Raw genomic sequence first — 261884 nt, 5'->3', positions numbered from 1 at the left:
CCACATGAATCTAATAATAATTTTTGCTTCAAGGGAGGAAGATTGAATGATTGGGAGTCAGGGCTGGGAAGGAGACTGCCTGCCCTTTTGTATACCTTCTTAACTTAAAGCCATGTGAATATATCACCTACTTGAAAATAAATAAATGACACAAAAGAGTGCATACTCTATGATTCTATTTATTTGAAATTCTACGAAAAAAAAATTGTAACTGGTTGCCTCTGGCCGGAAATTGGCTGGGAAGGTGTATGAGAGAAATTTCTGGGTCATAAAACCCTCCCGCACTTGAGCTAGGCTGGGACCTGGGACCCTTTACTAAAGTGCTTGCACCTGCACAAATGTTTCCTTGAGCAACAGAATACAAAGAAACTATAAGGGACTAAAAATAACTGTGCACATGTGCAGTTGGGGCAGTTAGGACACAATACAAAAAGGCCACAAACGAACTGCTGTTTCTGAGATGCCAGGAGCAGAAGCAGGGTACTATGCAGGACCCCTACACAGAGCACCACCAAGGGGGTGGACAGACCACTTAAGTTATGCCTCCTGCCCAAGGGAACCAGCTTGCCCCCTGACCCCTAGGAGTGAGTAAGAGCACCTGTTACTTGTTTTTGCTCCCTCATGCTGCACCAGGAGCCCCAGTAACTTGACTGAATTTCTTGTCTGGCCTCTTATCAATTTCTATTGATTAGAGAGTTCAAGTACTCAAATCAGTAGCACACTATTGGTGGGAATGTAAATTGGTGCAGCCATATGGAAAATCGTATGGAGATTCCTCAAAAAATTGAAAATAGAACTACATACAATCTAGCAATTTCACTTCTGGGTATTTATCTGAAGAAAATAAAAACACTAATTTTAAAAGATATGTGCAGGGAATTCCCTGGCGGTCCAGTGGTTAGGACTCCGTGCTTCCACTGCAGGGAGCATGGGTTCGATCCCTGGTCGGGGAACTAAGATCCTGCAAGCCTTGCGGCACGGCCAAAAAAAAAAAAAAGGTAAAAAAGATATGTGTACCCCAAAGTTCACTGCAGGATTATTTATAATAGCCAAGATACAGAAGCAACCTAAGAGTTCATCAGAAGGTGAATGGATAAAGATATGGCGTATATATACACAACGGAATATTAGGCCTAAAAAAGAATGAAATCTTGCCATTTGCAACAACATGGAAGTACCTAGAGGGTATGTATGCTAAGTAAAATAAGTCAGGCAGAGAAAAACAAATATCATATGTTTTCTCTTACATGTGGACTCTGAAAAACAAAACAAACAAATAACAAAATAGAAACAGACTCAAAGATACAGAGAACAAACTGGTGGTCACCAAGGGGGTGGAGGATTGGGTAAAATAGGTTAAGGGGATTAAGAGGTAAAAATGAAAAAAAAAAAAAAGAGAGGTAAAAATGTCCAGTTATAAAATAGATAAGTCATGGGAATGTAATGTAGAGAATATAGTCAATAATGTTGTGATAACTCTGGTGACAGACTGTAACTAGACTTATTGTGGTGATCATTTCATAACATATAAAAATATCAAATCGCTATGCTGTACACCTGAAACTAATATAATATCCTGAGTCAATTATACTTCATTTTAAAACAAATAAGCTAACACACGGTTGAGCACTCTCTGTGTGAGTATTGGCTAAGGGCTATACATACATAATTTCTTTTAAGCCTCATACTATCCTCATGAGGCAGATATCATTATAACCCCCTTGCATATGAGAAAATTGACACTTAGTAAATACCATGTAACTTGCCCCCATTTATACAAATGGAAAATGGTGGGGCAGGGCTTTGAAATCAGTCCGTCTAATGTCAGAAGTGGTTTATATTACTTACCCACTAGATCAAGAGCTTTGCAATGACTGAAATCATATTTTGTCTTAGACTATTCAGTTGCCCCAGCACTTTGCATAGTAGCTGTTCAATGTATTTTTTTTTTTTTTTGCGGTACGCGGGCCTCTCACTGTTGCGGCCTCTCCCGCTGCGGAGCACAGGCTCTGGACGCGCAGGCTCAGCGGCCATGGCTCACGGGCCCAGCCGCTCAGCGGCATGTGGGATCTTCCCGGACCGGGGCACGAACCCGCTGTTCAATGTATTTTGAATGGATGATAAAGAACAAGCTTGGTGTTAATTTTATTGGTACAAATTACACATTTTTAATTGGTACAAATTGTACATATATATAAAAAATATTCTAAATAATCCAAATAATCAGTACCATTGTGCTAAGTGCCTGAGATGTACTATCTCTAATGAGGTCATGGGCCTGAGGAGAGAAGCTTCTACCATTAGCTCTGACTTTCCAATTTATTTGATGAAAGAGCTTGCACGTTTATTTTACTGAAAAATTAAAATTAATATTTTTATTTTTAATAAATAAAATTTGTATAAATAAATAATAAAATTAACATTAAAGCTAATTCTAACTAGAGAAATCGCTAATTCTAACTTCTCCCAAGTGCTTGAGCACTCGCGTAAGTGAAATCCCACTGTGTGAATTCCACACCAACACTGCCTCTGCTTCAGCTTTCTGCCCTCGGCTGTTCACACCCTGAAACTAGAGTAGAAGATAGAGGAAGTATGGGGGCAGTGGGCAGGGGCACCCTCCTCAGAGACAGTTGAGTATGAGGCAAATTCAGTTAGCAATTCAAGATTCCCTATGTTCTAATACCACACACCCTTATCATTGATTTGTTTCACTGTCCAGGAGGGGAACAGAAGGAGGGTCTGAGCTCTAATCCCCTCTAAACCAGGCAAGGGTTAAGTATCAGAACACAGTGCTCTCAACTGCCAAAAGTGTTTTATAAGTCAGCCATGTGAGCCTCATTGCTCACAGAAGGGAAAGGCAAGGGAGGCATTCCCCTGAGAGGCAAAAAACTACCCAGAGTACAGAAGAGGAACTCACCAGTGGAGTCAAACCCACTGCCCACTCTCACTTTGAGCAGCTGGCATCTGGAGCTTCCAGAGAGAACCAGGGCATCTCAGTTACATTCTAGGATTGCACTGTCCAATACATCAGCCACTGGTCACATGTGACTATTTACATTTAAACTTAAATTAAAATTTCAGTTTCTCAGTCGCGCTCACACCTTTCAAGTGCTTAATAATAGCCACATGTGGCTGCTTGTTACTAGGGCAGCACACATAGACCATGTCCATCCATCAGAAAGTTCTCTTGGCAGAACTATTCTAGAAAAAGGAGAAACAACACTCCATTGTGACCTCCAGCTAATATTCAGATTTTTTTTGCCTTGAAAACTGAAGGCTCACAACGAAATAGTGAAAGCTTATTTCACTCGGCTCAATGCTTTCAACAGCACAAATCCAAAAGCCACTCAAGTGCAAAAACTGTGGCCTCTCCTTATACCGAGTTTATAAGAATGGCTTTAACGTCACCACTTCACCTCCACTGCATTCTGTTGTTTGCAAGACACATTATCTTAGGAAAGAACATTGTTTGTTAAGAGGAACACAACTCTATTGCCATCTCTTGGCGTTTGTGCGCAGGTAGGGACAATATCTGCCACAGTTGTGGTAAAGAACCTGCTCTCGGGCTCTAGAGGTTGGACATCATTTCTACGTGTGATATCAGACATTCACATTATCAACCCAACAACAGCTTTTGAAATTGTGCCACCAAAATGGGACATCAGTAGAGTGCTAATTTCCACCTCACCCACCAGAGGAGAAGTCTATTCTTTTCTTGACTGTCTGAAATATCTGTTTTACCGCAAGACAAAATTTAGTGCAACTATAGTAGCAATTCTAATCTATCCAATTATCTGGGAACTAGCAACCTCCAAATTAATGCATGTGACTAGATTGTGACCTAAAATTCCAAGTGTGCTTGCCAAAAGTGTGTTTAACCTCACTGAGCTCCAATCTTCTCGTCTATAAACTGGAGATAATAAAAGTATCTATGTAAGTGTTGAATTAAATGAAATAATATATGCAAGGCACAAAATAAGCATTCAACGAATGGTAATTGCTATTATCCAAAGCCACAAAGCACCAACACGCAAAAAATTTTAAATAGATTTTAAACAGACTCTTAAGTAGAAAACTCCTGACTCTACCACCTGCTAATTGTTTGGCCTTTGACCTCTGTAAGCTTCAGTTTCTTCATCAGACAAATAAGGATAAGAGTTGCCAACAATAGATGTGTTATTTCATGTGAAAATTGTCTAATAACAGTAAAGTACAAACTTTAGCTAATGTTAATTAGTCCTCTGTCCCCACCTCTACCAAAAAGGAAATTGGGAAACTACATTAGGAAGGTGTTACTTTATGGTAAAATTAATTTAGTTTTTATTATGTCCTGTGCTCCTAAACAGGACTGGGAAGCAACCACTGCTGAAGTCATCGCTGAAAGGCCATACAGCCATCAACATTAGGACCAAATGCTGGTAACCAGCATTTTCCTCAGCTAATCTTTTTCTCCACGTGAGAAATTTGAAACCCATACAGACACATTGTCTCCTCTGAGAAAGCACATTCAAAAAAGATAACCAGCTGCCAATTACAGCAAGGAGAGAAATGATATTGAATTACAAAAGGCACTTACTAAAATAATCTTTCTTACAGGTGTGGAATTAAACCTAACCCTTCATAAATTTTTGTTCCTCACTCAAATGGCCGCAATACAATGAGATAACATTCTCAAAATAAAACTGAAGTGTTCACAGCTGTTCCTGTGATTTGAAGATTAAGGAAGGTATATTAACCCTAACTCAGTAACAAAATATCTTCTGCACAGTAACTACATTTTTATAAGTTTTAATGTAAAATCGAACATTGTTAGACATTTACCTGTTTCCTATTAGGGTTTCTAAAGGCAGAAGTCATTTTGGTGGTAACCATGATAAGCAAAGACAGGGAGACTGGGGATTTGAATTGAATTTATAGCTGACTCATAGGGAGTGTTTACAAGACATTGCCACGGGGATCCACCCACTTAACACCCTTTCAGTTCCACCCCGTACATTTGCTAGGTAGTATCCTTAGGGGAAGCTGAGAATGTGGAGGACTAGGAATGCAATAAACAAAGCTTTCTGGGCAGGAGTGCTAATTGATTTTGTTTTTCTTCCACCTTTCCTTCTTTTATTCCTCCATCCCTCCCTTTTCTTTCTTTCACTTTCCTTCCTTCAATGAATTGATTGGTCTCAGAATGACAATTGTATACTAATTGTTACCGTGTTTGGGGGTGCCCAGTCTGAGGCATTAGTTAGAAGCTTCTATATATTAGGTGGTTTCAGCACTTGAATTTGACATTAGACAAAATTACTAACTTGGTAGAACTTACCTTTTTGGGTAAGTTCTTTGGGTAACTCTTTAACTGAGGTTTTGGAATACTGCAGGCTTTTATGTTCTATTAATGGGTATTGCATTTGTGTTATTCAGGACTATTAATTGAGAGTTTCTATGAAATACAAAGGCAAGTGATGTACTTTGTGAGAGAAATCTAAATGGAGATACTCCATTCTCCGTGAACTGGGCTATGGAAGCACTTTTTATCTATCATCTCACTTAATCTTCACCATAACCCTATTATTGTCCTCATTTACAAGTGAACCCAAGCAAATCACTGAGAATGCTTCATTTATTTATTCATTCAATCATTCATTCATAAAGGTATTAAGGACATACAATTGTATCAGGCACTTTCCTAACAGGAAGGATAATAACTAACATTCTCAGCTCCTACAACATGTCAGCAATAATATAATGTGCTTCTAAATGAGGCAGCCATCATTAGACCCATTTAAAAGTTGAGGAAGCTCTGGCTGGTCCAAAGTCACAGTGACAGAAAAATGAAAAGCAAAAATACAAGCATAACTCTGTCTTCACTACAAAACCTGTGTCGTCTGGAGTTACAAAATGTGTACCTGTGTTCAGACTTTAGTTTAAGAATGTATGGTCTGGAGTAGAAGACAGACATGTGAACAAATAAATGGACAATACTGATATGTTCTATTATATGGACATATAGTATGGCGGGAACATACAGTATGGGGGTTACCTAACCTGGCCAGGGAGTTGTACTATTTTTATTTGTCCACATCCCCTTCCACCTTCTATGAACAATTATAGGCACCTGACACAAGCTAAACCAATCACATTATCTTAACCCTCTGACCATAGCAACTGGGTCAAGGCGGTAAGACTGGGAGAGTCCTCACCTAGAATTTTTCAAACCAGAGCTGCAAAAGTAAAGTCCTTTTGCCCTCTCATTATGAAGCTCTAGGGATTTGAACCCAGAGATCCTGGCTATTCTCAGAAAACTAAAAATGAATTGGAGAGCATCCTGAAGATATACAATCCCTGGTTCCAGTCAATCCTGCCTTTCCTAAGCCTCTGTTGCTCTGATTTTTCTTTTTCTTTTTCTTTTTTTCCCCCTTCTAAATCTTTTTTGCCTTAATGCCTGGCCTGTTTGGGGTTTTCTTTTTGAATTTTATTTTATTTATTTTTTTATACAGCAGGTTCTTATTAGTCATCCATTTTATACACATCAGTGTATACATGTCAATCCTAATCTCCCAATTCATCACAACACCACCCCCCACCGCTTTCCCCCCTTGGTGTCCATAGGTTTGTTCTCTGCATCTGTGTCTCAATTTCTGCCCTGCAAACCGGTTCATCTGTACTATTTTCCTAGGTTCCACATATATGCGTCAATATACGATATTTGTTTTTCTCTTTCTGACTTACTTCACTCTGTATGACAGTCTCTAGATCCATCCATGTCTCCACAAATGACCCAATTTCGTTCCTTTTTATGGCTGAGTAATATTCCATTGTATATATGTGCCACATCTTCTTTATCCATTTGTCTGTCGATGGGCATTTATGTTGCTTCCATGACCTGGCTATTGTAAATAGAGCTGCAATGAACATTGTGGTACATGACTCGTTTTGAATTATGGTTTTCTCAGGGTATATGCCCAGTAGTGGGATTGCTGGGTCATATGGTAGTTCTATTTTTAGTTTTTTAAGGACCCTCCATACTGTTCTCCATAGTGGCTGTATCAATTTACATTCCCACCAACCGTGCAAGAGGATTCCCTTTTCTCTACACCCTCTCCAGTATTTGTTGTTTGTAGATTTTCTGATGATGCCCATTCTAACTGGTGTGAGGTGATACCTCATTGTAGTTTTGATTTGCATTTCTCTAATAATTAGTGATGTTGAGCAGCTTTTCGTATGCTTCTTGGCCATCTGTATGTCTTCTTTGGAGAAATGTCTATTTAGGTCTTCTGCCCATTTTTGGATTGGGTTGTTTGTTTTTTTAATATTGAGTTGCATGAGCTGTTTACATATTTTGGAGATTAATCCTTTGTCCATTGATTCGTTTGCAAATATTTTCTCCCATTTTTGAGGGTTGCCTTTTCGTCTTGTTTATGGTTTCCTTTACTGTGCAAAAGCTTTTAAGTTTCATTAGGTCCCATTTGTTTATTTTTGTTTTTATTTCCATTACTCTAGGAAGTGGATCAAAAAAGATCTTGCTGTGATTTATGTCAAAGAGTGTTCTTCCTATGTTTTCCTCTAAGAGTTTTATAGTGTCTGGTCTTACATTTAGGTCTCGAATCCATTTTGAGTTTGTTTTTGTGTATGGTGTTAGGGCGTGTTCTAATTTCATTCTTTTACATGTAGCTGTCCAGTTTTCCCAGCGCCACTTATTGAAGAGACTATCTTTTCTCCATTGTATATCCTTGCCTCCTTTGTCATAGACTAGTTGACCATAAGTGCATTAGTTAGAAGCTTTATCTTCTATAGATAAAAAGCCCAGGGTTTATCTCTGGGCTTTCTATCCTGTTCCATTGATCTATATTTCTGTTTTTGTGCCAGTACCATATTGTCTTGATTCCTGTAGCTTTGTAGTATAGTCTGAAGTCAGGGAGTCTGATTCCTCCAGCTCCGTGTTTTTCCCACAAGACCGCTTTGGCTATTCAGGGTCTTTTGTGTCTCCATACAAATTTTAAGATTTTTTGTTCTAGTTCTGTAAAAAATGCCATTAGTAATTTGAGAGGGATTCAATAGAATCTGTAGATTGCTTTTGGTAGTATAGTCATTTTCACAATATTGATTCTTCCAATCCAAGAACATGGTATATCTCTCCATCTGTTGGTATCATCCTTAATTTCTTTCATCAGTATCTTATAGTTTTCTGCATACAGGTCTTTTGTCTCCCTAGGTAGGTTTATTCCTAGGTATATTATTCTTTTTCTTGCAGTGGTAAATGGGAGTGTTTCCTTAATTTCTCTTTCAGATTTTTCATCATTAGTGTATAGGAATGCCAGAGGTTTCTGTGCATTAATTTTGTATCCTGCTACTTTACCAAATTCATTGATTAGCTCTAGTAGTTTTCAGGTGGCATCTTTAGGATTCTCTATGTATAGTATCATGTCATCTGCAAACAGTGACAGTATTACTTCTTCTTTTCCAATTTGTATTCCTTTTATTTCTTTTTCTTCTCTGATTGCCATGGCTAGGACTTCCAAAACTATTTTGAATAATAGTGGTGAGAGTGGGCATCCTTGTCTTGTTCCTGATCTTAGAGGAAATGCTTTCAATTTTTCACCATTGAGAATGATGTTTGCTGTGGGTTTGTCATATATGGCCTTTATTATGTTGAGGTAGTTTCACTCTATGCCCACTTTCTGGAGAGTTTTTATCATAAATGGATGTTGAATTTTGTCAAAAGCTTTTTCTGCATCTATTGAGATGGTCATATGGTTTTTGTTCTTCAATTTGTTAATACGGTGTATCACACTGATTGATTTGCATATATTGAAGAATCCTTGCATCCCTGGGATAAATCCCACCTGATCATGGTGTATGATCCTTCTAATGTGTTGTTGGATTCTGTTTGCTAGTATTTTGTTGAGGATTTTTGCATCTATATTCATCAGTGATATTGGTCTGTCATTTTCTTTTTTTTTAGTATCTTTGTCTGGTTTTGGTATCAGGGTGATGGTGGCCTCATAGAATGAGTTTGGGAGTGTTCCTTCCTCTGCAATTTTTTTTGGAAGAGTTTGAGAAGGATGGGTGTTATCTCTTCCTAAATATTTGATAGAATTCACCTGTGAAGCCATCTGGTCCTGGACTTATATTTGTTGGAAGATTTTTAATCACAGTTTCAATTTCATTACTTGTGATTGGTCTGTTCATATTTTCTATTTCTTCCTGGTTCAGTCTTGGAAGGTTATACTTTTCTAAGAATTTGTCCATTTCTTCCAGGTTGTCCATTTTATTGGCATAGAGTTGCTTGTAGTAGTCTCTTAAGGATGCTTTGTATTTCTGCGGTGTCTGTTGTAACTTCTCCTTTTTCATTTCTAACTTTATTGATTTGAGTCCTTTCCCTCTTTTTCTTGATGAGTCTGGCTAATGGTTTATTAATTTTGTTTATCTTCTCAAAGAACCAGCTTTTAGTTTTATTGATCTGTGCTATTGTTTTCTTTGTTTCTATTTCATTTATTTCTGCTCTGATCTTTATGATTTCTTTCCTTCTGCTAACTTTAGGTTTTGTTTGCTCTTCTTTCTCTAGTTCCTTTAGGTGTAAGTTTAGATTGTTTATTTGAGATTTTTCTTGTTTCTTGAGGTAGGCTTGTATAGCTATAAACTTCCCTCTTAGAACTCCTTTTGCTGCATCCCATAGGTTTCGGATCATGTTTTCATTGTCAATTGTCTCTAGGTATTTTTTGATTTCCTCTTTGATTTCTTCAGTGATCTCTTGGTTATTTAGTAATGTATTGTTTAGCCTCCATGTGTTTGTGTTTTTTACGGTTTTTTCCCTGTAATTGATTTCTAATCTCATAGCATTGTGGTCAGAAAAGATGCTTAATTTGATTTCAATTTTCCTAAATTTACTGAGGCTTGATTTGTGACCCGAGATGTGATCTATCCTGGAGAATATTCCGTGCGCACTTGAGAAGAAAGTGTAATCTGCTGTTTTTTGGATGGAATGTCCTGTAAATATCAATTAAATCTATCTGGTCTATTGTGTCATCTAAAGCTTGTGTTTCCTTATTAATTTTCTGTTTGGATGATCTGTCCATTGGTGTAAGTGAGGTGTTAAAGTCCCCCACTATTATTGTGTTACTGTCAATTTCGTCTTTTATAGCTGTTAGCAGTTGCCTTACATATTGAGGTGCTCCTATGTTGGGTGCATATATATTTATAATTGTTATATCTTCTTCTTGGATTGATCCCTTGATCATTATGTAGCGTCCTTCCTTGTCTCTTGTAACGTTCTTTATTTTAAAGTCTATTTTATCTGATATGAGTATTACTACTCCAGCTTTCTTTTGATTTCCATTTGCATGGAATATCTTTTTCCATCCCCTCACTTTCAGTCTGTATGTGTCCCTAGGCCTGAAGTGGGTCTCTTGTAGACAGCACATAGATAGGTCTTATTTTTGTATCCATTCAGCAAGCCTGTGTCTTTTGGTTGGAGCATTTAATCCATTCATGTTTAAGGTAATTATTGATATGTATGTTCCTATTATCATTTTCTTAATTGTTCTTTTTTTTGTTTTTTAGTAAATTTATTTATTTTTGCTGTGTTGGGTCTTTTTTGCTGCGCACGCACTTTCTCTATTTTCGGGGAGCAGGGACTACTCTTCATTGCTGTGCATGGACTTCTGGTTGTGGTAGCTTTTCTTGTTGTGGAGCATGGGCTCTAAGTGAGCAGGCTTCTGTAGTTGCAGCATGCAGGCTCAGTAGTTGTGGCTCGTGGGCTCTAGAGCACAGGCTCAGTAGTTGTGGAGCATGGGCTTAGTTGCTCCACAGCATGTGGGATCTTCCCGGACCAGGGATCAAACCCGTGTCCCCTGTGTTGGCAGGCAGATTCTTAACCACTGCACCACCAGGGAAGTCCCTTTGGGTTTGTTTTTGTAGATCCTTTTCTTTTCTTTTGTGTCCCACTTAGAGAAGTTCCTTTAGCATTTGTTGTAGAGCTGGTTTGGTGGTGCTGAATTGTCTTAGCTTTTGCTTGTCTGCAAAGCTTTTGATTTCTCCATGGAATCTGAATGAGATCCTTGCTGGGTAGAGCAATCATGGTTGTAGGTTCTTCCCTTTCATCACTTTAAATATATCATGCCACTCCCTCCTGGCTTGTAGAGTTTCTGCTGAGAAATCAGCTGTTAACCTTATGGGAGTTCCCTTGTATGTTGTCATTTTTTCCTTGCTGCTTTCAATAATTTTTCTTTGTCTTTAATTTTTGCCAATTTGATTACTATGTGTCTCAGTGTGTTTCTCCTTGGGTTTATCCTGTATGGGACTCTCTGTGCTTCCTGGACTTGGGTGGCTATTTCCTTTCCCATGTTAGGGAAGTTTTTGGCTATAATCTCTTCAAATATTTTCTCAGGTCCTTTCTCTCTTCTCCCTCTGGGACCCCTATAATGTGAATGTTGTTGCATTTAATGCTGTCCCAGAGGTCTCTTAGGCTGTCTTCATTTTTTTTCATTCTTTGGTCTTTATTCTTTTCCTCAGCAGTGAATTCCACTATTCTGTCTTCCAGGTCACTTATCCATTCTTCTGCCTCAGTTATTCTGCTATTGATTCCTTCTAGTATATTTTTCATTTAAGTTATTGTATTGTTCATCTCTGTTTGTTTGTTCTTTAATTCTTCTAGATCTTTGTTGAACATTTCTTGCATCTTCTCAATCTTTGCCTCCATCCTTTTTCTGAGGTCCTGGATCATCTTCACTATCATTATTCTGAATTCTTTTTCTGGAAGATTGCCTCTCTCCCTTCATTTAGTTGTTTTTCTGGGGTTTTATCTTGTACCTTCATCTGGTACATAGCCCTCTGTCTTTTCATCTTGTCTATCTTTCTGTGAATGTGGTTTTTGTTCCACAGGCTGCAGGAGTGTAGTTCTTCTTGCTTCTGCTGTCTGCCCTCTGGTGGATGAGGCTATCTAAGAGGCTTGTAGAAGTTTCCTGATGGGAGGGACTGGTGGTGGGTAGAGCTGGCTGTTGCTCTGGTGGGCATAGCTCAGTAAAACTTTAATCTGCTTGTCTGCTGATGAGTGGGGCTGGGTCCCCGCCCTGTTGGTTGTTTGGCCTGAGGCGACCCAACACTGGAGCCTACCTGGGCTCTTTGGTGGGGCTAATGGACGACTCTGGGAGGGCTCATGCCAAGGAGTACTTCCCAGAACTTCTGCTGCCAGTGTCCTTGTCCTCACGGTGAGACACAGCCACCCCCGCCTCTGCAGGAGACCCTCCAACACTAGCAGGTTCAGTCTAGTTCAGTCTGGTTCAGTCTCTGTGGGGTCACTGCTCCTTCCTCTGGGTCCCGATGAGCATACTACTTTGTGTGTGCCCTCCAAGAGTGGAGTCTGTGTTTCCCCCAGTCCTGTCGAAGTCCTGCAATCAAATCCCGCTAGCCTTCAAAGTCTGATTCTCTAGGAATTCCTCCTCCCATTGCCGGACTCCCAGGTTCGGAAGCCTGACGTGGGGCTCGGAACCTTCACTCCAGTGGGTAGACTTCTGTGGTACAAGTGTTCTCCAGTTTGTGAGTCACCCATGCAACAGTTATGGGATTTGATTTTATTGTGATTGCGCCCCTCCTACCGTCTCATTGTGGCTTCTTCTTTGTCTTTGGATGTGGGGTATCTTTTATAGTGAGCTACAATGTCTTTCTGTCGATGATTGTCACTCTGATTTTTCTTTAATGCTGTGACCTCACCAAGAACGTCCAAGTGACTCATTCATCATCAAGTATTTTCTGAACATTTACATATATATACTGTTTATATATAATATACTACTTATTATACCAGGTTATTATTCTAGGCACTGTTCTAGGTACTGGGGATAGATACACATGGTAGCCATCCTCTAATTTGTCCCCCGGTGATCCTTGCTGCCTGTTCTTCATGTCCTTGTATAGTCCCTCCCACACTGAGTAAGGGCTGGACTGTGTGATCTATAAAATACAGCAAAAATGATAGAGTATAACCTCTGAGACTAAGTCATTAGGACACCGTAGTTTTCCCCTTTTCTGTTAGATTTCATGCTTTGGGGGAAGCCAGCTGCTATGTGTGAGCAGCTCTATTAAGAACAAATATAGGATGTCCCCGGTAGTCCAGTGGGTAAGACTCTGCGCTCCCATTGCAGGGGGCCCACATTCGATCCCTGGTGGGGGAACTAGATCTCACATGCATGCCGCAACTAAGACCCAGATCAGCCAAAATAAATAAATAAATAAATAATTTTAAAAAACGGGAAAATGTTTATGACATTGGATTTCTTAAATATGACACCAAAAACACAGGCAACAAAAGAAAAAATACATAAATTGGATTTCATCAAAATTAAAAATGTGTCTGGACTTCCCTACTGGCACAGTGGTTAGGAGTTCGCCTGCCACTGCAGGGGACACGGGTTCAAGCCCTGGTCCGGGAGGATTCCACATGCCACAGAGCAGCTGGGCCCATGTGCCACAACGGCTGAGCCTGCGCTCTGGAGACCGTGAGCCACAACTACTGAGGCCCGTGCACCTAGAGCCCATGCTCTTCAACAAGAGAAGCCACCTCAATGAGAAGCACGTGCACCACAAGGAAGAGTAGCCCCTGCTCACTGCAACTAGAGAAAAGCCCACGCACAGCAACGAAGACCCAATGCAGCCAAAAATAAATAAATAAATAAATGTATTTTAAAAAATGTGTCTGCATCAAAGGACACTATCAAAAGAGTTAAAAAATAACTCATGGAATGAGAGAAAATATTTTCAAGCCATATATTTGATCAAGAATAATATCTAAACTATATAAAGAACTGCTACAATTTAACAACAAAACACAAATAAGCCAATAAAAAAATGGGAAAAGAACTTGATCAGACATTTCACCAAAAAAGATATACAATAGCACACAAAATGATGTATAATATTATTAGTCATTAGGAAAACGCAAATGAAAACCACAATGAAATACCACTTCACACTCACTATGATGGCTATCAAGAAAAAAACAGAAAATTACAAATGTTACTGAGGACATTGGAGAAATTGGAACCCTTATACATTGCTGATGGAAATGTAAACTGATGCAGCCACTGTGGAAAACAGTTGGCAGTTCCTCGGAAAGTTAAATAGAATCACCATATGACCCTGCAATTCTACATCAAGCTATTTAAAAGAATTCAAAACAAGAATTCAAACATATACACCAATGTTCATAGCAGCATTATCTACAATAGCCAAAAAGAGAAACAACCCAAGTGTCTATCAACAAATGAATGGATAAACAAAATATGGTATATCCATACAATGGAATATTATTCAGCTGTAAAAGGCAATGAAGTTCTGATACATACAAGATGGATAAAGCTTGAAAATATTATGCTAAGTGAAATAAGCCAGATACAAAAAGAACAAATATTGTTTGATTTCACTTGTATGAGATATCTAGGTACTCATAGAGACAGAAAGTAGAATAGAGGTTACTAGTGTCCAGGGGAGGGGGACATGGAGAGTTAGTGCAAAATGGGTACAGAGTTTCTTTATTTTTTTTAAAATAATGTACACATACTTCCTTTCTTTCTTTTTTGATTTAATTTAATTAATTAATTAATTAATTTATTTAGCTACATTGGGTCTTCTTTGCTGTGCGCGGGCTTCCTCTTGTTGTGGTGAGCGAGGGCTGCTCTTTGTTGCGGTGCTCGGGCTTCTCATTGCAGTGGCTTCTGTTGTTGCGGAGCACGGGCTCTAGGCATGCAGGCTTCAGTAGTTATGGCACGTGGGCTCAGTAGTTGTGGCTTCCAGGCTCTAGAGCACAGGCTCCAGAGCACAGGCTCCATAGTTGTGGCACACGGGCTTAGTTGCTCCGCGGCATGTGGGATCTTCCTGGACCAGGGCTCGAACCTGTGTCCCCTGCATTGGCAGACGGATTCTTAACCACTGCACCACCAGGGAAGCCCGAGAAAGAGAATCTTGATTTGACTTAGTTGAAATAATAAATTGAACACATAAATAACCACCCCCCAAAATATATAGTATATGAGATGGTGTAAGTATATGGAGAAAACAAACAGAAGCGAAGGGGTGTGGGGGAGGGTTATTACAATTTTAAATAGAATAGTCAGGGAAGACCTCACAAATAAGGTGGTAAGAGATCAAGAGGTCTGGCAAAGAGCATTTCAGGCAGAGAGAAAAGCAAGTACAAAGGCTCTGAGGCAGGAATGTGCCTGGTATATCCAAGGAACAGCAAGGAGGCTTTGGTGTAGTTAGAATGGGAAGAGCAATATAGAAGATGCTAGGATATGAAATCAGAGAGAAAATGGAACCAGAATACATAGGGGACCCTGACATCTTTAGGACTTTGGCTTTTACTCTAAGTGGGATGGATATGCAGAGTGACGTGATCTGATCCATTTTTTACGTTTAAAATCATCAGCTGGCTGCTGTGCAGTGAATTGACTCTAGGGAAGGGTAGAAACGGGGAGACGAGTCAGAAGCTATTGAGAAAAGTGAGTGCTTGGACCAGAGTAGGAAGTGCAAGAGGGTGAGGAGTGATCAACGTGGATGTATTTTCAGTCAACATGACTTGTCTTCAGATTGGCTATGGGAAAAAAGAGAGAAATCAAAGATGACTCCAAGATTTGGGGGCCAGGCAACAGAAGGATGGAGTTGCCATTTACAAGACAGGGAAGACTGAAGGATGAGCAGCGTGAGTGGTGGTGGGGAATAAGTTAGAGTCGGGTTTTTGTCATGTGCAGTCAAGAGTCCTGACTAATACTGAGGTAGTCCGAAAAGTTTCCACAAAGTAAGTGATATTTGAGGCAGATCTTAGTGAACAAAAGTTCTGTTCTGTTAGGTAACTGAAGAGGGTGTAGATGTATTTAATCAATGCTTATTGAGCTTACTTTCTTTGGAATCTCATCTATTGGGCTGTATTCTATATGTGCATATTATTGTATATGCTGTATCATCAGGCTTTTGCTGAGTTATGCAGTAACAAAAACCTCCAAATCTTGAGTAACAAAAGTCCCCCAAATTTTGGCAGCTTACACCAACAGAGATTTATTTTCCACTTACGTTTCCTTCCATGGCAGGCTCTGCTCCACATCAGCTTCATTTTATCTTTTAGATGGTGACATGTAATACTTGGAGAATTGTTGTATGGTATCACTATGTTCACTCATTCATTCAATCAGCAAATGTTTATTCAACACCTGCTTCATGCCAGGCAAGGTTAAGTACTAGGAATACAATAATGAACAAAATAGACAAAACCCTAGATATTTTGGAACACATATTGAAAATGAGCAATTAAACACATATGAAATAACCATAATAATAAATATTGTATTCACAAATAAAAGCTGTAAGTACCTCATTTAAATTAGACCAATATAAACATAATTAGAGGGCTTCCCTAGTGGCGCAGTGGTTGAGAGTCCGCCTGCAGATGCAAGGGACGCAGGTTTGTGCCCTGGTCCAGGAAGATCCCACATGCCGCGAGGCAGCTGGGCCCGTGAGCCATGGCCGCTGAGCCTGCGCATCCGGAGCCCGTGCTCCGCGGCGGGAGAGGCCACAGCAGAGAGACGCCCGCGTACCGCAAAAAAAACAAAAAAAAAATTAGAACTGGGAATTCCCCAGTGATCCAGTGGTTAGGACTCCACGCTTTCACTGCCCAGGGCTAGGGTTCAATCCCTGGTCAGGGAACTAAGATCCCACAAGCTGTGAGGCCAAAAATAATTTTTTTTTAAATTTTAAAGATAATAATAAAAATTAGAACTAAAATCTATTCAATTTGTAAACCTTACTTATTTATTGTTTCCCAGAAAGCTGAAAGTGGTTTCCCTGCCCCAATACTACTCATTCTGTAAAAACTGGGGAGGATGAAAAAGAATATTTTATCTTTGTTTGTAATTAAGTATAAGTTATGGGCAACACACAATTTACTAGTCTTGTATCCTAACTTGTGCTCATTTCAGCATTTAATATTTTTTTCTTTTATTGAAATATAGTTGATTTGCAATATTGTGTTAGTGTCAGGCATACAGCAAAGTGATTCAGTTATATATACATATATTTTTTTCAGATTGTTTTACATTATAGGTTATTACAAGATGTTGGCTATAGTTCCCTGTGCTACACAATAAATCCTTATTTACTGTTGCTTATCTATTTTATGTATAGTAGTTTGTATTTGTTAATGCCATATTCCTAATTTATCCCTCTCCCCCTGCCTTTCCCCTTTGGTAAACATAAGTTTGTTTTCTATGTCTGTGAATCTGTTTCTGTTTCATATATAAATTCATTTGTATTATTTTTTAGATTCCACATATGTGATGTCATATAACATTTATATTTCTCTGTCTGACTTACTTCACTTAGTACGGTATTCTCTAGGTCCATCCATGTTGCTGCAAATGGCAATATTTCTTTTTTTTATAGCTGAGTTCAAATTTTAAGACTTTAATCTCTTGAGGTAGACCTGAAACAATGGCACAGAATTCTATTTTCTCCATCATATTATCTTTTAAAGGGCTTAACTCCCATTTAGTTATGATCCATAAAGTTTTTGTAATAATTAAGTATACTTAAATATAAAAAAGGCAAAACTGTAGCTTTGTGAGTCTCAAATAATATCTAATTCAAGTCACAATTAACATCCAGCAATAAGAAAAACACAATGTAATTCACTTCTATTGTATATTTTGCCTGAATGACAATCAGGTCTGATTTATTACCATCTATATGTAGCCAAGAAATTATCAATCATTTGTAAAACTATCACCTGTGACTCCATGAGCTCTATCCACTTATTTTTTTTAATATAACTATTCACTCTAGATTTTTATCTTAGATATTCCCAAATCTATACCACAAGGAAAACTCCTAATCTATCCAAAGCTGAAAACATTGTAGTGAAACAGAATAGTGTCAAAGAAAATATCTCAGTAGCAGCCAGAGAGAAATGAATGGTAATTAGATAAACAGCAAGTTTAAAAGCAAATAATTTAGAAGACAGAGAAATGAGGTCATTAAAAATGCTAAGAGAAAATAATTGTTAATGAAAAATTGTGCTCCCATTCAAGAAGAATGGTGAAATGAAGATCTTTTTGGATAAATAGGAACTGAGAATATTTACCATAAGAGACTTGCACTAACAGAATTTTGAAAGGGAATTCTTTGGGACAATGCTTCTCAAACTTTAACATGTATACAAATCACCCAGGGATTGTATTAAATGCAGATACTGATTCAGTAGATCTTGAGGAGGAGCCTAAGAGTCTGCATTTCTCCTAATTGCCCAGGTGATGCCAATGTTGCTGGTCTCAGACCAGGAGCAGGAAAAGAAAGAAGGAAAATAATCCTAGCTAAAAGGTGGGAGATGAACTACTGAGCAAAGATATAGGTAAGCAGGTAGTCAAATCTAAACAAATATCTGTATAACAATAAATATTGCTAATTTGAAAGATTAAAGAAAAGGGTAAAACAAAAACTGGAAAAAATAGCATTTAGGTTGGTAAGGTGGATGACCAAAGTTAAAGAGTTCAAAGGTCCTTATATTGTTTCGGAGGGAAGAATTAACTTGGGATATTGTTACGAATGCTTCAAGGGTGACCACTAAAAGAACAAAAATAGAATAGGCAATTTCCAAGTTAGTAGAAGGGAGAAAATGGAATATGATAACATACTAGATAACAATAATTTTTAAACCTTAATATGAAAAAACAAAGAGTCATGAAGAAAAAAACAGGAAAAAAGAATAAATAGAAAGTGGAAACAAGTAGAAATGTTAGTAATTTAATAAATGTAAATGGAATGAACTAGCCTGTTAAAGTAGATTGGATTGAAGAATAAATGAAACCCAACTATTTACAAGAGACATACCTAAAACATAAGAATATAGAAAGGTTTAAAGAGATAGAAAAAAGACAAATCATCAGTGTCTGTAACCTGGTGATGATATACCATAGTTTTGCAAAATGTAGGAGAAACTGGGCAAACTATACAAGAAATTTCCCTGTATTATTTCTTACAACTGTGTATAAATGTACAATTATCTTAATAAAATTTCAACTAGAAAAAGAAGTCAGGCAAATATCAACTGAAGACAGCTGTGGTAAAATCTCAAACTTTAGTGTGCATCAGAAGCACCTGGAGAGTTTGTTAAAACAGATTGCTGTGTTCCATCCCCAGTTTCTAATTTGGTAGGTTAAGGGTGAGACCAATTTATAGCAGGTTCCCAGGTAGTGTTGATGCTACTGGCTGGAAGACCACACTTTGTGAAACCTTGGTATGATGTAATGAACCTCTAAGTACTAAATCATTTGGGCAATTTTTTTTTTTTTGCCTGCACTGCGCGGCTTGCAGGGGCCACCGCAGTGAAAGCACTGAGTCCTAACCACTGGATCACCAGGGAATTCCCCATTTTGGGAATCTTGTTTAAGATATCTCTGCAATTTTTTTCTCAGGAAGAGGAACTGGAGTATTTTAAAACAAATTTTTTTTTAACTTTGTATTGTGTGCAATTAAAATAATATATTTATTTATTTTAGGCTACATCGGGTCTTAGTTGCAGCATGTGGGCTCTCTAGTTGTGGCCCGCATGCTCAGTAGTTGTGGCACAGGCTTAGTTGCCCCATGGCATGTGGGATCTTAGTTCCCCAACCAGGGATGGAACTCGCGTCCCCAGCATTGGAAGGTGGATTCTTAACCACTGGACCACCAGAAAAGCCCCTAAAGCAAATTCTTGCAGCAAATCATTTCATCTGTAAACATTGTTTTAAACATTCTTAAAAAATCTTAACCTTGGCAGTGCAGTGGTTCAGACTCCGCACTTGCACTGCAGGGGGCGCAGGTTCCATCCCTGGTCGGGGAACTAAGATCCCACATGCCTCAAGGCGCCACCAAAAAAAATAAATTAAAATTTTTTAAAAAGTAATTAACCTTGACTTATTATGGAAAAATAGAAACCTGTCTCCAATAATTTGAGAATACTCATCTGTCTCAAGCACACACTGAACATTTCTAAAAATTGACATGGGACATTTCTAAACATTGACCACTTTTCAGACAATAAAGCAAGTCTCAACAAATTTCAAGCAATTGGTATCATATGGAATATTTTCTCTGACCAAAATGCAACTAAATTAGAAGTCACCAGCAAAAACTTTATCTATTTACCTTTCTATCTTAAAGATAAGAAGATAGATGAATCAATTTTTTTTTTTTTTTTTTTTTTTTGCGGTACGCGGGCCTCTCACTGTTGTGGCCTCTGCCGTTACGGAGCACAGGCTCCGAACGCGCAGGCTCAGCGGCATGGCTCACGGGCCCAGCCGCTCCGCAGCATGTGGGATCATCCCAGACCGGGGCACGAACTCATGTCCCCTGCATCGGCAGGCGGACTCTCAACAACTGCGCCACCAGGGAAGCCCAGATAAATAATTTTTAATCCCTAGAGATCTCAATATTTGAAAATACACTTCTAAATAACTTCTGTTTCCAGCAATAACTCTACACTATGGAAAGGTATGAACCCCTAATCATCTGTGCCATATAGGTGTACTGAACTGCAAAGTAAAATATACTTATTGCTTGGGTTGCAGTGAAAAAAGCCTGAAAGCTATTGGCCTAGAAAAACGCTTACACATGTATATTAGTTTCAAGAAAGTTCATAGCAGCATTGCTAGTAATAGAAAAAATTAAAAACAAACCAAATATCCATTGACAGGTGAATGTGTATGGAATATTAACACAATGGGATATTATGTAACAGTGAAAATGAATGAACTACAGCTCCACACAACAGTGTAGATGAACTTTAGAAACATAATACTGAGTTGCAAAAGCACCTTGCAGAAAGCCTCATAAGATATGATACTATTTTTAGGAAGTTCTAAAAAGAACTAAATAATACATTGTTTAAGAAAGTATACATACCCAACAAAACTACTAAAATAGATATGAAAATGGCAACGACATCAGGTTAGTGGTATTTTCTTCTGGGGAGAGAGGTAGGGGAATAGGATAGGAAAGGGGTGGCCCAGGTACATGCAAAGGTATTGGTGATGTATAGGGACCAGGTAAATTTCTGGGTTGTTCAAGGCCATCTGTTTTGTTGCTGAGTTTCATTACACACAGATATCCTTTTTTTGAGGAAATATTACATACCAAAACAATTTTAAAGAGGGAAACTCTGATTTAGTAAACAAGAAGTAATACTATTAAAATTCTATTTGTAGGGAACAAAATATTCAGTGAATTTTTTTTTCTACATCAGAGAAAATTCTGGAGCCTAAGTACTCAAGGACTGGGATCCTCAAGCCTTCAGACTTTCCCATTGTCCTTCCCCAGGAAAATGACTGTGACTCTCAGTCATTCAGAGCTTGGGAAATATAAACAGGTCCCGTCCTGGACAATGCAAGCAAGTTGGCATAGTTTTTGCTGACCAAGGCTTCTTTTCTCCCACTCTTAAAGAATCGCTTCAAATCTGCATGCCTCTCTTTATTTCCAAAGCGTTCTGATGCTTAGGTTGGGAAAAGAACGTTTTAAAGTTTTTGGGGGTAAATCTCTCTGCATCCCTTCAGCCATGTATCCTTCTTTTTTAAAATCTGATTACAGAAACATGTTAATTGTATAAAATGTGATTACAGAGATTAAAATCACTTGTAATCTCATCCCCGAATGATAATCACCCTTGACTTTTTTGGTCTCTTTCCTTTCTGTCTCATTTCTGAGTAAATGAATACCTATAGTTGGTTAATTTATAAAAATGGGATCATAGTTACTGATACGTGGAAAGCCATAAGATTGAACTGAGTGAGTATAGATGAAAAAAAGAAGAGGCTCAAAGACTGAGTCTTACCTAGGGCACAATTAGAAAGGTTGAAGAGAAGAGGAACTAACCAAAGAGACCGAGAAAGAGCAGCCAGTGAAGTGGAAGGGAAACCAGGCGAGTGTATAGTGTCTGGGAAGCCAAGAGAAAAAAGTATTTAAAGAATACTGAGTCAATTGCTATTGATGGGTAAAGAGAAATGACCATTGGATTTAGCAAAATGGAAATGATTGGTGACCATGAGATGTTTCCATGGAACAGTGTAGGCAAAAGCCTGACTGGAGTGGGACCAAGAAAAAAATAAGAGAACAGAAAATGGAATCAGAGAAACAGACAAACCTTTGAAAGGGCTTTGCTGTAAAGGAAAGGTGAAGAATGGAGGAGTAGTTTTAAGTAAGTGTTTTTTGTTTGTTTTTAAAGTGAGATAAATAACATCTTGTTTGGATGCTAATGGGAAAGATCTATCAGAAAGGGGAAATTGAGGGTGCAGGAGAGAAGAGAGAGAATTACTGGAACAATATCACAGAGTAAGGTGCTGGCGTGGAAGAGTTAGCCTCAGATGGAATCATGGGCAATTCATCCATTGTTACAAGAGAAAAGGCAGGGTATCTGTACACAAAAGTGTTTAGTTGGGTAGAGATGCTGGGAATTTGTGGACATTCTTTTCTGATTGTGCTTATTTCTCAGTGAAACAAGAGGAGAAGTCATCTAAGAGTGAGGGTGGAGACAGTACTGGCAATTTCAGAAGCTAAGAGAATGCTTACTTTGGCAGCACATATACTAAAATTGGAACAATACAGAGAGGATTAGCATACCCCTGTGCAAGGATTATATGCAAATTTGTGAAGCATCCATTAAAAAGGGGAAGGAGAAGAAGAAGAAAGAGGAGGAGGAGAAGAAGAAGAAGAAGGGGAAGAAGAAGGAGAAGAAGAAGTGGAAGATGTAGCTAATAGGAAAGTATGAAATAATTGCCTAGGAGAGTGAAAAAATAAATTCACTAGAGAAATATAATATGATTGCCAGGCATCATCAATGGCCCACTTGATGTGCATAGTCACAAATTTAAAATGAGAGCAGTCAGTATGGTTGTGCTTTTACCCCAAACACACTGAGCCACCTGGATGTAGACACAGAGTAGACAGAGATACACATGAAATCAAAGCTCAGATTTTGGTCAAATGAACAGCATTTTCTCTATGATTTTACAGCTTCATTCTTCCTCAAATTATTTCTTTCATGGAAAATAGGATGAAACATATTTCTACCAATACAAAATTTTATCAATATCTACTAAATACTTGCCTCTTCATTCTGGTCTTTCAGTTTCATGGACATCAGTTTCACTGTCTACCCATTCTGACCCTTCAATTTGATTCCTCAGGTTAGTCACCCAAGATTTTATCAACAGTTTTCACGTTGATTAATTTCTCCTTCCTTATCACTTTCTTTTGTGCTTTTTGGCTTTGTAAATTCTTGAGTATCCTAAGGATCACATCTTTCCATGCTTAATCTTGTCCACAGACCCTTTTTCCCAACCCTTGAGTAGGACCTGGGAAACATATGAACACCTGATGGGACGTAATTAGTTCCTAATTCAGCTCAAACTTTTTCAAAATTAGTTTGTCCAAACAATGACATAATTTCCAATAAATATCCACTGATATTGTAATGATCTTGATCTATCTTTGGAAACACTTTTTACAAGGGAAGAAAGTTTTATAGAATTTTAATTAGAAAATATAGATATTACTGTTTTATGTACCCAGGTTTAAATCAGAGGAAGCTCATTATTAATCATGATCTGATAAAGCTGGAATTTCAGAAAGGTGAAATAATGGAAGTAGGGAGAATAGATGGAGGTAGAAGATGCTAATGATAGGTTAGAAAGTTACCCATGGTGCAAGAAAGCGAGACAAAAGAGTGTGTATAATTGGCCATGTTTGATCAGCTAAGCATTTGATGTTTGTAATACAAAGAAAAGCTTCTCACTGAGACAGTCCACACTGGTACTGTGCCTCTTAGGTTTCCCTTTATTCAGATGGTCTTCAAAGCATGGTAATGCCTTGATTTTTAAGTAATTTTAAGCAGAGTATGAAATGAGTGGTTCTTGAGTCATTTGACAAGTTGAATTTTAAAAATCTGAATCTTTAATATGAGTATTATCTAAACAAATTCTGCTTAATTAACTGCTTCATTGCCCAGAAGCAGCAGTTATTTTATCTGAGTTCTAATTAATAGCTGGGTGCCCTTTGGGACTCTAAGAGAGGAATTTCCAACTCTGATTCCAATCACTATGTTATATCTGTAGTATTTTTGGAAACACAGTAAGTGACACACAGCAGGAGAGAGTCCATCCTTGGAATCCTTAGGGGTTGGAGGAGATTTTTGTTCCCATCTGACTTTCTCCAGAGCCACTAAGGAATAGGAGGCTGAGAGGGCCAGTGTTCCTGCAATGACTGTGGTACAGCATCTTTCAGTCCTCAGTCCCTGAGCCAGGAGGAAAGAAGCACCTCTGACCGCTCCTCCCAGTGAATCCCATAGGACCACAGAGGAAGGGGTGTGGTTGAGCAAGCAACTCAGAGTGGAAGAAGATCCTCAGTAAGAGCGAGTAGAAGTTCCTCTGGGGGGACCAGGCCCAGCTTTGTGCAGCCACTTTGGGTTGCACACTAGTTGAGGGACTCCCACTTCCTGTGGAAATTCTACTTGGGTTTATGGAGCTGTTTAGAGGATCCTATTTTTCTTATAACCTCTCTGGCCCTCTCTCCTACTTTCCACTCTCTCAACTGGATTTTCTAAGCCTCTTGTGTTGATCTGTGCCCATAGTATAACCCATGTATCAGTCACTGTCCTCCAGAGAAACAGAACCAATAGAATACACACACAATTCCTTTATTTTAAGGAATTGGCTCACGTGATTGTGGGGATTGGCTAATGTGAAATCTGGCAGGGCAGACTGGAAGACTAAAAACTCAAGCATGATTTTATGCTACATACTTGAGACAGAATTTCTTCTCCAAGAAATCTCAGTTTTTGCTATTAAGTTCTTCAACTTATTAGATGAGGGCTATTCACATTATCAAGATCATCTCCTTTACTTAAAGCCAACTGATTGTAGATGTTAACCACATCTATAAAATACCACTGCAGCAATACTTACATTAATGTTTGACTGAATAAATAGCATAGCCTAGTCACGTAAGACAAACCATCATACCTCCATATAAAAGTGATTACAAAAATCCTATACTTTTTTGGACATTTACTATGCACCAAATGTAATGCTAGGCACTTCACATGAACTGTATTATTTAATATTCACAACCCGACTTCCGGGAAGATGGCGGAAGAGTAAGACGTGGAGATCACCTTCCTCCCCACAGATACACCAGAAATACATCTACACGTGGAACAACTCCTACAGAACACTTACTGAACGCTGGCAGAAGACCTCAGACCTCCCAAAAGGCAAAAAAAAAAACCCCACATACCTGGGTAGGGAAAAAGAAAAAAGAAAAAACACAGACAAAAGGATAGGGACGAGACCTGCACCAGTGGGAGGGAGCTGTGAAGGAGGAAAGCTTTCCACACACTAGAAACCCCTTCGCGGGCGGAGACTGCAGGTGGCGGAGGGGGAAAGCTTCGGCGCCGCGGAGGAGAGCACAGCAACAGGGGTGCGGGGGGCAAAGCGGAGAGATTCCCGCACAGAGGATCGGGGCCGACCGGCACTCACCAGCCCGAGAGGCTTGTCTGCTCACCCGCCGGGGCGGGCGGGGCTGGGAGTTGAGGCTTGGGCTTCGGTCGGAGTGCAGGGAGAGGACTGGGGTTGGTGGCGTGAACACAGCCTGCAGGGGGTTAGTGCCAGGAGGGAGTCCGGGGAAAAGTCTGGACCTGCCGAAGAGGCAAGAGACTTTTTCTTCCCTCTTTGTTTCCTGGTGCGCGAGGAGAGGGGATTAAGAGCGCTGCTTAAAGGAGCTCCAGAGACGGGCGCGAGCCGCGTCTAAAAGCGCGAATCCCAGAGACAGGCATGAGATGCAAAGGCCGCTGCTGCCGCCACCAAGAAGCCTCTGTGCGAGCACAGGTCACTCTCCACACCTCCCTTCCGGGGAGCCTGTGCAGCCTGCCACTGCCAGGGTCCCGTGATCCAGGGACAACTTCCCCGGGAGAACGCACGGCACGCCTCAGGCTGGTGCAACGTCATACTGGCCTCTGCCGCTGCAGGCTCGCCCTGCACTCTATGCCCCTCCCTGCCCCCGGCCTGAGTGAGCCAGAGCCCCCGAATCAGCGGCTCCTTTAACCCCGTCCTGTCTGAGCTAAGAACAGACGCCCTCCAGCGACCTACACGCACAGGCGGGGCCAAATCCGAAGCTGAGCCCCTGGGAGCTGTGAGAACAAAGAAGAGAAAGGGAAATCTCTCCCAGCAGCCCCAGAAGCAGCGGATTAAAGCTCCACAATCAACTTGATGTACCCTGCATCTGTGGAATACATGAATAGACAACGAATCATCCCATTTTGAGGAGGTGGACTTTGAGAGCAAGATTTATGATTTTTTCCCCTTTTCCTCTTTTTGTGTGTATGTGTATGCGTCTGTGTGAGATTTTGTCTGTATAGCTTTGCTTCCACCATTTGTCCCAGGGTTCTATCCGTCCGTTTTTCTCGTAATAATTATTTTTTATTTTAATAACTTTATTATATTTTATCTTACTTTATTTTATTTTACTTTATCTTCTTTCTTTCTTTTTTTCCTTCCTTCCCTCCTTCCTTCCTTCCTTCTTCCCTCCCTTCCTCCCTCCCTCCTTTCTTTCTTTCTTTCTTTCTTTCTACTTCTACTAATTCTTTCTTTCTACTTTTTCTCCCTTTTCTTCTGAACCGTGTGGATGAAAGGCTCTTGGTGCTGCAGCCAGGAGTTAGTGCTGTGCCTCTGAGGTGCGAGAGCCAACTTCAGGACACTGGTCCACAAGAGACCTCCCAGCTCCACATAATATCAAATGGCAAAAATCTCCCAGAGATCTCCATCTCAACACCAGCACCCAGCTTCACTCAACGACCAGCAAGCTACAGTGCTGGACACCCTATGACAAACAACTAGCAAGACAGGAACACAACCCCACCCATTAGCAAAGAAGCTGCCTAAAATCATAATAAGGCCACAGACACCCCAAAACACACCACCAGACGTGGACCTGCCCACCAGAAAGACAAGATCCAGCCTCATCCACCAGAACACAGGCACTAGTACCCTCCACCAGGAAGCCTACACAACCCACTGAACCAACCTTAGCCACTGGGGACAGACACCAAACACAACGGGAACTACGAACCAGCAGCCTGCAAAAAGGAGACCCCAAACACAGTAAGATAAGCAAAATGAAAAGACAGAAAAACACACAGCAGATGAAGGAGCAAGATAAAAACCCACCAGGCCTAACAAATGAAGAGGAAATAGGCAGTCTACCTAAAAAGAACTCAGAATAATGATAGTAAAGATGATCCAAAATCTTGGAAATAGAATAGACAAAATGCAAGAAACAGTTAACAAGGACCTAGAAGAACTAAAGATGAAACAATGATGAACAACACAATAAATGAAATGAAAAATACTCTAGATGGGATCAATAGCAGAATAACTGAGGCAGAAGAACGGATAAGTGACCTGGAAGATAAAATAGTGGAAATAACTAATGCAGAGCAGAATAAAGAAAAAAGAATGAAGAGAACTGAGGACAGTCTCAGAGACCTCTGGGACAACATTAAATGGACCAACATTCGAATTATAGGGGTTCCAGAAGAAGAAGAGAAAAAGAAAGAGACTGAGAAAATATTTGAAGAGATTATAGTTGAAAACTTACCTAATATGGGAAAGGAAATAGTTAATCAAGTCCAGGAAGCACAGAGAGTCCCATACAGGATAAATCCAAGGAGAAATACGCCAAGACACATATTAATCAAACTGTCAAAAATTAAATACAAAGAAAGCATATTAAAAGCAACAAGGGAAATACAACAAATAACACACAAGAGAATCCCCATAAGGTTAACAGCTGATCTTTCAGCAGAAACTCTGCAAGCCAGAAGGGACTGGCAGGACATATTTAAAGTGTTGAAGGAGAAAAACCTGTAACCAAGATTACTCTACCCAGCAAGGATCTCATTCAGATTTGATGGAGAAATTAAAACCTTTACAGACAAGCAAAAGCTGAGAGACTTCAGCACCACCAAACTAGCTCTAAAACAACTGCTAAAGGAACTTCTCAAGGCAAGAAACACAAGAGAAGGAAAAGACCTACAATAACGAACCCAAAACAATTAAGAAAATGGGAATGGGAACATACATATCTATAATTACTTTAAATGTAAATGGACTAAATGCTCCCACCAAAAGACACAGATTGGCTGAATGGATACAAAAACAAGACGCATATATTTGCTGTCTACAAGAGACCCGCTTCAGACCTAGAGACACATACAGACTGAAAGTAAGGGGATGGAAAAAGATATTTCATGCAAATGGAAACCAAAAGAAAGCTGGAGTAGCAATTCTCATATCAGACAAAATAGACTTTAAAATAAAGACTATTAGAAGAGACAAAGAAGGACACTACATAATGATCAAGGGATCAATCCAAGCAGATATAACAATTGTAAATATTTATGCACCCAATATAGGAGCACCTCAATACATAAGGCAAATACTAACAGCCATAAAAGGGGAAATTGACAGTAACACATTCATAGTAGGGGACTTTAACACCCCACTTTCACCAATGGACAGATCATCCAGAATGAAAATAAATAAGGAAACACAAGCTTTAAATGATACATTAAACAAGATGGACTTAATTGATATTTATAGGACATTCCACCCAAAAAAACCAGAATACACATTTTTCTCAAGTGCTCATGGAACATTCTCCAGGATAGATCATATCTTGGGTCACAAATCAAGCCTTGGTAAATTTAAGGAAATTGAAATTGTATCAAGTGTCTTTTCTGACCACAATGCTATGAGACTAGATATCAGTTACAGGAAAAGATCTGTAAAAAATACAAACACATGGAGGCTAAACAATACACTACTTAATAACGAAGTGATCAGTGAAGAAATCAAAGAGGAAATAAAAAAATACCTAGAAACAAATGACAATGGAGACACGACGACCCAAAATCTATGGAATGCAGCAAAAGCAGTTCTAAGAGGGAAGTTTATAGCAATACAATCCTACCTTAAGAAACAGGAAACATCTCGAATAAACAACCTAACCTTGCACCTAAAGCAATTAGAGAAAGAAGAACAAAAAAAAAACCCAAAGTTAGCAGAAGGAAAGAAATCATAAAAATCATATCAGAAATAAATGAAAAAGAAATGAAGGAAACGATCGCAAAGATCAATAAAACTAAAAGCTGGTTCTTTGAGAAGATAAACAAAATTGATAAACCATTAGCCACACTCATCAAGAAAAAAAGGGAGAAGACTCAGATCAATAGAATTAGAAATGAAAATGGAGAAGTAACAACTGACACTGCAGAAATACAAAAGATCATGAGAGATTACTACAAGCAACTCTATGCCAATGAAATGGACAACCTGGAAGAAATGGGCAAATTCTTAGAAAGGCACAACCTGCCAAGACTGAATCAGGAAGAAATAGAAAATATGAACAGACCAATCACAAGCACTGAAATTGAAACTGTGATTAAAAATCTTCCAAAAAACAAAAGCCCAGGACCAGATGGCTTCACAGGTGAATTCTATTAAACATTTTGAGAATAGCTAACACCTATCCTCAAACTATTCCAAAATATAGCAGAGGGAGGAACACTCCCAAACTCATTCTACGAGGCCACCATCACCCTGATACCAAAACCAGACAAGGATGTCACAAAGAAAGAAAACTACAGGCCAATATCACTGAAGAACATAGATGCAAAAATCCTCAACAAAATACTAGCAAACAGAATCCAACAGCACATTAAGCGGATCATACACCATGATCAAGTGGGGTTTATTCCAGGAATGCAAGGATTCCTCAATATATGCAAATCAATCAACGCGATACACCATATTAACAAATTGAAGGAGAAAAACCATATGATCATCTCAATAGATGCAGAGAAAGCTTTTGACAAAATTCAACACCCATTTATGATAAAAACCTTGCAGAAAGTAGGCATAGAGGGAACTTTCCTCAATATAATAAAGGCCATATATGACAAACCCACAGCCAACATCGTCCTCAATGGTGAAAAACTGAGAGCATTTCTACTAAGATCAGGAACAAGACAAGGTTGCCCACACTCACCACTCTATTCAACATAGTTATGGAAGTTTTAGCCACAGCAATCAGAGAAGAAAAGGAAATAAAAGGAATCCACATTGGAAAAGAAGAAGTAAAGCTGTCACTGTTTGCAGATGACATGAAAATACATAGAGAGTCCTAAAGATGCTACCAGAAAACTCTAGAGCTAATCAATGAATTTGGTAAAGTAGAAGGATGCAAAATTAATGCACAGAAATCTCTGGCATTCCTATACACTAATGATGAAAAATCTGAAAGTGAAATCAAGAAAACTCTCCCATTTACCATTGCAACAAAAAGAATAAAATATCTAGGAATAAACCTACGTAAGGAGACAAAAGACCTGTATGCAGAAAACTATGAGACACTGATGAAAGAAATGAAAGATGATACAAACAGATGGATAGATATACCATGTTCTTGGATTGGAAGAATCAACATTGTGAAAGTGACTATACTACCCAAGGCAATCTACAGATACAGAGCAATCCCTATCAAACTACCAATGGCATTTTTCACAGAGCAAGAACAAAAACTTTCACAATTTGTATGTAAACACAAAAGACCCCGAATAGCCAAAGCAATTTTGAGAACGAAAAACGGAGCTGGAGGAATCAGGCTCCCTGACTTCAGACTATACTACAAAGCTACAGTAATCAAGACAGTATGGTACTGGCACAAAAACAGAAAGAACAATGGAACAGGATAGAAAGCCCAGAGATAAACCCATGCACATATGGTCACCTTATCTTTGATAAAGGAGGCAGGAATGTACAGTGGAGAAAGGACAGCCTCTTCAATAAGTGGTGCTGGGAAAACTAGTCAGGTACATGTAAAAGTATGAGATTAGATCACTCCCTAACACCATACACAAAAGTAAGCTCAAAATGGATTAAAGACCTAAATGTAAGGCCAGAAACTATCAAACTCTTAGAGGAAAATGTAGGCAGAACACTCTATGACATAAATCACAGCAAGATCCTTTTTGACCCACCTCCTAGGGAAATGGAAATAAACAAATGGGACCTAATGAAACTTAGAAGCTTTTGCACAGCAAAGGAAACCATAAACAAGACCAAAAGACAACACTCAGAATGGGAGAAAATATTTGCAAATGAAGCAACTGACAAAGGATTAATCTCCAAAATTTATAAGCAGCTCATGTAGCTCAATAACAAAAAAGCAAACAATCCAATCCAATAATGGGCAGAAGACCTAAATAGACATTTCTCCAAAGAAGATATACAGACTGCCAACAAACACATGAAAGAATGCTCAACATCATTAATCATTAGAGAAATGCAAATCAAAACTACAATGAGATATCATCTCACACCAGTCAGAATGGCCATCATCAAAAAATCTAGAAACAATAAATGCTGGAGAGGGTGTGGAGAAAAGGGAACACTCTTGCACTATTGGTGGGAATGTAAATTGATACAGCCACTGGGTAGAACAGTATGGAAGTTCCTTAAAAAACTACAAATAGAACTACCATATGACCCAGCAATCCCACTACTGGGCATATACCCTGAGAAAACCAAAATTCAAAAAGAGTCATGTACCAAAATGTTCATTGCAGCTCTATTTACAATAGCCTGGAGATGGAAACAACCTAAGTGTCCATCATCAGATGAATGGATAAAGAAGATGTGGCACATATATACAATGGAATATTACTCAGCCATAAAAAGAAATGAAATTGAGCTATTTGTAATGAGGTGGATAGACCTAGAGTCTGTCATACAGAGTGAAGTAAGTCAGAAAGAGAAAGACAAATACCGTATGCTAACACATATATATGGAATTTAAGAAAAAAAAATGTCATGAAGAACCTAGGGGTAACACAGGAATAAAGACACAGACTTAGTAGAGAATGGACTTGAGGATATGGGGAGGGGGAAGGGTAAGCTGTGACAAAGCGAGAGAGAGGCATGGACATATATACACTACCAAACGTAAGGTAGATAGCTAGTGGGAAGCAGCCGCATAGCACAGGGAGATCAGCTCAGTGCTTTGTGACCGCCTGGAGGGGTGGGATAGGGAGGGTGGGAGGGAGGGAGAGGGAAGAGATATGGGAACATATGTATATATATAACTGATTCATTTTGTTGTAAGCAGAAACTAACACACCATTGTAAAACAATTATACTCCAATAAAGATGTTAAAAAAATATTCACAACCCTATGAGGTAAGTATTATTAATCCTGTTTTACAGATGATGATACTGAGGTTTAGAACAGTTAAGAAATTTGCTTAAAGTCACATAATGAGTAAACCGTTGAGTCAGGATGCAAACCTAGGCTTGTCTGACTCCTGACAAGTCCGTGTTCTAGGGAATCTTTTTGGTCTTGAATAGATCTCCTGTGTATGCTTAGTCCCCAAGTCTCTGGTGAAATCACGGAAACTATCTCAAAGCCAAGAGCCCCAGGTGTGAGAGTGGCCAGCGCACTCACTGTTACCCTCAGTTCTAGCTCTCAATTTCCAAGACCACATGATTTTCCAGAGAAATTAGCCCAGATAAATTCTGGTGGTGAGGTTAAGCAATTTAAGAGTGAGAGGAAAGCAAACCTAACCACTCACTCTGGTTTCGAAGACAACACCCACAGACTGAAATATCCACTCTCCATGTTGGCTTGTCTAACACTGCCCACATTCATAATCTGCTACACTCTCAGGATTTTGCAAACAGACTCTCTTAACTATTAACATTTGAACCACTAAATCCTTCAAGTTTGTCTTTGAGTCCCACCTCTTCTCAATTTTCTAACTTTTTCTCTCTTTTTATGGTTATCAGAAGTCTGTTCATTGCCCCCATATTTTCTCCTTCATAATCTCATTCAAAACCTCTTCTTAAGAAAGGAAGGTTTTAAATTATTCACTCCATGGTTATCTTTACCAGCAGTATTTGTATTTACATTTGAATAAAACCTTTATTTATTTAATTTTTGCTCCCGCCATGCTGCTTGTGATATCTTAATTCCCTGACCAGGGATCGAACCCTGGGGCCCAGCAGTGGAAGTGCAGAGTCCTAACCACTGGACCATCAGGGAATTCAAGCCTTTACTTAAATGACTAGATCTCTTGTGTGTGTGTGTGTGTGTGTGTGTGTTTTAATTAATTTATTTTATTTATTTTACTTTTGGCTGCATTGGGTCTTTGTTGCTGACGCGGGCTTTCTCTAGTTGCAGCGAATAGGGGCTACTCTTCGTTGCGGTGCGCAGGCTTCTCATTGCGGTGGCCTCTCTTGTTGCAGAGCAAGGGCTCTAGGCACGTGGGCTTCAGTAGTTGTGGAAGCCCGAATGATTAGATTTCTGATCCCGGAATATTAGGCAAGAGCTGAGGAGGCATTTGGTAGTTATGGAGCCTTCAGGCTGTGGTGTTCTGAATAATCCCTTGTTATCATTTGCCTGCGCCTGCCTTGTCTATGTCTAGCTCTATTCAGGAGAAACTCCTTTTGTGTTCAGGTACACTGACACTTTCCTCCTATACATTTCAAGAGATAAACCTGAACACTAAGAAGATTATGAAACATCAGCATAGAAACTGGGTTTGTATGTATTTCCATTAATATTTCCATCAATACTGCTAATAAGAATGAACATTGAGTATTCATTTAATTCTCACAGTAACTCTGGGAGGTAGGTACTATTATTATTGTCATTTCTCAGATAAAGAATTTGGGGCTCAGAGTGAAGTAAGTCAGAAAGAGAAAAACAAATTCTGTATGCTGACACATATATATGGAATATTAAAAAAAATGGTTTTGAAGGACCTATGGGCAGGACAGGAATAAAGACGCAGACATAAGGAATGGACTTGAGGACATGGGGAGGGGGAAGGATAAGCTGGGACGAAGTGAGAGAGTGGCATGGACATATATACACTACCAAATGTAAAATAGATAGCTAGTGGGAAGCAGCCGCATAGCACAGGGAGATCAGCTCCGTGCTTTGTGACCACCTAGAGGGGTGGGATAGGGAGGGTGGGAGGGAGACACAAGAGGGAGGAGATATGGGGATATATGTGTATGTATAGCTGATTCACTTTGATATAAAGCAGAAACTAACACACCACTGTAAAGCAATTATACTCTAATAAAGATCTTTTAAAAAAAAGAAAAGAATGTGGGGCTCAGAGAGATAATAAGTGGTGGAGCCATGCTGAAATCTAGAAGCTGCTCACCCTAAAACCCAGGCTTTCACAGGTACAGCTTAACATTCATCCCAGAGAAACAAGGTGCAGAGGAATAGAGTAAATTATAATGGAGCAGAACATAAATCAGTTCTGGGGAGATTTACCAAAGTTGATACTTGGGCATATCAGAATTCCATTCTTAAGCCCCAGTTAACTGCTTAAAAATGAGATATATTTCTCCAAAATTTTGGAGATGGAAGAGAAAATTTTAAAAAACACAATTAGTAGATTATTTAAGGTAATAGAAAAAAGCCAATTCTTGGGACTTCTCTGGTGGCACAGTGGTTAAGAATCTACCTGCCAATGCAGGGGACACGGGTTCGAGCCCTGGTCTGGGAAGATCCCACATGCTACGGAACGACTAAGCCTGTGTGCCACAACTACTGAGCCTGTGCTCTAGAGCCCACGAGCCACAACAACTGAGCCCACGTGCCACAACTAATGAAGCCCGTGTGCCTAGAGCCCATGCTCAGCAACAAGAGAAGCCACCAGCCCTTGCTCACCGCAACTAGAGAAAGCCCGTGTGTAGCAAGGAAGACCCAATGCAGCCAAAGATAAATAAGTAAATAAATTTATTTTTTTAAAAAGTCAATTCTTATTACATGGGTTTAAATTTTCAAATTATGAAGTTAGGCAACAATTACCCTTCCTTTTGACAGGAACTGTCAGGTTTGACACTCCGTGTTAGGCAGTCCTCTATCTTCCATAAAATATTCTCTTCGAGGATTAATTCAGATTCAGCTGGGGAACCTCCTTTCCTCTCAGAGAGCTCAATCCCTCAGTTTCTGAGATCTGTAAAATACAATGTCCTAATCAAGGTTTCTGTTACTTCCCAGTGGCTTCTGATTTCATGGCCATCTCTGCCTTTAGCTCATATTTTGGGCCTTGCTGTTTTTGTTCCTCTTTCATTAATGCCTTCCCAGAACTCAGCCCTTCATGAGCTTTCACAAGAAATTCACTTCCACCAACATTTTGTGAATTTTAGTAGACTTCACTGAAGATATGTGGGATCATGGTGAGAGGTCAATTCATAGAAAGCTTCACTTTTCTCTCTTTGCTTTCCATTCTCTCTCATCTACCCTACTCCCTTCCAGAAGCAAAGCAAATTCTTCACCTGGCTTTCTGCATAGCAATTTAGCAAGCTTGATGCTTGAACATGTCCTTGGGATCTCACTCTTCACACCAGCACCTTAACCAAGTATTTTCTTCTCAAGTGCTCTCTTTGAGAAGAATTCTGGTAGGAAAAAAAAAAGTTATCTACTCTGTTCTAGAGAAAAAACTTACTTTGTTCTGGGAAAAAGGACTTATGATTCATTAACAAATGTGTCAAGTAATGGTAACAGCAAAATTTTAAGTCTTCTGTCTAGAAAGTCATGTTAATTTTATACTTTTGGCAGATGAAAAATTATTCTTATACTTGTAGTTTTAAACCAAAGAGCCATTTTATGCATCTGAAACTAACACAATATTGTTAATCAACTATGTTCCAATATAAAATAAAAATTTAAAAAAATAAAGCCAAGAGCCATTTTAGACTTTTTTTTTTTTGGACTGGTCCTTTACTTCACTATGACTGGGATAACACCATGTTTTAATGATTACTTCCATGATTAAATGGCCAAAGTATGCACAGTGAACTAAAAGCAAAGAAGTTAAAACTACACTTAAGTACCCATACTAATGCTGATCAGAACCTGTTATTCCAATGTAAACACTGCAGTTACATTGGTTGTATGAGACTTGAAGTTTAGCAAAGTTCAAAGACTCTCAATTGCACCCACTCAAAAACTGAAGATGAGACTGTAATCATCAAGCCAAGTCAGGAAGCCAAATGTTGTTGGGTCATTGCAGATAAGGAACTAGTGATGGATTTAGGATTCCTACATGGCAGGGGCCTGGGACAGGCAGCTTTCTAGGGGGGGAAGGTAGGGTGAGGGAACAGGTCTTGAAGCTGCATTTACATAACACTTTACAGAAATTGAGAAAATACTTATTGTCTATTCAATGACTGCGGTGCTAATGAACATCGTGCAGATACTAAAGCCTATTCTCCCTCTTTGACACTACCCTGGCCCTGGGACCCATAATGGTCTGGAGTCTTTCTGGTTTGGTGGTTTCAAATTTAAAGTTATCCCGGAAGTGATTCAGTCACTTAAGGTCTTCAGAACATACAAAGTCACTACAACTGAACCTCAGATATTCTTGAAAAGGTGTCCCACACTAAGCTGGTCTTTATCTCAACCAAAGAGTGGCAGAAGGTATTAATGGGTTAAAGAGATGGGGCAAAAATTAGGAGACAGTAGGCCTAGGAGATACAGTCAATTCCATGCTGGAGGCAGAATGTCCATCTGTGTATTATAGAAGATTGAAATACAAAGGACAGTTGTGGCACACATATAGGTCATCTCATATTTTAGGGCCAAACATAGAAGTGCACATGGATATGAACTGTACAATGTCTATGAAGTCCTGTGCTTACTTCCTGTTTTGTTTTTGTTTCTGTTTTTTTTTTTGTGAAGTCGCTTACTACTGTAATGACACCTACTGACTGTCATTACCCATGTTCTCTCCGTGAGGCATTCCTCCCTATCCTCCCTACCCCACCTGAAACATACACACAGACACACATGCACAAACCCTAAAACTGACCTGCTCCTGTCTTGCCATTAGTGGAAATAGAGGAATCTTTAAAAACTTCCCCCAGCTTTTCATTTGCATCCTCCTCCTGTACTTCCCATATTTTGGGACAGTAGCCAGTAGCTGTGCCCTTCTTCAGGTACACTTGGACGGAGAGGAGCAAGTCATTTGTTCATTTCCCTACTGGCTTTTCTCTCTTGAAATACAGCTTGATCTTCTGGCAGCTTTCTTTCTTTCTTCCTTTTTTTAAAAATAAATTTATTTATTTATTTATTTTTGGCTGCGTTGGGTCTTTGTTGCTGCACGCAGGCTTCAGTAGTTGCAGCATGTGGGCTCAGTAGTTATGGCTCACGGGTTCTAGAGTGCAGGCTCAGTAGTTGTGGCTCATGGGCTTAGTTGCTCCACGGCATGTGGGATCTTCCCGGATCAGGGCTCAAACCCTTGTCCCCTGCATTGGCAGGCGGATTCTCAACCACTGCGCCACCAGGGAAACCCCTCTGGCAGCTTTCTGAGTGCAATCCTCCTTCTGGTGCACAGAGGCACTGCAAGCAATACCAAACTACCCATAATCAACTGTAAACTTATAAACATCAAAAAATACCTCATGTAAAATTAAAAGACGAACAATTATGCATATCCAACTACACAAAAAAAGGAATATTTGAAAATGAAGACAGTTAAGAAAACGTTTGGGGGCTTCCCTGGTGGCGCAGTGGTTAAGAATCCGCCTGCTGATGCAGGGGACATGGGTTTGAGCCCTGGACCGGGAAGATCCCACGTGCCGCAGAGCAACTAAGCCTGTGCGCCACAACTACTGAAGTCCACGTGCCTAGAGCCCGTGCAACAAGAGAAGCTGCCGCAATGAGGAGCCCGCGCACAGCAATGAACAGTAGCCCCCGCTCGCCACAACTAGAGAAAAGCCCACGGGCAGCATCAAAGACCCAACGCAGCCTAAAATAAATAAATTTGAAAAAAAAGAAAAAGAAAACGTTTGGGATGTGTGGTCAGAATACATTTATTGACTTTTTAATTGCTATTTTAAATTTTATTTAATATAATTTTTTAATAGTAGAGGAAAGAAAAGAGCAAGAATTCAGTCCTGGTTGAAGTCCCTTTTAAAGAGGTGGTTATGGAAGCTGGAAAAGAGTCACAGAAGGTAGGACCAGAGGTGAAGACCAGAAAGAAATTGAATATTTCTTTTTCTGAGATACTCTAAGCATAACTTGTAACATGAGTCCCCAAAACGTACAGTTATTATGTAGCACAGTTCCATACACACCAATATATTTGTTGTTATAATTATTTTATGGTTTCTCAAAAATTGGTTTAATTAGCATAGACGATTGGTTTTTGTTTGTTTGTTTGTTTTTGGCCATGCCGCTTCCCCAGCCAGGGATTGAACCCCTGCCCCCTGCAGTGGAATCACAGGGTCTTAACGACTGGACCACCAGGAAAGTCCCTAGAATATTGTATTTTTAATAGATGTCTGTAACAATCTCTCCCATTCTACATGCGCTTCTAGAACCATGCCACTTACTGGGTAAGAGGTGAAGTCCATGCCTCTTCTCCTCTTGGGTGGGCCTTTGTGACTGCCTTGTCCAGTGGAGTACTGTAGAAATCACACTATGCCATGCACTTCTACCTTGTTCTCTTGGAACTCTGTCTAAGAACCAAGTCAGCATTCTGCGAGGAAGTCATAGAGAGGCCCACATGGAGAGGAACCAAGCTCCTAGCCAACAGCAAGCCCAAATTACCAGCCATGTGAATAGGCCATCTTGAATGTGGATCCTTCTGGCCCCAGTTGAGCTCCTTTAGCTGATGCCAAATGGACCACAGCTAAGCCGTCCAAATTGAGACCTGCCCAAATTACAGATTCACAGCAAAATAAATGAATGTTATTATTTTAAGCTTCTATGTTTTGAGGTAGATTGTTACATACCAATTGATAAATGGGATAATCAGAATAAATGATCAGAGATTATCATGTGCCTATCATGATATTATTCTCATTTTATTTATCATTCAATTTATTGCATACAAAGTTCTGTTCTTCATGCTGGTGATACAGCAGTGATTGCAACAGATAATGTCCCTCCTTTCCTTAAGGGGAGGGCTTGCTGTAGGGAGGGCAGATAGATTATTAAAAAACTAACAAATAAATTGATAATTGCTAGGTGGTAATAAATGCTTTGTAGAAAAAGCAGTCTATGGGGAATAGAGAGTGATGGAGTGTTCTATATGAGATGGAGTGGTTAAGAAGGGCCTTTCTGAAAGGAAGACAATTGAATAGAGACTTGAAAGAAGTAAGGCAGCACATCCCATGAATATCTGGGGGATGAGCTATCAAGAGAGAGGGAATAGTGCAAAAGCTCCAAGATAGGCATGGCTTCGAGGCCAGTAAGTTGGAGTAGAATGAGGAAGGGATGGAATGAGAGGAGATGAAGTCAGAGATACATAGGGGCAGGGACAGACCCTGTAGGGCTTCATAGGCTATGGCGGGAACTTTGGCCATTGAAGGGTTTTGAGGACAGAAGTGACATTATCTGACATATTTTTAAAAGATCAGTCTGACTGTGTGGAGAATAGATTGTAGGAGTGCAAGGTTTGAAACAGAGAGAACTGCTAAGAGGTTAATGCAATGATCCAGGTAACAGATGATGGTAACTTAGACCAGGGCATGAGAAATGGTCAGATATTTTATTTACATATATATATAAAAGTACAGCCACCACAGGAGTTCCCTGGTGGCCTAGTGGTTAGGATTCTGGGCTTTCATTGCCGTGGCCCAGTTTCAATCCCTGGCTGGGGAGCTGAGATCCTGCAAGCCATGTGGTGTGACCAAAAAAAATAAATAAATAAAATGCAGCCACCACCAGATACGGATGTGGAACTTGATTAGAAGAGAGGCATCAAGTATAACTATAAGGCTTTTGTGTTATTTGCTCTATAGCAAGTACATTACATGTACTTGTCCTGCCCTCCATTGGAGCTCCTAGAGTCATTCTGAGTATTCACTCATCTAATGGCTATGATGCCAGTACCAAGTGCCATTCAAGACACTGTGCCTTTAATCACAGACTCTTCAAGATGCTGACCCCTCACAGAAATGCGGGAATGACTCAGAACATTACGAACATCGCTTTGAAGTTGTCTGTAACAGATCTAATTACACCTTTTTTGTTAGCAATATTTCCTTGAAGAAGTTGACTCAGGAAATAGGGAGAATCCAGAAGCTGGTTTTACTGTCATGTCGTAAGGGGAGAATCAGCCACAATAATTTATGTTGTTTCTCCCACAGAACTTGGTGGGCTTTCTTGTGTGTACCTTGGGCCCTCCTTATATTCCCGAAGTAACTGAAGAGGGAGACAAATATTATTAGTGTCATTTAACAAGTGGAATCTCAAAAGGATGTATGGAGTTTGTCATTAGTCATATATTTTAAGCCTTGAAGAACTGGCGAAATAAGACTATAGTTAATTTTGATGATTCCAAGAAAGAAAAAGACACATACTTTTAATTCCCAGGTAGGTTCTTTCCCCTAATTTCATACCTCCATGGATTTTGTGGCAGTAATAGATTTTATTAGGTGAGCAGGTAGGTGATAACTGCCCTGAAAGCAGCACTGACCTCTAAAGTTTAGCAATCCCTAGACATTCAAACTTTTTCTTAATAACTTACTATAAATCTAGTCTCCAGGAAAACATGTAAATATTACTGAATCATTTAAATTTTTTGACTTTCATGTATTAACTAAGCATCTAACAAAGTGGTTCTGGACTTCTCAGATTTGTCCTGAGACTGTCTTCTTTAGCTTAAAGGGCTTCTCTCCTACTCCTAATAATATGGGTTTCATCTAGTGAACAAGCTACATTCCTTAGTTCAAACCGATCAGAATTTTGTTAAGTCTTCATTTTCTGGAAGTTTGTAAAGCTTCAGGTTCACTTTGATAACTTAGAAGATGACAACAGTTTACTAGCTGCAGTTTCACCTTTATTTTTAAACAAAGTTAATTGTCGTTAGTCTAAGCCAAAGAATGTTTACCCCTTAGTCAAACAAAAATACATCAGGGAATATATTCCAAAGTCAAATATACACATTTATGAACTTTTTAGAGTACAAGGTCCTTATTTTAGTACAGTTTTAAGGCAGGCTTAGATTCAAAAAATCCCTGGGTTCCACTGTGATTGGCTGTGGCATCCTTTTCTTCATCTGTAAAATGGGGATAATGAACTACTGCTAAAGCAGTTTTGAGATTAAATGAGAAAATGTAGTAAACGCTTAGCATAGACTCTGGCACTTAGTAAAGTCTCAGTAGATGTTTGCTGTTTCTAACATATATGTAGAAATCCTCCAACTCCCTTTCTATTCCCCATTCACTACCCTCCCAATCAAGTGTGAGTCATTGAGGCCAGTCCGGAAGAACAGGCCAATAGGGAGGAGCTCAGACATTTCAAGTCAGGTGATCTTTGGTGGTTGTGATGTTTCCAGAAAGTACCTCCCCTTAATCCAGGCAAGAGGCGCCCTTGCCAGGCCCCTTGCCCTGGTCCTGTACTTAATAAAACCCTGCATATCACAAACACACAGAAAAGTAAATTTATCAAGGAATGCGTGGCTATGGCTGCCTCTGTCATTTAGGACTTGGCATTTAGCTCTCACCAGAAACTCTAAGCATCTGCCCTGGTAATGAACACCTTCCAGGCCCCAGGGAATTGCTGTTCCACATTTCTTGTGCTGTGTCCTCGACACAAAAGGCAATTGTGTCTGAATGTCATGAAGGTTTTAGGTTTGTGCTGCTGTTAACATTTGAAACAGATACTGCTTTGGAGTACAGGAGGATTTGAGTAATGGAAATTTTTTTTAGGAAAGACAAAAAAACAAATTAACTTGTTGAATCCTTTCTTTGTGATAATGTGAACACAAGAGATTCTGGAATAACGAAGTTTCGTGACTGAGTAAAGCCAAGCCTCCAATTTCTTGCTTATTTTTATGTTCCAGTTCCTGGTTCCAGAGGTTTTTCATTGTGTTAAAAGTTAGATTTGATTTAGACAGACATGAGAGTCTGTAGAAGAGTAAAGTGAAACAACAGAAGGTGCTCAAATAATGAGCAAATCAGTCTTTGGCAGAAAAAAGTGAATTTTAAATTTGTGCTATCTAATTTTTTAATATGTAGTATTACTTGCTTTTAATCATAGTACAAGTGTTCAAACCCCAAACAGATCTAATTTTTAAAAATATGAAAATTGTAGACAAATTTTTTTCTAAATTGAATGAAACTGCATGAGGAATATTCAACAAATGTGACATTCTAATGAAATATAGGGAAATTAGAAGAAGGAAATGGAAAAGTTTGCATGAATGTGAAGAAGAAAACATGTACAAATAAACCTAAACCTAATTTCGATAGAGATTATTTTCTGACCCTAATAGGTCAGTGTATATAGTCTGATTGAAAAGACATTTGAACAAATTGAGCAACATACTACTATTTTTGTTTTCCTGTATTACACCCCATCGTTGAAATATTGTAAGAATAATAACAAAACTTGGGTGGATGTGGATATTATTGTAAGAGACAGAGAAAATTGCAATAAAACTGGCAATGGTTTATATAATACCAAAATATCTGGTAATAGTTTCTATTGTATTCTATTGAAAACAATAATTTATCATATATGACACCATTATATTGTTTGAATGTGATATGTGAAAAATCCGGTTCATTTCCAAATCTAAGTATTGCCTTATGAACATTATTTAAAATTCCAGTTTCTCTTGCTTCAGCATAGCAAAGTTTCTCCAAATTGAAATTAATAAAAATTATTCAAGAACCACAATGACCCAAGAAAAGTTGTCCAATTTGGCCTTCTTATATGTAGAACACAAATGACGAGCTATCTTGGTGATGACAACACAGAGATTTTGCTGAAATGAAGAGATAAAAAGGAAGTTTTATGGAATAAATATATTATAATTTATGAATTTTGTATGTCTTTATCTTATTAGTCATTCAAACATAAATATCCTATGAACAGAACACCCAGACATGCTCAATCATAATTATGTTTGATTGTCCTTGATATTTTGTTGACTTTCAGTCCTATAAAAATCATAGCTTTATACATTTTCCTGTTAAGAAACAAAGTTTATTCTTTCATTGAAGACTAATTATTTTTTTCCTAGATAAAAATACAGGTTTACAGGACTTCCCTGGCGGTCCAGTGGTTAGGATTCTGCACTTCTACTGCAGGGACCACTGTGGGAACTGAGATCCCACATGCCAACCGGGGTGGGAAAAAAAATATAGGTTTAAAATGTTTCTCATGTGTTGATATCAAAAGAGGGGATCCAACCATAAAGGAGTTTACCTATTTGCTATCCTTCAGTGTATAACCATAAGGTCATGTAAAGCAAAAACCAATTTCAGGGACTTCCCTGGTGGTGCAGTGGTTAAGATTCCACACTTCTAAGGCAGAAGGCCCGGGTTCCATCCCTGGTCAGGGAACTAGATCCCACATGCATACTGCAACTAAGAGTTTGCACACCACAACTAAGGAGCCTGCGTGCTGCAACTAAAACCCAGCGCAACCAAATAAATAAATAAATTAGAAAAATATTTAAAAATCTGTCATCATCATGATTTAAGAAAAAACAATTGCAAAGAAAAAAACATTTTGAGATAACTTAAGTTGTTTTTTTTTTTTTTTTGCACTACGTGGGCCTCTCACTGTTGTGGCCTCTCCCATTGCAGAGCATAGGCTCAGCGAGCCCGCTCCGCAGCATGTGGGATCTTCCCTGACCGGGGCATGAACCCATGTCCCCTGCATCGGCAGACAGACTCTCAACCACTGCGCCATCAGGGAAGCCCAAGACAATTTAAGATGTTTTTTGATCATAATTATGGTGGTTTCAATAAAGAACTAGCTGATTAGGGCAGTAGATAGGTACCTCAAATTCATAATATATGGGTAACATATATGGCAAAATAAATATGGGAAAACTTTCCATATTTTATTGTTAAATCATCACTACCAGAACTAAAAACTTCTGATTTATTTGATAAAACTGAGTTTGCTTTCATTTCAAATAATAAAAGAAATATTTCCTATTCTAACAGGAATCAGTGTTTTATTTTTAATAATTTCCCCATTTTTTTTCCTCCCCTTTGGCCACACCGTGCTGCTTTCAGGATCTTAGTTCCCCGACCAGGTATTTCACGGGCAGTGAAAGCACCGAGTCATAACCACTGGACCACCAGGGAATTCCCAATGTTTTATTTTTTATCTTGAAATAATTTCAAGATCACAGATTGGTTGTAAGAACAGTACAAAGAATTTTCATATACCCTTCTTCCAGATTCCCTATTGTTAACATTTTAACATGTTTGCCTTATCATTTTCTTTCTCTTTACATATATGTATATGTGTACATACACACAAATGTAATTATTTTCTGAGTCATTTGTTGAGCGTAAGTTGCTGAAATAATATCTATTACTCCAAAATAGTTCAGAGTATATTTCCTAAAAAATAAGAACACTCTCATATATAACCATAGTGTGCTTATCAAAATAAAATTAACATTGATCTATTGCTACCATCTAATTCACAGATTCCATTCAAATTTCACTGATTGTTCTGAGAATGTCCTTCGTACAAAAGAAATAAAAAACCTTCCTTTTTCTTTTTTTCCTTTCTTGTCCAGGATGAAGTCTAGGATCACACATTGCATGAAGTTTGTCATGTCACTTTGGTCTCTTTTAATCTGGAATAGTTCTTTAAGTCTTTCCTTATCCATCAGGATTTTGTCACTTTTGAAGAATGCAGACAGTTACTTTGTAGAATATCCCTCAATCTAGGTTTGTTTGCAGTTTCATCATGTATCAGACAATTAAATTAGACTGTGTTCTCAGTGCATGATATCAGGAGGCACACAAAACTGACTTGTCCCATTACTGTGATTTTTAAGTATTACTACTTGAACAAGATTATGTTGGTCGAGGGTGCTGGACAAGTTCCCCCTGGTTCCTGGTGTCACCAACTGCACTGGCTGAGCCAGCCACGCTAGCCACAACCCCTCAGCTGCAACCAAAGTGAATAGGTTCACATATTTTAATTTTGTTCTTATAAAGGTTTATAAGGTAAGAAGAAGCAAGATAAGAAGAATAAAACATTTAATTGTGTGTTAGCTTGCTTCATAACATCCAAATATTCAGGTTAATGGTATGTGGCCTTCATTTGTACCCTTGCCCTACAACGTGCAAAAGTTAGGGCTGGACCTATTTCCAGGTAGACTTTCCCTCTTGATGATTCCACCTGCAATGTAAGCAAGGGCCTGACTAAGACACGTGGCATGTTTTGTAGGCTAATAACTTGATGGACTACCAAAATGAAGGTCTTATGTACTTTCTATAAACACAAATTGTATGCCTCTTTCTTTACATTTCCAAAAGCCACTCGACAAAGATGGAACCACACTTGCCTGTGAGGAATGTTTCAGCATTTCTCCTTGAGGGCTTTGTAGACCTTGGCCAGAGTGGACTCAATGTAAATTTTTCTGGTTATAAAAGGAGTTACAAATTGAAACCAGAGGAAACTGGCCTCAAGATTCTGATTTGTTTCAAGTGGCAGTTCTTTAGAACCATTTAATCTGGTCATTCTGTTCAGCAGACCCTTCTCCCATCTCTGACACTGAGCAGTTTACATGCTGATTCTTTCCTGCTAGATTAAACTTATACACACTCATGTCCCAAGAGCAGTCTTAAATCATTGGAGGATGGGGGTACAGAGTTAAAATTCATTCTAAGGATGGGTACATTTTAAATTGCTGTGCCAGTATGTAATTTTTTCCTGGTGGAGTCAGTAAATTCCAATATTGGGAAAATAGAATTTGTTTTCTACGTTCCTGAGACCTTTTGGCTTGGCTTGATTGAGGCCAAATATAAAATGTAGACTCCCAGTCCCCAAGCCAGCCAGTCTGATTTACTAGAGGTGGTGAATATTCAGATATTTGCATTTTACCTAGTACCCACACAATTCCCATGCAATAGCCCAAAGACCACCTTTGAAATACTGTTGGGTGAGGGAATACTGTTTCTTGAGGTGCTTTTTTGTTTGGTGGCTTGGTTGATTGGTTCTTCTCAGTCTCTGTGTGGAGAATAGGGAATTCTTAAGTTGCAATTAGTTTTAAAAGAAGGAAAAAAAGGACTTAGAAAAAAGTTATGTTGACTAGATGAGAGTGATGGAGGGAGGGAAAAGGAATAAGGCAGTCAGGGATCAGGGAAGACGATGGAGGGAGACAGTAGTACGTTTTTTTTTTTTTACCATTTAACAAATACCGAATACTTACTGAATGTGAGTACTGTGCTAAATGCTGGAGATTCAAAGGTGAACTCGACGGCAGGGCCCACCCTCAGGGAGTTTACAATCTAGGGTAGGCTGAGACAGGTACAAAGGTGCTGTGGGAAGGCCCCTAACCCAGGCTTGGCTTCCTGAGGGGGAATCTGCATGCTCTGGACCCGGAGTAGTCAAGGAGGGGGTAAAGGGGCTCTAGAGCTAATTCATTCTATTTAATTTTTAAACTTTTTTTTTTTCGTGCTTACAAAAGTAATAATGTTTGTTATGAAACAACTTCCTAGCATAGGAAACTGAAAGCCTTTTACAATCCTCCCTGCTACTGATCACCTCCCTTCCCTGTCGGATCACCAGTCAGGAGATTGGGACTCCGCGACTTTGAGGATTTGTTTCGGGAAGGCGAAGTCCAGCATCGGTCCTCCTACCAGCAGGGGGTGGAGTACTGAAAGCCAGGCGGCCGGCGGGTCTCTCTTCCACACGTCGCTGGCGTGAGCGTCGGCGCTACATACTGCGCCTGCGCACGCGCCACGGCCTTTTTCCCCCCCCGGAGCCGTGCTGGTTTTGCAGCTTGGTGGCGGCTAGAGCTTCTGTTCTACAGGATGGTGAGTGTGTATCTCGGTCTCGGGGCTACAGATGCATGGGGGTTCCCCCTCCTTGTCCTAAAGGCAGGCTAGGTTCCGTCTGGCGCTGTGCAGGGATCGGATGCCATTAGATTGCCGGCTCTGCCGTGGTCGGGCTGCAGCTCCCAGCGTGGCCTTAATGGCTGCCACGGCGCACAAGCGGGCGGGGGGAGGGGTTGAAGAAGAGGGGGAGTTGGGGCAGAGGATTGGGGATGGGGTGAGTATAGTAGACAAACGACAGGGTTAGTGCTGGCCCGGCAGAGGGGGCACCGGCAGGCGGCCGGGGCGAGGAGATTGCGTAGAGTCAGTCTCAGACTAGCTGGGGGATGCCTGAGTGGAGACGGGCTGCGGCTCCTCGGACCCAGCTCCACCCATGACTGCTTGGTGGGTTTTCCGGGAGAGCGTCGGGGCTGGCAAATTGTTCGGAAAACCTGTGTTTTGGGGCCGAAGAAGTGGCTTTTAAGCCACAACCGTCAGTAGAACCTGGAGGCTGTGGGGTCTCTGGGCCCCGAAAAGAAGCTCATTTACTTTGGTATGTGTCGCCTGCCTCTTTCTCTATATCGTCGCTGGCTCTGCTTTTTAATGATTCTTCGGGTGGGTGTTGCTTTAGTTGGTGGGGGTCAGTGTTGTTTTAATCGGGAGTAATTGCTGAATATATCCTTGGCCAGTTATGTTTTGTGGCAAGTAATTTAGGCTTTTGAAATACATTTGTGGAAAGAGGGAAATATTAGGTTCTCGAAATGGGACAGTGTTAAGAACAGATTGACGTTTGCAAGATTGCTGTCTTCAACAGTGTTTTGCAAAGTTGGTCACTAGGAATATTGCTGGTCCAATAGGGAACAAAAGTTGAGAGTAAGTTTAAGAATTTAAAATCAATGTGACAGTTTTATATCTGGTGAATATAATAAATTGGCCTGCATTTTGTATGTTTTTTCATTCCATCTTTCCTGCTGATTCATTTTTATTTTGCTTTATGAAACTGTCAGTCTTGACATATGGAAAGTAGGAGAAAAAGTGATTCTTGACTTCAGATTTGAGAAAGTGATGGTTGTGTCTGGATTCACTTTTGAAGTTTAAGTGTTATTTTGTTACACAGTTAACACAAATGTCAAAAGTATCAGAAGCTAAAACATTTATCAAAGTTTTAATAACATTTTTTTATCTTAAAGGGGTTTGTTAAAGTTGTCAAGAATAAGGCCTACTTCAAGAGATACCAAGTGAAATTTAGAAGACGGCGAGGTATGGTCAGGTTTTCATGTTCACGACATGAAAAGAATCTGCTTTGTAGTGGAATAGACTTTTTTAAATTACTTTTTTTTTTCAGAGGGCAAAACTGACTACTATGCTCGGAAACGATTGGTAATTCAAGATAAAAATAAGTACAACACACCCAAATACAGAATGATAGTTCGTGTAACTAACAGAGATATCATTTGTCAGGTAAGTTGTATTCTAGACGCAAGTAATGGATGGTAACCTCCACCCCCCCCCTCTTCTGCCCTCACTGTGGTAGAAAAGTTGTACTTGGGGAGCAAAACACAACGTATGCATTAGGTCCATCTAGTCTAGTGCCTGGCAGTCCAAGGAACATTGAGTAGTTCTTTTAGTAGGTTTGAAGTTGGAGCCTGGGAAATTGGTACTGTAAAAAATACTCTGAGGATCAGCTGTTTGGCAATCCTGACCCAGTTTAATTCCATTCACTTTCTAATTGGTGGGGGTGGGGTGGGGGTGGGGGTGGGATTAGAGAAGTTCATGGCACTGTGCTATTTTTGTGGGGGTGGGAGGGTAAATTTGAGACCCAGTAGAAGGTTCTTGCCCATTCCAATTCCAGTAAGATAATAGAATTTATTGTGGACTGAGTTCACTTATCCAATACTTTGAAGAGGTAGGTAGTTGTGAATGTTAAATTAGACTCTTAAGATTATTTTTATTCTTGATTATTGTTCAAAATAGGTTTTAGTAAATACTTAACGAAGGTGTCTCCCATGTAAAAGACTTACAGAAAGTGGCAATTTGCTCCTAGAAGGTAGTTTTCTGGGCTTTTACAACTAGGAAAACTTTTCGTACTTGAGATTTGGAGGAGACAGGCACATTTATTTTCTGGCCAGACTAATTTGTTGGTTGTGAAGGCAATCTCTTCCTCCATACCTAAGTTCAGATAAGTAAATATTAGGTTTTCTGAAACATTGTTGGACTTAGATATGCTTAGTTTAAAAGGTGTTTGAAATAATCAGGGATTCCTTTTTGATTTTTCAAAGTGCCTCCTTAATTCACCAGCTTTCCCAGCTCAAGGTCTTTTCAGTATTTCTCAGAAGTAAGGAACTACAGTATAACTTATTCCAAAGGTATTTTAATATTCGATGTCTGTGGTAATTTGAGACTTATGTACTGTGAAATTAGTCAAACATACTTACAAACTCATAAACCTACCTTCTGTAGTTGACCAGGCCATAATTGTTGAAGGTGGGTGGGTTTAACAAAGATCTTAAGTGATGCAGATCTGTGTCTGTTTTTTTGTTAAATCGTTTGAAAAAGAAGGCACTTAGGAAGTAATCCACAAAACAGTGAAAACAGATTACTAACCTGTTTTTTCTCTTATTGTAGATTGCTTATGCCCGTATAGAAGGAGATATGATAGTTTGTGCGGCTTATGCTCATGAACTCCCGAAGTATGGTGTGAAGGTTGGCCTGACAAATTATGCTGCAGCGTATTGTACTGGCCTGCTGCTGGCACGCAGGGTATGTACAAGATTACTTTAAGGGATGTATTTTGGAATTAGCTCACTGGAGTTGTCTGCAACATAGATGGTTCACACATGGATAAGACACCTTCAGCTAGCTGTGGGGAGAGAGGAGTGCCTCCTGTTGCCCTGTGGCTTATAAGGGCGTCACCAGGGAAGATAATTTTATATAAATACCTTGTTTAAGACAGAGATGTACTTTATAATCTGGGGAAGCCTTTTTTTCTGTTTTCTCCCATTTGTTGGGTATATCTAGACCAATAGAATTATTTTGCATTGATGGATATCTGTAATCTGTGCTGTCTGATATGGTAGCCGCTAGCCACATGTAGCTATTAAGCGCTTGAAATGTGTCTAGTGCTGCTGATAACTGAGTTTTTAACTTAAATATGAATAGCAGGTTGTGGCTAGTTGGTGACTATCTTGTTGGACAGATCTAGTCAGAAGTGTAGATCTTACCATCAGCGTACATTAAAAATGCAGACTATACCCCACACCTTCAGAATTTATATTCTCATAGGGTGTCCAGGTGATTTATATGCATGCTAAATTTTGAGAAGCAGTGCCTTAAGCTTTTGAGGCGGGGGTAGGCATTGGTGGGGGGATTCATTTTTGTTTTAATAATCTTTGCCTTTGGGTGGCAACATTTCCTATAAAAGGAAATGAAAATGTGATCTTACCTTGTTTTTGTTTTCTGACCTTGTTTTGCAGTGGAATTGTTAAGCATGCATCATTGTTGGGGACCCACATCTTCACTGGTTATAAACATGTTTGGGTTGGGACATTGTCTTTTATATGAGCATCTTGGTGCAAAGGCACTATAGATAACTAGCAGAGTAGTGGCACATATTAACATAATACAGTGGCAGGGTAGAGCCACAAAAGGTGTTCTCTTCAGCACAGGATCCTACTCATAATATTGTAATCAAATTAAACAAAACTGCCTATGATAATATTTAATATTTGGTGGTTGAATTATAGCTAAATATGACCGAGGAAAGGTGGAGATTACTTCCCTTGAGTAAATATATAAGAATCAAATTTAAGTATCATGTCCTTATTGATTGCTACAGAAATCAAGTATGGACAATGTAGCAGGTTCAGAAACTGTTAAACAGTTATACTTGTTGGTAAAATTGGATATCTGAAATTTCTTTTTGTGGCATTTAAAAATTGATATTTAAAAGCAGATTGGGATAAAGAGAAAAAGTGATTTGGAAGGAAATTTTTTGTCAGGTCATTCAAGTTGTGAATTTTGAGATATTGTTGTTTGAATATATTCTAACAAGCATTTAGATTGGCTTCTTTGTTAATAGCTTCTTAATAGGTTTGGTATGGACAAAATTTATGAAGGCCAAGTCGAGGTGACTGGAGATGAATACAATGTTGAAAGCATTGATGGTCAACCTGGTGCCTTCACCTGTTACTTGGATGCAGGGCTTGCCAGGACTACTACTGGGAATAAAGTTTTTGGGGCCCTGAAGGGAGCTGTCGATGGAGGCTTGTCTATCCCTCACAGGTAATAATAGTATTCAGGGCCTCGTTGCCTGGACTCCAGTACTGCAGTGTTTCTAACTGGTTGGGCTGTGGAGATAACTGAACCAATTAGAGTAATAGTAGCTATCATTGTGTACCTGCCATGTGCTGGGTACTGTGCAAAGGGAACCTGGCAGGGTGGGAAGGAACTGTAACATGGTTTATAAATGAAGAGACTGGGGTTCAGGGGTAAAATTATTTGTCCAAGGTTTTAGAGCCAATAAACAGAAGAGCCAGTGTTGAAACCACTACCTTTGTGTGTGGCTAAGTTTTGGTTAGAAATGAGCAACTTGATTCCACCAGTACTCCCCCTATTTTTTTTTTTGTTTGTTTGTTTAATTCAGAATGAAAATTTGTTTACTGAGTTGTGGGGAAATATGGACTCTAGGGGGGAAAAAAGTTTGAGAAAAAGACATAAATATTTAAACTTTCAACTGGAAATAAGAGTGTAGGCTGTCCTTTGCTATGAAATAAGGAGAACTAACTTTATAGTGGCATTGGTTCATTTAATGGTATTTAAAGGTGCTTGTGGCATGATTTTCTATCCTGGAATTCAAAAATTAGCTGCTGAATGATGATGTCCCACTAACTGAGCAGTCAGTAGTTGGTCCTTTGGTTGCATGTGATGCAATTAATTGTTTCAAGACGGGACTGATGGCAGCTACTGAAATGAATTCCTTCTAGTGAACTGATTTCAACCATTATATACTAAAACATGGAAAACTTTATTTCAGTACCAAACGGTTCCCTGGTTATGATTCAGAAAGCAAAGAATTCAATGCTGAGGTACACCGAAAGCACATCATGGGGCAGAACGTTGCAGATTATATGCGTTACCTGATTGAAGAAGATGAAGATGCTTACAAGAAACAATTCTCTCAATACATAAAGAACAACGTAACTCCAGACATGGTAAAAATTTAACTAAAAATACCTGTATTGGTAAATTTATAGAACCGGGTTTCCTACTTGTTTTGAGTGGGTATGTTAATACAGTTTTATTTCAGGTTAACAGTTAAAAGTTGAATATGGGCATGTTAAAATGAAATTGGGATGTTGCACCTAGGGTAGGTTAAAAGTCAGACAAGATACTGTTATGAGGAGCTGGACTTGTCAACATGCTTTTAGGAATCTCTTAGATGCTGAAGGATGGCAGGCTTCAGGCATCCAAATCTAAAGCCTTTGGTGGCTTTTATGCGTTTGGCTGTTCTGTATTGATAAATTTCATTCATGTGGTCATAATCTACTCCAATACGAGGTGCTAGTTACTAGACTTCACTCATTTTGAGGTCATGGGGAAAAAAAGGTTCTTTCTTCATTCTTAGCAGATAAGTGCTATGTTCTGGACTTTCTCAGTGTCTCAGGCATGCACACAAAAAAGGAGATGTACAGATTCTATCACTAGTTCTGTGTGATGTTGCAAAAGTGAAGGGACCCGTGTTTTCAAAAGTCAGTTTAATGCTGCAAAGTTTATCACCCCTAAAGTTGAGTCTCAGGGCTCTCTCTATTAATACATTGGGGTAATTGATGATGACAGTGCGAGTTTCGATAGCGAAGGCATAGAACACAAAAATCACAGATTATTATAAATGTATTACAAATACAGAATTATATGTAAATTGATATATATCAAGTGTTTTTATTAGGTTCTTTTCTGTTGCTGCATATTTTGTATTTGGCATACCTATGTCTGAAAATTATTTTTAAAATGGAGTTATAATTGAGGGAAAGATCACTTTCTGTTTTTGCATTATTTTCCTTTGCTAATAAGCTTTATACAAATGCATGTAGTAATTGCATTTTAAAAAATTTATTTTTGGCTGCGTTGGGTCTTTGTAGCTGCACACGGGCTTTCTCTAGTTGCGGAGAGCGGGGGCTACTCTTCCTTGTGGTGTGCATGCTTCTCATTGCGATGGCTTCTCATTGCGGAGCACGGGCTCTAGGCGTATGGGCTTCAGTAGTTGTGGCTCGTGGGCTCTAGAGCACAGGCTCCGTAGTTGTGGCACACGGGCTTAGTTGCTCTGCGGCATGTGGGATCTTCCCAGACCAGGGTTCGAACCCGTGTCCCCTGCATTGGCAGGGGGATTCTTTTTTTTTTTTTTTTTTTTTTATTTTTTTTTTGGCAGGGGGATTCTTAACCACTGAGCCACCAGGGAAGCCCAGTAATTGCATTTTACTCACATGGAATGAGTAGTTATAGAGACCTGGATTACCTTGACTCATTCTTCAGGAAGGCTGTAATTGTTACTGAATTTCACACATTTTACAGTTTCTCTTCCTGACTTGATCTTCCATGTGATCAATAGTCATTTGGGGTGGGGGTATTAAAACACTTCAGAGAGTTGCAGCATTGTTTTTTGTTGAATTTTAGAACAAAATTCTCATTAATGTTTCTAATTGGACAGCGGTTTTCTAGGGAAATTCGGGCCTCTTTCTGATTCCACAGAGGCCTGATACTGCTGCCAGATACTGGTGTTTTGTGGTAGTAGATCAAGAGGTTCCTGGTGTGGGATTCTGGGAATAACTTTTGAAAAGACCTATCAGAAATCAGTGGGAAATAGAAATATGGGGAACGTGGGAGGACAGAGATGTATTTGGCAGTTGCTTGTTAGTCCATATATTTTTCATCTTAAATCTTAAATGCTGGCATGTATCCATACTTGAATGAAAGAATTTAGGTCACATGGTTTTAAATGAGCATAAAATGTGTTTCTACAGAAAACAGTTTGCTTTAAACTTAAGTGACTCATGAAGTATAGCTGAATTATTCAGAAATACATGCGAATTTTTCTTGAGGAAGATTGTTATGTTTTGTGAATAGTGTCAATTCATGTTGCTTATGGTAAAAACTGGGACTTTCTTAGGAAAAGATGGGTTACAAAAAGATACCAATATTGATCTAGTTTAGCTCCTTTTGAGAATCTGGCTTAGAAGGACAAAATAGAGCAAGCAGTAGAATAGTGTGTTTTATTACTGTTTAGGGCATATGAAATGAAACCAAGTACTGTTTGCTTTGCTTTGTTTCAGATGGAGGAGATGTATAAGAAGGCTCATGCTGCAATACGAGAGAATCCAGTGTATGAGAAGAAGCCTAAGAAAGAAGTTAAAAAGAAGAGGTATGTGTTTTACTGTTTTTTGAAGAGAAAGAGGTTGGGAGGGGTTCCTGCCTTGTTTCATCTCGCTCAGACTCTGAGTGAAGTTGTGCAAACTCGATCACTAGCTCTGCATGATGTTGCAGAGGTGAGGGGAACCAGGTTTGCTAAAGTAATTGTGGTGATAGAAATGTATTGGCCTTGGATGCTACCGAGGTGGCCCATTCTGTCCCAGTACATTGAAACTGTCAATTACTGCATTTTTTAATAGGCTAACTAAGGAAGAGAACAGGTATTGGACTTGGGATTATTTGACCTCCATTTTATTACAAGTGTGTCTTTTTCAAAGTTAAATATTCTCTATTCTCTTTCGCTATGGTTTTTAAAATTTATGTCCCTTTCTCTTCTTTTTACCTTGTTCTGTAGGTGGAACCGTCCCAAAATGTCACTTGCCCAGAAGAAAGATCGGGTAGCTCAGAAGAAGGCAAGCTTCCTTAGAGCTCAGGAACGGGCTGCTGAGAGTTAATAAACCAAACCACAATTTCTATGAAGATTTTTCAGATAAAGACAGTAATAAACTTATTGAACAAGTAGCTGTTTCTGTGTTAAGCTCTTGTTAATGAAACTGTGGGAAGTACCTGAAATTGACAGTATTTTCCTTCCAGAAACAAGTGTAGCTTTTTCCAGAAAATCTTACATATTGCCTCAAAGTTCATACCTTGGGCATCTGTTCTTCCTGACAGGAGTTATCCCTTGAATTGTATGATGTGCAGCTGTCCTTAAAAAGTCTGGCAAGCAACAGACAAACCTTCCCCTAGAAATATTTCTTCCATTCATTTATTGTAACCACATGATGAGTTGGAAGAAAAAGTACCTTCAAAGTTAACAATTTTAAAGTAAGTGAAACTGATGCTACTCCATGGCTTTAGTTCTTGAGAGAGAGCTCTCCAATGAAGGTCATATAATTTTAACACATTTATCCAGGTGAAACCTTTGAGCAGAAAATACTGGTTCTTTTTAAATTTTATTTATTATTTATTTTTGCGGTACGCGGGCCTCTCACTGTTGTGGCCTCTCTCGTTGCGGAGCACAGGCTCCGGACGCGCAGGCTCAGCGGCCATGGCTCACGGGCCCAGCTGCTCCGCGGCATGTGGGACCTTCCTGGACTGGGTCACGAACCCGCGTCCCCTGCATCGGCAGGTGGACTCTCAACCACTGCGCCACCAGGGAAGCCCGAAAATGCTGGTTCTTTAATTATAAGAGGTGTTTCGTTTTATGGAGTTGAAAGGCCAGATCTGAATAAACACAAAAGAGAGGAGCAAATACTAACCCTTGTATATCGAGTTTACATGAGAAAAAGAGATGGATATATTTACATGCCTCTTGAGAAACAGTCCTTTGGCCAATAGGGAATACTGTTTGTTTGAAAATGGAAAATTATTAATAGGAAGTTGTTTATGATTTCAGAGTCCTGCTCTTAATGTCCCACTTTCCCATAGCTCAGATTCAGGATATGTGTACCTGTGTTAGGTTTGTGGCCTAAAGATACGAGTTTTGAAGACCAGTTGGCTGGCTGATACTAAGATACAGACCCTTAAATCTAGGATGATGAACTCATCCATATTCAGCCTCTAAAATTGGCAATTATATATTGCCAAGTAGAATGTTTCTGATGGGTTTTCAGTGGGTAAGAGCCACTCAAAACTTTCTGAAGCCACATAAAATGTGATGTCTAAATGAGTTAAGTGTATTTATAAGAAACCATGCTATTAACCCAACATCTGTTTATAAAGGAGTAATTTTAATTTACCTGGTTTGCAGTCTTAATTTCTGTTAATGTGCAAACTTTACCATGCTGAGACATTAGTAAATTTATAAATTTTCTTTTTTAAACAGCAGCTTCAATGCAAACACAATTTCCAGCACTGATATTTTGGCTAACAAATCTACAAAATACTCTGACCGTTGATGTTTATGGAATGAGGCTTTTCACAGCATTTTTAAGTCATTAGTCAAAATAGTTACACAGTGAATGTACTAGGAAATGTACCAGCGTTTCTAAAAGGGCAGGAATGAATATTTTTGGACCTTTTGATCCTATACCTCCTGCCATTACTTCAGCAATCAACATGTATTTTAAGATGATGGCTTCCTTAGGATCAGGGAAAGGAGTTATGTGATAACTGGCAAGGATTTGAATCAAGCCATTTAGAAAAAAATGTTCAAGATTTTTCTTTTGAAGTGCTAAGTTTCTTAAAATGGTCACAATGTCCAAATGAACTAAGAGTCGTTTGTGTAGGAAATTTTCTTCCACAGTAATGTTTTTAGGTTATTTAGTATCAAAGAATGTTCCATTTCCATTTGATTTGCTGTGACTTTGAGAGCAATACAGGAATACAGCTGCTTTTCTAATTCTTCACGAATTTCAACTGGAGCACCACGCAACAGGTAGTCTTTGAGTAACTGACAGGCTTTTGCCAAGTTTGGTTGGATCACTTCTGAGGTACACTTCATTGTATTCTGATCACAGCTAGTTCGACAATCCGTGCCATAGACACAGTCCAAATCAGACTCACAGTGACGATCCTTTATAAGTTCTTTCAGGTTTGTCTCTGGCACAATTTTTCTCATGTCCACCATTTTCAAATCATACTTATCATTATATCCTAGGTTTTTGGCACTAGTATCGCACATGAGGAAGTTTCCATAGGGGCCATGGAAAACATCTTCCACAAATTCTAGAAGTCCTATGGCTATTTTAGCCTTTCTAGGCCATGATGGTGTGAACAACTGATCCATGCTTCTTCTGAACCCAGATGGAATAAAAAGTTCAATGACCCATGGAAGGCTTATTCCATAAAGAGAGGTATATTCAACACTTTCCATCACATAGAGATCACCACAGAATCCCATTAATTTGGGGGTATGTTCTTTATCTTGAAGTATTACCATGAGAAGAAATTCATTTAATTGAAGAAGTGCCCATGCTGACTTTGCTTCTCCCAAGGAAACCTGGCCATCTTTGTCTCCATCAGCCACTGTCAAGATGAGATTAACCAGTTCAGAGAGGTTGCCTTGGTCACCCAACTTTGCCTGTAAAGATAAGAATTTGACTAATTATACAGAAGCAATGAAAAACAATCTCATATGTAACATACTAACTTCCTTTACAGGGATAATTACCATGCTAAGTAATAATCTTGCTACTGGATACCCATAGGAGACTTAATACCTTTCCAAATATTTATGTTTGCTAAGTGAGTCAGAACTATGTTTTATGTACTTGAGGTGAAACCCACTTTGCTAAGTATATTAAGAAATAGCCACCTTAACGCCCATAGCCTCCTTAGACCTTGTAGATAAATACAGTTAACCAAGCCATTAATTAATCTTTGTCTTATTCATACACTTACTTGCAAAATTGCAGTGTAATTTGCCCATATCCAAAGTTAACGGGTCAACTACAAATTATTTTCTCCTATTTTGTAATTGTTATTATATTAATTATTTTATTCAAGGTGTTCCAATAATGAATGCTACAAGTATTTCCCTGTGGAGACTCTCTGGCATAAAACAGTCTAAAACTGTAAACTGTTCAAAGAAAAGAAAGATTTTGAGTTAAAATATAAGAGCAATAAAAATGAGAAAAAGATTCTTTCCAAAAGTGTAATTATTTTCATTGTTTTTTGGCCATGCCACGTGGCTTGCGGAAGTTCCCCGACCCGTTCTCGAACCCGCACCCTTGGCAGTGAAAGTGCGGAGTCCTAACCACTGGACCCAGGGAATTCCCAATATTTTCATACTTCTATTTAATCTCTGAGTATTTCTTTAAATTAAAAAAATAATTTGCGGGCTTCCCTGGTGGTGCAGTGGTTGAGAGTCTGCCTGCCGATGCAGGGGACACGGGTTCGTGCCCCGGTCTGGGAAGATCCCACATGCCGCGGAGCTGCTGCGCCCGTGAGCCATGGCCGCTAGTCTGCGCGTCCAGAGCCTGTGCTCCGCAACGGGAGAGGCCCCAACAGTGAGAGGCCCGCGTACCGCAAAAAAAAAAAAAAAAAAAAAAAAAAAATTGGAATCAGTCTACTAATTCTATTTCACCTTTTTAAAAAATGTGTATCAGTTTTAATGTCAAGCTATAGAGCAGCCCATCTACTTAATGAACTCTCACATCTGGACATTTTTAGTGATAGTAATGTTAAACACCCTCCATACATTTTTTTCTTTGAATTATTTCCTCAAGATAGAGTCCCTGATATAGGTCAAAGAATACCAACATTTTTATGGCTTAGAATGAGGTCCTGCCAGCTTCCAGAAGAGTACCACTTCACACTAGCAACATGTGAATGCATATACTTACTTTAAAGAGACTGTAGACCATTTCTTTGAATTTCTGTACAGTAGTTCCCCTAGTTGGCTTATCAAATAGCACTATTTCTTTCCTTGGTTCCAATTCAGTTCCAAAATCAAGATGAAGTGCTTGTTCCATTTGACATTTCACAACACCTGGTAGATTATCCCAAATCCCTAAATACATCTGTGAAAAGAATGACAAGTTATGCTTTAGGCAGAGTAGAAAACTCTAATCTACCACGATATTTTTAGTGTCCTCCTCTTAAAAAAACACACAAGCAACAAAACCGAGATTGAGCTGACTTCCTGAATTGCAAATTTGAAATCATACTTCAAAGCTTTTTTCCTTAATTTTTTTAAATTATAAAAGTATTGCATATCTAAATATATATGTATATTTTTGACCATGGTCATCAGTTTTATTATTTTCCATTTATTAAATTGTAAAATATCAAAAATAGAAAATTTACCATCTTAACTATTTTTAACATACAGTTCAGTGGTATTAGATTCATGAGGTTGTGCTACCATCACCACCATCTGTCTCCAGAACTCTTTTCATTTTGTAAAATTGAAACTCTCTACTCCCTGTTCCCCTTCTTCCCCCTGCCCCCAGCTCATCACCAGTCCACTTTCTGTCTTTATGATTTTGACTACTCAGTCTAAGTATCTCATATAAGTGGAATCATACAGAATCTGTCCTTTTGTGACTGGCTTATTTCATAATGTCCTGAAGGTTTATCCACATTGTAGCATGTATCACAATTTCCTTCCTTTTTAAAGCTGAATACTATTACATTGTAGGAATATCCCACATTTTGCATTTCCTTTCATCCACTGATTGACACTTGGGTTGCTTCCATGTTTTAGCTATTGTGAATATTATGAACATGGATATACAAATATCTCTTCGAGATCCTGATTTCAATTCTTTTACATATATACCCAGAAGTGGAATTTCTGAATCATAGGGTCATGCTACTTTTAATTTTTTGAGGAACTGCCAACCTGTTTTTCTCAGCGGCTACACCATTTTACATTCCCACCAACAGTGGGTTTCAGTTTTTCTGCCTTATTGCCAACACTTGTTATTTTCTTTTTTTTTTCCAGAATAAACTCACAGAGTTTTATTTTACTGAGCAATGCTTGTCCTGCGTTGTTTTACCACTTGTCGATATTTCACACTCTCTATACAACCAGAAAATGATTCCAAGGACACGTAGCAATCCTTCTTTTCTGGTTTTTTTTTTTTTTCTTTTTTTTTCTTTTTTTTCTGGTTTTTTTGATAGTAGCCATCCTGATGGGTGTGAGGTGGTATCTCACCGTGTGCTTTTTTTTTCTTAGTTCTCCGACCATGTATCGAACCCACGCGTCGGCAGTGAAAGTGCAAAGTCCTAACCACTGTACTGCCAAACAATTCCCTAATTGTGGTTTTGATTTTCATTTCCCTAATGACCAGTGATGCTGAGCATCTTTTCATGCACTTATTGCACATCTGTATACCTTTTTTCGAGAATGAATCCGGCTGTTTGTTTTTTTGTTGTTGAGTTTTAGGAGCCCTCTATATATTCTATATATTAATCCCTTATCAGATATATGATTTGCAAATATTTCCTCCCATTCTGTGAGCTTCTTTTTAATTCTACTGATATTGTCTTTTGATGCACAATATTTAAAAATTTTCATGAAGTACAATTTGTCTATTTTTTCTTTTGTTGCCTGTGGCTTTGGAGTCATATGCAAGAAATAATTGCCAAACCCAATGTCACGAAGCTTTTGCCCTATGTTTTCATCTAAGAGTTTTATTTATTTTTTATTTTTCAAAATATTTATTTATTTATTTATCTGGTTGTGCCAGGTCTTAGTTGCGGTAGGAGGGCTCCTTAGTTGCAGCATGCATGTGGGATCTAGTTCCCTGACCAGGGATCGAACCCGGGCCCCCTGCATTGGGAGCACAGAGTCTTAACCACTGCGCCACCAGGGGAGTCCCTAAGAGTTTTATAGTTTTAGTTCTGCATTGGGAGCACAGAGTCTTAACCACTGCGCCACCAGGGGAGTCCCTAAGAGTTTTATAGTTTTAGTTCTTACCATTAGATCTTTGATCCATTTTGACTTAAATTTTGAGAATGGTGTTAGGTAAGGGTCCACCTTCATTCTTTTGCATGTGTATATCCAGCTTTCCCAGTACCATCTGTTGAAAAGACAGTCCTTTTCCTATTGAATGGTCTTAGCACCCTTGTCAAAAATCATTTGAGGGACTGCCCTGGTGGCACAGTGGTTAAGAATCTGCCTGCCAATGCAGGGGACACGGGTTCGATCCCTGGTCCGGGAAGATCCCACATGCCGCGGAGCAACTAAGCTCACGAGCCACAACTACTGAGCCCGTGTGCTGCAACTACTGAAGCCTGCATGCCTACAGTCCGAGCTCCGCAACAAGAGAAGCTACTGCAATGAGAAGCTCATGCACCGCAATGAAGAGTAGCCCCTACTCGCTGCAACTAGAAAAAGCCTGTGCGCAGCAACAAAGACCCAATGCAGCCAAAAAAAAAAAAAAAAAAGAATCATTTGACCATATATGTGAGGGCTCTCTGTTCTATTCCATTAGTCTATATATCCGTCCTTATTCCACTACCACATTGTTTGATTACTGCAGCTTTATAGTAAGATTTGAAATCAGGAAGTGAGTCCTCCAGCTTTCTGGTATTTTTTTCAGGATTGTTTTGGCTATTTAGGGTCCCTTGAGATTGCATATGAATTTTAGGACTTTTTCTATTTCTGCAAAAAATTGTCTTTGGGATTTTGCTCAGGATTGCACTGAATCTTGATCACGCTGGGTAACATTAACATCTTAAAAATATTGTCTTCCAATCTATGAACATGGGATGTGATTACATTTGTTTATGTCTTTAATTTCTTTCAGCAATGTTTTGAAGTTTTCACTGTACAAGTCTTTCACCTCCTTGGTTAAGTTAGTTCCTAAGTATTCTTCTTGATGCAATTATAAATGCAATGGTTTTCTTAATTTCTTTTCTGGATTGTTCATTGTTAGTGTATAGAAATGCAATTGATTTTTGTGTGTGGACTTTGAATTCATTTATTAGTTCTAATGATTTTTTTGTGGAATCTTTAGGTTTTTCTACAAATAAGATCATATCCTCTGTCAACAGAGATAATTTTACTTTTTCTTTTTCTTTTCCCATTTGAATACCTTTTATTTCTTTGTTTAATTGATCTGGCCAGAACTTCCAGTACTATGTTGAATAGAAGTGGTGAAAGTGGGCATCCTTGCCTTGTTCTTAGATGAAAAGCTTTCAGTCTTTCACTATTAAGTATGATGTTAACTGTGGGTTTTTCACATAAGTGTTTTTAGTATGTTGAGGTAGTTGCCTTCTATTCCTAGTTTGCTGTGTGTTTTTATCATGAATTTTGTCAAACGCCTTTTCTGCATCAATTGCGATGATCCTTTTTTTCTCCTTCATTCTGTTTATTTGGTGTATTACAGTGCTCAATTTTCATATGTTGAACCAGCAAAAGTTAATAAGGATTAATGTGGGACTTCCCTGGTGGTCCACTGGCCAGTGGTTGGGACTCCGAGCTTCCACTGCAGGGGGCATGGATTTGATCCTTGTTTGGGGAACTAGGATCCTACATGCCTCATGGCGCAGCCAAAAAAAAGAAGGACTGGTGCTAGCTCTTCTTTAAATGTTTGGTAGAATTTACCAGTGAAGCCCACACGTGCAGGGCTTTTCTTGTTGGAAGGCCTGATTACCAATTCAGTCTCCTTACTAGTTATAGGTCTATGCAGATTTTCTATTTCTTAGTAGGTTTTGTGTTTCTAGGAATTTGCCCATTTCATCTAGATTATCCAATTTGTTGGTGTACAATTGTTCACTGTACTCTCATATAATCTTTTTTATTTATGTAGAACTGATAGTAATGTCCCCGCTTCATTTCTGATTTTAGTTATTTGAGTCTTCCCTGTTTCTCAGTTCATCTAGCTAAAGGTTTGTCAAATTTTGTTGACCTTTTCAAAGAACCAACTTTTGGTTTCATTGATTTTCTTTATTATTATTTCTTTATTATTGTTTTTCTATTCTCTATTTCCTTTATCTCTGCTGTAATCCATAGTATTTCCTTCCTTCTGCTAGGTTTGGGTTTAGTTTGCTCTTCATTTTATAATTCCTTATGTTGTAAAGTTTGATTGTTTATTTGAGATCTTTCATATTTCTAATATGTTTATAGATGTAAATATAATTTTTTAAAAGTCAAATTACACAGAAAGATAAAAGGAAAAGTTCTACACCCATTTCTCTAATTCCCAGAATTAGTCACTATTAACTATCTAGCTATTTATCAAACTAACATTATATGGTGCTTTACTCTGTGCTACAGTCTACTAATTTATCTTACTCCCTATAACAACCTTATGCAGTAGATACTATTATTATCCTGATTTAACTGATAGAAAAACTGAAGCAGAAAGAAGTGAAGCAGCATGATGAAGGGAATACAATAGTGGCAAAGCCAACATATTAACCCAGGCAGTCTAGTCATGCTTATATATAAAAACCAAATATGACCATATTAATTGGTAATAATATTAATCACTCCTCTGCGTCAAACCCTCTAATTCAATCAGAAAAAAGTCCAAAGCCCTTTTCATTGTCTGCTAGGCTTCTTATGAGCTGGCCTGCTTCTCCAACCTGATCTTTACCACTTACTCCCTGGGTCTCTATATCCCATCTACATGTGTCTTCTCTATGTTCCTTGAACCTATCAGCATTATTCCTGTTTCATGACCTCCTTCATTTGCTGTTGGTTTTGCCTGGAATGCACTCTCACCTATCTTCATACGGCTGGTTCCTTCACATCATTCAAGTCTCAGCCCAGATGTCACTTTAGGGAGGCCTTCCCCAACCCCCTACCTAAAATAGATCCCTCTTCCATCACAGGTCACTCTCTAACCCATGACCCCATTTTATTTTCTTCACAGCCCTTACCAATGTCTGAAATGATCTTATATCTTTTTTAAATTTTTACTTACTTATTTATTTATTTATTTATCTATTGGCTGCGTTGGGTCTTTGTTGCTATGCGCGGGCTTTCTCTAGTTGCAGCGAGCAGGGGCTACTCTTCGTTGCAGTGCACTGGCTTCTCATTGCAGTGGCTTCTCTTGTGGCAGAGAATGGGCTCTAGGCGCGCGGGCTTCAGTAGTTGTGGCTCGTGGGCTCTAGAGTGCAGGCTCAGTAGCTGTGGTGCACGGGCTTAGTTGCTCCGTGGCATGTGGGATCTTCCCGGACCAGGGATCAAACCCGTGTCCCCTGCATTGGCAGGCAGATTCCTAACCACTGCACCACGAGGAAGTCCTTGAAATGATCTTATTTCTTTATCGACTCTTTTATCATCTGTCCTCTTTCACATGAAACACAAGGCATATGAGGCCAGAGGCTTTGTCTGTCTTATTCCCCATGGTCTCTCCCAATGCCTTAAGCAGTACCTAGCACATAGTAGATACTCAAATATTGGACTTTATTTCAGAAATCCTCTTAAACATGGCTAGTAGTGTAGACTTAAAATCTATTTTAAATTTCTATAAAATGAATGAGTATTTATATTGGAAATTTAGAAATAATTTGAAGAAAAAAGATGAACATAAAAATCATGCAATATTCCACTGCCCAAGGATAACCAGTGTTGATTGTTTTTTCTTTATAAATTTATTTATTTTATTTATTTATTTTTGGCTGCATTGGGTCTTCGTTGCTGCATGCAGGTTTTCTCTAGTTGCAGCAAGTGGGGGCAACTCTTCGTTGCAGTGCAAACCTGCTCTGCAAGTTTCTTAACCTTGTGACCTCTCTTGCCTCAGTTTCTTTAACAATAAAATGGAAATAATGATAATACCTCTTTCATAGGGAGGTTGTGAGGATCAAAGAGAAATACATGAAAAGTTCTTAGAACAATGTTGACATATAGAAAACAATATAACAAACACCTGTGTACCTACTATCTTCACAACAGACCTTAACCTTTTGCCATATTTGCTTCATTTTTTAAAAACATTTATTTTATTTATTTTTGGCTGTGCTGGGTCTTCATTGCTGCACGCGGGCTTTCTCTAGTTGCAGCGAGCAGGGGCTACTCTTCATTGTGGTGCGCGGGCTTCTTATTGCGGTGGCTTCTCTTGTTGCAGAGCATGGGCTCTAGGCATGCAGGCTTCAGTAGTTGTGGCACGTAGGCTCAGTAGTTGTGGCTTGCGGGCTCTAGAGTACAGGCTCAGTAGCTGTGGCACATGGGCTTAGCTGCTCCGTGGCATGCGGGATCTTCCCGGACCAGGGCTCAAACCCATGTCCCCTGCATTGGCAGGCGGATTCTTAACCACTGTGCCACTTCCTAGGGAACACTTCCCTAGGAAGTGTTTTTAAAAAGATTTAAAAAGAAAGTGCTAGAAGGTTGATTGCACTTGCTTTTACCTTAGGATATCGTGCTACTTAAGAAATTGCTTAGAGATCTGTTCTAGAATCTATTAATAACTAGTGATGGAAGCTATCAAGTTTATTTTTTAAAAAATAAATTTTATTTATTTAGGCTGCATTGGGTCTTCATTGCTGCGCACGGGCTTTCTTTAGTTACAGCAAGCGGGGGCTACCCTTCGTTGTGGTGCGCGGGCTTCGCATTGTGGTGGCTTCTCTTGTTGCGGAGCACAGGCTCTAGGCGCGCGGGCTTCAGTAGTTGCGGCATGCGGGCTCAGTAGTTGTGGCTCATGGGCTCTAGAGCGCAGGCTCAGTAGTTGTAGCGCACAGGCTTAGTTGCTCCACGGCACGTGGGATCTTCTTGGACCAGGGACTGAACCTGTGTCCCCTGCATTGGCAGGCGGATTCTTAACCACTGCGCCACCAGAGAAGTCCCGGTTTTGATGTTTTGTTGTATTTTCTTCTAGCACAATGGTGTCCTATTGTTTTAATTTATATTTCTTTGATGATAGGTGAGGTAGAACTTTTTTTTCATTATGCTTATCAGCTATTTATAGTTCTTCTTTTGTGATTTAGCTCATCCTGTCCTCTGCCCATACCTCTAGTTTAATTCTTCATTCAGGTATGAGCTCAAATTTTATCTTAGAAAGGTCCTCCCTGTTCACCTCTTCTAAAGCATATTTCTACCCTCACCATCCCCTACATTTTTCATCAACCCACCCTGTGTACAACCTATATAAAACACACTACGTTCTGTAATTTCCTTGCTTATTTATTTATCTATCAACTGTTTATGTTCCCCATCCCTCTGGAATAATGTGACTCACAGGGAAGTTATCTTATCTATCTTAATCACCACTATTTTCCTAATAACTAAAACAGTGTCTGGAACATGCTGGGAATAGGGGATTTATAAACATCTGTTGGATGAGTGAATCAACGCATGCACAATTGAAGTATTTAAAATGTCCTAAAGTTCTAGTTCAAGAATGCTCTTAACAATGCTTTAATTTAGTTTAAGGTAAAATCAGAGAGCACCATAAATCTGGACTGTTTATTCATAATGTCCATACCTGATTGTTGGGCTTGGTTGATAAGCATTTTCCAAAGTAAAGAGTTTCTGTGACACAAAGGCTATTACATGCGGGCCCATCAATAACTCCAGTCTTGTACTTGTCACACTAAAAACCAGGAAATAGAAAAGTAGTTAATAGAAAAATGTTCTTAAGAAGAAACATTAAAATATTTTCAAATTAAGCAATTGACAAAGGATTAATCTCCAAAATATACAAACAGCTCATGCAGCTCTATGTCAAAAAAAACAACCCAATCAAAAAATGGGCAGAAGATCTAAACAGACATTTCCCCAAAGAAGATATACAGACTGCCAACAAACACATGAAAGAATGCTCAACATCACTAATCATCAGAGAACTGCAAATCAACACTACAATGAGATATCACCTCACACCAGTCAGAATGGCCAACATCAAAAAATCTACAAACAATAACTGCTGGAGAGGGTGTGGAGAAGAGGGAACCCTCCGGCACTGTTGGTGGGAATGTAAATTGATACAGCCACGATGGAGAACAGTATGGAGGTTCCTTAAAAAACTAAAAATAGAATTATCATACGATCCAGCAATCCCACTCCTGGGCACATATCCGGAGAAAACCATAATCTGAAAAGATACATGCACCCCAGTGTTCACTGCAGCACTATTTACAATATCCAAGACATGGAAGCAACCTAAATGTCCATCGACAGAGGAATGAATAAAGAAGATGTGGCATATATATAATGGAATATTACTCAGCCATAAAAAATAATGAAATAATGCCATTTGCAGCAACATGGATGGACCTAGAGATTATCATACTAAGTGAAGTAAGTCAGTAAGAGAAAGACAAATGTCATATGATATCACTTACATGTGGAATCCAAAAAAAAGATACAAATGAACTTATTTATAAAACAGAAACAGTCTTACAGATATCAAAAACAAACTTATGATTACCAAAGGGGACAGAGGGGGGAGGGATAAATCAGGAGTTTGGGATGAACACACACACACTACTATATATAAGATAGATAACCAACAAGGACATACTGTATATAGCACAGGGAACGCTACTCAATATTCTATGATAACCTTTAAGAGCAAACAATCTAAAAAAGAATATATGTATATGTATAACTGAATCACTTTGCTGTACACCTGAAACTAACACATTGTAAATCAACTATACACCAAGAAAATTAAAATTAAAAAAGAAAAAACATATTAAAGACACCATAAAGAGATATCTATATTCTTTAAGAGAAAGTCCTATGATGAAAAGAATTCAGGCTTTGGATCGGGACAGACTTGGATTTGAATACAAGCTCTGCTCCTTACTAGCTATATAATGATGAGAGATCTTGTTGTGACTAGGGTGTGCATAGAATTTTGAAACTGTTTTTCCCACTTAGCGTGGCGGCCTGAGGTGGTATGGTACCTACTCTCTGTGAGAAGGTAGGCATTCAATTTTTAAAAACGGCTCAATTTTAAAATAAAAAATAAAGTTTTAAATACCAAAATATTTTAAAATAACAAAATTAAGTCACGTCTGTCATCTTGTCATCTTTGATATTGCCCCCAAAAAAGAAAAAGATGGAAATTCCCTGGCAGTGCAGCAGTTAGGACTCTTAGCTCTCACTGCCGAGGGCCTGGGTTCAATCCCTGGTCAAGGAACTACGATCCTACAAGTCAAGTGGCACAGCCGAAAAAAAAAAAGGAAACCAAACGCTTTGACAAAATAAGGTATCAGTGTAACCCTAAGGCACAATAAATGAGGATGGCCTGCAAAATACAGTGAAAATTACAGCAGAGTACAGAAGGATGCTGAGATTAAATACCTGCTGTGACCTCACTTCTCAGACAAAGTTGGCGGAGCACTAAATAGGTGGTACACCAGAGGAACAGAACCATCACTCTGGTTTGCAATGAAAGTTTAAGGGGCACAAGCTGTGGGAACTTCCAAGGACTCTATCTGGCATTGTAAAGTAGCGGGGCAAGGCAGTGCTGATTGATAAAATCCTTAAAAATGTTATCTATGTTGGAGGCAGTCTGTAAATAAACTAAGCATTGGGAGAGACTATATTATGAGCATCTCTGTAGTTGCTGGGGAGATAGCCTAAACCAATCTGTGTGAGTGTCTCCATCTCATCTTTTCTTCTCTTTTACCCCCCCCCCCACACAAACTCTGGGCCACAGAAGTTTCACCACTTGCTCATTTCACTGTCCCAGTTGATTCTTGCAAATAGTGGTTGAAGAACTCCTTCCATTCAGTAATGAGTAATACTCAAAAGAAACAAGCAGGAGATCTATACAGCAAATGTACAAGGAAAAGGAGGAAAGGAATAGGAAAAGGACATGTCAAATAAAGAAATTTTCCAGAAAAATACTGCCATGAAGCACACCAAACATACTGTTATGAATTCAAAGGACTTAATGAAACAGTTTAAAATAATGTCTCAAAGCAGAAGACATAATGAGAGACAAAAGAAGTAAATGTAAAATAAGCAAGCAGAACTCAAAAATTAAGAAAAAGAAAAAAATCGAAGAAATTAAAGTCACATTATGAATGGGGAAAAAAGGGGGGGCAGACAAAAATAACAACATAGTAAGACTTATGAGGGCTAGGTTGAAAAAGTGAGCAAAATGAAATGGAAATTTAAAAAGAACTAAAAAGAATTTGAGATAAAATTATAGATATAGAAGACAAAGGATATCCAGCATGTCCACGGGAGGGAGAATAGAACACGTAGAAAAGAAAAAATAATCAAAGTAGAATTCAAGAGAACTTCATGTAAGTGAGAGAAGTCTTTAATCTACAGATTGAAAGGATACACACTGTCCCAAGGAAACTGACACAGAATGACCCCTGTGACATATCCCATTGAATTTTACTGGACTTCAAAAATAAATAATTCTTTGAACATCCAGGCAAAAAGATCAAGACACTTTTAAGGGGAAATAAATCAGATTGGCCTCAGATTTCTCCATAGTCACATTCAAAGGTAGATAACAGTGGTGCAATGCCAGCAAAGTCTGAGAAAGGAAGTGTGACCTGCCTGTGTCCTAATTTTCTCATTTGTAAAAGGGGATGTACCTACTACTTGATTTATAGCATTATTATGAGCTATAATGGTTTAATGAGGATAGATCACCTGTGATTTCAATAAATGCTCAAAATAGCTCTTTTTATTCTCCATAGCCAAACTTTCTTACAGGTAAAAGGTGTTAAATGTTTTTGAACATGTAAGGATCAGAAGATAGAATTCCCATTAGCAACTCTTGAAGAACTATTAGAGAATGAATTTTAGGCAACCAAGAGATGAACAGAGAAACTGAACATGTAAGCCAGTTGAAATGTAGGACTGGGATGAAAACAACTGTGGAAATCTATTTCATAATAATTGTTAATATAGTATATGGTAGTTACTAGATACTTACCATGTGTCAGGCACTGTTCCAGTGCTGTACTTTTATTATGACAATAGCCCTGTGAGGTAGAACCTATTGTTATAGCCATTGTAAAAATAAGGAAACAGAAATAGCTATTAAGTAACTTGCTCAAGCTACAAAATGATAAAGCCAAGATTCCAACCTAGGCAGGCTGGTTCCAGAGCTCCTTCTCTTAATCACTACTATATATTGTTCAGAATGTTAATATTATAAATTATACCAGTAAAAGTAATAAAATTAACAAGAACCAAGAAGGAGAGATGGAAGATGAGAGATGGCAAAAGGATGTTGATTTCCTTACCTTTATTATTTTTTAAATGTTTATTTTATTTATTTATCCCCCCGCCCCCTTTTTTTTGGTTGAGTTGGGTCTTAGTTGAGGCACATGGAATCTTTGTTGAGGCATGCAGGATCTTTTTGTCACGGCACGTGGTCTGCTCGGGTTTCTCTCTAGTTGCAATGTCCGGCTTCTCTCTAGTTGTGGCACGCGGGTTCCAGAGCACATGGGCTCGGTAGTCTGTGGCACGGGGTCTCTCTCGTTGAGGCACACGAGCTCAGTAGTTGTGGCATGCGGGCTTAGTTGCCTGTGGCATGTGGGATCTTAGTTCCTCGACCAGGGATCGAACCTGCGTCCACTGCACTGGAAGGTGGATTATTTACCACTGGACCACCAGGGAAGTCCCTGATTTCCTTATCTTTAATATCCAAGGTGAAAAGATAATATTGGGCTTCCCTGGTGGCAGAGTGGTTAAGAATCTGCCTGCCAATTCACGGGACACGGGTTTGAACCCTGGTCTGGGAAGATCCCACATGCTGCGGAGCAACTAAGCTCGTGCACCACAACTACTGAGCCTGTGCTCTAGAGCCCACGAGCCACAGCTACTGAAGCCCAGGAGCCAAAACTAGTGAAGCCTGCACAACTAGAGCCCATGCTCCGCAACAAGAGAAGCCACCGCAATGAGAAGCCCGCGCACCACAACGAAGAGTAGCCCCCACTCGCCGCAACTAGAGAAAGCCCGCGCGCAGCAACGAAGACCCAACACAGCCAAAAATAAATAAATAAATTTATAAAAAAGATAATATTTATATCTTATAAATCAAATAACAGAGACAGAAGTATATTCAAAAGTATAGAGATGACTAGTTGAAGAACTAATAATAATTAAAATTAGATGGAGTAAAGGAGATGGGATGGATGGAAGTATAATAATTTTGTCATTGCTTGTAGTGGGGAATAAATAGATATGGTCTAAAGCAATAAAGGATAAAGTATACTTTTAAAAGTTATAGTATAAGGCTAACCACTAGAAGAGCTAAAATCTGAACACAAACCTTCCTAAATTATCAAAAGGAACACGTGTAAAACACAGAAATATACACCCTCTAGAGAAAGATACAAACCAAATGAATCCTTAAAAACAAAGTAGGTTATAAAATGTGATACAGAACTAAGACATATCTATAAATGTCAATGGGATAAGCTTACCTATTATAAGAAAAATATCTTTAGAAAACAATGTCAAAAAAGTTGAAAATAAAAGATGGTACAGGTATACCAGCCAAATGAAAAGAGAAAAGTTAAGCCACAATGTTATACCAGATGAGGTTGAATTTTGGGAGGTGTGGGGGGGGAGCATTAAAAAGGCAAAAAAGAAAAGCTCTTTATAATGCTAAAACATATAATCCACAATGAAGATATTACAATACTACAGTCATGAATTTCTATTAAGAATAAAGTAACATCAAAATTGATTCAGTGAAATCTATAAGAAATAGAAAAAGAAATAAACAGAAAGGCATTAGAAGTAGGAGACCCTAAATCGCTTTTCTTAGTCTATGACAGATAAAAAAGTTTACAAAAAAAGATACAGAAGAACTCAATAATCTAATAAGGTAGATCTAATTGCCCTGAGAACAAACAGACCTTTTCAAAAGCCCGTGGAACATTTACAAAATTACACCAAAACCTCCATACATTCCACTAAGTAGATATGGCAGAAGCAGTATGCTCCAATCACAATATGATAAAAATTTGAAATTAACAAAAAATCTATCTGGAAAATTTTAAATATTCTTTTAATTCTTGAGTCAAAGAGAGAGCCTAAAATGAAATGTTAAGCAACTGGGAAATAAAAAATAATAATAAAAACAATTTAGGGACTTGCCCGGTGGCGAAGAGGTTAAGAATCCGCCTGCCAAAGCAGGGGACACGGGTTCGATCCCTGGTCCGGGAAGATCCCACATGCTGTGGCGCGACTAAGCCCGTGCGCCACAACTACTGAGCCCACGTGCCACAACTAGTGAAGCCCATGCACCTAGAGCCCGTACTCTGCAACAAGAGAAGCCACTGCAATGAGAAGGCCGCACACTGCAACAAAGAGTAGGTCCCACTCGCCGCAAGTAGAGAAAGCCCACTCTTAGCAACAAAGACACAATGCAGCCAAAAATAAATAAATACATTTATTTAAAAAAATTTTTTTTAAATATCAGAAACTAAAGCTAAAACTAATGATAAAATTAAAAAACTAGAGAAGAATGCAAAGTCTTAATTACATTGGCTATGTTTCTGTAACTGAGAGAATTCCTCTAATCTTCATCTCCTATTCTCTGCTTTAGATCTTCTTGTTCTTTTCTGGTTTCTGCAATTACCTTTTGTTTGCTCTTTCTCAGAATTTTCCCTGTCTGCCTGGTTCTCTTAGTCTGATGACATTATGCTGCTCATAGATCAATCTTGCCCACTTCTGGCTCTTGGGACAATGCAACCTATTAGAGGGTTGCAATGACTGGGCTTCCAATGATTGGGCTTCCTCTTGTGTGGGACAGGGGCTGAGGATAATTTCTTGAGCCCTTCACTTTGGGGGCATAAATTTTTCATGATCCCAAGCAAATAACCAAAGCACAGTGGGCTCTGGTAATTATTCAATACTTGGAAAGGCCAGCACAGGCTCCTCAGACCTGCCCACCGGGTCCCCCTTCCAACACTTGCCACAGTTTGCTCTGAGGATAAGGATAGCCCAGATAAGATCAAGAGTCCTGCCCACGTGTAGAGTTAAATACCAATACCTATGTTGCCCTTCAGCTATCACTAGCAGAAGCTCCTGGGTGAGCCCTTGACCATGCCACCTTTCTCCTTTAGACTGGGTTGTAACCAAGAATATTAGGTTTCATCTTCATAGGAGGAGCAGAGCAATCTAGTTCCTGGACTCAAGTTTGTGAGGGACTACACGGGGAGATGCTCAATACTTTCTTGCCCAGGTCAACCTCTGGGGATTTTTAGGAAATGCAGAACCATCTGTTTCGTATCAGGTGGTCAGCGATTTCATTGGCATGTTTCTTCACTGAGGCAAAGGTGGTGGGACTTCTTGGGCCTCACTCAGAAGTGAAACCTCCTGTAGGTATAGTTTAGGGTTTCTAAGGATTTTAGATAACATAGACCAATTTGCTGACAACAAATAAATAAGAAATCAACAAAAAAAATAATGTAAAAATAGACACAGACATGTTTGGAAACAAAACAGCACATCTCTAAATAACTTCTGGGTTAAAGGAGAAGTCACAAGGGATATGCAGAATATTTAGAACTGAACAACAACAAAGGTATACATATGAAAACTTGTGGGATACGGCTAAAGCAGTTCTTAAGAGGAAAATTTACAGCTTTAAATGCAATGATGAAAAAATAAAAGACTGAAATAAATAGTAAACATTCAACAAAAGATGTTTTAAAAAATCACAATAATAACAATAAGAGAATAAACCAACCTCCAGAAGAAGAAGGAGGAGGAGGGGGAGAGTGAGGGGGAGAGGGGAGGAGTAGGAAGAGATGAAACAGCAGAAATTAATGGGAGGGACTTCCCTGGTGGCACAGTGGTTAAGAATCCGCCTGCCAATGCAGGGGACACGGGTTCAATCCCTGGTTCGGGAAGATCCCACATGCCACAGCTAAGCCCGTGCACCACAACTACTGAAGCCTGCGTGCCTAGAGCCCATGCTTTGCAACAAGAGAAGCCACCACAATGAGAAGCCACCACAATGAGAAGCCCGTGCACCCCAATGAAGAGTAGCCACCGCTCACCGCAACTAGAGAAAGCCCACAGGCAGCAACAAAAACCAACGCAGCCAAAAATAATTAAATAAATAAATTAATTTTTTTTTAAAAAAATTAATGGGAAAAAAAAAGATCAGCAATGCCAAAAGCTAGTTCTTTGAAAACTTTAACAAAAGAGATAAACCTTTAGCAAGACTGATCACTGAGAAACTGAGGATGCACAAATAAAGATTATCAGGATAGAAAGGGTAGTGCTAGTGAATAATGTAAACAACTCTGGCAATGCATTTAAAATGAGCAATACGTCTAAAACAATAATAAAAAGTGATACCAGAATAGAAAATCTAAGACTAATAAACATTAAAAAAAATTAATCAGTAACAAAAAATCTTTCCCTCTAAAAATATCAGGCCAAGGTATAGTCTAGGAGGACTTCAAGGTGCCATCCAGGATGCAGTGCTGTTTGTAAGAGTGGAAAATGATTAATAACATAAATGTCCATCACCAGGAGAATGGCTGAGTAAATTGTGTTATCTTCATACAATGCAATACTATACAGTAATTAAAATGAAAGAACTCAGCCTATGCATACCAACACAGAAAAATGCTGAAAACATAGTATCAAGTGGAAAATGTTGCAGATTGGTATGTGCAGTTTAGTGTCATTTATTAAAGTTTAGAAACATGCAAAGCAATACTATATATTGTTTATGTACCCATAAACAATTAGTGAAAGTATGAAAACATGATGGTAAGAACTCACACCAAATTCAAGATGGTGTTTATCACTGGGGAGGAGGAAGGAGAATACCAGGGAGGGTAAAGAGAGCTTAACTGCACTGCCGTGTTTTTTCTTTTTAAAAATGAAGTAGGGGCTTCCCTGGTGGCACACTGGTTAAGAATCCGCCTGCCAATGCAGGGGACACGGGTTCGAGCCTTGGTCGGGGAAGATCCCACATGCCGCAGAGCAACTAAGCCCGTGTGCCACAACTACTGAGCCTGCGCTCTGCCACAAGAGAAGCCACCGCAATGATAAGCCCGCGCACCGCAATGAAGAGTAGCCCCTGCTCGCGGCAACTAGAGAAAGCCCGCGCGCAGCAACGAAGACCCAGCTCAGCCAAAAATAAATAAATAAAATAAATTTTTTTAAAAAATGAAGCAAATATGGCAAAAGGTTAAGGTCTGTTATGAAGATAGTAGGCACACAGGTGTTTGTTATATTGTTTTCTATATGTCAACATTGTTCTAAGAACTTTTTATGTATTTCTCTTTGATCCTCACAACCTCCCTATGAAAGAGGTATTATCATTATTTCCATTTTATTGTTAAAGAAACTGAGGCAAGAGAGGTCATGAGGTTAAGAAACTTGCAGAGCAGGTTAGTGGTGGTGCTGGCTGAACCCAGATAGTCTGCCTCCAGAGCCTGTGCTTTTAACCACTGAAGTAAAAGAACCAGGATTACTCATCTTGGAGAGCAACATGCAGAGCAGGTTTAATAGTGGTGGGGTCAGATGCCTGTCCCCAGTGCTCCTGCTTAGGGGCCCTGATCACACTCATTCCCTTTGTACAAGCAACTCAAAGTGGGGTCAGGACTTTCACATTTGTTTCCTTGGGATTTTGCATATACTCAAATCGTATAAAAAGCACTTGCTGGATGGATGAATAAATGAAGTGTAGTCTGGGTTTTTATCCAGAAATAGGGCATGCTATTATGAACAACTCCTGGAATAGGACTAATAGAGCTATCCACTTTAACTGTCCTGATCTTTGGCTCCTGCATCCTAAAGCACATTCTATCTGCAACTCTGCCCAAGGTCAAGATTTAAACATGGCCCTTTCTACCACACCTGTCTTCCAGTGAATAATCCTGAGGCTGTATTATTTCCTTCCTGAGCCAATATTCTCCTCCCTTCTTTTCTTGTATTCCCAAATCTAACATCATTTACGTTCACATTATCTTCCCTAATACAAAGTAAGATGATTTGAAGGCACAGACATGGTCTTAGTCATCTCTGAATCTCCGCTTCCCTTTAGCACATAGCACAGAGGTTGATATTTAAGCGTCTAATAAATGTTTATTAAATAACCACCATAAAGAACATAGAGGTTTTGATTTTAAAACCTCATTGAGGATAAAATGAATGCTTTTCCATAATATTTAAAACATTTTTTAAAAAAAGGGACAAACCAGTATCTTATTAGCAAGCTGTGAAACAGTGAAGACAAGTCTGGTATTCAGCTACAAGAATCAGATTCCTGTTTTGAGCAAAGGCGCCAAGCCAAGCCTGCATCAAAGAGGTAGTCACAAAGAACAGGCTCTTCAACTTGCGGCTTCTATCACAAACCAAAAGCAAATTTCCCACATGCTTTTATGAAAAGGATGGCTGGCCACATACTGTTTTGTTTTTGTTTTGTCTTGTTTTTAGGCTCGGCCATACACACAAACTATAATCACTGTCAGTAATCTGATATTCTAACTAAAAAGACACAGAAACTATAAAGAATGTTCAACTTTACAATACTCAGCGCAAAACATCAAAGGCTTTATTTCACTATGATTCTACCACACAACCCCCTTTGCTTGTACATACCTCATAGTACCAGAAGATGGCACTCTTCAGCTACATTTTACAAAACCCATTTACGCTGAAGGAATAATTTCATCAACTATGGCAACTGTACCACAAGGGGCGATAACAATGAACAGATGTATAGTAGCAGGTTTTAAATAATTTTCTAAGATCCACGTTCTAAAAATGTATTTCAGACAATCTTATCAATTTCTCCTTATTTAGGAGGAAACACAATAGTGGGGTTCTTTTTTTTTTTTTTTTTTTTTTTTTTGCGGTACGCGGGCCTCTCACTGTTGTGGCTTCTCCTGTTGCGGAGCACAGGCTCCGGACGCGCAGGCTCAGCGGCCATGGCTCACGGGCCCAGCCGCTCCGCGGCATGTGGGATCCTCCCGGACCGGGGCACGAACCCGTGTTCCCTGCATCGGCAGGCGGACTCTCAACCACTGCGCCACCAGGGAAGCCCCATAGTTGGGTTCTTAATTCCTGAAAATTCTCCAAGTCTCTAGTCAGCACCCTCACCCATTCCCTACATCATCTATTTTAAATCAACTTCACCATTCTCTGCACTCTCACTGTATCTTCAATCTCTCATTCTTCCCTTCTCTCCTAACTTCTTTCTCTCGGCCATTAACGGTGCTCATCACACTCGGTCTCTTTTCCTCTCTCTCTTCACACATACACACACGCACACACGAACCCTCTCTCTTTTGTTCCCTTCTGTTATAATGTCTGTATTTTATTTTCAGCATATACAGTGTGCTACTTGTGTGTTTGTTTATAGTCCAGGTGCCTCTAATGTCCCAATCAGGAATGCACAGGTGCTTGGCTAGCATTCTAATAAGGTAGTCAGGAAGCCCATGCTCCAGAGGTAGCTGCTGTACGGGCTTCTACAATATTATCCATACCTTGATAAGGACTGATCCATCTCTGAGATTTTGTTAACTAGCAAATTAGAATTTTAACTGGTGAAATTTGTGGCTAGTTAAATTGCATGGTTAAGTTAGAAATGAACTATCATTGGTGAAATTAAGAGATATGAATTGGCTAAAATAAGAGACATTCCTACTCTTTCACAAAGAGGGTATAAGAACCAGTTGAAGCCATACCTTTATCTTTAGGGAGGTACCCAGAGCTAATCGTTTTACAGCAGAGGTTCTCAACTTCAGGGAGTTTAAGCACAGATCCGTGAACAGTACTGTGCTGCTGGTCCAAGAGACCACATTTTGAGAATCACTGGTTCAGAATTTCTAGTTGCCTGATGCTAATTGTAAGGGTAACAGGAGCTGCCTCTGAAATCTTTCATGAAAGTTGATGGAACACCTAAAAGGCCAGAGTTAGAACTTTAATGAGTTTATAGACTGATTATATGAAATGTTTTGTGACTGCTTATAAATATGTGCTGAATAAATGCCTATGTGTATAGTAGAAATCATTTTCATTATAACCTAGTAAAAAGGTTGTGAGGGAGTAGTTAATGCACCTATATCAAACATTTTCTGTGGCTACCATTATCTTTCAAAACAGAATCTATGGAAGTGTGCATGACCAAACTGGATTAGGTCAGTTTAAAACAATTTCCCAGCCAAAAGGTGGAGGCAGCCCAAGAATCCGTGGATGGATGGATGGATAAACAAAATGTGGTTATATACATACAATGGAATATTATTCAGCCTTAAAAAGGAAGAAAATTCTGACACATGCTACAATATGGATGAACCTTCAGGATATTACGCTAAGTGAAATAAAACTGTCAACAAAAAGACAAACACAGTTGACCCCTGAACAACATGGGGGTTAGGGGCACCAATCTCCTCCCCAGCAGAAAATCTGTGTATAACTTTATATTCAGCCCTCTGTATCCATGGTTCTGCATCCGCAGATTCAACCAACTGCGGTACGTATAATACTGTAGTACATATTTAGTGAAAAAAAATCCACCATAAATTGACCCATGCAGTTCAAATCCATGTTGTTCAAGTGTAACTATACTGTGTGATTCCACTTATGTGAGATCTTTAAGTAGTCAGACTCATAGAAATAGAAGGTAGTTGCCAGGGGCTTGGGGGAAGGGAAAATGGGAAGTTGTTTAAGGGGTATAGAGTTTCAGTTTTGCAAGATGAAAAAGTTATGGAGACTGGCTGCAAAGCAATGTGAATATACCTAACACTACTGAACTGTACAATTAAAAATGGTTAAGATGATCTATGGAAAATAGTATTGGTGTTCCTCAAGAAATTAAAAATAGTACTACTGGGACTTCCCTGGTGGCACAGTGGTTAAGAATCCGCCTGCCAATACACGGAACACGGGTTTGATCCCTGGTCTGGGAAGATCCCACATGCCGTGGAGCAGCTAAGCCCGTGTGCCACGACTACTGAGCCTGCGCTCTAGAGTCCACAAGCCCCAACTACTGAAGCCCGCATGCCTAGAGGCCATGCTCTGCAACAAGATAAGCCACCACAATGAGAAGCCCGGGCGCACCACGATAAAGAGTAGCCCCTGCTTGCGGCAACTAGAGAACGCCCGTGTGCAGCAACGAAGACCCAATGCAGTCTCTAATAAGTAAATTTATATATTAAAAAAAATAGTACTATTATGCGATCCAGCAACCTCACGTCTGGGTATATATCCAAAGGAAACAAAATAATTATTTCAAAGAGATAGCTGTACTTCCTTGTTCATTGCAGTATTATTCACAATAGCCAAGGTTATAGAAACAACTTAAGTGTTCGTGGACAGATGAATGGATAAAGAAAATGTGGTATATAGACACAATGAAATATTATTCAGCCTGTCATTTGCAATGACATGAATGAACCTGGAGGGTATTATGCTAAGTGAAGTAAGCCAGAGAGAGAAAGACAAATACTGCACGGTATCACTCATAAGTGGCATTTGAAAAAAAAAAGATCAGAGAAACAGAGAGTAGGAAAGTAGTTGCCAGGGGCTGAGAGGGGGGGGGAAATAAGGAGAGGATAGTAAAGGGTACAAACTTTCATTTATAAAATGAATAAGGTCTAAGGCTCTAACGTGTCATAACATGGTGACTATAGCTGATAACACTGTATTGTATAATTGAAATTTGCTAAGAGAGTAGAACTTAATTGTTCTCACACACCAAAAAAGGAAGTATGCTAGGTAATGGACGTGTTAATTAACTCGAGGGAGGGATCCTTTCATAGTGTATATATATGTATGTCAAATCACCACATACTTTAAATATCTTACAATTTTATTTGTTGATTATATTTCAATAGAGTGGGGACTAAAAGTAATAACAAACTGAGAAACAAACATGGTTAAGAGGGTGTTATGTGGATGTTATCACAATTTAAAAAAATTCAAACCAAACCAAACCAAACCCAAACAACAGATTTCCCAGCACAGTTTCTAGAAACAGTAGTCAAAACTCAATGTCAACACTTATTTCCTGCCATTCAAACTTAATCCAACATATTTTGGCTTTGGACCGTACTATACTTTGAAAATACTTATAACACTTTTTTTTAAACATCTTTATTGGAGTATAATTGCTTTACAATGGTGTGTTAGTTTCTGCTTTATAACAAAGTGAGTCAGCTATACATATACATATATCCCCATATCCCCTCCCTCTTGCGTCTCCCTCCCACCCTCCCTATCCCACCCCTCTAGGCGCTCACAAAGCACCAAGCTGATCTCCCTGTGCTATGTGGCTGCTTCCCACTAGCTGTCTATTTTACATTTGGTAGTGCTTATAACACTTTTGACAATGAACTCTGAATTGCAAATTTCAGTTCTTACATTATTTAACCTCTCTTCAGCATTCGTCCTTGTTGACCACTTTTCTAATGGCTTCTGTCCCCATGTTTTTCTCCTACTTCTCTGGCCACTTGTTCTGAGTCTTTCTGCGGAGTCATTCTCTTCCTTTCTCATAATCATAAATATTGTTTTCCAGGGTTTTGTTCTACTTTCTTTGGGTTCTCTGTATGTCATCATGGGTAACATTTATTCCCATGGCTCTAACAAACCTCTGTCCTTACACAGGCCTTTCTGCTGAGTTAAATATCTAAGTGCTTCCTGGACATCTCCTGTCTCCATCTGGATAACTTACAAGTACTTCACACTCAACCTTCCCCAAACTGAACTCACCATCTCCCGCCTTCCTCTCCCCCAAGGGTTGTTCTCCTTTATTCCCTACCTCATTGAAAGGTGCCATCATCCACTCAGGCATCCAAGGGAGGGAGCAGTGAGTTGTCTTAACCGCCTCCTTCCTCCTCATCCTCCCACATTCAGCTGGTCACCATGTGCTGGCAATCAAATCATTTCCTTAATATCCTTTGAAGCTATTTCTTCCTCTATTCCCTCTGCCAGTGCCGTGGTTTAAGCTCTCACTGCTTTGTGCCTGGATTACAACCACCACCATAAAACTGGTCTCCCTGCGTGTGATAGTCTCCTATCCAATTCACCCTCTACTACAACCGGTGAAATTCGTCTGAAACATAAATCTGATCACTCACTCCCTGTTTAAAAACTTCTATTGATTCTCTACTACCCTTAATACAACATGAATGGTTTTTTGAATTTTTTTTTTTTTTTTTTTTTGCGGTACGCGGGCCTCTCACTCTTGTGGCCTCTCCCGTTGCCGAGCACAGGCTCCAGACGCGCAGGCTCAACGGCCATGGCTCACGGGCCTAGCCGCTCCGCGGCATGTGGGATCTTCCCGGACCGGAGCACGAACCCATGTCCCCTGCATCAGCAGGTGGACTTTCAACCACTGCGCCACCAGGGAAGCCCCTGTTTTTTGAATTTGACTCTGCTAACTTGACCTCTATAAACTGCCCCTCATGCACTCTGCTCTAGCCACGCTGTTTCTGGAATGTAGCATTCTTTCATATCTTTGTAGCTTTGCACATGCTTCTTTCTGCCTGCACTGCTCAAAATTCAGTCCAGATACAACCTCTTCCAGAAAGTCTTCTGGAACCTTCTCAGGATGGCTCAATAAAAAAATACATTGCATGGGACATATACTAATAATTATTCGTTGTTTATTGGTAATATTTGGGACATATACTAAAAAACACTCATTATTTTAAATTCAAATTTAACTGGGTATCCTGTTTGGTTTTTTTTCCCCCTAAATCTAGCAACACTACTCCCAGTCTCAATTATGTACTTCTTGTTTATTTTTTCATGCCCTCTCCTAGTCTTTAAGTGTCTTTCAGGGCGGGAACATGCCTTATCTCTGTAACTCCAGGTTCCAGCACAGTGCTAGTAAGCACATAACTAAAATCACGTGGTGTTTTACTGCTGGCTTGTTTCTTCTAAGCTGGCTTTAACCCCTAGTCTCTTTAGTGCTTCTCAGGAACGATGTTCATGGTAACAGTGATGCCACCTGCCTCAGCATCATGGTGAACATGACATGAGACAGTGCAGCCCAGCACGTGAAGGCCACCAGGAATGCTACTATAATTTAACCAGTAAGATTATCCTTGGAATAGGGCTTATGTCTGTTAAGATTTGAAATAAATTTGTTCAGTAAATATTTTTCTGTAAGTTTGCGAAGAAGAAATTGGTAACCTAACTCAAGTTGGCATAAAGGAAGACCATATTTTTAAAGGAAAACGTTAAGCTTGCACTTTTAAAGCAGTATGTTCCAAGTGAACTGGTTCCGTGTATTTTAAAAATATAGGATAACAGCACAAAATGAACCTCTAGAGTCAAGTAATAATTGATCCTGAGCAAATAATAGCTAAGTGAAACCATTAGTTATGTACTGCTATCTAATTGGAAACATGGTTCTAAATATCTTAAATTTAGTATATATATATTTTTAATAAATTTTATTTTATTTATTTATTTTTATTTTTGGCTGCATTGGGTCTTCGTTGCTGTGTGCGGGCTTTCTCTAGTTGTGGCGAGCAGGGGCTACTCTTCGTTGCGGTGCGCGGGCTTCTCATTGCGGTGGCTTCTCTTGCTGTAGAGCACGGGCTCTAGGTGCGCAGGCTTCAGTAGTTGTGGCACCTGGGCTCCGTAGTTGTGGCTTGCAGGCTCTGGAGCACAGGCTCAGTAGTTGTGGCGCACAGGCTTAGTTGCTCTGCGGCATGTGGGATCTTCCCAGACCAGGGATCGAACCCGTGTCCCCTGCATTGGCAGATGGATTCTTAACCACTGCACCACCAGGGAAGTCCCCAAATTTAGTATATGTTAAGCTAGTTGTTTTAAGCAACAAATCATTATCTCTAGAAATTAAATCTTAAGAGACTGTAATAAAATCTAGAGGCTCTCTCATCTTTTAATGCTTCCATTTTAAAGCATGTGCTCATATAATAGTCACAAAGGTTCACCAGAATATCACAGAGAGTGATTCTTCTATTATCCAGGTAGAACCTCAGAACAAACACTCTCGATCATGGAGGAACTTGCCAGAAATTTCAATATTAAACAAAGTTGTCCTAAAAAACGTACAGAAGGAAAATTTCTCTCCCTCTCCCACCATTCTTTTTTTTTCTTTTTTAAAGAACTCAGCAAACCACAGAGTCAAACTGTACAAAATTTCTTTATGGTTAGGCACAAAATAGAACTTTGCTGAAATAATGAGTCCATTAGTGATTGCTATGATCAGAGAAAATGTACTGTGAATTATACAACATATTGTAACTAGCTTGGTGGAAAAAATTTTTTAAAGCACAAATGGAAAAAAAAAAGGATCCTTCTAAGCACATCCAATTAGGCTTAGTTACTGTTGCCCTTAGTTTCAGAGACAGCTGCCTTTAAACAAAGATGAGCAGAACACAGTTCTTATTCCTTATGCTTCCACAAGTTAACCTTGGCTTCCCAGGAACACCACCCCCACTCCATTTCCCCTCTTGGAGTTTTAAAAGCCTATTATGCATCTCACTAGAATCCAGCTCTAAATAATGGATATAATAGTGGAAGGTTTCATACTTTTATTAAAAACTGAAAACAAGAAACTTGAATTGAAATTGCAAGTCAATGTACAAGGTGCAAAATTAATCTCAGTTTTGGCTAGAAGTTAAGAATCCCATTAACTTTAACATCTTTTAACAAAAATGATCCATTGGTTAGAGAAAAACATCTCAGGGCAGTAATACTAATATTCTGTAGCGACTTCCCATGTTGAAGTTATAAGAAATGTACTTGATTACTAAATTAGACTAATTCACACCCAGTACATAATGCATATGAAATACATATTTGATTTGTTCAACATTCTAAGTTTGTTTTTAAAATTTACTGTAAAAAGACAAAAGAGGAAAAGATATTAATTTGCAGGTAGCCAAAAGGCCCAATGACCAAGGCTGTGGTTCACTGGCTACTGATGCATGATTCTGGGAATTCTCAGATCTAATGTTAATCAGCATCTTGCTCTGAGGGATAAAAGTGCTAAGGCAAGCTTGGTTGTAATGAGAAGGAGAAAGGTGCTCCTCAGTGTCTTTCCAAATTCTTCCTATTCTGTAAGGTCCTACAGAAGATCTACCTCCTCTATGAAGCCTTTCTCTACTATGCTACCCATAGTGATTTATCTATTCATTGAAACCTTTCTTAAATTTTTGTAATACAACTATTTGTAGCACAAACTAAATCATTTTAACTGGATGTGATAATCTTCGGATGTGTTGGCTTGGCTAAACTGCAGTTCCCAGCTAATGAAGCAAACAATAATCTAGGTGTTGCTGTATTTTAGAGATGTGTCCATAATCAACTGACTTTAAGAGAGATTATCCCAGATAATCTGGGTGGGCCTGATTCAATTAGTTGAAGGGCCTTAAGAGCATTGCTGAGGCTTCCCTGACGAAGAAGAAATTCTGTTTGTGCATAGCAGCTTTAGCCTAGGCCCAAGAGTTCTAGCCTGTCATTTCGGACTTGCCACAATTGGGTAAGCCAATTTCTTGCAAGAAATCTCTCACTTTTAAAAAAATTGAGATATAATTGACATATAACATTATATTACTTTCGGGTATAGAATATAATGATTCAATATTTGTATATACAGTGTAATAATCACCACAAGAAGTCTAGTTAACATCCATCACCATACATAGTTACAGAATTTTTTTCTTATGAGAACATTTAAGATCTAATCTCTTTGCAACTTCCAAATATACAATACAGTGGTATGAACTATGGTCACCATCTTGTACATTGTGTCCCCATGACTTATTTGCTTTATAACTGGAAGTTTGGTCCTTTTGACCCCCTTCACCCATTTTGCCCACCCTACACCCCCTCCTCTGGCAACCACCGATATGTTCTTTGTATCTATGAGCTGGATTTGTTGTTGTTGTGTTTTAGATTCCACATATAAATGAGATCATGTGGTATTTGTCTTTCTCTGGCTGACTTATATCACCTAGTATAATGCCCTCAAGGTCCACACATGTTGTTAATAGATAATATTAATAAATTTGTACTAATAAATAAAATTTAAAATAATAATCAATCTCTTAATATATATTTTTATTGGCTCTGCTTCTCTGCTTGAAACTTGACTGATACAACTGATCGTATAATGTCATGTATGTATGTGTGTATGTATATGTATTATTGTCCCAGTCAGATTCAAAGGCATAAACTTGAAATAATAAGAATAATAATTTATTGAGCACTTACTACATATCAAGAGTTAAGTGTTGTATTAAGCCTTTTAATACGTGAACTCACGACCACCTGAGAATATTAAAATCCTCATTTTAATCCCAATTTTATAGAGGCTAAATAATTTGCCTAACCTATACAGCTAAGGAATGGCAAACCCAGAACTCAAACCTGAACCTCATTTATTCCAGTGCTTATGCACTTAACTACTGCAATAGACATGACCCATCACACACAAACAGACGGAAAGGTGAAAAGACAGAGACAGAGATATACAGAAAGAAGAAAGCTATGTAAGCTTAGACAGACCATTATTCTTAAACATAAGTAAACTGATTATCACACTCTGTTCTGTTGATCACCTGTCATTCCTAACCTAAACAATGTTCTCACCTTGGAGGCGATGCTCTAAATGGGAGAGCCACAGCAATCTTCTGGGGAAACTTCTGAAGTACAATTGGTTACAGGGGCTACAAATACTAGGGTAGGTGCCCCAAGCCAAGTGAAATCAAGTCAAGGACTTGAGAACCTCCTCTGTATTCAACAGATATGTCAGATACTTTAGCTGCCCAAGAAACTTCTTTGTTTTTCATATTGTGGGATAAAATAAACATTTATTTTAAAACAAAAGAAATAGATATGTCAGAGTATCATTCAGCTTAATTGATTCACTTCCACTTTATCCTCACAAAATCTGTGATGCAGGTAAGGCAGAAATACTTTTCTCACCTGTACAATGGAATTAATAGCAAATCAATGAAATGAAGTCACTTATTCAAAACCATACAATAGACCACAAGAAAGGGTAAGGCTGGTTCTTTGACTCCAGGCTAGTAGTTTTTCCAGTAGCCTAACATAACTCAACATAGGTTCATAACTCAACATGATATAGTTGAGTACTCGTAATCAAGAAGTTCCTCATACTTGGTGTACCGTACCATTAATATAAAAGGTTTTATAATGTACTGATATGACTAAAGTAATGAGACAGATTTTCATAAGTCACACATGAAATCGGTTGTATTTCCCAAACTTGCTCTGTTCTTTGGGCATTTGCACTCACTGTCCTTTCTCCATACATGGTTTTTGCCCAGATACACAACTGTTTCCTTCTCACCAGGTTTCAATTCAAAATGCCCTCTTCTCAGGGAAGCCTGTCCCAACCACTCTGGTCAAGATAAGATGCCTTTGCCATTCTCTACTAAATACTACTATTATATCCTTTCTCACTGCACTTCTCAGTACCTGAAGTCATTTATTTGTTTTTGTCTTTATTATTCATATTCTGCTACCAGAATATAAGCTCCTCCAGACGTGGACTCTGCTTACTACTGTATCAACAGCACCTAGAATAATGACTAACATGTAGTAAGTGTTCAAGAAATATTTGTTGATCGATGTCTCTTCTAAAATGGACTATACTTTTAATATGATTCCTATGTGATAGTAATTACCTTGAAAATAAATTATTAAAAATGAGAAAAAAAACTTGATAAAAGTTAAAAGCTAAGCTGCCAACTTTCAAAGGAAGAAGAAGAAAAGAACCCTCATTGTTAATCTTTAGCAAACAATATTTGTAGGGCTACTTTTGGATCTTCTGTGTCTCTTTATAATCTTCCTTAGTTCACTAAGATGAAATTGACTGAGGATTTTGAAGGAAATCTGTTCAGAGTTTATACACAAGATACTATAATCCTTTGGCAAGCATGTTTTTGCTAAATGTGGTTTTGAGATAATGCAGTTTTATATATTTATATCCCAAACTGAAAACAGCCATCTTATTATATGCTCTGTTCAGTTCATTCCACTTAAGAGAACAATCTATGGAGTAATACAGAGGGAGAGAGACAATCAGACTCCACATTTCAAACCAGGAATTACTAGGACCAGAACAAGTAAGCACGGATATTGCCATAATTTATGAAAAGGCCAGACAATTACTTAGCAGCTATTGTAAAACTGCAATCCGGGACAAGCAAATTTACAAGGAACTGTATTTCAAGCCAGTAAGGGCTGATTCAGACTTTAAAAGAGACGTATAGTCTGTGTAATATAAAACTTACATAAATATATATAGCCATGGTTTTTCCTCTAAACATCCCTGCTTCTAGAATTTGCATGAATGTTTTCCTATTCTTTTACTTTCAATCTATCTGCATCTTTATATTTTAGATGTGTATCTTATAAATATCATATAGTTGTTTTTAAATTTTAACACAGTCTGACAATCTTGGTCTTTTTTTTTTTTTTTTTTACAATCTTTGTCTTTTAACTGAAGCATTTGGTCCCTTTACATTTAATGTAATTACCAACATATTTGGGTTTAGATATACTACAGTCAGTGCCATGTTAAGCCACCCATATTTCCTCTAGAAATGGAACACTCATTCCCTCAGCTGCTGAGCATATAGGCAGTCAACAGCTCTCAGCTGAATCTTTCTTTGGGACTTGGCCTCAGCTGGAATACAGCCTTACCCAAAGTCATATCCCCTTTAGGGAGGGTGGGAGAGGATGGAAAACTGTATACAATGACTGGTCAGTGAGGGGGGTATAAAGGCCTGGACCTTTGCAAGGCCATCCCAACCCCAGGTTCCCTGTAGAATCAACTGATGCTTTTATTACTACTGCACTGCAGTTTAAACTTCTCATTCTGGTCTATCTTCCTTCCTCACTCCCCCACAGATGTTAACCTCAAAAGCCCATCCCAATAAACTTCCTTCAGGTAAATCTCAGTCTCTGAGTCTGTTTCCCAGGGAATTCAATTTGTGACATCTATCACCTTATTATGTGTTTTCTACTTCTTCTGCCTGTTATGTTTCTTTTTCTTTATTGCCTTCTTTAGGACTGAGTGTTCTTTTATTATTTATTCCATTTTTCCTATATTAGTTTGGAAATGATACACTTTTTTCTATTCCAGAGGCTATCCTAGAAATAACAAATACATAGTTGAATTAGCATGTCTAAAGTTAATTGATTAATACTTTCCCCTACTCTGCAATATGATAAGGATTTTAAACATTTTAGCTCCTTTTACCCTTTTCCCAATTTATATGTAATTGTTATTCTAGGTACCTCATGTAAGTGGACACATACAACATTTGTCCTTCTGCATCTAGCTTATATCATTTAGCATAGTATTTTCGAGGTTCCTCCATATTGTGGTATGCATCAGAATTTCATTCTTTTTAAAGGTTGAATAATATTCCATTGTATGTATATATCACATTTTGTTTATGCATTCATCTGTTAATGGACATTAGAGAGTTTCCACCTTTTGGCTACTGTGAATAATGCTGCTATGAACATTGGTGTGCAAGTATCTGTTTAAGTCCCTGCTTTCATTTCTTTTGAGTACATACCTAGAAGTGGAATTACTGGTAATTCTGTATTTAACTTTTTGAAGAACTTCCATAGTATCTTCCTGATTCTCTTAAATACATTTCAATTCCCTGTTGAAATTACCCATTGTTTTATTTATATTCTCTACCTATTTTCCTACTTACTTGAACATGAACATAGTTATTTTAAAATCCTTTTAGGATGACACCAATATCTAGGTCATCTGTGGATCTGCTTCTATTGTCCATGTTTATTTCTTGGTTTTCAGTCATGTCATCTTGTCTTTTGGCATGCTCTGTAATTGTCTACATAATGCCTCCAGAGAGGATTTCCCTTCCCTCTAGTAGGCAGATATAATGGTAGCTGATTGCCTTAATCCAATGAGGGGCTGTGCTGAGTGCAGGCTGAATTGTACCTCTGGTAAAGGTCAATCTATTTTTGACTCATCTCTATTCCAAGAGCATAGCCCTCCAGGATTTTTAACTGAGAGCTTGGGAATTCATTGAGGTTTCTCTCCCTGGAAGGTTCATAACTCTAGTCTGTATCTTGTGAGACTGCCAAAACGTCTGCTTTTCAAAGGCTTTCCAATGAGATTTTTTTAGCCTCCCACTCTGTAAAGCCCCAGGATTTGGCAAATATCCCAACAGGATAACTGGCTTTATGCTTGAGGCTCCCTTAGTTTTCTATAAAAGCTTGCTGGTTTCTTATCCCCAGCAGCAGCACTCTCCCAGTATACAGTCCTGGTTCTCAGAACCCTGCTCATGCCCAGCATCAGCAAATTCCTCAAGCGAAAAAGAAGCTACAAAGTCAGCTTGCCTCTCTGAGGTTCTTTTAGCTCACCTTCACTCTTGGTGTTCAGTCCTTTGGAATCTCAGCCCAAAGCATGGTGTACCAGGGTCCCACTCTTGGTAGAAAATGGACTATATTTTTATCTTCCTAGCCCCATAAGACTGTATTTCAGGTCATACATTTCCAGGCAAACAGCCACAAAATCTAGGCTCACCTCTCTTAAATCTTATCCTCTCCCAGATCTTGATCAAGTAATTCCTCACTATCTTGTTAGCTCTTTGAAGCTTTAACATATACTTTAAAAATATTTTCTCTGCCTGCTTTTTAGTTCTAATCATACAATTCCTATGCCATATCAGTACTATCTTAGTACTACTGGTCTTAGTACTACTAGTTGTGGTAAGTTTTAAGAACATAATTCCCAAATGCAGAGAAACTACAATTTTTTTTAAAGCCAGTCTTAGGAAAAAGGATATATTTTAGGCTCAGAAAACATTTTCATTATTTTCAAGTTTTAGAATGATAACCATTAAATTATGCTAGAATTATATTCTGCTTCCATTCTTTATCAATTAAAGTGAACTTAAAGGAAAATAATATGGTACTTCAACTATAATTCACCCATAACAGAATATGTACCAATATATGCCTAACATTTTAAAGGCTATAGTATTAAAACAGATAAAACCATGTCTATTTCATTTGGGCTTAATCTCTAGAACAGTACTTCTAACATAACCAGATGATGTTAATAAGTCTTCCTGGGAGGGCTGCAGTGGAGATGGATTTTTTTCCTAATCAAGTATATTTGCTTTCTCTGGAGATGCAGAATGCACACTAGAATATTAAAGATCCTGAGAAGTCCCCAGTAAAGTCAGTTATTTATATTTGTTTAACCTTCTGTTTTCAAATACGTCTGATCATGGAATACACTTTAATGTGTACACTTTAATGTGTGAGAAAGGTGACCTAAAAAAAAAAAAAAGGAAATAAACATTTCAAATAGTTGTGGTTATTTATATGTTATAGTTGATTATATAACTTTCTTCTTCATTGAAGGTGAGCTGGTGAGTTTTGTGGGGGATTTTGTTAGCTTCATTAATCTATAACTTCCTTTATCAGTCTTTTCTGACATCGGGTAGCAGAAAGAGCATGAGCTTTCTATAGAGACAGAACTAGGATCAAATTCTGGCTCCACCATCACAGGCAAATTCTTCTGCTAGCCATATTTCTTTATTTGTAAAGTGGGCTTGGGGGGCTTTCACAGTATTATTTTAAGTACTAATGACCATGTAAAGTACCCAGTGTATTGTCTAGCTCCAGAGGTTCCTCCTAGTAAAATTCCTCAAGGATCTGGAATGGCCCATTGGAATGAACATAAGATTGACATCTTTCAACCCTCCTTGATTTGGGACTCTTCTTTGTTAATTAATTCCCTTGCTTCTTATATTAGTAATTTCTCCCCTGCCTAGTTAAGAGGCTGTAATACTCCTGGGGAATAATGGTTTTTTGTTTCTGCTGTTGTTTTTTTAAATTTTTTATCCTGACTGAGTAGCCGGAATTAAATTGATTTTTATTTTCTTAGAACTTTGGAAAGGTTCAGCTCTCCCTGTCTTATGGGGAGACATTTGCTACTGTAATATTTATTTTACCTTACTGTAATTATTCATTTTCTTCCCTGCTAGACTCTAAGTTCGTAAGGTCAGGATATCTTCTTCCTTGCTAAATGCACACCCCTAGCACCACTGGCCTAGTTAAAGAGTAACCACTCAATAATTATAGAATTGTTAACAAGTTATAATAATTGGGATCCCAACCACTATTATATCAGAAATATAATTCTCAGATGAAATGTTTTAATATTATTTATATAGAAGATATCAGCAGAAAACAAGGAGTTAAATTTACTTATCCTGGATTTTCTAGAAATCTTAGACTGATAGAGCGATTTTCCTGAGATACATCCAGTAATTAGGATAGAAATTAAATAATTAATACACTTATATGCTTTTTAGGTAAATTTTCAGTATTCGAGAATGACTCCATTTATTCAAAAGATGTGTTCCAGAAAGGTTGCCTGCAAATAACACTTTCATACTATAAATATTTAAAAACCCATCTGACTGGGCTTCCCTGGTGATGCAGTGGTTGAGAATCCGCCTGCCAATGCAGGGGACACGGGTTCAATCCCTGGTCTGGGAGGATCTTACATGCCGCAGAGCAACTAAGCCCGTGTGCCACAACTACTGAAGCCCGTGCGCCTAGAGCCCGGGCTGGGCAACAAAGAGAAGCCACCACAATGAGAAGCCCACGCACCGCAAGGAAGAGTAGACCCTGCTCGCCACAACTAGAGAAAGCCCGCGCGTAGCAACAAAGACCCAACACAGCCAAAAATAAATAATTTATTTTTTTAAAAAACCCACCTGATTACAGTAAACTAAACTTCAAGTATATTTGAAAAACAAAAATCCCTCTTTGTAATAAGGATGCTTTCACACTAGTCTGTATCACATATTCAGATTTCTGAATACTGGATTTTTCAAAGTGGGGAACAGTCCTACTAACTTGGTCATATCAAAATGCTAAGAAGTTCAGCACAACTCAAAATCAAATTAAATTTTACTTTTTGAAAAAACATTTTAGCATGTATATAGTAGTAAATATAATGTGTTATTAATACAGGTTTTTTAATGTGTTATTAAATTTAGAATGGATAAACAACAAGGTCCTACTGTATAGCACAGGGAACTATATCCAATCTCCCAGGATAAGCCATAATGGAAAAGAATATAAAAAAAAGAATGTCTCTATGTGTATAACTGAGTCACTGTGCTGTACAGCAGAGATTGGCACAACATTGTAAATCAACTGTACTTCAATTAACAATACGTTTTTCCATATACTAGAAAATAAAAAATACTTACTATTATTTTCTTACAGTCCTTTCCTCTGCATAGTTCTGTATAGGTAGAGTATTGCACATATATAATCCAGCTTCCAACAAAAACCACCAACCAGGAAAAGAAAAGATATTTCATTCGCACATATGAGAAGCGAGCCTGTAAGTAAAAGAGCACATAACAATCATTCATTCAGCACCAAGTCAGCATTCACTGTCCTAGAACATGACTTTTCCCCCTTTCTTGGAAGAACTCAATATATATTCTAGGCTTTCATATGGCAATTCTCCTAGAACAAAGTGTACTTTCACTTAGTCCAAACACAACTGGTCTTAGAAAAGGAAGCTCCTTGGTCTTGCCAAGGAAAAGGGAACAAAATACCCTTTAAAATGTATAACCTTTCAAATACCACCAGCATCCAAACCTACTCATTAAGCACAAGCACGTGCACCATGCTACCCTGGGCACCCAGTAAGATCAGGTAAAGAAAGACACAATTCCCACTTACTACAAGCTTACAGAAGAGTGTTTCAAATAAGAATCTTAAAGTTCTTCATGAATAAGCATGGTAAAATAATTGTGTTTTAAGAAATAAGAACAGAGAATTTGGCTACTTGTCTAAGGTCTCACAGTGAGGTACAACCAGAGTAAGAAATTATTCACATTGATTCCTATTTCCCTGCTGTATTCACCAATGCTTTCTGTTCCTCCTATTCAACTAATCAAATGCTTCACCTAATAGATATTCTGGAAACTTAAGGAGAAAGTTACAACTATTAAAGGAGAAGAAAGGTTAAGATATATAAAGAATAAAATACGCCCTGCATGTCAGTTTGTAAGGCTGCACAACAGGATCCTCTTTGCACTGTTTTGCTCTTAGTGCTCTGGTATCTAATTGTGACTCGGGTCAGTTAGTGCTTTTTCTCCATCAACCACATATCAAACAGTTTAATCTTCAAAATGTCAGCTAGTCAAGATAATTTGATATTTATTTTTTGAGTCTGGAACGCCAGTGGTCTGGTTTTATAAACAACTGAATTTAGGACTATGGAGATAATTGAGCAAAATAAAGATACGTAAACAAACAATGAAAGGCTAGTTTTGCTTTTACAATCACAAGTCAGTTTCTCACACTGGGCAACAGTAGGATACTGTGAGCATGCAAAGAAAGCAGAAAGAGATGAAAGAGACGTAAATGCATCTGCAGAAGACAATGAGTGCAGAGGAAAAAGAGACTCAGGAAATACTGAATTCTGTTGGCTTTATTTGCGGTTTAGATATCGGTCTCTGTGAGGTTAACAGATGGTGAATCCCAGTACCAAAAGGCTTGAGTACAACGAATTCACAATTATATGATAGGTCTTTGAGCTTTATTATTAAAATATTTTTAAAAATGCCTTTAATGCAAGTTATTTTTGTATAGCTCTAAATGAATTCAGTAAAAAGAAAGTTCATATAGAATTCCAAATTAAATCACATAAATGACAATGGGGTTTACACAAAGGGGTTTGTTTGAAAGACATTTAAGATTACTTGGCCCTGATAAGAGGTCTAGTCATCAGAGAGAAATTGATATGTATTAGTATTATGAAGCTTAAATATGATTAAATGACATAATGCCTATAGAACATAAGCACATTGCAAGGCACATAGAAAATACTCAACAAATAGCAAAATCAATTTGCAAAGGCACTGAACAAAAAGCCAATAATGCAGTCATTATGGTTTGGCCACCACCTTCTTTTTGGGCTTGCCAAAAAGAAAACTGAATCTGAATCTGATTAAGCCTTACCAGTTTACAGGAAATACAGGAGACAGAGGAATATAAGTGACAGTTAAGTAAGTGACATTATTAGGATACAATCAGCAAACTCTAGGCTGTGGGAAGTGCTGAAGTACAAACAACCCAGTTCTTCAACAAATAAAATACAAGGGAGAAAATAGAGAGAAGATGGGAAAACCAAAGATCAAAAAATACATAAGAAATATTGCATATTAAATAATCACAACCTGTGGATCTTTTCTGAGTCCTGATTCAAATGTAAAACTGTAAAAGAAAATGACATTTATGAGACAATTGAAAACTTGAAGACTGACAGGATACCTGACGTCGTTAAGGAATTATTTTAATTTTTCTGGTGTAATAATGTAATGTTTAAAGAAAAGAGACCTTACCTTTTAGAGATAGACATCGAAATATTTATGAGTGAAATAATATCTGGTATTTGCCTCAAAATAATATGGGGAGGGAAAAGTAGGTGGGGTATTATTAAAACAAAATTGTCCGTGAGTTGGTAACTGTTCAAGCTGGGTGACAGTTACATGCCTTCTTTTGTACATGTTTTTCTCTACTTTTTTAACATTTTTTTTATGTTGTGCGATAAGGAATACTTCCACACCAAGACACCCCCTTCCCACACATTCATTCAGCAACTATTTATTGTCTACTAAGTGTCAGATGCTGCCTTAGGCACTTTTAGAACATCTCCAGTTAAAGGGACAAACAATTATAAATCTACCATACAAGTACCCTTAACACAGTTAAGAGGGTTCTTTGAACAGCTGTAGCATGGCATGATTTTACTTTTAGAAGTTCAATCTTTTTTTTTTTTTTTTGGCCACTAGAGAAAGATTATTTAATAAAAGATGATGAGACAACTGTTAAACATTTGGAAATAGCATATTTAAATACCTAAAACATATCTTATATCAAAATAAATTCCACATGAGGGACATCCCTGGTGGGGCAGTGGTTAAGAATCCACCTGCCACAACCTGCCGAGACTGAACCAGGAAGAAATAGAAAATATGAACAGACCAATCACAAGCACTGAAATTGAGACTGTCATTAAAAATCTTCAAACAAACAAAATCCCAGGACCAGATGGCTTCACAGGCGAATTCTATCAAACATTTAGAGAAGAGCTAACACCTATCCTTCTCAAACTCTTCCAAAATACAGAAGAGGGAGGAACACTCCCAAACTCATTCTACGAGGCCACCATCACCCTGATACAAAAACCAGACATGGATGTCACAAAGAAAGAAAACTACAGGTCAATATCACTGATGAGCATAGATGCAAAAATCCTCAACAAAATACTGGCAAACAGAATCCAACAGCACATTAAAAGGATCATACTCCATGATCAAGTGGGGTTTATTCCAGGAATTCAAGGATTCTTCAATATATGCAGATCAATCAACGTGATACACCGTATTAACAAATTGAAGGAGAAAAACCATAAGATCATCTCAGTAGATGCAGAGAAAGCTTTTGACAAAATTCAACACCCATTTATGATAAAAACCTTGCAGAAAGTAGGCATAGAGGAAACTTTCCTCAACATAATAAAGGCCATATATGACAAACCCACAGCCAACATTGTCCTCAATGGTGAAAAACTGAAAGCATTTCCACTAAGATCAGGAACAAGACAAGGTTGCCCACTCTCACCATTATTATTCAACATAGTTTTGGAAGTTTTAGCCACAGCAATCAGAGAAGAAAAGGAAATAAAAGGAATCCAAATCGGAAAAGAAGAGGTAAAGCTGTCACTGTTTGCAGATGACATGATACTATACATAGAGAATCCTAAAGATGCTACCAGAAAACTACTAGAGCTAATCAATGAATTTGGTAAAGTAGCAGGATACAAAATTAATGCACAGAAATCTCTAGCATTCCTATACACTAATGATGAAAAATCTGAAAATTAAATAAAGAAAACACCCCCATTTACCACTGCAACAAAAAGAATAAAATATCTAGGAATAAACCTACCTAAGGAGACAAAAGACCTGTATGCATAAAATTATAAGACACTGATGAAAGAAATTAAAGATGATACAAATAAATGGAGAGATATACCATGTTCTTGTATTGGAAGAATCAACATGGTGAAAATGACTCTAATACCCAAAGCAATCTACAGATTCAATGCAATCCCTATCAAACTACCAATGGCATTTTTCACAGAACTAGAACAAAAAATTTCGCAATTTGTATGGAAACACAAAAGACCCCGAATAGCCAAAGCAATCTTGAGAACGAAAGAAGGAACTGGAGGAATCAGGCTCCCTGACTTCAGACTATACTACAAAGCTACAGTTATCAAGACGGTATGGTACTGGCACAAAAACAGAAAGACAGATCAATGGAACAGGATAGAAAGCCCAGAGATAAACCCATGCATATATGGACACCTTATCTTTGATAAAGGTGGCAGTAATGCACAGTGGAGAAAGGACAGCCTCTTCAATAAGTGGTGCTGGGAAAACTGGACAGGTACATGTAAAAGTATGAGATTAGATCACTCCCTAACACCATACACAAAAATAAGCTCAAAATGGATTAAAGACCTAAATGTAAGGCCAGAAACTATCAAACTCTTAGAGGAAAACATAGGCAGAACACTCTATGACATAAATCACAGCAAGATCCTTTCTGACCCACCTCCTAGAGTAATGGAAATAAAAACAAAAATAAACCAATGGGACCTAATGAAATTTCAAAGCTTTTGCACAGCAAAGGAAACCATAAACAAGACCAAAAGACAACCCTCAGAATGGGAGAAAATATTTGCAAATGAAGCAACTGACAAAGGATTAATCTCCAAAATTTACAAGCAGCTCATGCAGCTCAATAACAAGAAAACAAACAACCCAATCCAAAAATGGGCAGAAGACCTAAATAGACATTTCTCCGAAGAAGATATACAGACTGCCAACAAACACATGAAAGAATGCTCAACATCACTAATCATTAGAGAAATGCAAATCAAAACTACAATGAGATATCATCTCACACCAGTCAGAATGGCCATCATCAAAAAATCTAGAAACAATAAATGCTGGAGAGGGTGTGGAGAAAAGGGAACCCTCTTGCACTGCTGGTGGGAATGTGAATTGGTACAGCCACTATGGAGAACAGTATGGAGGTTCCTTAAAAAACTACAAATAGAACTACCATATGACCCAGCAATCCCACTACTGGGCATATACCCTGAGAAAACCAAAATTCAAAAAGAGTCATGTACCAAAATGCTCTTTGCAGCTCTATTTACAATAGCCCGGAGATGGAAACAACCTAAGTGCCCATCATCGGATGAATGGATAAAGAAGATGTGGCACATATATACAATGGAATATTACTCAGCCATAAAAAGAAACGCAATTGAGCTATTTGTAATGAGGTGGATAGACCTAGAGTCTGTCATACAGAGTGAAGTAAGTCAGAAAGAAAAAGACAAATACCGTATGCTAACACATATATATGGAATTTAAGAAAAAAAATGTCATGAAGAACCTAGGGGTAAAGCAGGAATAAAGACGCAGACCTCCTAGAGAACGGACTTGAGGTTATGGGGAGGGGGAAGGGTGAGCTGTGACAGGGCGAGAGAGAGTCATGGGCACATACACACTAACAAACGTAGTAAGGTAGATAGCTAGTGGGAAGCAGCCGCATGGCACAGGGATATTGGCTCGGTGCTTTGTGACAGCCTGGAGGGGTGGGATAGGGAGGGTGGGAGGGAGGGAGACGCAAGAGGGAAGACATATGGGAACATATGTTTATGTATGACTGATTCACTTTGTTATAAAGCAGAAACTAAAACACCATTGTAAAGCAATTATATCCCAATAAAGATGTTAAAAAAAAAAAAGAACACTCTATGACATAAATCACAGCAAGATCCTTTTTGACCCACCTCCTAGAGAAATGGAAATAAAAACAAAAATAAACCAATGGGACCTAATGAAACTTAAAAGCTTTTGCACAGCAAAGGAAACCATAAACAAGACCAAAAGACAACCCTCAGAATGGGAGAAAATATTTGCAAATGAAGCAACTGACAAAGGATTAATCTCCAAACTTTACAAGCAGCTCATGCAGCTGAATAACAAAAAAACAAAAACCCAATCCAAAAATGGGCAGAAGACCTAAACAGACATTTCTCTGAAGAAGATATACAGACTGCCAACAAACACATGAAAGAATGCTCAACATCATTAATCATTAGAGAAATGCAAATCAAAACTACAATGAGATATCATCTCACACCAGTCAGAATGGCCATCATCAAAAAATCTAGAAACAATAAATGCTGGAGAGGGTGTGGAGAAAAGGGCACCCTCTTGCACTGCTAGTGGGAATGTGAATTGGTACAGCCACTATGGAGAACAGTATGGAGGTTCCTTAAAAAACTACAAATAGAACTACCATATGACCCAGCAATCCCACTACTGGGCATATACCCTGAGAAAACCAAAATTCAAAAAGAGTCATGTACCACAATGCTCATTGCAGCTCTATTTACAATAGCCCGGAGATGGAAACAACCTAAGTGTCCGTCATCGGATGAATGGATAAAGAAGATGTGGTACATATATACAATGGAATATTACTCAGCCATTAAAAGAAATGAAATTGAGCTATTTGTAATGAGGTGGATGGACCTAGAGTCTGTCATACAGAGTGAAGTAAGTCAGAAAGAGAAAGACAAATACCGTATGCTAACATATATATATGGAATTTAAGAAAAAAAAGTCACAAAGAACCTAAGGGTAAGACAGGAATAAAGACACAGACCTACTAGAGAATGGACTTGAGGATATGGGGAGGGGGAAGGGTAAGCTGTGACAAAGCGAGAGAGTGGCATGGACATATATACACTACCAAACGTAAAATAGATAGCTAGTGGGAAGCAGCCGCATAGCACAGGGAGATCAGCTCCGTGCTTTCTGACCACCTAGAGGGGTGGGATAGGGAGGGTGAGAGGGAGGGAGACGCAAGAGATATAGGAACATATGTATAACTGATTCACTTTGATATAAAGCAGAAACTAGCACACCATTGTAAAGCAACTTTACTCCAATAAAGATTAAAAAAAAAAAAAAAAGAATCCGCCTGCCAATGCAGGGGACATGGGTTCGAGCCCTGGTCCGGGAAGATCCCACATGCTGCGGAGCAACTAAGCCCGTGTGCCACAAATACCGAACCTGCGCTCTAGAGACTGCAAACCACAACTACTGAGCCCATGCACCGCAACTACTGCAACCCGCGTGCCTAGAGCCATGCTCCACAACAAAGAGAAGCCACCACAACGAGAAGCCCGCACACTGCAACAAAGAGTAGCCCCCGCTCGCCGCAACTAGAGAAAGCCCATGCACAGCAACAAAGACCCAACACAGCCAATAAATAAATAAATTTATTAAAAAAATAATAAATTCCACATGAAACTGATGGACATGTAAAATCTGAAATAATATAATACAAATGTAGGAATCAAGAAGTTACTGAATAAAATTATTGAAACCATTTTATTTTAGGAAAGCTAAAAGAAAAGCCAATCTTTTTTTTTTTTTAAACCAACTTTGTGATTTTTATTTATGGGCAACAACTATATACTCCTAGATATCACTAAACTGTGTATGATTAGAAACACAGCATTGTAGAAGAGCAGACATCAGAATTAAACAGCAGACTTAAGGAAATATCAATCTTCCATTATTTTGTCTATTTTTCTTTACGTGCACAAAGAAGCATGAATGCAATTTGAAATCTTTTAATGGCAATAAAGTTACAATCACCCACCTGCGTGACAAGTCCAACCCTATATTAACACTGAGATAGGGTTTTAAAAGAAGATTAATTTCAATTCATTCAGTAAAAAGTCAAGGAAGACCTTAAAATGCAATACAATGTAAAAGAATATTTTCTTTTTTCCTTCCTGCCTTGCTCCACAGCAGGTAGAAGTCGCAGAGCAAAGGAAACAACACAGACCTGGTGAGTAGGGTTCTCTCTTAGTGTTCAGAATTTGGTCCTGTCTTACCTTCTTCTTGACACCTACCTCAAGAAGCCTAGTAATGTCAACTACCCTCTGGACTCTCCATCAATGATTTCTATTAGCTTTCAAATGCATATTGAGCTTAATAGATGCCGGCAACTAAGACTTGTGTACTTCTCCCTCCTGCAGAGGCAGTTTAATAAAACTTGGAATCATTTTGCTTTTCTCTCAAATAGCTACGTTAAATTTTTTCCCTGGCATATGTTTAAATGGAAAAACACCCTGTAAACTGGCTTGCCCGCTGAGTGTTCATCATGACACAGAATGTCAAAAATTTTGGAGAGGAAGTTGAATTAATGACGTTCCCAGCAGGGCACTGGGCATCACCTGTTGTACATATAATGACAAAAGGAGTGAAACACGTTTTTATTCCAGCATGCCACGGAACTTACCGTGATTTGAGAGTAACACAAAATAGTATAAGGACCTTCATGTGTTCTTTTTTTTTTAACATCTTTATTGGAGTATAATTGCTTTACAATGTTGTGTTAGTTTCTGCTGTATAACAAAGTGAATCAGCTATACTTATACATATATCCCCTCCCTTTTGCATCTCGCTCCCATCCTCTCTATCCCACCCCTCTAGGTGGTCACAAAGCACAGAGCTGATCTCCCTGTGCTATGCAGCTGCTTCCCACTAGCTATCTATTTTACATTTGGTAGTGTGTATATGTCAATGCTACTCTCTCACTTCGTCCCAGGTTACCCTTCCCCCTCCCCGTGTCCTCAAGTTCATTCTCTGCGTCTGTGTCTTTATTCCTGCCTGCCCCTAGGCTCACCAGAACCATTTTTCTTTTTAGATTCCATATATATGTGTTAGCATACGGTATTTGTTTTTCTCTTTCTGACGTACTTCACTCTTATGACAGACCCTAGGTCCATCCACCTCACTACAAATAACTCAATTTCGTTTCTTTTTATGGCTGAATAATATTCCATTGTATGTTTGTGCCACATCTTCTTTATCCATTCATCTGTTGATGGACACTTAGGTTGCTTCCATGTCCTGGCTATTGTAAATAGTGCTGCAATGAACATTGTGGTACATGTGTCTTTTTGAATTATGGTTTTCTCAGGGTATATGCCCAGTAGTGAGATTGCTGGGTCATATGGTAGTTCTATTTGTAGTTTTTTAAGGAACCTCCATACTGTTCTCCATAGTGGCTGTATCAATTTACATTCACCAACAGAGAAAGAGGGTTCCCTTTTCTCCACACCCTCTCCAGCATTTATTGTTTCTAGATTTTTTGATGATGGCCATTCTGACTGGTGTGAGATGATATCTCATTGTAGTTTTGATTTGCATTTCTCTAATGATTAGTGATGTTGAGCATCCTTTCATGTGTTTGTTGGCAATCTGTATATCTTCTTTGGAGAAATGTCTGTTTAGGTCTTCTGCCCATTTTTGGATTGGGTTGTTTGTTTTTTTGATATTGAGTTGCTTGTATATTTTGGAGATTAATCCTGTTAGTTGCTTCATTTGCAAATATTTTCTCCCATGCTGAGGGTTGTCTTTTCGTCTTGTTTATGGTTTCCTTTGCTGTGCAAAAGCTTTGAAGTTTCATTAGGTCCCATTGGTTTATTTTTGTTTTTATTTCCATTTCTCTAGGAGGGGGGTCAAAAAGGATCTTGCTGTGATTTATGTCATAGAGTGTTCTGCCTATGTTTTCCTCTAAGAGTTTGATAGTTTCTGGCCTTACATTTAGGTCTTTAATCCAGAGTTTATTTTTGTGTATGGTGTTAGGGAGTGATCTAATCTCATACTTTTACATGTACCTGTCCAGTTTTCCGAGCACCACTTATTGAAGACGCTGTCCTTTCTCCACTGTACATTCCTGCCTCCTTTATCAAAGATAAGGTGATCATATGTGCGTGGGTTTATCTCTGGGTTTTCTATCCTGTTCCATTGATCTATCTTTCTGTTTTTGTGCCAGTACCATACTGTCTTGATTACTGTAGCTTTGTAGTATAGTCTGAAGTCCAGGAGCCTGATTCCTCCAGCTCCGTTTTTCTTTCTCAAGATTGCTTTCACTATTCGGGATCTTTTGTGTTTCCATATAAATTGTGAAATTTTTTGTTCCAGTTTTGTGAAAAATGCATTGGTAGTTTGATAGTGATTGCATTGAATCTGTAGATTGCTTTGGGTATTAGAGTCATTTTCACCATGTTGATTCTTCCAATCCAGGAACATGGTATATCTCTCCATCAGTTTGTATCATCTTTAATTTCTTTCATCAGTGTCTTATAGTTTTCTGCATACAGGTCTTTTGTCTCCTTAGGTAGGTTTATTCCTAGATATTTTATTCTTTTTGTTGCACTGGTAAATGGGAGTGTTTCCTTAATTTCTCTTTCAGATCTTTCATCATTAGTGTAGAGGAATGCAAGAGATTTCTGTACATTAATTTTGTATCCTGCTACTCTACCAAATTCATTGATTAGCTCTAGTTTTCTGGTAGCATCCTTAGGATTCTCTATGTATAGTATCATGTCATCTGCAAACAGTGAGTTTTACTACTTCTTTTCTGATTTGGATTCCTTTTATTTCCTTTTCTTCTCTGATTGCTGTGGCTAAAACTTCCAAAATTATGCTGACTAATAGTGGTGAGAGTGGGCAATCTTGTCTTGTTCCTTATCTTAGAGGAAATGGTTTCAGTTTTTCACCACTGAGAATGATGTTGGCTGTGGGTTTGTCATATATGGCCTTTATTATGTTGAGGTAGGTTCCCTCTATGCCTACTTTCTGCAGAGTTTTTATCATACATGGGTGTTGAATTTTGTCGAAAGCCTTTTCTGCATCTACTGAGATTATCATATGGTTTTTCTCCTTCAATTTGTTAATATGGTGTATCATATTGATTGATTTGCATATATATTTATGTGTTCTTTAATTTCTGCAGATCCTGCTGCTTCACATTTTAAAATAAAGATTAAAAAAATAGCCATAAATGACACTTGTAGCTATTAATTAATTTTATTTCCCTGTGTGGCACTCACTAAAATGTTCCCAGTGGTCTGTTCCATACCAATTACCTAGACAATCTAGACTTTGATTAAGAAATGTAGTTACTGTTTCTGACCTTTTTATTTTTGCTGAACTATCCAAAATATGGCCCAGCAGATTTTCTGTTCTGCTGATTTTGTGCCTAGCTACTAGTGGTACATTGCTTTATTCCAAATTATGCTCCTGAAAGTCATGATAAGAATTTTAGTAAATACACTACAGCAGTGATTCTCAACTGGAGTCAGTTTTCCCCCCAGGGGATACCTGGCAATGTCTGGAACTGGGGAGTGCTACTGGAGTCTTGTGGGTAGAGGCCAGAGATGCTGTTAAACATCCTTCAATGCACAGAAGTGCCCTTCACAACTAAGAATTATCTGCCCAAATGTCAATAGTGCTAAGGCTGAGAAAACTTGTATTATGGTTACACAGTAAAATGAAAACAAAAATTAAGCAGTTGAAAGAATCAAATTTGTATGACACTATCATTTTATTTTAGTCTTTAAGGCATAAACTACTACTAATTAGAAAAATACAACATCTGTCTGGAAATAACATAAGTAATTCTTTATGACTAAATGATTGGCAATATCTTATCATAAATAAAGAAAAATCACTGGAGATGGAAAATATATAAATGATGAAATAAACTTTCCTACCATTTCTACTGTAAAGAATAGTGATACTTTTTCTTTTTTTATATTGTTTGATCTCACTGTGATAACTTTTTTTCAAAACAAATCTGAAAATCTATGCTCTTATTCAAATGATTTTACATTAAGTTTTAAAAATAGGCATAAAGAAGCAACACCTCAAATTTTAGCCATGTAAGACTACTTCTATGTTACTTATCAAATTTTCACTTTCAACATCTTTTACAAACATATAAAGCACAAAGTCCCATCTGCTCTACCTCTAAATACTTCCTACACAGATGTTCTTAATTTTGAAAAGTAAGGAAGAAAAATAGGTATCATGTCTTACTTAATATGTTTAGTGGACTTGAACACTCAGAAAACCTAACAAATTGATAAGGCTATTGCTTGCAAAAACTCAAATACAATGATTTCATCATTTCATAGAAAAAGCTGAGAAACATGTTTGCCCTTTTTCTTTTGTGATAACACTGGTTTATAAGATTTATGTAAGTTTCATGTGTACAACATATTTTCATTCAAGTTTTCCAATTACCAGTTACTCTGAAATAAACTTCAAAAATCTTTTTTTTCCTTATTGTTATATTGACAACATTGTAGCTAGCTTTTACTGCTAAATATTTAGGAGTAATCTGGCTGAAAAAAACTAAAGTAAAAATTATTGACACATATCCCCAAATATAACTTTTACCCTTTTCTTTAAATAAACTCTAGATATTTATAGTAATAATACTTTTGAAAAATATGCTAGCTTTAAAAAACAGAAATATAAAGAAAGCATTTAATAAGGTAAATACTTTATACCACAACACATACAGATAAACTTTGTTTGGAATGGATCCTATACCTTTTTTTTTTTTTAACATCTTTATTGGAGTATAACTGCTCTACAGTGGTGTGTTTCTGCTTTATAACAAAGTGTATCAGCCAGACATATACATATATCCCTATATCTCCTCCCTCTTGCGTCACCCTCCCACCCTCCCTATCCCACCCCTCTAGGTGCTCACATAGCACCGAGCTGATCTCCCTGTGCTATGCGGCTGCTTCCCACTAGCTAGCTATTTTACATTTGGTAGTGTATATATATCCATGCCACTCTCTCACTTCATCTCAGCTTCCCCTTCCCCTTCCCTGTGTCTTCAAGTCCATTCTCTATGTCTGCGTCTTTATTCCTTTCCTGCCCCTAGGTTCTTCAGAACTTTTTTTTTTTTTTTTTTTTAGATTCCATATATATGTGTTAGCATACAGTATTTGTTTTTCTCTTTCTAACTTACTTCACTCTGTATGACAGACCCTAGGTCCATCCACCTCACTACAAATAACTCAATTTTGTTTACTTTTTGGCTGCGTTGGGTCTTTGTTGCTGCACCTGGGCTTTCTCTAGTTGTGGCAAGCAGGCTTCTCATTGCAGTGGCTTCTCTTGTTGCGGAGCATGGGCCCTAGGCACGCGGGCTTCAGTAGTTGTGGCTCATGGGCTCAGTAGTTGTGGTGCATGGGCTTAGTTGCTCCGCAGCATGTGGGATATTCCCGGACCAGGGATCGAACCCGTGTCCCCTGCACTGGCAGGCAAATTCCCAACCACTGCATCACCAGGGAAGTCCCGGCAGGCGGATTCTTAACCACTGTGCCACCAGGGAAGTCCCTCCTGTACCTTTATTAAAGGGTGTTTCGGGCTCCCCTGGTGGCGCAGTGGTTGAGAGTCCGCCTGCCGTTGCAGGGGACACGGGTTCGTGCCCCGGTCCAGGAAGATCCCACGTGCCGCGGAGCGGCTGGGCCCGTGAGCCATGGCCACTGAGCCTGCGTGTCCGGAGCCTGTGCTCCGCAACAGGAGAGGCCACAGCAGTGAGAGGCCCGTGTATCGCAAAAACAAACAAACAAACAAACAAAAAACATACCTCTAGGATCTAGAAGTCTCCTGACTGCTTTTCAAAAACTTTTTTTTTTTAACTGGAAAATATATCATTCATATAGAATTGTTTAAAATACATAAGTATAACTTAAATTATAAAGTAAATACCCATATAACTCCCACCTGGGTTAAGAAACAGTTTCTCTAGTGCCTTCACTGACCCCCATGTGACCTCTCCAGTAAGGGTTAATTAACATGCTCCTGACTTCAATGATAATCATATATGTGCTTTCCTATGTAATTTAACCATTGATCATGTATCCCTAAAACACAGAATTTGATGTTCATTTCTCTTGAACTTTACAGAAATAGAAGCATATACCATATATTCTATTGTGACTTTCACCTTTCTCTGATGCATACAGCCATAATTTGTTCATTTTCTTTGCTGCAGAGTATTCCACTGTTTGATTATTTTTTTAAGAGAAAAATTTACTTCGTCCTATCACAATCAATACATAAATTTTTAAATGTATACATTTCTCTTCAAGCTCCGTTGGAAAAAAACCCACATAGTATGGAGATGCATTCTATGCTTGGCTCCATGCACTCTGTGGGTCTCATATATGTCATCCAATGTTCCTAGAAATCATGGATTCAGAAGGTTTGCGAGAGACAACGAAAACGAATAGTTCAACCATACACTGATGTGGTATGAGGCTGATGTGAACAGTTTTGTCCTAAGTCAGCTGTGCCAGGAGGAAGTCTAAAGGCATTACATGGGGAGTGTCACTGAACTGCCTGGGGGTGGGTGCGACTTTAGTTATCAGTCAATGAGGGAATGACTTTTTGTCGCTAAAAGTTGAAGACTATAATCCTTTGTTTTGCTGCTGCTGCTTTAGAGACCACAAGCCAGGCTCATGTTTAAAAGAGCTGTAAGGCCAGGAAAATAGAGCAAAGCCATTCCCAGGATTAAAAAAGCAGGCACACAGAGGGCTTTTAATGAACAAGTAGACAGCCGGCATTTCATAGAGCACATGGGAGGGAGGTGCAGCCCCCATCAGCACTCTACATAAAAGGAATATTAGCATTTGCAAGAGCAAATGAACTCAGTCATGGAGTTCTTCAACATCCCAGCGCAGAAAGACAGGGGTTAAGAAAGCTAAGTGTTCCAATTTTCCATTGTTGTATAATAAACTATCCCAAAACTCAGTGGCTTACAAAAATAATTTGTCTCTCATGGTTCCGAGTTGATTGGACTCAGCTGGTCACTTCTCTCCAGTTTTTCATGCATTCGTGATTAGGGCTGAAGACATGTGACAAAGGACTGACTGGGCTGGACTGTCAGTCCAGGGGGTGGACTGGACGGGGGGTAGCTGTTTCACTCACATGTCCAGCTAGGTCCATGTGGCCTAGCTGGCCTTCTTCTGAGCACGGTGCTCAGGGTAGTCAGGCTTCTTACATGATGGCTGACTTACTCCAGGGCAAGTGTTCCCAGAGACCAAGGCAGAAAAGCTGCATCATTTCTGCCCCACTCTCTTGGTTACACAGGGCCAGATCAGATGGAATGGAGGGGGTACTCCATAAGGGCTTGCATACCAGGAAGCATGGCTACTGAGGGGTCATCTTTGGAGAGTAGCTACCACTCCCAGATAGGATCAACAAAGCAGGGTCTACGGGAGAAGAGAAAAACAATGTGGAGGTCCTACCCAGAACAGAGACAATTTTCTTGGCCGTTCAGATTAAGGACTCTCCCTTCCTCCTTAGTGGGGCAGAACTGGAAATTGCAATTAAAATCCATTAATAGTATTTGTATGTATTTGTGTTTAAGTTACTGAATACAGTTTTCATTCCATATCATGAGCTCAGTAACTGTCAACAAATCTTTTAGCTTATGTACACAAAGTTCCAAGTTAAAGAACTACTTAAGATATGGTTATACATAAGTTTCCAAATAGAATTCACATTACCTTAGTATTTCAGTTAAGATATGGGCACCCAGAATGGGCAAATCACGTGTCCATTTCCCCTTTTTAGTGCACCTGAGGCACCATACTGGGTCTAGAACTTACTACACATAAAATATCCACATGCAAATCTCACATGAGAATCCTAGTGGGCACTTAAATTCACTAACAATTCACTTACTAAAAATAAAGTTTAGCTATGTTTTACCTAAACTCGGAGATTGAACAGCATGGTCCCTTTAAACTTCAGATTCTGAAGTACATTTTAGGGCAAAATTTATTTGGAATAGTTACCTCTACGGTTGTACAACCTGATTGATTTAACAATTTTCAACATTGTTTGGAATCTTAGAGTATCCAGAGGCTGATTATAATTTAGATGAAACTTGATTATTGTAAAGGGTTTTTAAAAGGAAATTAATGTTAGTTAATATTCTGTGCGATTGATGAAGAAGGAAGCTGGGTTCTGAAGCTTCCTTTCCCAGGATTCATTTATGTGACTTCCAGACACAGTAGCAATTAAATACTGAAACCTCACCTCTCTCTGATACATGAGAAAAGCAGATGTGTGTGTTCAAATACTGGGGTGGCCAGAGCAGGGCTGCGGGAGGTGGTTCACCTCTGTGCGACAGCATTCTGCCTTTGTATCACTGAAAGAACCGTGGCTGCTCAGGGAATGCGGTCAGAAAGGAGCTACGGTTCCTCTGACCTGAGAGGCGTGTGGAGGTTCTATTCCCGTTGGTTGGTACCCTGCACAGATTTTCAGAAGCCCTAGAGCGGAACAACTTTAATTTAAAAACATAACAGGTTCGGGTGGTGGCGCAGGGGTTAAGAATCCGCCTGCCAATGCAGGGAACACGGGTTCAAGCCCTGGTCCAGGAAGATCCCACATGCCGCGGAGGAACTCAGCCCGTGCGCCACAGCTACTGAGCCTGTGCTCTAGAGCCCGTGAGCCACAATTACTGAAGGCCGTGCACCGAGAGCCCGTGCTTCGTAACGAAGAGTAGCCCCCGCTCACGGCAACTGGAGAAAGCCCGCGCGCAGCAACGAATACCCAACACAGCCATAAATAAAATAAATAAATTAAGAAATATATATATAACAGGTTGAACAGTGCCTATCTAGTCCATTCTAATCAGACACCTCTGAAGGTAAACTCCTCATTTGTAAAGCAATTAAAACAGAAGTGACATGTTAAATGGTAACTACATCAGAGTTAGAAGAGTCCTCAGAGGACCCAGATTCTATTATTTTTTTTCTCATCAAAGTACTTTCATACCAGAAAACAGTACATGCCCAGTATAGAAAAAATGGACAATAAAGAAGTATGTAATTCCAGTTATAAGATAAGTTAAGTCCTGGGGTGTAATGTACAGCACGGTGACTGTAGTTAACAATACTGTATTGTGTATCTGAAAGTTGCTAAGAGAGTAGATCTTAAATATTCTCATCACAAGAAAAAAAACTGTAACTATGTGAGGAGACGGATGTTAACTAAACTAATTGTGGTGATCATTTTGCAGTATATACACACATATCAAATCACTCTGTTGTATACCTAAAGCTAATACAATGTTATATGTTAATTATATCTCAATAAAAAAATAAAACCAAACAAAAAATAATTATGTAAAAAAGAAGGTAAATGATCGAGTTTTGGTGTATTTCTTTCATAGCTGTTATATAATGTACATATATAACATAAAGAAAAATAAAATTAGGGTCTTATGATAAATGTCATTTATTACTTTTTTCCACTTAACATACTATTAAACACATTCTTAGGCCATTACATAGTCTTGATATTTAAAAAATATGATATTTAAATGAATGCATAACATTTTACAGTATGGGTATACCATAATTTATTTAATCCTATTTCTATTGTTGGACATTTTTATTATTTCCAATATTGTGGTCTATTAATAGTAACAACAACAATATTATTAATGAGAGCCAATATTTATTAGTGTTACCCTGTACCAGGAACTGTTATCTTCATAAAAAGTCTGCTCTGGGGTGGTAAATTGGTCAGGGGTAAGAAAACTGTTTACCATGAGCCAAATCCAGTCTGCTACATGGTTTTGTAATTTTATTGGAACACATCCACCCCATTCGCTGATTTACTGTCTAAGGCTGTTTTAATGCTATAATGGCAGAGTTGAGTGGTTGCAACAGAGACCGTATGGCCAGCAAAGCCCCAAATATTTACTATCTGGCTCTTTATAGAAATAGTTTGTCAACGTTTGGATTGTAAATATTCATTCCTTCCCCCTTCCCCGCTTTCCCGGCCTCTTTGATGTTGGGCTTGGCCATGTGACTTGCTTTGGCCAATGTTTGTTAGTAGATGTGATGCAAAGAAAAGTGTACAATTGGACTTGCCTTCTTACACTTCAGGCACTGCCAGGAGAAGAACAGGTCCCTGGTAGTCCATTCATCCCAGGACAGTAAGTGACACTGTAGCCCACCTGAACCAAACCCATAGCCGGGAGCCAATCCCAGCCTAGAAAAGTTGAACTCCAGCTGACCTGTTGATGTATGAGTGAGAAATTAATGGTCATTGTGTGTCACCGAGTTTTGGGGACAATTTGTTATGCAGCATTGTTGTTGTAGCTAAGTGATACTGGACCCCTCCTTATGCTTAAATTTCCTTATAAGAACTCTGTGAGTGGGGACTAGTCTTCATTTTACAGATGGAGAAACTGAGAAACATATTCAGGTTAAAGCAAGGCTATACTAGTAGTAAATAGGAGAACCAGGATTTGAATTGAGGCCACATGGCTTCAGAGTCCATGGCTCTACTCTATTGCCTACTGTATTAAATACATAAGTATTTGCTTGAGTATTTGATCATTTCTTCAGGAGAGATTTCAGCAAGAAAATTTCTAGGTCAAAGGGTAACTAGTTTTAAAAGGTTAATGATACATATTGTTACATACTTTCCAAAAAGCTTACAACAATTAACATTCACTGGTTTTTCAAATGCACTTTTTTCACCTTCACCAGCATCCAATTCTATAGGCAATTACATTTTTAGTTTCATTTACAGTTACAGTTTTAAGAGAGTGGCCTTGAATTTTTTTAATATGCTGAATCTTTTTTTTAATTTTTTTTTTAAATTGAATAGTTGATACTCAGAATCTTTAGCACTAGATTTGACAAAAGCCCAGGTATACAAGAACCAGTGGGGCATTGAATAGAGCTACTGTGGTTGACTACTTCAGGCCTGACCTAAGTACATTATCCTAAAGAATTATTAGAAGCACAGAGAAATCTAAGATGGGCCTTCAGGTTATGTCAGTCCAAGGAATGAGAAATACAGCCTTCCACTGCTCAAATCAGTCTCTCAGAGAACAGAGAGGTCACAGAAGCATTCTTTCTTGGAATGAACATCACCAACAACTAACGACCCTCTTTTCAGTTGAATGGTAAAATAGTTGATAGTTGTAGCAGTTTAAAAAATAAGTATTATTTTAGAATAGACTAAAAATCTGTTTGGAATGATAATCTTATTTCAAAAATATTACAAATCATGCAAACCAGATGGCCATCTCTAATTTTGGAATTTCTCAGACAAGTGTTAATCTAAATTGCCTTCCCATTTCTCTCCTAAATTCCAAAGAAAGCAAAAAACAAAACAAAATGAAACCTACAGAAAATGCTTCAGAGACAGACGACAGCTATTTTCATCACAGCAATTTTTACAACAGAAGAAAAGGAGCTCACTTATAAAGAAAATGCACTGAGACAGGTTTCTAAATGAAAATGTTTCTGCCTGCATTGTAAGTAGTACTGCACCTACTTGAGGCCCGGGTTGTTTTGTTTTGTTTTTTAAGCTAAGAGTAACTAGCACATATTAAAATATTGACAGGAAGTCAGCAGAAAGAGTCTGAAGAGAGTAGGGTGTTGGCAGATTAACAGCACAAGGTTTCTGAGAAGTCAGAAGGGAGGGGACCCAGAGCAGAGATGAAGAGACAGCGACTCCACTCTGCCCAGAGGCAAGAGGGAAAGGAGGGTGCACATGTGCGTGTATATCTGAGTGGGGAGGTTGCGTAGTTTCCATCAGATGACTTCTGTTTTCTCTGTCTTTGAGAATAAAGGGAGAGAGAAACCTAAAACAGAAAAATTACTGTAACCTAGATTCATTTTTCCAACTAATTTGAAGTTATAAAACATTTCAAACATACAGATAAAATGTCTGTATAGAAAAATAGAAGGGGGAGGGATAAATTGGGAGATTGGGATTGACATATACACACTATTATATATAAAATAGATAACTAATAAGGACCTACTGAATAGCACAGGGAACTCTACTCAATACTCTATAATGACCTATATGGGAAAAGAATCTAAAAAAGAGTAGATATATGTATATGTTTAACTGATTCACTTTGTTGTACACCTGAAACTAACACAACATTGTAAATCAACTATACTCTAATAAGAAATTTAAAAAAAAATAAAAATAGAGAAAATAACTCTAAAAGGTAGCTCTGTACCCACCACTAAATGTAAATAGATGTCAACAGTTTGCCATATTAATTTAAAACTCTTTTCTAAGAAGAAATACAATGTTACAACCAGATCTCAACCCTCTCCCCTTATATTCCTCATCTTTCCTTTCATCCTCAGAGGAAATCATTATCTGGATATTGGCGTCTATCTTTCCCATATATATTTTTGTATTTTTACTACATAAATTACCAAGCTATATACAATACATGGTGCTATATGCTTTGTGCTGTGAAGCACAAAGATACAATAAAAGCTGCATACCAAAGTGAGGTGCCCAAGAAAACACACACATTAAAAGTCAAAAGGGCCAGGGCTGGTTCCCTGACTACACCCCCAGTCAGATGGGGATATTAGAGAGGGAGGACTTGCAAGAGGTTTCCTTGGAGAGATGTGTTGTTATCCTATAAATACTCTTGAAAGGAAGGGTAGGGTTGATCCTTCCTCGCCCCAAGCCTAGAGAGAGGGGCTTCCACAGGACAACTCACTAGCTCAAAGCATATACCGAGGAGTTGGACTGGACTCCACTGTAAGCCTGACATATTCCCAAATGAAAATGTTCCCATTATTTGTTTGAGGAGACAGTGCAGAGAGAGACCCACCAGCTTTCAGCAAGCAAACTGAGCACCCCAAAAGGTAGAACAGGACAATCTCTTTACATCTGCTTTTCAACAACAACATTCATTTAAAATGACCTGACTACTAGAGTTTAGGGAAAAAAATAAGGATGGGTCAATTACTTTAGGTGGAACTTCATTTACAAAAAATAAGAATTAATGAGTACGTTATTTTCAGGGATTATAAATCGTTCACCTTAGCAGAGCATTCCCTTTATACAGTCTATGTAACTAAAACAGGAGTCTTTGCCTTCTTTGTACCAAGTAAATCATGAGTGGTCAGGCAGGCCAAACAGTTAAGAGATGGGCAGGACTCTTCAACATGAATAAGAACCAAAGGCAAGCTCCTTTTTGTTCAGAGTTCTTGTTGATTCAGAGTAAGTACATTCTCAGTTTAATCAAACATTCTTTTTCCAACACGTGGGTGTTTGAAAAATTGTATCAGTACTTTGTTCTTAAAATTCTCACCTAACCACAAATTCTCCATGCCACAAAGAAATTTAAAGTGTTCTTATTTATTCATCATAAAAATTATAATTCAATGTTTCTCAAAGTACAATCCATTGTTCTTTTTTTTTTTTTTTTGCGGTACACGGGCCTCTCACTGCTGTGGCCTCTCCCGTTGCGGAGCACAGGCTCCGGACGCACAGGCTCAGCGGCCATGGCTCACGGGCCTAGCTGCTCCGTGGCATGTGGGATCTTCCCAGACCGGGGCACGAACCCGTGTCCCCTGTATCGGCAGGCGGACTCTCAACCACTGCACCACCAGGGAAGCCCCCATTGTTCTTTTGAATCAAAATCTGCTAATACAATTTTTTTAAATGCAGGTTGTTAGGACCTACCCCCAGATCTACTGAATCAGAATCCTTACAGATGAAGCTTGGGAACATGCATTTTAAAAGTTCCCCAAATTATTCATATTAAATCTGGGGGGAAAGAGTTATAGATACAAGCTAAATAAATTAAAAACCTCTCAGGAAACCCCTGTCTAGTTTACTAAAATGAGATTATATTGAACAACTACTTAACTGGCAATAGTGCCAGAAGGAGAATGCATCATTCAAAATCCCTTCCATTCCCAGATTTCAATAAACGACTTATTATAAGTAATAATAATTATTGTTAATAAACGAAATATGCTATAGCTCTTAAAATTTGAACCAATAATTTAGTTATTTAAAATTGGATTTCCTTTTTTTTTTTTTTGCTTTTTATTCTGAGATAACTGTGGAATCATATGAATTTCTAAGAAATAATACAGGAGGGACTTCCCTGGCAGACCAGTGGTTAAAACTTCGCCTTCCAATGCAGGGGGTGCGGGTTTGATCTCCAGTCAGGGAGCTAAGATCCCACACGCCTCGCAGCCAAAAAAACAAAACATAAAACAGAAGCAATATTGTAACAAATTCAATAAAGACTTAAAAAAAGGGACTTCCCTGGTGGTGCAGTGGTTAAGAATCTGCCTGCCCATGCAGGGGGCACAGGTTCAAGCCCTGGTCCGAGAAGATCCCACATGCTGCGGAGCAACTAAGCCTGTGCGCCACTATTACTGAGCCCACACACCACAACAGAGTAGCCCTTGCTCGCCGCAACTAGAGAAAGCCCAGGCGAAGCAATGAAGACCCAATGCAGCCAAAAAAAGACTTAAAATGGTCCACATCAAAAAAGTCTTAAAAAAAAAAAAAGAAGAAATAATACAGAGATCCTTTTGCCCATTTTTCCCAATGGTAACATTTTACAAAATTACAATATCACAACCATGATAATGATATAATCTACAGATTTTATTTAGATTTGCTGTTTTACTTGTACTCATTTGTGTGTGTGTGTGAATGTATTTAGTTCTATACAGTTTTATGTGGTAGCTTTGTGTATCTACTACTACAGTCAAGTACACACCAATTTCATCACTACAAAGATCTCCATGTTGCCCTTTTATAACCACATCTATCTCCATCCCCTCCTCTGATTCCTTGGCAGCCAGGTAGTATGTATGTAACACTGTTTCTTTAATCATTCAACTAATGAAGGATATCTGGATTGATTCCAGCTTTAGAGTATTATAAATAAAGCTGCTGGAGCATTCATTTACAGGTTTTTGTTTGAAAACAAGTTTTCATTTCTCTGGAATAAATGCTCCAAAATGTAATTGATGGATTTTATGGCAGTTATACATGTTTAATTTTTAACGAAACTGCCAACCTATTTTCCAGAGCGGCTATACCATTTTATATTCCCACCAGCAATGTATGAGGATCCATTTTCTCTGTATTCTCACCAACATTTGGTGTTGTCACTGATCTCAATTTGTTTTCATGACACCATTGCACATTTTAATAATGAGGAATGATATGTATCAACATAAAAATACTTATTAGAAAGAGCAATGGATTTAGGATGAAAATGTTTAGGTTCCTGCCCCATTCCCAGCAGTTACATGGACAAACTTTAACTTAAAACTCTTAAGTTGTGATAGGTTCATGGATACTAGTTTTCTAAATTATGATTCAAAACTTACAAGTGGGATATATATAAAAAACATATATTTATATATACGTCAAACATTCATGGAATTTTGAAAATAATATACTTCTCATTATAGCTTAGAATTCCTTTTGTTCTAATGGGAAAAAGGCAGAGAACAAAAGTTTTCTATGAAAATATAGATGTAATTTTCAAAATACTATAGGGTATTAGATACCTGTAAAAATGTTTCACCTGCTTGATACTTCAAGCCCCAATACCCCCTTCTCCAAGGCTTGATGAGTCCAAAGGTCTAGAACTTATAGTCCAATACTTTCAAATTTTCTCCAAAACCCAAGTGACCATGAAAATCTAATAGTCAGAGTCCAGCTTTTTTAAAAAACATTTATTTAGTATTTTATTTATTTATTTATTTATTTTTGGCTGCATTGGGTCTTTGTTGCCCCACGCAGGCTTTCTCTAGTTGTGGGGAGTGGGGTCTACTCTTTGTTGCGGTGCATGGGCTTCTCACTGCGTGTCTTCTCCTGTTGCGGAGCACGGGCTCTAGGTGCGCAGGCTCAGTAGTTGTGGCGCACGGGCTTAGTTGCTCCGCGGCAGGTGGGATCTTCCCGGACCAGGGCTCGAACCTGTGTCCCCTGCATTGGCAGGCAGATTCTTAATCACTGCGCCACCAGGGAAGTCCCGGCAGGCGGATTCTTAACCACTGCGCCACCAGGGAAGTCCCAGCAGGCGGATTCTTAACCACTGCGCCACCAGGGAAGTCCCAAGGGTGAGTTTTATAGTATGTGAATTTTATCTCAATAAAGAGGTTATTTTAAAATTATTGGATTTAATCCATGTTTAGTAATATAAACAAATAAATCAAGCACAACTACTTTCTTAATAATTTCTAAGAATGGAGCCTACAGTCTTCTGCAGGAGGTCATTCCAGTGTCATACGCCCTGAGAATGTTCCTTTTTATAACTTTCTAAGAAAGTAGATGTTTCCTTCTTTCCTAGGGAGTAATTCTTTTGGCCAGTGAAATAAAGAGGAAAGGGGCTGAGATTCTGGAGTCTTTCCTTCTTTTTGCTGCAAAAGTCCCAGAACAAAGATAATCTGAATTAACTGACAACTTGAAACTTTCAATTTTTCCAATTTCATTTACTGAAAAGACATTCAATAAAATTTTTAAATTCACCCATAATTCCACTGAACTAGAACAACAGCTGTTTTCATTATCCATTTCCTTCTAGTTGTCCACATGTAATTCATTTTATACACATCTATAATCAGTGTATATATAATTTTGTATTTTTTTTCATTATACTGTAAACATGCTGTGTTGTTAACATAGTTTTATGACATTCATTTTCAGTGTCACAATAATATGCCATCCAGTTGATATATCATTATTTTCCTAACTTTTCCCCTTATGTTGACTTTAAAGTCTTCTTCCTCCAATTTTTCTGTGTGTATACAAGCTTTGTAAAGGTTTTTAAATTTTCCTTGTTTTGAATTATTTCCTTAGGTTGTTTCTCAGCAGTAGAGCTTCTGGGTCACACAGTAGGAACATTTTTATGGCTCTTGCTTTCTAAACTAGTATGAATTTTTCAACATTATTTTGCACTATAGGGTGTGTGTGTGTGTGTGTGTGTGTGTGTGTGTGTGTGTGTGTGTGTGTGTGTGTGTGTGTGTGTGTGTAGATATAGATAGATTAATTTAACAGACCTGAAAATGGTACTAAAGGCTCTACTGTTGAATTTCATTTTTCAAAAGTGGGTCATCTTTACTTTTTATTATGAAAATAGCAAATGCTCATTGTCAAACTGAAATAATTTATGAGGCATACAAATAGAAAGTGAAAGTTTCCCCCATCCTTCTTTTGGAGGATTGATTACAACACACCATCTCGTAAATTTGAGTTTGCCTAAGTGGGAAATGTGATTTAAGGATCAAAGGCTCTAGGATGGTCCACATACAAACCCTATGAGCTGACAAAAGTCCACCAGAGCTCCATGAGAGGAAAGAATATCCAAGTAGAGGGCTGTGGGCATGTGAGCCCTAGTGAACAAGAAGAGTTAATGCATTCCACAAGGAAAAAGGCAGACGCTGTGGTGTATTTTTGAGAGTAGTGAGATGAAAGGAGAATCTAAGGTGGCCCTAGTGTACCCTGGTCTGAGGGTGACTTGGCAGAGACACAGGGACTCATTTCATATAAAGAATCTCTAAGGCAAATTGAATACCTTAAAGTGCCTTAAAACTAAAATTAGTGGAAAATAACTGTTATTTTCCACTAAATACTTGACACAGCCTCTGTCAACAGTAGAGAAAAAGAAAACAAATAAATTTATTATAAAGAAAAAATAAAGTTGTCTCCTGCTTATACTATAAAGCTCAGAGATGATTATGTGTTTGATCTAACTAGAAGGGCATTTCTTGACTATAGACTACAGAACATTCAAAGGTTTCTAATTTACAAGTACATTACTCAGTTCTGTATTTTCTATGCTCAGCTAGCTCTGATGGAAATTGTTTTTAAGCCCCAGATCAGGTTGTCTCTTTATAACCCATGTTTTCCTAAATCACTCCTATAACTCATCCAGCTGTGCTTATTCAGACATAGAAAACAAACTTATGGTTAACCAAGGGGGAAAGGGGGTGGGGGAGGAATTAATTAGGAGTTTGGGATTAGCAGACATACACTATTATATATAAAACTGATAAACAACAAGGTCCTACTGTATAGCACAGGGAACTATATTCAATATCTTGTAATAAACAATAATGGACAAGAATATGAAAAATAATATGTATATATATGTATAACTGAATCGCTTTGCTGTACACCAGAAGCTAACACAACGCTGTAAATCAACTATACTTCAATTAAAACAAAAGATTGTACTTATATACTATCTTTACAATTTTTTTTTTTTTTTTTTTTGCGGTATGTGGGTCTCTCACTGTTGTGGCCTCTCCCGTTGCAGAGCGCAGGCTCCGGACGCGCAGGCTCAGCGGCCATGGCTCACGGGCCTAGCCGCTCCGCGGTATGTGGGATCTTCCCGGACCGGGGCACAAACCCGTGTCCCCTGCATCAGCAGGCGGACTCTCAACCACTGCGCCATCAGGGAAGCCCTACCTTTACAATTTTAGTTTGCACTAGTTTGTAGATTGCTTGGTAAGGGCTCTGAACTGTTTGTGTGGGTAAATTCTTTATCCTCAATAGGACCATCAACTCCAGGGAGCATATTCTTTTCATTCTTATTCACCCATACAATGAACACTAAACTACAGCTAGATGATCACAGAACCTTGCTTAATTCTACGATGGAAACGGATGGAGATTTGCAATATAATGGCTCACACTTGGATTATTAATACCACCATACTGGAGACTACCCTTCTCTTAACTAAAAAGTTTGCCAAACATAAAAGACCTTAGCACTTAAAATATTGCCTATTACCCTAGCTTCATCTCCCACCCCACACCATCCCCATTCTACTAAACTTTATGCTGCAGAGATACCAAAGTAGAATTGTTTTTGGAACACATGATGCTACTTCACATCTCTAGGCCTTTGCATATGCTCTTTCTTTGCTTGAAAGTACCTTTCACCTACCCGAGCATTTGGAGTGTCTTTTTATTCTTTATAACTCACTTAGAAGTCACCACCTCCAGGATCCCCCATGTCTACCCTAAGAATTCTATGATGCTTTCTTCTGTGCTATCTCTATATCTGGAATAAACTTCTATTGTTGCACTGAGTAGACTGTATTGCAAAAAGAAAATAAAAAAACCTCTTTACATGTATTTACCCCATCGGACACAATTCCAGACTCAGCAAAAATTTATCCAGAAAAGGAATGGGAGGAAAGAATGGAGAAATGGAGGGAGGGAGACCCAAAAAAGTTTCTGTGACCTCCACTGTGCAGGAACCATGTCTTATTCATCTCCATATCTCCATGGGACTGGTCAGTACTTAGGACACATAGGGCTTCATTCAATGTTTGATAAATTGATTTGACATATATCTTAAAGGAAAAAGTAATGAACCACCTTGGCATGAAATTCTTATCAAAGGGAGAACTGCCATTAATCAAAACAGTGTATTATTTGAGCCAAATCAATTGCGGTGCACACAAGCACATTAGGGGCCCAGCTTGAGATTCTACAGAATCCTAGTGCCAAGAACTAAGCTAGACACTCCGATGCATGAGATATGATTCTTTCCCTGAAAGGGCGCATAGTTTTGATCGGGAATCAGGTTCATAAATAGATTGACCTTGAGGGCATTATGCTAAGTGAAATAAGACAGACAGAAAGAAAACTACTACATGGTATATCATTTATATGCAGAATCTAAAAATTTTTTTAAAAGTCAAACTCTTAGAGAGTAGAAAAATGGCTACCAGAGGCTGGGAGGTGGGGGAAACAGGGAGAGGCCAATAAAAGGCCAGTAAAACCTTACAGCTGCACAATGAATAAGGTCTGAGGATCTAATGTAAAACATGGTGACTGTAGTTGATAACACTGTATTTTTTTTTTAAAGATGATGCAATCAAAAGTTGTTTAGGAGATGCACTAGTGGAATTGCTGAGGGATTAAACATGAGGGTAAGGAAACAGGGAGAGTCTAGAAGGAGTTGGGTATATTTATCTCTTGAGTAACTGGAGAGTATCACTAACTGAAATAGGGAAAGAAGCAATTTGGGGGCAGGACTTTAGCTTTGGACACGTTGAATATGAAGTGCTATCTAAATAGATATCAATAGATATCTATTAGATCTAATAGATATGCTTAGATATCAAATAAGCAGTTAGATGCAAATCTGAAGTTCGGGGTGGGGAGGTTTGGGCTGGTGATACAGCAGGTTCTCATTAGTTTTCTATTTTATACATATTAGTGTATATATGTCAATCCCAATCTGTTGTTTTTGGTTTGTTGTTTCCGTTTATTTGTTATGTTTCATAAACTGATATATCTGAAAAACTGTAAAGCCACTATTAAAATAAGTCATTATTTAAATAAATAAAAATAAAATTTAAGAATTTTGAAATTGAAAAAGGTGAATGTTTCAGTGTTCCCTTTTACATTGTTTTAGCTAATACTATACTTTGAATAATACATGTATTCTCCGGTTTAACTGTTTAATGAAGTCTTAATTGTTTTTGGCTCTTTCTTGTTCCACTATTTTGTATGCTTTTTTTCGCTAGTAACAGCATTTTCATCAATTTTTCTTTCTTTTTTTAACTGAAAAATAATACGTGCTAATTTCAAAAACTAAAAAATACAAGAAAGTCAAAGATTAAAAATCATATAGGTTTGTAGTAATCATTTAATTTATTTAGCTTTTTAAAATTGAAGTATAGTTGATTTACAATGTTGTGTTAATTTACTTAACATTTTGAAGTATTTCCTTTCAGTCTTTTTTTCTGAGAAGTTATTCTTTTCTTCTTTTTAAACATTATTGTACTTTGCTCTTATTTGAGCTTCTGAATCTTGTGGTAAACAGTGCCTGAGCGAGATGATTTCCAGATGAGTTTTTTGTGCCCAATTACACAATTTTGTCCAGGGGGAATAACAACTCATAAGGAAACTGTTTGCTTTTAAGTTTAGTCCAGATAGCACACGACACATATTCCTGCAGATTCATCAGTGTGCTCAGTTCCATCAGAGTGGTTTGGTAAGATGAGGATTCCACCAAGAGCTTGTGACTGCCTTCTGCTTACTGGTAGTCCTTTAGGAAGTCTGCCACTTTCGTAACATATATTCTGCCCTTAAGTTCTTCATTTTGATTTGTTTTTCAGTCAACTCAATGTTTTGTTTTTCAAGAAGGTTATATGTACTGTTGGCATAGTTTTGAACCCCGGCACACATGTCTGTTACCCTCATTAACAAAACAAAATGCAGCTGGATAAAAGACTGCCTAGTCACAGCCTTTTCCCTTGAAAACTTTGGCTCACCTTCTGACGTTTGATGTCATCAACAGCTACCATCCTCCCACAGTTTTCAATCTCTTTTATTTATCCCTCTGATTTCCCAGGACATTTCGCAAATGTGTTTTCCACATCATTACCTCAGTACACCTCAGTGTGAATCCTACTTTTTGTCTCCAATTTGTATTTTAATTCTGCTACTGCATGTTGTTTACTTACATCTATCCATCCTTTTTGCCCTGTTTTCAGCTCAGCCTATTTGTTCCTTTTGTTTTTATGCTTCAGTTCCATAGAAGCCTTTTCTTCTTGCATCAACAGAGGATACAGAAAAGTTTTAAAATTTCTTATAATTCTTATAAAATATAATTTTCAGAGTTGCTCTTCCTTTAAATCTCTGTGATGATGTTCCCTTTCCCTTGTTCTAAAAGTTTTATAAGTCCCATATTGTTATGTGACCTCTCATTTGAGGATGAGAAGGACATCTAGACCTGCTGTTTGAGAACAAACAGAATGTGTGGACTGTCACTGGCCCCATTCTGTCAATGTATGTGCTACTGGATTCCCCTGCTCCAATCTACAGCAGTACAGTTGAGTACAACTTCTATCTAATTCCCGGTGTCTAACAGGTCTCCATCTGCTAAATTGAGATAAGATCCAACTACTAGGCTTATTGTTATGCAGAAATGATAGAATATTTTTTAAAAAACCAATCACTACAATCTTCAGTGTATTATTTGAGATGTTTTTGACTATGAGTAATAGAAAATCCATCTCGAATTGGTTTTGACCGAAATAAAATTTATGGGCTCAAATAACTTGAAAGTTCTGTAGTATGGTGGGTATCCAGTTTAAAAAAAAAGCAAAACTTTTTATTATGGAAAATTTCAAATCTGTACAAAGTAAACAGAATGGTACAATGAACCCCTATGTACTCAGCACCCAGCTTCAACACTTTAAGATTCTGCCATTCTTGTATCATGGATGCCTCCACCTTCTCCCTACCCCTACTTGATTGTTATTTTTGTAATGGAAGTTCTCAGATAACATTTATATAAATAGAAGTGCACAAATCTTCACTGTAAAATTTTACCAAATGGCCACACATTTATAACCCACATTGAATTTAAGCATAGAACACTTCTGTTTCCCCAGAAAGTCCTCTCGCGTTTCTTCCCAGTCAACCCATAGCTTCCCACTGCTAGCCCCAGGCTACCTCTGTTCCAATATTTTTTCCAGTGGAGATTAGTTTTGTCTCTTCTACAATCTTATATAAATGAAATCATTCAGCATATGCTTTTCAATGTCTGGTTTCTTTCACACAGCATTATGTGTATGAGATTCATCCATTTGTTGCATAGATCAATAGTACACTCCTTTTTTTGGTGAGCAGTATGCAATTGTATGCATATAACCACAATTGTTTATTCTCCCATTTATGGATACGTGGGTTATTAGTTTTGTACATTGAATAAAGGTGCTATGAACACTCTTGCACAAGTCTTTTTGTGGAGTATGTTTCCATTACTCCTGTATGAATATACAGAAGTAGAATTACTGATTTAAAGGGTAGGTATATGTTTAACTTTCTAAGAAATTGCCAAAAAAATTTCCATCCACAGTGTATGAACATTCCAGTTGTTCCACATTCTTGCCAACATTTGGTATTTTCAGCCTTACTATTTTAGGTATTCTAGGGAATAGGAAGTATCTCATTGTGTTTTAATTTGCATTTCCTTGATGATTAATGGTGCTTTGTATTTTTATTAGCCATTCATATAATATCTTCTTTTGTGAAGTGTTTGTTTAGGTCTTTTAAGTCTTTGGGGGTGAGTGTCATTTATTGAGTTTTGGGAGTAATTTATTTCATATTCTTGGTACAAGTTTTCTGTCAGATACATGTTTTGTGACTCCCCTCCAATTCTGAACTCCGCCTGTGGGTTCCACGTTCATTTCCTTAACTGCATGTTTTGATGGGCAGAAGTTTTTAATTTTGATGAAGTTTAATGTATTGATGTTTGTTTTAATGTTTTTGCTTTCTATGCCTTAGAAAATTTTGTCTGACTTTCAGGTTTCAAAAAAAAAAAATCTCCTATATTTTCTTCTAAAGACTTTATAGTTGTTTTGGTTTTTTTTTTTTTTTTCTTTTGGCCATGCATGGCTTGTGGGATCTTAGTTCCCTGACCAGGGATTGAACCTGGGCCCTCTGCAGTGAAACCCCAAAATCCTAACCAATAGGCCACCAGGAAACTCCCTAAAGCCTTTATAGTTTTAACTTTTACACTTGGGTCTCTGATCCACCTTGAATTAATTTTTGTGCATGGTGTAATGTAGGGATTGAGGTTAATTTTTTTTTTAGATAGCCAGTTGTTCCAACACCATTTCTTGAAGTTTCTTTTTTCCATTAAATTGCTTTGGTGCTTTCATCAAAAATCAATTGACTTTAGATATGTGTGTATATTTCTGGAACCCTATTTCTATTTCTTTATGTGTCTACCCTTATACCAATACGACGGTATATCGATCATTGTCACTTTATAACTAAGCCTTGATGAGAATAAATCCTCCAGTTTTGTTCTTCTTTTTCAACATTGTTTTGGCTATCCTAGGTCCTTAGCATTTCCATATAAATTTTAGAATTAGCTGATCTGTTTTTATTTACAAATCAGCTGGGATTATGATTGGCATTGCATTGCACCTATAGATTCATTTAGAAGAAGTGATATGTCAACAATTTCAAGGCTTCCAATCCATGAAAATTATGTATCTTCATGTAGTTACATCTTTAATTTCTTGAGCAGTATTTTGTACTTTTCAGTGTAGAGCTGTGAGTGTTAAATTTATTAAGTATTTTATTTTTGATACTATTAAAATATAATTGGTTTTTAAATCTCATATATATGTAAAAATACAATTAATATTTTTATTGGCCTTGTACCTTAAGACAATGCTAAGCTAAATTCACTTTTTTTTTTGATGTAGACCATTTTTAAAGTCCTTATTGAATTTGTTACAATACTGCTTCTGTTTTATGTTTTGGGTTTTTGGCGATGAGGCATGTGGGATCTTAGCTACCCATAGGGATCAAACCTGCACCCCCTGTATTGGAAGGCAAAGTCTTAACCTCTGGACTGCCAGGGAAGTCCCTAAATTCACTTATTGATAATAATAAGTTTTTTGACGATTCATTTTCTACTATATAAATTATCTGTGTATAGGAACAGTTTTTACTTCTTCTTTTCCAATCTTTATTCCTTTGACCTTTCCTTACCTTACTGCATTAGCAAGGACAGTCAGGAAAATGTTGAGTAGAAATTGTAAGAGTGGTACAGTCTTGTTCCTAGTCTTGTTCCTAGTCTTAAGAGGAAAGTGTTCAGTGGTTTATCATTTATTTTATTTTATTTTATTTTTTAAATTTGTCTTCAACTTTTTTGACTTTATTTTTTTTTTGTCCAGGCCACTCGGCTTGTGGGATCTTAGTTGCCCGACCAGGGATCGAACCAGTGCCCCCTGCAATGGAAGCACAGATTCCTAACCACTGGACCGCCAGGGAATTCCCAGTGGTTTACCATTTAGAATTACATTAGCTGAAGGTTATTTTGTTGATATCCTTTATCAGGTTGAGGAAATTCCCTAATTCCAGATCCATGTATCAAGTATTTATGCTGAATTTTGTCAAATGTTTTTTCTGCATCTATTGAGATGATCATATGTTTTTTTCCTTATTCTGTTATTATGGTAATTATGTGTATTTTCAAATACAAAACCAGTTTACATTCCTGGGATAAAACCTACTTGGTCATGCTGTGTTAATCCTTATATACATTCCTGGGTTCAATTTGCTAATATTTTATTAGACAGTTTTATGTCTATGTTTTAAGAGATTTTTTTATTTTTATTTTTTATAATATCTGTACTATGTTTTAGTCTCATGATTATACTGGTCTCATAAAATTAGTTGAAAACGTTTTCTTCCTTTATTTTCTGAAAGAGTTTGTAAGGCTTAGTTTCTTCCATAATATTTGATATAATTTACCAGTGATATTCTCTGGGCCTGGAGTTTTCTTTGGAGGCATCTTTTTTACTACAAATTCAGTTTCTTTCACAGAGTCTTCGACAGGCCTATTCAGACTTTTTAGTTCATTTTGTGTCAGTTTGGGCAAGTTGTATTTTTCCAGGAATTTTTCTATTTCACTAAGTTGTCAAATTTATTGGTAAAAGTTGTTTTTAGAATTCCTTTATTATTCTTTAAAGTTTATGGATCTATGATGATACTCCCTCTTTCTTTTCCAATACTGATAACTTGTGTTTTTCTAGGGGTTTTTCAATCTTATTGATCTTTTGAAAGAATTCATTTGGCTTTGTTAATTTTTTTTAAAATGTATTTATTTTTATTTATTTATTTTTGGCTGCGTTGGGCCTTAGTTGCTGCACGCAGGCTTTCTCTAGTTGGGGCGAGTGGGGGCTACTCTTCGTTGCTGTGCACGGGCTTCTCATTGCAGTGGCTTCTCTTGTTGTGGAGCACAGGCTCCAAGCGTGCGGGCTTCAGTAATTGTGGCATGCGGGCTCAGTAGTTGTGGCTTGCGGTATCTAGAGGGCAGGCTCAGTAGTTGCAGCGCATGGGCTTAGTTGCTTGGCAGCATGTGGGATCTGTCTGGACCAGTGCTCAAACCCGTGTCCCTTGCATTGGAAGGTGGATTCTTAACCACTGCACCACCAGGGAAGCCCTGGCTTTGTTAATTTTTTCTGTTGTCTGTTTTCTATTTAATTGATACTTGCTATTTTCTTAATTTTCTTCTTCTTGGTTTTACTTTGCTTATGTTTTTCTAGCTTCCGGAAATATACAAAATAAATTTTAACCATTCCTTCTTTCTAATATAGGCATATCTTGTTTTACTGCACTTCACGGATACTGCATTTTTTACAGATTGAAGGTTTGTGGCAACCCTGTGTCAAGCAAGTCTATTAGCACCATTTTTCCAACAGCATTTGCTTACTTTGTATATCTGTGTCACATTTTGGTAATTCTCACAATATTTAAAACATTTTCATTATTATTATATTTGTTATGGTGATCAGTGACAACTCGCTGAAGGCAAGATGGTTAGCATTTTTTGTCAATAAAGTCTTTTAAAGATAAGGTATGTATATATTTTTTAGACATGATGCTGTTGCACACTTAATAGCCTAAGTATAGTGTAAACATAACTTATATGCACTGGGAAAGCAAAATATTCGTATAATTCGATTTACTGCAGTATTCACTTTATTGCAATGGTTTGGAATCGAACCCATAATATCCCCAAGGTACACCTGTATGAACAATTAAAGCTATACATTTTCTGCTAAGCAATGCTTTCACTACATCTCACCAATGCTCATGTTTGTTTTTCATTATCATTTACATGAAAATATTTTCCAATTTCCCTTTGATATTCTTTTGATCCATGTATTATTCAGAAATATACTGTTTAATTTCTAAATCTTTGGGAATCTTCCAGATATCTTTTTGTTATTGATTTCTAATTTAATTCAATTGTGATCAGAGAACATACCCTCTTAGATTTCAGTCTTTTGACTCTTATTCAAACTTGTTTCATGGTCCTATAAACAGTGTATTTTGGTAAAAGTTCCAGGATACCTGAAAAGATTCTGTATTCTGTAATTGTTGGGTGTTAGATTCTATAAATGTTAATTAGGTCAAGGTGGTTTACAGTGCTATTCAGATCTTCTATATCTGTACAGATTTTTGACCTAGTTGTTCAATTAATTACTGTAAAGGGATGTGAAAATCTCCAACTACAATTGGGGAATTTAATCCTTTTTCCTTTAGTTTTGTCAGTTTTATGCTTCATCTATTTTAAAGCTACATTATTAGGCACATAGACATTTGTAATTATGTCTTCCTGTTATATTGGGGTTTTTATCATTATAAAATGTCTACATCTCTGATAATACTCCCTGTTTTGAAGTCTATTTTTGGTCCATTATTAAAATATCTACTCTAAATTTCTAATGATTCATGTCTGCATGGCATATCTTTTCATCATTTCCTATCCTTTTATTTTCAACCTTGTGATTTTGTGTTAAAAGTGCATGCCTTGTAGACAACTTATAGTTGGGTCATGCTTTTTATCCAGTTTGACAATCTCTGTCTTTTAATTGCAGGGTTTAGTCTAACATTTACATTTGATTTGGCTGGATTTAGATTTGCCATTTTGCTACTTGTTTTCCATTGTGTCATCTGTTCATTTGTTTGCTTGTTTTATTGCTCCTCCTTTGGGGTTGACTGAGAAAAAGGTTTTAGTATTCCATTTTGATTTCTCCCTTGGCTTTTTGAAAACAGCTTTATTGAAATATATTTCGCATATCATACAATTCACCCATTTAAATTAGTATGCAATTCAATGTTTTTAAAAAAATATATTCACAGGGTGCACAACCATTACCGAAATCTAATTTTAGAACATTTTCATCCCCTTAAAAGAAACTCCATACCCATGAGGTGTCCTTCCCCATTCCCCCTCATCCACTCAGCTCTAAGCAACTACTAATCAACTTCCCATCTCTATAGATTTGCCTATTCATTTCATATAAATGAATATACAATATTAATATACAATATGTGGTCATCTTTGACTGGATCCTTTCATTTTTTCATAATGATTTCAAGGTTCACCCATGTTGTAGCATGTGTCAGTAGTATATTTCTTTTTATTGCTGAACAATATTCCATTGAATGGATATACCACATTTTACTTTTCCATTCATCAGTTGATGGACACTTGGGTTGTTTCCACTTTTTGACTATTATGAATAAGCTGCTATTAATATTCATGTACATGTTTTGTGTGGATGTACATTTTCATTTCCCTTGAGTATATACCTAAGAGTGGATCTGCTGAGTCATACTCTACGTTAAACTTAAGAACTGCCAAGCTGTTTTCCAAAACAGCTGCACCATTTTACATTTCCACCAGCAATGTATGAGAAGTCCTATTTCTCCACATCCTTGTCAGCACTTGTTACTGTCCATCTTTTTTATTATAGCTATTTTAGTGGGTATAAACTGGTATCTCACTGTGGTCCCATTGATTTTTAGTTTTAACTCTGCATTTTGTTTTATTGGTTGCTTTAGAGATTAAAACATTCATCTTTAACTTAATATAATCTACTTACACTTAATGTTGTACTACTGAGCATTAAATATAGCCATCTTGTAACAGCATAATTCTACATACCTCACTTCTTTGTCCTATTGGCATAAACTCCACAATACAGTGCTAAAATTTTTGCTTTAACCACTATGTCTTTTAAAGAAACTAACAGAAGAAAATATAGTCTTTTAAATTTACCCACATTTTTACCATGTCTATTGAACTTCATCCATTTCTGAAGATATGAGTTACCATCTAGTATCATTGCCTTTTAACCTGAAGAATTTCTTTTAGCATTTCTTATAGCACAGGTCTGGTGGAAATCAGCTATAATTTTGTATGATTGGCCCCTTGTATATAAAGTGTTGTTTTTCTCTGGCTAAAACCAGGATTTCAGCAGTTTGACTACAATGTACCTGGTGTGGTTATCTTTGTATTTATTCTTCTTAGGGTTAGCTATGGTTTTTGGATACATAATTGATTTTTTTTTTGCCAAATTTACCATTATTTGTCAATTTTTTTGGCCTCATTTTCTCTTTCCTTTCCCTTAGAGACTCAAATTACATGTTATGTTAGACAATTGCTGTTGTCCCAGAGGTCTCTGAGGCTCTGTCTAGTTTTCATGAATCTTTCACTTTTTAAAAATCATTCATTCATTCATTCATTTGGTTGCATCAGGTCTTAGTTGCGGCAGGCAACCTCCTTAGTTGCCACTTGCCTGCTCCTTAGTTGTGGCACGTGGGCTTCTTAGTTGCGGCATGCATGTGGGATCTAGTTCCCTGACCAGGGATTGACCCCGGGTCCTGTGCATTGGGAGCATGGAGTCTTAACCACTGTGCCACCAGGGAAGTCCCTTTATGAATCTTTTTTATCAGCTCTTCAACTTGAATATTTTCTATTGATCTGTCTTCAAGTTAACTGACTTTTTTTTAACATCTTTATTGGAGTATAATTGCTTTACAATGGTGTGTTAGTTTCTGCTGTATAACAAAGTGAATCAGCCACACATATACATATACATCCATATCTCCTCCCTCTTGTGTCTCCCTCCCACCCTCCCTATCCCACCCCTCTAGGTGGACACAAAGCACTGAGCTGATCTCCCTGTGCTATGCAGCTGCTTCCCACTAGCTATCTATTTTACATTTGGTAGTGTATATATGTCCATGCCACTCTCTCACTTCGTCCCAGGTTACCCTTCCCCCTCCCCGTGTCCTCAAGTCCATTCTCTATGTCTGCGTCTTTAAGTTAATTGACTCTTTCCTTGACATCTCAAGTCTGCTGTTAAGCTCATCCAGTTTATTTTTCATTTCGGTTATTGTGCTTTTCTGTTCTAAAATTTTGACTTAAAGGATAGTTTCTCTTTCTCTGTTGAGATTTCTCATCTGTTTAATCATTGTACACATATTTTCCTTTTAGTCCTGGAGCATATTTATGATGACTTCTTTAAAGTTCTTGGCTTCTAATTTGAACATCTGGATCATCCTGGATATGGTTTTTTATTGACTACTTTCTTCCTGAGTATGACCACATTTTCTTGTTTCTTCATATGTGTAGTGATTTTTTATTAGATACTATATATTATGTACATGTTGTCAAGACTCTGAATTTTGTTATGTTCCTCTGAAGATTGGTGTTTGTTCTAGCAGGCAGTTAATTTGGCTGGACTCAGTTCTCAAATTCTGTTTCCCCTGCCATGAGCAACTGCTGAAACCTCTCTCAGTTCTTCTAGCTTCTGGGTACTGATTTTGCATTGCATTCCCTGGGGCCTTCCCATCTATACATAGGAGTTGGGAATTTTTAAATCCAGGTTTATGGGCTTTTATGTAACTCCTTCCCTTCCATGATTTTCTTCCTAAATTCCCAGTTGCTCTGCTAGTCCTGAACCCTGTTATCTATGACCTTTGCCTATGGAACCAGGCAAAGATTGGGGAATGCCCTCAAAGGGACTTTCTGTCTTTCAAACTAAGTTTCTCTTTTGTCTTGGTTTCTTTCCAGTGCCTTCAAATAGTTGTTTAAGAACACACGAACACACACACACACACACACACACACACACACACACACACTACACAGTCGTGCATGTACACATTATATGCAGAAGCCTAGCATGAGCAATCTACTATGCCATTATCAGAAGTGGGAAATATTCAGTGTTGTTTTGATTCAGTATCTCAACACTATTCCCCAAGAGTCAGTTTCTTTGATTCTCCATTCTACCTTTCAGAGGTTCATCTTCATCTGAAGGCTGACTTTCCAAGCTGTCAGGAGATGCAACCAGCAGCTAGCATAGTCACATGCTTCCAATCTCCAAATCCAGATAAAGAGATCTTAGGAGGTTATCACTATGCAACCATCAAACTTAGTCCTGGACTTCACTTCATCTGAACACATTTTTATAACATACAACTACTGTTGAACCACGCATGGTGTTTAGAAGAATGCCATGAGCTGAATGGCTTAATCTTGGGTCACTGGCCATCTCCTCCCTCTAGCCCTGTTCCTTATTTCTGACTCCCCGAAGGCCTAAAACCCCAGCTCTAAGTGCTTTGTTGCTTCCTTAGGTGTAGTTGTTGTATTCCTTTCCTCAAGAGCCCTTTGTGGCTCCCAACTTTCAACACATAGATCAGTTCCAGGCTTCCCTGGTGGCGCAGTGGTTGAGAGTCTGCCTGCCGAGGCAGGGGACACGGGTTCGTGCCCCAGTCCGGGAAGATCCCACATGCCGCGGAGCGGCTGGGCCCGTGAGCCATGGCCGCTGGGCCTGCGTGTCCGGAGCCTGTGCTCCGCAACGGGAGAGGCCACAACGGTGAGAGGCCCGCGTACCACAAAACAAACAAACAAACAAACACACAAAAAACTACAGCTCCCACTCCTCACTATCCACTTGGCTTTAACTCCCTTTCATGTTTAGTTTCTTCTTCATTTCTGGTATCTGTAGATTTTCTTTTCTTGTTTTCAAGCTCTGTTATATATTTATTACATAGCTGGGAAAGAGAGTTTATAATTTATAAAGCATTACTACGTATTTGAAGAAGAAAGCAAGAGGGATCTTCTTATATCAGGTAAACCCACCTTAAGTAACTTTCCTTAGCCTTCAGGATAAAGTACAAACTCTAGCTCATTTAATACACAGGGGTCCTTCATGATATTATTTACCCCCTTAATTTCATGACTCACATTACCCCTAGATGCAAACTTTCCTATAACTAAGGTAAGTTTTTTGTAATTTTCTTTTCATACCATGCTGATTCTTACCTCTATGCCTTTTCAGATACTGCTTTGTCTATATAGATAGACAACAGAATATCATCTTCTCAAGGTGCTCATTCCCTGACACACAAATTTTTATCTAGTCAACTACTACTCACCCGAAAAATCTCAAACAAAGCATGACCTCTGAGTAGCCTTTTCTGTGACTTCTTCCCCCTCCCCAATCCAGACTAAGGTGATCCCTTCCTGGGTCCCATAACAGTCTATACACACTTCTGATATAGCAAATATCACCCCAATTGCTGATTTACGTTCCCCACTAGACTATAAACTCTTTGAAAGATATATGTCTTACATAATTTATTACTTCGAGTACTTCACTCTTTGGCACATAGTTGGTATTTAACAAATGTTCGTCAAATGAATGGAAAGACATACCCTTTTATTTAAAAATTAATAAATTTACTTCTTATAGCAATTTTAGACTTACAGAAAAATTAAGCAGAAAATACACAGTTCCCATATACTCCTTCTCCTCCCTCCTCTCATTTTCCTCTATTATTGATATCTTATATTAGTGTGCTACATTTGTTACAATTAATGAACCAATATTGACACATTAACAAAAGTCCATAGCTTATATTAGGGTTCACTCTATATTGTACAGTTCTATGGGTTTTGACAAATGCATAATGTCATGTATCCACACAGTATCATACAGAATAATCTCACTGTCCTTCAAATCCCTGGTGCTTCCTTCCCTACCTCCAACCCCTGACAACCACTCTTATTTTTACTGTCTCCAGAGTCTGCCTTATCCAGAACGTCATATAGTTGGAATCACATGGTATGTGGCCTTTTCAGACTGTCTTCTTTCATGTAGCGATATGCATTTAAGTTTTCTCCATGTCTTTTTGTGGCTTGATAGCTCATTCCTTCTTATTGCTGAATAATATTCCAGTGTTTGGATGAATTACAGTTACTGAAAGACATCTTGGTTACTTCCAAGTTTCGGCAATTATTAATAAAGCTGCTATAAACATCTGTGTATATGTGTATATGTTTTTGTGTGGACATAAGTTTTCAATAATTTGGGTAAACACCTAGGAGCATGATTGCTGAGTCATATGGTAAGGGGCTATGTTTAGCTTTGTAAGATACAAGATACTGTCAAATCTTCCAAAGTGGCTGTATCATTTTAATTCCTACAAGCAATGAATGAGAGTTCCTGTCATTCCACATCCCTGTCAGCATTTGGTACTGTCAGTGTTTTGAATTTTAGCCATTCTAATAGGTATGTAGTAGCATTTCATTATTGTTTAAATTTGCATTTCCCTAATGGTATATGATGTGGAGCATCTTTTCATATACTTATTTGCCATTTGTTTATCTTCTTTGATGAGGTGTCTTTTTACCTCTTTTGTCCACTTTTTTTTGTTTTGTTTTGTTTTTTTGTGGTACATGGGTCTCTCACTGTTGTGGCCTCTCCTGCTGTGGAGCACAGGCTCCGGATGCGCAGGCTCAGCGGCCACGGCTCACGGACCTAGCCACTCCATGGCATGTGGGATCTTCCCGGACCGGGGCACGAACCCGTGTCCCCTGCATCGGCAGGCGGACTCTCAACCACTGCGCCACCAGGGAAGCCCTTTTGTCCACTTTTAATTGGGTATTTTTCTTTTTTATTGTTGAGTTTAAGAGTTCTTTGTATATTTTGGATACTAATCCTTTACCAGATATATGTTTTATAATTATCTTCTCTCAATCTGTGGCTTGTCTTCTCATTTTCTTAATAGTATCTTTTGCAGAGCAGAAAATTTTAATTTTAATGAAGTCCAACTAATCCATTTTTTCTTTCGTGGATCGTGCTTTTGGTGTTGAATCTAAAAACACACTGCCAAATCCAAAGTCACCTAGATTCTTCACCTATGTCATCCTTTAGAAGTTTTACAATTTTGTGTTTTACATTCAGGTCTATGACCCATTTTGAGTTCACTTTTGTGGAAGGTTTCAGGTCAGTGTCTAAATTTACTTTATTGCATGTGGACAACCAGTTGTTCTAGCATCATTTGTTGAAAAGACTATCCTTTCTCCATCAAATTGCCTTTGCTCCTTTGTATAGGATGTGTTGAAAGAGACAAACTCTTGAACATAGTTTTTCAAACTAGAGGCAGTTAAATCAACTTAGTGAACCTTAAACAGCATTTTAAAAAATGAAATGGCCTAGACTAGAGAATATCAGAATGCAGTAAAGGAAGTAGAAAAGTTAAGTATTATTACTGAAACTTTTGCTTCAGTTACTTGTGTGTGTTTATTCGTCATACAAAACGTATTTCTTATTACAGGTTATGGTTGAAAAAGTTAGAAAGTCATTGTCTAGAGAATCTACTAGAGATAGAAGGACACAGCCATTAGACATCTTTAATAACTGCCATATTCACCAGAAGTTTTCAGAGTTATATATCTAAAATGCAAATTTGATATCATTGTTCTGCATAAAACCCTTCATCATTCTGCAAGCAATGTAAAGTAAAATGTAGTGATGTAAGAATAAATTCAGCAAGACCATTTAGAAGACTGTTGTAACAAAGTGGGCAAATTATGATAAAGATCTAAAATAAGGCAGTGGCTCTGGGACTAGAAAGGAGATGGCTCTATGACCTGGAGAATGAATATGCGGGGAGCATAGATGAGGATATAATGAGAAAGGAATGGCAGTGATATTCCAGAGAATATAGGTAGTAGACCAGTTTTAGAGTAAAAGAAGGTATGCCTTTGGATATGGTGAATCTGGGGAAGTGATAGGATCTCCAAGTGGTGAAGTCCAGGAAGCAATAGAATAGACAGGCTTGGAGCTCAACAAGTAAATAGTAGTTGAAATTATAAGTATGAACAAAGTCACCAAGGACAAGTACACAGAGTAAAAAAAACAAAAGGCAAATAATGAGATCCTGGGGAACATGAGCATTTAAATGGTGAACAGAGAGTGACCCCCCACACACACACACACACAAAAAACCTCAGGTATGAAGAGAACCAAGACAGTAACATTACATAAACTAAGGGAGACAAAACAAAATAATATACTTAAACAGATCAGTAAACATGAAATATGAATGAATGAAATGCTCCTGTTAAAAACAAAGATTATCAGGCTGTTAAAAGAAAACGATTTTCTTGGGATTTCCCTGGTGGTCCAGCAGTTAAGACTCTGCACTTCCAATGTAGGGGGCACAGGTTCAGTGCCTGGTCGGGGAACTAAGATCCCACATGCTATGTGGTACAGCCAAAAAAAAAATCAAAACAAAACAAACAAACAAGACAAAGATTTTCAGACTAGATAAAAATGAAACAAAAAAATTAATTAAGACTCGTGTAATTTAAAAATACAAAAAGGGTGAAAGTAAAAGAGTAGAAAAAGTTACACTGAGCAAATAAAAACTGAAAGCTGGTATAGCTAGAGCTGGACCATAGCTGATAATATAGCTATATTAGTGTCAGCCAAAAGAGACTTCAAGGGACACTTCCTAATTAAAAAATGTGAAATCATCAGGAAGATCAGCATTTTTAGATTAATAGCCTCCTAATCATATAACCTCAAGATACATAAAGCAAAAATGACAGAACTACAAGGAGAAATAGACAAATTCACAATAGTTTTGGGAGAGTTTAACACCTCTCTCAATAACTGATAGGATAAGTAGACCAAAAAAACAAATCAGTGAGGTTGGAAAAGATTTGAACAATATAACATGATCAGGAAATGTGACCTAATACAGAACATTTCACCCAACACTGCTAACTACATATTATTTTCAAGCACACATGGAACTATTTTTTTAGTGCTGAGGTATAAAGAAAGTCTAAATAAAACTCGAAGAGTTCAAATCATACAAACTGATAAGCAACTAAAGCACTAACAGGGAAATACACAGCCTTAAAGGCATAGGTCAGAAAAGAAGTTTGAAAATTATAGTCAGAAGATCTAAAGATACCTCACCAAAAAAAGATATACAAATGGAAAATAAGCGTATGAAAAGACACTCTCCATCATATGCCATTAGCAAATTGCAAGTTAGAACAGCAATGAGATACCACTATGCACTTATTAGAATGGCTAAAATTCAAAACACTGATAATACCAAATACCGACAAGGATGTGAAGCAACAAAAATTCTCCTATTGCTGGTGGGAATGCAAAATGGTACAGCCACCTTGGAAGGCAGTTTGGCAGTTTCTTATAAAATAAAACATATTCTTACCATACAATCCAGCAATCATGCTCCTTGGTATTTACTCAAATTAACTGAAAAAAAGTCCACAGAAAAACCTGCATACAGATGTTTATAGCAGCTTTATTCATAGTTGCCAAAACGTGGAAGCAACCAAGATATCCTTCAGTAGGTGAATGAATAACTACACTGTGGTACATCCAGACAAGGGAATATTATTCAGTCTTAAAAAGAAATGAGCTATCATTTTCATGAGGACATGAAAAGCCATGGAAGAACCTCAAATGCCTATCACTGAGTGAAAGAAGACAATCTGAAAAGGCTACATACTGTATGATTTCACCTATATGACATTCTAGAAAAGGCAGAACCATGGAGACAGTAAAAAAGAACAGTGGTTGCCAAGGATTAGGGTACAGGGAGAGATGAACAGGTGGAACGCATTGGACTTTAGGGCAGTGAAACTACTCTATATGATACTATAATGGTGATGGATACTTATCATTATATATTTGTCCAAACCCATAGAATGTACAACACAAAGAATGAATGCTAATGTAAACTACAGACTTTGGGTGATAATGAGGTGCCAATGTAGGTTCATCAACTGTAACAAATATATCACTCTGGTGGGGGATGTTGATAGTGGGGGAGGCTGTATGTGTGGGGAATATATTGGAACTCTGTACTTTCTGATCAATTTTGCTGTGAGTCTAAAACTATTTAAAAAATAGTCTATCTTGGGGAATTCCCTGGCAGTCCAGTGGTTAGGACTCTGCACTTTCACTGCCGAGGGTCCGGGTTCAATCCCTGATCAGAGAACTGAAATCCCACAAGCCACATGGGGTGGCCAAATAAATAAATAAAGTCTATTTTTAACAAATGGGACCTAATCAACCTTATAAGCTTTTCCACAGCAAAGGAAACCATAAACAAAATGAAAAGACAACCTATAGAATGGGACAAAATATTTGCAAATGATGTGACCGACAAGGGCTTAATTTCCAAAATATACAAACAGCTCATACAACTCAATAACAAACAACCCAATAAAAAAATGGGCAGAAGACCTAAGTAGACATTTCTCCAAAGAAAACATACAGATGGCCAACAGGCACATGAAAAGATGCTCAATGTCGCTAATTATTAGAGAAATACAAGTCAAAACTACAGTGAGGTATCACCTTATACCAGTCAGAGTGGCCATCATTAAAAAGTCTACAAATAACAAATGCTGGAGAGGGTGTGGAGAAAAGGGAACCCTCCTACACTGTTGGTGTGAATTTAATTGGTGCAGCCACTATGGAGAGCAGTATGGCGATTCCTTAAAAAACTAAAAATGGAGTTGCCATATGATCCAGCAATCCCACTTTTGGGCACATATCCAGACAAAATTATAATTAGAAAAGATACCTGCACCCCAATGTTCATAGCAGCACTATTTAAAATAGCCAAGACATGGAAGCAACCTAAATATCTATCAACAGATGAATGGATAAAAAAGATGTGGTATATATATATACACACACACACATACATATATACATATGTACATACACACAATGGAATATTACTCAGTCATAAAAAAGAATGAAATAATGCCATTTGCAGCAACACGGATGGACTTAGAAATTATCATACTAAGTGAAATAAGTCAGAAAGAGAAAGACAAATACCATATGATATCACTTATATGTGGAATCTAAAATATGACAGAAATGAACTTATCTACAAAACAGAAACAGACTCACAGACATAGGGAACAGACTTGTGGTTCCCAAGGGGAAGGGGCATGAGGGAGGGATGAATTGGGAATTTGGGACTAGCAAATGTAAACTATTATACATAGAATGGATAAACAAGGTCCTACTGTATAGCACAGGGAACTATATTCAATATCCTGTAATAAACCATAATGGGAAAGAATATGAAGGAGAATATATATATACATATATATATATGTATATATATAACTGAATCACCTTGCTGTACACCAGAAACTAACACAACATTGTAAATCAACTATACTTCAATAAAAATTAAAAAGCTAAACATACATCTCAAGAAGTTGGAAAAGAACAGGAAAACAAACTGAAAAAAAAAAAAAAACCTAAGGAAGTAGAAGGAAAGGAGGAATAAATACAGAAACTAATAAAATAGAAAATAACCCAAAATAAAGATCAACAAAATAAAAACTCTGTTTGTTAAAAAAAAATTCCAAGAAGCAATAAAAAATGTGAATAGTTTCTATACCTAGAAACTGAGGAAGGAAAATGTGTCAACAAAGCAGGCAAGATTGACAGCACCCAATGCCATGTAAAGCACAATTAGGACTGAAAAATGCCTGATGAATCTGGCAATAAGGAGATCACTGATAACCTTAGCAAGAACAGTCTAAGTGCAGTGGAGTGAAGTAGAACAAGTTTCTAAACAGAAAAAAATCCTGGATGTGCTAACATTAATGCTGATATTATACATCTACAAGAGGCTAGATTTTATTTTTACCTTTGCACAGTATCTTGCACACAGTTGCTCAAAACAATATTTGCTGAATTAATTCAGTTGGATGGAAAAGAAAGGACCACATACAGATGGTTTTAAAGGCTTGTTAGCATTGAGAACTGAATTAAGAGGTTTTAAGATTTTTAAACAGTTATATAGCCTGGTTAAATTGATGTTTAAAGAGTAATCTGGGGCTTCCCTGGTGGCACAGTGGTTAAGAATCCGCCTGCCGAATGCAGGGGACACGGGTTCGAGCCCTGGTCTGGGAACATCCCACATGCCGTGGAGCAACTAAGACTGTGTGCCACAACTACTAGAGCCCATGAGCCACAACTACTGAGCCCACATGCTGCAACTACTGAAGTCCGTGCTCCTAGAGCCTGTGCTCCACAACAAGAGGAGCCACCTCAATGAGAAGCCCGCACACGGCAACGAAAAGTAGCCCCCTCTCGCTGCAACTAGAGGAAGCCTGAGCGCAGCAACGAAGACCCAACACAGCCCAAAATAAATAAATTAAATAAATTAATTTAAAAAAAAAGATTAATCTGGATTTTAGTTGAACAGTTTGAAAGGGAATACCAAGGTCAGGGGGACTACTTAGAAGGCTGTTGCAGCAACCTAGGCCCAGCCTGGATTAGGATGGGGCAACACAATAAGGACAGAAGGTGAAATCTGAGAGATGTTATGAAAGTAAAGTTATTAGGATCTGTTAATAAATAGATATGGAGATTAGGAGAAAAGAATTTTAAACGTATCTGAAGGACTGAAAGAATTAAGAAATGAAGATCAGTAGTGACATACAGTGACATTTTAGATAAATACAGCTTCAAAAGGATTTATTCTTATAGCTTATGAAATTCAGATATTTAATTTTCAGCATTTAACTTTCAGTCGCAAAATAAACTTTCTCAAACAAATGAATTTTAAATCCAGTCGTTAATTGGGATCTTTACAAAGAAATAGAAAGTGGTGGAAAATTTATTCAAATACTTTTATCTTTATTTCCAGATGGCAAAATAATGGGGCAGTTTTGGAATATTTGTAAAAAGTACAAATTTTTCCAATAATGAAGTTCTTTTTAAACAATTTACACTCCAATAAAGATGTTTAAAAAAATTTACAGCTAGAAGACTAGTTCAAAATGAAACAATCAGCACAAGAATGTCTAAAATGACAAACCTGGCAAGACAGTTAATACTATACACGTATACCTGAAGTTTCCAATATATTGGGTTGGCCAAAAAGTTCGTTCGGGTTTTTTCTGGACGATATTATGGAAACCCGAACAACCTTTTTAGTCAACCAATATGTAAACACACATAACTCACACAGTTCAAATTCATTTCCAGAGTCAGCATATACTGTGGATGGTTTCTCACCTTCCTCTTTTTATTTCATTTTGGCTCCTCTCCATTCAACACATCTTGAAACACAGTGTGGAAACAAATGAACAAAAGCTATCTCTGAGAGCATTCAGAATGAAATAGCTCAGCATTCCTTTTCTTTTTCACTAAACTATGCACTGCATCACAAAATTAAGCAGTCATTTCTAGGGATACAGATTTGCCAAGAATATTTCTGGCAAAAATAAAATCTGGCCCTTCTCCAGACTTCTATACATGGACAACAGTGGCTGTTCTACAGATGGAGATTGATTGCTGGTTGGCTAGTCTGTGCTTGCTTAGTAGTGTCAAGATAAAGAATGTAATGCACAGATCATTTTCATGTCCAAAGACTTCTGACAACAAACCTGCTCTGCCTAACTTCTCATATTTTGCAGTAATGAGAGTTATTTACTAAAGAGACAGTTATAATTCTAGCCTTACTTCCTTATTTCACAGACAAGCAAACTGAAGCCCAATAAGGTAGGTCATTTGCCCAAAATCACACAGCTAGTTGGTGCCAGTAGAAAATGTGGGTCTCAAGACTCTCAGTTCAATAACCTTTCAACTTCTCTGTTGAACAGTACTACCTTTCTAAATAATATTAAAATGACCATGTTGCCTGTATCTTAAACTTTTAATCTAAGTCATTTCAAAAACTTGAAAGTCATAGGCTCTTTCTCAATCAGTATTTGGCTAGAAATAGGAATATACTGTTATTTTGTGACATAATAGCTTTTTAAAAGAACTGTACATTTTAAGTGCCAGAGTCACCAAAGTATCTGAGGTTAGAACTGGACTGAAAACTATGAAAACATAATTAAGAAATTCTGTATCTTTAAACTTGGGAAGATTCTTTAAAAACTATGCCCTGGAACTATATTCATTATCTGTAATAAACCATAATGGAAAAGAATATGAAAAAGAATATATATATATATATATATATCTGAATCACTTTGCTGTACAGCAGAAATTAACACATTATAAATCGACTATACTTTAATAAATTTTAAAAGTTATGCACCAATTTATTTAAAGGTGGCAGGGCACTGGAATCAGGATTATAAGACCAGGAATTAAACCTCAGCTCTGCTACTGACTAGCTGCGTGACTCTGAGCCTGTTTCCTCCTCATCTATAAACAGGCAGGTTGGTTCGGCATCACTAAAATTAATTCTACCATTTACAGTGCAATTTCAGATAACTCAAGAACGAGATCTTTAGCTTATCCTGATTATCTTTTTTTTAATTAATTTATTTTATTAATTTATTTTTGGCTGTGTTGTGTCTTCGTTGCTACGTGTGGGCTTTCTCTGGCTGCGGTGAGCGGGGGCTACTCTTTGTTGCCGTGAGCGGGCTTCTCATTGCCGTGGCTTCTACTGTTGTGGAGCATTGGCTCTAGGCACGCGGGCTTCAGTAGTTGTGGCACGCAGGTTCATTAGTTGTGGCTCGTGGGCTCTAAAGCGCAGGCTCGGTAGTTGTGGCGCACAGGCTCAGTTGCTCCGCACCACGTGGGATCTTCCCAGACCAGGGATCGAACCTGTGTCCCCTGCATTGGCAGGCGGATTCTTAACCACTGCGCCACCAGGGAAGTCCCTATCCTAATTATCGTAGAATTTACTCAAATAGTAAAGCAAAGAAATAAACATATCGATCCATATTTGATTAACTAAACAAGTTAAAACACAGGAAATATCATCTCCACTATAAAAAAAGGCTCTGCATTTGATTTGGCTCTGCATAGAGTCAGAGAGAACACTATTATCAGAAAATTGTGGTAGTACACAGTTGAAATTATGGTGATTTAGATCATATCTTTCCGCATTCATTTATCTAAGTAGATAATTTTGAAAACCGAAGTCTAGTTTTTCTGAAGGGGGAACAGAGAAGAACGAACATAAATGCTCAGAGTCACTGTTTTAGTCTAGTTCTGCCAGAACCACCATAGCAAGTACTATGCACCTATACCAGATATGAAGAACCTTGATCTATTGCTTTATTGAATGCTTTATATATGGCCCTGGATAATTTATGTTTGAGCCTTTTTTTTTCTTCTTTTTTTTTTTCTGCGGTACGCGGGCCTCTCACTGTTGTGGCCTCTCCCGTTGCAGAGCACAGGCTCCGGATGCACAGGCTCAGCGGCCATGGCTCACGGGCCTAGCCGCTCTGCGGCATGTGGGATCCTCCCGGACCGGGGCGCAAACCCGTGTCCCCTGCATCAGCAGGCAGACTCTCAACCACTGCGCCACCAGGGAAGCCCCATATGTTTGAGCCTTTTAATGAATAGGTCATTTAGATCTTTTTTTTTTTTAACTACCACTAGTAGAAACAACTTTTACCTTCACTACTCTACTTGAGACAATTGTTAGTTCGTACAGACTATAGATGTTCATTACATGTGGTTCACACTTGGTTACTCTAGGAAAACCAGAACCTATAAACATAGTCCCTGTACCCACCAGCTGCCTAGGGCTTACAATTGAGTAGGATCATGCAAATTTGATGACCTCTGAGTTATACTTTTAAAATTAAATTCTTACCAGTTTTCATGTCCAGTTTAATTGCATTTGGGTCCTGTGTCTGTTTGCTAACAGATATCAAACACAAAGTTTATTTGTAAAGTGCTAGAAAAAGGGATTAAGGCATCATAAAGAGCTAATTCAATTGACGGTTGTAAGAAGACAATAGGAAAATATGAGATTATCAGACTCTATGACCTGAACCCCTTCAAGCTCCAGCTCATTCATCAGACCTAAGATATTTTGTTTTGATTAAACACTGAAGCTTTATATCCCTTTGAGAGAATAAATCATATTTTGGGGCTCTCTGCATCTCTGGTTCAGTTTGCCTAGAGAAATCTTGTAAAGATGGTTGGATCAAAGGAAGAAGACTACTGGGTTATCAGTTTTATCAAATTACTTATCAAGCTGATTAACTGATCTGAATTTTATTTTATTTTTCTGTTAAAGGGGGACAGTAATAACTGTCTTGAAAACCTTGCAATGCTAGTTACTATAATGATCAAAATGAAATAGTGTAAATTAAAGTACTTTGTAAACTGTTCTAAAAATGTAAGGCAATATTATTATTATGGAGCTTTTTACTTTTTAAAAAACTTTTATATAAAATCCAAAACTAGATACCATCAGATCTACATCTTTCTGCAATCACTCCAACTTCCTTATAGCACAGCAGTTCCCAACCTTTTTGTCACCAGAGACCAGTTTCGTGGAAGACAATTTTTCCATGAACCAGGGTCGGGGGGGTGGTTTGGGGATGATTCAAGCCATGATTACATTTAATGTGCACTTTATTTCTATTATTATTACATTGTAATATATAATGAAATAATTATACATCTCACCATAAAGCAGAATCAGTGGGAGCCCTGAGCTTGTTTTCCTGCAATTAGATGGTCCTATCTGGGGGTGATGGGAGACAGTGACACCCGAAGTGTGTTGCTTATGTCCAGTCTACTCTGTAAGATGCAGCTTAACTGTCACTTGCCACTCACTGATTTTTTTAAAAATTTTATTTAATTATTTATTTATTTGGCTGCACCAGGTCTTAGTTGCAGCACGCAGGATCTTTGTTGTGGCATGCAGGATCTTTGGTTGAGGCATACGGGCTCTTCCTTGCAGTGCATGGGCTTCTCTCTAGTTGTGGCACACGGGCTTAGCTGCCCCTCGGCATGTGGGATCTTAGTTCCCTGACCAGGGATCAAACCCATGTCCCCTGCACTGGAAGGTGGATTCTTAACCACTGGACCACCAGGGAAGTCCCACTGATAGGGTTTTGATATGAGTCTGCAAGCAATTGATTTATTATGGTCTCTGTGCAGTCAAACCTATCTGCTAATGATAATTGGTATTTGCAGCCGCTCCCCAGCACTAGCATCACCGCCTCAGCTCCACCTCAGATCATCAGGCATTAGATTCTCATAGGAAGCGCGCAACCTAGATCCCTCGCATGCGCAGTTCACAGTAGGGTTTGCGCTCCTATGAGAATCTAATGACGCTGCTGATCTGACAGGAGAGGGAGCTCAGGTGGTAATGCGAGCGATGGGGAGTGGCTTTAAATACAGATGAAGCTTCACTCGCTTACCCGCAGGTCACCTCCTGCTGTTTGGCCTGGTTCCTAACAGGCCACGGACCGGTACTCAGAGGTTGGGGACTGCGTTATAGCACATTAACTGGTGACTAACCCATCACGAATAGTTTGCAAGTAGTACTGCACAGTTACTGCATGTTTTACTTTACCTAACTCTAGCAGACATGACTTTTAGCTTATAGGAATCAACAGAAATCCCTACCTGATTTTCTGTGCTGGAGACCAAATGGCAAAGTAGGAAAGAAAAAGAGGTCTTAAAACGCTCTTTCAGTCTCATTTTGAGCTAGGGTTGGAACTCATTCTTGTGGTGAATGACCCATTATTACCAAAGTATTCATGCTGCTTTTCAAAAAATCTCAGCAAAGGTCATCTGAGTATCCAGTTGGAAAAAAAAAAGTACCTTAACCTCTAATTACTCCATAGACAAAAATCAGTTCCTGATGGACTACAATTCTAAATATGAAAGATAATAAAACTTCAGAGAAAAAACTAAAATATCTTTGTGACCTTAAAGTATTTTAAGTATTTGTATCCTCTTAAACAGGATATAAAAACTGTGACCATGAAAGAAAAAGAATGATAAATTTGATTACATTTATCATTTCTGTTCATCAAGAGACAACGTGAACAAAATGACAACCCACAAAAGTGGAAGAAGGTATAACAATAATATATCTGAAAAATGACTTATATAGATTTTACAAAAAGAATTCCTATGAATCAATAAGAAAAATAGAGACCACACAACAGAAATAGGAACAAAAGACTTGAACTTGTGTGACTTCATATAAAAGGCCATCCAAATGGAAAATAAACCTAAAAAGATGTCCAACTTCATTAGCCACCAGGAAAATGCAAATTAAAACCACAATGTGATATTCTACACACATCAGAATGTCTAAAATGAAGAAAATGCATTGGTGAGGACATAGAGCTGGAACTGGAACTATCATATATTGCTGGTGGTATAAAACTGGTACAATCTTTTGGAAAATTGAGTATAATTATTTATTTAAACTGCACGTAGGCATACCCATGACCCAGCAATTCCAGTCGAACAGAAATGCTTAAATATATTCACCAAAAGACAGGTACCAAAATCTCCACAACTTTAATATTTGTAACTGCTAAAAACTAGAAATAACCCAAGTATCCAATAACAGTAGAACAGATAAATAAATTAGGGTGTGCTCACACAACAGAATACTATACAGCAATGAAAATGAATATATATAACTATGTAATAGAGAAGAACAAATATGACTCCATATTGGATCTATTTCTTTTACTTTAACCTTTGTATTCTACTGCTTTTGCTATAAGTTAATTACTAAAAGCATGTTGCCAATAGCCTGAAATATACAGGATAACCCATTCTCAAGGTTCTGCCTTTCAAGGTATAACACTTTCCCATTCATATAGAGATAAAAAGTTGCAGAACAGAGAATAACATTTGTCTTGCTGGAGGTTTGTAGGAATCTCATGACTGGACCTACAGGGACTGCTGCAAGAACAAAGGATTCTGGCACCAAGAAGTTTGCAAAAACCAATCACACCCCCTCCCCTCTTAGTATGAAAGAAGCCTGAATTTTAATTCAGAGAAGACGGTTCTTTGGGACGCTAGTCCACCATCTTCTCGGTCTGCTGGCTTTCTGAATAAAGTCACTATTCCTTGCCCCAAGACCTCGTCTCTCGATTTATTGGACTGTTGTGTGGCAAGCACTATGAGCTTGGACTCGGTAACAACTACACATGACAATATGGATCAATCTCACAAATATAATGCTAAGCAAAAGAAGCCAGACCCAAAAGACATGAGTCTATTTATATAAAAAACAAAAACAGACAAAATATGATCTATTATCTATTCCATTAAAAGTCAAGACAGTGTTTACCATCGCCAGGGATGGTGGTAATAGGAAGAGAACATGAAGAGGGCTTCTAGAGTCTGGTATGGTTCTTAATCATATATGTACTTTTTCATATGCATGTTACACTTAAATAAAAAGTTAAGAAGTAGTATTTTTCTTGCTATTTTGTGTTAGGGTTTTGGCCTTTCACATAAAAAAAATCAATCCCTCTTGGATAAATGTCAAAGTTGCTATAAAGGCTAATAATGAAACTGATTTTAAGCTAATTGCAGAGTAACCTTTACCGAACTCACAGCTTCACAGAATTAGAGATCTAGTAACAGTCTAGTGGAAGGAATTTGCTCTTTCCTGAATTAAAAAAAATTTAAAGGCATTAGAAAAGAGTGATTTTCTTCCCCCTCCCCTTATCATTGTTTTATTATGAGCTATACACAGAGCAAAGTGCACTATGTATATTATTTCATCTAGTTCTCATAACTCCATGATATAATACTTTCGTTATCTTCCTGATTTTATGTTAAGGAGATTTAGGCTGAGTATGTTGTCTAAAGGCAGAACAGTACATACACGGTACAGCCAGAATCTGAATCCTAGTGTGTCTGACTCCCAAGCTGATGCTCTTAATCACCATTTCATATCACCTCATTGTCATACTGGGGGCTTTAGAGCATATGGTGATGATAATCTTCTTTGGCTTTTGCCTAATCACTTTAGAAGGTTAAAGAGATTTTATAAAGACCCATAGAGGGACTGGACTGTTAAGGAGTAAAAGCTGGGTGTTGAGTAAAGACAGAAAGCCCGTGCCATCAGTACGCCTACAGTGAAAATGTTTGACAGCTTTTAACAACTGCCTAAATGGGAAACTGGGTAGAAGTCTCAGCACACTGGTCTCAAATTAGACCAATTCAGGGTGAATGCTTCTACTTAGGCCATAATGTCAAAAATAAACAAAGGATAAACAAAGCAATTTTGTCAAAAATGAAGATCAATGAGAAGGTTCATGTGTGTGCATGGGTGTCTGCATTTCTTTAAGTCTTCCTCTAGATAATGTTATTTTCCAAAGTTATTTTGACAGGTATTGATTATTTAATATGAATGCTAGTAAGGCATTAATAAAGTTTAGGGTAGAAGAAAATATATGATTGACTAGACTATTGAGCTTTTTTTTTAACAACTCCTTTATTTTTATTGAAGTATAGTTGATTTACAATATTATATTAGTTTCAGGTGTACAACATAGTGATTCAGTATTTTTATAGATTATACTTCATTTAAAGTTATTACAAAACAATGGGTATATTTCCCTGTGTTGTACAATATATCCTTGTTGCTTCTCTATTTTATACATAGTAGTTTGTAACTTTTTTTTTTAATATCTTTATTGGAGTATAATTGCTTTACAATGTTGTGTTAGTTTCTGCTGTATAACAAAGTGAATCAGCTATACATATACATATATCCTCATATCCCCTCCCTCTTGCATTTCCCTCCCACCCTCCCTATCCCACCCCTCTAGGTGGACACAAGGCACCGAGCTGATCTCCCTGTGCGATGCAGCTGCTTCCCACTAGCTATCTATTTCATATTTGGTAGTGTATATATGTCCAAGCCACTCTCTCACTTCGTCCCAGCTTACCCTTCCCCCTCCCGGTGTCCTCAAGTCCATTCTCTACGTCTGTATCTTTATTCCTGTCTTGCCCCTACGTTCTTCAGAACCATGTTTTTTTCTTTTAGATTCCATATTTTTGTGTTAGCATACGGTATTTTTTTTTTATTTGTCGTGAATTTATTTTTCTGGTAACGGATGTAAACTACGGCATATAGACTTAGCTCAAATTCTGACTGACTGGATGCCCACGCCCTAGTACTGAACGTTCCTGTCAAAGATTACATGACTTACGCAGAGGCAGGTAAAATTGCTAGTACATTTTAAAGTTTTCCCACTATAAAAGTTAAAATGAAAATGGTTTTCAAGCTCACAGGAAAACAAAAGATTCAGTTATGTATAAGACACCCTTTTTTTTTTTTTACACTGAACTATGCCTTATGATTTTACTGCACTCTTTTTTTCTTAACATCTTTATTGAAGTATAATTGCTTTACAATGGTGTGTTAGTTTCTGCTTTATATCAAAGTGAATCAGCTATATATATACATATATCCCCATATCTCCTCCCTCTTGCGTCTCCCTCCCATCCTCCCTATCCCACCCCTCTAGGTGCTCACAAAGCACCGAGCTGATCTCCCTGTGCTATGCGGCTGCTTCCCACTAGCTATCTATTTTACATTTGGTAGTGTATATATGTCCATGCCACTCTCTCACTTCGTCCCAGCTTACCCTTCCCCCTCCCTGTGTCCTCAAGTCCATTCTCTACGTCTGTGTCTTTATTCCTGTCTTGCCCTTAGGTTCTTCAGAACCTTTTTTTTTTTTTTTTTAGATTCCATATATATGTGTTAGCATATGGTATTTGTTTTTCTCTTTCTGACTTACTTCACTCTGTATGACAGACTCTAGGTCCATCCACCTCACTACAAATAACTCCATTTCGTTTCTTTTCATGGCTGAAAAATATTCCATTGTATATATGTGCCACATCTTCTTTATCCATTCATCTGTTGATGGACACTTAGGTTGCTTCCATGTCCTGGCTATTGTAAATAGTGCTGCAATGAACATTGTGGTATATGACTCTTTTTGAATCATAGTTTTCTCAGGGTATATGCCCAGTAGTGGGATTGCTGGGTCATATGGTAGTTCTATTTTTAGTTTTTTAAGGAGCCTCAATACTGTTCTCCATAGTGGCTGTATCAATTTACATTCCCACCAACAGTGTAAGAGGGTTCCCTTTTCTCCACACCCTCCCCATCATTTATTATTTGTAGATTTTTTGATGATGGCCATTCTGACCAGTGTGAGGTGATACCTCATTGTAGTTTTGATTTGCATTTCTCTAAATGATTAGTGATGTTGAGCATCCTTTCATGTGTTTGTTGGCGACCTGTGTATCTTCTTTGGAGAAATGTCTGTTTAGGTCTTCTGCCCATTTTTGGATTGGGTTGTTTGTTTTTTTGATATTGAGCTGCTTGTAAAGTTTGGAGATTAATCTTTTGTCAGTTGCTTCATTTGCAAATATTTTCTCCCATTCTGAAGGTTTAGACTATTGATCTTTACTCAGCTTCTGATCTTTAATCAGATACTTCTCTGGTCAGAAAAAATATCACTTAGTAGATACTTTCCCAAGTTGCCTAAGAGAAAATAAGCACTTTTACTCATTCTACATTCATAAATCCTAAACTTAAAAAGTAACTGTCAATTTGTGTCAAAGGTCCATTGCAAAGTTAAAAATCGCAACTTGACCTAAGGTTGTTTCTATCACCCTTCATTTATAAGAAATTTCAAAGTTTATTTTTGAACCATCCAACTTGAAGGTTATTTAAGCCTTAAATGCCATACTTAGGAATAAATCTACCTAAGGAGGCAAAAGATCTGTATGCAGAAATCTATAAGATAATGATGAAAGAAATTAAAGATGATACAAATAGATGGAGAGATATACCATGTTCTTGGATTGGAAGAATCAATATTGTGAAAATGACTATACTACCCAAAGCAATCTACAGATTCAGTGCAACCCCTACCCAATTACCAATGGCATTTTTCACAGAACTAGAACAAAAGAGTTTACAATTTGTATGGAAACACAAAAGACCTCGAATAGCAAAAGCAATCTTGAGGAAAAAGAAAATGGAGCTGGAGGAATCAGGCTCCCTGACTTCAGACTATACACAAAGCCACAGTAATCAAGACAGCATGGTACTGGCACAAAAACAGAAAGATAGATCAATGGAACAGGATAGAAAGCCCAGAGATAAACCCACGCACCTATGATCACCTAATCTATGTCAAACGAGGCAAGAATATCAATGGAGCAAAGACAGCCTCTTCAATAAGTGGTGCTGGGAAAACTGGACAGCTACATGTAAAAGAATCAAATTAGAAAACTCCCTAACACGATACACAAAAATAAACTCAAAATGGATTAAAGACCTAAATGTAAGACCAGACACTATAAAACTCTTAGAGGAAAACATAGGTAGAACACTCTTTGACATAAATTGCAGCAAGATTTTTTTTGACCCACCTCTTAGAGTAATAAAAATAAAAACAAACAAATGGGAGTTAATTAAACTTAAAAGCTTAGCAAGTGAAACCATAAACAAGACGAAAAGACAACCCTCAGAATGAGAGAAAATATTTGCAAACGAAGCAACTGACAAAGGATTAATCTCCAAAATACAAAAGCAGCGCTTGCAGCTCAATATCAAAAACAGAAAAAGCACAAAAACCCAGTCAAAAAATGGGCAGGAGACCTAAATAGACATTTCTCCAAAGAAGACATACAGATGGCCAACAAACACATGAAAGGATGCTCAACATCACTAATTATTAGAGAAATGCAAATCATAACTACAATGAGATATCACCTCACACCAGTAGAATGGCTGTCATCACAAAATATACAAACAATAAATGCTGGAGAGGGTGTGGAGAAAAGGGAGCCCTCTTGCATTGTTGGTGGGAATGTAAATTGATACAGCCACTCTGGAGAGCAGTATGGAGGTTCCTTAAAAAACTAAAAATAGGGCTTCCCTGGTGGCACAGTGGTTAAGAATCTGCCTGCCAATACAGGCGACACAAGTTCGAGCCCTGGTCTGGGAAGATCCCACATGCCGCGGAGCAACTAAGCCCATGCGCCACAACTACTGAGCCTGTGCTCTAGAGACCGCGAGCCACAACTACCAATCCCTCATGCCACAACTACTGAAGCCCGCACACCTAGAGCCCATGCTCTGCAACAAGAGAAGCCACCACAATAAGAAGCCTGCTCACTGCGACAAAGAGTAGCCCCTGCTCGCCACAACTAGAGAAAGCCCACACACAGCAACCAAGACGCAACGCAGCCAAAAATAAATTAATTAATTAATTAAAAAAAAACCTAAAAATAGAACTACCATGTGACCCAGCAATCCCGCTACTGGGCATATACCCAGAAAAAAATATAATTCAAAAAGACACATACACCCCTATGTTCTCTGAAGCACAATTTACAATAGCCAGGACATGGAAACAACCTAAATGTCCATCAACAGAGGAATGGATAAAGAAGATGTGGCACACATATACAATGGAATATTACTCAGCCATAACAAGGAACAAAATTGGGTCATTTGTAGAGACATGGATGGACCTAGAGACTGTCATACAGAGTGAAGTAAGTCAGAAAGAGAAAAACAAATATCGTATATAATGCAGATATGTGGAATCTGAAAAAATTGGTATAGACGATCTTACTTACAAAGCAGAAATAGAGACACAGACACAGAGAACAAACATATGAGTACCAAGGCGGGGGTGTGGGATGAATTGGGAGATTGGGATTGACATATACACACTATTGATACTATGTATAAAATAGATAACTAATGAGAACCTACTGTATAGCACTGTATAACACAACATTGTAAAGCAACTATACTCCAATAAAAATTAAAAAACAAAACAAAACCTTAAATGCCATTTTTTATAACAGAGGGAAAACATACTTGCCAATATACAGAGTTATATACTTAATGAGTATGTTAGAGTACGTCATACAAAGTCATAATCTTCAATTATGAGCTAGGGATACTCCCCACTCCAACCTTTCCCAACACCTATAGGTAAAGCAGCCTCCTAATGACACTCTGATCCTCACAACTTCTCTGTGGAGGTGGCCCAGTGTGTGAATCTAAGCCACACCCACTCGCTTAGATGAAGGACATAGCATCCAGACTCTTGAAAGTGTTTATATATACGGCGGGGAGAAACCACATGTGGCTCTATTTAGTAAATATAGATAGCATCGACCTAGACCTCCATTGTGTTATTCTATCTGGGCCCTTTCCCAAGTAAAAATGTAAACTGTTTATTTCTTCAAAGTTCTACAAAAATATTAGAAGGATCTTTTTCATATTAGGTAACATAAATATGTCCCTATTTACTTACTGAAAGTGAAAAAAAATTCTGTGGAACTTTGTAAAAGCATTTATTTATCATCATACATAATAATAAAATTTTCTATATTCAATATGACTAAATGTAAAAATAACTGGTATATGAATTTCTAGAAATCTTTATGTAATGGATATATTAACAGCTCTCAAAATGAAAAAATATGTTGATTTCTCCAAGGTAATCATAAACACATACCAAGATAAATAGACAATTTGAAGGAAGTGGGCATTTCACTAATCTGACTTCAAAAAAATCCTTGAAATACGCAAGAGTACAACATAGAAGGCTATAATGTATTTTCTGAAAGTCATTTAAAAATGTATAATTTTTGTATATCATAGCATTTTATGAAGAAGCTAAAGCATTCGTCTTTCAGTTTTTTTTTTGATAGGTAAGAAGTGGATTTATTTATAGAGAAACGCACTCCACGCAGGCAGAGTGTGGGCCATCTCAGAAGGCGAAAGCAGCCCCGGAGTATGGGGTTGTCAGTTTTTATAGGGGTGGGTAATTTCATAGGCTAATGAGTGGGAGGAGTATTCCAGCTATTTTGGGGAAGGGGTGGCGATTTCCAGAAATTAGGCCACCACCTACTTTTTGACCTTTATGGTCAGTCTTGGAAGTGTCATGGTGCCTGTGGTTGTGTCGTTTAGCTTGCTGATGTGTTACATGAGCATATCCTAAAGCTTAAGGTCTAGTGGAAGTCGACTCATCCCACCATCTTGGACCTATTTTGTTCTAATCAGTTTATGTCGTGTCCTCGGATAATGTCATTCTTTTAACCATTGTGCCCTGCCCCCTTCCCTCCTCGTTTAATAAGGCCTAAGGAATGTTAATTTCAGCTGAGCCATGTAAGATGTATGACATGATTACATTTCCATCCATTTCTGCTTTGTTTTACCTTTTTTTATGGAATTAATAATTATTGTTTTTGGCATTTACTTAACTGTACTTACCACTCACAGTACATCCCTAATTTCTCCACCAGAAGTGTGTCCTTAATACTCAAATCATCAAAAAAAAATATTCAAAGCACCAAATGATCTTTAGTTTCAAATATCCATCATCTATTAATCTGTTAACAGTTCTAATTTGAACTAGTTGTTCCTGAAAACTGCTATCCTACTGAAAACATAATGCCTGTCTTTGCTATCATTCTAGAAATCTTGTATATTAGATTCTCTGCTTCCTGGTGCCCAGGAGGTGAAATTTTTGAGATTTTGCATGTCTGAAGATGTCTTCATTCTGTGATCAGACACGACTGATTGTTGGGTTAGGTACAAAAGTCTAGTTTGGATATCATTTCACTAAGAATTTTAAAGTCATTGCTACATTCTTTTCAATTTCCACTTTTATCTTGCCTGACACCATTCTGATTTCTATTCTACTGTATGTGGTTTGTTTTTGTTTTTCCCTCTCTGGAAGGTTTAGGATCCTATATTTGTTCCCAGTGTTCTAAAATTTCACATTGAAGTAACTTGGTATGTCTGTTACATTCATTGTTTAGGGTACTCTGTGGGACTTTTCAATACATGATTTGAGCAATTTCCTTTAATTATTTAAAAAATTCATCGTCTTTATTTTACCAATTTTTTTTTCTGGGCCTTTTATTATGGGATGCTGGACCTCACTGATTGATTCTCTAACTTTTCAATTTTCCAAAATCTTGTATTTGTTCTATTTTCTGGAAGATTTTTTTCAACGTTATCTTTTAATTCTTTTATGAAATTTTCAATTTAGCTATCATATTTTTAAATTCTGAGAATTCTGAGATTTTTGTTTTGTTTTCTGTTTTTATTTCATGGATGCAATACCATTGCTCATAACTCAGAAGATATTAATTAGATTTTTGTTTCAAAGTTTCTTCTGTTCTCTGCATTCTGTTCCTCTCTTATTCCTTTTTTCTGTAAAAATAAGAGTTTTATCTCTGTCTTTCATATGAGACTTTCCTTGAACTTCTAGTTACCTTATAGTCAGTCATCTTAGACTTTCTTTTATATTTAAAGGAAACTTCAAAAAGATGATTGGAAGCTCTATATGTGTGGAAGACATTTGTCCATGGTGACCTTCATTACAGGGTGGACAATTTTTGAGTCCCTCCAAAGTCAGTCCCTCTAGATCTTCATCTGGGGCAGGTCACTCACTCCAGAGTATTCCTTCAATCTCTTGCCTGCAGAATATATTTCTAGTTGGCATACTAGGTTTCTAGTAGGTGTGGGTCTTATCAGTTGTTATGTAGACTTACACTTATACCCCATTTTTGCTTCTCATTAATCTGTGACTGGTATTTCTGACTCCAGAGCTTTTCCCATTTTACTCCTCCAGAGTGTAAATATCTTATCTTCTGTTGGTGTGGGAAAAATTAGTCACCTGGCTGCTTAGATCAGGAGAAGGGTATATGGGTCTAAATGCCCCTTACATAGTCCTTCAACCCTTATGTAGTTCTTCCTTTTGACAGTCCCACCTGAACTCTGACTTTCTGAGATGTGGGTGCCAGCAATTTCTTATTTTCTAATGAACTCATTTTGTATGTCTCTGATTCACTACCCCTACCTGCCCATTGGCAATTTGTTTTCAGATTTCTCCATTGCATTAGTTTTCATGCCTCTGTCCATTCCTCTGGTATTTTATTGACATCTTTTGTCATTTCTCATATACTCCTATTTTTGAGGCTATTGATTACTTCTTGTGTTTCCTTTTTTCCATAGTCCTCAGAAAACTTGATTAAAAGGCACAAATAGCTCATTTCGTTGTGGCTCCTTCTTTGTCTTTGGGTGTAGAATATCTTTTTTGCTAGGCTTGAGCCTTTTGTGTCGATGGTTTTTCAGCAGTTAGTTGTGATTTTGGTGTTTTCGTGAGAGGGGATGAGCTCAAGTCGTCCTCTGCCATCTTGTCTCTGGGCAAATTCAAGTCTTGCTGAGCACTCCTACGGCAGTTAAACTCCAGGGGGTCACCAGCTGGGTTCATCTGTCCAGGATTAAACCTGTCTCCACCGATATGTTACAGGAACCTGAAGACTCACATTCCAGCCATTACTGTGAATCCACCCCTTCCTCCAAGTTTCCACAGGATCTCTCTTCTTTCAATATTGAAAATATTGTTAGGGAGGTAAGAAAAAACTGTCTTATCAACCATCATCATCATCTCACTAGTAAATGAAAAAAATAAGGCTAAGAAAAACAAAGGGGCTGGATACAAGTCAAATCACATGCCTGAAATCTCATGCTAAAGCATATTACTCATCTTAAAAGCATACATTAGAATTCTTTCACTTTTATTTAAATTCAAAATCACTTCATTAAAAATACTTGCTACATAAGATATTTATGTCCCAAGAGTATCATTTTGTATGATTAATTTCTATCACCTTTGGGGAGGGAAGTCTACATAACATAATGACGTTTACTTGGTAGCTCTAGCTATGGGCCATTTTTATATTAACCTGATTTAATGGGATCTATTTTAGGTTAATTAATCCTCAGAGATATAAATTCCTTAATAAAGCAGTCAGCAGTATTTTAAAATATTAACCGAAACATTCATAAATCATGTTAAACAATGCATTAGCAAGACCAAATACCTCACTTTCTGCTCCTATCTGTAGCTTTCAAAGCTTAACTCCCTGCTTCCCCACCTTCCCAAATGCCCCCTTTTTATCGAATGATAAATATTCCTTCACATTCCACTCCTCTATCAACTAGAAGATGATTAGATATAATTTACATGTATCAAATGACTGAAATTCATTTATACTATAACTATACTTGCATATTAAGTCAGCTAATGGTGAAATGGAAGGTTTAACCCTCTATTTAAGACTGAGACATCATCAATCATATAGAGAGATTTTCTTTCTGGGAGGCAAAAGCAGGAAGTCTGAAATCATGCATTATCTAAAGGTTAACATGATGTAGTCCTTTCAGGGTAACTACTGGAGGTGGAGGTGAACATCTCTTGTCATTCTGCCCCCCACTAACATAGACTGCTAAAAACCCAACCCTCTTCTGCCTCTCTTTCCTTTTCTTTTCTTGCCTATTTAGAACACAGCAACTAAACATATCTGTATTGATTCAAAAAATAGGCCACTAGAGGCCAATAACATTATCTAAACACAGTACAACACTTCTTCCTTTTCTTACTCTTTTTTGAGCCATATTTGTATTCTTACTTATTTAATGGCTTTTTGATACTATAATCCTACCCTTAAACGACAGCTCCCAAGTTCTTTAATATTTCAACTAGGGACTTCCCTGGCAGTCCAGTGGTTAAGACTCCAGGCTTCCACTGCAGGGGGCATGGGTTCCACCCCTGCTTGGGGCACTAAGATCCCACATGCTGCGTGGTGTGGCAAAAAAAAAAAAAAATTCAACTACCTATGGAAATTAAGATTTTACTGCTGTGACCTCTCCCGTTGCGGAGCACAGGCTCCGGACGCACAGGATCAGCAGCCATGGCTCACAGGCCCAGCCACTCCGCGGCATGTGGGATCTTCCCGGACCGGGGTACAAACCTGCGTCACCTGCAACGGCAGGCGGACTCTCAACCACTGTGCCACCAGGGAAGCCCAAGATTTTTATTTTTTTAAAGTATACTTTTGGGGACTTTCCTGGTGGCGCAGTGGTTAAGAATCTGCCTGCCAATGCAGGGGACACGGGTTCAATCCCTGGTCCAGGAAGATCCCACATGCCACAGAGCAACTAAGCCCATGCGCCACAACTACTGAGCTTGCGCTCTAGGGCCCAAGAGCCACAACCACGGAGCCCTCGTGCCACAACTACTGAAGCCTGCGCGCCTAAAGCCCGTGCTCCATAACAAGAGAAGCCACCACAATGAGAACCCTGTGCACCGCAATGAAGAGTAGCCCCCGCTGGCCCTAACTAGAGAAAGCCCACGTGCAGCAACAAAGACTCAATGCAGCCAAAAATAAATAAATAAACAAAATTTATTAAAAACAAATAAAAAAATAAAAGTACGCTTTTGGAATTTAGCCCCTTCATCAATGGGGGTATTATGCTACTGAAATCTAGCTTTTTTGTTTGTAGACACCCAAGAGAATTCTGAAAACTATACACTGTCCCCCACGCCTGGCACATTTTTAAATTGACATCTAAAATTTTTCACCATAAGTTTATATAGTTACAAAGGAGTAATTGCTAACATATTGTAAGTATTGTTACTTTAAAATAAGGCTATTATGTTACCTTAAATGTATCAAATGAAATTTAAACCCTATAGCAATTTGATAGCGCCAGTATCCACTTCAAAAAACTGATGAACTACTGGTCCAGAATGGTCATAAATTTTCTGTATCTTATTTTCCTTCTTGAACTTATTTCCCTTTCTACTTTCACCACAAATTATTTTTAACTTTTAATTTGAAATATTTATAGAGTCACAGGAAGGTGCTAAGACGTGCAATGAGTTCCACGTACTCTTCACCCAGCATCCCCCAACACTAACATCTTGCATAACTAAAAATGGTAAAACATCAAAATGAAGAAATTGACATTTGTATAATCCAGAGCTTATTCACATTTCACCAGTATGTATGCACTCATTGCATATGCGTGCATATGTGTGTACTGCTATGCAATTTTATCACATGTGTAACTTTGTGTAACCAAAATCAAGATACCTAACTGTATCACCACAAGACTCCTTTTACTACCCTTTTATAGCTATAGTCTTCCTCTCTCCCATCCCTTTCCTATCCCCTGGACACCACTAATCTATTTTCCATCCCTGCAATTATGTTATTTCAAAAATGTTATGTAAATGGAATCATGCAATATGTATCCTTTTGAGATTGGCTTTTACTCAGCATAATATCCTCGAGGTTCATCCAAGTAGTTGCATGCATCAATAATTCATTCTTTTTTATTGCTGAGTAATACTCTATGGTTTGGACTTAACACAGTTTCTTTAACCATTCATCCACTGAAGGACATCTGGGTTTCCAGTTTTGGGGTATTACAAATAAAGTGGCTATAAACATTCGTATATAGGTATGTGTAAACATAAGTATATTAGTCATCTCAGGATGCCATAACAAAATACTATAGACTGGATGGCTTAAACAACAGAAATTTATTTTCTCACAGTTCTGGAGGTTGGAGATCCAAGATCAAGATACCATCATGGTCAGGTTCTAGTGAGAGATCTCTTCCTAGCTTGCAGATAATTGCCTTCTCACCGTGTCTTCACATGGCAGTGAGACAGAACAAGCTCTCTGTGTTTATTCTTGTAGGGGCACAATACCAACACAAGGGCTCTGCCTTATCTTCAAATACCACACATTGGGGGTTAGGTCTTCAACATATGAATGGGGGGTATGTGTACAATTTAGTCCATAGCAATAAGTTTTAATTTCTCTGGAGTAAATGCCCAGGAGTTTAATTGCTGAATCATACAGTAGTTGTATGTTTAGTTTTTAAATAAATTGCCCATCTGTTTTCCAGGGTGGCTGGATCATTTTACATTCCCACCATTAATGTATGAATGATTCAGTTATTCTGCATCCTTGTCAGCATTTGTTATTGCCATATTTCTTATTTTCGCCATTCCAATGATATCTCACTGTGGTTTTAATTTGCATTTCCCTAATGGCTAATGAATTGAACTCTTTTTTTTTTTTAAAGTAGTTAATTTATTTTGGCTGTGCTGGGTCTTAGTCGTGGCACGCAGGATCTTCCTTGCGGCATGTTTTTTTTCAGTTGAGACAAGCTGGCTCTTAGTTGCAGCATGGATGTGGGATCTAGTTCCCTGACCAGGGATTGAATCCGGGCCCCCTGCATTGGGAGTGCAGAGTCTTACCCATTGGGCTACCAGGGAAGTCCCAAGTTGAACATCTTTTCGTGTGCTTATTTGCCATCTGTATATCCTCTTCAGTGCAATGTCTGTGCATGCCTTTTCCCTATTTTCTAACTGGACTGTTTTTTTTAACAGTTGAGTTTGAAGAGTTCTTTATGTATTTTAGTTACTAGTCTTTTGTCAGATATGTGGCTTGAAAATATCTTCTCCCCCTCCCTCCCTCCAAAAAATCTTCTCCTATTCTGTAGCTTGTCTTTTTATCCTCTTAACAAGGTTTTTTTGCAGAGCAAAGATATTAATTTTGGTGAGTTAAAATTTATCAATTTTTCCTTTTATGGAACATGCTTTTGGTGTCAAGTCTAAGAACTTTTTGCCTAGTCCTAGGCCCCAAAGCTTTTCTCTTTTTTTTTTTTCCTAAAAGTGTTATAGTTTTACATTTTCCATTTATATCCATGATCCATTTTGAGTTAATTTTTATATAAGATTTAGGTCAAGGTATTTGTTTTTGTTATTTTTTTTTTTGGGCCAATGGATATCCAATTGCAGGCTCAGTAGTTGTGGTTCGCAGGCTCTAGAGTGCAGGCTCAACAGTTGTGGCACATGGGCTTAGTAGCTCCACGGCATGTGGGATCTTCCTGGACCAGGGCTCGAACCCGTGTACCCAGCATTGGCAGGTGGATTCTTAACCACTGAACCACCAGGGAAGCCCAGTAAATGCTTTCTGATGAGGAAAAGTGCAACAGCAAAATGACAAGCACCAAAATAGCAACACAATATATCAGAGGAAGACTCCACTTGAAAGCTAAGAATCAGACTGAAGCAAATTAAGTTGTTGCTTAAAGCATAATAATTAAGGCCTTTAAATTCACCAAAGCATTCTGCTATCACAGACTGAAAAGGCCTGTTTATCCCTTCTCTGTCCTAGGGGAGTAAATTATCTCATGAGTCTTTCTATTTCTCCAAAGTGCTCTTTCAAAGGTGATGAAATGTTTAGGCAATTTGTTACATTAACATGAAAATCTTTTACAGGACAGGATGATCAAAACCAAAAGGGGGGTGGGTAGCACTGACTAAAGAGGAAAGGATATGCTCTCTCAGGGTAATACCAAGTTTCCTGTTCTTGCCTGGCTGGCTCCTGCTTGTTAGATCTCAGGTTCTCCAGCCAGCCGGCTAACACAGATGTCTTGACACTCACTATCATCTCACCTATTTTAATTATTTGCATTGTGCACATAGCTACCTGATGTTTTTGTTGTGTGGTTATTTTTTAACTTCATTTATTCTCTATCCATCAGTGCCCCTCCCCCAAGCATGCAAATTCTATGACAGCAGAGAGCTATCATAGTCACTGCTACAAACCCAGTGCTTACCTGATACATAGCAGGTAATACCCTTGTTGATTATAACCTATAGAAATCAGGAACAAAATTGATGCTAATTTTAAGACTCTAATCTTTAATTGAGTAGGTTTTTCCTTTTTTTTTTTTTTTTACTAAAATAAACTGTTGCTATTATACAAGATTTTCGGGAAGAAAATGTGCCATTATATCTTTATCCCTCTGAAGTTATTTACGCCAATTCTCTTGCCTTATTTTACTGAAATAACATTAATTATGCAATGCTTAAACAGATATTGCAGCCATGAAGATAAACAGGGTAGGTAAATATTCAAATGATAGATAGTTAAAATTCATATCAGGACTTTTAGTTCAAGATGGTAGATTGAGGATATAGGTTTACTACTTAAAGCTTGCAAAACCACACTGAAAGACGGGAGACAAAAGAAGCAATGAAAGTTTAATATCAGGAGGAAGGGGAAGTAGGGGGGTTCACCAGTGGATGAAAGATCCAACAAATTTCGAGAATTCAAAAAGCAGATTGAATTGTGTTGATGGATGAGATGGGCAAAGAAAGCCACAGCCCAGAATACTCCACAAAGCAACCTAAAGAAGCTGGAAGCCAAACTGCTTGTTGGAATGCTAGAAGGAATCTAGAGAGCCAATCTGCCCTGGAACACCTGATGGCTCTGGGCTCTGGGCCAGAGGTATGAGGGAGGGCAGGAGTGAGAAGTGGGGCTGAAGACAGTGGGGATAATTGAAGGTCTGTACCTGGAACTGCGCTGGTTGGCACCTCCATCTGCTTCCCCCACCCCCATGCAGATCACAGGCAGCCTGGCATTAACCCACAGTTGAAAAACCAGATAGCTGAAGGAACAAACAACCTGGGGAAAGCCAAGGCTTCTAATGGTAGTACAGTCCGCCCGGGATAAAGCACTCCTCTGACATGGGGCCCCCAGGGCCTGAGCACAGGCTCACCCCAGAGCAAGAAGGCCAGCCAATGCACCCCACCTACACAGAGGGCACAGTCAGCCATCCACTCAGGTGATAGGTATAGGAGGAAAAGAGACCCACTTTTCAAATAGCAGAGGAAATCCACACCAGTTTCTCAGCCCTGCTTTCTAAAATATGAATAGATGACCAAGGCACATGGAAAAATCCAGCAGCATGAAAAAGAAGAGCTAAGAAAAACATATAGAAAAAGGAATCCTGAGGGCAACAAATATAATTAAGGGACATAAGAAAATAAAATATATTTTTTTAAAAAACTACTATAATCAAAAGATTCCAGAGGGTATTACATGCATATAAACTAGGAATAGGAAACCACACACACAGAAAAGGAACAAAGAACTTGACATAAGTCTTTTAAATTAAATTTAAAAGTCAGAATTTGAAGAGTGATTAGAAAAGGAAAAAAAATCAACAGATGAGCTGGAAAATAAAACTGAGAAACTCAGAATGAGAGTGTATGGATAAAAAGATGGAAAATAATAGAGAAACTGTGAGAGATACAAAGAGCCAATCCAACAGGTACAACATTTGACTAATAAGAGCCCCCCAAAAGAGGAAACAGAAAAAAGAGAAGGGAGAAGCTATTAATAGAATTCCCCAGAGTTGAAGAAACACCCAAGTCTTAAGATTGAAAGGGCTGGGGGCTTCCCTGGTGGCACAGTGGTTGAGAGTCCACCTGCCGATGCAGGGGACACGGGTTCGTGCCCCAGTCCGGGAAGATCCCACATGCCGCGGAACAGCTGGGCCCGTGAGCCATGGCCGCTGAGCCTGCGCATCCGGGAGAGGCCGCAACGGGAGAGGCCACAACAGTAAGAGGCCCACGTACCGCAAAAAAAACAAACAAAAACAAGAATCCACCTGCCAATGCAGGGGACATGGGTTTGAGCCCTGGTCCAGGAAGATCCCACATGCCGCGGAGCAACTAAGCGCGTGCGCCACAACTACTAAGCCTGCGCTCTAGAGCCCGTGAGCCGCAACTACTGAGCCCACATGCCGCAGCTAATGAAGCCCACGCACCTAGAGCCCGTGCTCCACAACGAGAGAAGCCCCGGCTCGCCGCAACTAGAGAAAGCCCATGTGCAGCAACAAAGACCCAACGCAGCTGAAGATAATAAATAAATAAAATTTAAAAAAAAAAGATTGAAAGGGCTGAGTGCTCAATACAATCAACTGATAAAAGACCCACATTTATACATTTCCTCATGGAATTCCAAAACAAATATAAAAAGGAGACTCTGAACAGGAAAAACAGGTCACCCACCAAGGATTGACAATCAAACTGGCTTCTTGTTAGCAACAGAGGATGTTAGAAGACAATGTCTTCACGGTTTTAAAGAAAATTATTTTCAGCCCAGAATTCTGCACCCAACCTAACTACAAACAAAGGTACAATAAAGACAGTTTTAGACATGACTCAGAAAGTTTACTTCCCACACATCCTTTCTAAAGAACTTGTTTCAGGATATACCCCAGTAAAATTATGGCATAAATCAGAACAGTGGAAGACCCAGGATCCTAAGAACAGTGATTCCAACATAGAAGAATAGAGGAAAACCCTTGGAAGGCAGCTGTGCAGTAGCCTAGAGAAGCATTTGGTCATGAAGGGGGATTCCACAGAATAAAAAAATACAACTGAGAATATGGAAAAAGTGAGGCTATGGTAAAGGCATATTATGCCAAAAAAAACCCCAAAACAAAAAACAATTAGAAACTCCCTGAAAATTAAAAAGAAAGAAAAATACAAATGTCACAAAAAAGCTGCATTTCAAGTAAGAAGCACGCTTACATATCCTAATTATAAGGAACTGGAATATGAGAAAAGGGGATGTAGTTGTTCTTGATCTTACAGTCTTGAGAGCCAAGGGGTCATGACCCTGGCCCTGTAGAAAATGTAATCCCAGCACACAAATTGGCTCTGCACTAAATACAGAATGATATTTTAGGGGATACTAAAAATAGAGAGGCCCTTCATCTTAGGCCAGAATTAACTTTGATATGGTTGGTCTCAAGACATAAATTTCAGGACCCTAAGAGAAAGACTGGCCCAAACTGCTTTACTCTTGTTTTATTTTCTATAATTGTGGCATCAAATGATAGCCAGTTCTACCTGCAGTGCTTTCCCCAAAGATGAAAGTTGTTTTCATTATTCAAATGGTCTAGGACTCCAAAACTGGCTCAGTTCACTTGGATCTGAGGGGCAGATAACATAATAAATGTCTGCTTCCTAGAGCTGAGTATAACCAGGTAATCATTCCAAAAAAGACAGTATATTGACTGCTCAGGGGAGAAACTGTGGCTCAGAGTGTTCTCAAATCATAACTCTGTTACTTCACTACAGATCCCAAAGGCCAGGCTTTAAATCATGATTCTTTAGTAGGAATATTAAAAGGCAAGCAAGCATGATTTCTAAGCAAAAAGAAACTTTCTATAGGGAATGTGCAAATATCACATGTTCTCTTCCCTATTGGCAAAAATATGGTTTAGCTTCTGGAAAGGGACAAATCCTTGCAGTAATTTGCTTAATAACAAAAGACATTTGTCCCAGTAATTCTACCCACTTTCCTGACACGGAGAAAATAATTTCATGCTGCAGTCAATGGATCTCAGGTTTACAAGGGAGATTTTTCCTTTTATGGAAGAATTAACAAGTCATAATAATATAATACTGTTTATAGTTTTCATCTTGTAGAGTCAACTTATTTGCAGATTTGGTTATTGTCACAGGATAAAATATAAAGTTATCAACTTTGACAATGTAAAAGTGTTGCTGGACTTCCCTGGTGGCGCAGTGGTTAAGAATCTGTCTGCCAATGCAGGCGACACAGGTTTGATCCCTGCTCCGGGAAGATCCCACGTGCTGTGCAGCAACTAAGCTCGTGCGCCACAACTACTGAGCCTGCGCTCTAGAGCCCGCGAGCCACGACTACTGAGCCCGCGCACCTAGAGCCCATGCTCCGCAACAAGAGAAGCCACCTCAATAAGAAGCCCATGCACCACAACGAGTAGGCCCTGCTAGAGTAGGCCCTGCTCTCTGCAACTAGAGAAAACCCACACGCAGCAATGAAGACCCAACAAAGACCAAAAAAAAAAAAAAAGAGTGTTGCTGACAGAAACTGGGAAAACCAGATGAAAAACAGAACATGTTCTAATGTCCCTTCTTAATAAGGGGGGAGTAGACAGACTGACAAAAGTGGATGAAATGAGAAACAGTTGTCATTATCTGAAGTTACTAAGTTAAGCAACAGAAGAAGTAAAATTTAAAACAAACACTAGAAGAGAATGAGATGACCGTAGTGTAAGCAAGCTAAATACTCCTTAAAAGTAGGAAGCCAATAGATATATCTAAAGTTGATAAATCAAGAAACAGAGGTAAAAGTTTATTATTTAGAGCAGCAGCCCCAAATCATTTTTTATTGTACAATTCTCTCAGGGAAAATATTTTAGAGCACAAATCCCTAACATTTGTATATTTACTTATTTATACTCTATATAAAATCATGATTATATTAACTTACTATTTGTATACTGTGACTCACACAGTAATAGAAATTAAAAGTATATAAGAATAATTTTGAATAGATTTTTATTGTGGCGGGATGCTTATTATAATAATGAACCGAAAACAAAAAATCATCAGCTATTCTGACAAAAACATTTTAAGATATAAAAAGTATATGAGAATAAATACAATTTCAAATAATTTCTTCCAGTACCCAAAGTCAGCATCATATGCACCTCCCAGAGTGTGTGCAGTTCCCTTTAGACATACAGCTCTAGAAGTCAGAGGTTTAGCCACCGGAAAATCCAATAAGATAAGTGATTCAAAGAGGCTACCTTTCGGGAGCAAAGCTGGGGGTAAGGAGAAGTGGAAGGGGAGACTTATGATTTGCATCATAAGCTCACCTATACTATTTTACGTATTGTATATACATTTTCTTTCATATAAGTAAATTAGTTAATCTGATCAACTCCATAAAACTCTATGTCTGGATTCAGTCATTCAACAAACATTTATTGAACATCTGCTTTGGGCTAGGCACAGGAGATAAAGAGAGGAAACTGACATCTTGGCTGTCAGGGAGATCACAGTCTGGGGCTCAGAAGAGAGATATGAAAATCACTGATGGCAATTCAATATCATAAGTGCTGTAAGAGAAGTGTGTGCCAGATATCATGTACCCACAGGGTGGGGCACAAAAGAGGTACACTAATACCATGTGGAATGTTAGGGAGGAATTGCTGAAAGGTCACTTCCTCTCTGAGTTGAAACCTAAAGGACAAGTAGAAAACTGAGAATAAACCAGGTAAAGAGGGATGCAGGAAATGGGGGAAGGGCATTCTAGGGCAAAGAGGAAATGGTGGGGTAGACAGGTTGACATGTGAGAGAGAAGCACAGTGTGTTGGGAAACTGGAAGGTTTTCAGAATTGCTAGAGCAAACAGTGCATGAGATGGTAGTGGCAGGAATGAAACAGCAAGATAGGAAGGGACCAGAAACAAAGAGCCATGCTCAGAACTCTGCTTAGTCTACTGAAGGCAATGGTAAGCCCCTGAAGGATTTCACTGGTAGGGAGGGAGATTAGATCAGATTGGCATTTTGGGAAAGACTGCTCTGGAAGTAATGTGGAGGGTGGATCTGAAAGGGGTAAATGAGGAAGGGCCTTCTGGAGGCTATTACAGTGGACCTAATGAGACAGCAGGAGACAAACGGCCAACAGGTACATGAAAAGGTGCTCACTATCGCTAATCATCAGAGAAATGCAGATCAAAATCGCAATGAGCTATATATCACTTCACACCTGTTAGAATGGCTATATCAAAAAGACAAGAGACAACTATGTTGGCCAGGATGTGGAGAAAAGGGAACTCTTGTGCACTATTGGTGGGAATGTAAGTTGGTTCAGCCACTATGGAAAACAGAATGGAGATTCTGCAAAGAATAAAAAATAGAACTACCATATGATCCAGCATTCCTACTTCTGGGTATATAACCAAAGGAAATGAAAACAGGATCTCAAAGAGATAGCTGCATTCCCATGGTCACTGCAGCATTATTCACAATAGCTGAGACATGAAAACAACCTAAGGGTCCAAAGTGTCCATTGGAAGATGAATGGATAAAGAAAATGTGGCATATACATACACCATGGAATACTACTCAGCCATGAGAGAGAAGGAAATACTACCATTTGCAACAAAATAGATGGACCTTGAAGGCATTATGCTAAGTGAAATAAGCCAGACAGAAAGAAAAATATTACATGGTATATCATTTATATGCAGAATCTAAAAATTTTTTAAAAAGTCGCAGTCTTAGACAGTAGAAAAATGGCTACCAGAGGCTGGGAGGTGGGAAAAATAGGGAAAGGCCAATAAAAGGCCAGTAAAACCTTACAGCTGCACAATGAATAAGGTCTGAGGATCTAATGTAAAACATGGTGACTATAGTTGATAACACTGTATTTTGTTTTTTAAAGATGATGCAATCATAAGTTATTTAGGAGGTGCACTAGTGGAATTGCTGAGGGATTAAACATGAGGGTAAGGAAACAGGGAGAGTCTAGAAGGACTTAGGTATATTTATCTCTTGAGTAACTGGAGAGTATCACTAACTGAAATAGGGAAAGAAGCAATTTGGGGGCAGGACTTTAGCTTTGGACATGTTGAATACGAAGTGCTATCTAGAGGTAGATATCAAATAAGCAACTAGATGCAAATCTGAAGTTCCGGGTGGGGAGGTTTGGGCTGGGGATACAGAGTTGAGACCCATTAGTATTTAGGTTGTAGTGTAAGCCATGTGAAGAGATGCAATTACCCAAGGAGACTACAAAGTGAGAAGTAGAGAAGCTTGGAGTCCTGAGGAAAGCAGGGGGCAAAGGAAGATGAGATTGAAAGGAAAGTGTGGAATAAAGGATAGAATAAGAATAAAGGAAGGTCAGAGGAGCAAAGAAGTAGTGAGTGAGCAAAGAAGAGTAGCTGAAATGACAGAACATGTGATCTTGACTAAATAGGGAAAAGAGGGAAGCCAGAGGAGGTTGGCAGATTGGAAGAAATGGGGGTGGCAAGAGCCTCAATTATAATGACAATGATGAGGATGATATGATGGTGCTGGTGGTAACAGTAAAGAGTAAGAATGTGAAAGAGACAGCAGTGTGTGCTTAGCATGAGCTATTGGAGTTCAATATCTCAGAGTCATTACAGAATATTTTTGAATATATGTAAAAATATATGTACTGTACTATATCATTTTGCACATCCTGAGTACTAAGCTCAGGATAAAAGACAAGACCAGGGTAATAAACAGGCTCTGCCTTCACTGGATACGAATTTAGTTCTACTGGATCAGGTGTGACTGAAAAATCTTACAAGCTGGCACATTAAAACAAAACCAAGCATTGTCTTCTTTAAGGGGTAAAGAACAACAATGTTAGTTAATTACAGTAATAAACAGAAAGAAATAGGTTACATTTTAAAGAACCTTTTCTTAGAGTTCATAAAGTGATACTTTTCCACTTTTACTTCAGTTTGTACAAGGATACAAAAGATTTAAGAAAAGTATCTATTGTAAAAACAAGTATCACCACATGTGGTTGTTCAGCAGCTATTTATTTGTGTTTTCCTTCCTTTAATAAGTATGCAAGATTCCTCTCATAGTAATTGCTGGAATGATAAATACAATAATAACTCTCTTATAAAATCTCTTCTTTGGCAATATCTTAAAAACCTAATAGTAATGGGGGGAAAACCAAAATATTTTAGGAAATGATTGATTTTTTTAAACTGTCAGAATTTTCAGTTGTATTCTTTCTGGGGTAGACAGAATTCTAAAGCTGTCTCCCAACATTCCCACTCCCTGGTTATTTAATCAAACACTAATCTAGATGCTGCTGTGAAGAGACTTAAACTAGAGATATTATCTTGGATTATGCAGGTGGACCCAATGTAATCATATGAACCCTTAAAAGCAGAAGAGGAAGGAGTCAGAGAGATGAGGCAGAGAAAGGTAGTAAAAGGCGGAGGCAGAAGAGTAACATTCGAAGGACTCCACCCACTGTTACTGGCTTTGAAGATGGAGAAAAGAAGCCATGAACCCAGAAATGGAGGCAGCCTCTAGAAGCTGAGAACAACCCCCAGCCAACAGCCAGCAAGGAAATGGAGCCTTCAGTCCTACTACAGCATGGAACGGAATTCTGAAACCAATCTGAAAGGGCCTGGAAATCAATTCATTCCCAGAGCTCCAGAAAGAAACTCAACCCTACTGATGCCTTGATTTTCAACCTTGCGAAACCTGGAGCAGAGAACCAGCTGGGCCATACTGTCCTGGGACTTCTAACCTTCAGAAGTGTGAGATACGGGTACAAATAAATGTGTGTTTTCTTAAGCTGCTAAATCTATGGCAATTTGTTATAGGACCACTGGGAAACTAACAATGCTTTCTTTAATCACTGACTTCAGGGCTTCCCCGGTGGCACAGTGGTTAAGAATCTGCCTGCCAATGCAGGGGACACGGGTTCGAGCCCTGGTCTGGGAAGATCCCACATGCTGCGGAGCAACTAAGCCCATGCGCCACAACTACCGAGCCTGTGCTCTAGAGCCCACGAGCCACAACTACTGTAGCCCACAGGCGTAGAGCCCGTGCTCTGCAACAAGAGAAGCCACCACAATGAGAAGCCCGCGCACCGCAACGAAGAGGAGCCCGCTCACCACAACTAAAGAAAGCCCGTGCACAGCAACAAAGACCCAACTCAGCCAAAAATAAATAAATAAAATAAACAATAATAAAATTTTTAAAAAAATACTGCATGATTCTACTTACATGAGTTATCTAAAGAAGTCAAACACATGGAAACAGAAAGTATAATAGAATGTGTCACCAGGCTGGTGAGGAGGGGAAAATGAGGAGTTGTGCAATGGGTACAGAGTTTCAGTTCTGCAAGATGAAAAAGTTCTACAGATCTGTTGCCAAAAATGTGCATATATTAACAGTCCTGTACTGTACACTTAAAAATGGTTAAGATGGTAAACTTTATACTGTGTGTTTTGGCCACAATAAAAAACAAAACAAAAGAAAGAAAAAACATACCCACAACATCATGATCATATCTAAAAAGATAATTATTTAATTTCATTAAATAGTCATCAAAAAAATCCCCTACTATTTCTAAAGAAAAATTCATCCACTAATATTTTGGGTTTTTAAAACATGCTCATTTTACAATATCCTGGTTTTTCTAAACTCATATACTTTCTAGATTAAAGGGTTTTAAAGGAAAATTATTCACAAAATATTTGAATGTCTAGAAATAGATAAGAATGTGAGACATTTATCTTTTCAATCAATGTAAAAAGATGGTATTTAACAGAATAGTATAGTATTGTTTTTCAAAGTAACTTTAAAAAATGAAAACATTAAGATGAAAACTTCTAAAAAAAGAAAACTTCTATAAAGAATACAAAACAACATTAAGATGAAAAACTGAGGCACTAGGAAGATGACAATGAAGAAACCTTTTTACTATATGCTACAGCCTGAAAGTGTGTTGAGGATGAAATCTGCCTGAGAATTCACGATTTCTTTTGAGTTTCTAACAGGGGTAGAAAAGCAACTTATGGTAATATCAAAAGGCTGCATTATAATTCTATGCTTGATTTTAAGACATTATGGGATACAGATGCTCCCTGTGTATTCACAAGTCTCAGAAACCTAATCATCATTCTGGAGATTTAGTTTCAGGCAAAGGCAAAAGTGTAGCTCTGAACAGCAGGTATAATAAACCTATATTATTAAACCATGCTACTTATAGTCCTTCTCCCTTTGGAGAACAGGAAACAACTACTTGCTCTTACTATCCTTAGATTTAGAATAATCCTGTGAGCTGAAAATGAGCAAAAAGCCGTATTAGTCTTACTACCATATTTGTCAACATTGTCACTATTACCAGCTAATCTGTATCAGTAACCCTATCTGGCACTAAATCCTGCAAAATATCCACATGAAGTCATAAAGAACCAAACTATCTACAGTAGTCATATTTGAAGACTAGTACTAATGTAAGTCAAAGAGCCAGGCAAGTATCAGAAATGTTAAACAAGTGCCAACACCCGGATTAGAACATGCCATCTATCCATCCATTCATGACAGCCCTACTGAACACATATTGAAACTGTTAGTCAAGAGGATGCCTTAAGAAATCTAAAACTTTTGTGATTTAAAGGACTTGAAAAACCTTCGGAAGTACCCAAGAGTCTCAGACTTCAAATTCCATTAGAGTTGCACCAGCTTTTTATATGTAACAGGGCATGCAGGCAGAATAACTGGAATGGAAAATGTGTCTAATCTAAGTATAGAGAATTAGCTTAAATTGTCTTAACTTTCATTCTTCCAGGACTTAATGATAGTGAGAAGGAAGAAGGTATTAAAAAGTAAAACCAATAAATTATAGGGCTGCTGTGTTATCAGTCCCACTCAGACTGAGTAAACACCAAACAAAGTGGATCCTAATTTGTAGAAAACATGATGCTAAAAACAGACAAACGCAGGTGTCATTCTGGGTCACCATGCAGGCCACAAGGAGTATCATCACAATGGTGTGTGGAAGAAAAACACTGCCTAAAAATGGTCCAAACTGGTTAACACACCTACAGATTCTGTTCTCATCGACAGGATTCTACTCCGTTCAATGTGCCACAACATTTAGCTAGTCCAGGAAGTACTATTTCCCAGGTAAGTTTTCAACAAAATAGCTAGGAAGGGCAGAACCGCAAGTTAGTGTGCTCTGAGAATACTGCCTAGCCATGAGCTGCTTGTTGCTCAGGTAAATGCTTGTGGGATATCACAATCCCTCCTGGCTCACAGAGAGGCCGCAAAGGCAAACAGTGTGCCTGCACCAGTCCTCTGGATGAAGTACTCCCTGCACCAAAAAGCTGGCATTAGTGGAATCTACAAGAGGCAGAAAGAAGGAACACATGAATGGGATAAACTCAGTTTCTTTTCTTTCTTTTTTTTTTTACAGCTTTATTGAGATATAATTCACAACCGTATAGTTTATTCATTTAAAGTATACAATTCAATGGTTCTTAGTGTATTCACAGAGTTGTGCAAAGCATCAATTTTAGAACACTTCCATTACCACAAAAAGAAACCTCATATCCATTTCCCCCCAACCCTCCCAGCCCTAGGCAACAACTAATCTATTTTCTGTCTTTATAGATATGCCTTTTCTGGACACTTCATATAAATGGAACCACAGAATATGTGACCTTTTGTGAGTGGCTTCTTTCATACAGTGTTTTCAAGGTTCATCCATGTTATAGCACGTATCAATTCTTCATTCTTCTTTATTGTTAAATAATATTCTACTACATGGAATATCAGTTCTTTTCTTCACAAGCAGTAGAATCTCTTTTGCTATATAAACAAAACTACAAAAAGTACTTAGGTCCCCACATTAGTCCATAAATGCCTATTTAAGCCATATTATAGCTGAAAACTTATAATTACATAATACTACGGTTTCTAGAAACATTACCAATCATCACAGTGATATCTGGATTAAAGAAATACTGAGAACGAAGCTCCTTTATAATTAAGTTAATTGCTTAAATTTTTTTCCCTGTAAATTGCAGTAGGAAGAGGAACTTGCAAGCCCTAAGGCGCGAACACCTCAGGACAAAACTACTTTTTGACTCCACCCACTTGAAGATGAACAGCAAAACGGCAAGTATACAAAGCTGGTGTCTGCAACTTCCCTCTCTTCTTGCTGGGCCCTTCATCTCTTCCCCCTATCTTTTTTTTTTTTTTCCCCCCTATCTTTGACATTCAATACTCTTCACCCCTCCTCCTAGTTCCAAAGAAAACAAGACCTTTTATATCTGTTGACTAATTACTGCCTCACTTTAAATTAAAATATTACATTTACATGAAAATGTTAATTAAACCAGACATTTTCTAAGACATTCTCCCAAAACCTGAAATGAGAATTAGTTTCCCTGCAAAGAACTTCTGGTAGGAACAAGCTGGTAAGCAGAGAGGCTTTTGTTTTGTTTTTACCAAAAGACCCTCTCAAATCATAGTAAACCCACCCCATGGCAAATTGAATTTAGTCAGTCCTCTCAGGGTAATGCATATCTAGGAGGACAGTGAGAGAAAATAAGGAACTGTTTATTAATTTTGTTAGGCGTGATAATGGTACTATGTCTAAAGATATCCTTATCTGTTAGAAATTCATACTGAGGTATTTGGACGAAATGATGTGATACCTGAAATTTGCTTCAAAATACTTTAGTTGGAAAGAGGACATGGGGGAGGGGAGATGAAACAAAATACTGATAATTGTTGAGGGTAAGTGATAAGGTACATGAGAGTTCATTATTCTTTTCTGCTTTATGTATATATAAAAATTTCCGTAGTAAAATACTTTTTAAAAGAGAGAAACTGTTCTGTTCCTCTCAGGCAGTCTTTCATTCCTTCACTTTTCCTTCGTAACACTTACTGTTGTCACTATATATTTCTTTTTTTAAGTTAATTTTTTAAAATTTATTTATTTTATTTATTTATTTTTGGCTGTGTTGGATCTTCGTTGCTGCACGTGGGCTTTCTCTAGTTGCAGTGAGCGGGGGCTACTCTTCGTTGAGGTGCGCAGGCTTCTCATTGCGGTGGCTTCTCTTGTGTGAAGCACGGGCTCTAGGCGTGCGGGCTTCAGTAGTTTGGCACACGGGCTCACTAGTTGTGGTTTGCAGGCTCTAGAGCGCTGGCTCAGTAGTTGTGGCGCACGGGCTTAGTTGCTCCGCAGCATGTGGGATCTTCCCGGACCAGGGCTCGAACCCGTGTCCCCAGCATTGGCAGGCAGATTCTTAACCACTGCGCCAACAGGGAAGCCCTAAATTAATTTTTATTGGAGTCTAGTTGCTTTACAATGTTATGTTAGCTTCTACTGCACAGCAAAATGAACCAGCCATACATATACATATATCCCCTCCCTTCTGGATTTCCCTCCCATTTAGGACACCACAGTGCATTAAGTAGAGTTCCCTGTGCTATACAGTATGTTCCACTCAGTTGTCTATTTTATACATAGTATCAATGGTGTATATATGTCATCCCTGTCTCCCAATTCCTCCCACTCCACCCCTTTCCCCCTTGGTATCTAGACATTTGTTCTCTACATCTGTGTCTCTATTTCTGCTTTGCAAATAAGGTCATCTATACCATTTTTCTAGATTCCACATATATGTGTTAAAACACGATATTTTTCTCTTTCTGACTTACTTCACTTTGTATGACACTCTCTAGGCCCAGCCACATCTCTACAAATGACCCAATTTCATTCCTTTTTATGGCTGAGTAATACTCCAGTGTATCTATGTACCACATCTTCTTTATCCATTCCTCTGTTGATGGGCATTTAGGTTGTTTCCATGTCCTGGCTATTGTAAATAGTGCTGCTATGAACATTGGGGTGCATGTGTCTTTTTGAATTATGGTTTTCTCCGGGTATATGCCCAGTAGTGGAATTTCTGGGTCATATGGTAGTTCTATTATTAGTTTTTTAAGAAACTTTCATACTGTTCTCCATAGTGACTGTATCAATTTACATTCCCACCAACACTGAAAGTGGGTTCCCTTTTCTCCACACCCCCTCCAGCATTTATTGTTTGTGGATTTTTTGATGATGGCCATTCTGACCGGTGTGAGGTGATACCTCATGTCACTATATATTTCTAAGATTATTTTATTAATGTTTGTCTCCCTGACTAGACTTTAAGCTGCATGAGAACCACAAAGGTGTTCTGTTTAGCTCCTTTAGAATCTCTACCACCTCACAGTTTCTGGCATGTGAGAGGCATCCAACAAATATTTATTAAGTAAATAATGGAGTCAATAAAATTAAGTCATATCATGCCCCCAGATAAATAAATACTCAATAAATAAAAAGGGGGATGGTAGAAAGTCAGGGACCTTTGGTTGAAGAAATTTAACATATTTACCTATATGTATTTACCATTTAAGTTCATATGCTTTTCTATTAAAAAATGTAGTAAAGGTGTCACAAAATAGATTTAACTTCCTCTAGATAATCCTCACTACGTTCATGTGATTACTCAGCTAAGAACTACACCCTCCACTTCATGATGTGGAAACTATAGAACTGAAAAGTTGTGAAATATTTTCAAGGGCATAATGAACCAGATGCACAAATGAACAAAACTCAGCTCTGTCCTAATGCCTCAAGCCTCATGCTGTTCCCAAAGGAACATGATTTTATTCTCAAGAAAAAGAAAACAATAAAAATATAAAAATAAGAGTACTGTATATGTTAATTCAACTTTCAGTGGCTGAGAAACTGAATAGCTAGCTGTATAACAGTCTTAGATTAAAATATTTTATTTTAACTTCACCTAAAACAATTTCAAGGTTGAAGCACCTAATGGTAGAGGAAGTATTAAAAACATAAGGTGAGGCATTTAGGCAATAGAGAACAGAAGAAAGCATGACACGAGTAACCTGAAGGCCTTTTTTTTTTAAAGCTGGTTAAATTGAAACAGTATGGTGAGGGACAACCAACAAGAAAATTCATAAAGAAATTCATAAAGAGAATAAATACTAATACCAAGACAATGTTTAAAACACCAGCGTACCCGGTTCCCAAGTTTTAAATTTATTTATCTCAAATATAATACCATAATCAATAAAGATTTCTATTTAATCATTATTTTATATAGAAGTAGCCTACTAAAATACCACTATGCCCCCAAATTCTTTTGAAATGCTTAAAACCTGCGTTTACCTTAATTTGGTAATAGATAATGATGCACACATTCAGGAAGGCAGAAACACCAAATGTTTCCCATTAACAGAAGCATAACTATTTGTAAAACTAATCTTAACTCAGCCAATCTGAAAGCTCTTGTACTATGGTGCCAAAAAAAGTCACAACCACACCTGTGGAGAACAGTGAGAACCAAATGAGTCACAGTCTAAAAGTCTGCCACGAAATCGAATAAATAAATAAATAAATAGCTAGACAGTTTTAGTTAAGAAAAAACATTTAAAATATCTCAATAAGCTTATTTTGAGTACAGAGTCTAGAAAGATTTTTTTTTTCTCTCTTACACAAAGGGTTACAAAGAGGTATAACTCTGGCCTGGGTTGAATTCTAGACTGGGTAGCTCTACTGTTACTCAAGGCACAGTTACTACTGGTGGAGCTGCTACAAAGACTCAGAACGTTCCGTTTTACTCCTGTACTCTTCATATCATGGGCTGTCAATCATGCTTCCAACTTGCAGTACATCACTCATTGCAGAATAACGATTCACACATGCTATTTCCAAACAAAAATGTAAGATTTACTTGCCCCATGACGCTTTCTTCTCAACTTTTAAAATAATTGATAAAAGCACCAGCTGAGCATGAATTCCCATCCTAAAATAATCTATCAATAGCCTTAAGCCTTTTAAGGTAAGCGGTAAAGAAATACTGTGCTCTGAATGCAGACAACACTGCAGACCCACGCGAGGCATTGATTTGTAGTTGTTTTTCCACTGGGGTAATGGATTTGCGCTCAGCTACTCACGGTGTCTACTAGGTCCCCCTGGTGACCAACAGTACATGAAGACAGTAGTAGGGTTCGAAGACACAGACTGGCAGCGGAACAGAGGGTGGAACGGGAAATCATGAAAAATTAACACGCCAACAGTACACATGACATGACTGAAAATTACGTTTGCATTGTTGGGGTATCTGAGATCGGCCAAGACACTGTCCCCTTCCTTTTAAAACGCAAACATCCATCCGCCTCGCTTGGGCTTCGGAGCCCTACCTCCCATTTAAATCACGGGTGTGACGGAGAGACCGAACCAAGGGGTTCAGCCCGAGGCACATGCCGCTTCTCCAGGGTTTGGGGAAAACACTGACGTGACAAATTACCATAATTTTCTAAAATATGGAGGAATGACACACCACCTTTCCTACCACCTACTGAAGACTCAGAACAGAGTCGAGAACAGCCGCCCTGAGGGGCCCACCACGGAGGGGGGAGGAGAGCACCGGCCCAGGGAGAAGACGGCGGCACGTCCCGAGCCCAGACTGCGGAGCCCCGAACGCGAGGGGCGTAGGGTCGCACCCGGGTCACGTCCCGGGGCTCTCGGGATGAGAGGGGCGCGAGGGCGAGCCCGGGCCGGCCGACATGCGGGGGCGGCGGGACAGCGGCTGGGGCTGCGGCGCCCGGGCGGCGGGGGAGGGCGCGCCGCCAGGTGCCGGACGGCAGGGGGCAGCGGGGTTCGGGCGGGCGCCGGACCCAGGGAGGGAGGAGGGAGACGGGCGAGTCCCGCGCAGAGAGAGGGCGCGCGGCGGGCTCGCCGCCGGCCTACCTGGAGGTAACAGGGTTTCCTTAGCCAGGCCCCCGGACAGAGACTCCTCGCCATGGTAATCACACATCGCCCCGCCGCGCCGCAGTCAGAGGCGGACCCGAGCGCTGGCGACCCGGCTCCCCGCCTTCCCCCGCCCCCAGCTCGGCCGGGCCCGCCCACTCCTCCGCCCCCGCGGCGGCGCGCGCCGCGCTTCCCCCGGCCCTGCTGCGGTGACTGCAGCCGGCTGCCCGAGGCCCGGCCTCCTACTCTCCTCGCCGGGCTGCCGCGGCTGTCAGAGCCGCCGCCGTCTCCGGCATAAAGGGGAGTCGCGCCTCGCCTCGGCCGACACAAATCCAACTGCGCCTCGCGCTTAAAGGGGAGGCGTGCGGAGGAGGGGTGGGGCGCCGCGGAAGAGGGGGTGTCGCACGCTCGGCGCCAGAAGGGGCTGGTCGAGCCGGGTGAGGGCTTGCGCCCCGCGGACGGGAGAGCCCAGCGCTGAGACGTCGCCGACCTGAGTGCCTGTTCCCGGCTTCCCGCTCCCAACGCTGCGCGTCCCCACCCCGCCCGGAGGGTCTGACGCTCCCTTTGGACTCTGCTCCTTCAGGCCGGACGTGTCTGGGCGGGTTGCGTGGAAATTCAAGGGAAGCTTGGGGCTCCTTCCCGGGGGACCGGCTTTTTCTCCTTGGAGCATGGTGGTCCGTTTGGCCGCGGGAGGCGCCGGCGGGCGCATCCCCTGAGCGAACGCAGACGGGGCTCCCCTCTGCTGAAGTCAACGTGCCCGCCAAATACAGTTCTCTAACGGCCTTCAACTTTTTTCCTGAGTACTTTTTAGCAAGTCTGACCTTTTGGGTCTGTATTGTTTTCAGACAGCTTCAGAGTTTTCCTGGCCCCACCCAGGAACCCTGAGTCAAAAGAAAAAAGAAAAATATTACTGAGTTAAATACAGTACTGAAGACAGGAGACCTAGGACGTGGCATAGCTACTCAGTTAAGGCTACATAGCACAGGGTGTGGTGTCTTTCTTTTGACAGTGAAGTCCAAATAAGGGAAAAAACAGCCACCCTAGCGGGAGAACAGCTGTTGATCCTAGTAACTTGTAATGGAGGAAGATATGTTTTTGCTTCTTTTTACCCGGTATACCACCTTTTCACGTGACGCCAACAAAGTTTAGGTGGCCAGTTAGAACTCATTCGGGCCTGTTGCTCTGACAAGAGGTTTCCCCAGAAGCAAACCTTTACTCACTATTACTGTGGTTTTTACCTAAGCTTTGTTCTAGTGCTTTCTGTTTATGAAGAGATGCTTTCTTGTCCGCCCCCACCCCTCCCCGTCCAAGCACAGACACAGGTTTAAAACCTGTGTGGTATTTTATTACCACGTATAAAACTCAGAGGAAAACATAGGAAGACCACTCTTTGACATAAATCACAGCAAGATTTTTTTGATCCACCTCCTAGAGTAATAGAAATGAAAACAAAAATAAATGAGACTTAATGAAACTTAAAAGCTTTTGCCCAGCAAAGGCACATAAAGAAGATGAAAAGACAACCCTCAGATTGGGAGAAAATATTTGCAAACGAATCAATGGACAAAGGATTAATCTCCAAAATATATAAACAGTTCATGCAGCTCAATATTCAAAAAACAACCCAATCCAAAACTGAGCAGAAGACCTAAAAAGACATTTCTCCAAAGAAGACATACAGATGGCCAAGAAGCACATGAAAAGCTGCTCAGCATCACTAATTATTAGAGAAACGCAAATCAAAACTGCAATGAGGTATCACCTCACACCAGTTAGAATGGGTATCATCAGAAAATCTACGAACAACAAATGCTGGAGAGGGTGTGGAGAAAAGGGAGCCCTCTTGCACTGTTGGTGAGAATGTAGGTTGATACAGCCACTATGGAGAACAGTATGGAGGTTCCTTAAAAAACTAAAAATAGAATTACCATATGACCCAGCAATCCCACTACTGGGCATATACCCAGAGAAAACCATAATGCAGAAAGACACATGCACCCCAGTGCTCATTGCAGCACTATTTAGAATAGCCAGATCATGGAAGCAACCTAAATGCCCATCGACAGATGAATGGTTAAAGAAGATGTGGTACCTATATACGGTGGAATATTACTCAGCCAGAAAAAGGAACAAAATTGGGTCATTTGTAGAGACGTGGATGGACCTAGAGACTCATAGAGTGAAATAGGTCAGAAAGAGAAAAACAAATATCATCTATTAGTGCATATATGTGGAATCTAGAAAAATGGTACAGATGAACCAGTCTGCAAGGCAGATATAGAGACATAGATGTAGAGAACAAACATATGGACACCAAGGGGGGAAAGCGGCAGGGGTGGGTGCTGGTGGTGTGATGAATTGGGCGATTGGGATTGACGTGTATACACTGATGTGTATAAAATAAGTAACTAATAAGAACCTGCTGTATAAAAAATAAAAATTAAATTAAATTTTAAAAAACACTGTGTGGTATTTTATTGCTGACAAATAAACCCGTTTTTCATTGATTTTCAGTTTGGGTTAAGAGACTAAGGTAATTTCTAAGTATGATAAGTACTGGTTTAATTCGTTCTTTCATTCATTCAATAAATAAATATTAATTGAGCACCCAGACATTGTTCTAGTTGATTGGTTATATACTTGAGCAAAATACAAAAACCCCAGGGCTTGTGGATATTACATAAGTATAAGTAATAAATAATAAGTAATAAATGTAATAAACAAGAAAATCAAATAGGATAATAAAGCTGATAGGTGATATGTAAAAAAGAAAACAAACCAATGGAGATGAGGAAGACTAAAGGTAGAGTTGCTTTGGGGAGAAAGATCAGGAATTCAGCTTTGGACTTTGTTACATTTGAGATATCTATTAGAAATTCAAGTGGAGACCTTGAGTAAGCAGTTGTACATATGAGTCCGGGGTTAAGAAGGGTGGTCCAAGCTAGGGATATATGAGAGATAGCCACATTTTTTTTAAAGATGAGAGTTATGTTTTATTCGGTCCCGTTACTGAGGACTGCAGCCCAGAAGACAGACAGCTCTGAGGAACTGTACCAAAGAGGTAAGGGAGGAGCCCAGATATATAGGTGTTTTTGCCAGTTCAGTAGTATGATCTAAAAGTCATCAGAAACTTATATTTGTCAAAAAGTGGAGAGGTGTCAGCATTTAAATGATATTTAAAGCCACAAAACTAGACAAGATCACCAAGGGAGTGAGTATAAATAGAAGAGAAGCAAGGAGGAAACCTTGCAACTTCAAGGCAGGAGAGTGGATGAGCCAGCAAAGGAGGCTGAGAAGGAGCAGCCAGTGAAGTAGGCGAGCCAAGAATGAGGTGCCTGGAAGCCAAGTGAATATAATGTTATCAAGAAGGTGTGAGTGCTCAGTATGTGAGTGAGGACTGAGAATTGACTATTGGATTTGGTGCCATGGAGTCACTGGTAATATTTCAGTGGAGCAAAAGGGGAAAAATTTGATTGGAATGGATTTAAGAAAAAAATGGGAGGAGAGGAATTGGAGATAGCTAATATTATAGGCAATTCTTTTGAGAAGTTTTCCTGCAAAAGGGAGCCCCAAAATGGTGGTGGGGAGCCCACTACCACAGTAACTGGTGGTGGAAGTGGAGCCAAAAGTGGGTTGGCAAAAAAACTGGGAGAAATATTTGTTTTTGATGAGAATGATCTAGAAGAGAAGGAAAATTTTACGAAGGGGCAAGAAGGAAGAATTGCTGGAGCAGTGTCCTTGAGAAAGAAAGAGTTTAGAACCTAGCACACAAATGAAAGGATTATCTATAGGCAGGAGCACAGTCTGTTCATCTATGGAAACTGGCAGGCAGGTGGTAGAAGTGGTGGTGGAAGTCTGTGGAAGTTCTCTTCTGACTGTTTCAGTTTTCTCAGAGACATAGGAAGTCAGGTCATCAGCGGGGAGGAGATTCAGAAGAGCAAGGGAAGGTGAAGAGAGAAGCGAAGGTGCGAAATAGTCATCCAGGAGAATGGAAAGATGAATAGACTAGGAAAAAAATATCATATGCTTGCTGAGTGTCATTAAGGGCCCACTTGAGTTCATGGTCATAAATTTAAGTGGGATAAGTCAGTGTGCTTGTGCTTTTTTTCCTCCAGCAATAATTGACTGCCAGGGTGCAGGCTCAGAGTAGGCTTAGAATTGTATGTAATCAGGTTTTACCAAGGAAATAAGAGCAAGGAGAGAGGACCAAGGAAGTCAAGGATGTAAGTAAGGGAGTGATTATGATTCACCGTGGAGTTTAAAATGAGGGAAGAGTAGATATGGAGAGATTAAGGACAGAAAAAGGTGGTAGGATCAGTGAATTGCCAGTCCTTGTGGGGTTGAGGGACTGTAGGAGTCAGAGAACAAGGGGGAATGATCTGAAAAGATAGGTATAACATAAAGGGTCTAGCTCCATTTTTGATACTCAATGACAGCTATCAAGCCCCACCACTTCTCTTTTCTCTGTGCCCCACATCTGGGAAAACTGATAAGAAAGCCCAGGTGCTTGCTCCTTTGGTGTCAGTGGGAAGTTCAAACTATGCAAGACCCAGTCCATGTGAAGGACCATTCACCCTGGCCCCATCCACTCCCAACCACCATAAACCCTAAGAAAGTCTCCTTTCTCTGCTCCCTCAAGCCATATTCAGACCAATTTGGAGCCTGCCCTGCTCTCCCCAGAAAGCTTCTTTATGTATGCAACAAACTTTTTCATACTCTGAAAAAGTTGGTATATGTGTAGCATCATCAGTCTTGACATCCAAAACAAAATTTAAGTAGAGGAATCTATCTCACTTCTGCAGAGTGACCACAACAATGTGGTAGTTAGAATGGGATGCATAAAATTAAGATTACGAAGAAGTGATGAAGTCTAGGGTGGAATCTGAAAATGGCAGTGAATGGCTGAGGAGTGTGGAATACAGTGTCACTAGAAGAGAGTCAAAGAGAGAGTATCATGAGAATTATCTATGTATATATTAAAAACAACAAGATTTAGGACAAGGGAGATGCTGGATAGGATGCCAGTAGTCAAAAGCTAAAGTCCTTGAGAAATAAGGCAGAGTGATCTATGAGCGGGTAGGGGACTACCACAATGAGGAGAGTGATAACATCAGAGGACATGAGTTAAAAAAACAAATACTGGGTAGGGGGAAGAATTAGATAGGAGGTGGGGAGAATAACCTGAGAGAAACAATGAAGAGCAAAGAGGATCCCTCTCCCACCTCCAAGTCCAGTGGTACAAGGGCTCTGGGAAGGCTGCAGGGACAACAGCATCCACCAGGGGTGAACCAGGTTTGCTTTAGAACAGGAAGGTGAAGGAAATATTCAGAGAAGAGACTGAGGATACAAAGGTTTTTGATGAAGATGGACTGTGAATTCCAGAGGACACAGTGGAAGAGTCTCAGAAATTGGGGAGTGTGGTAAAGGGATTCAAAATAGGTGATGTGAAGAGCTTTGAGTGAGTTAGGGGGTGGGAGACAAAGAGTGACCCGAGAGTCTGGGACTTCTTATGGTAAAGGATATAAACACCGATAACAAGGACAAAGTTTCAACCAAATGAAAAGAAATGATTGTTCATTTTCCATATAGAGTCAACAAAGATTAAGTGTAGTTAACATTTTCTTATTTGAAAGGGGAAAATTAGTTTAGATTATTTTCATTTCTCACTTGGGTAGTTTATCTTGTCATCCCATGTAGAACAGCAGCTACCCCAAGGTCCATCCTGGGAAACTTGTAGGTGGGTTTGATGAGCTCTCATACCACTGGACTTGCACTTTTGGCTTTAAATCTATCTATGTGAGTCCCAAGATGGGTCCAAGCAGGTTGACCTGTAGCAAATTTGGATAAGAAACCTTCTACCTCTTGACCTTGCTCTCCTTCCCACACTCATTACAGTGGCCCTATGAATTCTTGATGTCCTATGCTGGACCTACCTTACAAACATATAAATTTACCTGTTTACCTAGCACTCATTCTTACGGAACTTAAAAGTTTGTTTTTCTAAATAAAAGCTAGCTAATCCAAAACTAATTGTTGTGTAGCTGATCCGTATTGTTGTGTTCAGAGGTGCTAATTTGTGGCCTCTCAGTCCTCATGTATAACATAACTTTGGTCTTACAGAGCCAACGGAGCAGCTCCAGTGATTTCAAATATAGGAAAAATCAAGATCAATGGTCTTTGGACTTTTTCGTTTACATACTCCCAAAAGAATTTTGAAAAATACATGCATATCTTCCTCATTTTTATGTCAGCATATGAATTTTTTCTCATAAAATTAAACAATTGTAAAGGAAGTTATTTCCAGCATTATGTTCTAAATATTGGCATTTAAAAATAAATTAGTTACACAATTCTTAAGTATGTCCAGTTGAATATAAATACCATCTTGATTTAATATAATTGAAAGAGTATCACCCATTTGAAGAGTAAATGAAACATTGTTTCTTTAGCTATCAGAAATGTAACAATTGTTCCCTTTTCTTCTTCTTGAACTTTAATAATTCCACTTCCCTTATAGCATTTTTTCCTATTATGTATTTTATGCATTCTAATCTATTTTTCAACCGACCACATTTCTCTGCAATAAAAAAGACATTTTAATGCCTTTTACTTTCATTTTAAAATTTATTTTAATTTTTGAACATGTAATACTTTCACCTAGTTCAAAAATAAAACCTAAACAAAAACATACATTGAGAAGTCTTATTCCCACACTCTTGCCTTTCTACCTTGTCCCTACCCACATAGATAATCACTTCTATTAATTTTTATTGTATTCTTCCAGTGCCAGTGTTCCTTTATAAATAGAAGCAAAATTGAATGTATTTTAAAAATTGAATATATATTTCATCCCCCTTTTATTACATAAAAGATGGATTACTTTATTATATATATTTTTTTAACTGCAGAATGACAATCTACTATTTATTTATTTATTTGGCTGTGCCAGGTTTTTTTAAGTTCTGGCATGCGGGAGTTTTAGTTGTGGCATGCGGGATCTAGTTCCCTGACCAGGGATTGAACCCGGGCCCCCTGCATTGGAAGCGCGGAGTCTCAACCACTGGACCACCAGGAAAGTCCCTCTACTAATTAGTATTACTGAAAATATACCGATTAGACCAATATCAAATCACACTTCTAATAAGTCTTTCTTTCCCTTTTCTCTGGATAGTGGGGTTGGATCACAGAACTCAACTTACATTCTTCAAGGACATTTCGGAAAGCTAGATGCTTTTAGTTCTTTGCATTCAACTCCAATGAGAGCAGAGGTTGCAAATGGCAGCCCTGGGCAGACACATTTTGTTTGACTGGTCCAACATTTACAGATCAGGACATTTTACATAAAGTTCCAAATTTTTGACTCTTGAAAATCAGATCATCAGCTAACCAAGGCTTTCATTCACTCAGCAACAATGAGCTGGCACTGAGTACCACATCCTCCTCCTTGAGGGGGCCCAGGTGATGCAGTTTGCCATGGTCCCCCTCACTCTTCAATTTTCCTGCCCCAGCCCCCAGAACTTATTTATTTTTCCAGTCTGGTCCCTGTAGGCATTTGACTTTATGACCTCTGAGTTAACCACAGAGTGATTTGGGAAAGTAGACCCAACCAGGAGCATCTTTGAAGCTTCAAAATGGGAAACAAGAAAGGAACTAGTGAAGAGTATAAGAGGACATTAGGCTCTGGATTAATAATGCAATTAAAAAAGAACCCATGTTTCACCGGAACTTCCCTAGAGAAAAGAATAGACAAATGAATTACTTACTCAAACTGTTTAGCCTGTATCCACTAGATGGCTTAGGGTAGAGGTTAGGCAAGGCAGAGACTGAGTTTGTACTCCAGGAAAAATGAAGTCTGTTGTGTTTTAGGCATGAGAACATAGACGAAAATGAGAGACAGGGCTCTGTTTTATCTTCTATGAAAAGGCAAATTGGATATTGGAATAAAAAAATACAATGGTTCTCTCATTTTCCACTACCACCACCACCAAGTATTACGAACCTTTTATGTCCAAAATGTTATGAAATGATGTTAAGAGTATGGAACACAGAAACTTTTTTTTTTTAATTTATTTTTGGCTGCGCTGGGTCTTTGTTGCTGCACACAGGGTTTCTCTAGTGGTGGTGAGCGGGAGCTACTCCTTGCGGCGCGCGGGCTTCTCATTGCGGTGCCTTCTCTTGTTGCGGAGCACGGGCTCTAGGGCACGCAGGCTTCAGTAGTTGTGGCTCACAGGCTCTAGAGTGCAGGCTCAGTAGCTGTAGCTCATGGGCTTAGTTGCTCCACGGCATGTGGAATCTTCTCAGACCAGGGCTCAAACCCGTGTCCCCTGCATTGGCAGGTGGATTCTTAATCACTGCAGTGCCAGGGAAGCTTTGGAACACAGAAACTTAAGATGAAATAGAGCAAGTATTTTGTGTATCTGGTTTTTATATGGAATGCTTCAGAAAAGAAAAAAGGGAATAATTAGAATTCTAGGTCATTGTTATGTCTCTAATACCTAGCACAGTACCTGGCATATAGAAGGTAATTCATAAATATTTGTTGAAAGAATGAATAAATGAAGCTGCCAGGAGAATATAAGGTATCAGAATAGAATAGATTTTAAAGAAGTTTTTAACTTGAAAGCAACATTCAGAATCTGAAACAGAATCATTTATTCCATTCCTTATTCTTATCTGTACATTCACTGAGACATTTTGGGGGAATAGTTCCTCAGGAAAAAGAATAGCCTATAGGGGCTTCCCTGGTGGCTCACCGGTTAAGAATCTGCCTGCCAATGCAGGGGACACAGGTTTGAGCCCTGGTCTGGGAAGATCCCACATGCCGCAGAGCACCTAGGCCCATGAGCCATGGCCGCTGAGCCTGTGCTCTAGAGCCCGTGAGCCACAACTACTGAGCTCAGGTGCCACAAACACTGAAGCCAACGCACCTAGAGCCTGTGCTCCGCAACAAGAGAAGCCACTGCAATGAGAAGCCTGCGCACCGCAAGGAAGAGTAGCCCCCACTTGCCGCAACTAGAGAAAGCCCGCACGCAGCAACGAAGACCCAACGCAGCCAAAAATAAATAAATTAATTAATTTTTTAAAAAGTGCAGAGGAAACAGATATGAGTGGAGGATGAGAGTAGAATGGACTTAAAAAAAAAAAAGAATAGCCTATAATAATTTGGTGCTAGGATTTTGTCTTACTTGACACATAATACTAAAATTCTGGAAATTGAAATCCCCCCTAATGAAAAGGTTGCAATAAAAGACCTGTATTGAGAACTCACAATGACTGTAGCAAGTGTGTCAAAAATGATTATATAAAACCTGTCACATGGGAGTTATTGAAGGAATTACCTTATTAGGGTGAATTATGGTCTTCAGCAGGATATGAACTTGTCCTGAGACTGAGAATATTTTCAGCCTCTGACAGTAGTCTCAGGGTTTCATACAGACAAACTCTTAATGTCATAGTATTCAAACAGCATTCCACAATATGGTTTGACTACCCTCTTAATTTGGTTTATGGGATATGCCATGCTCTCTAAAGGGGAAAATTGCATAGAGACATAACGCAGCAAGAGATGACCTGGTAGCACTGCCAGAACACAGTTCATTGGGTGATTTGTAGTGTTTCTTTCCTTCTGAAGACCAGTTCTAAATATTTCCCAATTCTCTTGAACACAAGAATAACCACCCTAATCCAGGAAACAGCCGATTCACTCAGATGATAGCAGAGCTCTTAGAGGACCCATCTGTTTCCTTGCTGATTACCCCAAGTAAAATCCAGTTATAACCAACCAATCCAGAAAATGTCATAAGGATTCCAAACTTCATGTTGCACATACTCCTTATCTTTTCCTGAGGTATTTTTACCCCCTTTCTTTTTTCTCTTTTTCTCAGTGTTTCTTATTTCCATGTAATGATTAGGAGCTATCTAGAGACAGATAAACTGTCCGGTTCTGCCACTTTCTAGCTGTGTCACCTCAGGCAAGTTACTTAAAATATCTATGCTTCAGTTTCATCTTTAGTAATAGGTTAATAAACTTGTGTGAGGATTAAATGAGGTTATATGTTATAAAGCTCTTAGCATAATACCTAGCACAGAGTAAGCACTACACACAGAGATGTCTAAAATGCCATGTTGCCAGGAATTCCCTGGCGGTCCAGTGGTTAGGACTTGACATTTTCATTGCAGGTTCAATCCCTGGTCAGATCCCTGCAAGCCACACAGTGCAGCCAATAAAATAATAAAATAAAATAAAATGCTGGAAGGCCATGTAAGATTACTTTTTTTTGATGAAAAGAAACAATAAAAGGAGTTTTGTGTTTTTTTTAAGTTCAAAGGTATACTGAATAAGTAGGTTTGTTTACAACCATTCTTGAAATTTATTATTGAACAACTTCATGGAGAGTCAGCATCTTCAAGAAACTTTCCCAAAAAGCTTTAGGTAAAAACCCATTTTTGAGTTTTAGGGGAATGAGCTTTTCCACACAAATTAATTTTCTTAGAAAACAAAACTCATCCCTTAAGTACCAACTCTTATAAAACTTTAGACCATTGTTACACTAATAGAGATCATTTTGAACTATGTCACCCAAGTCCCTATCTTATGAAACAGATTATAATGAACACAATTTAACAATTTCTTAGTGCTGTAGGATCATATACAGAATCACACATCTGGCATCTTGGAAGTAGGCTGGGTATGGCCCTCTAATGCCAGAGAGGGGAAGAAAACCAGTCTTGAACATATCCACTGGGATAGGATTAGAACTTGGGAATACTGGCATGCCAGCAAGTGTTCAAAATATTTCTAGGTATCAGGCCATAGTTCACTAAGCAGTTGTCAATGAGAGGTCCAAGGCAGCAGTTGATCACTGAGTCAAGTTGACAGAAAATCAGGCAGTTCAGGGGGAGATAGTATTCTGGGATTCAGACTAGCAGGCTGGAAGTGGTAACTGGAAGATCTGTCTAAAAATCGTCATCTGTGTGAAGGGCAGGTTTCTAAACCTAGAGGTGATCAACTGTGCTGGACAGGCAACTGGAACACAAATTCTGGAATAGGGGTCAAGGCAAAGGTCTAACTATTAAAATAGGGACACATGGAGAGAGGTAAAGTTTAGAATCTTATCTAGATTAAACCAGTGGCAAGGATGACTTGACCCCAGGTCACAGATTGTGGAGGTGGAGTTCGTTAAAAATCTTTCTCAGGTGAAAAGACATTGAGTAATTTCCCCCAGGTCATATTGTGAGGCTGCACACCTGGAATTTTATCACAGGCTGTCTGATTCCCTACACATTTCTGCTGTTTTGCTCTATTCACTTTAAAATAAAATAAAGTTATACTACTCTGGAAAATACAAAAATAACTGGATTTGTTTTTCTGATTCCAAGGAAAACTACAATTGTACAATTCTAGAGTCACATCATTTATAAATTTTGAAGGGACAAGAAAAATATATTCATAAGAAAAATACACTGTTGGTAAGGAATAGCTTTCTATATATATACCTTAAAAATTAACTCTCATAGGACTTCCCTGGTGGCGCAGTGGTTGAGAGTCCGCCTGCCAATGCAGGGGACACGGGTTTGTGCCCCGGTCCGGGAAGATCCCACATGCCACGGAGCGGCTGGGCCCGTGAGCCATGGCCGCTGAGCCTGAGCGTCTGGAGCCTGTGCTCCGCAACGGGAGAGGCCACAACAGTGAGAGGCCCGCGTACCGCAAAAAAAAAAAAATTAACTCTCATAAATTCCTACAATCTAAAAGTAAATCTTTCAAAAGGAGCCAGTGTATCCCTATGAAAATAGCACGATTCAATTGTATCCATTTAAAAGAAATTCACATATTCAAAATTTCATAATAAGCTGAAAGCATATAGTTCAAAGGAACAAAATTTTCTTGATATGAAAAATAGAATATTATTAAGAATAAATGCTCTGTCTGGTTCTTTAAATTATTCTTAGATAATTATTGTTCTATTATAAGTATTACCAACAATAAATGGCTTTCTCTTAGAATCCAGATTTTTTTAACTTTATACTCTTTGTTATTGCCTTTTGAGATTCAGATCTAAAGAAGGCTAAAAAACCTTCCACTCTAATCTTGCATTTCCTCTTTCCAAGAAGGTATTTCCTTGTGATTGCTCCATCTCAGGCTCTAAAAATGTCAGTTTTGGGGTTGTGAATAATGATAGCACTTTGCAAAGACAGGTAAAAAAAAATCAAACAGGTAAGGGAAGTTGGAAGTGGATGTCTGCTAAGCAGTGGGCCAGCGAGCATGAAAAAACAGTTTAGAAATACACAAGAACCAAAAAAAAAAAAAATCAGTGATCCAGAAGCCAAAGGCAGGCAAAATTCAGAGTGTGCCAGAAACCGGGCAAGTAGACGAAACCAAGTTGACCAGACATCCCAAAGGAATGCTTTAGGAGACCAGGAATACCCAAAGCCAGGCAGACAGGAACCCAGTGAGCAAACAAGAGGTAAGAGCACTGCCTCTGCAAGAGGTCTGGACAGCAGAAGTCAAGCACCCAAGCAAAGAAGTCTACAAAGAAAACTTGATTCTCAGGCCAAACCGCATCCAGCTTGGGACTGTCAGAAGTAGAAAAATGGACACCTAGTTGCCCGGGGAATACAGAGTTGGTCCATCCAGAGGAGGTCTTTCCTTTTCCTTGTTAACAAAAGATTTGACTCAACGACTAGCTAGCCTTTTTTTTTTTTCACTTTTGGATACTTTAATCCAGATAAGAGTTTACAGCACTCTGTTGCTCTCTTCCTAGGTAATGTGACATTCTTCATCGGTTTCCACAGATGCTCCTCTAATCAACTTGGCAAGAGGCTTACAAGGTCTCAGGACAAGTTGAAAACTGAAAATAGATCCTGCCCATAGGCTCAGCATGACTGGAGAGCTTGCTTCTTAATAACCCCACACCAAGTCAGTACTTGTTGTGTCTAGGACATCCTATTCTATCCCAGTGTGGGTCTGATTTTGTTCCAAAGGTTGTTTTCTTATTAAAACAGAAGTATTAACAGCTAGTACCATGTTATTTTCTCCCTCTTTACAGAATGCTAATAAAGTTCTACAGATATGAGTCTGGTGACATTTCCCTTCTCTTTATAAAGCATAAGTCTCACAGAACACACACCCTGTCGAGGCCATCTGGGGAAACAGAATCTTTTATCACTGTAGGCAGAGGGTTTATCGGTTTCACTTCCTTCTTTTAGGCTGGGGACCATCTCATGTAGTTACATACAGCTGGCCCTCCATACCCGTGGTTTCCACATCCAAAGATTGAACCAACAGCAGATCAAAAATATTTGAAAAAAATTTCAGAAAGTTCCAAAAAGCAAACCTTGAAATTATACTGTGCAGACAACTATTTACATAGCACTTGCATTGTATTATGTATTTTAAGTAATCTAGAGATGATTTAAAGTATATGGGAGGTTGTGTGTAGGTTATATGCAAATACTACACCATTTTATATTAGGGACATGAACATCTGTGAATGTTGGTATCCTCGGGGGTTCTGGAACTAATCTCTGGCAGATACCAAGGTCTACCATACATTGATAAATGACTCTCTGCTCCTGCCTTACCTGACTAGGTTGATAGGAGAAGTTGAGGGCATTTCCTTAGAAGATAAGATTGCTTTTACATTGGTTCACGGAATGAGGACTGATGGATCCAGTTTTCCCTTTCCCCCTCATCTTCACAGACACTACAAGGTCTGACAGGGAATTCCAGCCACATTCATTCTTGTAGGGACCCCTGTGATGACTGTTGTTTATATGGATTTGGACCAGACTACCTGAGTTTGAATCCCAGCTCTATTATTTTCTAACGATATGACCTTGGGTAAATTATTTCTCTGGTGCCTAGTTTTATCATCACTGAAAGATAAAAAAATGATACTTAAGTCACAGACTTGTGTGAATTAAACAAAATAATATATCTGAAAGTGTTTTGCATATTGCAAGTTTTCTGTGGAGATTAACATAGCATTAAGTTAAAGCCTTTGTACCTGAAGGGGATGGGGCAGACACTGATCCCTGTAGGTTATCCATCCAGACCTATTTACATTTGAGACTATTCTTTCACAGTGAATAATTTCATTAAAAAAAAAAAAAAAAACACAACTCCCCAAGGGCTCTTTTTCTATAGATGGCTTTCCTCTTGAGTAGATGGAAATTTCCAGTGTGCTGGTCCCTAGAGAAAGTTTAGCTTAAATCCCCAATACCAGTAGCTGGATTGGTAGCTCAGCATTTACCATGCACTTAAGGATCAGTTTTACACCCGAGAAAACAGGGTTAGAAAGGTTGGATCATTTACTATAGCTCACAGATAGTCATTATTTAAAATGCTTCAGTGGCACTCCACCTGTCTGCTGGCATAGCCTCAGCTAGCACCACTGTCCCTCAGATGTCTGCATTTCACCACACAGCTCCTCTTTCAGTTCCCCCATTGTCCTGTGCTCCCTCCTGCCACATGGCTTTTGCACACACTTTTCCTCCTTCCCAAAATGCTTCTTACTTCTTCCTATCCTCTCCCCAAACTTCTAGACATCCTGCAGATCTAGGATCTGCAGAAGTCTTCCCTGACTCCCAAGACAAGTTCTGATTCCACATCATATGCTCCCAAAGCCTACTTATGGCCTGTAATTACATTTGTGGGATTATTTGATTAGTGCCTGTCTTCACGTCTAGATTATAAACTCTATGAGGGCACAGGCCATGTTTGTTTTTTGTTTACCATTGTATCCACAGAACCTGTGTGCCCAGTACATAGTAAAATAGTGATAAATATTTAAATGAATGAACAAACTAACTGGGTCTAGAGTTCAAGTTTTATGACATTTTTCACTAACCCAAAACACAACAGCTTGCTGTAGACAGTATTGACTTTATAAGTTTCTGTGACTCTCATGGTCACTCTAGAGTTGTGATAATAGGGTTTGATGTTAATATTGAGGACACTGGTATTAATATGGTAGACTCAGAATCATTGCACAAGACTTCGGCAATCATGTGAGATTTAGCAAATTATATGCTCCAAAGGTAAAGTGAATCCCTTAGTACACTTTATTTATTTATTTTATTTATTTATTTTTTTGCGGTACACGGGTCCCTCACTGTTGTGACCTCTCCCGTTGCGGAGCACAGACTCTGGACACGCAGGCTCAGCAGCCATGGCTCACGGGCCCAGCCACTCCGCGGCATCTGGAATCTTCACGGACCGGGGCACGAACCCGTGTCCCCTGCATTGGCAGGCAGACTCTCAACCACTGCGCCACCAGGGAAGCCCTATTTTTTTCTTTTTAAAAAAAAGGATTTGGAGTCATTTATAGAAATACATAAAATATAACAATAAAAATCTACTAATATAAATGAGAAAAGGGAGCAAAGGAAAAGTAAAAAGGTAGAAAAATGTAACACCTAGGGTTGAAAATAGAATAGAGTAGAATAGAATAGAATAGAAAGGAATAGAATACCCAGGCACTAAAAATTCATCCGTGAACTTCTACATAGATACAGAGAAAAACACAAATTTGGCTCAGTTTCCTAATGCCCAAGGGAAAGCAAAGCTACTACAAGATTCACAGTATCCATAAGATAAAAGAGGACAAGATGCTCAGGAAAAAATGTTGCTTTTCCTATATTGTTGTGATGTCCAGAAAATGTTCTTAATAACAGTTCTACAGTATTATACCATGGTGACTAAAATTTCACTGTTTCTTAAAATACCTCTCAGTGTAGACTCAAGGCAAAATGCCAAATGTAGGTCAGAAAAGGGCCATGTCATGAGGGAGAGGGGTGTTGGGACAATGTGGCCCAAGAAATCTCTCCAGGGATCTGTCCCCAGACCTAACAAAATTTAGAATGGCTAGAGAATGGGTCCATTCCCATCGGGCTGTTCTCCCTGAGCATGATTTTTACAACTAAACTTTTGTTAATAATTCAACACCAGAAAATTCAAGGTTGTATTTTCTGATAAGAGCCTGAAGTGTAGAAGTCCTATGGTATAATTAAGCATAACCAACCTAGAATTGGTACCCTTTATGAAAGGAAAGCAACTAACAAATGTGCATACCTAAATGGAGAGTGATTCAACTCTTTCATGGAGGTAGACAGGAAAATGCAGGGCCACGCTTTTCCTCAGATCATACTTTTGGGGAGTCCTTTTTTTTTTGGCCACAGAGTCTTAACCCCTGGACCACGAGGGAAGTCCCTTAGGGCGTCCCTTTTCATACACACAACAGGCATACAGCATGAATTCTTAGCAGGAAAGAAAAGAGTTTAATTACAAAGTAATAAACACTTGTAAAATATTCACACCACACAGAAAGCCTTCCTACCCGCATCCTCTCTGTTCTCACTGCCTCTGGGTACCCACTATGGATGGTTTCTTGTGTCTCCTTCCAGACCTTTATCTACGCACAACCTTAAGGAAATCCCGAAGGATGGGGTGACGATACCCCTAACACTATATATTATGATTCTCTTTTTTTCATGGAGAGCAGATGAGATGAACAGGCTGTAACTACTGTCTATTATTCTTAAGCAAGGTACACCAAGACTGTGTGATCCTTCCAAGAAGATAAGACTCATATCTGCAATAAAGGAGAATTTATGGAGCATCCATAAGTACCCTGCTTTACACTTCTTAGTACAGAAAGCATTGCTTGCTTTTTGTGTTTCTACAAAAGACTGAGGAGAAATCTGTCTGTCTCTCAGGGCCTCAAGAAAGGGGTCAAGGTTGGCCATAACCATGGGCTCACAATTTATGCTCTGAGGAAATTAGTAGAAGGCATCTGAACATCTTCCTGCTTTGGAACATTTGCTCGCTTGGTTTAGAAAAGGTTTGACAGACAGAGAGGACATCCCTTTTGCTGTTGACGCTCATTGCCTAGTGAGCAGAGCCAATCCCATTCAGATCACTGAGCAAGCTCTCCTTCAGGCAGAAGCGCAGGGGTAGTATGATTGGTATCAGGACAACGCCTGGTCAGACTGCAAAACAACATACACACACACACACACACACATTTCCCACAATAAAACAAAACAAATCTATTCTACAACTCTCTCTCTCTTGCTATTCTTTGATTTTTATCTCATTGCTATTCTTTTTTTTTTCATTTTAACATCTTTATTGGAGTATAATCGCTTTACAATGGTATGTTAGTTTCAGCTTCACAACAAAATGAATCAGTTATATATACACATATGCTCCTATATCGCTTCCCGCTTGCGTCTCCCTCCCTCCCACCGTCCCTATCCCACCCCTCCAGGCGGTCACAAAGCACCTAGCTCTCTGCTATGCGGCTGCTTCCCACTAGCTATCTACCCTACGTTTGGTAGTGTATATATGTCCATGCCTCTCTCTCGCTTTGTCACAGTTTACCCTTCCCCCTCCACATAGCCTCAAGTCCATTCTCTAGTAGGTCTGTGTCTTTATTCCTGTTTCACCCCTAGGTTTTTCATGACATTTTTTTTTCTTAAATTCCATATATATGTGTTAGCATATGGTATTTGTCTCTCTCTTTCTCACTTACTTCACTCTGTATGACAGACTCTAGGTCTATCCACCTCATTACAAATAGCTCAATTGCGTTTCTTTTTATGGCTGAGTAATATTCCATTGTATATATGTGCCACATCTTCTTTATCCATTCATCCGATGATGGACACTTAGGTTGTTTCCATCTCATGGCTATTGTAAATAGAGCTGCAATGAACATTGTGGTACATGACTCTTTTTGAATTATGGTTTTCTCAGGGTATATGCCCAGTAGTGGGATTGCTGGGTCATATGGTAGTTCTATTTGTAGTTTTTTAAGGAACCTCCATACTCTTCTCCACAGTGGCTGTATCAATTTACATTCCCACCAACAGTGTAAGAGTGTTCCCTTTTCTCCACACCCTCTCCAGCATTTATTGTTTCTAGATTTTTTGATGATGGCCATTCTGACTGGTGTGAGATGATATCTCATTGTAGTTTTGATTTGCATTTCTCTAATGATTCGTGATGTTGAGCATTCTTTCATGTGTTTGTTGGCAGTCTGTATATCTTCTTTGGAGAAATGTCTATTTAGGTCTTCTGCCCATTTTTGGTTTGGGTTGTTTGTTTTTTTGTTATTAAGCTGCATGAGCTGCTTATAAATTTTGGAGATTAATCCTTTGTCAGTTGCTTCATTTGCAAATATTTTCTCCCATTCTGAGGGTTGTCTTTTGGTCTTCTTTATGGTTTCCTTTGCAGCACAAAAGCTTTTAAGTTTCATTAGGTCCCATTTGTTTATTTTTGTTTTTATTTCCATTTCTCTAGGAGGTGGGTCAAAACGGACCTTGCTGTGATTTATGTCATAGAGTGTCCTGCCTATGTTTTCCTCTAAGAGTTTGAGAGTTTCTGGCCTTACATTTAGGTCTTTAATCCATTTTGAGCTTATTTTTGTGTATGGTGTTAGGGAGTGATCTAATCTCATACTTTTACATGTACCTGTCCAGTTTTCCCAGCACCACTTATTGAAGAGGCTGTCCCTTCTCCACTGTACATTCCTGCCTCCTTTATCAAAGATAAGGTGATCATATGTGCATGGGTTTAACTCTGGGCTTTCTATCCTGTTCCATTGATCTATATTTCTGTTTTTGTGCCAGTACCATACTGCCTTGATTACTGTAGCTTTGTAGTATAGTCTGAAGTCAGAAAGCCTGATTCCTCCAGCTCCGTTTTTCGTTCTCAAGATTGCTTTGGCTATTCGGGGTCTTTTGTGTTTCCATATAAATTGTGAAATTTTTTGTTCTAGTTCTGTGAAAAATGCCAGTGGTAGTTTGATAGGGATTGCATTGAATCTGTAGATTGCTTTGGGTAGTAGAGTCATTTTCACAATGTTGATTCTTCCAATCCAAGAACATGGTATATCTCTCCATCTATTTGTATCATCTTTAATTTCTTTCATCAGTGTCTTATAATTTTCTGCATACAGGTCTTTTGTCTCCTTAGGTAGGTTTATTCTTAGGTAGGTTTATTCTTTTTGTTGCAATGGTAAATGGGAGTGTTTTCTTGATTTCACTTTCAGATTTTTCATCCTTAGTGTATAGGAATGCCAGAGATTTCCGTGCATTAATTTTGTATCCTGCTACTTTACCAAATTCATTGATTAGCTCTACTAGTTTTCTGGTAGCATCTTTAGGACTCTCTATGTATAGTATCATGTCATCTGCAAAGAGTGACAGCTTTACTTCTTCTTTTCCAATTTGGATTCCTTTTATTTCCTTTTCTTCTCTGATTGCTGTGGCTAAAACTTCCAAAACTATGTTGAATAAGAGTGGTGAGAGTGGGCAACCTTGTCTTGTTCCTGATCTTAGTGGAAATGCTTTCAGTTTTTCAACATTGAGGACAATGTTCGCTGTGGGTTTGTCATATATGGCCTTTATGATGTTGAGGAAAGTTCCCTCTATGCCTACTTTCTGCAGGGTTTTTATCATAAATGGGTGTTGAATTTTGTCGGAAGCTTTCTCTGCATCTACTGAGATGATCATATGGTTTTTCTCCTTCAATTTGTTGATATGGTGTATCATGTTGATTGATTTGCGTATATTGAAGAATCCTTGCATTCCTGGAATAAACCCCACTTGATCATGGTGTATGATCCGTTTAATGTGCTGTTTGATTCTGTTTGCTAGTGTTTTGTTGAGGATTTTTGCATCTATGTTCATCAGTGATATTGATGAATCAATAATTGATGAATCAATAATTGCTGAATGAATTAATGATGATAGGTGTTAGCTCTTCTCTAAATGTTTGATAGAATTCGCCTGTGAAGCCATCTGGTCCTGGGCTTTTGTTTGTTGGAAAATTTTTAATCACAGTTTCAATTTCAGTGCTTGTGATTGGTCTGTTTATATTTTCTATTTCTTCCTGATTCAGTCTTGGCAGGTTGTGCCTTTCTAAGAATTTGTCCATTTCTTCCAGGTTGTCCATTTCATTGGCATAGAGTTGCTTGTAGTAATCTCTCATGATCTTTTGTATTTCTGCAGTGTCAGTTGTTACTTCTCCTTTTTCATTTCTAATTCTATTGATTTGAGTCTTCTCCCTTTTTTTCTTGATGAGTCTGGCTAATGGTTTATCAATTTTGTTTATCCTTTTGAAGAACAAGCTTTTAGTTTTATTGATCTTTGCGATCGTTTCCTTCATTTCTTTTTCATTTGTTTCTGATCTGATTTTTATGATTTGTTTCCTTCTGCTTACTTTGGGGTTTTTTTGTTCTTCTTTCTCTAATTGCTTTAGGTGCAAGGTTAGGTTGTTTATTCGAGATGTTTCCTGTTTCTTAAGGTAGGATTGTATTGCTATAAACTTCCCTCTTAGAACTGCTTTTGCTGCATCCCACAGATTTTGAGTCATCGTGTCTCCATTGTCATTTGTTTCTAGGTATTTTTTGATTTCCCCTTTGATTTCTTCAGTGATCACTTCATTATTAAGTAGTGTATTGTTTAGCCTCCAAGTGTTTGTATTTTTTACAGATCTTTTCCTGTAATTGATATCTAGTCTCATAGCGTTGTGGTCGGAAAAGATACTTGATACAATTTCAATTTTCTTAAATTTACCAAGGCTTGATTTGTGATCCAAGATATGATCTATCCTGGAGAATGTTCCATGAGCACTTGAGAAAAATGTGTATCCTGTTGTTTTTGGGTGGAATGTCCTATAAATATCAATTAAGTCCATCTTGTTTAATGTATCATTTAAAGCTTATGTTTCCTTATTTATTTTCATTTTGGATGATCTGTCCATTGGTGAAAGTGGGGTGTTAAAGTCTTCTACTATGAATGTGTTACTGTCGATTTCCCCTTTTATGGCTGTTAGTATTTGCCTTATGTATTGAGGTGCTCCTATGTTGGGTGCATAAATATTTACAATTGTTATATCTTCTTCTTGGATAGATCCCTTGATCGTTATGTAGTGTCCTTCTTTGTCTCTTCTAATAGTCTTTATTTTAAAGTCTATTTTGTCTGATATGAGAATTGCTACTCCAGCTTTCTTTTGATTTCCATTTGCATGAAATGCCTTTTTCCATCCCCTTACTTTCAGTCTGTATGTGTCTCTAGGTCTGAAGTGGGTCTCTTGTAGACAGCAAATATATGCGTCTTGTTTTTGTATCCATTCAGCCAATTTGTGTCTTTTGGTGGGAGCATTTAGTCCATTTACATTTAAGGTAATTATCGATATGTATGTTCCCATTCCCATTTTCTTAATTGTTTTGGGTTCGTTATTGTAGGTCTTTTCCTTCTTTTGTGTTTCTTGCCTAGAGAAGTTCCTTTAGCAGTTGTTGTAGAGCTGGTTTGGTGGTGCTGAACTCTCTCAGCTTTTGCTTGTCTGTAAAGGTTTTAATTTCTCCATCAAATCTGAATGAGATCCTTGCTGGGTAGAGTAATCTTGGTTGCAGGTTTTTCTCCTTCAACACTTTCAATATGTCCTGCCGCTCTCTTCTGGCTTGCAGAGTTTCTGCTGAAAGATCAGCTGTTAACCTTATGGGGATTCCCTTGTGTGTTATTTGTTGTTTTTCCCTTGCTGCTTTTAATATGCTTTCTTTGTATTTAATTTTTGACAGTTTGATTAATATGTGTCTTGGCGTATTTCTCCTTGGATTTATCCTGTATGGGACTCTCTGTGCTTCCTGGACTTGATTAATTATTTCCTTTCCCATATTAGGGAAGTTTTCAACTATAATCTCTTCAAATATTTTCTCAGTCCCTTTCTTTTTCTCTTCTTCTTCTGGAACCCCTATAATTCGAATGTTGGTGCGTTTAATGTTGTCCCAGAGGTCTCTGAGACTGTCCTCAGTTCTTTTCGTTCTTTTTTCTTTATTCTGCTCTGCATTAGTTATTTCCACTATTTTATCTTCCAGGTCACTTATCCATTCTTCTGCCTCAGTTATTCTGCTATTGATCCCATCTAGAGTATTTTTCATTTCATTTATTCTGTTGTTCATCATTGTTTGTTTCATCTTTAGTTCTTCTAGGTCCTTGTTAACTGTTTCTTGCATTTTGTCTATTCTATTTCCAAGATTTTGGATCATCTTTACTATCATTATTCTGAATTCTTTTTCAGGTAGACTGCCTATTTCCTCTTCATTTGTTAGGTCTGGTGGGTTTTTATCTTGCTCCTTCATCTGCTGTGTGTTTTTCTGTCTTTTCATTTTGTTTATTTTACTGTGTTTGGGGTCTCCTTTTTGCAGGCTGAAGGTTCGTAGTTCCTGTTGTTTTTAGTGTCTGTCCCCAGTGGCTAAGGTTGGTTCAGTGGGTTGTGTAGGCTTCCTGGTGGAGGGGACTAGTGCCTGTGTTCTGGTGGATGAGGCTGGATCTTGTCTTTCTGGTGGGCAGGTCCACGTCTGGTGGTGTGTTTTGGGGTGTCTGTAGACTTATGATTTTGGGCAGCCTCTCTGCTAATGGGTGGGGTTGTGCTTCTGTCTTGCTAGTTGTTTCGCATACGATGTCCAGCACTGTAGCTTGCTGGTCGTTGAGTGAAGCTGGGTGCTGGCGTTGAGATGGAGATCTCTGGGAGATTTTCTCCGTTTGATATTATGTGCAGCTGGGAGGCCTCTTGTGGACCAGTGTCCTGAAGTTGGCTCTCCCACCTTAGAGGCACAGCACTAACTCCTGGCTGCAGCACCAAGAGCCTTTCATCCACACGGCTCCTTAATTTGGGAAGATTCGTTGTCTATTCATGTATTCCACAGATGCAGCGTACATCAAGTTGATTGTGGAGCTTTAATCCGCTGCTTCTGAGGCTGCTGGGAGAGATTTCCCTTTCTCTTCTTTGTTCTCACAGCTCCCAGGGGCTCAGCTTTGGATTTGGCCCCGCCTGTGCGTGTAGGTCGCCGGAGGGCGTCTGTTCTTTGCTCAGACAGGACGGGGTTAAAGGAGCCGCTGATTCGGAGGCTCTGGCTCACTCAGGCCGGGGAGGAGGGAGGGTCACGGAGTGTGGGGCGGGCCTGCAGCGGCAGAGACCGGCGTGATGTTGCCAGCCTGAGGCGTGCCATGCGTTCTCCCGGGCGAGTTGTCCCTGGATCCCGGGACCCTGGCAGTGGCGGGCTGCACAGGCTCCCTGGAAGTGAGGTGTGGATAGTGACCTGTGTTCGCACACAGGCTTCTTGGTGGCGGCAGCAGTGGCCTTAGCGTCTCATGTCTGTCTCTGGGGTCCGCACTTTCAGCCGCGGCTCGCGCCCGTCTCTGGAGCTCCCTTAAGCAGCGTTCTTAATCCTCTCTCCTCGCGCACCAGGAAACAGAGGGAAGAAAATGTCTCTTGCCTCTTCGGCAGGTCCAGACTTTTCCCCAGACTCCCTCCCGGCTAGCCGCGGTGCACTAACACCCTGCAGGCTGTGTTCATGCCGCCAACCCCAGTCCTCTCCCTGCGCTCTGACAGAAGCCGGAGCCTCAGCTCCCAGCCCCGCCTGCCCGGCGGGTGAGCAGACAAGCCACTCGGCTGGTGAGTGCCGGTCGGCACTGATGCTCTGTGCGGGAATCTCTCCGCTTTGCCCTCCGCACCCCTGTTGCCGTGCTCTCCTCCGCGGCCCCGAAGCTCCCCGACTCCGCCCCCCGCAGTCTCCGCCCGCGAAGCGGCTTCCTAGTGTGTGGACACTTTTCCTCCTTCACAGCTCCCTCCCGCTGGTGCAGGACCCGTCCCTATCCTTTTGTCTCTGTTTATTTTTTTCTTTTGCCCTAACCAGGTACGTGGGGGGGTTCCTTGCCTTTTGGGAGGTCTGAGGTCTTCTGCCAGCGTTCAGTAGGTGCTCCGTAGGAGTTGTTCCACGCGTAGATGTATTTCTGGTGTATCTGTGGGGAGGAAGGTGATCTCCGCGTCTTACTCTTCCGCCATCTTCCCGGAAGTCCCCCTCATTGCTATTCTTTAAAAAAACGAAAATACGGTCCTAGAGAGATAAGGAATCCCAAATTTTGACAGGGTCTCTATACATGTATTTTTTTCTTTTTTACATCTTTATTGGAGTATAATTGCTTTACAATGGTGTGCTAGTTTCTGCTTTATAACAAAGTGAATCAGTTATACATATACATATGTTCCCATATCTCTTCCCTCTTGCGTCTCCCTCCCTCCCACCCTCCCTATCCCACCCCTCCAGGTGGTCACAAAGCACCAAGCTGATCTCCCTGTGCTATGTGGCTGCTTCCCACTAACTATCTACCTTACGTTTGGTAGTGTATATATGTCCATGCCACTCTCTCGCTTTGTCACACCTTACCCTTCCCCCTCCCCATATCCTCAAGTCCATTCCCTAGTAGGTCTGTGTCTTTATTTTTAAAATAAATGAGATTATATTTTATATACTGTTGTGTAATTTGCTCTTTCCATTTAACTATATCACCTACATGCCAACACCTAAATTCATCCTACTTTCTACAATAGTTTTATGTATATACCATAGGGCCATAGTTATAAAAAACCTTGTTATAAAATTGTTTTAAAATGTACCATCAGGGCTTCCCTGGTGGCACAGTGGTTAAGAACCCGCCTGCCAAGGCAGGGAACATGGGTTTGAGCCCTGGTCTGAGAAGATCCCACATGCCGCGGAGCAGCTAAGCCCATGTGCCGCAACGACTGAGCCTGCACTCTAGAGCCTGTGAGCCACGACTACTGAGCCCTCGTGCCACAGCTACTGAAGCCTGTGCGCCTAGAGCCCATGCTTCGCAACAAGAGAAGCCACCACAATGAGAAGCCCATGCACTGCAAAGAAGAGTAGCCCCTGCTCACTGCAACTAGAGAAAGCCCGCACACAGCAACAAAGACCCAACGCAGCCAAAAAAAAACAAGTACCATCATATGAATATACCATAATTTATTGAAACTGTTTTTATTAATAAATGTTTTACTTTGTCTCCAACTTTCCCTTGTTTAAATAATGCTCTGATGAATATCCTTATGCGCGGTTTTCTGGAGTGAAGTTTCCTGAAAGTAAATTGCTGGTCAAAAGATACATTCATTTTTAATTGTGAACAGTATTGGAAATTTTTTTCCACAAATGTGGTACCAATTTACATTCTCATAATAGTATATTAAAATGTCTGTTTCCTCATTAAGAGGAATTGAATATTATCCAGTTTTTGAAACTTTGTCAATCTTCTAAGCAAACAAAAAAGTATCCTCCTTTTGCTCTAATAATAATTACCCTAATTAGAAGTGATATTGTGCATTGTTTTATATGTTTACCAGCCATTTATATTTCTTCTTATGTGAATTGCTTCAAAGGTAGCGTTAATTCTTTAGTGAAACTGGACCCTTTGGAGACTGTGCAAGGGCCAAAACTGGTCCCTTAGCATTCTCTTTGGTTAACAATTGAGCTTAGAAGGTATATTGTCTCAGGTAACATAAATGAGGGGTGAGTAATGTAGCCAAGCGAGCCTCAAGGGTAACTGGAGCAGGGATTGAAAACCTTCAGGATCCTTCTTTCAGTCTTCGCTGCCTTCCGCACATTGGCTTTCCTGAGGATGATCCCATGACTTCCATGGGCTCCCAAGTTTCCATCTCCCATCTTTGTCACTCCCATTGGTCCAGCTTAGGTCATGCATCCATCTCTGCGACCAATGAGCTGTTAAGATGATTGGCAGCCTTTACTAGAAACACACACTTTGTAAGAGAAAAGGAGTTGTCTTCAAAAAAGAAAAGGCTATGGCAAAGACTGATTAGCTGTCTCTTAATATCCTTATTCTCCCTTTTCCTCTTACATCTGTACACATGGCAGCTCAGAATGAAACAGTGTCTCCTAGTTCTCGTGGCCTGCGTGTGGTCATGTGACTAGCCATAAGTTCTAGCCAATGGGATGTAAGCAGAAGAGTGTATACACAATTTCTAAGTATCCTAACAGGAGGAGCATACTTCTTTTCTCCTTCCTGCTTCCTGGAAGGGAAATGTTCTGGCTGGACCCGGAGTAGCCAGGATCACAAAATGGAAACTGTAGCAACAAATTAGAAGGAATCTGGGTCCCTAATCATCATGGAGTCATACCAGCCCCGAACTGCCTAGATTTATGAAAGAGAAGAATAAACCTCTAGAATTTTTAGCTCCTAGCTTTTAAAATTTGCTGTCACTGGCAGCCAAAAATAATATTAACTGATGCAAAAGGTAATATTATACTAAAAGGAAAAGTTGCTGGGTTAAAAAGAAAAAGAATGTTTACTGCAAATATTTGGTTAATGTTTTTCTAAATCTCCCATTAGTTATCCACAAGGCTAACTTCCTCACTTCCCTCAAGTCCTTGCTAAATTATCACTTTTATTACAATTTTTAAACATTTTTATTCGAGTATAATAGTATACAGTAAACTGCATATATTTGAAGTGTATTATTTGGTAAGTTTTGATGCTTTGCATACACCTGTGAAGCAATCACCATGATCAAGGTAGGGAATGTATTCATCACCCTCACAAGTTTTCATGTACACCTGTACACCCTCCCTAGCCACTCCCTACCCAGGTAAACCCTGATCTATTTTCTGTCACTATGGATTTGTTTGATTTTCTAGGGTTTTATATAAATGGAATAATACAGTATGTACTTTTTTTAGGGGATCTGAATTCTTCCATTCAGCATAATTGTGTTGAGATTTATTCATGCTCTTGTGTGTATTGATAGTTCATTGTTTAAAAAGAAACAGACTCACAGATATAAAGAACAAATTAGTGGCTTCCAGTGGGGAGAGGAAAAAGGGGAGAGGGAATGTAGGGGTAGGAGATTAAGAGGTATAAACTATCATGTATAAAATAAGCTATAAGGATATATTGTACAACACAGGGAATATAGCCATTATTTTATAATAATTATAAATGGAGCATAACTTTTAAAAACTGTGAATCACTATATTGTACACCCGTAACTCATACAATATTGTTCATCAACTATTCTTAGGAATATAGGAATAGGATAGGAAATTTTTAAAAATACCATCATACTCACCCTCAGGACTTAGCATTCCTGAAGCAGATCAGAATGCTCCAGGCTGTCAAGAAGCCTCTCTGGATTCCAAGTTGCCACCAAAGGATGTAGTGGCTTGCACATTAAAAAGGTCACCTATGGGGATTCCCTGGTGGCGCAGTGGTTGAGAGTCCGCCTGCCGATGCAGGGGACACGGGTTCGTGCCCCGGTCCGGGAAGATCCCACATACTGCAGAGCGGCTGGGCCCGTGAGCCATGGCCGCTGAGACTGTGCGTCCGGAGCCTGTGCTCCGCAATGGGAGAGGCCACAGCAGTGAGAGGCCCGCGTAACGCAAAAAAAAAAAAAAAAAATGTCACCTATGACTCTAAGCCACCCCAGGACCATTTGTTAATTACTGCTGGGGTAATTTACAAAAATTGAGATTGGACGACTTGAAGACATAAAGATTTCCACAAATGCCTGACGTACTCATGCAGACAGAAAAAGAAAAAAAAAGTTTACTGCTTTTTATTCTGAGTAGCAGGCCATTGCATGGTTATACCACAATTTGTTTATCCATTCCCCCTTCAGTAGACATTTGGGTTGCTTCCAGTTTGGGACTATTACAATTAAATCTGCTATGAACATTCACGTACAGGCATTTGTATAAACATATGCTTACTTTCCTCCTGAGTAAATACTAGAAGTTGGTTGGATCATGGGATAGATGTATATTTAACATTTTAAAAGACTTCCAAACTGGTTGGTATAATTTTAAATTCCCACCAGCAATATACAAAGTTTCAGTTTCTCCATATCCTTGTCAACACTTTATATTATCTGTCTTTTTTTATTATAGTGCCTGCATGGTGGTTTCTCATTGTGGTTTAAATTTGCATTTCCCTAGGGACTAATGATGAGCATTTTTCATGTGTTTATTTGCCATCTATATATCTTCTTTGGTGAAGACATACAAACTTTTTGCCCATTATTTATTTTATTGGATCGTTTGTCTTATTGAGTTGTAAAAGTTCTTTATATATTCTGAATAAAAGTCATTTATAAGATACATGCATTGAAAATGTTTTCTCCTAGTCAGTGACTTGCCTTTTCATTCTCTTAGCAATATCTTTTGAAAAGTGGAAGTTTTAAATTTTGATGAAATCAAATTTATCATTTTCTTTCATGGATTGTGCGTTTTATCTAAGAAGTCTTTACCTAACCTAAGATCACAAAGATGTTATCCTTTTTTTTCCAGAAATGTTACAGTTTTAGGTTTTACACTTAAGTTATGATCCATCTAAGTTAATTTTTGCAGATGGTATGAGCTGTGGATTGAAGTTCATTGTTTTGCATTAGAATATACAATTGTTCCAATTCCATTTGTTGAAAAAAACCACTTCTGTTCCACTGAGTCTACTTTGTACAGTTGATGAGTCTTTTCCTCACTCTCTATTCTATTGTTTTGATCTATATGTCTACATTTACACTAATACCACACCATCTTGAATAGTATAGCTTTATAATAAGTCTTGAAATCAGATAGTGTTTGCCTTCCAACTTTGTTCTTTTTTTTTTTCAAAAACATTTTGCCTATTTTTTTGAGTTGTTTTTTTTTTACTTTTGACTTTTTTTTGACTTCTGCATATCCACATAAATTTCAGAGTTAGCTTGTCAATTTCTATGAAAAAGCCTACTGAGATTTTGTTTGGAATTGCATTGAATCTATAGAACAAATTGGGAAGAACTGACATTTTAACAATATTTCCATTTATTTAGTTATTTTTTCATTTCTCTCAACAGTGTTTTATAGTTTTCAGTGTACAGGTCTTTCACATCTTATGTCAGATTTATCCCTAAGTATTTCATATTTTTTGACATATTTTCAATTGCAAATGATATTTAAAAATTTTAATGTCTAATTGTTTGTTGCAAATATATAGGCATATAGTCAATTTTTGTATGTTAATCTTGTATCCTGAGACCTTGCTAAACTCATTTATTAGTCCTAGTAGATTTTTGGAGAGTCTGCTAGATTTTGTACATACATAATTATTTTATCTGTGAATAAAGATAATTTACTCTTTCTTTCAGATCTGGGTTTTTCCCCCTTGACTTACTTCTCTGGTTAGACCCTCTAGGATGAAGCTGAATAGAAGTGGTGAGAATGAATATCATTGGCTTTTTCCTAATCTTAGGTGGAAAGCATCCTATCTTTCACTATTAAGTATGATGTTACCTATAGGTTTTTGATGTATGCCATTATCAAGTTGATGAAGTTCCCTTCTAATCTTAGTTCATTGAGAGTTTTTATTGGCAAAGGATGCTGGATTTTGTTGAATGTTTTTCTCCATCTATTGAGATGGTCATATGACTTTTTTTCCAGTTTGTTAATATGGTGTGTTACACTGATTGACTTCCTTTTTTTTTTTTTTAACATCTTTATTGGGGTATAATTGCTTTACAATGTTGTGTTAGTTTCTGCTTTATAACAAAGTGAATCAGTCATACATTAACATATGTTCCCATATGTCTTCCCTCTTGACACTGATTGACTTTCAAATGTTAAACTGATCTTGCATTCCTGGGATAAATCCTATTTGGCTATGATGTATTATTTCTTTTATATATTGTTGAATTTGACTTAAAATATTTTTAGAATTTTTGCACTGTGTTCATGTGGCATATTGGTCTATACATACTTTCCTTGTAATGTCTGTGTCTGATTTTGGTATCAGGATAATACGGGTCTTATAGATTAAGTTAGGAGAAAACCCCTACTTTTCAATTTTCTGAGAGAGTTTGTGCAGAATTGGTATTATTTCTTCCTTCAATGTTGTCTAGAATTTAACAGTGAAACAATCTGGGCCTGAAGTTTTCTTCCTTTTCCAAAAAATCATTCATTCATTTTTTAAAATTTTAAAAGAAAGGTAGAGTGCCACATTCAGTGCCTTATTTGGATGTGTTTAGCATCTTAGAAACTCAACTGCTTATATCCTCCTACGAATGGACCATGAGGACTTGTGGAGTTTTCTTTGTAGGAAGGTTTTCAACCACAGATTTAATTCTTTAATTGATATAGAGCTATTCAAGTTCCTTATTTCTTCTTGAGTAAATTTTAATAGTTTCTGTCTTTCAAAGAATTTGATAGTTTATTTATGCTGTTGAATTTATAAGTACAAAGTTATTGATAATATTCTCATTATCTTTTTAATAGCCATAGAATCTTTAGTGATGTCACCATTCTCATTCTTGATATTGGTAATTTGTATATTCTCTGTTTTTCTCTGACAAATCTGGCTATAGATTTATTAATTTATCAATTTTATTGATCTCCTCAATTAGCTTTTGGTTTTATTAATTTTTTCTTTATTTTTTTCTATTTAATTTATACATATTTTTATCTCCATTTTTTCCTTTCTGTTTACTCTGGGTTTAATTTCTTCTTTTTTTTTTTTCCTGTGCTATCATTGGATTTATTTTATTTTATATATTTTTTGGAGTATAGTTGATTTACAATGTTGTGGGGTTTTTTTTGTTTTTTTTTTTTTTTTTGCGGTACGCGGGCCTTTCACTGTTCCGCGGCATGTGGGAATCTTCCCAGACCGGGGCACGAACCCGCGTCCCCTGCATTGGCAGGCGGAGTCTCAACCACTGCGCCACCAAGGAAGCCCGCTCTTCTTAAGACAGTTTCTTAAGGTAGTTTCTTAAATTTCCAAGGTAGTTTGTCTGTTTTGTTGTTGTGGTGGTGGTGGTGGTTTCTGGCAGGAGAAGAAGTCTAGTTCCTGTATCCCATCATGCCTGGAAACAGAAGTTAGAGTTAATTAATAGGAATTAGCTCTTCATCAAAATTTATTGATCATAGAACCCAGATCTTTCCTTCTATATACTTTTTAGATCTACTGATTCCAGATCTGTCATTTGATACCCGTACTGCTGAATAGGCATCAGACTCCTATAAATGGTTTTTTTAAAATTTGTTTTTCATTTGTTTCTCTGAACAAAATTAGAATTAATGGTTCTTTCTGAGTGAAAAATTGCTCCTTTCTATGTTCTATGGCCTTTCTTTGTTTTTTGTGATCTTAGGTCTTAGCATATTTCTGGGGTTTGAGGAAAATAACAGCATGCTTGGCAGTCTAAGTGAATAAATTATGCTTTTTTAAATTTCAAGGATCTAATGATACCCCGGGGTTTATCCATGTGTGCTCAAGAGGAGTAAGTGATGGCTTCCATGGTTCAGTGGGATAATAAATGATGGTATCTAGGGTTCTGAATACCCAGTTTTGGCTGAACTGTGCAATTTGGCAACATTCCTTACGGACAGCCTTAGGATTCAGAGGAAACTAATGGGATTGATGGATCTTGCTACATCTGGAAGTTTTTCTAAAGTTTGACTCTGTGGTGGTTTTAAAATATGTCCACATGGGCTTCCCTGGTCCGCCTGCCGATGCAGGGGACACGGGTTCGTGCCCTGGTCCGGGAAGATCCCACATGCCGTGGAGCGGCTGGGCCCGTGAGCCATGGTTGCTGAGCCTGTGCGTCCGGAGCCTGTGCTCCGCAACGGGAGAGGCCACAACAGTGGCCCGCGTACCGCAAAAAAAAAAAAAAGTCCACAAATTCTGTGATACTCTCCCCTGCAAGAGTCTTTCTTTCCTTTAAGTGTTGACTGGACTTAGTGGATTACTTCTAACATATTGAATATGACATAACTGACGTGTCAATTCCAAGACTAGACCATAAAAGACAATGTAATTACAGCTTCTAAGTTAGTCTCTCTTGGATCACTCATTCGAGGGGAAACCAGCTACCATGTTGTGTGGAAAGCTCTGCTCTACAAGAAACTGAACCAACAGCCATGTGAGTGAGCCATCTTGGAAGCAGATCTTTAGCTCCATAAGGCTTCAAACAACATCTTTACTACTAAGGATTCTGACCTTTGGAAACTGTGTAAAATAATAAATCCTGTTTTAACTGCTAATTCGGGGGTGATTTATTATGCAGCAATAGATAACTAATACAGATTCACTGTGAAATAGTTTCTGAGACTTGAGGTAAATAATAGTGGGTTTCTAGAACTCAGAAGGTACCAAGGTAAATTTTTTTGCCGGACACTGTAAGGAGCTCTCAGAACACTGATGGAAAAATAACAAGATGGGTTCAGAGGGTCCAGGGAAAATGGGCGACAAATGCATCAGCAATGCAGATTTCTGTGGAAAGTGATTCTCTGGTTCTAGGGAAGTGCTGGAGGTTTTATATAGTGAAAAAAGAGCCACACAGATTTTTAGCGAGTTCAAGAGATAAAAGGCAAAGATTCTGGAGCTCAGAAGGTAAAGGACTATTTTCTGGTGCAGTGAAAAAAGAGGAGCTTCTTTTACTTTCCCCCTTTTTAATTTAATACTATCACATTCAGAATTTGTAGAAAATATAGATAAGCAAAAAGAAGAAAATAAAAATCACCATATAGAAAAACCACTGTTAACATTTTTGGTTTGTTACTCTAACAAATAAATAAATACAGACAAAGCAGACAGACTGACAGTTCATGTTTCAACTGGCCCTTTAGAAGGTCATTTTGGCATTCTATGAGTCTGGCTGCATCTAGATGATGTGGCATGTGATATGATGAGTAGAGTACATGGTCATAGGTCCATGGAATGGACCATAGAATACATAGGACCATAGAATACATAGGTCCATACATAGGACCATAGAATATATAGATCCATACCTGCACCTTTGCTCTAAATCAGGTCACCTGATCAGATATTATGCTGTGTGGGATGCTATGCCCGTGGCTCAAGCATTTCAAAAGTCCCTGGATAGTAGTCCTGGCTGAGGCTCTGTAGGTAGGAAAGGAAAACTCATACCTGGAATAGGTATTATCTTTGTAAGAGGGAGTCACTAGCTCTTTTAGAATAGGAGAGCTCCAATGTCCAGGATGATTTCTTTGACGAATAATGTTATATTGGGAGCTTCACATTGGTCTCTGTTGCTGACACGTTAGACATTCAGAGGCAGCAGTATTGTTAACTATGAGTCCATGCTGTTGAGACCACATGTAGCCTCCATCTCTGCCGCATGATCATGTCATTTATATGTCCATCATGTCACCTCTGGGACTGCTGCTGATGACGTCTGGTTAATATCAATTAGCTGAGCCATTTTGTCTACTTGGTTGTTTAGTGTCTGGTGCATGTTTCCTGGTGGGTGTTAACATGTGATACAAATATCTTCACACTTGTACCTCCTCTCACATTTTCATACACATTCCTCTACCCAGAACCCCTTTGTCTGTGCTCTTCCTTTTTTTTTTTTTTTCCAGGCCTCCAAGCCATTGCCCACAACTCAGGAATCTATATGTATTCTTACCTCAGGCCATTTCTCCTTCCACCAAAGCAGATGAACAGGTTCTCTGCTAACTCTGTCATTTGGGAAAATTTGCCCTCTCCACTGTCTTCCCAGACCAACTCTGAGTGTGGCTATGAGGCAGTCATCCATTTTTAGCCTGTAGGTACTTAGAGCTGACCCATCTATAAACCAGTCTTCGGCTTTTCTCACTGCTTTACCTGGTCATACGGGGCCCTTCATTAGGCTGTGGATACAAGCCATGGGAGGAGAAATAGCACAACTATGATAGGTGACAAGAGAGTCTGAGATATTTGCTCATACAGCTTACTTGTGCCCTCTGGCCCAGTTTGAACTTGATGCTGGATATCCTATTTCCATCTTGTAAAGGATTGTTACTGAGCCCCTCCAACTTTTTGACTTGGTATAATTGACAGAACACAGCTTATAAGAGGAAATTCTGAATGCATGGGTCATTTGATGTTCCATCATCAAGCATTCTGCCTTTACACCTCTGTAACTTGCCAAGACCTGTTTTTCAAATAATATGTAAAATAATAATAATAATAATATGTAATTCTCTGCTGTGGATGGTATGACCTTTCTCCAAAATCTCAGGGGCCAACCTTGTGGAGTTCTCCATAGGCTCTTACTGCATTTTTTGCCACTGCTGATACCTCTAACACCATAGGGCCTGCTGGATCATATGGCCCAAGTGGCAGGGCTGACTGCTCCACATTTTGGACCTGCTGGAGTATCTTTTCCTGCTTTGAGCTCCCTCAAAGCTGACATCCCTCCATGTCACCCAGTATAAGAGTAGGAGCAATATTCTTAAGTGTGGAATATGTTGTCCCCAGAACACAAAGACACTTCCAGTTTCTTTGCTTCTCCCTTTATGGTGAGGGTGAAAGATGTTACAATTTGTATTTACTTTAAAGAGATTATTCTGGCAAGCCTCTGCCCACTGGGCTCCTAAAAACCACATTGAATTGGCTGGTCTCTGAATCTTGATGGAGTTTCTCTCCCAATTCTGGAATGCATGTGTCTTACCAAGGTAGCCAGCCACCTCTACCTGACCACAGAACACCCAATATGCTGTGAGTTGCCCATCTTAACTGGCAGTTGTCTGAGCCACAAAACCATGAATTTGGTGAGCTAAGCATTCCATCATCGGAGGAAATGGCATGTATAAGATCAGATTTAAGTAACTTCTGAGGACCCAAGTAAGTTGCATGAGCAGGTGTCTCTCACTCATAGTATGACTACTCTTTTCACACTCACTCCACACATATATCCTATGGGAAATTACCCATGATCAATTGACAGAGAAAAAAGAAATTTAAGCCTGGATTACAGATGACTCCATGATCTGATGCTATAAGCCAAAACTGAACTGCCATGGCAGTTCAACTTAGGTATGTCCTGAAAAGACAATGGAGGAATGGAAATCCTCCCAGTGGGCATAACTTTGACCAGTACATTTTACGGTCCATTTTCCAAGAAAGAGAGATGGACTGAAGTATAGATCTATATAAATTCAAGGACAGGGGCTAAAGGTTTGGTCACATGTTCAGAAACTTGGAAGGAAGAACAGAACACCAGGGGATCAGTTGCTGTAGGTTTAGGGAAGATATATGTGAATGAATATCTTGGAATGATCCTGAATGTGAGAATATTTGTGTCCTTTGAGAATGCCCATCAAACAGCCTTTGCAGTAGAAGATGCTCTGCATAGTCAGGTGGACAAAATTACCCATTTTGTGACTCAAGCTTCTTCCCCCAAACACTTCAGTACTTGCACAATAGGTTCATGGAAAGACTAATGGTGTCAGGGGTAGAGATTATTCATGGATATAATATGGGATTCTCTTCAACAAAGCTGGTCTGGCTACTACCACTGTTTAATGTCAACCTGACCTTGAGCCCTCAATTCCACCTACCTTGAGCCCTCAATACAGTGCTATACTCAGCAGGAAAACACTGCCACCTGGTGGCATGTTGATTATATTGCCCCCCCTTCTATTAGTACTATTAAAGAATAGTAATTTAGTAATTTGTCCTCATTGTAATGGAAATTTATTCTGGATAATCTTTCTTGCCCACTGTATGTCCTCCAGTAATATTTCCATGTACTTCCTTAATGCCTCATTCACCAGAATGGTATACTATACAACATTGCTTCTGATCAAGGAACTTATTTTACAGTAAAAAAAAAAAATAAAAAGTAAGGCTGTGATTATGGGATTCACTGGTCTTAGCATTTAAACCATCCTCAGAAATTCTAAGCAGAGTAGTGTCACTCAAAGTAATCTATTCAAAGCTAATGAGGACTAATGAGAACAGGACCGAGCTCCTGGGAAATGGGATAGCAGAAATGAAGTGGGAAAGCAGGACTTTGGCTTTTAACTGGGGCTCAGAGTATAGATCTCTCCTGCAGTGACAGTATAAGGATGCAAAAGCCATAAGACCCAGCAAGAAGAGGCGCAGAAGGGTATCTGGCTTCTTTTCACCAGGAGTTTCAGGGGACTTACGTTCAGATTGGCATTGTAGCATTTAGGGTTGCTCTCAGTGGGCAAACACCTAAGCTCTTTTCAAACCTTGATGGTTCCATGAGAAAGAATGACACAACCTATGAAACCTAGACATTCATGAAAACAGGACTTTAATTTTTCAGGAGGAATGGAGATGTTTTTAGAGGAGAGAGGTAAGCAGCAGGGGACTTAATTGTTATAGCATCTCTCTTCTCAACTGCCTACTGCTGTGCTCCTCCCTTTAGAATCTCTATACCTCCACTATCTGCCTCACCATTAATACTGCCCAATAAAGAGGTAAGATTACTAGGCAAACAAATCACAGAACAGGCATGAAAGTAAGCTTTATTTTTACTGCCATGATAATGTAATCTTCCCAACCTTTGGCCTTCAGTATCAGGACAAAGCAAATACTTTGGTGGATGGTGCCCAAACCCAGGATTTGGTTTTAGGCCAGTCCTAAGGGCGCAGGCTCAAACTGGGCAGGTCTGTGTCCTCTGCCATCATGTGGAACAGACCAGTTCTTACGCCTTCCTTAGCCTTGCGGTAGACAGAGAGGTTAGGCCGGCTGCCTAGAGAATTACACTGCGGGCTAAAATCAGTTCAGGTAGAATAGAAGCCTGAGGCAAACCAAAATCCATGACCCTGTATGACGTGACCATAGATAGACACAGACCTTGCATATTTCTTGACTCCGCTGTTTCAGGAACTGGCTAGACTATTGTGTTTTTCACTTGGTCAACCACTTCATATGTTCCAGAACTGGGGCAGGGTAGGGGGTGAAGAAGAGCTCTAGGATTGCTGTGGGAGGTGGGAGGTACATCTTGGCCTAGTTATTCCAAGTCCCAGACACCTTGGGAAGATCTGGAGGAGCACAGGGATATTAGCAAGATTAGCCCAGTGACTCTTAGAGTCTGTGCCTGGAGTAAGATCTTTGTATAGGAGAGCTAGAGGGATGGCAGGCTGTCAAGGTGCCTACTTTAAAACACATACTTCCCTGCTCTCCCCAGGTGCCTATTATCCAGGAGATCTACCTATATATCGTGGGATTATCTCCATGGTTTACATCATTGAGTGTTTTTCCTGAGTCAGGACTCATTTATGGTGGCCACTTATTTTCTTTACTGTTAGTCCCTTAATCACTTTTATTATTTATTACTAAATCTTTGCCTGAATTTCTCACACTGCCTGGTTTTTACTTGATGAAACAGCTTTTCTTAACCACACTTATTCTGGTTAATTAGCCATGGTTTTTCTGCCATCACCTTTAGTGCTTGAAAAAAAACTTATTTCTTTAGAGGCACATTATGCCAAACTTCTTTTTTTTTTGGCCTTTTTAGAATTCTTTTTGCTTTTTTAAAGAGGATTTTTAATGAATTGATTTCATCAGGAAGTTTTAATTCTCTTTACTATTTATAAGTATGGGAGGTGATTAATATTCAGAGTTTTCCTTTTCCTATCCAGATTCCTTTCTAAAAATTTGGCCAGGGTAGTGTGCCAAGGGAAATAAAAAAAAAGGTCTACTGCAAAAAATATCACTACTGAGATTTGACTGAAATATTCCAAGGGTGTTGAATACTGCCATTGATACTACAGACACCATTTTTCTTATGATTCTTTTTTTTTTCTTATGATTCTTAATCTTGAGATTGAGACATTAGGAGACTCAGCTGTCACTAAGAACTATATTGCTCATAAACCCAGAGAATCCCATTTCTCTTCTTGGTGAGATATAAAAAGAACTTTAAGCAACAATGTCCTACTGTATGGCACAGGGATATATATTCAATATTCTGTGATAAACCATAATGAAAATGAAAGAATATGAAAAGTATATATATGTATAACTGAGTCACTTTGCTGTACAGCAGTAATTAACACATTGTAAATCAATTATACTTCAATTAAAAAAAAAAGAACTTTAGACACCCATAAACCATTGCTTCTTCCCTCACTTTTACCTCACTGGATGGGTTGGAAAGAAAAGAAAATGAAAAGTATCTGTCACCTATTACGCTATTTGTTTTACATATGAAGTCTCAAATAATCCTCACAATGACCCCATTGCCCATATTTGACAAACACGAAAATTTAAGCTCAAAGTAGTTGGTTAACTTAACCAAAATCAAACATCTGGTAAGTTGGTGGTGTGGGATCCAAACTCAGATCTACCTAATTTTAAGGCCTGGGCTATTCTACTAGACCCATTGCTCAAAAAAAGACAAGGATCACTTCATAAACTAGACAATGAGTGAGCAATAAATGTTTTATCCAGATGTCCACAAAAATTAAAGGCCAGTGCAAAGCAAGGAATTATAAATTATAAACCAGACCTACCTAGAGAAGTTAGGGAGATGTAGATGTCAGAGGTCAGGTTAGAGACTGGGCAGGCTCTGGGAGCGTGGAGATGGGTTTGGCTAGAGAGGAGTGTGTGGGGAGAGAATGAGGTCCTATCAGGATAAACCAGGAGACATTATGCAAAGTGAAATAAGCCAGACAAAGAAAAACAAATACTGTATGATCTCACTTATACGTGGAATCTAAAAAAAAGAAAAAAAATTGAACTCACAGAAGCAGAGAATAGAGTTGTGGTTACCAGGGGCCAGAGAGTAGGGAGGTAGAAGGGAGAGATGCTGGTGAAAGGATGCAAATGTTCAATTGTGTAGCGTGAATAAGTCTAGAGACATTATGTACAGGCATGATGGCTATTTTTTTTAATCAACTTTTTAAAAAAATTTTATGATTTGGCTGTGTCGGGTCTTAGTTGCAGCATGTAGGATCTTTCATGTGGCTCACGGGCTCTTCTTTGTGGCGCACAGGCTTTTCTAGTTGTGGTGCGGGTTTAGTTGCCACGCGGCATGTAGGATCTTAGTTCCCTAATCAGGGATCGAACCCACATCCCCTGCATTGGAATGTGGATTCTTAACCACTGGACCACCAGGGAAGTTCCATGATGGCTCTTCCTAATAATGCTCTATTGAACACTAGAAATACGCTAAGAGCATAGATTTCAGGTACTCATCACACCAAAACACTGGTAACTATGTGAAGAAATTACATGTTAACTAGCTTGACTGTAGTTATCATTTCACTGCATAAATATAGATCAAATCATCAAGTTATACCTTAAATACATATATTTTTATTAAAAATAAAAAACTCAGAATTATTTCAAAAATGCTCAAAGTCGTTAAAAATGTAAGTTATATTTAACAAGTTATAAATTAAAATTTTTAATGGAAAAAAGAATGGTATTAATATATAAGCACTAATATGAACACATTAAATCTGTGTTTCTCAGAAATCTGACAATCACTGAGGTCATTTCTCTATTTCTCCCTCCACCTCTTCATTCTCCTGCTTTTCTCTATCATCTCTCTGATTATACTTTAGAACTGGATTTTTTAAGTTAAATTTTATTTATTTATTTCGTGGCTTAAAATAACAATCTTTATTTGTGAGTCATGAATTTGGATAGGGCTCAGCTGAGTGGTTCTTAGCTCTCTATGGAGTCTGCTGGGGTTCACTTGGCTGCATTCAAGAAGGTTTTATCATGTCTGGCACCTCGGTGCTACTCCACAGGGTCTGTCTGCCTGTCTGTCTCTTTCTCTCTTACGGCTAGCTTGGGCTTCTTCATGGCAAGACGGTCACAGGATAGGTGGATGTTTTACAGGGTCGCTGGGTTCTCAGAGGGAGAGTTCCAAGTGGCATGATGAAAGTTGCAAGTCTCTTAAGGCCCAGCCTCAGAAGTCATCCAATGTTACTTTCACTGCATTGTGTTAGTCAGAAGAGGCCATATGGCCAGGCCAGACTCAATGGAAGGGAAAACTGACTTCACCTTTCAGCGGCTGCCCAATGACAAAAAATTTGTTCCATCTTTAAGGTACCACACAAAACTTGCCACATCCAAAACCTGGCTTTTGTTTGTTGATTGAGGGTTGTATGGGGTCTCTCGACTATCATTCAAAATGTGAATGATGAGTACACAGTCATGTGGATGCTGGAGATGTGACAGACCCCAGCATCAGTTAAAGATGCTTTCAGCTGTGAAGAACAAACAATCTAAATCAAATCTGTTAACATCATGTAAAAATGTATTTGCTTATTAGGCATAAAGTCCAGAGGTGGAAGGTTGCCTTCAGGGTTGGTTTATCTAGTACTTTAGTGATATCAGTGAGTGACGTCATATTATTCTCATCTCTCTTCTGTGACATTCCCCATATTGGCTTCATCCTAAGCTCCTCTTCTTATGACTGGGTGGCTGCCAGTAGTGATTGTGGCTGTTTGCTTCCTATAGCTGCTAAATCAGTTGCAAAGTAAACTGGTTTACTGGTCTATCTCAATGCTGGCCTGCCCATCTTCAGCACCTTTGACGATCTGGAGCCAAAGCTACATCTCTTGAAAGCCAAATTTTATTTTTATTAAATAGAATTTTCAGTTTTCTAGTCTTCACTTTCAAAACAAAAAGGCAAAATTAAGTCGCCTTTAGTGCCTAAGGTCTTTAATTGAAACTTTTCTGTTATTGAACGTTGATAGTTAAAGTGTTCAGAAACCAAGAAATTTCCCAAGTTCTTCATACAGCCTTCCCTGCCCCATCCTCTCACTGTTGTCCTCTTCCTTCTCAAGGGGAGGACTGTCTTAGGTGGGGCATGGGTGGCAGGAACAGAGCAGAAGGAGAAAGGAAAGAAGGGAGAGAAGGGAGAGCTTTCCACTTTCTTTGTATGCACCTCACAACCTGCCGTTGACTTGTCTACATTACTAATCTCAGGCTGAAGTTTTGCCCCAAGACAATAGTTGATAACCAACTTTCTAAAGCAGAGAAAAAAATACTTCATTTTTTTTAACTTGGAGACAAATATCCTACTTAAGAAAACAGATCGACATTTATACTGACTTGAAAATGCTGTGATATTTTTGGGAATTGCTGGGCTTGAATAACTTTCTGAAGCTAGGAAACCAAAGAAACTGTCAGATGGCATTTTCACTCGAGGGAGAGAAGGAGTACAGAAGAGAAAATTTGGATTCACAGCTGAATGTCTGGCTTAGATGTTAAACCTCCCTAAGAATGTGCTTTCTTGCTCCTGTTTTTGGTGTAATGCCAAGGGAACTGTCAGACCACAAATAATCATTGTTAACTTGCAGTGGAAACCAGAGCCATTAAGAAAAATATTGAAAGCTTGTTCCAGGATAATAACATTTTAGAGGGCAAAGAAATAAGATACCTGACTAACCTGTTTTACTAGGTCATATATGGAAAATGTGTTGACCAGATGAATTTTAAGCAAGAATAATGACTTTTCCTTGATTTGTCAAGGATTTTAAAAAGACAATGTGCTTAGAAAAACAAATTTGCTGTAACTTGGGTAATAGGGAAACCAAAGGCAGAAAGCCTAGGTAGCTCAGATTCATGATGCGGCAAAATAATTTTGTTATCTGGTCAGGTTTTCTGGTTCTGATGCATTTAAGCTCCAAGGAGTTGCCTAGGTTGCAGGAAACAAACCACACTTGTGCAGGATGCAAATTCCTTTGAACTTCACTGTAAAAGTCTTTACTTCTCAAACTGTATTTTAGAAGATCTTGCTACAAGATTGGCAAAAACTGCAGATTCCCAAAGGTTATTTTCATCAGATTTTACAACTAAATAACCTGAGTAACAGGTAAGAATAGATGGAGGGACTTCCTCCAACAGCTGAGAACAATTTTCCTTGTTTCATTTTTGTTTCTCAATTAAAATGTCTGAAATCCTATTCCAATGCAGGCTAAGAGGTGATCATTTGAATTGCTAATTTGATTGGCTGAGCTCCAGCATGGACTTCTGTTTGCCTCTCCGGGTCTACTCTCCACCCTCACCTGCATTCACACCTGGAGGCTGACTTGAATATACCACAGAGTCTCAAAGTCCTTCTAGTTGGGGTTTACCAATGGGGATCACAGACAGTGGACTGATGAAAGGGAGGAAAGTGAGTCAGGGAGAATTTCTACTCCCCTGGCTTCTTCCCTGTAAATTCCTTGACCAAAGAGTATAGGTCAAAGTGACCTTCTCCATATGATTTTCTCCTTCTGGGTTCCGGTAAGTGCCCTCTCCCCTTGTCACATCTAGTTGGGGCCTAGGGTTATCCTTTGTGGTTCCCTTACACCCTGCCCACATCTTTATAAGCAACCCTTTGTAAAGAAGCTCACTCACAAGTATTCTAAGTATACCATCTATTTTTTGGTAGTCGTTCTGCAAGGTTTATCATAATCCTGTAAGGACATTCTAGGATACTCTAGGACAAGAAGCAGGAGACTGACTAGGTGCTCCTTGGAATCTCATACAATGTCCCAACTCTTTGCTGAACCCCATCTGCCAATGCCTATTGTGCAGTGCTCAGTCTCTGAGCCTCTTTCATACCCCTGCTCCCCCAACCTGCCAATCATTACATCATCCATATCCTTCTATGCCCACTGCCACCTCTGTAGGGCAAACCACCACTGTCTCCCACTGTCTACTTCAGAAGCTCACCCACTAGTCCTCTGCACTTGTTCTTGCTCCCTCTGATTTATTTCCCATATTGCAATCAGAGTACTCTTTCTAAACTACGAATCTGATCACATAGATGATGGTCATGTACAACAGATGATGTTTAATATATATATGTTAAATGAGGAAACAGGTAATGTTCCCCTCAGGCTTAAAGTCCCTCTGTGGCTTCCTAGTGCTTTTAGGCTAAAACTCAACAGTCTTATATGACACTTAAGGTTTCGAAGACCTTATGATATCTGACTCCTGCTGACCCCACCAGCTTCATCCCACACAGTGGCTCCTCTTGTTCTCTGCTTGAGCCACACAGACCACTTTTTAGTTCCCGGATTTAGCTGTGCTCTTCCTGGTCCCAAAGCTTTCCCACCTGCAACCCCTGTTCTAGAAATTTTTCTTCTCCTTTCCCACTTCATTCATCCTTCCAGTCCCTGCTTGAATGCCATTTGGTCAAAGAAACCTTACCTGACTGCTCTTCTACCCGCCAGACCAGACCGAGTTGAGTTGCCTCATTCAACTCTTTTGTGGCACATATCTCAGTTATAATTAATTATTTGTTTAAATAGTCACTTGATACCTGGTTGCTACCTTTGCCCACTGCTACCCTGGTCCTGGCCTTCAGCATCACTCGCCTGAATGGCTGAAAGAAGCTCCTAGCTGGTTTCTAAACTTCTACTCTTGCCCCCTCTCAATGTTCATTCTCCACATGACTACCAGAATGATCCATAAATGGGTCATGTCACTTCCACACACTGAAAGTAAAATCCTAGATTTGCACCCTGGCCTGCTGTGCCTCCCTCTCTGTCTTCATGTCTAAGCGCTCTCTGCCTCACTCATTCTGGCCTCCCTTCTGTTCCTCCAACCCCTTTCTGCCCCTCACCATAACACCTAGCATTTTCTCCTTCTTTATCATTTTAAGTTTTCTTTCTGAAATTTCTAATGTGATTGAATAGTTTATGATGAGTTCATGGGCTACCATGTGGACAGCTATTGGTTTTGTTTCCCAACACCCTATCTTCTCCCTTCCTTAGCTGAACTTCTCCCACCCCAGTCCTAATTCTGTCCCTCCACTCCCCCAGCTGTGTGGGACCCTAGTCTGATCACTCCGGTCTCCCATTTCCTGGTGATTTCTTATGTGTATTTTTAGAGACTCTCACCTGGAGAGAAAGTAGACCAAATCTCGGGACTTCCCTAGTGGTCCAGTGGTTAAGAATCCACCTTCCAATGCAAGGGGAATGGGTCCAATCCCTGGTCAGGGAACTAAGATTCCACATGCCACGGGGCAACTAAGCCTGCATGCTGTAGAGTCCATGCACCACAACTAGAAAGCCCGCGTGCCGCAACTACTGAGCCCGTGCACTCTGGAGCCCTCGCACCACAACAACTGACCCCGTATGCTCTGGAACCTGTGTGCCACAACTGGAGAGAAGCCCCTGCACTGCAACGAAGAGTCCGCATGCTGCAACTAAGACCGGACGCAACCAAATAGATAAATAAATATTTTTTTAAAAAGTTAATAGACCAAATCTTAAATTAAGCAATACACACGTAGGAATTTCTCAAATGCTTCAAATCCATTTATCAACAAACATTCATTGAGCACTTTCTATGCTACTCACCTATTGTGCTAGGAACTGGGGAAATATATAGCAATGAACAAAGCAGACATAAATCCCTGTCCTGGATAATACTGTAACTCGCACTACATCGGCCAAGTGATTGCTAAAATTCCAAGTGCTAAAAAGGGATGTAGGGCATTTACTAGATCCAGCAAAGACCTTTATGATCAAATAAATTTTACCATAGATTTTGTGGATTCTAAGACTAAACTACAAAGCATATTAAAAATGCAAGATATCAATAGAAAGAGACATTAAAATTCTATTCTTTCAAAGAACTGAATCACTCTGCTGGTTAGAGCTAATATGTAACCAGTTCTGAATCTAAAATGATTCTGGGAAGTAGAGACTCAACACAAGGTCACACTCACATCTTCCCTCTCCACATATTTTCAGAACATCACCACAATATTAAAAAGAAAATGGTTTTTAAAAAGAGGTAAATCCGGGACTTCCCTGGTGACACAGTGGTTAAGAATCCGCCTGCCAATGCAGGTGACATGGGTTTGAGCTCTGGTCCTGGCAAATCCCACATGCCTTGGAGCAACTAAGCCTGAGCGCCACAACTCCTGAGCCTGCGCTCTAGAGCCCGCGAGCCACAACTACTGAGCCTATGTGCCACAACTACTGAAGCCCGTGCGCCTAGAGCCTGCTCTGCAACAAGAGAAGCCACCGCAATGAGAAGCCCACACACTGCAACGAAGACCCAACGCAGCCATAAATAAATAAATTTATATTGAAAAAAAAAGAGATAAATCCTAGGCCTAGGAAGTGAAAATGCAAGAATATGGGTTTAGCGTTGCAGGAAAAAATGGTCAAGCTACTCCATCAGTTTATTTCAGTAAAAATCTTCTTAGCAGTAGTTCAATTCTTCAATTTTTACGATTAATTCTGTTTTTATATCATGTTTTATTTAGTGAGGATGTGTTGAAAATAAATAAGAGAATAAAGAGGAAAACAATCGGCCATATTCCTACCATTCAAAATCAACTCCTCTTAATATTTTGGCATATTTGCTTCCAGTCTTTTATCATGTTTATAGTATTTTTTTAAATGTTTCTTTCTATCTCTCTGTCCCTGTCTCTGTGTGTCTGTCTTTGTCTCTCTGTCTCTCTGTCTATCTCTCTCTTTCTGTCTCTCTCTCTATTCAAAATATCTTAAAATATTAGAGCATTAAACTAATGCTAAAGTCCCTTTTGAATGTTATCCCTCTTGGTTCCCAGAGGTAACCACTATTTTGAATTTGATGAATATGTATCTATCTATCTATCTATTTATCTATCTATCTATCTATAAAATGGATCCTCAGGCCACTTATCCAATGCCAATCTAGGATCCTGGTGAGTTGGTTGTAGAATCCACATGTCTAGATCAAGGTATGAATTATAGTTTAGGCCCAGCTGAAAGTCTCACCAAAATTATACACATACAGCCATTTTTCTGTAAGAAAATTGTTTCTATTCCATAAGATGAAATTAAATACATTATTTTCCCAGCATTGTATCATGATTTCCCAGTATTTCACCTTGAATAAATGTGAAGACCACTGCTCTATCAAAGGGTTGCCACGGTGCAAAAATTATTCATTAAGTGTTTATCATGTGACAGGTGCTGCTCCAGGTGCAGGGGTTCAGCAGTAAACAAAATCCTTGCCCCCATGGAGCCTAAATTCTATTGAGAGATACACAGTAAACAAAGAGACAAACAGACATCAGGTAATGATAAATGTGATTAGAAAAGTAGAGTCAGGTAGGCAAATAGAAGTGAAAATATCTGGGTGTGTGGGTCAGGGAGGTCTCTCTGAAGAGGTGACTGTGATGTGAATACAATGAGGTAAGGAGCCAGAAAATATCAAGGATTCAGAGCAAAACAGTGTGATATGATATTTGATATGATCTGTCACTTTAGGACCCTGTGGTTTATGTTACAACCTAATCCTCAAGGGAAGAAATGCTAATGGACAGAACTGGGTACATTTCCTTCCCCAGCTACCTAAATAGCAGAAGATAAGAGGTCTCTGAGGAATCCAGCTCATTATTACTGGGTTTGTTAGATTATCAGAAGCATAAGCCAGAGATGACTTGAGGGCTATGTAGGGCTGTTAGGACTTCTAGGGCCTTGAAAAACTTTGCAAGTAATAGGAATTTGTTGTTACCCTTTTTTTTTTATGACAGTCAAGTCATTCTTGCTTTTTTGCCCCCAAATATTTATTTATTTATTTATTTGGTTGAGCCGGGTCTTAGTTGTGGCAGGCGGGCTCCTTAGTTGCAGCTGGTGGGCTCCTTAGTTGTGGTTCACCGGCTCCTTAGTTGCGGCACGTGGTCTCCTTAGTTGCGGCACGTGAACTCTTAGTTGCAGCATGCATGTGGGATCTAGTTCCCTGAGCAGGGATTGAACCCAGTCCCCTGCATTGGGAGTGTGGAGTCTTAACCACTGCGCCACCAGGGAAGTCCCTGTTGTTACACTTAAACCTCTTTCTGAACCTTCTGCCCAAGGCCTTGCCAAGACACCTGGGGTGTTCCCCTAGTGGACACCTAGCATGCGTGTTGGTCCACATGCTTTCCTTCCTCAGAATGGCACCCCTTTTCTTCTGGGGTATATTATTCCTATTACCATCATGTGATTCCAAAGGAACTGCCAAGTTGTTACAAATCCTGCCCTTTGCTCACAGTTGATGGGTCTGTGGGTGCAAACATGACCCAAACTGAGCCAACCAGAGTATTTCATAACCTGGTCAAAGCTAGGTCAAATCACAAGCCAAGTTAGTTAGCATCCATCCTTGGGATTTTTTTGGCTTGGAGCTCAGGGAGAAAAAGTCAGTCGTCTAGAGGCAAAGTTGTGAGAGTCCAGTATAGGGACCTAACAGTCCTCTCCCGGCTGTGGAGGAAGCTATACTAAGAGAATGAAGCCTCATGCTGAGAGAAGCAAAGAAATGAGAAAGATAGTGGTGTTGGATCCCCTGGTTCCAGACTTCTTTGAATTCTGGCTATGTCTTGTCTGCAGTCATGATAGGCTGCTAATAAATTCTCCCATTTGCCTGACCAGTTGTGGTCAATTTCTGTTATGATAAGAAGTGTTCTAATGTAAATGTCTTCCCCCAAATTGCCCTACATTCTACAGTTACGCTCATCCTAACTTCTGCTTCCTAAATAAAATTCCTCTCCAAGGTGCTAGGAGAAAGTAATCTGATTGGGTATTGGAAGAAATTCACACTGAGATATCGACAATTTAAAAGCTTTCCCATGTTGATAATGGGGGGAAGCTATGCCCATGTGGGGGCAGGGAATATATGAGAAATCTATACCTTCTGAATTTTACTGTGAACATAAGACTGCTCCGAAAAAATAAAGTCATTTTAAAAAAAGCTTCCCTGGAGGCTTGGCCTTAAGATTGAATCTTTTTTTTTTAATTTTAAAATTTTTTATTTTTTGCCTTCGTCGCTGCATGCGGGCTCTCCCTAGCTGCGGTGAGCAGGGGCCACTCCTTGCTGCGGTGCACAGGCTTCTCATCGTGGCAGCCACTCTCGCTGCAGAGCAGGGCTCTAGGGGCGTGGGTTTCAGTAGTTGTGACACACGGGCTCAGTAGTTGTGGCTCGCGGGCTTAGTTGCTCCATGGCATGTGGGATCTTCCTGGACCAGGGCTCAAACCTGTGTCCCCTGCATTGGCAGGCGGACTCCCAAGCCCTGTGCCACCAGGGAAGCCCTGAATCTTTTTCTTTTTTTAACTGAAGTATAATTGAAATACAGTATTAGTTTCGGGTGTACAACGTAGTGATTTGATATTTCTATAGATTATACTCCATTTAAAGTTATAAAATATTGGCTATATTCCCTGTGCTGTACATTACATCCTTGTATATTATTTATTTTAACCTAGTAGTTTGTACCTCTTAATCCCCTTCCCTTATCTTGTTGCTCACCCAACCCTCTCCCCACTGGTGACCATTAGTTTGTTCTCTGTATCTTAGTTTGTTTCTGTTTTGTTATATTCATTTGTTTGTCTTATTTTTTAGATTCCACATATAAGTTAAAAAAAAAAAAGCATTTGTCTCTTTCTGTCTGACTTATTTCACTAAGCATAATTTCCTCAAAGTCCATCCCTGTTGTTGCAAATGGCAAAATTTCATTCTTTTTTATGGCGGAATAATATTCCTGTGTGTGTGTGTGTGTGTGTGTGTGTGTGTGTGTGTGTATTCTTAAACAACTATTTGAAGGCATTGGAAAGAAACCAAGACAAAAGAGAAACTTAATTTGTAGTTTTCACTTTGCCTGGAATAACCCACACCTCCTCCCATTCTCATAGCTCAAATGCCACTTCTCAATATACATCTCTTACCCACTCAACTTAGGGCTCTTTGGTCTCATTCATTTTGAATATCCATCATTTAACAGACTGCCTGGCATATAGCAAAAGTGCAGTAAATATTTTTTAAACAAAGTAACTAATGACCGAACCTATTTCTTCCAACAAAATTGATTATTCCATTCCCAATGGACCCATAACATTTTATGTCTCTTCTATGGCATTATTGTAAGCAGATAAGGTAGGAGTCCCTGGAGAAAGAGAACCAGGGATGGCTTTCTTGACATAAGACAAGCCATTTTTGGCCTACGCCATTTTGTGATCTAAGCCTGGCTGCAATGCTAGCCCTTGAACCCTTCTCAGTAATTGATGAGCTTAAGGGAACAAAAGAATGCAGAAACAAGTGACTGTTAACAGGCCAGAGAAGTAACAAGAGCAAAGATAATACATCCGTTGTGAAGACTCCCGTTCTGTTCCAATGGTAAAGATTTGCCTAGAGTCCTCAACCACCAGATCAACGGGAACCTAAGGGCTGATGATGTTGACCTTTTCTGACCCTCATGACTTCAATCCACTAGAGCTTGCCCTCTGTCGACCGCCCAAGCCCCTTCATGACTATGCATGTACCCCTAGATTAAAATTTCCCCAGTTTTGCAGTTGAGGAGACACTGCTTTGGGAAAGATCCCTGGTGCTCTCCTTACTTGCTGTGAGTGATAATAAGTCCTTCCATCCCCCACTCTTTGCCTCGGTTGTGTCTTTTTGGCTCAATAGCGCCAAGAGGCAAACCCAGTTTTCGGGTGACATTATGACTTTCTCCCTTGTATTACAATTTATTTGTGTGAATGTCTGCTTTCCCGCAGGGACCACATAACACCAAGAATAGTGTTTTTTTTTTTTAATAAATTTATTTATTTTATTTTTGTCTGCGTTGGGTCTTTGTTGCTGCGCGTAGGCTTTCTCTAGTTGCAGAGAGCAGGGCCTACTCTTCGTTGCGGTGCGCAGGCTTCTCATTGAGGTGGCTTCTCTTGTTGCGGAGCACGGGCTCTAGGCGCACGGGCTTCAGTAGTTGTGGCTCGCAGGCTCAGTAGTTGTGGCTTGTGGGCTCTAGAGCACAGGCTCAGTAGTTGTGGCGCACGGGCTTAGTTGCTCCACGGCATATGGGATCTTCCTGGACCAGGGCTCGAACCCGTGTCCCCTGCTTTGGCAGGCAGATTCTTAACCACGGAGCCACCAGGGAAGTCCAAGCACAATGCTTTGTGTATAAGCATTCAATTAATATTGAAGGCAGCTGGGCAATAATTTTTTGAGAAACAAAAGTAATTATTGCCATTTTAATTAATATGCAAAACAAATGTATGTTGCAGGAATATAATAAGAATATAAATAGGACTTCATTTCCACAGTACTGTCATCCTAGAACCAAGGGGGATATTCTGCGGTTTAAGTGAGTTGATTTATGCACACGGTGCTTAACAGCCAGAGCAGCTCAATCAACTGCTCTTCCTCTCTCTTTCCCTCAGGCCTCCCCTCCAGCTAATGATAATTTTGACTTTCACACTGTAAGGAAAACTGGCACCTGGAAAAGTCGGAGGGTTACTTCAGTTCAAACAACAAGTCAACTGCAGCATTAAGGACCCGTCTGTCCTCTCAGCTGCTCTGGCATAGATCTTCTGCACAAGCTCTGGCCTTGGGAATGTGGGGACAATTCCCACATTTAGGAAGCTGATGACACACATCAAAGGAGAAGCTGCTTGTCAAGTTAATTCCTCTCCCTACATTCAGAGAACAGAAGGAGGCTTCTCTATCTGAGATCTTAGGGTCCCAATATATGCCTGTTTTATATCCCATACTCTCCTTAAGGGCTTGTGAGCATGTCACAGTCTCAGCCTTATACTTAAGCACAATTATCTTTGTGCTGAGGAAGGAACTCTGAGGTATAAGCTATTTAATATTCTGGGAGCAATTTGCAGGTACTCAGCTTAGTCACGAAATCTGCTTAACGATGCTGAACATGAAAGTCTGGATTGTCTATTTCCAAGATGCTATCGAGGCTGGCTAAATGATCCATTTTAACTCTGGCTTGAATTCCAAGAGCAGCTGGAGTTTGGGGTCCAATCTGTACAGCTATTGTCAGCTAAACCAAGGTTTCTTTACCTCAGCACTATTGACATTTTGGGCCAGATAATTCTTTGTTATGGGGGCGGCCCTGTGCATAGTAGGATGTTTAGCAGCACCCCTGGCCTCGATGCACTAGATGCCCACAGCATAACTCCTCCCCCAGTCAGTTGTTACAACCAAAAAAGCCTCCAGGTATTGCCAATGTCCCCTCAGGAGCAAAACTACCCACCCCCCCTCCCCGACGAGAACCTCTGACACAGACCCTGAGCTACTTGCTTCCTATCCTCTGGGCCAGAGACAGATGATCCCAAACTCCTCTCATCTCCATGTCCCTAGACCAAGCCATGTCTTCTTTCACTAAGCCTTAGCTTTGACTGTTTCTTCCTTATTTGCTTGATAATTGCTGGTCTCCTGAATGCTTAAGCTCCTTGATCTGATTTCCCTCTGATCTTAGGATGACCTCACTGTTTTCCTGTTTCAGCCAATGAACTTCTGGACCAACAAAAATAATGTACACCCCCAAATTTGCAACATTTATTCAATAAACTTTCATTACTATATATTTTGCACTGGTAACATTAACATATGCTAGAGATTTTAAGGTTTAACAGTTAGAATTATGCTCTGTTGCTAGTGAAGGTAGCTTGAATAAGATAGAAGAGTTTATCCCACATAAAAGTCCAGATGGAGGCAGGCCAGACTGGTGTGTGATTTTGTTCCATGAAGTTGCTCTGCCAGGCCTGGCCTCTCTTCTAAGATCATTTCATGGTCAAAGCTGCTCACCTCCTGGATAGTTGCTCACCTCTAGCCATTAGATCCACCATCCAGCCAGCAGGAAGAAGACAAAATGGAAAAGAAAGCTAAATTAAGGAAGGCTCCTGGAGACTGTTTACACTTATGCTTACATATCATTTGTCTGAACTTAGTTACCAGGCCACACCTACTGTTAAGTCAGCCTGAGGAAATGTGGTCTTTATTCTGAGTGACCATGTAACCCACTTAAAAAACTGGGGCCTGTAGTACCATGAATACTGAAAGACAACTGAAGCCTCTGCTGTGTGAAGGGTACAAGGACATTTGAAACACATACATACCCTCAGGATGTTTCAGTCTAGTAGGAATTGGTTGTTTACACAATTACCTCTAGTCTAACTTGACTAAAATAACTTTTTGCCTAAAGGGAAAGGCATGATTACAATACTGATAACATTTTAAGGACCGTAAGCTAAATACTAACTAGCCAAATGTGGATAAGAACACGTTTGTATTTATGCAACTGTGACTTTCTATAATTCCTTAGATCCTGAAATTTTATTCTACAACAAATTTGAGTTTAATTTTTGGGAAAGCTTGCATCTTAGGAAGTAAATACAGGAAACTTAATTACCAGTATTTTAAATGTTGGAAAAAATAATTATGAGTCACTTGGTAGGTTCCACTTCTGTCATCTTGTAGTGGGTGTCAAATTAACTGCTGCTTTATATTTAGCTGTGTGATGTGTCACTCAGTACACATTCCCTGGAGGACCTCATTGGCTGAAATATGAAAAAGATTTGTAGTATCAATAGGGTTGTCAAGTCTTTGTTAAAGACTATCACAAACTGGTAATTTGTCTCTTGGTACAAATTGGCCTGTTATCTTCCAGTGCCAAAAGTCAAGATTATCAGAGTTGGAGCTATTCAATATTCTGGGAACATTACTTACTCTCTCAGTTTCCACATTTTTATAGCTCTTTCCCCTAGAGAACTGTATTCCAGGACAGTGCTGTTCTAATGGGCTCCATGGGGTGCTGGGCCAATATCAAGGCCTTGTCACATATTACAGAGTCAACAGGAGGGAGAAGAGTTCAGTTCTGAGCTCTGGAGTAGGAAGCAGGCAGCCTAAATATAGATCAACAGATTTGCTTTGATTTTCTTTAGGAAACTTACATGGGGCAGAGTCAAGAGAAGGTTGACCTCATTTTGCTATTTTCATAAAAGAAAAGCTTGGTATCTTCTAATTCTGATCCAAGTTCTTATCATCTCTCATTTCTGGAATTGTTTAGGTAAATATAGAATCTCAGAGGTAGAAGAAAATGAGGTGATCTCGAGACCTGATCCCTGGATAAGACAGAGGAGGTGGCCAATCCCATGGAATGCAGCAATTGATAATGCAGTGATTATTTTAAAGCTTTGGGGCCTAGAGACGAGGAGCTGGGGTGAGCAAGGCCTGAAAGTGGCAGCTGCAGCTAAACAGCAAAGGGCAGGCTTCCTACACAGGTATCAGACAATGTCTCTTCAGTTACTCCACACATTGCAATAGCACTCACCTTCAGTAGTATCAGCTTCCAACAGGAAGCATGATGGAGTTTTTTCCATATCTTTGCATGTGTGTGTGTTACACACACACAAGGACAGTCCTGTGAAGGAAAAATACACATACAATGCCCAGCACTGTGCCTGGCACGTGGTAGTAGGTGCTCGACAAGTGAGAGTCATTGTTATTGCTATTATCCAAATGACACCAGAAGGGGAACTGCAGAGCCCCTTCCTCCCAACCTTAGAAAAATGCACTTGTTATCCGGGACCTGAGGCAGTCTCTCTCACCTTCTTGCAATACTTGTTGGCAGGCTCATTTTCATCAGTCATCTTACTGCTCCCTTCTCACCCTCAAATGCCTACTTTTTCTTCAAGGCCCAAGGTAAACGTCAGCTTTTCTCTGTATTATGCTTCATCACATTTTTACGTAGATGTCCACTTTCTCCTATGGGTGCCCACAGTGCCTTGCTTATACATGCAATATAGCTCTTATCATGCTGTAGTTTATCTATGTGCCATCAACTCCAGTGGCAGGGAATTTCTCCAGGGTAAGGATGACTTTTTCATCTCTGCATTTTCAATTATTAAAACATTGCCTGACTGGATAAATTGTACATCCATTCAATGGGATATTATTCATAGATAAAAAGAAACAAGCTTTCAAGCCACAAAAAGACATGGAGGAATTGCAAATGCATATTGCTCAGTGAACTAAGCCAGCCTGAAATGATTACATACTGTATGACTCCAATTATATGACATTCTGGAGAGGCAAAACTATAGAGACAATAAAAACAGTGGTTGCCAGAGTTTCAGGGTGGAGAGATGGGGAGCTGAAGCACAGGTGACATTTAGGGAGGTGAAATTATTCTGTATAATACTTTAATCATGGATACATGACATTCACAATTATCAAAAGCTATAGAACTGTAAAACACAAAGAGTGAACTTTAATGTATGAAAATTAAAATAAAATCATTTAGGAGGTCAGAAAATTCCAGGAAGGAAAGCAGATCATGATAAAAGAATCTAACTGTATTAAAAATATATGGGGCTTCCCTAGTGGCGCAGTGGTTGACAGTCTGCCTGCCGATGCAAGGGACACGGGTTCGTCCCCCGGTCCGTGAAGATCCCACATGCCGCGGAGTGGCTGGGCCGGTGAGCAATGGCCGCTGAGCCTGAGCGTCCAGAGCCTGTGCTCCGCAACGGGAGAGACCACAACAGTAAGAGGCCCGCGTACCGCAAAAATATATATATATACATACATATATATATGTAGGGAAGCCTATATATATATATATATATACACACATACACCATGTATATATGTATATATATGTATGTATATATATACATACACCATGTATATATGTGTATATATATATGTATATGTATGTATATATATATACATACACCAGGGAAGCCTATATATATATACATACACATATGTATGTATATATATATGTATATATACATATATATACACATATATATATACATACATATATGTATGTATATATATATATATATAGGCTTCCCTGGTGGCGCAGTGGTTAAGAATCCTCCTGTCAATGCAGGAGACACAGGTTCGTGCCCTGGTCCGGGAAGATCCCACATGCCGTGGAGCAACTAAGCCCGTGCACCACAACTACTGAGCCTGCGCTCTAGAGCCCGCAAACCACAACTACTGAAGCCCACGCCTAGAGCCCGTGCTCCACAAGAGAAGCCACCACAATGAGAAGCCTGCGCACCGCAACGAAGAGTGGCCTCTGCTCGCCGCAACTAGAGAATGCCCACACACAGCAACAAAGACCCAACACAGCCAAAAATAAATAAATTAAAATATATATATATATATATGTATATATATGAAACAATGCCACTGAAGGAGGGGGCAGGGAAAGGTGCTGACCTTAAGTAAAATTGGAAATGAGTGGAATCTGGAAGACTGAAGGCAAAAGAAATTGCATAGAACTCTACTTTCGTTGATAAAGTTGTTTCACTTGGAGGTATGTGTTAACAATTCTGATACTGCTACATGTGTATACTGGAACTGAACAACTGAGTGAATGGGCCGCAGGTGTAGCTCATTGCTGGAGTAAGAATTTACAGACAAGCAAAGGGAGGAGGCTAGAACGATCTGTGTAGTGATGGGTTAGAGTTGGAGATATCAGGAAGAACTCATGTTTAGCTTACTATAGACACACATGGTTACAAATAGAAATATTAATAGATATGTATGTATACACTGATTAGTATACATGCATATATTTCTTTGATCTGTTAACCGAGAGGGATCATAAAAGAAATGATATCCCCTAGCACAAATACACATAGCACTCAGATCTTGGTTTCTAACATTATTCTCCAGTAAAAGGAACGAGGGCTTTTTGGAGAAATGGTTGATTCTAGGACTAGGGCAGGAAATATACAAGATGAGCTTGTTGAAGTGACAGAAAGTAATGAATGAGATTGCATTCTTTTATTTTTTTTTAGGAGGTGATTTCTTTAAAAACCATATTGATAGGGATATGACAAAGGGACAGAGAAGACAACTGAAAGAATTCCCAATAGCCAAAGGTGGAACAATTTGGAAAAAATAAATAAAAGTAAAATTGGATAATAACCCAAAGCATAAAATAATTATCTGAGTCAATACTGGTGTAAATAAATCATTGAATAAAAATAAATGGAGGAGAAGAAACAAATAGCCTATGCAGAAGAATTTCAAATAATTTATATGGATACTCTGTCCTCAAGGAGAGGGAGCATAAATCCCTACTCCCTAAGTGTGGGCTGCATGTAGTGACTTCCCTCTAAAGACTATGGAAAGGGAGGAAATAGAGTAACCGTACTCTGGAGAAACCTACAAAAACTTACTGTGGACAAAAACTACATCAGCCAAGTGATCAAGGTCAACATCAACAGTCATAAATCATGATGATAGTATATATGATGTGATGAAAACGGCTCTTTGCCTCTGTGATCTTCTTCCCCAACTCCCATAACCCCAATCTAATCATGGGAAAAATGTCAAATCCCAATTGAAGGACATTCTACGAAATACTTGACCAGTACTCCTCAAAACTGTCAAGGTCATCAAAAACAAGGAAAGTCTGAAAAACTGTCATAGTCAAAGGGGGCCTGAGGACATTATGAAAACTAAATGGAATGTGGTATCCTGGATGGGATCATAGTATAGTAAAAGAACATTAGGTAAATATTAAGGGAATCTGAATAAACTGTGAACTTCAGTTAATAATAAAGTGTCAATATTGGTTTATAGATTGTAACAAATGTACCATACTACTTTAAGATGGTAAGAGTAGGAAAAACTGGGTGTGGGTATACGGGAATTCTGCATACTATCTTCTCAATTTTTCTGTAAATATAAAACTTTTCTAAAAAATAAAGTTATACCTGAACAAAGAGGATATACAGATGGCAAATAAACATATGAAAAGATACTTCACATTATAGAAATGAAAATTAAAACAATAAATACCACTACACACCTATTAGAATGGCCAAAATTCAGAACACTGACAACAACAAATGCTGGCAAGGATGTGGAACAACAGGAACTCTCCTTTATTGCTGGTGGGAATGCAAAAGGGAAGACAGTTTGGTGGTTTCTTGCGAAACTGAACATACTCTTATATGATCCAGCAATCACAGTCCTTGGTATTTACCTAGAGGAGTTAAGAGCATATGTCCAGGGGCTTCCCTGGTGGCGCAGTGGTTGAGAGTCCGCCTGCCAATGCAGGGGACACGGGTTTGTGTCCCCATCCGGGAGGATCCCACATGCTGCGGAGCGGCTAGGCCCGTGAGCCATGGCTGCTGAGCCTCCTCGTCCGGAGCCTGTGCTCCGCAACGGGAGAGGCCACAACAATGAGAGACCCGAGTACCGCAAAAAAAAAAAAAGAAAAAAAGCAGATGTCCACACAAAAGCATGCACGTGGATGTTTATAGCTGCTTTATTCATAATTCATGTGGAAGCAATCAAGATGTCTTTCAGCAGGTGAATAAACTGTGGTACATCCAGACAATGGATATTATTCTGTGCTAAAAACATGAGCTTTCAAGCCATGAAAATACATGCAACAACCTTAAAGGCACATTACTAAGCGAAAGAAGACAATCTAAAGAGGCTACATACTGTGTAACTCCAAATATGACATTCTGGACAAGGCAAACTAGGGAGGCAAGAAGAAGGTCAGGGGTTGCCAGGGGTTTGGGGGGAGGGACAGAGGAATAGGTGGACCACAGAGGATTTTTAGGGCAGTGAAAATACTCTGTATGATACCATAATGATGGATATGTGTCATTACACAGTCGTCCAAACTCACAGAATATACAACACCAAGAGTGAACTGTATTGTAAACTATGGACTTTGGGTGGTAATGGTGTATCCATAGTTTCAGCAGTTTTAACAAAGGCTCTATCTGGTGGAGGATGTTGATAATGGGAGAAGTTATGCATGTGTAGCGGCAGCAGGTATATGGGAAAGCTCTGTACCTTCCTCTCAATTTTTCTGTGAACGTAGAACTCCTCTAAAAGAGAATTCTTAATAAAACAAATAAATGAAAGTCTATTTTTTTTGAAAGTCTATTTTTAAAAATTTCCTCACACATGATTATTTATTATTAAAGAAGCTTAAGCACAGAGAAGTTAATTTTCCCGTTTAGAAAAATTATAAATTATTGTCAGGATAATGTAAATAGAAGAATGAGCTTTACTATGATTTGCTCTAATTTATTTAGCATATATTTATATTATGCTTACTATGTGATAGGCACTGTTCTAAGTTCTTTAAAAAATTAACTCAGTTAATTCTTGTAAAAACGTCATGAAGAGGGTATTATTGTTATTCCCATTTTACAGAGAGGGAGCTGAGACACGGAATGATTAAGCAACATTTGCCCAGGCTCAAACAGCTAGTCAGTGGCAAAGTTGGTGTTTGGACTGAGGCAGGCTAGCTCTGGAGATTATGTGTTAACCACTACACTATGCAGCCTCTATTAGTCAAAGAAAACTTTGAAAAGTATTGATAGTTTTAAATCAAAGTCTTCCCCATGGTTTTTGGCTTCAAAACAGAAGCCAAAAGAGAAAACCATAATTCAAAAAGACAAATGCACCCCGGTGTTCATTGCAGCATTATTTACAATAGCCAGGTCATGGAAGCAACCTAAATGCCCATCGACAGACGTATAGATAAAGAAGATGTGGTACATATATACAATGGAATATTAGCCATAAAAAGGAACAAAATTGGGTCATTTGTAGAGACATGGATGGACCCAGAGTTGTCATACGGAGTGAAGTAAGTCAGAAAAAGAAAAAAAAATATTGTATATTAACACACATATGTGGAATCTAGAAAAATGGTACAGATGGACCAGTTTGCAAGGCAGAAATAGAGACACAGATGTAGAGAACAAACATGGACACCAAGCAGGGGGAAAGTGGGTGGGGCAGTGGTGGTGTGATGAATTGGGAGTTAGGGATTGACATATATACACAATTATATATAAAATAGGTAACTAATAAGAACCTGCTGTATAAAAAATGAATAAATAAAATTAAATTTAAAAAATAACAAAAAAACAAGTTACCTTAGAACTGTAAGTGCAGGCAGACAATGCTATTATAACTGGCCACTAGGGGGCGTCAGAACTCTTACAAACCTGCCAAATTATTTTGAGAGCAATAGAGGACATGGTCTCTTGTTTGCATTACTTTTAACCTGTTTTAATTTGCTAGCCCATGAATAAACAGAAAATCACACAAATAAAATTAGTACAGAGATGTTAAAGTCTCACAAAGTTTTTCACTTGTCTTTTCTTCTTTATCATCCATATCCTACAAATTTTCCTTGCTGTACCATTTAATGCTTCATTATATACTGTTTTGTTTTCAAGTTGTTCAATTTGTTTGTCTTGTGCCCACAACTAAGATGCAAGCTCCTTGTCAATGGGGAACATGGCTTATATTATACTTATTATTTAAAAAAATTGCATAGCACCTGACTCAGTGTTAGGTACAGTTGGTACTCCATATTCTCGGGTTCCACAACCAGGGAATCAACCAACCACCAACCAAATCGAAAATATTTGGAAAAAAATTCCAGAAAGTCCCAAAAAGCAAAACTTGAATTCGTGCAAAGGCAAATATTTACATATCATTTACATTGTATGTACAGCTATTTACATAGCTTTTACTTTGAATTGGGTATTATAAGCAATCTAAAGATGATTTAAAGTATACAGGAGGATGTGCATAGGTTATATGCAAATGCTACACCACTTTATATAAGGGACTTGATTTTGGTATTCTCAGTGGATACTAAGGGATGACTGTACTTTATAAACACTTGCTAATTGGTTTTAATGCATAAGTACCTTAATTTACATAATAGATGTGTTCTTGAGGCTAGCATAAGCCAACTTTAAAATTCAGTAGGGGAGCTAAATGTTTACAAAAATCCAATAGTGAATCCTTGTAAATTAAGTCAAGAAGCACTCTGTGATTTAGCCTAGTGTACATCTCTATTTTCATACGTGGTTTGGCTTAAAACAGAAAGCACCTCGGTATCATTCGTTGAAGAAAATCCATTTCTGTGTCTTGTGCAAGGTTTAATAAAGGTTTTCTCCCTTTCCCCTTGCTGCAGTTGACCGCAACAAACTGGGGGACAAGATAGGCTGGGTGGTCAAGTGGTCAAAATGTTGCCCGAAGAGACAAGAACCTGAAATTCTGGTCCTGTTCTCCATCACTCATTTCGCTGGGCAAACCACTTGAACTTTCTGGGGCTCTGTGTCCTCATCCATAAAACGATGATGTTGAATGAGATGAGCTCTTTCAAAGTCAGCATTCAATTTCCCAGCTAAAGGGATGGGTAGACAGAAAAGCCTTCAAACTCTCCCATCAGGCTATGATACTTACAGCACCTTATTCTTTACCTTAGTTGGACGCCATCGACATGGAACAGTTTGTAATTATATAGTCATTCTCCACAATGTTTTTAATATTTCTTTGATCCTCCCTGATCATCCTGGATACTATATACATATAAAGGCATGTATCATCCTTGTGCTCCAGTTTCAAAGAGCAAGATTGTTAAGGAACTAGTAGGAGACCTGGCAGTCATTGAACATAACCTCCTAACCTCTTCTCTCTAAAACTAATTTAGAGAAAATGCTCAGATGTTAATTTTTTCTAACAGATAATTATAAACATTTAAAGAGTATAGGATTATTCAGATATTTCATTTTTTTCTACCAAGGGACGCTATGGTTTATTTAACTTTGAACTTATCATAGGCAAAGAGATTTGGGGGCCACTGGGAGGGATTTATGAGCTGTAAATTGAGTTCACTGAGAGAGCAATTAAGCATTTAAATTAGAGCAATGTGTAAAATTAACATCTGGTAAGTGTTGTCAATTGTAAACAACAGACCTCCTGCTTGGCATAATCTGCATACAAACTGAAGAAACTAAATTGAACAGTAGAGAGTAGAATCTGGATTTGGTAATTTGGAGAATAAATTCAGATTTACATATATTGCTGGAGTAGCTTTAAAATTAATCTGGAAGCACAGCATCTCCTCTAGGAATGCTTGCCTGGACAAAGATCTGTTAGGCTCTTTAAAATGTGCTTAAATTACAGTTTAATTATTCTCATAGTTAATAGCTTGGGATCGTTTCAAGGGAATCTGACCTTGAAGACTGATGTCTGTTTATCTTATAACCATTTTTTGGTGTTAAAAAGAATGGTTCTAATGAAGACCTAGATATTTCTATTTACACACATTGTATTTATAAAATTTATTGAAACAATGGTTCTCACCATGATCCCAGGATACTTCCTTAGGACTTGCCAAAGGGAAGGAAAGGGAGTTCCTGAGACATTGGTCTCCTAGCTTTCTATCATTGACCAACTTCTCAATTAAGTATGTTTTAAATCCTCTGTAATAAAGTATTGATAATTGTTGAAGGGAAAAAGGTCATGGGATTTGAATTTACACTTGGTCTGACCTGCACTTATTACTCTTCTTTTTCACATCAAAATCAACTCATCCTAGATCTGTGGATCTCTGAGTTTTTTTAAGATGGCAGGTTTGGTCATTTCTAATAAATCAGGAGACATAAATCACAGAAGGAATCCATACTTGTTTTATTAATTGGAAAAGGGAAACTTCTGAAAAGATTGAAGGGTCTTTTAGTGTTGCTGTAGTTTTTTTGGATCCTTCTTACTTTTGTCTTAGAACGGATGAGATCCTGAAACACATGCATGCTCAGTACTTCATGCATTCATGAGCTTATTCAACAAATGCATATTGAACGGTCTCGAAATGCCAGGCACAGTGTCAGAAGTTAATGATACAAAAGTGAATAAGGCTGTTCCTGGCCCTCAAGGAACTCCCCTGGTGAAGTAGTAGAGATAGAAACATAGATATAACCACAACAGAATAATAATACCTCAATACTTTGAGCACTCAATGTCAGACACTTCATTAGATGATTTACATATGATATGTCATTTAATCCTACCGACCAACCCTAAGAGATAGGGGTATATCTCCCTATTTGCAGATGAGGAGACAGGCTTATAGAGTTACCTTGGCCATTCTCTCAGTCTCCTCTGTACATTTAATTCCTCTGCCTGAAACTTTATACCCACCTTATTTATTTATTATTTTTATTTATTATTAATAATTATTATTAATTTTTTTTTTGGCCTCACCACGTGGCTTGTGGGAACTTAGTTCCTCAGCCAGGAATCTAACCCGGGGCCCCAGCAGTGCAAGCGCTGAGCCCTAACCACTGGACCGCCAGGGAATTCCCTCTACCCATCTTCATTTAATTCCTGTTTGTCCTTCAAGAAAGCCTTCCTTGACCCTGGGAAGTGTCAATGCCTTGCCTAATGCTCCCTGTATGTATCTCTAGCAGTGCACTTGTCTCTCTAAATTTTAATTTACTGTCTGAATCCGCAACCAGACTGCATTAGGACTAATTTCTTTCAGGGTGAGCACAGGTTTGTCATCTTTGTATACCTGGAACATGGCTCAGCGTGTTTCATGTAATTCATACTGTAAAAAGCTATTTGATTGAATGAAACATGGCAGAGTCAGGATTTGACCCTATGTCTGCTTAGCTCCAAAGCCCTGGCCGCTCTTCACTCTGTTAATCTGCTTCCTGATCTCATGAGATAAGTGCAATTGTAGAGATATATACAAAATATGGGAGCACAGAGGAGAGAAACTCACAGTGGGGTTCATAGAGAAGGTAATATTTGAGCCGGGTTTTGAAGAATGTGTAGTAATTTGTCAAGTTGAGAAAGTAGCAAAAGCACCCTAGTAGAGAAACAGTTCACACAATGCCATGGGAGGGCAACATATATTTGATTTATAAAGAGTGGTGGGTAATTCCATACTGATAAAGTATAGGCTGAAAGGGGTTGAGTGATAGTAGGCAGAAAAGGAAAGTTGGGGCACATCAGCATGAGAGAGACCTTGTATGCCATTCTAAGTAAAGAATTTGGCCACTGATGGTTTTTAAATAGAGAAGGTCTCACTTGATAGAGAGGCGCTGAAGTCAGAATACTTGGATTCGGGACCTAATTTTGTCCCTCACTACTGGACCTTAGGGATTCCCATGTCTTCAGTTTCCTAACTGAAAATTATAACACCCTACCAACACTTAATGAGAGTCAATTAAGATATGTAACCGAAAGCGCTTTGTAAACTGAAAAACTAGCCACTATAAATGTTAACCTATTATTAACTTCGCATATGTATTAGTTTGCTAGGTCTGCCATAACAAATACCACAGACTGGGTGGCTTAAAGAACAGAAATTTACGGGACTTCCCTGGTTGTCTAGTGGATAAGACTCCCAATGCAGGGGGCCCGGTTTCGATCCCTGGTCGGGGAGCTAGATCCCACATACATGCCACAACTAAGAGCCTGCATGCCGCAAGGAAGATCTTGCATGCTGCAACTAAGATCCGGCGCAGCCAAAATGAGTTAAAATAAACAAACAGAAATGTATTTTCTCACAGTTTTGGAGGCTAGAAGTCCCAGATCAAGGAGCTGGCAGGGTTGATTTCATTCTGAGGCCTCTCTCCTTGGCTTGTAGATGGCCATCTTCTCCCTGTGCCTTCACATGGTCTTTTCTCTGTGTATGTCTGTGTCCTAATCTCTTTTCATAAGGACACCAGTCACACTGGGTTAGGGTCACCCTAATAACCTCATTTTACCTTATCTTACATTTTACCTTTTTTTTAAATTGGCATTTTACCTTAATTACCTCTTTTTTTTTTTTTTTGGCTGCATTGGGTCTTCATGGCTGCACGCAGGCTTTCTCTAGTTGCAGCGAGGGGAGCTACTCTTTGTTGTGGTGTGCGGGCTTCTCATTGCAGTGGCTTCTCTTGTTGTGGAGCACAGGCTCTAGGCACGCAGGTTTCAGTAGTTGTGGCACATGGGCTCAGTAGTTGTGGCTCGCAGGCTCAGCAGTTGTGGCGCAGTGTCTTAGTTGCTCCACGGCATGTAGGATCTTCCCAGACCAGGGCTCGAACCCATGTCCTCTGCATTGGCAGGCGGATTCTTAATGACTGTGCCACCAGGGAATCCCTTAATTACCTCTTTAAAGGCCCTATCTCCAAATGCAATCACATTCTGAGTTACTGGGGGTTAGGACTTCAACATATGAATTTTGCAGGTGACACAATTTAGCCCATAACAGCATATAATAAAAACAAAATGTAACAACTCCACAATATCAACTCAGGTAATGCCAAATGAAAAATGGAAATTTTAAGTTATTTTTTGACCACACCATTCAAACAAGACATGGAGTTGTGGACCCATTCCCACATCTTCCCTATGAAATGGATCCTGTGGTCCGAGATTACATTAAGTGGGATTTCATGGCTGTGGATCAAGCATCCCATAAATCCCAGAAAATGGTGCTGGCTGTGGATCTGGGAGCAGGAAAGGAAAACCCATACCTGGAGTAATAAGTATTTAGCTCTGTGAGGATGAACCACTGGCTCTTCCAGGATGGAAGGGGCATTCAAGTCGGTCTCTTTGAGGAATATTTCTATAGGAGAACCCCAGTGTTCGTCCATGTTGCTGACAGTTTGGACATTCAGAGGCAGCAATAGATAGACTGGCCCTGGGAAGTAGAAGTTCATGTTTTGTGGCCAATACATAGCCTCCCTCTCTTTCACTATAGTCAGTCTGTGCGTGTGCCCATCATGCCTGATCCAGACTTGACAATGGCAATGGCCGGCTAATATCAACTAGCTGAGAGATTTTGTCTGCTTTGTTCAGCACTTCTGTGGTAGATGCCTCTGGCAGGAATTAATACTTGATACAAAAATCTTCATACTTGGTGCCTACTCTCTGTGTCCTTCAACAAGGCTGTGCTCCTTATCTCCAATCTTCCAGTCCTTTTCTTTCCACACCCCTGACCAAATGGTCATGCCATTGGCCACTGCCAGGGGTCTCTACATATTCGTTCCTCAGACCATTTCTCCTTTCACACCATCCCATAGCAGGCAGTGTTAATTACCTTACTGGTGATTTTGAAGATGAACATGCTCCTTCCTGTTTCTCTTTGGAATCTACCTTCCTAAAAAAAACACATACACATCCTGGGTTTTTCCTCTATGGTGTGAATTTTACAGAGATAGGCTTAGCATTGCCCAGTGCTGCCTGTGAGCGTGTGGGTCAATTTGTCCAATTCTGCTGCTAAACTGCCTCCTCCAAACTAGCCTTTATCAGCAATTAAGGTGATACTTTGATCTCCAGCTGCCTGACTCCTGCATCTTTCTCTGGATTAGTTCCTAGCTCTGGAAATATTACTTATTATGCAACTGAAAGTCCAGTAGAAAGGACAGTGCTTCCGTACTCTAAAACTTCTCCAGAGAGGCAGACACTTCTCTGGACCTAGGGAATTATAGGAACATTTGAAGTCATGGTGGACCCAGGAGCTGAAGCAGCTTGAAAGAACATTATCCCTTGACAGAAAGTTATAGGTGACAATGGGGTCTGAAAGACACAGAGGTAGGTGGAGTCTTGTTGCTTCATCTCCTTGGCTCTCTGCAGGGCTCCTTTCTAGGAAGCTGTTGTGATGAGAGGCAAGACCAGGCTCCTGCAGCAACCCAAATTCTTTGAACCCATAGTTCATTTGGACCACATCACAGAGAGAACTTTGGAAGGATCAGAGTGAAAATACTTTTTCTTATTCTCTTTGAAAGACTAAATATTTTTCTTTATATGCATTTTTGTTGTTTATTACAGAGTCTTTCTATACATTCAACTCTATAAAAATATTAATTTCCTACCACACTTGAGGAGTTTACTATTTTATACATTCATATATATATATATATATATGATGTGAGAGAAAAAAATAAGCAGTTGAGCTTCTCACGTTTCTTACAAGTATTTCTTTAGTGACTACATGCCCATATGGAATAAGCAACTTTTTCTTTTCAAAGCAATGTTAAAATACTTCTGCTCAAGCTAGTGAATTATCAAGAAGGAATAAGTTCACATATAAGTGTGGGAACTAGAGCACTTAATTTCACCTCAGAATATAAGTGTCTTGGGTTTTTGTGTAAAAGAAACAGAATACATTTGATGTTTACTCTCTTAATTTTCATAGTACCAACAGTTGCCCCCCATCTGGCATTCTGGTGGCCACACCTGGGTCATCACAAAACTGAAAACAGATGTGTGGGCTCCTAGAAAGCAGAAGTATGTGTCAGATTGAATCAGAGAAGCAATGGGAACATTATAGGGTGAAGCCTGTGTTTAACCACAAGATGCCAAATTTGATTGGGGTTGCCACTGACAAAGAGAAGCCAAAGATGAGCAGCTGGGAAAGGAAGAGAGGCAGAAGGAGAAAAGAGACGGAGATAAGACATGGGAAAGCAGATGTAGCTCAATCCAGGGTACTTTGGTGTGTTTTGGGGTTTGGATTACTTTGAGTGAGCTCAGTGCTACAATCATTCCTCTCACCTCCCTGCACTGCCCAGCATTTGACACCTGTAACATGTACACTTTCATAAAGGCCAAATATCATGGCAATTAAGAGCCTGGGCTTTGAAGTCAGGAAATCTGGTGTCAAAGCCCAGCTCCATTATTTACCACTGTGTAGTCAGTAATTAACTCAACAATTAACAGCTCTGACTTTTAGTTTCGTTATCTGTAAAATGGAGCCAATAAGGGATTCTTCCTCATAGAAAGGTGTGGTGATTATTATATGCGATAATAGATTATAGAGTTCTTAACACAATGTCTGGCACATAATGAGTCCTAATAAAAGTTAGCTCGTTTTATTAACCTGGGTCAATAGTGCTCTGAGCTCTAGAAAGACCGAGAGGTGTGTGGACGTGTCTTTGTTTACTCCCCACCTTCACCAAAGCCATTCCTCTTTTATCTATTTTATATGTCTTCTGTGAAGATTTTACTTGAGTGAAGTTTTGCTTTTAAAATACCCTTCGAAACCATGATCTAAATCACCGATATAAATCCTGAATTGGGCAAGTGCTACAATTTACCCAGGACAATTTACTAGAAAATTCTCTCCAGACTATTAGGGATTACCCTTTGGTATACAATACCCCATGAATACAATGTCCCATCAACTATGAAGACACTTGTAATGCCATCATCCTGCCTACACTTTAATATCTTAAAGGAGACACTGAGAAATTTTTGCTAACTGCCCTGCTCTAATCTGGAAACATTGCAGGCACAGCATTACCTCAATCTATCAGTCTGGTTGATAGAAAAAGAAACAATGTTGTTTCTCTTTGGTTTCATTGTTTCCAGTGCAGCGTCACATGCTGGCAATGATCATTTACAGGTTCTTCAATAAATCTGTTCCCTCCATACAGAGCTCAATACCATGGGAATTCATATAAGTTAAATAAAGGGAATGGGAGAGTAGACATAGGAAAAGCTTTGATTTCTATAATTTCATGCCAAGGAAGTTCGATTGAGAGAGAAGTTTTAAAAATCCCTTTCTGGCATTAGTTATATAGTTAAATCGTTTTCTTTAAAAAATAAGAAAGCTAGATGCATCATCATTTTAAAAGGTTAAGTTGATGCCTCTTTTCATGCACTAAGTATTCTTAATGTAGAGGAAGATCCCAGGTGGTCTCTCTGATTGTTCTATGCTTGAACAACGCTTTGAAAATTAGTCTGGGATTGTATTTACCATGCCTCCACCTCCATTTACCGAAAGGTAGCATATCAGCCATCTGCACAGGGATAAAATTTATATCATGCAGTTTTTAAAAGAATATGTTGTTTTCATAGCAGGGCTATGACACAAGAAGGCAATAAAAGTGAATTTTATAACCTTAAAGGGCAAGGGCCTGCAAAAATAAATAAATTCATTACATTTATTTGACGATAATGAAAATACATTTTTTAAAAAAGCAAAAAGATGTTTTTGCTGATATAGAGAGAGGATTGTAAATCTTACTCTAAAAACTAAGTAAATAAAATCTTTAAGTAAAGTAGAGTGTATTTGGTCAGAGGATAGGATATATTGATAATCAAACACCACATGCACACTATAAACATAATGTTCTGGGAATTAAATCTTCAAAGCACTGAAATACGATGTTATTAAAATAGAATTGAATGTAATGCCATCATTTAAAATTTTTGAATTACTACATGAGTTCCAGGGTCGTACGTGAAACCCCATAATCATTATGTAGTACTGGGTTAACAAGGGAAGTGTCAGCTAACAGGCATTTCTCACTAACAGAATAAAAGATAATAGAATTTCTGCATTCGATAGCATCTAGTGGCCCATCACCACAGCTTAAACATTTTTTCTTCAAAACTATATTCTTTCATCTAAATCTACACTCTGTAAGCATTTTTGAGCTCCTAATGTTGTAATTATTATAAAATAACTTAGAAGTGTTCTGTGCTTTGGCTACATGAACCCTGATTGAATATTTCTCTTAAGCAATCTGTTTAGATGACCTTTAATTATTAAGGCCATAAATTAGCTACAGATAAAAAGCTACTAAAAGTTATTATTGAGCATCTACAATTTTAACTTACAAACTACCTTTCTGCTCATTTGCTCTGGAGAGGGTTGGGAGGCTGATGAGCTTTCTCTCATACCTCTCCTGGTTTGTCTGATGCACATCCAGACCAGATGCATGCCCCAATGAACCATGATGCATGCCCCAGCTAACCACAGCCATGCTCCCCTCATCATCCAACTGCTCATCCCCTCCCTGTTCCCTCAGTCAACTACAGACCCTCCTGGGGATTAAAACCTTTTATGCAGGGCAATCTGTTCCCCACTTAGACTCATGCCTAGATATCCAAGTGATCATGGCATATATTTTCACTGAACTTTTCTTTCAACTGAATCTAGAAGAGTTAAGAAAAATGACTCAGTAATTCACTCTTCTAGCTTTTTAAGGTTAGGAGAGTGTAAGGGAGAGATGAAACCATCCAATTAAATTTTAAGAGCCTTCAGAGTAAAACATCATTTGCTCAAAGTCATTCAGAAAAAAAATTAAACTAAGGAAACATTATGCCCTCAGATGCATTGCTTATCCAAAGCTGTATCTAAAATCATTTAGAAATCAAATACTTCCATTGAGTTGGTTTCATGGCCATGCAAGCTGTGCAGTTCACACAAAAGTGCCCCACACTTGACTTAATGCTCTACTGTCTTCATCTTGAAATTCTTAATAATTTAAACTTTGAACTTATATATTGTAAGTGAAGTCTGATGGGACAATATGACCTGTGCATGAACAGAAGAGATAAAAGTGTTCTCCATTCTTTGCTGTTGAATTTGCATGTAACTTTCTAGATTTGCCCCATGAACGCAGAATTCTGGAGGAGATCCACAATGCCTGAGTGTTCAGCAAGATTCAAAACAAGTACAAGGTAAGCATGTTATGTACAAAACTAAGTGGGGCCTTGACAGCCCCAAGAGGCTTGTGCTTTCTGTTCAAAGCAGAACTTGCTTTCTGGTTTCCTAAGAAACACAGATGACTGAAAAACACTATCATACCCTTTCTTACTTGGGTTGCTCCCCTATATTAGCCAACCATTTACACTGAAAATGACATAGAAGGAAAGGGAAAGATAGTGACCTATGGTTCTTTTACTTTCAGTTCTTCTTTACTCATCAGTAAACTGAAGGTAGTACTTGTAGGATGTGTGCATATCAAGAAGTGAAATAAACACAGTTGAGTTATTTTTGTGCTGTGTTTCCACTGTTCTGGTAAGAACAAAATATATGCGCATATATGAGCTACAATATATGAAATCTGTAATTTTGGTAATTCTGCATGAATTACATGCTCTTATATTTGCATTTAAAACTGGCATTGCACGATACAAAGATAAACATTAAAATTCATGTTAATAATTTAAAATTTTACTTTTTCTTTATTTAGAACGACAAAAATATCAAATAAAAAACACCATTGAAAATCAGAAAAAGACCTCAAAAGAAAGAAAAAAACTTTATATTTTAGTACCTTTTTTTAAAAAAAAACAGCTTTATTAAGATATAGCTCACAAAAATGAAATCTTGCCATTTGTGACAACATGGATGGATCTGAAGGGTATTATGCTAAGTGAAATAAGTAAGACAGAGAAAGATAAATACTGTATGATTTCACTTATATGTGGAATCCAAAAGACAGAACAAGGAGATACAAACCTCTAGTTATAGAATAAATAAGCCACGGGGATGTAAAACACAGCACAAAGATATGGTCAATAATATCACAATAACTTTGTATGGGGACAGATGGTTACTACATTTATCAAGGTGATCATTTCATAATGTATGCAAATGTCAAATCACTACATAGTATACTTGAAACTAACATAATATCGTATGTCAACTATTTCAATAAAAAAAGTGAACACACACAAATGATATAGTTCACATACTCTACAATTTACATTACAATTTAGAAGTATAGAATTCAATATTCACAGACAGGTGCAACCATCACCACAGTCAATTTTAGAACATTTTCATCACCTCAGAAAGAAAACCCCTCTCCTTACCCTTGCAGGTCCCTCTCCCTCACCTATCCCTAGCCAATGAATAACTTACTTTCCATCCCTACAAATTTTTCTGTTCTGGATATTTCATTATGAGTGGAATCATACAATATGTGGTCTTTTTGTGACTGGCTCCTTTTACTTAGCACATTGCTTTCAAAGTTAATTCATGTTATAGCATGTATAATACATCATTCCTTTTTATAACCAAATACTATTGCATAGTATGGATATACCACTTTTGTTTATCCATTTATCAGTTGATGACCTTTTGGATTGTTGCCATTTTTTGGCAAAACGAATAATGCTGTTATAAACATTATATTTTAGTACTTTTTATGTCACTTTTTTCCTCCTTTTTGAGCAAGGAGACCTGTATTTTATTTTTTTTTCTCTGGGCTCGGCAAATTATGTAGCCATCCCTGGTTCCGATTCATTTAATTTAAGAAGTATTTGTTAGGTGTCTACTCCGTCCAAGGTATTAGAGTTGACAGTGCCTGCCTTTCAGTGGTCTACAGTGTGGTAAGCAAGTATAAATCAAATCCATGTCATACTTGGATCATTACTTTCAAATAAATTATAATACTTAAAAATGTACTTAGCACTAAAACACTTCAATACACAGAGTACAGTTAGACCTGGACAGGGACTTCTCTATGGAAGTGTGCTCCAGCTTCTGGGATCAGCATTGGTCAATTTCATGAAAATACTGACTCTCTGAGGGCTGATCAGCAGAGAGCCTTTTCCCTAAATTAAGCAGGCAAAAGCAGACATGCTGATAAGGACCAGGGAAACCCGGCCTCTGAAGCTGCCAAGTGCCTCTGCCATTGAAGACAGGAGAGAAAAGATTTAATACTTTGTCTTTCTGTTGTGACTAATGTTTGCCATTAAAATGTATCTCAGTTGACTGGTGAATAGTTCAAATGAAAAGAAGGCTAAGACATCAGTCTGAATCAAAAAGTACCTCCATGACTTAAGAGTAAGGACAAGACTGAAGGTGCCTTTAATACTTCAGAATTGATTAAAGTGGGTGGGGACTGAGGAAGGATGGTCTCCAGGACACCCTGAATAAGATTCCTGGGTTTCCTGCCATTACAGAAGTGGGAAAGGAAAAAAATCTTATGAGAAAGAGACACATAATGCAAACATGTAAAACAATCCACAATGGGTTTTTGTTGTTTTTTTTTTTTACTCTTTCATGAGTATATGTAGACTAACTCTAATGAAAAAGCATAGGCAAAAAAAAAATGCTGTTAAAAAAAAGAAGATGAAAAAAAAGGAATGCTATTCACTTAATTGTTGATTCATCACCTATTTATATTGTGATCCTGCTCTATGGTAGAATATATAGGGAAAATACATGGTTCTTTCTTTTCAAGGAGCCCAGACTAAAAAAAAAGAAACTAGTCAATATCTAAATAAATTATACTGTGAACAACTGAAACATAGAAATATGAAAAGAGGAGAACACAGAAGGAGCTTTCAATTCTGGCAGTAATGGGACTAATATCTACAACATTTGAACTGGTCTTTGAAGGATGAGGAGGGGCTCACTATGTAAAAAAAGAAGTTCAGGGGGCTTCCCTGGTAGCGCAGTGGTTGGGAATCTGCCTGCCAGTGGAGGGGACATGGGTTTGAGCCCTGGTCCAGGAAGATCCCACATGCCCCAGAGCAGCTGGCCCCATGAGCCACAACTACTGAGCCTGCACTCTAGAGCTCGCGTGCCACAACTACTGAGCCCGTGTGCTGCAACTACTGAGGCCCGCACGCCTAGAGCCCGTGCTCTGCAACAAGAGAAGCCACCACAATGAGAAGCCCACTCACCACAACAGAGTAGCCCCGGCTCAACACAACTAGAGAAAGTCCGTGTACAGCAATGAAGACCCAATGCAGCCAAAAGTAAAAATAAAAAAATAATAATAATAAAAAAAAATAATAAGTTCACTCCAGCATGGCAGAAGACCCAGCGCTATGAGAGAGCATATTCTGTCTGGGGAATGCGACTGTACTAGTGGGCTGGAGAGTGGGGTGTGTATCAGGGAGATGCAGATGCAGATTCTGACCTCAGGCTAAGGGCTCAGGAATGTTGCCTTTGTCCTGTGGAATCAGGGGTATTTTAAGAACAGGAATGATATGCTAAGATGCATATTTTAGGCTGACAAACCTGGGCTGCAAGAGAGGAAAAATCTTTGAAGGGAGAAGAAGAAAATGGAGGCTCAGAGACTGGTTTGGAGACAAAGGGAAGAAATGATGTGAGTGTGGTAGGGCACTAGCAATGGGAAGGAAAAGAAAGAAAGATCTGAGGGGCATTTCAAGGAAGAATCAAAAAGATTTAGGCATCAGCTGAATGTAAGTCAAACTCAAGCTGAAAGCTGTATTGTAGAGCCTGACCAAAAGTCCTCACCCTTAAGAAGTTTACAATCAAGTTGAGAAGGCAAGACAATTACATGGATACTCAAACGCACACACACGTATCCACAACCCAGCAAACAAACAATAGCCTAAGCGGCAAATGACAAGAGTCATTTGGAATGAATGAGCGAGTAGTATAGTTGACAAATGCTATGACAGTCAGAGGAGCACAGTATTAGACCATTAAGCACAATATTTATGAGTACAGGCTTTGGAATCAGGCCTTTTATCGAATTTCCATACAACCAATTAGCAGTAGGGAGAAATTGGGCAAGTTATTTAATCTTTCTGAGCTTCATTTTCGCATTTGTAAAGTAGGCATAATAATCACACCCTCAAAGCGTTGATGTGAAGATAAAAAATGTATTATCTGTATAGGGTCTAGTACATCATATATGATCAATAAATGATAAATATTATATTTGTGATGTCTTGGAGATGGTCCAGGAAGACTTCTCCAAGGAGGTGAAACTTTGTAGACCCTAAACTGAATTTATAGAAAGGATAGATTTTATGTAAGCAATGAGAGAGCAAGGCATTTGCTACAGTCATGAGGAATGATATGAGCATTATATAGAATAAAACAAGGCAAAATCATAAACCAGTTCCTCTGTGCTTCTTCTCTATACTCCCATTCTGTACACATGGGGTTTTTAGGGTCTGATTCCCTCATTCCTTGAAAGCAAGAAATGTATCATTTATGACTGTCACTGTATTCTCAGTACCTAACGTAATGCCTGGTGCATAGCAGGCACTCAGACATGATGTTCAACGAATAGAGAAAAAAACAGATCTTCATGGAGCTGCAAGATTAATCAGGGATAGATTTTGTGGGACAATGTCACTGATATGCATTTTATCAGCAGGGTATCTTTTCTTCTCCCATGCCATAGCTATTTTTATTTGAGTCACAACTGGAGGATGGTTTTACATCCTTGGCAACGTAAAGGCAGCAGCTTGCTTCTTTTCTGGCTTAGGACTTTAAAGAATGAAGTATCTTTAAAAGGAAGTTAAGAGACTTACATGGTGGCGCAGTGGTTAAGAATCCGCCTGCCAGTGCAGGGGACACAAATTCGAACCCTGGTCAGGAAAGATCCCACATGCCGTGGAGAAACTAAGCCCGTGTGCCCCAACTACTGAGCCCGCGTGAGGCAACTACTGAAGTCCACGCGCCTAGACCCCATGCTCCGCAACAAGAGAAGCCACTGCAAGGAGAAGCCCGTGCACCACAACGAAGTGTAGCCCCAGCTTGCCTGCGCGCCGCAGCTAGAGAAAGCCTGCGTGCAGCAATGAAGACCCAACGTAGCCAAAATAAATAAATAAAATTTTTAAAAAAGAAGTTAAACTCCATTGGAAAGATATAATTTGATAGCTTCCATCACTAGTTATTAATAGATTCTAGAACAGATCTTGAAGCAATTCCTTATAGTAGCACAATATCCTAAGTTAAAAGCAAGTGCAATCAACCTTCTAACACTTTCTTTTTAACTATTTTTAAAAACACTTTCTAGGGACTTCCCTGGTAGCACAGTGGTTAAGAATCCGTCTGCCAATGCAGGGGACACAGGTTCGAGCCCGGGAAGATCCCACATGCCGCGGAGCATCTAAGCCCGTGTGCCACAAGTGTGCCACAACTACTGAGCCTGCGCTCTAGAGCCTGCAAGACACAACTACTGAGCGCACGTGCCATAACTACTGAAGCCTGCGTGCCTAGAGCCCATGCCCTGTAACAAGAGAAGCCACTGCAATGAGAAGCCTGTGCACCGCAATGAAGAGTAGCCCCTGCTTGTGGCAACTAGAGAAAGCCCATGCACGGCAATGAAGACCCAACGCAGCCAAAAATACATAAATAAATAAATAAATTTATTAAAAAAATAAAAACACTTTCTATAAATAATTTTACATGAGAAATATTGTTATAACTTATTAAATGATCTTTCTCTCTCTCTGTATCTTCACTGTCTTGAACATAGTCTTGATTAAAATTATAGCCTTACTTTTCACGGAAATAAAATTTAAGTTATCTAAAATATACTTTTAAAAAGTATTATAGATAATGGACATACACGCTCCCCTCTGTCTCTCCTCAGCACCCTTGTAGTAATCAGAACAGAAACCTCCTTTCTTCTCTTGTTTCCATTTTTTTATTATCCAATCAACTTTCTGTATCAGTACATTGAGCTCTTCTCAGTATTTTTACAGCTGCATAGTATTCCATTTATGGATGTACCATTGTTTATTTAACCAGTTCTCTATAGATCAGTGGTCTTCATCAGGGGACTGGGAAAGATCTTGTCCCCCAGCCTTACCCCAGGAGACATGTGGGAATGTCTGCAGTCATTTTGGTTTGGAGGGAAGAATGCTACTGTCATCTAGTGAGTAGAGGCCAGGGATGCTGCTAACCATCCTACAGTGCAGAGGACAGCCCCACAACAAAGAATTTATCTGGTCCAAAATATCAGTTAGTACTGAGATTGAGAAACGATGCTATAGATGGGCACTTGGGCTCTTTCCAGTCTTGGCTAGTACAAACAATTATTCAACACATAACTTTGTAAATGTGTTGTTTTATATAAATGCAAATATATTTTTAGGATAAATTGCCAGAAGTGAGATTGCTGGGTCAAAGAATAAATACAATTGAAATGCCTTCCAAATGTCCTCCAAGGGACTGTAGATTTTATACTCCCAACAGCATTTTATTTATTTCCATACTCTTGTCAGCAGAGTGTGTAGTCACACTTTTGCTTTTCTTTTTTTTTTTTTGCGGTACGCGGGCCTCTCACTGTTGTGGCCTCTCCCGTTGCGGAGCACAGGCTCCGGACGCGCAGGCTCAGCGGCCGTGGCTCACGGGCGCAGCCGCTATGCGGCATGTGGGATCTTCCCAGATCGGGGCACAAGCCCGTGTCCCCTGCATCGGCAGGCGGACTGTCAACCATTGTGCCACCAGGGAAGCCCCACACTTTTGCTTTTTAACAATCTGAAAGATTCAAGATGTCATTTCAGCTAGTTTTAGTTTGCAATTATCTTATGATAACATCTTTTTATATGTTTAAGGGCCGTTTGTGTGTTTGTTTGTTTTGGCTGCACCATGCAGCTTGCGGGATCTTAGTTCCCCGACCAGGGATTGAACCTGGGCCCTGGCAGTGAAAGCATTGAGTCCCAACCACTGGACCTCCAGGGAATTCCCAGGGCCATTTGAAATTTGTTTTCTGTTGCCTGAGTGTGAGATTCAGACAGTTGTCTATTGGATCGAGTTTTCAGAGGAAGGGGCTTGGACAACAGCCCCCTCTACAGTGTCGTGCAAGAAACCACCACAGATGGAGGGTAGAGACAGAGAATTCTCTCTCTTATCTGGGCAAGAGTCAAACTTCCATTTTACTTGAACTATAAAAATGGGATAATCACCAAAGATTAATGATTTAGGACTCTTCCAGTTGCTGGGTTATTGCAGCTAAGGACCTACACTCCTTGACAATAGAATTTCTAGACAGTGAGTTCCATGAGAATGCAAAAATCCGCAAAGACCGTGTCTCTGATGTTTTTGTTCATTAATGTATCTGCAGAATCTAGAACAGTACTTGGTGCATAGTTGGCTCAATAAATAGCTGTTGGAATGAATGGATAATCTGCAAACTGTGTTATAAGGATATGGGAATGGGAATGGAAAGAAAATGACAAGAAAGAGGCTTAGAAAAAAAGAATTTGTTGATTGGGACTGGAGTGTCAAGGGTAAGGAAGGAGTTAAGAGGATTAACCAGCTGGTGACTTTGGGAATTGTAGCCCCATTGGCATAAGCAGGACAGTCAGAAGGGTGTCCAGTTACAGGTGTTAGTTCATGTTCATGCTGAGTTAGAGGAAATGACAGGATATTCAAATGGAAATACTCAAAAGGCAGAGAAGGGACACAGTTGAAGGTATTGACTTGGAAGATATTTGTTAAAAGGGTTGATATTTCAATATTGCCTGAGATTTTTAAAGGACAGAATGTTGAAACAAACATTTGCTAGGATAAAATTTATTTTTAAAACTTTTTTAAGAAATAGGTGAGCTCAGCTAATCAATTAAATAAGCCCTTGCTCCATCAGCTATCCTCACTTCCTTGTATTTTCAAGTTCTCTCTCTCAAATGGCAACTTTCTCTAATCAATAAATGTGCTCAAATATCGCTAGTACTAATAATGTTCTCTCTCACTTCCCTGGTGACCTGCCTATCTCCTCTTCAAGCCCACAGGGTCTCACCTTTCCAAAGTGATCAAAGGTTTTCCCAAACAGAGAGGAGTTTTGATGCCAGGTGGTGACAATTTTTAACCTTTTATTATGAAAAATTTAAAATAGTTACAAAAGTAGAACAGAATAAAGAATTCCTGTCACCAAATTAAATAATTACCAACTCATGGGCAATTTTGTTCAATCTGTTAGCCCCCTATTGCCCTCATCATTTCTTATGAGCAAATCCCAGACTTCAAATGGCTTCATAGAGAAATATTTCAGTGTGTATTTCCAAAAGATATGGACTCTTTAAAAAACATAATAACAAAACTATTGTCACATCTAAAAATGAAGTTTCTTAATATCATCTAATATTCAGTGTTCAAATATCCTTGATTGTCTCACAAAGTTTGGTTTTTACAGTATTTGTTTCAATCAGGATCCAAATAATGTCCATACGTTGCAACTGGTTGCTATGTCTTTTACCTTTTTTAATCTATAGATTCCCCTGCACTCTGCCCCCCTTAACTTGACATTTATTTGTTGAAAAAAACATGTTTTTTGTCCTATAGTGTTTCCATAGTCCAGATTTGCTGAGTTATCCCCAATGATATTGTTTAGTATATTCCTCTGTCCCTGTGTTTCCTGTAAATTGATAGTTTAGATCTAAGCTAGGTTTGCCTAGATTTTGGATTTTTTTTATTATTATTTTTTTTTTGGCAGGACTACTTCATATGTGGTATTAGACACATAAAAGGCACAAAATGTCTGATTATCTCTCTTTTTTTTTTTTTTTTGTGGTACGTGGGCCTCTCACTGTTGTGGCCTCTCCCGTTGCGGAGTACAGGCTCTGGATGCACAGGCTCAGCGGCCATGGCTCACGGGCCTAGCCGCTCTGTGGCATGTGGGATCTTCCCGGACCGGGGCACGAACCCGTGTCCCCTGCATCAGCAGGAGGACTCTCAACCACTGCGCCACCAGGGAAGCCCTATCTCTCTTTTTTAATGTTAGCAGATGTAATTAATACATCTATTAAGTCATTAGAAGTTGTAAAATGGTGATATTCTAGTTCTATTAAGTCCTGCTGCATTTTTAGCTAGAATACTTCTATAAATAAGAAATTTTCTCTCATGAACTATTTGGTAGAGTTCATATAGGAAAGGTAGAATAAGGGTTTGAGTCTTTCCTTTTTTTTTTTTTTTTACTGGTTTTCAAAATACAGTGTTGGCTCCCTAGAACCTTCTAAATGTGACCAATTAGTTTCTTCTAATCATTATGAACTCATGGATTTAAAGTTTATGTTTTTCAATCCACTGCAATTATTTTCTTTTTTAATAACTTAATTCTTAAATTATCCCATCTTTGGTCAGTTGGCTTCTGAGTTCTTTGATTTGCCTTCTTGCTTTGTGGTATTACAAAATATTCCAAGCTTTTCTTTTATATTTTCTGCCCTAGACAGAATCAGCCATTTCTCCTAGGATCCTTGATTTCTTTTAGTGCAAAATGCTACATACAGCCTACAAACTGGGCGCTGGGGTTGCTCATTACTTCTGGTTCATCATTGTTTCTAGACCATTTTGGTGGGCAGAGATAGGAAATGTATATATCTATATATTTAAAGATAAAAGACATTATGAGATCATACTGATATTTTCAATTCAAATTTAGGGTTTTTTTCCTCTTCTCTTTTACATTTATATCTCATCTGTCCCATGGCAAAAATCCCAGCTCTCAGTGATGCCAGTATAATTGCTAATTTGCTTTATGCCACAGCACACAATTATCCCAGGATAATACCAACACCTCCATCAACTATATGAATACTGAAATTGAAAACAGTTTAAGGGTTTTGTTTGTTTGTTTTCTTTTGTTTTTGCAATTTTCTTTTTCTTTTTCCTTAAGGTATATCCCAATAGGAACCTACAGTCAAATGACTGTGTTTTAAAGTCATTTGGAATAGTTCCTCTCTGTGTGGTTATGCCACCAACTGGATATGTGGTTAAGTTGAATTGGTTTTTTGCTTTAAATTTTTCAAGATTTTTTAAAATTTCATTTTGTTTTATAACTATATTAAATATTTACATTGTTCCAGAGTCTAAACTAAAAGCAAGGTATAGTTAAACACATCTATCTTCTATCCCAGTTCCCACAGCCCTATCCTTCTTGCTCCCACAGGTAACTATTTTAAAAATTGTGTGATTTATCATTCCACTTAAAAATATATATAGGCAAATGTATGTGTACATCCATTTTTCTCTACTCATGCATGGATAAATGGTAGCGTATCAAAACACTTTTGTCCACCTTGCTTTTTGCACTTAATACATCCTGATGATCATGTCATTTTAATATATAAAGATATTTCTCATTTCTTTTTACAGTTTTATAATTCTACAGTGTGTAACTGTATCACAACTTTTTCAACTTTTCCCATATTAATGGACTATTGGGTTGTTTCCAGTCTTTCGATAATACAAAGAATGTAGTTATGAATAGCCCCATGCAAAATTTGTTCTCGTTTGTGCCAGTAAATGTTCGAGATAGATTCCTGGAAGTAGGATTTATGGGTCAAATACACATGTAATTTTGCCAAATACTGCCAAATTCCCTGCCATTCACGGTTGTAGTGTTTTGCATTCCCATAAGCCATATAGGAAAGTGTCCACGCCCCAAACAGCCTCACTAAAAGAGTGTTGTCAAACTTTGGGATTTTTGACAATCTTATAGGTAAGAAATGATATCTCACTGCAGTATTGATTTGCATTGTTTTTCTTATGAATGAGATTGAACATCTTTTCATATGGTTGGGAGTCATTAGCATTTCTTTTTTGTGACATCTCTAATCCACTTTTTCTATGGGATTTTTGGTCTTTTATATTTTAGAAGCTTTTTATATGTTAGAGATATTAATCCCTTTTCTATGATAAATATTGCAAAAATTTTCCCAATTTGGGATTTTTCTATTTTGCTCATTGTGATTTTTATCACATAATTTAAAATTATTTTATGAAATAAAATTTATTAATCTTTTCCTTATTGTTTCTTGATAGGAAAGTTTTCTCCACTCCCACAGAGAAATTCATTATTTTCCTCTTTTTACAGTAAAACTTTTTTTACTATATGATTATCTTCTTGTAATATCTACTATATGTCTTTTACTATATGATTATCTTCTTCTAGTCTAAATTAATAAATACAATTGGCTGGCAATCATTGCAGCATATTCAGTTTTATTTGTGTGTATGTAAGTGACCAGAAACTCATAGTATGATGAAAGTCCTGCTCTTGGAAACAACAAAAACAGAAAATACACCCATGCTATGATATCCCTCTTTCATGCTTTTTGTGAATATTTGATGTTTCATGTAAGACTATAGCTCTCATGCCAAGTAAAATACTCATATTGAGTTCTACAGACATGCTTCAGTTGAAAAGTTCTAGAGAAATACTAATGAAATTATAGTTACCAACTTTACTTTTTCTGGATTATTTGAGACTCAATTTCTTTGGGTGGTATTTTAAAAATTGTATTACCAGTCTTTCTTCAAGGCTGATAATATAAAAGTCTTCAATAGGCTTTTATAATTATTCTATAAATTATGCTGATTATATTTTATTTTTTTAAATTAATTTTATTTATTTATTTTTATTTATTTATTTTTGGTTGCATTGGGTCTTTTTTTTTTTTAACTTTCCCTATAATCCAAGTGAAAACCAGCTGAGAAGTTCAGCTTCATTAGTTGTGGCATGCAGGCTCAGTAGTTGTGTCGCATGGGCTTAGTTGCTCCGTGGCATGTGGGATCTTCCCGGACCAGGGCTTGAACCCATGTCCCCTGCATTGGCAGCCAGATTCCTAACCACTGCTCCACCAGGGAAGCCCTGCATTGGGTCTTTGTTGCTGTGCACGGGCTTTCTCTAGCTGCAGTGAGCAGGGTCTACTCTTTGTTGTGGTGCACGGGTTTCTCATTGCTGTGGCTTCTCTTGTTGCAGAGCACGGGCTCTAGGCAGGCGGGCTTCAGTAGTTGCAGCACACAGGGTCAGTAGTTGTGGCTCATGGGCTTAGTTGCTCCGCAGCATGTGGGATCTTCCCGGACCGGGGATCGAACCCGTGTCCCCTGCACTGACAGGCAGATTCCCAAACACTGTGCCACCAGGGAAGCCCCCTGAATATATTTTAAATTGAATGTTTGTTGATGACTTAGCAAGAAATATATGACTCTCAACACTAAATGCCTACTAACACTAAACTGTAGAATTTAATATTTCAGGAATGTTTCTTGCAGGCAACCAACCCCCATCAAAGTTTCCACTTGGTTCAAAAGTTATCTTATGAAAGTAGAATAGTAAGTTAGAGTTTAGTTCAAAGCCTGATTATCATGAATTGAAGTATTTATTATCTTCTATGCTTATAGTACCATATTTGGGCAATGTAAAGTTGAGTAATACATATTTTCTACCCCCCAGGACGTCAAAGATTAGTGAAGGAAATAAGCAAAACATACAACTAATGACAATATAAACCAGACTGTGTGGTGTTTTTCCCCATTTTTAAAGCGCCAATTGTGGTTATAAGCAATTGCTAAATGAATACAAGGGTTGGGTCAGGAGTAGCTTCACAAAACTAGTAACATTAAAGGATGATTAAGATATGGAAAGATGAGATGCAGGGGAAGGGCATTCCAGGCAGAGAGCACAGCATGAAAAAAGGCAGAGAAGTAAGTGAAAACGTAGCACAGGGGGAAGTGGGATAGAAAATGGTAGATGTATAGCCAAGATAGGAACACAGGGATAGTGGGTGTTTTTAGTGGAAGAAGGGAGGAAATAAATGATAGGTGATAAGTAACAGTCGAAGGTATGGAAATGGATGAACTAATTTATGAAAAGTAGACTATAGAATAAAAAGGAAAAGGACTGAGGAAGGGGTGTCGTAGTTATTATTTAAGGGCTAAGCAGAGGAAGAAGAATTAGCAAACATGCAGGTAGAAAATCCATCAGAAAAGTATTGAGGTTTTAAGATTCATATTATTTTCCTTTACTTATTTTTTATATTAAAAAATTACTGGACTTTATTTTTTAGAGCAATTTTAGGTTTACAGAAAAGTTGAGGAGAAAGTACAAAGTTTCCATATACTCCCTTCCCTAATCCTTCAGTTTCCCCTGTTACTAGCATCTTGCATTGGTGTGGTACCTTGGTTAAAACTGATGAACTAATATCGACACATTAATATTTACTAAAGTCCATAGTTTATATTAGGGTTCAGTCTTTGTGTTGTACTATTCTATGTTTTTTTTATTGTACTTCTCAATGTTCTTTTTCACTTTAAAGATACATCTTGATAATGAGTTTATTCATCTCTTATTCTTCCTTATGGTATTTTATAATTAGTCATATTTTAAAATATTTTCAAAATTAATAGATCTTTTCTTGAGAATGGGAATTACAGATCTATCTCCTCTGTCTTTACTTCTGGTTTCATGGAGCTATTTATCCATAGTCCAAAGTAGGTATCAGGAAAGGAAATATTCATAAATTTTGTAATCACACTTCTAGTATTTTCTACTTCCAATTTAACTGAACCATAGGTGTCACAATTCTTTTCTTCCTTTTCAAAGAAATATTTTATATGGGACTATGGAGAGCAAATGTTAATAGTGTTTATTTCCATATAGATTATGAGTAATTTTTATTTTATGCTTTAAACTTTTTTCTATATTTTTCCAGAAATAACATCAATACTTTATAATTGGAAAAATATGTGTTAGAGACAACTATTGGTTTGTACAAAAATTTTTTTGTTTGTTTTTTATTTTATTGTGGTAACAACACTTAACATGAGACCTACCCTCTTAAGAAATTTTTAAGTATACAATATATTATAGTTGACATAGGTACAATGTTGTACAGTAGATCTCTAGAGCTTATTCATATTGTTTAATTGAAACTTTATGCTTGTTATTCTTTGATTCCATGAATTTGAGTATTTTAGATACCTCACATATGTGTAATCATGCAATATTTTTCTTTCTGTGACTGACTTATTTCACTTAGCATAATGCCCTCAAGGTTCATTCATGTTGTTGCATGTGAGGTGGTTTGTTCCACAGAAGTTTGTGGCAATCGGTTTGCAGGATATCTGACACAGATCAAAAAAATTTCTTTTGGGCTTCCCTGGTGGCACAGTGGTTGAGAGTCCACCTGCCGATACAGGGGACACGGGTTCGTGCCCCGGTCCGGGAAGATCCCACATGCCGCGGAGCGGCTGGGCCCGTGAGCCATGGCCGCTGAGCCTGTGTGTCCGGAGCCTGTGCTCTGCAACGGGAGAGGCCACAGCAGTGAGAGGCCTGCGTACCGCAAAAAAAAAAAAAGAAAAAAAAATTATTTTGCTTTTGTGAAAATACAGAGGAAAAATCTAACATTATTTTACAATGAAAATATGTTATATGTTAACAAAAGAACCCTTTTTACAGAAGCCCCTAGAAATAAAAGGAAAATTAAGGCCAAAGCAAAATTCATGTCATGACGTAAGAGCACTTTACTCCCAAAGATACAAGATCTATTAATTTAAACAGTGGGACTTCTGTCCATGAGAGTACCAAATATTCTGAATGGATAGAATACTCGAGCTGTAAGCTGATGGACTTTTGTGGTCTAAAAGCAGTTGAGAGTTTCTACGCTTATGGAAAGATTTCTCATGTTACAGCAATTGAGGTTGTCAAAAGTGTATAGAACAGATTGTGTTTCACGCTTTTTATGAGTGAAACAGCTTGCATGGCTTATTGAAGGTGGGTTAAAACTGTGGGAATCCTTATTCCATTCACAACTCTGAATACGTACTTATGGTATTTATACATCTAGAGTTTAAGTGATCGCTGATTACCATCTGTACATGGATAATTTTTACCCTATGAACTATTGGTTCCAAAGTATTGTTTTGACATTATACACTATAACTGATCTAAACAGAAGTAAATACCACAACAGTTCGTTCTCCAAAACCAAATTCAGCCCAATAATTTCCACATTATTGTGAAATCTAACATACTCATCACCCACACTTAGTTCACTACATAGTCAAAGTTTGGGAAAGTAAGAATGAGATCTATGTAGACATTATCATCACCCACTTGACAAAAATCCTAAATGAAATCAACTGAGACCCCAGAGTTCAATTTAAGAAAGTTACATAGACCTAGAATTCCCAAAATTTATCAAGTATGGCTGTTGGCTGATATTTATGGTCTCCATTTCCATTTGTATTCTACTGTTTCTTTTTAATCATGGTACAGTATAACTTGTCTAAAATTTTTTCAAGGACTGAAGAGTCAGAAACAAAACTAAACAATTTGAAAGCAAAACTTCTTGGGATTATAGATGCAATCTAAAAAATAGAAGCATAAGGTATGGGAAATCTTTATAGTTTATAGGCTTTTAGACATTTTAATAGCAGCCAAGGCATAATAGGTACCAAACAATCAAATTCCAGCTACAAAGGACTGTTTTAAGACTCATTTTAAAAGTTGTATAAGCAGCTTCTCATAACCATAACACTTCCCACCAATTAAAAAAAGGAGGGTGGGAAAGCACATGGATGAGACAGAGGATTATTGTTAGACAAAATTGAAGTTATTTATTTACAAGTATGTATTTCTAAATATCAGAATAATTGAAGTTTTGTGTTGAGTCGTTTAATCAAAATCTGTCTAAAGTTGGAGAGAGAAAATATCCTGAGAGATTGCTGTATTGATTAATTCCTAACCTGAGTTGTAATGCATACTGACCTGACTAATATAATCTGAAACTATTAGGTCAATATTACTGTAATTATCTAATTCTGAAAGTTCATACACATATGGTTGGCTCTAATAACCCTTGAATATGTTTGTAATTCATTGAGGAGTTTTGACCTGTTCTAACAACCACAGCAAAAAAGGAATTAATGGGAGTGTTCAATTGTTAAGGAACCTAATAAGAGAGGGAAGAGAAATTTACATTCCTAGAATGTCACTATATATCAGACATGATGCTAGGCACTTTACATGGGTTACTTACTTAATATTTCCAACAATCCTATGAGTGATATATTGTAGTATTATCCTACTTCACAGATGAAGAAAAATAAGACTTAAAGGGAGAAAGTGATATGTAGGTGACACTTAGTTCTTCTTTGTGATGAAAACCCAAACTCATGAGGATAAATTAGAGGAAGCTGTTGTAAGACAGTGAGGCTGGGCAAAAAACATGTCAGATAGGTTTCAGCATGAACAAATGCAAGGTGACATTTCTTTAAAATATATTCAGAGAATAATGGTAAGTCATTATTAACTACTCCTGTAGTTAATAAGATACTAATCCAAGCTGTTACAGGCAACACACCAATAAAGGATTGAGCATTACCAAACACTAAATGTAAAACTAAATTGAAAACACTGCTCTACTCTTCTACAAACTACAATATATCCAGATCCATTCTATTCTATTCTGCCTACTTCATCTCTAGAAATAAATAATGGAATCAAAAAAGGCCCGGATGAAATTGACTGACTTATTTAAGGGAAAATGACACGAAGTTTTTTAGGTTAAAAATATAGATTCTTCCATCCTCAGAGCACTTTATGTGAAATGTTGGTCTAGACTCTGGAGTATGATGGTGAGAAGGATGAACATGCTCACTCATCTCTTTTCCAGTAACTCATGTGACAAACATCAGATACTGTCCAGATGCTAGAAATCAAAATGACAATGATATCTTTTAGTCACCTGTCTAGACATCCCTGCCATTTTACTGTGACCTGGGATATAAATGCAGACCTGTGCCAGGCTCTACCTATCCCCTTGGGCCTGGAAAAGCAATTCCATACTGTTGCATTTGTTTTCCTCAACCCCTGACCTACCCCAACCCTGGTCCTATATCATCCTCCCATCCTTTAGGGGAAGGCTAGTTAAAAAAGTTTAGGGACTTCCCTGGTGGGGCAGTGGTTAAGACTCTGTGCTCCCAATGCAGTGGGCCCAGGCTCAATCCCTGACCAGAGAAATAGATCCCACATGCATGCCACAAGTAAGAGTTTGCATGCCGCAACTAAGGAGCCAGCCCACCACAACTAACCTGGCGCAACCAAATAAATAAATAAATATTTAAAAACAGTTTGTTGTCCTAATTTCTCCCTCCAGCTGGCCTGGGCTTCATTGGGGAAGATGTCTCATATGTGTTGAACCCTAGGATCAAAGTCCCTGTGTCAACTTCAAAACCTTGCAGAAATGAAAGTGACAAAACCTATCATTGTTCCTAGCCCTTGTTATTTATGTAGAGTAAAATATTTTAATCAGGCCTTAGTACAAACAAGACAGCACATGAAGACAATAAATCTACAGTACAATCTCTAAAATATTTATTTGATAAAGTATGGTCAGTTTAATGAATATGAACTCCATTAATATTAACAAGTTCATAATGGGAAATACAGGGACCTGTGAAATAAGACATAAATATAGTAACTACAATTGAAGTGGAGATTAGAGCTAGCCTAGTGGTAGCAGAAAATCCCAAAGGGTTGGGCCCCTCCCTTCCCAAGGTCAGCCCTGCACTGGGCACAGGAGAAGAGTTAAAGCCCAAGCACCATGCATTTTCTGACTGGCTTAGATTACAAATCCACTGAGCCAAAGTCCTTGGTTTGGCCATCATTTTATCCATATAGTTATCATAATCAATTTTTCTGGCCCGGAATACCTCTCATACATCTGCCCCTACTAGGTACATGAGCTTTTTTTTTTTTTTTTGCTGTACGCGGGCCTCTCACTGTTGTGGCC

General features: G+C 38.8%; 2 protein-coding genes and 4 non-coding genes across 6 annotated transcripts; 4 read left to right on the top strand and 2 right to left on the bottom strand.

The window, feature by feature from the left end:
* Positions 1-22561: 22561 nt before the first annotated feature.
* On the top strand, positions 22562-22667 carry LOC132516532 (U6 spliceosomal RNA). Its single transcript, XR_009539362.1, has one exon. It is a non-coding gene; the product is annotated as a U6 spliceosomal RNA (small nuclear RNA).
* A 10413-nt stretch (positions 22668-33080) lies between these two features.
* Positions 33081-33153, bottom strand: TRNAG-UCC (transfer RNA glycine (anticodon UCC)). Its single transcript has one exon. It is a non-coding gene; the product is annotated as a tRNA-Gly (tRNA).
* A 13635-nt stretch (positions 33154-46788) lies between these two features.
* RPL5 (ribosomal protein L5) lies at positions 46789-54866 on the top strand. The gene is made up of 8 exons (XM_060139570.1): positions 46789-46886; positions 48074-48143; positions 48229-48344; positions 49509-49643; positions 50962-51164; positions 51916-52094; positions 54213-54297; positions 54700-54866. Exons 1-8 carry the CDS (start codon positions 46884-46886, stop codon positions 54797-54799), a joined length of 891 nt encoding a protein of 296 aa, XP_059995553.1. The 5' UTR covers positions 46789-46883; the 3' UTR covers positions 54800-54866.
* On the top strand, positions 51748-51843 carry LOC132516552 (small nucleolar RNA SNORD21). Its single transcript, XR_009539378.1, has one exon. It is a non-coding gene; the product is annotated as a small nucleolar RNA SNORD21 (small nucleolar RNA).
* Positions 54383-54515, top strand: LOC132516560 (small nucleolar RNA SNORA66). Its single transcript, XR_009539386.1, has one exon. It is a non-coding gene; the product is annotated as a small nucleolar RNA SNORA66 (small nucleolar RNA).
* A 1189-nt stretch (positions 54867-56055) lies between the features above and the next one.
* DIPK1A (divergent protein kinase domain 1A) lies at positions 56056-175832 on the bottom strand. The gene is made up of 5 exons (XM_060139569.1): positions 175746-175832; positions 91875-92009; positions 66167-66274; positions 58631-58807; positions 56056-57366 (listed from the first exon to the last, which is right to left on the bottom strand). The coding sequence occupies exons 1-5, from the start codon at positions 175797-175799 to the stop codon at positions 56554-56556; spliced, it is 1287 nt and encodes a 428-aa protein (XP_059995552.1). The 5' UTR covers positions 175800-175832; the 3' UTR covers positions 56056-56553.
* Between the last annotated feature and the right edge of the window lie 86052 nt (positions 175833-261884).

This window comes from Lagenorhynchus albirostris, chromosome 2, assembly GCF_949774975.1.
Source record: "Lagenorhynchus albirostris chromosome 2, mLagAlb1.1, whole genome shotgun sequence".
Lineage (NCBI taxonomy): Eukaryota > Metazoa > Chordata > Mammalia > Artiodactyla > Delphinidae > Lagenorhynchus > Lagenorhynchus albirostris.
This window is presented reverse-complemented; position numbering and strand designations above follow the sequence as displayed.

Coding starts and splice junctions, on each gene's coding strand:
- DIPK1A (XM_060139569.1), bottom strand. CDS start 175,799: ATGGCGAGGAGTCTCTGTCCGGGGGCCTGGCTAAGGAAACCCTGTTAC. Junction 92,010..175,745: donor GGAAACCCTGTTACCTCCAG/GTAGGCCGGCGG, acceptor TTTTACTTACAG/GCTCGCTTCTCATATGTGCG. Junction 58,808..66,166: donor CAACCAAGCCCAACAATCAG/GTATGGACATTA, acceptor TTCTTTTCACAG/ATGTATTTAGGGATTTGGGA.
- RPL5 (XM_060139570.1), top strand. Junction 49,644..50,961: donor GCCTGCTGCTGGCACGCAGG/GTATGTACAAGA, acceptor CTTTGTTAATAG/CTTCTTAATAGGTTTGGTAT. Junction 51,165..51,915: donor GGCTTGTCTATCCCTCACAG/GTAATAATAGTA, acceptor ACTTTATTTCAG/TACCAAACGGTTCCCTGGTT.